General features: G+C 44.5%; 1 protein-coding gene across 1 annotated transcript; it reads left to right on the plus strand.

Moving 5' to 3' along the window:
* The first annotated feature begins 120,810 nt into the window (after positions 1 to 120,810).
* CSF3R (colony stimulating factor 3 receptor) lies at positions 120,811 to 232,386 on the plus strand. Its single transcript, XM_069756878.1, has 17 exons — positions 120,811 to 120,946; positions 146,040 to 146,195; positions 149,417 to 149,490; positions 173,702 to 173,977; positions 175,147 to 175,270; positions 175,361 to 175,548; positions 176,910 to 177,058; positions 195,907 to 196,060; positions 197,457 to 197,539; positions 200,552 to 200,762; positions 204,175 to 204,354; positions 213,038 to 213,136; positions 223,954 to 224,100; positions 228,468 to 228,608; positions 230,825 to 230,921; positions 231,069 to 231,147; positions 231,570 to 232,386. The coding sequence occupies exons 3-17, from the start codon at positions 149,439 to 149,441 to the stop codon at positions 232,005 to 232,007; spliced, it is 2,418 nt and encodes an 805-aa protein (XP_069612979.1). The 5' UTR covers positions 120,811 to 120,946; positions 146,040 to 146,195; positions 149,417 to 149,438; the 3' UTR covers positions 232,008 to 232,386.
* The last annotated feature ends 15,911 nt before the right edge of the window (positions 232,387 to 248,297 follow it).

Genomic DNA, 248,297 nt, shown 5'->3' on the forward strand with positions numbered 1-248,297 from the left:
AACAATCTGTGAAAAACCTCTAATCAATTTTCTATAATAATTGGTGAATCCTAAAAAACACTGTAGTGCTTAAAGGTCGTGAGGTTGAACCCAATCAATTATAACTTGCACCTTCCCAGGATCCATCTTAAACCCTTCAGCAGATATGATGAACCCCAGGAATGATATTTCCTGAACAGAGAAAGTACATTTTTCTAATTTGGCAAACAAAGTATTTTCCCTGAGTCTCTGTAAAACATAACGAACATGCTCATACTGCGAATCCAGATCAGATGAAAATATTGGAATATCATCAAGGAATACAACAATAAACCTTCCAATGATATAAAAAAATGTCATTCATAATGTTCTGAAAGACAGCAGGTGCATTGGTTAAACCAAAATGCATGACCAGGTTCTCAAATAAACCCTCAGATGTTAAAAACTCTGTCTTCCATTCATAACCTTCCCGGATCCGTATCAGATTATATGCCCCTCTAATGTCAAGCTTAGAAATCCGTTTGGCCCCAGTAAGCTCATTATATAGGTCGGGGATGAGTGGGAGTTGGGTAAGTATTTCTAACCATAATTTTGTTGTTTAGTTCATGGAAATCGAGGCAAGGGCAGAGCCCCCCATCCTTCTTTTTCACAAAGAAGAAGCCAGCCACTACAGGTGAAGAGGAGAGACAGATATGACACTTCCTTAAACTTTCATTGACATATTCTTTCATAGCAGACCGCTCCGATCCAGACAAGTTGTACAGGCCAGCTTTAGGCAATTTGGCATTAGGAATAAGATTAATAATGCAGTCATAAGGATGATCGGGAGGGAGTATCTCTGCCTCTTTTTCCAAGAACACATCTCCAAAGTCCTTCAGGTATGCCAGCAGAACCTCCAGACTAGTGGAGCAAATTTGCACAAAATGAAAGCACTTTTTATGACAGTTGGGGCCCCACTTAATATCGTTTTGCCACCAATCAATTACTGGATCTATATATATAATTGTCTAAGAGTCTGTTTGTCTGTAACCGAAATCCCGCGTTGCTAATTGGTCACGCCCGGCCAGCCTCAACCAATCAGCGTTCATAAATAAACTACATACATATACTAGAACGAGAATAATATGAAGGACAGTCTGTGAGGGAGAGAATAGCATGGAGGACAGTTTGTGTGGGAGTGAATAACATGGAGAACAGCCTGTGAGGGAGAGAATAACATGGAGGTCAGTCTGTGAGGGGGAGAATAACATGGAGGACAGTCTGTGAGGGAGAGAATAACATGGAGGACAGTCTGTGAGGGAGAGAATAACAAGGAGGACAGTCTGAGGGAGAGAATAACATGGAGGACAGTGTGTGTTTGAGAGTCTATAACATGGAGGACAGTCTGTGAGGGAGAGAATAACATGAGGACAGACTGTGAGGGAAAGAATAACATGGATGACAGTGTGTGAGGGAGAGAATAATATGGAGGACAGTGTGTGAGAGAGAAAATAACATGGAGGACAGTCTGTGAGGGAGAGAATAACATGGAGGACAGTCTGTGAGGGAGAGAATAACATGGAGGACAGTGTGTGAGGGAGAGAATAACATGGAGGACAGTGTGTGAGAGAGAAAATAACATGGAGGACAGTCTGTGAGGGAGAGAATAACATGGAGGACAGTCTGTGAGGGAGAGAATGACATGGAGGACAGTGTGTGAGAGAGAGAATAACATGGAGGTCAGTCTGTGAGGGCGGGAATAACATAGAGATCAGTCTGTGAGGGCAAAAATGACATCGAGGTCATTCTGTGAGGGCGAGAATAAGATGGAGGACAGTGTGCGAGGGAGAGAATAACAGGGAGGACAGTCTGTGAGGAAGAGAATAATATGGAGAACAGTCTGTGAGGGCGAGAATAACATGAAGGACTGTCTGTGAGGGAAAGAATAACATGGAGGACAGTGTGTGAGGGAGAGAATAGCATGGAGGACAGTCTGTGAGGGTGAGAATAACATGAAGGTCAGTCTGTGAGGGAAAGAATAACATGGAGGACAGTCTGTGAGGGAGAGAATAACGTAAAGGACAGTCTGTGAGGGAGAGAATAACATGGATGACAGTCTGTGAGGGAGAGAATAACATGGAGGACAGTCTGTGAGGGAGAGAATAACATGGAGGACAGTCTGTGAGGGAGAGAATAACATGGAGGACAGTCTGTGAAGGAGAGAATAACATGGAGGACAGTCTGTGAGGGAGAGAATAACATGGAGGACAGTGTGAGAGGGAGAGAATAACATGGAGGACAGTGTGTGAGGGAGAGAATAACATGGAGGACAGTCTGTAAGGGAGAGAACAACATGGAGGACAGTGTGTAAGGGAGAGAATAACATGGAGGACAGTGTGTGAGAGAGAGAATAACATGGAGGACAGTCTGTGAGGGAGAGAGTAACATGGAGGACAGTCTGTGAGGGAGAGAATAACATGGAGGACAGTCTGTGAGGGAGAGAATAGCATGGAGGACAGTCTATGAAGGAGAAAATTACATGGAGGACAGTCTGTGAGGGAGAGAATAACATGGAGGACAGTGTGAGAGGGAGAGAATAACATGGAGGACAGTGTGTGAGGGAGAGAATAACATGGAGGACAGTCTGTAAGGGAGAGAACAACATGGAGGACAGTGTGTAAGGGAGAGAATAAAAATTTTCCCCATTTTTAAGTCTATCATATGGTAAAATAAATGGTGTCTTTGAAAACTATAAGTCATCCTGTAGAAAACAAGCTGTCATACAGCGATAGATGACAAATAACTTTTGACTCTTAAAATAAAGACAGGAGAAAAACAATGGCAGTGTGTCCAATGGGTTAAAACATAAATGTAAGCACCAATTTTTATATGAATACTAGATAGTGGCCCGATTCTATCGCATCTGTTATCTACTATATAATCGTCTAATTCTGTCTGTTTGCAACGGAAATCCCGCATTGCTGATTGGTCTCTCCAGCTGCCCGTGACCAATTAGTGACAGTCGCAGTCCGGCCGCAAATTGGCGCAGGATTTGAACCACCCTTTGCTGATTGGTCATGCCACGACCAATCAGTGATATTGGCATGGGATTTAACCCCTTCATGACCCAGCCTATTTTGACCTTAAAGACCTTGCCGTTTTTTGCAATTCTGACCAGTGTCCCTTTATGAGGTAATAACTCAAGAACGCTTCAACGGATCCTAGCGGTTCTGAGATTGTTTTTTTCGTGACATATTGGGCTTCATGTTAATGGTAAATTTAGGTCAATAAATTCTGCATTTATTTGTGATAAAAACGGAAATTTGGCGAAAATTTTGCAAATTTCGCAATTTTCACATTTTGAATTTTTATTCTGTTAAACCAGAGAGTTATGTGACAAAAAATCGTTAATAAATAACATTTCCCACACGTCTACTTTACATCAGCACAATTTTGGAAACAAAATTTTTTTTTGCTAGGAAGTTATAAGGGTTAAAATTTGACCAGCGATTTCTCATTTTTACAACGAAATTTACAAAACCATTTTTTTTAGGGACCACCTCACATTTGAAGTCAGTTTGATGGGTCTATATGGCTGAAAATACCCAAAAGTGACACCATTCTAAAAAATGCACCCCTCAAGGTACTCAAAACCACATTCAAGAAGTTTATTAACCCTTCAGGTACTTCACAGCAGCAGAAGCAACATGGAAGTAAAAAATGAACATTTAACTTTTTAGTCACAAAAATTATCTTTTAGCAACAAATTTTTTATTTTCCCAATGGTAAAAGGAGAAACTGAACCACGAAAGTTGTTGTCCAATTTGTCCTGAGTACACTGATACCTCATATGTTGGAGTAAACCACTGTTTGGGCGCACGGCAGGGCTTGGAAGGGAAGGAGCGCCATTTGACTTTTTGAATGAAAAATTGGCTCCACTCTTTAGCGGACACCATGTCACGTTTGGAGAGCCCCCGTGTGCCTAAAAATTGGAGCTCCCACACAAGTGACCCCATTTTGGAAACTAGACGCCCCAAGGAACTTATCTAGATGCATAGTGAGCACTTTGAACCCCCAGGTGCTTCACAAATTGATCCGTAAATATGAAAAAGTACTTTTTTTTCACAAAAAAATTCTTTTAGCCTCAATTTTTTCATTTTCACATGGGCAACAGGATAAAATGGATCCTAAAATTTGTTGGGCAATTTCTCCTGAGTACACCAATACCTCACATATGGGGGTAAACCACTGTTTGGGCACATGGTAAGGCTCGGAAGGGAAGGAGCGCCATTTGACTTTTTGAATGAAAAATTAGCTCCAATTGTTAGCGGACACCATGTCGCGTTTGGAGAGCCCCTGTGTGCCTAAACATTGGAGCTCCCCCACAAGTGACCCCATTTTGGAAACTAGACCCCCCAAGGAACTTATCTAGATGCATATTGAGCACTTTAAACCCCCAGGTGCTTCACAGAAGTTTATAACGCAGAGCCATGAAAATAAAAAATAATTTTTCTTTCCTCAAAAATGATTTTTTAGCCTGGAATTTCCTATTTTGCCAAGGGTAATAGGAGAAATTGGACCCCAAATGTTCTTGTCCAGTTTGTCCTGAGTATGCTGATACCCCATATGTGGGGGTAAACCACTCTTTGGGTGTACGGCAGGGCTCGGAAGGGGAGGCACGCCATTTGGCTTTTTAAATGGAAAATTAGCTCCAATCATTAGCGGACACCATGTCACGTTTGGAGAGCCCCTGTATGCCTAAACATTGGAGATCCCCCACAAATGACCCCATTTTGGAAACTAGACCCCCAAAGGAACTAATCTAGATGTGTGGTGAGGACTTTGAAACCCCAAGTGCTTCACAGAAGTTTATAACGCAGAGCCATTAAAATAAAAAATAAATTTTTTTTTATCAAAAATGATCTTTTAGCCTGCAATTTTTTATTTTCCCAAGGGTAACAGGAGAAATTTCACCCCAAAAGTTGTTGTCCAGTTTCTCCTGAGTACGCTGATACCCCATATGTGGGGGTAAACCACTGTTTGGGCACACGCCGGGGCTCGGAAGTGAAGTAGTGACGTTTTGAAATGCAGACTTTGATGGAATGCTCTGCGGGCGTCACGTTGCGTTTGCAGAGCCCCTGATGTGGCTAAACAGTAGAAACCCCCCACAAGTGACCCCATTTTGGAAACTAGACCCCGAAAGGAACTTATCTAGATGTGTGGTGAGCACTTTGAACCCCCAAGTGCTTCTCAGACGTTTACAACGCAGAGCCGTGAAAATAATAAATACGTTTTCTTTCCTCAAAAATAATTATTTAGCCCAGAATTTTTTATTTTCCCAAGGGTTACAGGAGAAATTGGACCCCAAAAGTTGTTGTCCAGTTTCTCCTGAGTACGCTGATACCCCATGTGTGGGGGTAAACCACTGTTTGGGCACACGTCGGGGCTCAGAAGGGAAGTAGTGACTTTTGAAATGCAGACTTTGATGGAATGGTCTGCGGGCATCACGTTGCGTTTGCAGAGCCCCTGGTGTGCCTAAACAGTAGAAACCCCCCACAAGTGACCCCATTTTAGAAACTAGACCCCACAAGGAACTTATCTAGATATGTGGTGAGCACTTTGAACCCCCAAGTGCTTCACAGACGTTTACAACGCAGAGCCGTGAAAATATAAAATCATTTTTCTTTCCTCAAAAATGATGTTTTAGCAAGCATTTTTTTATTTTCACAAGGGTAACAGGAGAAATTGGACCCCAGTTATTGTTGCGCAGTTGATCCTGAGTATGCTGGTACCCCATATGTGGGGGTAAACCACTGTTTGGGAACACGTCGGGGCTCGGAATTGAGGGAGCACCATTTGACTTTTTGAATACAAGATTGGCTGGAATCAATGGTGGCGCCATGTTGCGTTTGGAGACCCCTGATGTGCCTAAACAGTGGTAACCCCTCAATTCTATCTCCAACACTAACCCCCCACACCCCTAACCCTAATCCCAACTGTAGCCATAACCCTAATCACAACCCTAACCACAACTCTAATTCCAACCCTAACCCTAAGGCTATGTGCCCACGTTGCGGATTCGTGTGAGATTTTTCAGCATCATTTTTGAAAAATCCGCGGGTAAAAGGCACTGCGTTTTACCTGCGGATTTTCCGCGGATTTCCAGTGTTTTTTGTGCGGATTTCATCTGCGGATCCCGCACGGTATTTTCCGCACTATGGGCACAGCGGATTTGGTTTTCCATAGGTTTACTTGGTACTGTAAACCTGATGGAACACTGCTGCGAATCCGCAGCGGCCAATCCGCTGCGGATCCGCAGCCAAATCCGCACCGTGTGCACATAGCCTAATTCTAAAGGTATGTGCACACGCTGCAGAAAACGCTGCGGATCCGCAGCAGTTTCCCATGAGTTTACAGTTCAATGTAAACCTATGGGAAACAAAAATCGCTGTACACATGCTGCAGAAAAACTGCACGGAAACGCAGCGGTTTACATTTCGCAGCATGTCTCTTCTTTCTGCGGATTCCGCAGCGGTTTTACAACTGCTCCAATAGAAAACCGCAGTTGTAAAACCGCAGTGAAATGCGCAGAAAAAACATGGTAAATCCGCCATAAATCTGCAGCGGTTTAGCACTGCGGATTTATCAAATCCGCAGCGGAAAAATCCGCAGAGGACCAGAATACGTGTGCACATACCAAAACCCTAACCCTAGCCCTAACCTTAGCCCTAACCCTACCCCTAACCCTAACCCTAGCCCTAACCCTAGCCCTAACCCTAGCCCTAACCCTAGCCCTAACCCTACCCCTAACCCTAGCCCTAACCCTAACCCTAGCCTTAACCCTAGCCCTAACCCTACCCCTAACCCTACTCCTACCCCTAACCCTAGCCCTATTCTAACATTAGTGGAAAAAAAAAATTCTTTATTATTTTATTGTCCCTACCTATGGGGGTGACAAAGGGGGGGGGGTCATTTATCATTTTTTTATTTTGATCACTGAGATAGATTATATCTCAGTGATCAAAATGCACTTTGAACGAATCTGCCGGACGGCAGATTCGGCGGGCGCACTGCGAATGCGCCCGCCATTTTGGAAGATGGCGGCGCCCAGGGAGAAGACGGACGGACCCCGGCAGGATCGGTAAGTATGATGGGGTGGGGGGGAGCACGGGGGAGGGGATCGGAGCATGGGGGGGTAGATCGGAACGCGGGAGGGGTGGAACGGAGCACGGGGGGTGTGGAACGGAGCACGAGGGTGGGTGGAACGGAGCACAGGGGGGTGGAATGGAGCACGGGGGGGTGGATCGGAGTGCAGGGGGGGTGATTGGAGCACGGGGGGTGATTGGAGCACGGGGGTGAGCGGACAAGAGCACGGGGGGGAGCGGAGCACAGGACGGAGGGGAGCGGGGCAGTGTACCGGACAGATCGGAGGGCTGGGGGGGCGATCGGTGGGGTGGGGGCACATTAGTATTTCCAGCCATGGCCGATGATATTGCAGCATCGGCCATGGCTGGATTGTAATATTTCACCCGTTATAATAGGTGAAATATTACAAATCGCTCTGATTGGCAGTTTCACTTTCAACAGCCAATCAGAGCGATCGTAGCCACGGGGGGTGAAGCCACCCCCCCTGGGCTAAACTACCACTCCCCCTGTCCCTGCAGATCGGGTGAAATGGGAGTTAACCCTTTCACCCGATCTGCAGGGACGCGATCTTTCCATGACGCCACATAGGCGTCATGGGTCGGATTGGCACCGACTTTCATGACGCCTACGTGGCGTCATGGGTCGGGAAGGGGTTAAACACTGCTTCACTGATAATGTATATACTGTATTTTACCCGGAAAATCCTGTGTATTCATTGCATTATTCTTAAATCTTCATAAATAAACTACATACATATTCTAGAATACAAATAGGAAAGAAAGTAGCAGCACCGCACAAATCTTCCGATAAAAAAACCTTTGTCCTTTATTTTAACAACGTGTTGTGGACATGGTTACACTGGGCAGGGTAGATGCAGAGCAAGCTGGTTAGGTTAATGGACTACGGCCGTTTCGCGTGTTACACGCTTCAATGGGTCCAAAAACATTATAATAATAATATGTAGCCAAGGAAACCCCTAAATCAACCCAGAAGGTAAATTATCCAAGACATAACAGGAGATGGACTCAGAATGGAGTTTGTAAAATGGGATAATGTGACACTAGTCTCTACTCATGGACAGGCCATGAGGCAGAGGAGTCAGACGTTCTGGGGTAAATACCAAGAGAGTACATAGATAACCAAGGGAAAAGACAAAGGCATAAGTCAGGTAACAGTCCAGGGTCAATAAAAAGAGATAGCGGAGCAATAGCCAAAGGACAAGACAAAGGGGTAGTCAGAATACGTTCCAAAGGGTCAAGCAGTAGAAGATCAGAGCTCAGAGAAATAGAATCAGGCTAACACTCACCAGTAAGCACAAGCTACGTCTGGCAGGGATTGGGGCAGACAGCTCAGTTAAGTAGTTTTGCGATTACCAGAAAACTGAACACATGCAGAAAGTCCCGCACGCCCCAGCCACAGACTGGACAATAGAGCTGTCAATCAAAGCACCAAAAGTCCAGCAAGCCCCTCACAGTATTGGACAACCAAGCTGTCAATCATGACACAGACAGCTCAGCAAGACAGTTTCAATAGAACAGCATAGCAATCATTCACTGAGCGGAGGAGTCATGACAATTAGCTGTTAAGATCTATAGGCCAGACATAGATCTCCCTGAGAATCTGCCTCCCTAACATATTGTAAATGAAAGGGGTCATTGCCAGTGTGAGACATGTAATGACTGATGGTCTACTCTCCTGATCTACAGTACATGTCTCACACTGGTAACTTCCCCTTTCAAAAATGGATGGGGGTAGGATGAAGAGAAAGAAAGGGGATAATGGAAAAGGAGGTGTGGAGAAAGGGACAATGATTGGATCATTACGTATAGAGATTAGTCCCAGGAAGATGAATGTTCTCAATTCTCACTGAGGAATGTCTAATAATCATGAGACGAGTGGAATTCAGTGCAGTAATACCAGGTTTTATATCATCTTTCACATGAGGATGTATGTTTTGCCATCAGCATAACCATTAATTTTTGAGAACCAAATGGAGAGTGGAATCTCCATTGGAAATCTTTTTTCCAAAGAAGTGATTTATACAGCAGCATGTAAAAGTTTGGACACCCCTCGCTGAAATTACTGTTATTTTGAACAGTTAAGCAAGTGGAAGATGAAATTATCTATAAAAGGCCTAAAGTTAAAGATGACACATTTCCTTTGCATTTTAGGCAAAAAATATATACACTGCTAAAAAAAAAGGGAACACTAAAATCACAAATCCTAGATAACACTGAATGAAATATTCCAGTTGTAAATCTTTATTCATTACATAGTGGAATGTGTTGAGAACAATAAAACCTAAAAATGATCAATGTAAATCACAACTAATATCCCACGGAGGTCTGGAGATGGAATGATGCTCAAAATCAAAGTGGAAAATGAAGTTACAGGCTGATCCAACTTCAGTGGAAATGCATCAAGACAAGGAAATGATGCTCAGTAGAGTGTGTCGCCTCCACGTGCCTATATGATCTCCCTACAACACCTGGGCATGCTCCTGATGAGGTGGCAGATGATCTCCTGAGGAATCTCCTCCGAGACCTGGACTAAACCATCCGCCAACTCCTGGACAGTCTGTGGTGCAACGTGATGTGTTTTCAGACTCTGTCACATCTGTCACATGTGCTCAGTGTGAACCTGCCTTCATCAGTAAAGAGCACAAGGTGCCAGTGGCGAATTTGCCAATCCTGGTGTTCTGTGGCAAATCCCAGCGTCCTGTGCGGTGTTGGGCTATGAGCGCAACCCCCATCTGTGGGCATCGGGCACTCAGACCATGCTCATGGAGTCGGTTTCTAACCGTTTGTGCAGACACATGCGTATTTTTGGCCTGCTGGAGGACATTTTGCAGGGCACTGGCAGTGCTCCTCTTGTTTCTCCTTGCACAAAGGCTGAGGTAGCGGTCCCAGAGATATCCAACGCAAAAGAGAGTTTAATACATTTCACCCAAACCACACATCAAACAGGGCACTTTACTTGTGGAGTGCCCGGACATGGGATAACAACTGCCCCTTGCCCCCGACTACCGCCGTGTGTCAATCGCAGAACCACTGGTTCCAAATGCCAGAGATAAAGGTAAAGACAATAGTATAATGTATGAATGGATTTCTGGGTGTATGTAGCATCAACTGTAAGGGTCTCTGAGTGCTTTTAGAGATTCCAGTTACAGTTAAGGAGTGGTTGAAAGGAATATTTTCAAAAACATTTGTTCTATTCCAATCTTGACTTTTCCTTTATCATGTCTGCACCAATCCTAAACTCTAGATAGGTGAGAAACAGAAAAGTGAAATATTAAAGCATGGCTCTGCACCCTGAAGTTTTGGGGCTGCAAAGTAGGGCCCTCTGGATTATTGGGGGTTTCCTAGCCCATATGAATGTAGTTTGGATGGAGGCCAGTGTTTTATATTTACAACTAATTTAGCTAATTATATAAAATATAAAGGTGCTGTTACAACTTATTGTATCTGTTATCAAAATATTGTGGTTATAGATGTAAATTCCTGAACTACAGTTCAGCACTTTAAAGGGAACCTGTATTTGCTTTAGATCTGTTTTGATATGCTTAAAAGTGATAATGGCATATATGGTATGCATAGTTATGCAGAAAATTATTTAAAGGGAACCTGTCACCCCCAAAATCGAAGGTGAGCTAAGCCTTCCGGCAACAGGGGCTTCCCTTTAAATAATTTTGTGCATTACTATGCATACCATATATGCCATTTTCACTTTTAAGCATATCAAAACAGATCTAAAGAAAATACATGCAAGGGATAATTAGATACATAGAGTGACTGCAGATTTTAATCTCAAACCACGACAAGCCATTTAATTAAAGTGAAGTACTAAATCAGTCCAAACAGCGAGTAATATACTCGCTGTCAGGATTCAGCTCTGCTTGCAGGTTCCAGCCACTTCACTCATATGTGATTTTTCATGCTTGGGGTCACGTGACAACTAACTTTTCTTCCTGCTTCTCTCAGTTTTTCACCGAACATTGAGAGAATTAGGGAGATTAGCTTGTAGGCATGTGAGTAATGCCGGAGTCACACTAAACGTATGAAAAATCGGTCCGAGTCTCCTTGCCGAGAGTCGCACGAGTGTCTTCTGAGTACAATCCGATTTTTCATACCTAGCATCCAATTTACATCCAAATGCAGTGCGATTGCTATCCGATTGCAATGCGATTTTAACATGAGCTTTTACAGTACATACAGTAATTCTCTGTCATTTACACATCATTTTCAAAGGAAATATTCTTCAAAACACACACATATTAGATATATAGATAGATAGTGTAGTGCAACAGTGTCCACGCTGCGCTGTGATGAGGCAGTGACCCAACAAGTTCAAAACAAAACGTGTTTAATGTCCAGTGCACAGCATGCTGTATCATCCGGATCACAGCCGGGAAAACAAAAGACAGGGTGGGACCGGTTGCCGTGAGCGTCCGTACTGCCATGTACGCAAGGGTGCCAGACCCTTTGGCTCCTCTTGATCCTGTGTTGCCTCACACAGGGAGCGCTCTGCAGACAACTGCTCTGTCTGCTTGCAAGACCAAAACTGACACACCTCTCCCTATACTCCAGGGCTTTTAATCAGTCACCACTTCACCATTTGTAATCACAGCTACACCTGTGACTGCAATACCCCCTCATGGCCTCACTATGCCTCCATTCACATTCTCGAGAGCACAAACAGTGCCCCTTAGCTGTAACAGTGGTCACTGCCTCACATATCCTCCCCCCTGTTTATACCTGTGGGGTTGAACATTTGCTACCCCATATGGGTGTGACACAGGGCATCTGCATGCCCCTGTGACACCCTCACCTGACAATACACTAAGAAACCAAGGTAGGGACCGGAACCATCGATCGGCACATGCATCCCTCCCCTTTGCGTTTCTCCTCCATACTTCCTTATGGGACCACCCACCCCGTTCTCCATTGCAGAAGCCAAGCCCTCTTTTCTGATTAACCATAGATTTGGGCCAGTTTTGGGTGATCTCGACCTTGTTTATTTTGGGTTCACTAACCCCCAGGGTAACCCTGTCATCTACATAATGGCTTTCAGACCCTTGGTCCATTTACTCCGTACCCTTACCTGTGCCCCTTTGACTATGTCTATATTACGTTGCCCTCGAACCTGAGCCTCATGACACTGCTGTCTAGCGTGCGCTTTATCCTGACCCCTGGCCACACCCTTGGCCAGTGCCAGAGGGTTCCTCGTGCCCATGTCCTCAGTCGCCTCCACAACCATACCCTCCCGACTCTTCTCATACCTGTGTTTTTTAATTCTGCGTCTGTGTGGGACCGTGGAACTGAGCTGTCCTGAATTTACCAGGGAACACCTCCAGCTTGGGGTTCTTGGGGTTTAGAGGGGTTCCCACGACCTCTACTGCCACAACCTCTAGGGGGAGACTATCAGGGTTTCACTCTGACCCTAGGTTGGCGACCCCTGTGGCAGACATCTTAGCATATTCGGGTTCTATGCCCAAAACATTTTTCACTTCTGCCAATTCCTCTATGGGGAGCCTATCGGGATTACACTCTGTCCCTTGGTTGGCGACCCCAATGGCAGGTATCTCACCATCTTTGGATTCTGCATCCGGCACAACATTTTCCATGAGAGAGTTGAACCTGGTCTCCCACAGGGACCAAAACAGGGGCAAGTCTCTCCCCAAAACAGTCCCATATGGAAGGGTCTTTGCCAATCCCCCCACCTGTTTAAGGTCCCCACACAGTGTGGAAAAATTAACCTCTGCAACTGGGTACTCCTGGTTTTCCCCATGGATACTCATCACCTCCACTTTCCATCCTTTGGGGTTGCCCCGGCAACAAGAGACCTATGGACCAAAGTCACATTACTCTCTGTGTCCAAGAGAGCCTCTGTTCGGCACTCGTTCACGACTACGTGGCACAATCATGGTTCACTGCTGGCTGTGCCCATAGTGGAGATACAGACTGACTGGGCACATATAGACTCATGGCAAGTGTTCCCACAGTCCATGGGCTTAGATGTCACCGAACAGTTACTAGCCCCATGCCCGGGTTTTGGTACAGCATCCTGAGAGGGTTTATACTGCTCAATCAACTCTATCAGAAGTTCCGGGTACCTAGGTCCCTTAGCCCGACCCAACACTGCATGGCGGTCGGCAGTGTCATGATCCAGTTCTGAGTTTATGTTCAGCTGTGTAATCTCTGGACTGGTCATGTGGGAGTTAATCCCCTCTGCCTCACTTTGAAGCTGGCTGAGCTATTTAAGTCCACTGCAGCCTGTGGGCCATTGTCAGCTATAGTTCATGTGGCACGATTTGACCACCTGACCTGGATACTTGTACTAGTGTTCCTTTTGCCTCTGTCTGCCTGCACCCATTTATGACTTATTCTGACCTCTGGCTTGTACCCTGACTCCGTCTTACGTCTCACGTTTTGGTTACCACTTTCCCGGTAGGCTCTGACTACTTGCTTGTCCCCGACTATTCTCTGCTCGCCCCCTCTGTACCGCGCTGCTATCTCCGTGCATGACCTTGGCTTGTCTGACATCCCTTTCATTACCTGTGACACCTGTGTTGTTGTTCAGTGTTGCTGTGCTGTGTGTACAACCTCTTTTCCTTAACCAGCACCCCCTGGTGGAGGTTGCTCTATATTGTACTGCAGCAGCACATTACAGGCAGAGACCGCACCATCCGGTCAACCACGATTCTCTCCATCATCTTGAATGGGTAAAAAAATCAGGCTAGAGCCACTTCTCCACTGTCAGGAATCCCCTGACCGCTGCCACCAATTCGTCACGATTCACACCGTGACCGTCACCCCTACGTCACGGGTCGGGGTGACTTTGGGCCAACAGACGGCTATCACATGTGCAGGGGGGCTTATCTTAGTTATCCCTCCACTGCTAACAATGCGATGAGAAAACACACACAAGGCTATTGACCTCTTAGTTTACAGCAGGGGCTTATTGTAGGTATCCCACTGCTTTTCAATATACCACGAACTGCAGGGATTTATGTATATCCCGCTTACAGTTCCACTTAAAACTTGCAGCTCTCTGGCGCCCCCCTTACTCTCAGGTCAGATTAGGTACTGCACCCTGGGTAATTAGTCGCCAGAAAGGCTGCCTGCTATGTACTGGCTATTGGGCATGCTGTAGCGACGCGATAAACTACTCCCGCTTAGGCAGGATCAATACTTATCAACGCCGCAGTAGCTACAACGCCACTCAACTACCCAGTACAGAATGTATGCTGCCACCAGTTTCGATTAAACGGGTCCGAAGCTAACCCAACACAACAGTAACAGTAGCGTATTTCCCTTCAGAAGACTTAAGGTACGGTTTAGAACAGGAGAACGAACTAATATTAAATATTATATCCCATAAAAAATTAGGCAGTGCTTTATCAAAAATATTTTATAAAGATGTTACAAATGAGACAATTGCAAATATGTACACGGGTAATTATAACATAAAGGGAATAAAGGAGAAAAGATAACACTCACATGTTCAAAGCATGGCAGGCCCCCAGGCTGGTGCAGCTTTCCATACGTCCCAGCTCATGGGATGTGCTCAGCTCTTCCAGGAAAATAGGACAAGAAGGAAGCTGGGGATGTGTGCAGACAGTTATAGCCAAGCCTGTAACATCCCAGAAAGGGGTTGGATCACCTCGTCCCTCCTACCTCTTCAGTTAACTCATTTTATTCTAATCTATATCTAATTTCGATAACTCCGCTACAAAACATGTCATAGTCCTAACAAATCCATCATTCATCTCGGATTAACGTGAGCATTCTAATGAGATCAAATATGTCCTATCTGGGATACATATTTACAGAGAAAACCCTACTTCTTTACCAGACGGAGTTAGAAGCCCGTGTTTCGGGGGAAGGGTAGGTCCACCGAGTGAGAATACGAATATATATTTTCGTGTTCTCAACGTAAACATGGTGCATAATATCGTACAAAAACCAAACAAAGAATCTTTCATGGATCCTACAAACTTCTAGACGCTTCTAAACAGTTCTCTGCTAGAGGAAAATTTGAGCCTAGTCGTAAATACCTCTCGGCCATAAAACTCCCCAGTACATTGGCAAAGCAGCTCTTGGCTGAATGAAAGGGAAGGGGGGCTTGGGAGTTGAAAGTCAGAAATTTGAAGCTACAAACCGTTGCAGCATCACTCCAAGAAGGGGGGCTTAGCCCACGCAGGCTAGCAAGAGAACTACTTATGATATTTCATACCATATCGTGACACCTCCCCCTTTTGGTGTGCGCTAGGGAGGCAGTACCCCATGGTATGCCTCCATGGGCACCTCAGTAGGTTCACCCTGGCGGGAGAGTCCATCTGCATTCCCATGCTCTTTGCCCGTTTTGTGTTCAATGGTGAAGTCAATCTGTTGAAGGGCAAGGCTCCAGCGTAGCAACCTGCCGTTGGTTCCACACATGGCGTTTAGCCAGCGCAGAGGGTTGTGGTCTGTCACCACAGTGAAGGGGCGACCGTACAAGTAGGGCTGCAAGCGCTGCAGGGCCCAGACTATGGCCAGGCACTCCTTCTCGATGGTGGAGTAGGCCACTTCCCTCGGCAAAAGCTTCCGGCTCAGGTATAACACGGGGTGCTCTTGGTCCTCCGAGTCAACCTGGCTGAGCACAGCACCAAGGCCAAACTCGCTGGCGTCGGTCTGCACCAAGAACGGTCGACTGCTGTCGACTGCTTTCAACACAGGGGCGTTGCACAGTGTGGTTTTCAACGCCTGGAAGGCCCCCTCACAGCCATCTGTCCAGTTGACGATGTGGGGTAGCTTCTTCCTGGTGAGGTCCGTCAAAGGTTTTGGCAGGCTACTATAGTGCTGTACGAAGCACCTATAGTACCCTGCAGTGCCCAAGAAGGACATCACCTGTTTCTTGGTCACGGGAATGAGCCAGTTCACGATCACTCCCACTTTGTCAGGCTCTGGCTTCATGGTGTTCCCGCCTACCCGGTGCCACAGGTAGTGAACCTCCCTCATGCCCATCTGGCACTTTCCGGGCTTGATAGTCAGTCCTGCTTGGTGAATTCGCCTGAGCACCTCCTCGAGATGCTGCAGGTGTTCCTCCCAGGAGGAACTGAAGATGGCAATGTCATCCAAGTACGCCACGGCATACTTCTCCAGTCCCTGAAGCAGGAGGTTGACCATCCGCTGGAAAGTGGCAGGGGCATTCTTCATGCCGAAGGGCATGACCGTGGACTCGTACAGTCCGAAGGGCGTGATAAAGGCAGATTTCTCCTGCGCCTCGGGGCTCAGGGGAATCTGCCAGTATCCTCGACTCAGATCCATTATTGTTAGGTAATCTGCGCCAGCTAACTTATCCCGCAGCTCCTCGATGCGCGGCATTGGGTGCGCGTCAGAGGCTGTGATGGCGTTGAGCCCCCTGTAGTCCACGCAGAACCAGGTGGTCCGGTCCTTCTTTGGCACGAGAACTACAGGTGATGCCCACGCGCTCTTTGACCATCGAATCACCCCCAGCTGTAACATCTCATCGATCTCTTGGCGCATAATCTGCTGCACCTGGTCAGAGATTCGATAGGGTGTTCGCCGTAGTGGGGTGTGATTCCCGGTGTCCACCTCGTGGACGGCTAACTCAGTCCTCCCAGGTCGGTTGGAGAACATGACCCGGAAGGGTTCCAGTGTGGTTTGCAACTGCAACCGCCGGGGTTCAGTTAACGAGGCGCTTACCTCCACTGTTATGAAAGGTAAATCAGTACCACAATGGACATAGAGGTCAGTGCACATACAGTGACCTGGCAATAACCCCAAAAAAACAAGAACGAGCTCTGAGACGTGGGAACTCTGTTGACCGCAATCCCTAATCCTCTCCAACCACACTAAAGGCAGCCGTGGATTGCGCCTAACGCTCCCTATGCAACTCGGCACGGCCTGAGAAACTAGCTAGCCTGAAGATAGAAAATAAGCCTACCTTGCCTCAGAGAAATATCCCCAAAGGAAAAGGCAGCCCCCACATATAATGACTGTGAGTTAAGATGAAAAGACAAACGTAGAGATGAAATAGATTTAGCAAAGCGAGGCCCAACTTTCTGAACAGAGCGAGGATAGGAAAGGTAACTTTGCGGTCAACACAAAACCCTACAAAAACCACGCAAAGGGGGCAAAAAGACCCTCCGTACCGAACTAACGGCAAGGAGGTACACCCTCTGCGTCCCAGAGCTTCCAGCAAGCAGGAAAAAACAAATAGACAAGCTGGACAGAAAAAAACAGCAAACAAATAGCAAAGAATAACTTAGCTATGCAGAGCAGCAGGCCACAGGAACGATCCAGGAGGAGACAGGTCCAATACTAGAACATTGACTGGAGGCCAGGACCAAAGCACCAGGTGGAGTCAAATAGAGCAGCACCCAACGACCTCACCACATCACCTGAGGAAGGAAACTCAGAAGCCGCAGTACCACTTTCCTCCACCAACGGAAGCTCACAGAGAGAATCAGCCGAAGTACCACTTGTGACCACAAGAGGGAGCTCTGCCACAGAATTCACAACAGTACCCCCCCTTGAGGAGGGGTCACCGAACCCTCACCAGAGCTCCCAGGACGACCAGGATGAGCCATATGAAAGGCACGAACAAGATCGGGAGCATGGACATCAGAGGCAAAGACCCAGGAATTATCTTCCTGAGCATAACCCTTCCACTTAACCAGATACTGGAGTTTCCGTCTAGAAACACGAGAATCCGAAACACGAGAATCTTCTCCACAATATACTCCAACTCCCCCTCCACCAAAACCGGGGCAGGAGGATCAACAGATGGAACCACGGGTGCCACGTATCTCCGCAACAATGACCTATGGAATACGTTATGTATGGAAAAAGAATCTGGAAGGGTCAGACGAAAAGACACAGGATTAAGAACCTCAGAAATCCTATACGGACCAATAAAACGAGGTTTAAACTTAGGAGAGGAAACCTTCATAGGAATATGACGAGAAGATAACCAAACCAAGTCCCCAACCCGAAGTCGGGGACCCACACAGCGTCTGCGATTAGCGAAACGTTGAGCCTTCTCCTGGGACAAGGTCAAATTGTCCACTACATGAGTCCAAATCTGCTGCAACCTGTCCACCACAGTATCCACACCAGGACAGTCCGAAGACTCAACCTGCCCTGAAGAGAAACGAGGATGGAACCCAGAGTTGCAGAAAAACGGTGAAACCAAGGTAGCCGAGCTGGCCCGATTATTAAGGGCGAACTCAGCCAAAGGCAAAAAGGACACCCAGTCATCCTGATCAGCAGAAACAAAGCATCTCAGATATGTTTCCAAGGTCTGATTGGTTCGTTCGGTCTGGCCATTAGTCTGAGGATGGAAAGCCGAGGAAAAAGACAAGTCAATGCCCATCCTACCACAAAAGGCTCGCCAAAACCTCGAAACAAACTGGGAACCTCTGTCAGAAACGATATTCTCTGGAATGCCATGTAAACGAACCACATGCTGGAAAAACAATGGCACCAAATCAGAGGAGGAAGGCAATTTAGACAAGGGTACCAAATGGACCATCTTAGAGAAGCGATCACAGACCACCCAAATGACTGACATCTTTTGAGAGACGGGAAGATCTGAAATAAAATCCATAGAGATATGTGTCCAAGGTCTCTTCGGGACCGGCAAGGGCAAAAGCAACCCACTGGCACGAGAACAGCAGGGCTTAGCCCGAGCACAAATCCCACAGGACTGCACAAAAGTACGCACATCCCGCGGCAGAGATGGCCACCAAAAGGATCTAGCCACTAACTCTCTGGTACCAAAGATTCCAGGATGACCAGCCAACACCGAACAATGAACCTCAGAGATAACTTTATTCGTCCACCTATCAGGGACAAACAGTTTCTCCGCTGGGCAACGATCAGGTTTATCAGCCTGAAATTTTTGCAGCACCCGCCGCAAATCAGGGGAGATGGCAGACACAATTACTCCCTCTTTGAGGATACCCGCCGGCTCAGATACACCCGGAGAGTCGGGCACAAAACTCCTAGACAGAGCATCCGCCTTCACATTTTTAGAGCCCGGAATATATGAAATCACAAAGTCAAAACGGGCAAAAAACAACGACCAACGAGCTTGTCTAGGATTCAACCGCTTGGCAGACTCGAGATAAGTCAAGTTCTTATGATCAGTCAAGACCACCACGCGATGCTTAGCTCCTTCAAGCCAATGACGCCACTCCTCGAATGCCCACTTCATGGCCAGCAACTCTCGATTGCCCACATCATAATTTCGCTCAGCAGGCGAAAACTTCCTGGAAAAGAAGGCGCATGGTTTCATCACCGAGCAATCAGAACTTCTCTGCGACAAAACAGCCCCTGCTCCAATCTCAGAAGCATCAACCTCGACCTGGAACGGAAGCGAAACATCTGGTTGACACAACACAGGGGCAGAAGAAAAACGACGCTTCAACTCTTGAAAAGCCTCCACAGCAGCAGAAGACCAATTGACCACATCAGCACCCTTCTTGGTCAAATCGGTCAATGGTTTAGCAATACTAGAAAAATTGCAGATGAAGCGACGATAAAAATTAGCAAAGCCCAGGAACTTTTGCAGACTTTTCAGAGATGTCGGCTGAGTCCAATTATGGATGGCTTGGACCTTAACAGGGTCCATCTCAATAGTAGAAGGGGAAAAGATGAACCCCAAAAATGAAACCTTCTGGACACCAAAGAGACACTTTGATCCCTTCACAAACAAAGAATTAGCACGCAGGACCTGAAACACCGTTCTGACCTGCTTCACATGAGACTCCCAATCATCCGAGAAGATCAAAATGTCATCTAAGTACACAATCAGGAATTTATCCAGGTACTCTCGGAAGATGTCATGCATAAAGGACTGAAACACTGATGGAGCATTGGCAAGTCCGAATGGCATTACTAGATACTCAAAATGGCCCTCGGGCGTATTAAATGCAGTTTTTCACTCATCGCCTCGCTTAATACGCACAAGATTATACGCACCACGAAGATCTATCTTGGTGAACCAACTAGCCCCCTTAATGCGAGCAAACAAATCAGATAATAATGGCAAAGGGTACTGAAATTTAACCGTGATCTTATTTAGAAGGCGGTAATCTATACAAGGTCTCAGTGAATCATCCTTCTTGGCTACAAAAAAGAACCCTGCTCCTAATGGCGACGATGACGGGCGAATATGCCCCTTCTCCAAAGACTCCTTCACATAACTCCGCATAGCGGCGTGCTCAGGCACAGATAAATTAAACAGTCGACCTCTTGGGAATTTACTACCAGGAATCAAATCGATAGCACAATCACAATCCCTATGCGGAGGTAGGGTATCGGATTTGGGCTCATCAAATAAATCCCGGTAATCAGACAAGAACTCAGGAACCTCAGAAGGGGTGGATGACGAAATAGTCAGAAATGGGACATCACCATGTACCCCCTGACAACCCCAGCTGGACACAGACATGGATTTCCAATCTAATACTGGATTATGGACTTGTAGCCATGGCAACCCCAACACGACCACATCATGCAGATTATGCAACACCAGAAAGCGAATAACCTCCTGATGTGCAGGAGCCATGCACATGGTCAGCTGGGTCCAGTACTGAGGCTTATTCTTGGCCAAAGGCGTAGCATCAATTCCTCTCAATGGAATAGGACACTGCAAGGGCTCCAAAAAAAACCCACAACGCCTAGCATACTCCAAGTCCATCAAATTCAGAGCAGCGCCTGAGTCCACAAATGCCATGACAGAATACGACGACAAAGAGCAGATAAAGGTAACTGACAGAAGAAATTTTGACTGTACCATACCAATGGTGGCAGACCTAGCGAACCGCTTAGTGCGCTTAGGACAATCAGAGATAGCATGAGTGGAATCACCACAGTAGAAACATAGCCCATTCAGACGTCTGTGTTCTTGCTGTTCAATTCTGGTCAAAGTCCTATCGCACTGCATAGGCTCAGGTTTAAGCTCAGGTAATACCGCCAAATGGTGCACAGATTTACGCTTGCGCAAGCGTCGACCGATCTGAATGGCCAAAGACATATACTCATTCAGACCAGCAGGCATAGGAAATCCCACCATGACATCCTTAAGGGCTTCAGAGAGACCTCTTCTGAAAATAGCCGCGAGCGCACCTTCATTCCACTGAGTGAGTACAGACCACTTTCTAAATTTCTGACAATATACCTCTATCTCATCCTGACCCTGACACAGAGCCAGCAAATTCTTCTCTGCCTGATCCACTGAATTAGGCTCATCGTACAGCAATCCGAGCGCCAGGAAAAACGCATCAATATTACTTAATGCAGGATCCCCTGGTGCAAGGGAAAATGCCCAGTCCTGAGGATCGCCACGCAAAAAAGAAATAACAATTCTCACTTGTTGAACTGGATCACCAGAAGAGCGAGGTTTCAAGGCCAGAAACAGTTTGCAATTATTTTTGAAATTCACAAACTTGGCTCTATCACCATAAAACAAATCAGGAATAGGAATTCTTGGTTCTAACATAGGCTTCTGAACCACCAAATCTTGAATCTTTTGTACATTTATAACGAGATTATCCAATGAAGAGCACAGACCCTGAATATCCATGTCCACACCTGTGTCCTGAACTACCCAAATGTCTACGGGAAAAAAAAGGCAAAACACAGTGCAAAGAAAAAAAAATGGTCTCAGAACTTCTTTTTTCCCTCTATTGAGAATCATTAGTACTTTGGGCCTCCAGTACTGTTATGAAAGGTAATTCAGTACCACAATGGACATAGAGGTCAGCGCACATACAGTGACCTGGCAATAACCCAAAAAAAACAAGAACGAGCTCTGAGACGTGGGAACTCTGTTGACCGCAATCCCTAATCCTCTCCAACCACACTAAAGGCAGCCGTGGATTGCGCCTAACGCTCCCTATGCAACTCGGCACGGCCTGAGAAACTAGCTAGCCTGAAGATAGAAAATAAGCCTACCTTGCCTCAGAGAAATATCCCCAAAGGAAAAGGCAGCCCCCACATATAATGACTGTGAGTTAAGATGAAAAGACAAACGTAGAGATGAAATAGATTTAGCAAAGCGAGGCCCAACTTTCTGAACAGAGCGAGGATAGGAAAGGTAACTTTGTGGTCAACACAAAACCCTACAAAAACCACGCAAAGGGGGCAAAAAGACCCTCCGTACCGAACTAACGGCACGGAGGTACACCCTCTGCGTCCCAGAGCTTCCAGTAAGCAGGAAAAAACAAATAGACAAGCTGGACAGAAAAAAACAGCAAACAAATAGCAAAGAATAACTTAGCTATGCAGAGCAGCAGGCCACAGGAATGATCCAGGAGGAGACAGGTCCAATACTAGAACATTGACTGGAGGCCAGGACCAAAGCATCAGGTGGAGTCAAATAGAGCAGCACCCAACGACCTCACCACATCACCTGAGGAAGGAAACTCAGAAGCCGCAGTACCACTTTCCTCCACCAACGGAAGCTCACAGAGAGAATCAGCCGAAGTACCACTTGTGACCACAAGAGGGAGCTCTGCCACAGAATTCACAACACTCCACGTCCTCGATGGACCCATTGGCCTTGGCTTGGGCCAGCATGTCCAGGAGGGTGTCTTCCTCCTCGTCTTCGGGCAAGCTGCAGACCGGTAGGACGAAAGGTTCACGTTCGTGATGAGCCTTCATCATGTTGATGTGAAAGGCCTTTCGCCTACCCCGAGCGTGGTCAAGCGTGACCACGTACGTGACCGGGTTGAGCTGTTGGTGGACGATGTACGGGCCCTCCCAGGCTGCCTGAAGCTTATCCGTTGGTACGGGGACCAGCACCCACACCTTTTGACCCACGTGGTAGGTCCGCTCCCGGGCGTTCTGGTCATACCAGTGCTTCTGATCAGCCTGAGCCTGCGTCATGTTGTCATGCACCAACTGCGTCAAGGTCTGCATCTTGTCACGGAAGCGCATGACATACTCCACTATGGACACTTCAGAAGGGTTCGGCTCCTCTTCCCAGGATTCTCTTACTAACCCAAGGGGTCCCCGGACTCGCCTGCCGTACAGGAGCTCGAAGAGGGAGAACCCCGTCGAGGCCTGCAGAACCTCTCAGGAAGCGAACAGCAGGTGTGGGAGGTACCGCTCCCAGTCGCACCCTTGAGTCTCAACCAGCATGCGTAGCATCTGTTTGAGGGTACCATTGAAGCGTTCACACAAGCCATTGGTCTGTGGGTGATACGCACTCGATACCAGGTGCTTCACCTGCATTCTCTTACAGAGAGCCTCCATTAGGCGAGACATAAATTGGGTCCCTTGATCAGTAAGCATTTCCCTGGGAAACTCTACACGTGAAAAGACGGCCAACAGGGCATCCGCCACCTTATCTGCCCTAGTTGACGACAGAGCTACTGCCTCTGGGTACCGGGTAGCGTAGTCTACCACAGTAAGGATGTATTGCTTTCCAGAGCTGCTGGGGACGGCCAGCGGGCCTACAATGTCCACCGCGATCCTCTGGAAAGGCTCCTCTATCACTGGCAAAGGGATCAGGGGAGCCTTAAGAGCAGGCCCCGCCTTCCCCACTCTTTGACAAGTGATACAGGAGCGGCAGTAGTTTGACACATCTGTCCCCATCTTAGGCCAATAGAAGTGTTGAGACAGCCTGGCCTTAGTTTTGCTGATCCCCAAGTGTCCAGCTAGCGGGATCTCATGGGCAATCCGCAACAACTCACCTTGGAATTGCTGCGGGACGACCAGCTGTCTTTCCCTCAACCACTCCTTTTGTGATTCTCCGGGTACTGTCTCCCGGTACAACCTTCCTTGTTCCCAGAACACCTTCTCCTTATCAGTCTCGGAGAAGTGCGTCCTGGCAAGTTGTCTCAAACTCTCTAGGCTCGCATCTGTGTGCAGAGCGGCCTGAAACTCCTGGCTAGGGGAAGCCAGCAGCGATGTCAGGGTCCCTTCCCCATGGGAACCCTCTTGGACCTGCTCTGAGTCCACCTCTGGTTCAGTCACAGTGATGACTGAGGAGGGTCCGGAAGGCAGACAGTTATCTGCGTTCCGGGCACTCTGACTGCGGGTGACAGCAGCTACCTAGGCTGTCTCCCCGGGGGTTTCTTCAGACCCATCAGCCGGCGCTGCTATGGGCTCTACCTCCCCATCCACCCCCAACACTCCAGGGGCAGTGCTACTTATGGGCCAGTTACCTTCCTCGGTGGCACTGGTCACTTTCATGGCGTCACCTTCCTCACGGTTCCCATGCATCTCCCCATTTCCTGTAGCACCGACACTTGCCCCTGTTAGGGGTTCCTCAGCCGTCTCACTCAGCAGAGCGACGTGGCTGGGCACGCCTGTACCTATGGACACATTCACCTTCACAGAAAAATCATTATCAGGTTCAGCTGGCACAGGTACAACATTTTCACCATCAATCCTAGGGAAAAAATGGTTATTAGATGCATCATTACAAGATAAAGCATGGTCAGGTAACACATGCGATTTCCCATCATCATCATCATCATCAGGGTTAACTTTACCCTCATTAGTAGATTGGGGAGGGGTGTCAGGGACGTAGTAAGCAACCATCCTCCCCAAATCAGTCCCCAACAAAACATCAGTGGGCAAATTATCAGACAGCCCCACTTCCTTCACCCCGCTCCCGACACCCCAATCAATATAAACACGGACCATTGGTAAGGGACAGCTGATGCCCCCAATCCCAGTGACAGTTAGGGTTTTCCCAGGAATGATTTCTTCAGGGGCCGCCAGTTCAGGTCGGATGAGGGTTCGTTCAGCCCCGGTGTCCTTGAGGCCTGTAGCAGCATGGCCTCCCACAGTGACGTGCTGTACGTTGTCACACACCCTCCCAACCACACCACCCACCAAAAGAACTGCTGCATTAGGCCCTGGGACCTTGGCTGGGGTGTTCTTCTGCTTGGTTGGGCAGGAGGGACTGATATGACCAGTCTGATGGCAGGTGAAACACTTGCGAGGTTCGGTGGTAGGTCTGGTGCTGTTGGCCACGGGGCCAGGACCTCTGGTGTGTTGGCTGGCAGGGATACTGGCGTTGGTTGCAGGCTTACCCCCTCTCCAGCTGGTGGTGACTGGCTTCCGCACTTCCGATCTACGGTTGGCCTCATAGGCATCGGCAATCTGCGCTGCTTTCGTCACGTCTTTGGGTTCTCTGTCCATCACGAACTGTCGCACCTCAGCTGGGCAAAGATGAAAGAACTGGTCTTTGATCATCAGGTCTCGCAGCTGTGCAAAGGTGGTCACTGACAGTCCTTGGGTCCACTGGTCAAAGTGGGTCCCCAGTCCATGCACCACATCACTGTAACTGTCGTGTGGGCCACGTTGGAGGGTCCAGAACTTTCTACGGTACACCTCGGGTGTAAGCTGGTACTTGGCTATCAGAGCCTGCTTGATGGCCTCATAGTCACCATCTTGTTCTTGAGGGAGGGCAGCAAACGCCTCCAGAGCTTTACCTCTCAGCCCTGGTGTCAGGTATCGTGCCCATTCATCTGTAGGCAGCCGGTACTGTCTGCAGGCTTTCTCAAAGGCCCGCAGAAAAGTGTCCAAGTCCCCGTCCTTCTCCATAACAGGAAAGTGATTGGGCCGTGGCTTAGGTATCTGAGCGCTGCTGGGCTCACGGTTGGTCTGGGACGACCCCTGCATTTGCAGTCGGGCCATCTGCAGCTGGTACTCCCGCTCCGCTCGGCTCGCTGGGCCTGAGCCTCTCGCTCGGCTTGCCGCTCGGCTCGGGCCTCTCTCTCAGCTCGGGCCTCTCTCTCGACTTGCTGGGCCTCCTGCCGGTATTGCTGAATCAGCTGCCGACGTCCCTCATGGTCGTCAGTGGGGAATTCTTTCAAGGCCGCCTGCAGGTGGGGGTCCAATTCGCCCGGATTGCTAACAGGGCCAGCATTCAGTGGTTGAACCTCTGCTGCAGCACCATGTTCGCTGGTGCTGGCTTCTGCGGCCTCTGGGCTCTGTGACCTGGCTTGGTCGGCTTCAAATTGCACCAGGTCAGCGACCATTTGAGCCTTGGACTTTTCCTGGGGGTTCAGGCCATGGTACATGCATATCCAAGCAAGAATGTCCTTCTTCTGCTGGTTGTACCAGACTTCCCCTTTCGCAGCCATGGTTGCCAAATAAAAGATAGGATTGAAAAACGAAGAGAAGGGAGGGGATAATTACCAGTACGCAATTGTCTCAAGACTAATAAAACACTGAGTTCGTTCTCCAAACTTATTTGCGCAGAGTCCTCGCAAGAACTTTCTGCAAGTTTTTAGTGAGAGGAATGATTGCTCAAACCAAATCACTAATGCTCTAATATCCCACCGCCTTGCCACCAATTGTCAGGAATCCCCTGACCGCTGCCACCAATTCGTCACGATTCACACCGTGACCGTCACCCCTACGTCACGGGTCGGGGTGACTTTGGGCCAACAGACGGCTATCACATGTGCAGGGGGGCTTATCTTAGTTATCCCTCCACTGCTAACAATGCGATGAGAAAACACACACAAGGCTATTGACCTCTTAGTTTACAGCAGGGGCTTATTGTAGGTATCCCACTGCTTTTCAATATACCACGAACTGCAGGGACTTATGTATATCCCGCTTACAGTTCCACTTAAAACTTGCAGCTCTCTGGCGCCCCCCTTACTCTCAGGTCAGATTAGGTACTGCACCCTGGGTAATTAGTCGCCAGAAAGGCTGCCTGCTATGTACTGGCTATTGGGCACGCTGCAGCGACGCGATAAACTACTCCCGCTTAGGCAGGATCAATACTTATCAACGCCGCAGTAGCTACAACGCCACTCAACTACCCAGTACAGAATGTATGCTGCCACCAGCTTCGATTAAACGGGTCTGAAGCTAACCCAACACAACAGTAACAGTAGCGTATTTCCCTTCAGAAGACTTAGGGTACGGTTTAGAACAGGAGACCGAACTAATATTAAATATTATATCCCATAAAAAATTAGGCAGTGCTTTATCAAAAATATTTTATAAAGATGTTACAAATGAGACAATTGCAAATATGTACACGGGTAATTATAACATAAAGGGAATAAAGGAGAAAAGATAACACTCATATGTTCAAAGCATGGCAGGCCCCCAGGCTGGTGCAGCTTTCCATACGTCCCAGCTCATGGGATGTGCTCAGCTCTTCCAGGAAAATAGGACAAGAAGGAAGCTGGGGATGTGTGCAGACAGTTATAGCCAAGCCTGTAACATCCCAGAAAGGGGTCACCTCGTCCCTCCTACCTCTTCAGTTAACTCATTTTATTCTAATCTATATCTAATTTCGATAACTCCGCTACAAAACATGTCATAGTCTTAACAAATCCATCATTCATCTCGGATTAACTTGAGCATTCTAATGAGATCAAATATGTCTGGGATACATATTTACAGAGAAAACCCTACTTCTTTACCAGACGGAGTTAGAAGCCCGTGTTTCGGGGGATGGGTAGGTCCACCGAGTGAGAATACGAATATATATTTTCGTGTTCTCAACGTAAACATGGTGCATAATATCATACAAAAACCAAACAAAGAATCTTTCATGGATCCTACAAACTTCTAGACACTTCTAAACAGTTCTCTGCTAGAGGAAAATTTGAGCCTAGTCGTAAATACCTCTCGGCCATAAAACTCCCCAGTACATTGGCAAAGCAGCTCTTGGCTGAATGAAAGGGAAGGGGGGCTTGGGAGTTGAAAGTCAGGAATTTGAAGCTACAAACTGTTGCAGCATCACTCCAGCAGGCTAGCAAGAGAACTACTTATGATATTTCATACCATATCGTGACATCCACCAACTGCAATAAGTCATTTGCTTGAGAACTGGCGGATGGAGACTTTACATACGACCACTGGTACACCCAATGATCGCCGCTTACCTTTGGGGTCTCTTCATGACTTTGCTGATCGCCCCTCACCTTAGGGGTCTCCTCTTTACACCGCTGAAGCTCTGGTAGCTTCCACTGCAGCACCTCTTGCTGCTGCTGGTGCAACTGCAGCTCCTGCTGCTGCAGAGCCTCTTGCAGAGACAGCTGAAACTGCAGCGCCTCTTGCTGAAGCTTTTGCTGAAGCCTTTGCTGACCAAGCACAATAGATAGTGTAGTGCAGCGGTGTCCACGCTGCGCATTGATGAGGCAGTGACCCAACAAGATCAAAACAAAGCGTGTTTAATGTCCAAAAACTCACACAGTGCACAGCATGCTGTATCCTCCGGATTGCAGCCGAGAAAACAAAAGACAGTCCGGGACCGGTTGCCGTGAGCGTCCGTGCTGCCATGTACGCAGGGGTGCCAGACCATTTGGCTTCTCTTGACCCTATGTTGCCTCACACATGAAGTGCTCTGCAGACAACTGCTCTGCTTGCACGACCAAAACTGACACACCTCTCCCTATACTCCATGGCTTTTAATCAGTCACTGCTTCACCATTTGTAATCACAGCTACACCTGTGACTGCAACACCCCGTCATAGCCTCACTACGCCTCAATGCACATTCTGGAGAGCACAAACAGTGCCTCCTAGCTGTAACAGGGATCACTACCCCACAATAGAGTACATAGAATACATATATACACATAGAATACATAGATATATAGATGTCAGTGACACACACATATATATATATGTGTGTGTATTTATATTGCATAGATAGATAGATGCAAGAAAAGATGGCAATTTATGTGCCGTGTACTGTAAATTCAATGCAGGATAGAAGAGATGGATTACATAAGGTAAATACAAATAGAATAGGTAGATATACAGATGTCTGTGACAAATGAAATTAGAACAGTGTCTGCAGATTACTGTACATGTATTTACCATATATACTCATGTATAAGCCAAACTGAAATCTTGCACCGTGAGCCAGGTAACCTAGATAAACCTCTGGGTGATATGGCACATGTTTCAGACAGCTATGAGTAAGGAAGTTTAGCTCTAAACGCATCAGATGTTTATATGTCTGGGATGTTTTAATGATTTTTTTAAGAAATAAAGTGGACATTTTTACAAGGAAGACAGAGTCATGGCTTTATTCATATTAACAGTATCTGCCTCCTGAGGACTAGGCTAGTTTTAAAAATGTTGCTGGCTGATAAAGCTTCCTGCTGGACCAGCCCATCTGTGAAATGGAAAGTCTGACCATGCCCTTCTTACAGACTTTTGTAATGTTTTGCATCAAAGATATTTAAAAGCTTTTTGTTCTTGTACAAAAAAAATACCGTATATATTCGAGTATAAGCCGAGATTTTCAACCCATTTTTTTAGGCTGAAAGTGCCCCTCTCAGCTTATACTCAAGTCATTGTCCCAGGGGGTCGGTGGGCGAGGGGGAGCGGCGGCTGTCACATCATACTCACCCTCCCGGCACGGTCTTTGCATGTCCCTGGTTCTCAGATGGTCTCGGCTCCAGCAGCTTGTTCCTGTGTTCAGATGTCACGTGGTACCGCTCATAAAAGTAATGAATATGGATGCGACTCCACTCTCATAGGCGTGGCATGCATATTCATTACTTTAATGAGCGTTACCATGTGACCGCTGAACACAGGAACAAGCTGCCGGCAATGAGACCGTCTGAGAACCAGGGACTTGCAGAGACCATGCCGGGAGGGTCAGTACGATGGGGGAGGGTGAGCCATGCTATATTCACCTGTCCCCGTTCCACCGCCGGGCTCCGTCTTCTGTGTCCTCTGGCTGTGACGTTCAGGTCAGAGGGCGTAATGACTTGGTTAGTGCGCGTCCTCTGCCTGAACAGTCAGTGCAGAAACCTGGAAGACACAGCGGCGCATGGCGGTGGAACGGGGACAGGTGAATATCGCAAGTGTCGGGGGCCTGAGTCAGTGGCGACTCCCGTACCAGGCGCCCATAGTGCAGAAGCAGCATATGGGGTTATATTATTCTATGGAGCATCTTATGGGGCCATCAAACTTTATGAAGCAGCATATGGGGTTATGTTATGCTATGCAGCATCATCATATGGGGCCATAAACCTTTATACAGCAGCATATGTGGCATATTATGCTATGGAGCATCTTATGGGGCCATTAACCTTTATGGAGCATTTTATGGGGCATATTATTCTATGGAGCACCTTATGGGGCAATCAACCTTTATGGAGCAGCATATGGAGCATATTATGCTATGGAGAATCTTATGAGGCCATCAAATTTTATGGAGCAGCATATGGGGTTATATTATTCTATGGAGCATATTATGGGGCCATCAACCTTTATGTAGCATTATATGGGGCATATTATGCTATGGAGCATCTTATGGGGCCATCAACTTTTATGGAGCTGCATATGGGGATATATTATTCTATGGAGCATCTTATGGGGCCATCAACCTTTATGGAGCAACATATGGGGCATATTATGCTATGGAGCACCCTATGGGGCATGAACCTTTATGGAGCATTATATCGGGCATATTATTTTATGAAGCTTCTTACGGGGCCATAATTAACCTTTTATGCAGCATTATATGGGGCATATTATTCTATGGAGCATCTTATGGGGCCATTGTTAACCTTTTCTGCAGCATTGTATGGGGCATATTTTAATATGGAACATCTTATGGGGACATTATTAACCTTTGTGCAGCATCATATGGGGCATATTTTAATATGGAGCATCTTATGGGGCCCATCATGAACTTTATGGAGCATTATATGGGGCTCCTGATTCAATATGGATATTCAAAAACACTTAACCTACTGATGTGTCAATTAATTTTACTTTTATTGGTATCTATTTTTATTTTTGAAATTTACCAGTAGCTGCTGCCTTTCCCACCCTAGGCTTATACTCAAGCCAATAAGATTCCCAGTTTTTCGTGGCAAAATTAGGGGTCTCAGCTTATACTCGGGTTCGCTTATACTCGAGTATATACGGTATATACAAAGCAGTTACGTATTTTATGATTGGAAAAGAAAATTGAGATGGCCAGATTACATCATTCATGAAGATTTTTCTGAATGAAAATTGTGAAGAGCTCTTGAACATAGATTAAAACAAAGTATATAAATGACGTTATTATATTGTAAATGCTGAGTGGTAAAATTTTTGGAAGACTTAAATGCCAAACTAAAACATTTAATTAACACAGTACTCAACAATCACATAAAAGACTAAGAGAAGACTCAAGGTTATATTTTCCTTACACCGCCATCTGTCTTTATTCTTTGTTTATTTCTATTTTTACAGAAAATGAAGCATATTTATATGTCATGCAATGTGGACATAAAAATCATTAATATAATAAATTCTGGTTAAAAGATTTTTCTTATAATTCTGAACTCTTGTTATGTTTTCTGTCATTGGATGTAAGGTCCATTAAACTGGATGATAATCTGCACTGTGTACATGCATGTTCACCTACACACTGCACTTATAGCAACATACATTGGGTACGTAAAGTATTCAGATCCCTTCATTTTTTCACAGTAATGTACACTTTGCACCACATCTTGACTGAAAAAACGGATGCTGAAATTTTTGCAAATTTAATTAAAAAAAAACCCCTGAAATATTACATGGTCATAAGTATTCAGACCAGTAGCGTAGCTACCCCGGACCTGGTGCTCAGATGGGGCCCACCCGGAGCTACGCTACTGTAACTGTATTGGTGTGCACAGCACGTCGATACAGTTACATTCTGCGGCAGAGCAGGGAGAATCGATCTCCCTGCTCTGCCTCCGGCCGCTATGGGGCCCCTGAGTAGGCGGGGGGCGCCAGTGCCAGCAGTGGGATCTTGTCAATGCAGCTGACTGCATTGATGAGGGAAGGAAGGCTATGTTTGTTCTCCCATCATCCCCCTGCCAGCGTCTGACGTCACTGACGCCGCCTCTGACAGGGGGCGCGATGATATCACTGCCCGGCGCCCGCGATCCGGAGGTGAGTGGGAGCAGCGCAGAAACCAGGAAGAGAGGTGAGTATTTATTTATTGTTTTTCTTTATGGGGCTGCCTTATACTACAGAGTCTGCCTGTGGGGGGGGGGTGTGCTGCCTTATAATACAGAGTCTGCCTGTGGGGGAGGTGTGCTGCCTTATAGTACAGAGTCTGCCTGTGGGGGAGGTTTGCTGCCTTATACTACAGAGTCTGCATGTGGGGGGTGCTGCCTTACACTACAGAGTCTGCCTATGGGGGGTTGCTGCCTTATACTACTGAGTCTGCCTGCGGGGGTATGTGCTATCTTATACTACAGAGTCTGCCTGAGAGGGGGTGCTTCCTTATACTACAGAGTCTGCCTGTGTGGGGGGGTGCTGCCTTATACTACAGAGTCAGCCTGTGGGAGGGGTGCTGCCTTATACTACAGAGTCTGCCTGTGGGGGTGCTGCCTTATACTACATAGTCTGCCTGTGGGAGGGGTGCTGCCTTATACTACATAGTCTTCCTGTTGGGGGGGTGCTGCCTTATACTACAGAGTCTGCCTGTGGGGGGTGCTGCCTTATACTACAGAGTCTGTCTGTGTGGGGGGGTGCTGCCTTATACTACAGGGTCTGCCTGTGTGGGAGAATGCTGCCTTATACTACAGAGTCTGCCTGTGGGAGGGGTGGTGCTGCCTTATACTACAGAGTCTGCCTGTGGGGGGTGCTGCCTTATACTGCAGAGTATGCCTGTGAGGGGGTGGTGCCTTATACTACAGGGTATGCTTATGGGGTGGTGTCTTATACTACAGGGTCTGCCTATGGGGTGCTGCCTTATACTACAGGGTCTGCCTATGGGGTGCTGTCTTATACTAAAGATAGATTTCACAAGCCATTATGCTATTCATATTTCATGTATTACACATTCCCTTGCTTTGGTACAATTGAGTGCAGCCATTTATCTATTTGCTATGTAAGTTGTATTTGGTTATGCACCAGTTCAGACTAGCTATCTGTTCAGTCAGTTTACCATTACTTGCTATGTACTATTTTTTCTGACTTCAACACCCCGCCCTTCACCATGGTGTGATTTTAATTACATCCAAACACAGCTCGTTCTGACCTTCCTATAAATACAGGCTTTACCATGATATTAGCCAGAGGTAAGTGTTCACACTAGGCAGATAGGTCAGGGACCCATCCGATCCATGAGATTACCTTGACGTTGGTGGATGGGCTCACATTTTTTGACCAAATTTGTGCTAAGCAACTCAAGTGTTTTTTTTTCATAGATTACATAAGCCATTATGCTATTCACATTTCATGTATTACACATTCCCTTGCTTTAGTACAATTGAGTGCAGCCATTTATCTATTTGCTATGTAAGTTGTTTTTGGTTATCCACCAGTTCAGACTAGTTCTCCGTTCAGTCAGTTTACCATTTCTTGCTATGTACTATTTTTTCTGACTTCAACACCCCGCCCTTCACCATGCTGTGATTTTAATTACTTCCAAACACAGTTGGTTCCGACCTTCCTATAAAAACAGGCTTTACCATATTACATAGTTATTAAGGTTGAAGGAAGATTTTAAGTCCATCTAGATCAACCCATAGCCTAACCTAACATGCCCTAACATGTTGATCCAGAGGAAGGCAAAAAAAACCCCATGTGGCAAAGAGTAAGCTCCACATTGGGGAAAAAAATTCCTTTCCGACTCCACATATGGCAATCAGACTAGTTTCCTGGATCAACGCCCTATCAAGGAATCTAATATATAACCTGTAACATTATACTTTTCAAGAAAGGCATCTAGTCCCCTCTTAAATATAAGTAATGAATAACTCATTACAACATCATACGGCAGAGAGTTCCATAGTCTCACTGCTCTTACAATAAAGATTCTGCGTCTGTTGTTATGCTTGAGCCTTCTTTCCTCCAGACGTAGAGGATGGCCCCTTGTCCCTGTCTCAGGTCTATGATTAAAAAGATCACCAGAAAGGTCTTTGTACTATCCCCTCATATATTTATACATTAAAATAAGATCACCCCTTAGCCTTCATTTTTCCAAACTAAATAGCCCCAAGTGTAATAACCTATCTTGGTACTGCAGACCAGCCAGTCCTCTAATAACCTTGGTCGCTCTTCTCTGCACCCGCTCTAGTTCAGCTATGTCTATTTTATACACCGGACACCAGAACTGTGCACAGTATTCTAAGTGTGGCCGAACTAGTGACTTGTATAGAGGTAAAATTATGTTCTCCTCATGAGCTTCTATGCCTCTTTTAATGCATTCCATTATTTTATTTGCCTTTGTATCCTGCGTGATAATATAGGTGAATTTAATGAAAATGTAGAATCCCTGTGGGTGGAGATAAGGGGAGGGGGAAAAAATAATAAATTACTGATAGGGGTTTGTTATAAATCTCCAAAAATAATGGAAGCAATGGAGAATATCCTCATAAAGCAAATAGATGAAGCTGCGACTCAAGGAGAAGTCATTATTATGGGGGACTTCAACTACCCTGAAATAGATTGGGGAACAGAAAGCTGCAGTTCCAGCAAAGGTAATCGGTTTTTGACAACTATGAGAGACAATTACCTTTCACAACTGGTTCAGGACCCAACAAAAAGGGGGGCACTGCTAGACCTAATATTAACCAACAGGCCAGACCGCATAGCAAATATAAGGGTTGGGGGTCACTTGAGGAATAGTGATCACAAGATAATAAGTTTTCATGTATCCTTTAAAAAGATGTGTAATATAGGGGTTACAAGGACACTAAACTTCAGGAGGGCAAATTTCCAACGGATGAGAGAGGATCTTGGTGCAATTAACTGGGACGATATCCTGAGACATAAAAATACACAAAGAAAATGGGAGACATTTATTAGCATCCTGGATAGGACCTGTGCACAGTATATACCGTATGGGAATAAACATACTAGAAATAGGAGGAAACCAGTATGGCTAAATAGAGCTGTAAGGGGTGCAATAAGTGACAAAAAGAAAGCATTGAGAGAATTAAAGGAAGTAGGTAGTGATGAGGCATTAAATAAATACAGAAAATTAAATAAATTCTGTAAAAAGCAAATCAAGGCAGCAAAGATTGAGACAGAGAGACTCATTGCCAGAGAGAGTAAAAATAATCCCAAAATATTCTTTAACTACGTAAATAGTAAGAAACTAAAAAATGATAGTGTTGGCCCCCTTAAAAATAGTCTGGGTGAAATGGTGGATGAGGATGAGGAAAAAGCCAATATGCTAAATAACTTTTTTTCATCAGTATTTACAAAAGAAAATCCCATGGCAGACAAAATGACTACTGATAAAAATTCCCAATTAAATGTCACCTGCTTAACCCAGCAGGAAGTACAGCGGCGTCTAAAAATCACTAAAATTGACAAATCTCCGGGCCCGGATGGGATTCACCCTCGAGTACTGCAGGAATTAAGTACAGTCATTGATAGACCATTATTTTTACTCTTTAAAGACTCCATAATAACAGGGTTTGTACCACAGGACTGGCGTATAGCAAATGTTGTGCCAATATTCAAAAAGGGGACAAAAACTGAACTCGGTAACTATAGGCCAGTAAGCTTAACCTCTACTGTGGGTAATATCCTGGAGGGCATTCTAAAGGATGCTATACGGGAGTATCTGAAGAGGAATAACCTCATGACCCAGTATCAGCACGGGTTTACTAGGGACCGTCCATGTCAGACTAATTTGATCAGCTTCTATGAAGAGGTAAGTTCCTGACTGGACCAAGGGAACCCAGTGGATGTAGTGCATATGGACTTTTCAAAAGCTTTTGATAATATGTGTAAGTGGGTTGAGAGCTGGCTCAGGGATAGGAAACAAAGGGTGGTTATTAATGGAGCACACTCCAACTGGGTAGCGGTTAGCAGTGGGGTACCACAAGGGTCAGTATTGGGCCCTCTTCTTTTTAACATATTTATTAATGACCTTGTAGGGGGCATTCAGAGTAGAATTTCAATATTTGCAGATGACACTAAACTCTGCAGGGTAATCAATACAGGGGAGGACAATTTTATATTACAGGATGATTTATGTAAACTAGAAGCTTGGGCAGATAAATGGCAAATGAGCTTTAATGGGGATAAATGTAAGGTCATGCACTTGGGTAGAAGTAATAAGATGTATAACTATGTGCTTAATTCTAAAACTCTGGGCAAAACCGTCAATGAAAAAGACCTAGGTGTATGGGTGGATGACAAACTCACATTTAGTGGCCAGTGTCAGGCAGCTGCTACAAAGGCAAATAAAATAATGGGATGCATTAAAAGAGGCATAGATGCACATGAGAACATAATTTTACCTCTTTACAAGTCACTTGTTCGACCACACTTAGAATACTGTGCACAGTTCTGGTCTCCGGTGTATAAGAAAGACATAGCTGAACTGGAGCGGGTGCAGAGAAGAGCGACCAAGGTTATTAGAGGACTGGGGGGTCTGCAATACCAAGATGGGATATTACACTTGGGGCTATTTAGTTTGGAAAAATGAAGGCTAAGGGGTGATCTTATTTTAATGTATAAATATATGAGGGGACAGTACAAAGACCTTTCTGATGATCTTTTTAATCATAGACCTGAAACAGGGACAAGGGGGCATTCTCTACGTTTGGAGGAAAAAAGGTTTAAGCATAATAACAGACACGAATTCTTTACTGTAAGAGCAGTGAGACTATGGAACTCTCTGCCGTATGATGTTGTAATGAGTGATTCATTACTTAAATTTAAGAGGGGACTGGATACATTTCTGGAAAAGTATAATGTTACAGGGTATATATACTAGATTCCTTGATAGGGCGTTGATCCAGGGAACTAGTCTGATTGCCGTATCTGGAGTCGGGAAGGAATTTTTTTCCCCAAGGTGGAGCTTACTCTTTGCCACATGGGTTTTTTTTGCCTTCCTCTGGATCAACATGTTAGGGCATGTTAGGTTAGGCTATGGGTTGAACTAGATGGACTTACAGGTCCTTCTCAAAAAATTAGCATATAGTGTTAAATTTCATTATTTACCATAATGTAATGATTACAATTAAACTTTCATATATTATAGATTCATTATCCACCAACTGAAATTTGTCAGGTCTTTTATTGTTTTAATACTGATGATTTTGGCATACAACTCCTGATAACCCAAAAAACCTGTCTCAATAAATTAGCATATTTCACCCATCCAATCAAATAAAAGTGTTTTTTAATAACAAACAAAAAAACCATCAAATAATAATGTTCAGTTATGCACTCAATACTTGGTCGGGAATCCTTTGGCAGAAATGACTGCTTCAATGCGGCGTGGCATGGAGGCAATCAGCCTGTGACACTGCTGAGATGTTATGGAGGCCCAGGATGCTTCAATAGCGGCCTTAAGCTCATCCAGAGTGTTGGGTCTTGCGTCTCTCAACTTTCTCTTCACAATATCCCACAGATTCTCTATGGGGTTCAGGTCAGGAGAGTTGGCAGGCCAATTGAGCACAGTAATACCATGGTCAGTAAACCATTTACCAGTGGTTTTGGCACTGTGAGCAGGTGCCAGGTCGTGCTGAAAAATGAAATCTTCATCTCCATAAAGCATTTCAGCCGATGGAAGCATGAAGTGCTCCAAAATCTCCTGATAGCTAGCTGCATTGACCCTGCCCTTGATGAAACACAGTGGACCAACACCAGCAGCTGACATGGCACCCCACACCATCACTGACTGTGGGTACTTGACACTGGACTTCAGGCATTTTGGCATTTCCTTCTCCCCAGTCTTCCTCCAGACTCTGGCACCTTGATTTCCGAATGACATGCAAAATTTGCTTTCATCAGAAAAAAGTACTTGGGACCACTTAGCAACAGTCCAGTGCTGCTTCTCTGTAGCCCAGGTCAGGCGCCTCTGCCGCTGTTTATTGTTCAAAAGTGGCTTTACCTGGGGAATGCGGCACCTGTAGCCCATTTCCTGCACACGCCTGTGCACGGTGGCTCTGGATGTTTCCACACCAGACTCAGTCCACTGCTTCCTCAGGTTCCCCAAGGTCTGGAATCGGTCCTTCTCCACAATCTTCCTCAGGGTCCGGTCTCCTCTTCTCGTTGTACAGCGTTTTCTGCCACATTGTTTCCTTCCAACAGACTTACCATTGAGGTGCCTTGATACAGCACTCTGGGAACAGCCTATTTGTTGAGAAATTTCTTTCTGGGTCTTACCCTCTTGCTTGAGGGTGTCAATGATGGCCTTCTTGACATCTGTCAGGTCGCTAGTCTTACCCATGATGGGGGTTTTGAGTAATGAACCAGGCAGGGAGTTTATAAAAGCCTCAGGTATCTTTTGCATGTGTTTAGAGTTAATTAGTTGATCCAGAAGATTAGGGTAATAGGTCGTTTAGAGAACCTTTTCTTGATATGCTAATTTATTGAGACAGGTTTTTTGGGTTATCAGGAGTTGTATGCCAAAATCATCAGTATTAAAACAATAAAAGACCTGACAAATTTCAGTTGGTGGATAATGAATCTATAATATATGAAAGTTTAATTGTAATCATTACATTATGGTAAATAATGAAATTTAACACTATATGCTAATTTTTTGAAAAGGACCTGTATAGTCTTCCTTCAACCTTAAAAACTATGTAACTATGTAACTGCCTGACACTGGCCACTAAAAGTGAGTTTGAATCCACCCATACACCCAGGTCTTTTTCATTGACGGTTTTGCCCAGAGTTTTAGAATTAAGCACATAGTTATACATCTTATCACTTCTACCCAAGTGCATGACCTTACATTTATCCCCATTAAAGCTAATTTGCCATTTGTCAGCCCAAGCTTCTAGTTTACATAAATCATCTTGTAACATAAAATTGTCCTCCTCTGCATTGATTACTCTGCAGAGTTTAATGTAATCTGCAAATATTGCAATTCTGCACTGTATGCCCCCTACAAGGTCATTAATAAATATGTTAAAAGGAAGAGGGCCCAATACTGACCCCTGTGGTACCCCACTGCTAACCGCGACCCAGTCCGAGTATGCTCCATTAATAACCACCCTTTGTTTCCTATCCCTGAGCCAGCTCTTAACCAACTTACACATATTTTCCCCTATCCCCATTATTCTCATTTTATGTATCAATCTTTTGTGTGGCACCATATCAAAAGCTTTTGAAAAGTCCATATACACTACGTGCACTGCGTTCCCTTGGTCCAGCCCGAAACTTACCTCTCCATAGAAATTGATCAGATTTGTCTGACTGGAACGGTCCCTAGTAAACCCATGCTGATATTGGGTCATGAGGTTATTCCTCGTCAGATACCCCAGCATAGCATCTCTTAGAATGCCCTCCAGGATTTTACCCACAGTAGAGGTTAAGCTTACTGGCCTATAATTTCCGAGTCCAGTTTTTGTCCCCTTTTTGAATATTGGCACCACATTTGCTATACGCCAGTTCTGTGGTACAGACCCTGTTATTATGGATTCTTTAAAGATTAAAAATAATGGTCTAATGGACTGTACTTAATTCCTGTAGTACTCAGGAGTGGATCCCATCCGGGCCAGGAGATTTGTCAATTTTAGTGATTTTTAGACGCCGCCGTACTTCCTGCTGGGTTAAGCAGGTGACAATTAATGGGGAATTTTTGTTATCACTGATCATATTGTCTGCCATGGAATTTTCTTGTGTAAATACTGATGAAAAAAAGTCATTTAGCATATTGGCTTTTTCCTCATCCTTATCCACCATTTCACCAAGACTATTTTTAAGGAGGCCAACACTATCATTTTTTAGTTTCTTGCTATTTACGTAGGTAAAGAATATTTTGGGATTATTTTTACTCTCTCTGGCAATGAGTCTCTCTGTCTCAATCTTTGCTGCCTTGATTTGCTTTTTACAGAATTTATTTAATTTTCTGTATTTATTTAATGCCTCATCACTACCTACTTCCTTTAATTCTCTAAATGCTTTCTTTTTGTCACTTATTGTGCCCCTTACAGCTCTATTTAGCCATATTGGTTTCCTCCTATTTCTAGTATGTTTATTCCCATACGGTATATACTGTGCACAGGTCCTATCCAGGATGCTAATAAACGTCTCCCATTTTCTTTGTGTATTTTTATGTCTCAAGATATCATCCCAGTTAATTGCACCAAGATCATCTCTCATCCGGAAGAAATTTGCCCTCCTGAAGTTTAGTGTCCTTGTAACCCCTCTACTACACATCTTATTAAAGGATACCTGAAAACTTATTGTTTTGTGATCACTATTCCCCAAGTGACTCCCAACCCTTATATTTGCTATGCGGTCTGGCCTGTTGGTTAATATTAGGTCTAGCAGTGCCCCCCTTCTTGTTGGGTCCTGAACCAGTTGTAAGAGGTAATTGTCTCTCATAGTTGTCAAAAACCGATTACCTTTGCTGGAACTGCAGGTTTCTATTCCCCAATGTATTTCAGGTTCGTTGAAGTCCCCCATAATAATGACTTCTCCTTGAGTCGCAGCTTCATCTATTTGCTTTATGAGGATATTCTCTGTTGCTTCCCTTATTTTTGGAGACTTATAACAAACCCCTATCAGTAATTTATTATTTTTTCCCCCTGCCCTTATCTCCACCCACAGGGACTCTACATTTTCCATAGATTCACCTATATTATTATTATTATTATTTATTTATATAGCACCATTAATTTCATGGTGCTGTACATGAGTAAGGGTTTACATACAGAGTTATAGATATTGTTTACAGTAAACAAGTTTACAGTGACAGACTGGTACAAAGGGGAGAGGACCCTGTCCTTGCAGACTTGCATTCTATGTAATCACACAGGATGGGTTTTAAGGACGATCTTACATATAGACACACCCCACCCCCTCGCTTATCTGTACGGTCATTTCTGAACAGGCTATAGCCCTGCAAGTTAACAGCCCAGTCATGGCTCTCCTCCAGCCATGTCTAAGATATCCCCAACATGTCATAATTATGCTCCAACAACATTAATTCTAATTCGTCCATAATGTTGGCGAGGCTTCTGGCATTAGTATACATACACTTTATGTATCTTTCTGTACCTCTATTCTTACTTAAATTATTAATTGTTCTAACCTCACCCCCCATGCCACCTGTTGTGGATTCTGTTTTCGGGCTCCCTCCTGTGGTCATGAATGGTACTTCGGCTGGTTCTGTCCATGGACTTTCTCTGATGCCTGTGGGTGTTTCTGAGTTTCCTTCCACAGGTGACGAGGCTAATTCGTCAGTGGGCTGCTGCTCTATTTAACTCCACTTGGATCCTTGTCCGATGCCAGCTGTCAATGTTGTAGCATTGGTCTAGTTCGCTCCTGGATCTTCCTGGTTACCTGTTTTCTCCAGCAGAAGCTAAGTTTCGCTTTGCTTTTTTCTTGTTTGCTATTTTTTCTGTCCAGCATGCTTATGTGATTTTTGCCTTGCTTGCTGGAAGCTCGGGGACGCAGAGGGGCGCCTCCGCTCCGTTAGTCGGTGCGGATGGTATTTTTCCCTGCACTCTCTGTGTGGCTTTTTTAGGGTTTTGTGCTGACTGCAAAGTGACCTTTCCTATCTTCTGTCTGTTTAGTAAGTCGGGCCTCTCTTTGCTAAATCTATTTCATCTCTGTGTTTGTGATTTCATCTTACTCACAGTCAATATATGTGGGGGGGCTGCCTTTTCCTTTGGGGAATTTTCTCTGAGGCAAGATAGGCTTATTTTTCCTATCTCTAGGGCTAGCTAGTTCTGAGGCTGTGACGAGGCGCCTAGGTCATGATAGGAGCGCTCCACGGCTATTTCTAGTGTACATGATAGGATTAGGGATTGCGGTCAGCAGAGGTTCCACTTCCCAGAGCTTGTCCTGTATTAATGTGCTATCAGGTCTTTTCTGGTGCTCTAACTACCAGGTCCACTATTTGTTCTAACCACCAGATCATAACAGTACAGCTGGCCAAAAGTATTGATGAATCTCAATAGAGGGATAAACACCAAAAACGACTACCTTCACACAAGATCAAAATAAAACCAAAATAATTTTATTAATCAAACAACAAAACATAAATAATGTATATATAAAATACAGTGGGAATACACCAAAAGCACAGGAATAGGTGGGAAACCCAGGCATGTGCCCCATGTAATAGTATCATATGAATAGCAACCAAACCATATTAGCGCAATTAGTACTAGTACCAGTGACCATGTACAAAAAATGCAGGAAAAACGGTAAGGTAGTAACAAACCCTAACAACATGTAGATAATACGAAATGTATAGTTATCGAATAGGACACTCCTGGGGAACCCACCAACACCCGACGCGCGTTTCGCGTTTCGTTTTGGTTGCTATTCATATGATACTATTACATGGGGCACATGCCTGGGTTTCCCGCCTATTCCTGTGCTTTTGGTGTATTCCCACTGTATTTTATATATACATTATTTATGTTTTGTTGTTTGATTAATAAAATTATTTTGGTTTTATTTTGACCTTGTGTGAAGGTAGTAGTTTTTGGTGTTTATTAACTTTTCCTTCATGGTCTTTCCTTTGTGGATATACAGTGGGGCAAAAAAGTATTTAGTCAGTCAGCAATAGTGCAAGTTCCACCACTTAAAAAGATGAGAGGCGTCTGTAATTTACATCATAGGTAGACCTCAACTATGGGAGACAAACTGAGAAAAAAAATCCAGAAAATCACATTGTCTGTTTTTTTTAACATTTTATTTGCATATTATGGTGGAAAATAAGTATTTGGTCAGAAACAAACAATCAAGATTTCTGGCTCTCACAGACCTGTAACTTCTTCTTTAAGAGTCTCCTCTTTCCTCCACTCATTACCTGTAGTAATGGCACCTGTTTAAACTTGTTATCAGTATAAAAAGACACCTGTGCACACCCTCAAACAGTCTGACTCCAAACTCCACTATGGTGAAGACCAAAGAGCTGTCAAAGGACACCAGAAACAAAATTGTAGCCCTGCACCAGGCTGGGAAGACTGAATCTGCAATAGCCAACCAGCTTGGAGTGAAGAAATCAACAGTGGGAGCAATAATTAGAAAATGGAAGACATACAAGACCACTGATAATCTCCCTCGATCTGGGGCTCCACGCAAAATCCCACCCCGTGGGGTCAGAATGATCACAAGAACGGTGAGCAAAAATCCCAGAACCACGCGGGGGGACCAAGTGAATGAACTGCAGAGAGCTGGGACCAATGTAACAAGGCCTACCATAAGTAACACACTACGCCACCATGGACTCAGATCCTGCAGTGCCAGACGTGTCCCACTGCTTAAGCCAGTACATGTCCGGGCCCGTCTGAAGTTTGCTAGAGAGCATTTGGATGATCCAGAGGAGTTTTGGGAGAATGTCCTTATGGTCTGATGAAACCAAACTGGAACTGTTTGGTAGAAACACAACTTGTCGTGTTTGGAGGAAAAAGAATACTGAGTTGCATCCATCAAACACCATACCTACTGTAAAGCATGGTGGTGGAAACATCATGCTTTGGGGCTGTTTCTCTGCAAAAGGGCCAGGACGACTGATCCGGGTACATGAAAGAATGAATGGGGCCATGTATCGTGAGATTTTGAGTGCAAATCTCCTTCCATCAGCAAGGGCATTGAAGATGAAACGTGGCTGGGTCTTTCAACATGACAATGATGCAAAGCACACCACCAGGGCAACGAAGGAGTGGCTTCGTAAGAAGCATTTCAAGGTCCTGGAGTGGCCTAGCCAGTCTCCAGATCTCAACCCTATAGAAAACCTTTGGAGGGAGTTGAAAGTCCATGTTGCCAAGCGAAAAGCCAAAAACATCACTGCTCTAGAGGAGATCTGCATGGAGGAATGGGCCAACATACCAACAACAGTGTGTGGCAACCTTGTGATGACTTACAGAAAACGTTTGACCTCTGTCATTGCCAACAAAGGATATATTACAAAGTATTGAGATGAAATTTTGTTTCTGACCAAATACTTATTTTCCACCATAATATGCAAATAAAATGTTAAAAAAACAGACAATGTGATTTTCTGGATTTTTTTTTCTCAGTTTGTCTCCCATAGTTGAGGTCTACCTATGATGTAAATTACAGACGCCTCTCATCTTTTTAAGTGGTGGAACTTGCACTATTGCTGACTGACTAAATACTTTTTTGCCCCACTGTATTTTGGTGTTGTCAATAGAGGGATAAGTGAAGTTCTGAGACCATTTTTTTTTCTTTGCAGCGTGTTCTGTCTCACTTTTCCCCTTTACCTCTGGGTGGTTCAGAACACAGGTGTAGACATGGACATTCAAGGTCTGTCCTCTTGGATGGATAATCTCACTACAAGGGTACAAAACATTCAAGATTTTGTGGTTCAGAATCCGATGTCAGAGCCTAGGATTCCAATTCCTGATTTATTTTTTGGTGATAGATCTAAGTTCTTGAATTTCAAAAATAATTGTAAATTATTTCTAGCTTTGAAACCTCGCTCCTAAGGTGATCCTGCTCAACAAGTAAGGATCATTATTTCTTTGTTACGTGGTGACCCTCAAGACTGGGCATTTTCCCTTCCGCCAGGAGATCCGGCATTGCGTGATGTGGATGCGTTTTTTCTGGCACTCGGATTGCTTTATGACGAACCTAATTCAGTGTATCAGGGAGAGAAAATCTTGCTGGCTCTGTGTCAGGGTCAGGATGAAGCAGAGATATATTGTCAGAAGTTTAGAAAGTGGTCTGTGCTCACTCAGTGGAATGAATGTGCCCTAGCAGCAATCTTCAGAAAGGGTCTCTCTGAAGCCCTTAAAGATGTCATGGTGGGATTTCCCCTGCCTGCTGGTCTGAATGAGTCTATGTCCTTGGCCATTCAGATCGATCGGCGCTTGCGTGAGCGTAAGACTGTGCACCATTTGGCGGTACTATCTGAGCATGGGCCTGAGCCTATGCAGTGTGATAGGACTTTGACCAGAGCTGAACGGCAGAAACACAGACGTCGGAATTGGGCTGTGTTTTTACTGTGGTGATTCCACTCATGCTATCTCCGATTGTCCTAAGCGCACTAAGCGGTTCGCTAGGTCTGCCACCATTGGTACGGTGCAGTCAAAATTTCTATTGTTCGTTACACTGATTTGTTCTTTGTCTTCCTACTCTGTTATGGCATTTGTGGATTCAGGCGCTGCCCTGAATTTGATGGACTTGGAGTATGCTAGGCGCTGTGGTTTTTTCTTGGAGCCCTTGCAGCATCCTATTCCATTGAGAGGAATTGATGCTACGCCCTTGGCCAAGAATAAGCCTCAGTACTGGACCCAATTGACCATGTGCATGGCTCCTGCACATCAGGAGGATATCCGTTTTTTGGTGTTACATAATCTGCATGATGTGGTCGTTTTAGGGTTACCATGGCTACAGGTCCATAATCCAGTATTGGACTGGAAATCTATGTCTGTGTCCAGCTGGGGTTGCCAGGGGGTACATGGTGATGTTCCATTTTTGTCAATTTCGTCTTCTACTCCTTCTGAAGTTCCGGATTTTTTGTCGGATTATCAGGATGTATTTGATGAGCCCAAAGCCAGTGCCCTACCTCCTCATAGGGATTGCGATTGTGCAATTAATTTGATTCCTGGTAGTAAGTTTCCTAAGGGCCGATTGTTCAATTTATCTGTGCCAGAACACGCCGCTATGCGGAGTTAAATAAAGGAATCCTTGGAGAAAGGCCATATTTGCCCATCGTCATCACCGTTGGGAGCAGGGTTCTTTTTTGTGGCCAAGAAGGATGGTTCTTTGAGACCTTGTATTGATTACCGCCTTCTTAATAAAATTACTGTCAAATTTCAGTATCCTTTGCCGTTGCTGCCCGACTTGTTTGCTCGTATTAAAGGGTCTAGTTGGTTTACCAAGATAGACCTTCGAGGGGCGTATAATCTTGTGCGTATTAAACGGGGCGATAAATGGACTAGCAGAGTTATCTCTGAGCTTCATTGTTCGGTGTTGGCTGGGCATCCTGGAATCTTTGGTACCAGAGATTTGGTGGCTAGATCCTTTTGGTGGCCTTCTTTGTCACGGGATGTGCGTTCTTTTGTGCAGTCCTGTGGGACTTGTGCTCGGGCTAAGCCCTGCTGTTCTCGTGCTAGTGGGTTGCTTTTGCCCTTGCCGGTCCCGAAGAGGCCCTGGACGCATATTTCTATGGATTTTATTTCGGATCTCCCCGTCTCTCAAAAGATGTCGGTCATTTGGGTGGTTTGTGATCGCTTTTCTAAGATGGTCCATTTGGTACCCTTGTCTAAATTGCCTTCCTCCTCTGATTTGGTGCCATTGTTTTTCCAGCATGTGGTTCGTTTACATGGCATTCCGGAGAACATCGTTTCTGACAGAGGTTCTCAGTTTGTTTCGAGGTTTTGGCGATCCTTTTGTGCTAGGATGGGCATTGATTTGTCTTTTTCCTCGGCTTTCCATCCTCAGACAAATGGCCAAACCGAACGAACTAATCAGACGTTGGAAACATATCTGAGATGCTTTGTTTCTGCTGATCAGGATGATTGGGTGTCCTTCTTGCCTTTGGCTGAGTTTGCCCTTAATAATCGGGCCAGCTCGGCTACTTTGGTTTCGCCGTTTTTCTGCAATTCTGGTTTCCATCCTCGCTTCTCTTCAGGGCAGGTTGAGTCTTCGGACTGTCCTGGTGTAGATAATGTGGTGAATAGGTTGCAGCAGATTTGGACTCATGTGGTGGACAATTTGACATTGTCCCAGGAGAAGGCTCAACGTTTCGCTAACCGCCGGCGCTGTGTGGGTCCCCGACTTCATGTTGGGGATTTAGTTTGGTTGTCGTCTCGTTATGTTCCTATGAAGGTTTCCTCTCCTAAGTTTAAGCCTCGTTTCATTGGTTCGTATAAAATTTCTGAGGTTATCAATCCTGTGTCATTTCGTTTGGCCCTTCCAGATTCTTTTGCCATCCATAATGTGTTCCATAGGTCGTTGTTGCGGAGATACGTGGCGCCTCTGGTTCCATCCGTTGACCCTCCTGCTCCGGTGTTGGTTGAGGGGGAGTTGGAGTATGTGGTGGAGAAGATTTTGGATTCTCGTATTTCGAGACGGAAACTCCAGTACTTGGTCAAGTGGAAGGGTTATGGTCAGGAGGATAATTCCTGGGTTTTTGCCTCTGATGTTCATGCGGCCGATCTGGTTCGTGCCTTTCATTTGGCTCATCCTGGTCGACCTGGGGGCTCTCGTGAGGGTTCGGTGACCCCTCCTCAAGGGGGGGGGTACTGTTGTGGATTCTGTTTTCGGGCTCCCTCCTGTGGTCATGAATGGTACTTCGGCTGGTTCTGTCCATGGACTTTCTCTGATGCCTGTGGGTGTTTCTGAGTTTCCTTCCACAGGTGACGAGGCTAATTCGTTAGTGGGCTGCTCTATTTAACTCCACTTGGATCCTTGTCCGATGCCAGCTGTTAATGTTGTAGCATTGGTCTAGTTCACTCCTGGATCTTCCTGGTTACCTGTTTTCTCCAGCAGAAGCTAAGTTTCGCTTTGCTTTTTTCTTGTTTGCTATTTTTTCTGTCCAGCATCCTTATGTGATTTTTGCCTTGCTTGCTGGAAGCTCTGGGATGCAGAGGGGCGCCTCCGCTCCGTTAGTCGGTGCGGATGGTATTTTTCCCTGCACTCTCTGTGTGGCTTTTTTAGGGTTTTGTGCTGACTGCAAAGTGACCTTTCCTATCTTCTGTCTGTTTAGTAAGTCGGGCCTCTCTTTGCTAAATCTATTTCATCTCTGTGTTTGTGGTTTCATCTTACTCACAGTCAATATATGTGGGGGGCTGCCTTTTCCTTTGGGGAATTTTCTCTGAGGCAAGATAGGCTTATTTTTCCTATCTCTAGGGCTAGCTAGTTCTGAGGCTGTGACGAGGCGCCTAGGTCATGATAGGAGCGCTCCACGGCTATTTCTAGTGTACGTGATAGGATTAGGGATTGCGGTCAGCAGAGGTTCCACTTCCCAGAGCTTGTCCTGTATTAATGTGCTATCAGGTCTTTTCTGGTGCTCTAACTACCAGGTCCACTATTTGTTCTAACTACCAGATCATAACAGCCACCGCCACCCCCAACTTCCTTATTTGTGCCCAGGTCTCTATCTGCACTATCTTCCCCTCCTATAAAATGAATACCCTCCCCCCAGTCCCTAGTTTAAACACTCCTCCAACCTTCTAGCCATTTTCTCCCCCAGCACAGCTGCACCTTCAGGAACCCATCTGTAATGTATAAGAATTAGATCTGTCTCTTTAAGAAAGCGAGGGCTGGAGTTGAGAGGAGTTTCAGTTTCAGTTCTGGCCTGAGGAGGAAATCTTATGCTGCTGTTATGTTGTGTGCTGGAGGAAGAAGAGGAGAATAAAATACAGTTAAAGCTTACTCTCTCTTAAATTCCTTACACCGTGTGGACATTACAACTGGCGACGAGGATGGGATTGAATCACCTGCTACTGTGAGTACTGACCCCTGCTTTACTGCTTCACACGCCAGCGCCACTGAGAGACTCCAACATGGCTGAATACTTGCACATGTTCCCACAGTTTGATATGACTGATGTCACTAATCTCTCTCATAACTGGAGAAAATAGTCAAATCGATTTGAGAATTTCCTGGAAGCAATAGATATAAAAGAGGAGAACAGAAAAAAAGCCGTGTTCCTGCATTGTGCGGGCACAGGAGTCTATGACATATACAGCACATTACCAGCAGCGGAGACAGACACGTACAGCAAATGCTCCAAAGCTCTCACTGACTACTTCAACCCTAAACAAAACATCAGATATGAAAGATACAAGTTCAGGATTGATAAGCAGCTTCCAGAAGAATCCATAGACACCTATGTCACCCGGCTAAAAGAACTAGCACATGGGTGTGCATTTACTGACGTAGATGATGAAATCCTAACTCAAGTAATTGTCACCTGCTCGTCTAATACCATAAGGCGTAAAGCTCTGCAGCAGGATCTCTCTCTGCATGATTTACTCAAGATGGCCCGTGCTATAGAGATAGCAGATCATCAGGCAAGTGCAATGGAGAGTGGGGATAATTTACATGTGCATAATCTCAAACATAGTGCACAAGGCAAGCAGGCCCCGCAACAGAATAAATGTTATAGATGTGGACAAGATTTCCCCCACCACATGAACAAATGTCCAGCTATAGGACAAACTTGCAGTAAATGTGGAAAAGGGAACCATTTTGCAGTTGTCTGCAAATCAGTGCCCAACAAGTCTCCTCTGCCAATTACAAAGCCTGCAACTATAAAAATGGTACATCAGGATATAGAAGAAATGTCTGTGGCTGAGAACTATGTGTTCACGACTTCTGCCACTGGCTCAGTGCAGTCTCCATGTATTACACTCACCATCTGCAACATGGATATCACCTTTACAATAGATACAGGAGCTTCGGTGGATATCATAGACAGCAATACTTATGAACAGTTGAAAACAAAGCCAGTCTTACAGCAAGTGCATACTAAAATCTTTCCATATGGATCTAAAACACCTCTAGTTACAATGGGACAATTTGATGTTGAACTTAGCTATAAAGAAAATAGGCAGAAAACCACTTTTCACACATTACAAGGATCAGGAGGCTGTCTTCTCAGCTATCACACTGCCTTGAAGCTAGGACTCATCCAGATTGTTCATACCATAACCGACCCTGCGGACCTGGATGTACAAGCTATGGTGAACAGTTTTCCCTCCCTATTTAGTGGATTAGGAAAATTAAAGGACTCTCAAGTGCATCTTCATGTGGATGACAGTGTCCGTCCAGTAGCCCAGGCTCACAGGCGTATTCCATTTCACCTGAGAAAGAAGGTAGAAAAGGAACTCCAATTACTCATGGATGATGATGTCATTGAAACTGTTTCTGGTCCCACTCCGTGGGTCTCTCCACTTGTGGTAGTTCCAAAACCAAAGACTCCAGAGCAGGTAAGACTGTGTGTTGACATGCGCCTGCCCAACACTGCTATTCAAAGGGAAAGACACATCTCACCCACAATTGATGACATTATTAATTTATTAAATGGAGCAACTGTTTTTTCAAAGCTCGATCTCAATAAGGGCTATCATCAATTAGAATTGAGTCCAGAATCCAGATACTTAACAACATTTTCCACCCATGTGGGTCTCAGAAGATACAAAAGATTGACGTTTGGGGTCTGCTCAGCAGCAGAAATTTTTCAAGATACGATAAGGAGCGTCATTCAACATATTCCAAATGCCTTTAATTACAGTGATGACATACTGGTTTTTGGGAAAACTCAAGCTGAACATAATCGTGCTCTATATGCTATCTTTGAATGTCTGCTCTCTGCTGGACTCACTTTAAACAAAGAAAAATGCGAATTTGATAAAAATTCATTGGAGTTCTATGGTCACATTTTCTCGGCGGAAGGAGTACGACCTGATCCCAAGAAAGTGGAATCCATCAGAGCAGCTTCAATTCCACAGGAAGCCAGTGAAGTGCGCTCTTTTCTTGGAATGGCAAGTTACTGTGCTAGATATATTCCAAATTTTTCGACAATCAGCACTCCATTAAGGGAACTTACAAAACAAAATTGCGTTTTTCAATGGTCCCAAGACTGTCAGGCCTCTTTTGAAACAATCAAAAACGAACTCTGCTCAACAACCACCATGGCCTATTTTGATCCAGCTCTTCGAACCGAACTGATTGTGGATGCTAGTCCCGTGGGACTGGGTGCAATTTTAGCACAATACAAGGATGACAATCAAAGTCCCCACATCATTTCCTATGCAAGTAAAAGCTTAACAAGCACTGAAAGAAAGTATTCACAACCTGAAAAAGAAAGCTTGGCAGTCGTCTGGGGATGTGAACACTTTCACTTATTTCTCTATGGTGCTCCCTTCACTATTGTCACAGATCATCAAGCTCTCCTTACAATTTTTGGAAATCCCCGAGCTAAAATGCCAGCACGGATTGAACGATGGGGTCTATGTCTACAGGACTATAATTACAAAATTGTTCACAAACCTGGAAAATACAGCAATCCGGCTGATTATCTCTCAAGACATCCCACCAATGATGATTTACCTGTGCATTCCTCCATTGAAGAATACATCCACTTTGTTGCAGCTCACGCCGTGCCAAAAGCACTTTCTGTTGATCAGTTTGTGAATACAACAACAAGTGACAAGACACTCTGTGCCTTAATACAAATTATCCAAAATAGAAGGTGGCATGAAATTCAAAAGAAAAAATTTCCTGAAGATGGGATTGATCTGAAAGAGTTAAAACTATTTTCAAATGTACGTGAGGAATTATCAGTCGCTGAAGATCAACTCATCCTTCGTGGTACCAAACTGGTTGTACCTAAGGCCTTGCGCAACCTAGTCATACAGATAGCACACGAAGGTCATCTAGGAATTGTTGGCACAAAAAAAGTTACTCAGAGAAAAAGTGTGGTTCCCAAATATGGATAAATTGGTGGAAGAGAAGATTGGACATTGCTCCACTTGTCAATTAATTACTCCATCATCAACTCTAGAGCCATTACAAATGTCTCCGTTACCCACTGCTATATGGGAGGAAGTGGCAGTCGACATATATGGACCATTACCAAATGGCCAATACATTCTAGTAACAATTGATGAATATTCTAGATACCCTGTCATTTCATTCATCTCTTCAACGTCTGCTAATAGTGTCATACCAGAACTGGACGACATATTCTCTGCATATGGCATTCCAAGAGTGGTCAAAACAGATAATGGACCTCCATTCAATGGACATGTGTTTGCACAGTTTTCTGAATACTTGGGGTTCAGCCACAGAAAAATCACACCTTGCTGGCCGCAAGCCAATGGAATCGTAGAACGTTTCATGCGCACCATGGGGAAACGAATCAAGGCAGCTAGCCTGGAGCACACCCCACTGAAACAGTCACTATACAAATTCCTGCGCAATTACCGCAACACGCCACATTCCACCACTAATGCTGCGCCATCTCATCTAATGTTCAGCAGAACTCTTCTTACACCGATCCCTGATGTGACCAGTCATCCCTTACCAAATGACTCTTCAGTGCGATCAACGGATTTCTTTAACAAGCAAGCCATGAAACATTATGCAGACAGAAGGCGACAGGCACAGCCATGTGCCATCAAAAGAGGTGATATGGTTGTTGTGCGTCAAAAATCAACCAACAAAACCTCAGCTGTATATAGTCCTGCAAAATATAATGTTACTGAGAGAAAAGGCAGTATGGTCACGGCTGAGCGAGACGGACACTCCATTATTCGAAATTCCTCACATTTTAAAATCATACCGCAGAACAATGATAATGAACTCCCACCAGTGGAAGATTTGATACCCGACGGTGGAGAGGACCAACAAGAGGTGACTGATCCGTCAGCACTGGATACCCCCAATGAACCCAGACATTACCCTAAACGGGAAAGAAGGGCTCCATCGAGACTTATTGAAGAGATATAGTTTAAAAAAAGGGGGAATAAGACAATACAGACATATGGTTTTTCTTGGACATTTTCGTATTGTTACATTGTCAATATTTGTTTTAGGTTAATATATATATATTAAAAAAAAAAAAAAAAAAAAAAGGGGATGATGTAATGTATAAGAATTAGATCTGTCTCTTTAAGAAAGCGAGGGCTGGAGTTGAGAGGAGTTTCAGTTTCAGTTCTGGCCTGAGGAGGAAATCTTATGCTGCTGTTATGTTGTGTGCTGGAGGAAGAAGAGGAGAATAAAATACAGTTAAAGCTTACTCTCTCTTAAATTCCTTACACCGTGTGGACATTACACCATCTGATCCATGAGATTACCTTGACGTTGGTGGATGGGCTCACATTTTTGACCAAACTTTGTGCTAAGCATCTCATGTGCTTTTTTCATAGATTTCACTAGCCATTATGCTATTCACATTTCATGTATTACACATTCCCTTGCTTTAGTACCATTGAGTGCAGCCATTTATCTATTTGCTATGTAAGTTGTTTTTAGTTATGCATCAGTTCAGACTAGTTCTCTGTTCAGTCAGTTTACCATTACTTGCTTTATACTACAGGGTCTGCCTATGGGGTGCTGCCTTATACTACAGGGTCTGCCCATGGAGGGCTTGCCTTATACTGCAGAGTCTGCCTATGGGGTGCTGCATTATACTACAGCATTTGTCTAAGGGGTGCTGCCTTACACTACAGAGTCTGCCTATGGGGTGCTGTCTTATATTACAGAGTCTGCCTATGGGGTGCTGTCTTATACTACAGTGTCTGCCTATGGGGTGACGTGCTGAAAATATGAGGCATGAAAGGTGTCTTTATTGTTATCTGTGCAGCCGAGACGTGGCTTGTAGAAGTTATGGTGTTGGTCTGGGCCAGATGGAAAAGACCGGGAAAAAAGTGAACGATTCCATCAGAAAGTACATCAGCGGTAAGTCATTATCTGTAACTGTGCCGTGATCTGTTATATGTTCTGTAGGACTGATATCTACCACTGACCTTATAGATATAATACCCATGTTGGTCGTTATGTAGAGATTATTTTCAGCAACAGTGTGGTCATCTACTGAGGTTCTCCACTAGGGTTGAGCGAAACGGGTCGAACATTTTCAAAAGTCGCCGACTTTTGGCTAAGTCGGGGTTTCATGAAACCCGATCCGACCCCTGTGCGGGGTCGGCCATGCGGTACGCGACTTTCGCGCCAAAGTCGCGTTTCAATGACGCGAAAAGCGCCATTTCTCAGCCAATGAAGGTAAACGCAGAGTGTGGGCAGCGTGATGACATAGGTCCTGGTCCCCACCATCTTAGAGAAGGGCATTGCAGTGATTGGCTTGCTGTCTGCGACGTCACAGGGGCTATAAAGAGGCGTTCCCGCCGACCGCCATCTTACTGCTGCTGATCTGAGCTTAGGGAGAGGTTGCTGCCGCTTTGTCAGAAGCAGGGATAGCGTTAGGCAGGGTCCATTAACCACAAAACCGCTTGTGCTGCAGCGATTTGCACTGTCCAACACCACCCTCGGTGTGCAGGGACAGTGGAATTTTTTTTTTTTTTTTTTTTCCCCTCAGCGCTGTAGCTCATTGGGCTGCCCTAGAAGGCTCCCTGATAGCTGCATTGCTGTGTGTACGCCGCTGTGCAAACCAACTGCTTTTTTCAAAGCACAAATCCTCTTGTTCCTTCCTTTCTGCACAGCTATCTTTTTTGTTTGTCCACACTTTTTATTTCATTTGTGCATCAGTCCACTCCTTATTGCTGCCTGCCATACCTGGCTGAGATTACTGCAGGCAGGGAGATAGTAGCTGCCTGCCATACCTGGCTGAGATTACTGCAGGCAGGGAGATAGTAATTGTAGGACATTCCCTGTTTTTTTTTTTTTTTTTTTTTTGGTGGGAGATTAAGATTGGCAATTTGGCATTTCTGCTAGAGTGCCATCCCTGTGTGTGCCATCTCTCTCACATAGTGGGCCATAGAAAGCCTTTTCATTTTTCTGTATTTTTTTTTGTGGGGTGTATAAATTCTCCCTGATAAAAATACAGTGGGAGATTAATATTGGCCTTTGGGCTTGTGTGCCAGTCCTGAGTGTGCCATCTCTCTCACAAATAGTGGGCCATAGAAAGCCTATTTTATTTTTTTTTGGGTTTTATAAATTCTCCCTGAAAAAAAGGGAGATTAATATTGGCCTCTGGGCTTCTGTGCCAGTCCTGAGCGTGCCATCTGTGCCAGTCCTGAGCGTCCCATCTCTCTCACAAATAGTGGGCCATAGAAAGCCTATTTAATTTTTTTTTTGGTTTTATAAATTTTCCCTGAAAAAAGGGAGATTAATATTGGCCTCTGGGCTTGTGTGCCAGTTGTGAGCGTGCCATCTGTGCCAGTCCTGAGCGTGCCATCTCTCTCACAAATAGTGGGCCATAGAAAGCCTATTTAATTTTTTTTTTGGTTTTATAAATTTTCCCTGAAAAAAGGGAGATTAATATTGGCCTCTGGGCTTGTGTGCCAGTTGTGAGCGTGCCATCTGTGCCAGTCCTGAGCGTGCCATCTCTCTCACAAATAGTGGGCCATAGAAAGCCTATTTAAATATTTTTTTGGTTTTATAAATTCTCCCAGAAAAAAAGGGAGATTAATATTGGCCTCTGGGCTTCTGTGCCAGTTGTGAGCGTGCCATCTGTGCCAGTCCTGAGCGTGCCATCTCTCTCACAAATAGTGGGCCATAGAAAGCCTATTTAAATATTTTTTTGGTTTTATAAATTCTCCCAGAAAAAAAGGGAGATTAATATTGGCCTCTGGGCTTCTGTGCCAGTCCTGAGCGTGCCATCTGTGCCAGTCCTGAGCGTCCCATCTCTCTCACAAATAGTGGGCCATAGAAAGCCTATTTTATTTTTTTTTTGGGTTTCAGAAATTCTCCCTGGAAAAAAAAAGGGAGATTAATATTGCCCTTTGGGCTTGTGTGCCAGTACTAAGCGTTCCATCTCTCTCTCTCTCTCAGTCAGTGGGCCATAGAACGCCTATTTTTGGTTTTATTTGTTTTCTAAATTCTCCCTGAAAAAATCATTTTATTTTATTTGGTTTCTAAATTCTTCCTGATAAAATCATATTTTTTTTATTATTTTTTTTTCTAAAGTCTCCCTGAAAAAAAAAAAAAAAAAAACAACCAAAAAAAACAGTGGGAGATTAATATTGGCCTTTCTGCTTGTGTGCCAGTCTTGACTCCTGGGTGCGTCATCTCTCAGTCAGTGGGCCATAGAACGCCTATTTTTGGTTTTATTTGTTTTCTAAATTCTCCCTGAAAAAATCATTTTATTTTATTTGGTTTCTAAATTCTTCCTGATAAAATCATATTTTTTTTATTATTTTTTTTTCTAAAGTCTCCCTGAAAAAAAAAAAAAAAAAAACAACCAAAAAAAACAGTGGGAGATTAATATTGGCCTTTCTGCTTGTGTGCCAGTCTTGACTCCTGGGTGCGTCATCTCTCAGTCAGTGGGCCATAGAACGCCTATTTTTGGTTTTATTTGTTTTCTAAATTCTCCCTGAAAAAATCATTTTATTTTATTTGGTTTCTAAATTCTTCCTGATAAAATCATATTTTTTTTATTATTTTTTTTTCTAAAGTCTCCCTGAAAAAAAAAAAAAAAAAAACAACCAAAAAAAACAGTGGGAGATTAATATTGGCCTTTCTGCTTGTGTGCCAGTCTTGACTCCTGGGTGTGCCATCTCTCTCTCTCTCTCTCTCCAATTGTGGTCCATAGAAAGCCTACATTTTTTTTCCTTGATTTGGGTTCCAAAATCTACCAGAGAAAATAACTCCATCAATCATTGGTAGAAAAATATTGGCCTCTGGGCTTGTGTGCCACTCCTGATTCCTGTGTGCGTCATCTCTCACTCAGTGGCCCATAGAAAGCATATAGTTTGTTACATTTGTTTTCTAAATTCTCCCTGCAAAAATCTATTTTTTTTTTTTTGGGGGGTTTCTAAAGTGTTCCTGAAAAAAATAAAAATAAAAAAAAAATAATAGTGTGACATTAATATTAACATTTGTGCTTCAGTGACAGTCCTGCGTGTGGGGCATCTCTCTAATTTGCAGCCACCAAAAAAAGAGTGTGTAACATTGGGCCTGATTTTCGCTGTGGTCTCACCAACCTGTAAAGGGGTAGCTAAATCATACTGAAGTTATAGCTCACCGTGTAAGTTGTGTGACTGCAACAAATAACGTTAGTTTGGTTACGTTTTTAAAACAATGAGGAAGTCTAGTGGAAGAGGTCGTGGCCGGGGGCGTTCATTGTCAGCTGGTAATGAGGGTAGTGGTAGTGGTGGAGCATCAGGTGGTCGTGGGGGAAAAAATATTGCACCTAAGTCTGGAGCTGTGGAGCCAGGTTCGTCGTCCGGCTACACAAGGCCTCGAACGCTCCCTTTTCTGGGATTAGGAAAACCGCTTTTAAAGCCGGAGCAGCAAGAGCAAGTTTTGGCTTATCTTGCTGACTCAGCCTCTAGCTCTTTTGCCTCATCTCGTGAAACTGGTAAAAGTAAAAGCAGCGCGTCGTTAGTGGATGTTCACGGTCAGGGACAAGTCACTTCCTTGTCCTCTTCAGCAAAAACAACAACAGAGAAGAATGCAGCAGGCGACACAACGGGTTACTCCATGGAGCTCTTTACACATACCGTCCCTGGCTTAGAAAGTGAAGCAGTTAACAGTCCATGCCCATTACAAATTGAATCTGACATGGAGTGCACTGACGCACAGCCACAGCCAGACTACTATGCTGGTCCTTTGACTCAGACCACAACATTGCCCTCGCAGGGTGCTGATCAAGAATCAGACCCTGATGAGACTATGTTGCCCCATCACGAACGCTATACCACCGAACGACACGGTGACACAGACGAAGTTGCGCAGGAGGTACAAGAAGAGTTATTAGATGACCCAGTTCTTGACCCCGATTGGCAGCCATTGGGGGAACAGGGTGCAGGCGGCAGCAGTTCTGAAGCAGAGGAGGAGGAGGGGCCGCAGCAGGCATCAACATCGCCACAGGTTCCATCTGCCGGGCCCGTATCTTGCCCAAAACGCGTGGCAAAGCCAAAACCTGGTGGAGGACAGCGTGGCCATCCGGTTAAAGCTCAGTCTGCAATGCCTGAAAAGGTATCCGATGCTAGAAAGAGTGCAGTCTGGCATTTTTTTAAACAACATCCAATTGATCAGCGCAAAGTCATCTGTCAAAAATGTTCTACTTCCTTAAGCAGAGGTCAGAATCTGAAAAGTCTCAATACTAGTTGCATGCATAGACATTTAACCACCATGCATTTGAAAGCTTGGACTAACTACCAAACGTCCCTTAAGGTTGTTGCACCCTCGGCCAATGAAGCTAGTCATCAACGCAACATCCCTTCCGGCAGTGTAGGACCACCATTTAGCGCACCACCTGCTGTATCTGTGCAGGTATCTTTGCCAGGCCAAAGCAGTCAGGGTCAGGGAATCACCAGTTTCGTAGTAGGAAACACTGCATCTAGGGCACCGGCGGCAACAATACCATCTCCCACCGTCTCTCAGTCTGCCATGTCCACCGGCACCCCCGCTAGTTCCACGATCTCCAGCTCTCCAGTCCAGCTCACCCTACATGAGACTATGGTTAGAAAAAGGAAATACTTAGCCTCGCATCCGCGTACACAGGGTTTGAACGCCCACATAGCTAGACTAATCTCGTTAGAGATGATGCCCTACCGGTTAGTTGAAAGCGAAGCTTTCAAAGACCTGATGGACTACGCTGTACCACGCTACGAGCTACCCAGTCGACACTTTTTTTCCAGAAAAGCCATCCCAGCCCTCCACCAGCATGTTAAAGAGCGCATCGTCCATGCACTCAGGCAATCTGTGAGCACAAAGGTGCACCTGACAACAGATGCATGGACCAGTAGGCATGGCCAGGGACGTTACGTGTCCATCACGGCACACTGGGTAAATGTGGTGGATTCAGGGTCCACAGGGGACAGCAAGTTTGGGACAGTTCTGCCTAGCCCACGGTCTAGTAAACAGTTGTCTGTAGCCGTTCGCACCCCCTCCTCCTCCTCCTCCTCGTCCTCCTGCAGAAGCAAGAGCTCGTCCACAGACCGCAGTCGCACAAACACTCCATCCGCACCTGCCACTGTTGCACACCAGGTCTCCCATTATGGGGCAGCTACTGGCATACGTCAGCAGGCTGTATTGGCTATGAAGTGTTTGGGCGACAATAGACACACCGCGGAAGTTCTGTCCGAGTTCTTGCAGCAAGAAACGCAGTCGTGGCTGGGCACTGTAGATCTTGAGGCAGGCAAGGTAGTGAGTGATAACGGAAGGAATTTCATGGCTGCCATCTCCCTTTCCCAACTGAAACACATTCCTTGCCTGGCTCACACCTTAAACCTGGTGGTGCAGTGCTTCCTGAAAAGTTATCCGGGGTTATCCGACCTGCTCCTCAAAGTGCGTGGACTTTGCGCACATATCCGCCGTTCGCCTGTACACTCCAGCCGTATGCAGACCTATCAGCGTTCTTTGAACCTTCCCCAGCATCGCCTAATCATAGACGTTGCAACAAGGTGGAACTCAACACTGCACATGCTTCAGAGACTGTGCGAACAGAGGCGGGCTGTTATGTTTTTGTGGGAGGATACACATACACGGGCAGGCAGTAGGATGGCAGACATGGAGTTGTCAGGTGTGCAGTGGTCGAAGATTCAAGACATGTGTCAAGTCCTTCAGTGTTTTGAGGAATGCACACGGCTGGTTAGTGCAGACAACGCCATAATAAGCATGAGCATCCCCCTAATGCGTCTGCTGATGCAAAGTTTGACGCACATAAAGGATCAGGCGTCTGCACCAGAGGAAGAGGAAAGCCTTGATGACAGTCAGCGATTGTCTGGTCAGGGCAGTGTACATGACGAGGTACCGGGCGAAGAGGAGGTGGAGGATGAGGAGGATGATGGGGATGAGTATATTTTTAATGAGGAAGCTTTCCCGGGGGCACGGGAAATTGGTGGCGTGGCAAGGCCGGGTTCTGGTTTTTTGAGGGACACAAGTGACGTAGATTTGCCTGCAACTGCCCCTCAACCAAGCACAACCGCAGATTTGACAACGGGAACTTTGGCCCACATGGCGGATTATGCCTTGCGTATCCTCAAAAGGGACACACGCATTACAAAAATGATGAACGATGACGATTACTGGTTGGCCTGCCTCCTTGATCCTCGCTATAAAGGCAAATTGCAAAATATTATGCCACATGAGAACTTGGAACTAATATTAGCAACAAAACAATCAACTCTTGTTGACCGTTTGCTTCTGGCATTCCCTGCACACAGCGCCCGTGATCGTTCTCACACGAGCTCCAGGGGCCAGCAGACCAGAGGTGTTAGAGGGGCAGAAATCAGAAGTGGCGTTGGACAGAGGGGTTTTCTGACCAGGTTGTGGAGTGATTTTTCTATGACCGCAGACAGGACAGGTACTGCAGCATCAATTCAAAGTGACAGGAGACAACATTTGTCCAGTATGGTTACAAACTATTTTTCATCCCTTATCGACGTTCTCCCTCAACCGTCATTCCCATTTGATTACTGGGCATCCAAATTAGACACCTGGCCAGAATTGGCAGAATATGCATTGCAGGAGCTTGCTTGCCCGGCAGCTAGTGTCCTATCAGAAAGAGTATTCAGTGCTGCAGGTTCAATACTAACAGAAAAAAGGACTCGTCTGGCTACCCAAAATGTAGATGATCTAACCTTCATTAAAATGAACCACAACTGGATTTCAAAATCTTTTGCCCCACCCTGCCCGGCTGACACCTAGCTTTCCTATGAAAAGGTCTTGCCTGTGGACTATTCTGAATGACTTTTCCAATCTCGTAATTTTCTTCACCTGATTGTCCAGCATACGACATGTTTCCACCTCACGAAATGGCCAAACTCCCCACACGGGGCCGTGCTATCGCCACTTTGCGCTTGGACCCTTGAGAGTGCTGTTTGTCTGAAGAGGTGGGTGTGGCCGCTTTTGGTCGACGGCACTGCCACTGGGTCCCTCATAGTACAATAAAGTGTCTCTGGCGGTGGTGGTGCGCACCCAACGTCAGACACACCGTTGTAATATGAGGGGCCCTGTGCCTGTACCGCCGGCCACAAGACAGTTCCCCCCCCCAGCTCAAACAGTGCTCTACCACTAGCAAAATTATCTCTCACAGCTTCACCAATGTGTAGTCTAGCCGCTGACATCCTTCAATGCCTGGCACTGACAATACCATTGTTTTGACATTTTTGTTATGTTAGGCCTTCGAAGCCTGTCTGCGGTCCCTTCTTTCTACAACTACTACACTGACCAGGCCACTGCTGGCCGTGTTACCCTGGAACCAATTTAAAAGTGCCTACAGTCAGCCCAATTTTGTTATGTTAGGCCTTCGAAGACTGTCTGCCGTCACTCCTTCCACTAGACTTCCACTGACCATACACTGCTGCCCATGTACCCCTGGAACCAATTTAAAGTGCCTACAGCCAGCCCAATTTTGTTATGTTAGGCCTTCGAAGCCTGTCTGCGGTCACTCCTTCCACTAGACTTCCACTGACCAGACCACTGCTGCCCGTGTACCCCTGGAACCAATTTAAAAGTGCCTACAGCCATGTGTTATTATTTTAGGCCTTCGATGCCTGTCTGCGGTCACTCCTTCCACTAGGCCTCCACTGACCACACCACTGCTGCCCGTGTACCCCTGGAACCAATTTAAAATTGCCTACAGCCAGCCCAATTTTTTTATTTTAGGCCTTCGATGCCTGTCTGCGGTCCATTCTTTCAACTACTACTACACTGACCAGGTCACTGCTGCCCGTGTACCCCTGGAACCAATTTAAAATTGCCTACAGCCAGCCCAATTTTTTTATTTTAGGCCTTCGATGCCTGTCTGCGGTCCATTCTTTCAACTACTACTACACTGACCAGGTCACTGCTGCCCGTGTACCCCTGGAACCAATTTAAAATTGCCTACAGCCAGCCCAATTTTTTTATTTTAGGCCTTCGATGCCTGTCTGCGGTCCATTCTTTCAACTACTACTACACTGACCAGGTCACTGCTGCCCGTGTACCCCTGGAACCAATTTAAAATTGCCTACAGCCAGCCCAATTTTTTTATTTTAGGCCTTCGATGCCTGTCTGCGGTCCATTCTTTCAACTACTACTACACTGACCAGGTCACTGCTGCCCGTGTACCCCTGGAACCAATTTAAAATTGCCTACAGCCATGTGTTATTATTTTAGGCCTTCGATGCCTGTCTGCGGTCACTCCTTCCACTAGGCCTCCACTGACCACACCACTGCTGTCCGTGTACCCCTGGAACCAATTTAAAATTGCCTACAGCCATGTGTTATTATTTTAGGCCTTCGATGCCTGTCTGCGGTCACTCCTTCCACTAGGCCTCCACTGACCACACCACTGCTGTCCGTGTACCCCTGGAACCAATTTAAAATTGCCTACAGCCATGTGTTATTATTTTAGGCCTTCGATGCCTGTCTGCGGTCACTCCTTCCACTAGACTTCCACTGACCAGACCACTGCTGCCCGTGTACCCCTGGAACCAATTTAAAAGTGCCTACAGCCAGCCCAAGTTTGTTATGTTAGGCCTTCGATGCCTGTCTGCGGTCACTCCTTCCACTAGGCCTCCACTGACCACACCACTGCTGTCCGTGTACCCCTGGAACCAATTTAAAATTGCCTACAGCCATGTGTTATTATTTTAGGCCTTCGATGCCTGTCTGCGGTCACTCCTTCCACTAGGCCTCCACTGACCACACCACTGCTGTCCGTGTACCCCTGGAACCAATTTAAAATTGCCTACAGCCATGTGTTATTATTTTAGGCCTTCGATGCCTGTCTGCGGTCCATTCTTTCAACTACTACTACACTGACCAGGGCACTGCTGGCCGTGTACCCCTGGAACCAATTTAAAATTGCCTACAGCCAGCCCAATTTTTTTATTTTAGGCCTTCGATGCCTGTCTGCGGTCCATTCTTTCAACTACTACTACACTGACCAGGTCACTGCTGCCCGTGTACCCCTGGAACCAATTTAAAATTGCCTACAGCCATGTGTTATTATTTTAGGCCTTCGATGCCTGTCTGCGGTCACTCCTTCCACTAGGCCTCCACTGACCACACCACTGCTGTCCGTGTACCCCTGGAACCAATTTAAAATTGCCTACAGCCATGTGTTATTATTTTAGGCCTTCGATGCCTGTCTGCGGTCACTCCTTCCACTAGGCCTCCACTGACCACACCACTGCTGTCCGTGTACCCCTGGAACCAATTTAAAATTGCCTACAGCCATGTGTTATTATTTTAGGCCTTCGATGCCTGTCTGCGGTCCATTCTTTCAACTACTACTACACTGACCAGGGCACTGCTGGCCGTGTACCCCTGGAACCAATTTAAAATTGCCTACAGCCAGCCCAATTTTTTTATTTTAGGCCTTCGATGCCTGTCTGCGGTCCATTCTTTCAACTACTACTACACTGACCAGGTCACTGCTGCCCGTGTACCCCTGGAACCAATTTAAAATTGCCTACAGCCATGTGTTATTATTTTAGGCCTTCGATGCCTGTCTGCGGTCACTCCTTCCACTAGGCCTCCACTGACCACACCACTGCTGTCCGTGTACCCCTGGAACCAATTTAAAATTGCCTACAGCCATGTGTTATTATTTTAGGCCTTCGATGCCTGTCTGCGGTCACTCCTTCCACTAGGCCTCCACTGACCACACCACTGCTGTCCGTGTACCCCTGGAACCAATTTAAAATTGCCTACAGCCATGTGTTATTATTTTAGGCCTTCGATGCCTGTCTGCGGTCACTCCTTCCACTAGACTTCCACTGACCAGACCACTGCTGCCCGTGTACCCCTGGAACCAATTTAAAAGTGCCTACAGCCAGCCCAAGTTTGTTATGTTAGGCCTTCGATGCCTGTCTGCGGTCACTCCTTCCACTAGGCCTCCACTGACCACACCACTGCTGTCCGTGTACCCCTGGAACCAATTTAAAATTGCCTACAGCCATGTGTTATTATTTTAGGCCTTCGATGCCTGTCTGCGGTCCATTCTTTCAACTACTACTACACTGACCAGGGCACTGCTGGCCGTGTACCCCTGGAACCAACATCAGAAAATATAAAAATAAGTATTTTGCTTATAAAAAAGAAAATACTGGTGAGATATCAAATGCAGACATTTTAACATTAAAAACAAACACACAACTCTAATCTGGTACAGTACTAAAAATGGCCACCAGCTACAATTACTTTCTCCTGCAAGTAGTTAACTGAAAGTTTTTTTAAATTGAAAACACACATATGGCATCCACCGAGTGTTGTCCTGTCGCGTCTTCTTTATATTATTGCCGAGAAGATGCAAAATAATGAAAATAATAAAATCATTAATTACCAAAATAATAGAGAAAGTCAACACCACATTGCAAATAAACATTCATTCCAAATAAAGAAGCAGGGCGCGTCCGAGGGTGAGTATATACCTAATAAGAATATAATCACCCTCGGACGCGCAATGCTTATTTCCAACAGCCTTCCTTCCTAAGAATCAGCCCTTCCGTCGTGTAGAGAGACGTTGTGTTACACTCCAAGGTGTTCCCCAGGTTGCCTTTCCTGAGCTTCGATCTTCCGGCTCTCGTTTAGTAGTTCTTGGAAACTACTCTGCATTAGGCCTTCAAATTGGGTATGGGGTGTAGAGAGATGGTGTGTTCCACTCCAAGGTGTTCCCCAGGTTGCCTTTCCTGAGCTTCGATCTTCCGGCTCTCGTTTAGTAGTTGTTGGAAACTACGCTGCATTAGGCCTTCAAATTGGGTATGGGGTGTAGCGAGAGGGTGTGTTACACTCCAAGGTGTTCCCCAGGTTGCCTTTCCTGAGCTTCGATCTTCCGGCTCTCGTTTAGTAGTTCTTGGAAACTACACTGCATTAGGCCTTCAAATTGGGTATGGGGTGTAGAGAGAGGGTGTGTTACACTCTAAGGTGTTCCCCAGGTTTCCTTGCCATTGCTTCGGTCTTCCGACTCTCGTTTAGTAGTTGTAGAAAAGTACACTGCATTAGGCCATACAAAATGGGTATGGGGTGGAGAGAGATGGTGTGTTACACTCCAAGGTGTTCCCCAGGTTGCCTTTCCTGAGCTTCTATCTTCAGGCTCTCATTAAATTGTGGTTAAATGGAACAACTGCATTTGGCGTACTAGTTGGTTTGGGGCCTACTATCGGTGTCTGCCACTCCTTGCTGTTCTCCTCCACTGAACAAAGCTGTGCCGCCTGTTTACTACGGTTGCCAATTTTGAACTGCATTTCGACTACTTACTGATTTGGCCCTACTCTCTGTGTCAGCCTCTCATTCCAGTTGTCCTCCACTGCAATGCCCCCTGGTTATTCCTGTGTTACCAATTTTGAACTGCATTTAGCCCACTTTCTTCTTTGGGCCTATATCTGTGTTTCCACTTCATCGTGCCCATTGCCCAGCCAGTGATAGATGAGTCTGCTGGTACATTGACCCATAACGCAACATTCCCCGTGCACGCTACACAACAACATTGTGACCCTGCTGAAAGTCAGGTTGCTCTTCCCGCATACCATACCACCTTACACGGGGACAAAGAGGAAGGTGCAGATGAAAGTGCAGGTTCCTTCATCAGGTGGGGGGAGGAATACTAGTTGGCGACGTCACTGGCACAGGGCCTCTCATAGTACGCAAAAGTGTTGCTGCCGGTGGGAGGCGCCCCCGCCGTGCAAACACACCGCTGTACTTTGAGGGGCCCTGTGCCAGTGCCAATGCCAACGAGTGGGCCCCCCCTGCTTGCTCAGGTTCACAGCACTTGCAAAGTTGAAATACTTACCTCTCCCTGCTCCACTGCCGTGACGTGGTCCAGATTTCCTGGGCCCACTAATTACTTGAACCAGCCCTACCCCCCACAACTTTAGCCAAATGACCCCCAATTTCAAATGCCTTCCAATTATTATAAGGTAAATTACGCTTGACAAGCTTCATTAAGAAGAATGGATGGTTTTGACATTAAAATGGCCACTCTAGGTGTTTTCCTGGCCCCCACTCACTGCCGACTATGCTGCCCCATTGACTTGCATTGGGTTTCGTGTTTCGGTCGATCCCGACTTTACGTCATAATCGGCCGATTTCACTCGACCCGACTTTGGACATAGTCGGGTTTCGCAAAACCCGGCTCGACTCTAAAAAGGTCAAGGTCGCTCAACTCTATTCTCCACTACTAGGGTGCGTCACCCAGTTGTTATCAAGGTTACCTGGTTAGGGGCCCACTCAGAAGCTTCGCCCCCCCCCCCGAACCAAAACCCTAGCCTCTGATTCAGACCCTTTGCTCAGACACTCATATTTAAGTCACACAGGCTGTCCATTTCTTTGTGATCCTCCTTGAGATGGTTCTACTCCTTCATTAGAGTCCAGCTGTGCTTAATTAAACTGATAGGACTTGATTTGGAGAGGCACACACCTGTATATGTAAGGGGGTCACATAAACTGGTATATGCCCCTAGCCCTTTAAATACGTCTCTATTGCTGCACTGTGTAAGAATAAGTTGTTTAATGACGTATATGGTGTCTTCTAAATGTTTGCTGTTCCATAATGTGTTGTATTACTTGTAAGGTGTTTTTTCCATAAATATGTAGGGACAGCGCAGTACTTCAGTTGGGCCACAAGATGGTAGATAATAAATAGTTAGTCATAGGAGGAGCTAGCTGGGGTAAGGTAGGAACAGTTTCCTAGTTGGAGTCAGTAGGGGCCGGGGTGCCCAGGCAGCTGGGAAGGGTGCCAGAGCCCAAGCTACCCAGTAGCTCCGCAACATGAAAGTACAGGACCCAGCCATCCAGGGCCGACTGGCCCAGAAGTAGAGCTGAGCAGTGGACTTGCAGCAGTGTTGAAATAAAGGCTGAAAGCAGGGCCAGGACAGTACGGGGATGCAGGTGGCTCCATAATGTGGCAACTTATCGCATGGGTTGATGCCCTCCGATCCAGGGAGAAACGGCAGAGGGAACCCCGAAGCACAGTGAGTTTCGACAGGTAGGAGGCTGCATTACAGCAAGAGGCAGTAGGACCCGGGCAAGTACTGAAGGCCGTAAGAGGAGAAGCAGGGAATGATGAGGATGTGGACTATATGGAATCCAGTGCTGTAAATGTAACTGGGAAAGATGTGCTGCAAACAGAAGCAAGTAAAGTTTTGTGTTTGAAGTTAAAGCAAGACTGTGTCTCAATTTGTGTGCAATCGTATGAAAAGGGTCTGCAGCAGCTCAGAAGAGACCTGGAGAGTACGGAGAGGCAAGTACCCTCATATAAGTAGCTCTGGCCCTCCCTCACATCTACAGTGGGGCAAAAAAGTATTTAGTCAGTCAGCAATAGTGCAAGTTCCACCACTTAAAAAGATGAGAGGCGTCTGTAATTTACATCATAGGTAGACCTCAACCATGGGAGACAAACTGAGAAAAAAAAATCCAGAAAATCACATTGTCTGGTTTTTTAACATTTTATTTGCATATTATGGTGGAAAATAAGTATTTGGTCAGAAACAAAATTTAATCTCAATACTTTGTAATATATCCTTTGTTGGCAATGACAGAGGTCAAACGTTTTCTGTAAGTCTTCACAAGGTTGCCACACACTGTTGTTGGTATGTTGGCCCATTCCTCCATGCAGATCTCCTCTAGAGCAGTGATGTTTTTGGCTTTTCGCTTGGCAACACGGACTTTCAACTCCCTCCAAAGGTTTTCTATAGGGTTGAGATCTGGAGACTGGCTAGGCCACTCCAGGATCTTGAAATGCTTCTTACGAAGCCACTCTTCGTTGCCCTGGCGGTGTGCTTTGGATCATTGTCATGTTGAAAGACCCAGCCACGTTTCATCTTTAATACCCTTGCTGATGGAAGGAGGTTTGCACTCAAAATCTCACGATACATGGCCCCATTCATTCTGTCATGTACCCGGATCAGTCGTCCTGGCCCCTTTGCAGAGAAACAGCCCCAAAGCATGATGTTTCCACCACCATGCTTTACAGTAGGTATGGTGTTTGATGGATGCAACTCAGTATTCTTTTTCCTCCAAACACGACAAGTTGCGCTTCTACCAAACAGTTCCAGTTTGGTTTCATCAGACCATAGGACATTCTCCCAAAACTCCTCTGGATCATCCAAATGCTCTCTAGCAAACTTCAGATGGGCCCGGACATGTACTGGCTTAAGCAGTGGGACACGTCTGGCACTGCAGGATCTAAGTCCATGGTGGCGTAGTGTGTTATTTATGGTAGGCCTTGTTACATTGGTCCCAGCTCTCTGCAGTTCATTCACTAGGTCCCCCCGCGTGGTTCTGGGATTTTTGCTCACCGTTCTTGTGATCATTCTGACCCCACGGGGTGGGATTTTGCGTGGAGCCCCAGATCGAGGGAGATTATTAGTGGTCTTGTATGTCTTCCATTTTCTAATTATTGCTCCCACTGTTGATTTCTTCACTCCAAGCTGGTTGGCTATTGCAGATTCAGTCTTCCCAGCCTGGTGCAGGGCTACAATTTTGTTTCTGGTGTCTTTTGACAGCTCTTTGGTCTTCACCATAGTGGAGTTTGGAGTCAGACTGTTTGAGGGTGTGCAAAGGTATCTTTTTATATTGATAACAAGTTTAAACAGGTGCCATTACTACAGGTAATGAGTGGAGGAAAGAGGAGACTCTTAAAGAAGTTACAGGTCTGTGAGAGCCAGAAATCTTGATTGTTTGTTTCTGACCAAATACTTATTTTCCACCATAATATGCAAATAAAATGTTAAAAAAACAGACAATGTGATTTTCTGGATTTTTTTTTTCTCAGTTTGTCTCCCATAGTTGAGGTCTACCTATGATGTAAATTACAGACGCCTCTCATCTTTTTAAGTGGTGGAACTTGCACTATTGCTGACTGACTAAATACTGTTTTGCCCCACTGTATATAAGACCTCACAGCTCACAGTGCACAACTATCACTTCACCAGTCAGGCCTTTATGGCAGAATGGCCCGATGGAAGCCTCTCCTCAGTGCAAGACATATGAAAGCCCACATAGAGTTTGCTAAAAACACTTGAAGGACTCCCAGACTATGAGAAATAAGATTCTATGGTCTGATGAGACAACAATAGACCTTTTTGGTGATAATTCTAAGTGGTATATGTGAAGAAAACCAGGCACTGCTCTTCACCTGCCCAATACAATCCTAACAGTGAAACATGGTGGTGGCAGCAATATGCTATGGGGGTGTTTTTCAGCTGCAGGGACAGGATGACTGGTTGTCATTGAAGGAAACATGAATGCGGATAAGTATAGAGATATCCTGGATGAAACCCTCTTCTAGAGTGCTCTGGACCTCAGACTTGGCCGAAGGTTCACCTTCCAACAAGACAATGACCCTAAACACACAGCTATAATAACAAAGGAGTGGCTTCATAACAGCTCTGTGATCATTCTTGCCTGGCCCAACCAGATCCCTGACCTAAACCCAATTGAGCATCTCATGAGAAAGCAAGGCTGTAGAGCGGCGAAACGTGCGTTGGGGTGCGTCCAGCGGTGTGCCTCAGTCTGGGTAAGATGACCCTTTTTTTCAACTTAACATAGGTTGATTTTTGTAACCATGTGTATTAAGGTGGCAGTATGGGAGAGGAATCCCCAGAGAAGATTCTACAACAGCCACTGGGCTATATTGATTAATGTCCTCCCTCCATTAACCCTTGGGAGCAGGTGGATGGACATTGTAGGTGATGGGGTCCTTAAAATATCATGTTGATTGCAGCCCTTTAGTATTACATTTAGTACTGAGTGCGGCCAGTGTTGGTGTCCTTTTTAATCACATCTTTTAAATCTTGTTTGTTAATATATGTTTGACTAGATGGTAGCCCGATTCTAACGCATCGGGTATTCTAGAATATGTATGTAGTTTATTTATGAAGATTTTAGAATAATACATTGAATACACAGGATTAGGCCGGCTGCGACCAATTAGCGAAGCGTGATTCAAATCCCGCGCCAATTCACGGCCGGACTGCGCCTGTCGCTGATTGTTCACGGCCGGCCATGTAGCATATAGCACAGCCACGTAGTATATAACAGCCGACGTAGTAAATAGCACAGCCACGTAGTATATTGCACAGCCACGTAGTATATAGCACAGCCATGTAGTATATAGCGCAGCCGCGTATTATATTGCACAGCCTGCGCAGTACCACGCATGCAGTATATAACACAGGCCACGTAGTGTATAACACAGGCCATGTAGTGTATAACACAGGCCACGAAGTGTATAACATAGGCCACGTAGTGTATAACACAGCCCGCGTAGTACATTGCACAGCCCGCGCAGTACATTGCACAGCCCGCGCAGTACATTGCACAGCCCACGCAGTACATTGCATAGCCCACGCAGTACATTGCACAGCCCGTGCAGTACATTGCACAGCCCGCGCAGTACATTGCACAGCCCGCGCAGTATATTGCACAGCCCGCGCAGTACATTGCACAGCCCGCGCAGTACATTGCACAGCCCGCGCAGTACATTGCACAGCCCGCGTAGTATATTGCACAGCCCACGTAGTATATTGCCCAGCCCACGTAATATATTGCACAGCCCATGTAGTATATAGCACAGCCCACACAATATATTTCCCAGCCCACGTAGTATATAACACAGCCCACGTAATATATTGCACAGCCCATGCAGTATATAGCAATGTGGGCACCATATAAGGGCAGCACGGTGGCGCAGTGGTTAGCACTACAGCCTTGCAGCGCTGGGGTCCTGGGTTCTAATCCCACCCAGGACAACATCTGCAAAGCGTTTGTATGTTCTCTCCGTGTTTGCGTGGGTTTCCTCCGGGCACTCCGGTTTCCTCCCACATTCCAAAGACATACTGATAGGAATTCTAGATTGTGAGCCCAATCGGGGACAGTGATGATAATGTGTGCAAACTGTAAAGCGCTGCGGAATATGTTAGCGCTATATAAAAATAAAGATTATTATTATTATTATTATTATATCCCTGTTAAAAAAAAGAATTAAAATAAAAAATAGTTATATACTCTTCCTCCGTTGGTCCCCGGATCCAGGAAGCGTTTACCGACACTCCTCGCACGCTCTGGTCTAAAGAGTTCATTGTGGTCTCGCGAGATGATGACGTAGCGGTCTCGCGAGACCGCTACGTCATCATCTCGCGAGACCTCGAATGCATGGAGCAGTCACCGGGGCGTTGCGAGGAGCGGGAAAGGCCTGTTCCTGATCCGGGGGGGGCCGACGGAATGTGAGTGTATAATGATTTTTTTATTTTTTTTAATTATTTTTAACATTAGATCTTTTTACTATTGATGCTGCATAGGCAGCATCAATAGTAAAAAGTTGGTCACACAGGGTTAGTAGCAGCGTTAACTGAGTGCGTTACACCGCGGTCAACGCTGCCATTAACCCTGTGTGAGCACTAACTGGAGGGGATTATGGAGCGGGCACTGACTGCGGGGAGGAAGGAACGGCCATTTTGCCGCCGGACTGTGCCCGTCGCTGATTATTCATGGCTGTTTTGCCACGACCAATCAGCGACTTGGATTTCCATGACAGACAGAGGCCGCGACCAATGAATATCCGTGACAGACAGACAGACAGAAAGACAGACAGACGGAAGTGACCCTTTGACAATTATATAGTAGATGGTCTGTTTCAATAAAGGTTGTTATAGAAATTTTGCCAAAAACTCCAATGTTTCTCCTTTTGGAATAAAATGAGTTATGAAAGTGCCGGAAAGTGCTTCTGGTACATAAAATACGCCTCTTGATGACTAAGGGTACTGTCACATAGTGGCACTTTGATCGCTAGGACGGCACGATCCGTGACGTTCCAGCGATATCGTTACGATCTCGCTGTGTCTGACACGCTACTGCGATCAGGGACCCCGCTGAAAATCGTACGTCATAGCAGATCGTTTGAAACTTTCTTTCGTCGCTGGATCTCCCGCTGACATCGCTGAATAGGCATATGTGACGCCGATTCAGCGATGTCTTCACTGGTAACCAGGGTAAACATCGGGTTACTAAGTGCAGGGCCGCGCTTAGTAACCCGATGTTTACCCTGGTTACCAGCGTAAACGTTAAAAAAACAAACACTACATACTTACCTTCAGCTGTCTGTCCCCGGCGCTCTGCTTTTCTGCACTCCTCCTGCATCCTGTGTCAGCGCCGGCCAGCCGGAAAGCACAGCGGTGACGTCACCGCTCTGCTTTCCGGCTGACCGGCGCTGACAGTGCAGAGGAAAGCAGAGCGCCGGAGGACAGACAGCTGAAAGTAAGTATGTAGTGTTTGTTTTTTTAACGTTTACGCTGGTAACCAGGGTAAACATCGGGTTACTAAGCGCGGCCCTGCGCTTAGTAACCCGATGTTTACCCTGGTTACCGGGGACCTCGGGATCGTTGGTCGCTGGAGAGCTGTTTGTGTGACAGCTCTCCAGCGACGCTGCAGCGATCGACATCGTTGTTGGTATCGCTGCAGCGTCGCTTAGTGTGACGGTACCCTAACTGTATGGAGCTGTGGGTAGAAGCTGTGCTATACAGCTGTCACCTCAAAGTTGCTCCTGTAATAGGATCTAGCTCAGATTACAGCAGTTAAATCCTTTAGATGCCACTGTCTATTATGATAAAGGCATTTAATCAGTTGGAAACAATAAGAGTCTTTCCGTCAACTATAGCTTCTTCTCCCGCAACACAATTGTGGGGTGTCCATGGTCTTGTAATGGGAGCTGGTGAGTAAAATCTACATGGCTGCTATACTGCACTCATTGTCTGATACATGTTCCTTGTAATTCAGGCAGCATGAAACTCCTACCAGGTTCCCTTAATTCAGGTTATCCCCTAAATTATACATAATCACCCCTAGAAAAGATAGGCAAGTTATCACCTATCACTTGGATAGTCACCTAATGATGGGAATTGGGAACTACTCATTAAATCTAACTAGCCTTCTGTTTACCTTCCTGTAAACTCATCACTACTTCAAGAAGACTATGTGACATAAAACAGGTTGTTTACCAGTAAAAGGAGGTGTTTCAGCAGTAAACATATTGCAATACACTGTACATGTTGCTTCATTCTGTGGTCACATAATGACAAAGGCTAAAGTAAATATAGGAATTGGACACGCAAAGGAATTCCAAGTATTGCTAATTATTATTATTATTATTATTATTATTATTTTTATTATTATTATATATTTATTATTATGGCATCCACTTATTCCTTAAAAAACATACAACATAACTTTAAACTTTTCTTTTCTTCAAAAAAGGACACAGTGGACTGTGGACAATGATTTAGTATATATAGCAGCCTTAAAGGGGTTGGGGTGGTGTGAAAAAGTATGTGATTTGCATACATGGGGCTAATTGCCGACTAGACATAGGCAGCCTCGCTCAATGTAAGTGCAATATATTGAGGGAGGCTGGAAACATTTAATCGCAATGTGGACGGAAGTATGCAAATCGAATAGTTACGGGCGGCCACATGAGCATCTGCTTCAGGCGCCAGAGAATCTTCCCAGCGTACAGTGCGCAGGCGCCAGAGAATCCTCCCAGCATACAGTGCGCAGGCGCCAGAGAATCCTCCCAGCGTACAGTGCGTAGGCGCCAGAGAATCCTCCCAGCATACAGTGCGCAGGCGCCAGAGAATCCTCCCAGCGTACAGTGCGTAGGCGCCAGAGAATCCTCCCAGCGTACAGTGTGCAGGCGCCAGAGAATCCTCCCAGCGTACAGTGCGTAGGCGCCAGAGAATCCTCCCAGCGTACAGTGCGCAGGCGCCAGAGAATCCTCCCAGCGTACAGTGCACAGGCACCAGAGAATGCTCCCAGCATACAGTGCGCAGGCATCAGAGAATCCTCCCAGCATACAGTGCGCAGGCGCCAGAGAATCCTCCCAGCGTACAGTGCGCAGGCACCAGAGAATCCTCCCAGCATACAGTGCGCAGGCATCAGAGAATCCTCCCAGCATACAGTGCGCAGGCACCAGAGAATCCTCCCAGCGTACAGTGCGTAGGCGCCAGAGAATCCTCCCAGCATACAGTGCGCAGGCGCCAGAGAATCCTCCCAGCATACAGTGCGTAAGCGCCAGAGAATCCTCCCAGCGTACAGTGTGCAGGCGCGAGAGAATCCTCCCAGCGTACAGTGCGCAGGCGCCAGAGAATCCTCCCAGCGTACAGTGCACAGGCACCAGAGAATGCTCCCAGCATACAGTGCGCAGGCATCAGAGAATCCTCCCAGCATACAGTGCGCAGGCGCCAGAGAATCCTCCCAGCGTACAGTGCGCAGGCGCCAGAGAATACTCCCAGCATACAGTGCGCAGGCGCCAGAGAATCCTCCCAGCGTACAGTGCGTAGGCACCAGAGAATCCTCCCAGCGTACAGTGCGCAGGCGCCAGAGAATCCTCCCAGCGTACAGTGCCCAGGCGCCAGAGAATCCTCCCAGCGTACAGTGCGCAGGCGCCAGAGAATCCTCCCAGCGTACAGTGCGTAGGCGCCAGAGAATCCTCCCAGCATACAGTGCGCAGGCGCCAGAGAATCCTCCCAGCGTACAGTGCGTAGGCGCCAGAGAATCCTCCCAGCGTACAGTGTGCAGGCGCCAGAGAATCCTCCCAGCGTACAGTGCGCAGGCGCCAGAGAATCCTCCCAGCGTACAGTGCACAGGCACCAGAGAATGCTCCCAGCATACAGTGCGCAGGCATCAGAGAATCCTCCCAGCATACAGTGCGCAGGTGCCAGAGAATCCTCCCAGCGTACAGTGCGCAGGCACCAGAGAATCCTCCCAGCATACAGTGCGCAGGCATCAGAGAATCCTCCTAGCATACAGTGCGCAGGCACCAGAGAATCCTCCCAGCGTACAGTGCGTAGGCGCCAGAGAATCCTCCCAGCATACAGTGCGCAGGCGCCAGAGAATCCTCCCAGCATACAGTGCGCAGGCACCAGAGAATCCTCCCAGCATACAGTGCGCAGGCATCAGAGAATCCTCCCAGCGTACAGTGCACAGGCACCAGAGAATGCTCCCAGCGTACAGTGCGCAGGCGCCAGAGAATCCTCCCAGCGTAAAGTGCGCAGGCGCCAGAGAATCCTCCCAGCGTACAGTGCCTAACCTAACACCCATTCCATTGAAGTCTCCTGTAATAAAACAAAAATAAAAAACAATGATATCCCTCTCCTGTCCGTCATTCTGTTCCACGCCATAACCCATATCTGGCGATAAATCGTTTTCAACCTGGACGGTGCCAAGATGCGATGCTGTGCTCGCAGCAGCTCATTCCTCAGTGGTTCTCAGCCTTGATTGTCGCATCTTGGCACCGTCCAGGTTGAAAACTATTTATCTCCAGACATGGATTACAGCATGAGACAGAGCGACCAACAGGTGAGGAATATTTTTGTTTTTTATTTTTATTTTATGGCAGGAGATGATGGTTTCAATGGAATGGGCATTAGGTGAGTATAAGGGTATGTTTCTACGGTCAGGAATGGCTCAATATTTTTTCAGGATTTGATGCAGGTAAAATCTGCACCAAATCTGCATCTGAGGTCACTGGCAGGTCACCTGCATTTTTGATGTGTTTTACATGCGTTTTTGATGCATTTTTTCATTGCATGAGTTTTTTCATTGCATGCGTTTTTTATCACTTTAAATAAAGCTAATTGAAAGCTGGTTTCTGGGAAGGAAAAAAAAGTGATTTCCTGTTTGCAGATATATTGGGATATGTTCCCACAGTCAGTAAACGCTGTGGGTTGGACGCTGCGTACATCCGCGTTTTTCATGTGTTTTTTCAGGCGGATTTGTGTGTTTTTGTAAGCTAAATAAAGATATACAAAAAAAAGAATTGTGATGTAATTTCTTTGTCCAACCTCTTCTTTTACATACTCCATTGAAGAATAATGTTTACACACACAGATAGATAGATAGATAGATAGATAGATAGATAGATAGATACGTAGATAGATAGATAGATAGATACTAGAGTTGAGCGACCTTGACCTTTTTAGAGTCGAGCCGGGTTTTGCGAAACCCGACTATGTCCAAAGTCGGGTCGAGTGAAATCGGCCGATTATGACGTAAAGTCGGGATCGACCGAAACACGAAACCCAATGCAAGTCAATGGGGCAGCATAGTCGGCAGTGAGTGGGGGCCAGGAAAACACCTAGAGTGCCCATTTTAATGTCAAAACCATCCATTCTTCTTAATGAAGCTTGTCAAGCGTAATTTACCTTATAATAATTGGAAGGCATTTGAAATTGGGGGTCATTTGGCTAAAGTTGTGGGGGGTAGGGCTGGTTCAAGTAATTAGTGGGCCCAGGAAATCTGGACCACGTCACGGCAGTGGAGCAGGGAGAGGTAAGTATTTCAACTTTGCAAGTGCTGTGAACCTGAGCAAGCAGGGGGGGCCCACTCGTTGGCATTGGCACTGGCACAGGGCCCCTCAAAGTACAGCGGTGTGTTTGCACGGCGGGGGCGCCTCCCACCGGCAGCAACACTTTTGCGTACTATGAGAGGCCCTGTGCCAGTGACGTCGCCAACTAGTATTCCTCCCCCCACCTGATGAAGGAACCTGCACTTTCATCTGCACCTTCCTCTTTGTCCCCGTGTAAGGTGGTATGGTATGCGGGAAGAGCAACCTGACTTTCAGCAGGGTCACAATGTTGTTGTGTAGCGTGCACGGGGAATGTTGCGTTATGGGTCAATGTACCAGCAGACTCATCTATCACTGGCTGGGCAATGGGCACGATGAAGTGGAAACACAGATATAGGCCCAAAGAAGAAAGTGGGCTAAATGCAGTTCAAAATTGGTAACACAGGAATAACCAGGGGGCATTGCAGTGGAGGACAACTGGAATGAGAGGCTGACACAGAGAGTAGGGCCAAATCAGTAAGTAGTCGAAATGCAGTTCAAAATTGGCAACCGTAGTAAACAGGCGGCACAGCTTTGTTCAGTGGAGGAGAACAGCAAGGAGTGGCAGACACCGATAGTAGGCCCCAAACCAACTAGTAGGCCAAATGCAGTCTAACATTAACAACTACTTAACGAGAGGCTGAAAATGGTATTTCAGGACAGGAAACCAGGAGAACAGCAAGGAGTGGCAGACACCGATAGTAGGCCCCAAACCAACTAGTACGCCAAATGCAGTTGTTCCATTTAACCACAATTTAATGAGAGCCTGAACATAGAAGCTCAGGAAAGGCAACCTGGGGAACACCTTGGAGTGTAACACACCATCTCTCTCCACCCCATACCCATTTTGTAGGCCTAATGCTGTGTACTTTTCTACAACTACTAAACGAGAGTCGGAAGACCGAAGCAATGGCAAGGAAACCTGGGGAACACCTTGGAGTGTAACACACCATCTCTCTCCACCCCATACCCAATTTGTAGGCCTAATGCAGCCTACTTTCCGACACCTACTAAACGAGAGCATGAAGATCGAAGCTCAGGAAAGGCAACCTGGTGAAAACCTTGGAGTGTAACACAACCTGTCTCTACACCCCATACCAAATTTGTAGGCCTAATGCAGCGTAGTTTCCACCAACTACTAAACGAGAGCCGGAAGATCGAAGCTCATGAAAGGCAACCCGGGGAACACCTTGGAGTGTAACACAACCTCTCTCTACACCACGAAAGGGCTGATTCTTAGGAAGGAAGGCTGTTGTAAATAAGCATTGCGCGTCCGAGGGTGATTATATTCTTATTCGGTATCTACTCACCCTCGGACGCGCCATGCTTCTTGATTTGTAATTAATGTTTATTTGCAATGTGCTTTTGACTTACTCAATTATTTTTTTAATTATTGATTTTATTAAATTAATAGTTTAACATCTTATTGGAAATAATTTAAAGGAGACGCGACAGGACAACACTCGGTGGATGCCATATCTGTGTTAACAACTCCAAAAAACTTTCAGTTAACTTCTTGCAGGAGAAAGAAATTGTAGCTGTTGGACCTTTGTAGTACAGTTCCAGATATTTGTTGTGTGTTTGTTTTGATTGTTAAAATGTCTGCATTTGAGATCTCAACACGATCTTATTTTTTATAATCAAATTAATTTTTTTTATATTTAATGATGTTGGTTCAAGGGGTACACGGGCAGCAATAGACAGGTCAGTGGAGGCCTAGTGGAAGGAGTGACGGCAGACAGGCATCAAAGGCCTAACATTGGGCTGGCTGTAGGCAAGTTAAAATTGGTTCCAGGGGAACACGGCCATCAGTGGCCTGGTCAGTGTAGTTGTAGTTGAAAGAACGGGACGCAGACAGGCTTCGAAGGCCTAACATAACAAACTTGGGCTGGCTGTAGGCACTTTTAAATTTGTTCCAGGGGTACATGGGCAGCAGTGTATGGTCAGTGGAAGTCTAGTGGAAGGAGTGACCGCAGACAGGCTTCGAAGGCCTAACATAACAAACTTGGGCTGGCTGTAGGCACTTTTAAATTGGTTCCAGGGGTACACGGGCAGCAGTGGTCTGGTCAGTGGAAGTCTAGTGGAAGGAGTGACCGCAGACAGGCTTCCAAGGCCTAACATAACAAACTTGGGCTGGCTGTAGGCACTTTTAAATTGGTTCCAGGGGTACACGGGCAGCAGTGGTCTGGTCTGTGGAAGTCTAGTGGAAGGAGTGACCGCAGACAGGCTTCGAAGGCCTAACATAACAAACTTGGGCTGGCTGTAGGCACTTTTAAATTGGTTCCAGGGGTACACGGGCAGCAGTGGTCTGGTCAGTGGAAGTCTAGTGGAAGGAGTGACCGCAGACAGGCTTCCAAGGCCTAACATAACAAACTTGGGCTGGCTGTAGGCACTTTTAAATTGGTTCCAGGGGTACACGGGCAGCAGTGGTCTGGTCTGTGGAAGTCTAGTGGAAGGAGTGACCGCAGACAGGCTTCGAAGGCCTAACATAACAAACTTGGGCTGGCTGTAGGCACTTTTAAATTGGTTCCAGGGGTACACGGGCAGCAGTGGTCTGGTCAGTGGAAGTCTAGTGGAAGGAGTGACCGCAGACAGGCTTCCAAGGCCTAACATAACAAACTTGGGCTGGCTGTAGGCACTTTTAAATTGGTTCCAGGGGTACACGGGCAGCAGTGGTCTGGTCTGTGGAAGTCTAGTGGAAGGAGTGACCGCAGACAGGCTTCGAAGGCCTAACATAACAAACTTGGGCTGGCTGTAGGCACTTTTAAATTGGTTCCAGGGGTACACGGGCAGCAGTGGTCTGGTCAGTGGAAGTCTAGTGGAAGGAGTGACCGCAGACAGGCTTCCAAGGCCTAACATAACAAACTTGGGCTGGCTGTAGGCACTTTTAAATTGGTTCCAGGGGTACACGGGCAGCAGTGGTCTGGTCTGTGGAAGTCTAGTGGAAGGAGTGACCGCAGACAGGCTTCCAAGGCCTAACATAACAAACTTGGGCTGGCTGTAGGCACTTTTAAATTGGTTCCAGGGGTACACGGGCAGCAGTGGTCTGGTCTGTGGAAGTCTAGTGGAAGGAGTGACCGCAGACAGGCTTCGAAGGCCTAACATAACAAACTTGGGCTGGCTGTAGGCACTTTTAAATTGGTTCCAGGGGTACACGGGCAGCAGTGGTCTGGTCAGTGGAAGTCTAGTGGAAGGAGTGACCGCAGACAGGCTTCCAAGGCCTAACATAACAAACTTGGGCTGGCTGTAGGCACTTTTAAATTGGTTGCAGGGGTACACGGGCAGCAGTGGTCTGGTCAGTGGAAGTCTAGTGGAAGGAGTGACCGCAGACAGGCTTCGAAGGCCTAACATAACAAAATTGGGCTGGCTGTAGGCACTTTTAAATTGGTTCCAGGGGTACACGGGCAGCAGTGGTCTGGTCTGTGGAAGTCTAGTGGAAGGAGTGACCGCAGACAGGCTTCGAAGGCCTAACATAACAAACTTGGGCTGGCTGTAGGCACTTTTAAATTGGTTCCAGGGGTACACGGGCAGCAGTGGTCTGGTCAGTGGAAGTCTAGTGGAAGGAGTGACCGCAGACAGGCTTCCAAGGCCTAACATAACAAACTTGGGCTGGCTGTAGGCACTTTTAAATTGGTTGCAGGGGTACACGGGCAGCAGTGGTCTGGTCAGTGGAAGTCTAGTGGAAGGAGTGACCGCAGACAGGCTTCGAAGGCCTAACATAACAAAATTGGGCTGGCTGTAGGCACTTTAAATTGGTTCCAGGGGTACATGGGCAGCAGTGTATGGTCAGTGGAAGTCTAGTGGAAGGAGTGACGGCAGACAGTCTTCGAAGGCCTAACATAACAAAATTGGGCTGACTGTAGGCACTTTTAAATTGGTTCCAGGGTAACACGGCCAGCAGTGGCCTGGTCAGTGTAGTAGTTGTAGAAAGAAGGGACCGCAGACAGGCTTCGAAGGCCTAACATAACAAAAATGTCAAAACAATGGTATTGTCAGTGCCAGGCATTGAAGGATGTCAGCGCCTAGACTACACATTGGTGAAGCTGTGAGAGATAATTTTGCTAGTGGTAGAGCACTGTTTGAGCTGGGGGGGGGAACTGTCTTGTGGCCGGCGGTACAGGCACAGGGCCCCTCATATTACAACGGTGTGTCTGACGTTGGGTGCGCACCACCACCACCAGAGACACTTTATTGTACTATGAGGGACCCAGTGGCAGTGCCGTCGACCAAAAGCGGCCACACCCACCTCTTCAGACAAACAGCACTCTCAAGGGTCCAAGCGCAAAGTGGCGATAGCACGGCCCCGTGTGGGGAGTTTGGCCATTTCGTGAGGTGGAAACATGTCGTATGCTGGACAATCAGGTGAAGAAAATTACGAGATTGGAAAAGTCATTCAGAATAGTCCACAGGCAAGACCTTTTCATAGGAAAGCTAGGTGTCAGCCGGGCAGGGTGGGGCAAAAGATTTTGAAATCCAGTTGTGGTTCATTTTAATGAAGGTTAGATCATCTACATTTTGGGTAGCCAGACGAGTCCTTTTTTCTGTTAGTATTGAACCTGCAGCACTGAATACTCTTTCTGATAGGACACTAGCTGCCGGGCAAGCAAGCTCCTGCAATGCATATTCTGCCAATTCTGGCCAGGTGTCTAATTTGGATGCCCAGTAATCAAATGGGAATGACGGTTGAGGGAGAACGTCGATAAGGGATGAAAAATAGTTTGTAACCATACTGGACAAATGTTGTCTCCTGTCACTTTGAATTGATGCTGCAGTACCTGTCCTGTCTGCGGTCATAGAAAAATCACTCCACAACCTGGTCAGAAAACCCCTCTGGCCAACGCCACTTCTGATTTCTGCCCCTCTAACACCTCTGGTCTGCTGGCCCCTGGAGCTCGTGTGAGAACGATCACGGGCGCTGTGTGCAGGGAATGCCAGAAGCAAACGGTCAACAAGAGTTGATTGTTTTGTTGCTAATATTAGTTCCAAGTTCTCATGTGGCATAATATTTTGCAATTTGCCTTTATAGCGAGGATCAAGGAGGCAGGCCAACCAGTAATCGTCATCGTTCATCATTTTTGTAATGCGTGTGTCCCTTTTGAGGATACGCAAGGCATAATCCGCCATGTGGGCCAAAGTTCCCGTTGTCAAATCTGCGGTTGTGCTTGGTTGAGGGGCAGTTGCAGGCAAATCTACGTCACTTGTGTCCCTCAAAAAACCAGAACCCGGCCTTGCCACGCCACCAATTTCCCGTGCCCCCGGGAAAGCTTCCTCATTAAAAATATACTCATCCCCATCATCCTCCTCATCCTCCACCTCCTCTTCGCCCGGTACCTCGTCATGTACACTGCCCTGACCAGACAATCGCTGACTGTCATCAAGGCTTTCCTCTTCCTCTGGTGCAGACGCCTGATCCTTTATGTGCGTCAAACTTTGCATCAGCAGACGCATTAGGGGGATGCTCATGCTTATTATGGCGTTGTCTGCACTAACCAGCCGTGTGCATTCCTCAAAACACTGAAGGACTTGACACATGTCTTGAATCTTCGACCACTGCACACCTGACAACTCCATGTCTGCCATCCTACTGCCTGCCCGTGTATGTGTATCCTCCCACAAAAACATAACAGCCCGCCTCTGTTCGCACAGTCTCTGAAGCATGTGCAGTGTTGAGTTCCACCTTGTTGCAACGTCTATGATTAGGCGATGCTGGGGAAGGTTCAAAGAACGCTGATAGGTCTGCATACGGCTGGAGTGTACAGGCGAACGGCGGATATGTGCGCAAAGTCCACGCACTTTGAGGAGCAGGTCGGATAACCCCGGATAACTTTTCAGGAAGCACTGCACCACCAGGTTTAAGGTGTGAGCCAGGCAAGGAATGTGTTTCAGTTGGGAAAGGGAGATGGCAGCCATGAAATTCCTTCCGTTATCACTCACTACCTTGCCTGCCTCAAGATCTACAGTGCCCAGCCACGACTGCGTTTCTTGCTGCAAGAACTCGGACAGAACTTCCGCGGTGTGTCTATTGTCGCCCAAACACTTCATAGCCAATACAGCCTGCTGACGTATGCCAGTAGCTGCCCCATAATGGGAGACCTGGTGTGCAACAGTGGCAGGTGCGGATGGAGTGTTTGTGCGACTGCGGTCTGTGGACGAGCTCTTGCTTCTTCAGGAGGACGAGGAGGAGGAGGAGGGGGTGCGAACGGCTACAGACAACTGTTTACTAGACCGTGGGCTAGGCAGAACTGTCCCAAACTTGCTGTCCCCTGTGGACCCTGAATCCACCACATTTACCCAGTGTGCCGTGATGGACACGTAACGTCCCTGGCCATGCCTACTGGTCCATGCATCTGTTGTCAGGTGCACCTTTGTGCTCACAGATTGCCTGAGTGCATGGACGATGCGCTCTTTAACATGCTGGTGGAGGGCTGGGATGGCTTTTCTGGAAAAAAAGTGTCGACTGGGTAGCTCGTAGCGTGGTACAGCGTAGTCCATCAGGTCTTTGAAAGCTTCGCTTTCAACTAACCGGTAGGGCATCATCTCTAACGAGATTAGTCTAGCTATGTGGGCGTTCAAACCCTGTGTACGCGGATGCGAGGCTAAGTATTTCCTTTTTCTAACCATAGTCTCATGTAGGGTGAGCTGGACTGGAGAGCTGGAGATCGTGGAACTAGCGGGGGTGCCGGTGGACATGGCAGACTGAGAGACGGTGGGAGATGGTATTGTTGCCGCCGGTGCCCTAGATGCAGTGTTTCCTACTACGAAACTGGTGATTCCCTGACCCTGACTGCTTTGGCCTGGCAAAGATACCTGCACAGATACAGCAGGTGGTGCGCTAAATGGTGGTCCTACACTGCCGGAAGGGATGTTGCGTTGATGACTAGCTTCATTGGCCGAGGGTGCAACAACCTTAAGGGACGTTTGGTAGTTAGTCCAAGCTTTCAAATGCATGGTGGTTAAATGTCTATGCATGCAACTAGTATTGAGACTTTTCAGATTCTGACCTCTGCTTAAGGAAGTAGAACATTTTTGACAGATGACTTTGCGCTGATCAATTGGATGTTGTTTAAAAAAATGCCAGACTGCACTCTTTCTAGCATCGGATACCTTTTCAGGCATTGCAGACTGAGCTTTAACCGGATGGCCACGCTGTCCTCCACCAGGTTTTGGCTTTGCCACGTGTTTTGGGCAAGATACGGGCCCGGCAGATGGAACCTGTGGCGATGTTGATGCCTGCTGCGGCCCCTCCTCCTCCTCTGCTTCAGAACTGCTGCCGCCTGCACCCTGTTCCCCCAATGGCTGCCAATCGGGGTCAAGAACTGGGTCATCTAATAACTCTTCTTGTACCTCCTGCGCAACTTCGTCTGTGTCACCGTGTCGTTCGGTGGTATAGCGTTCGTGATGGGGCAACATAGTCTCATCAGGGTCTGATTCTTGATCAGCACCCTGCGAGGGCAATGTTGTGGTCTGAGTCAAAGGACCAGCATAGTAGTCTGGCTGTGGCTGTGCGTCAGTGCACTCCATGTCAGATTCAATTTGTAATGGGCATGGACTGTTAACTGCTTCACTTTCTAAGCCAGGGACGGTATGTGTAAAGAGCTCCATGGAGTAACCCGTTGTGTCGCCTGCTGCATTCTTCTCTGTTGTTGTTTTTGCTGAAGAGGACAAGGAAGTGACTTGTCCCTGACCGTGAACATCCACTAACGACGCGCTGCTTTTACTTTTACCAGTTTCACGAGATGAGGCAAAAGAGCTAGAGGCTGAGTCAGCAAGATAAGCCAAAACTTGCTCTTGCTGCTCCGGCTTTAAAAGCGGTTTTCCTAATCCCAGAAAAGGGAGCGTTCGAGGCCTTGTGTAGCCGGACGACGAACCTGGCTCCACAGCTCCAGACTTAGGTGCAATATTTTTTTCCCCACGACCACCTGATGCTCCACCACTACCACTACCCTCATTACCAGCTGACAATGAACGCCCCCGGCCACGACCTCTTCCACTAGACTTCCTCATTGTTTTAAAAACGTAACCAAACTAACGTTATTTGTTGCAGTCACACAACTTACACGGTGAGCTATAACTTCAGTATGATTTAGCTACCCCTTTACAGGTTGGTGAGACCACAGCGAAAATCAGGCCCAATGTTACACACTCTTTTTTTGGTGGCTGCAAATTAGAGAGATGCCCCACACGCAGGACTGTCACTGAAGCACAAATGTTAATATTAATGTCACACTATTATTTTTTTTTTATTTTTATTTTTTTCAGGAACACTTTAGAAACCCCCCAAAAAAAAAAAAATAGATTTTTGCAGGGAGAATTTAGAAAACAAATGTAACAAACTATATGCTTTCTATGGGCCACTGAGTGAGAGATGACGCACACAGGAATCAGGAGTGGCACACAAGCCCAGAGGCCAATATTTTTCTACCAATGATTGATGGAGTTATTTTCTCTGGTAGATTTTGGAACCCAAATCAAGGAAAAAAAATGTAGGCTTTCTATGGACCACAATTGGAGAGAGAGAGAGAGAGAGAGAGAGAGATGGCACACCCAGGAGTCAAGACTGGCACACAAGCAGAAAGGCCAATATTAATCTCCCATTTTTTGGGGGGTTTTGTTTTTTTTTTTTGTTTTTTGTTTTTTTCAGGGAGACTTTAGAAAAAAAATAATAAAAAAAATATGATTTTATCAGGAAGAATTTAGAAACCAAATAAAATAAAATGATTTTTCCAGGGAGAATTTATAAAACAAATAAAAACAAAAATAGGCGTTCTATGGCCCACTGACTGAGAGATGACGCACACAGGAGTCAGGAGTGGCACACAAGCCCAGAGGCCAATATTTTTCTACCAATGATTGATGTAGTTATTTTCTCTGGTAGATTTTGGAACCCAAATCAAGGAAAAAAAATATAGGCTTTCTATGGACCACAATTGGAGAGAGAGAGAGAGAGAGAGAGAGATGGCACACCCAGGAGTCAAGACTGGCACACAAGCAGAAAGGCCAATATTAATCTCCCACTGTTTTTTTTTGTTTGTTTTTTTTTTTTTTTTTTCAGGGAGACTTTAGAAAAAAAAATAATAAAAAAAATATGATTTTATCAGGAAGAATTTAGAAACCAAATAAAATAAAATGATTTTTCCAGGGAGAATTTATAAAACAAATAAAAACAAAAATAGGCGTTCTATGGTCCACTGACTGAGAGATGACGCACACAGGAGTCAGGAGTGGCACACAAGCCCAGAGGCCAATATTTTTCTACCAATGATTGATGTAGTTATTTTCTCTGGTAGATTTTGGAACCCAAATCAAGGAAAAAAAATATAGGCTTTCTATGGACCACAATTGGAGAGAGAGAGAGAGAGAGAGAGAGATGGCACACCCAGGAGTCAAGACTGGCACACAAGCAGAAAGGCCAATATTAATCTCCCACTGTTTTTTTTGTTTGTTTTTTTTTTTTTTTTTTTCAGGGAGACTTTAGAAAAAAAAATAATAAAAAAAATATGATTTTATCAGGAAGAATTTAGAAACCAAATAAAATAAAATGATTTTTTCAGGGAGAATTTATAAAACAAATAAAAACAAAAATAGGCGTTCTATGGCCCACTGACTGAGAGATGACGCACACAGGAGTCAGGAGTGGCACACAAACCCAGAGGCCAATATTTTTCTACCAATGATTGATGTAGTTATTTTCTCTGGTAGATTTTAGAACCCAAATCAAGGAAAAAAAATATAGGCTTTCTATGGACCACAATTGGAGAGAGAGAGAGAGAGAGAGAGAGAGAGAGAGAGATAGATGGCACACCCAGGAGTCAAGACTGGCACACAAGCAGAAAGGCCAATATTAATCTCCCACTGTTTTTTTTGGTTGTTTTTTTTTTTTTTTTTTCAGGGAGACTTTAGAAAAAAAAAAAATAAAAAAAATATGATTTTATCAGGAAGAATTTAGAAACCAAATAAAATAAAATGATTTTTTCAGGGAGAATTTAGAAAACAAATAAAACCAAAAATAGGCGTTCTATGGCCCACTGACTGAGAGATGATGCACCCAGGAGTCAAGACTGGCACACAAGCAGAAAGGCCAATATTAATCTCCCACTGTTTTTTTTTTTTTTTTTCAGGGAGACTTTAGAAAAAAAAATAATAAAAAAAATATGATTTTATCAGGAAGAATTTAGAAACCAAATAAAATAAAATGATTTTTTCAGGGAGAATTTAGAAAACAAATAAAACCAAAAATAGGCGTTCTATGGCCCACTGACTGAGAGAGAGAGAGAGAGATGGAACGCTTAGTACTGGCACACAAGCCCAAAGGGCAATATTAATCTCCCTTTTTTTTTCCAGGGAGAATTTCTAAAACCCAAAAAAAAAAAAAAATAGGCTTTCTATGGCCCACTATTTGTGAGAGAGATGGGACGCTCAGGACTGGCACAGATGGCACGCTCAGGACTGGCACAGAAGCCCAGAGGCCAATATTAATCTCCCTTTTTTTCTGGGAGAATTTATAAAACCAAAAAAATATTTAAATAGGCTTTCTATGGCCCACTATTTGTGAGAGAGATGGCACGCTCAGGACTGGCACAGATGGCACGCTCACAACTGGCACACAAGCCCAGAGGCCAATATTAATCTCCCTTTTTTCAGGGAAAATTTATAAAACCAAAAAAAAAATGAAATAGGCTTTCTATGGCCCACTATTTGTGAGAGAGATGGCACGCTCAGGACTGGCACAGATGGCACGCTCACAACTGGCACACAAGCCCAGAGGCCAATATTAATCTCCCTTTTTTCAGGGAAAATTTATAAAACAAAAAAAAAATTAAATAGGCTTTCTATGGCCCACTATTTGTGAGAGAGATGGCACGCTCAGGGCTGGCACAGATGGCACGCTCAGGACTGGCACACAAGCCCAGAGGCCAATATTAATCTCCCTTTTTTTCAGGGAGAATTTATAAAACCAAAAAAAAAAATAAATAGGCTTTCTATGGCCCACTATTTGTGAGAGAGATGGCACGCTCAGGGCTGGCACAGATGGCACGCTCAGGACTGGCACACAAGCCCAGAGGCCAATATTAATCTCCCTTTTTTTCAGGGAGAATTTATAAAACCCCCAAAAAAATAAAATAGGCTTTCTATGGCCCACTATTTGTGAGAGAGATGGCACACTCAGGACTGGCACACAAGCCCAAAGGCCAATATTAATCTCCCACTGTATTTTTATCAGGGAGAATTTATACACCCCACAAAAAAAAATACAGAAAAATGAAAAGGCTTTCTATGGCCCACTATGTGAGAGAGATGGCACACACAGGGATGGCACTCTAGCAGAAATGCCAAATTGCCAATCTTAATCTCCCACCAAAAAAAAAAAAAAAAAAAAAAAACAGGGAATGTCCTACAATTACTATCTCCCTGCCTGCAGTAATCTCAGCCAGGTATGGCAGGCAGCTACTATCTCCCTGCCTGCAGTAATCTCAGCCAGGTATGGCAGGCAGCAATAAGGAGTGGACTGATGCACAAATGAAATAAAAAGTGTGGACAAACAAAAAAGATAGCTGTGCAGAAAGGAAGGAACAAGAGGATTTGTGCTTTGAAAAAAGCAGTTGGTTTGCACAGCGGCGTACACACAGCAATGCAGCTATCAGGGAGCCTTCTAGGGCAGCCCAATGAGCTACAGCGCTGAGGGGAAAAAAAAAAAAAAAAAAACTTCCACTGTCCCTGCACACCGAGGGTGGTGTTGGACAGTGCAAATCGCTGCAGCACAAGCGGTTTTGTGGTTAATGGACCCTGCCTAACGCTATCCCTGCTTCTGACAAAGCGGCAGCAACCTCTCCCTAAGCTCAGATCAGCAGCAGTAAGATGGCGGTCGGCGGGAACGCCTCTTTATAGCCCCTGTGACGTCGCAGACAGCAAGCCAATCACTGCAATGCCCTTCTCTAAGATGGTGGGGACCAGGACCTATGTCATCACGCTGCCCACACTCTGCGTTTACCTTCATTGGCTGAGAAATGGCGCTTTTCGCGTCATTGAAACGCGACTTTGGCGCGAAAGTCGCGTACCGCATGGCCGACCCCGCACAGGGGTCGGATCGGGTTTCATGAAACCCCGACTTAGCCAAAAGTCGGCGACTTTTGAAAATGTTCGACCCGTTTCGCTCAACCCTAATAGATACATCTATAGATAGATAATAGATAGATAGATAGATAATAGGTAGATAGATAGATAGATAGATAGATAATAGGTAGATAGATAGATAGATAGATAGATAGATAGATAGATAGATAGATAGATAGATAGATAGATCTATAGCTATATCTATCTATCTGTTATCTATCTATCTAGCTATCTATCTAAATAGAAATGACAGATAGCCGCACAAACTTGAGCAGATATTGGGTGCAATATTTCCTGAATAATGCGGCTGTCCATCGCAAAATATAAATGGAAAAAAATCAGGCCTCACATCACGGTCTTGACAAAGACTGTGACGCGAGGTCGAAACGTTGCACCACTTGGTGCTGGATAAGGGTATGTGCACACGTTGGGGATTCGTTTGCGGATTTTTCTGCACGGATTCGGAAAAATCCGCAGGTAAAACACCTTGCACCCGTATCTATCTATCTATCTATCTATCTATCTATCTATCTATCTATCTATCTATCTATCCCATATCTATCTATCTATCTATTTATGTATCCCATATCTATCTATCTATCTATCTGTCTATCTATCCCATATCTATCTTTCTATCTATCTATCGTATCTATCTATCTATCTATCTATTATCTATCTATCTATCCCATATCTATCTATCTATCTATAAATCTATCTATCCCATATCTATCTATCTATCTAGTTATCTATAAATCTATCTATCCCATATCTATCTATCTATCTATCTATCTATCTATCTATCTATCTATCTATCTATCCCATATCTATCTATCTATCTATTTATGTATCCCATATCTATCTATCTATCTATCTATCCCATATCTATCTTTCTATCTATCTATCTATCTATCTATCTATCTATCTATCTATCTATCGTATCTATCTATTATCTATCTATCCCATATCTATCTATCTATCTATCTATAAATCTATCTATCCCATATCTATCTATCTATCTATCTAGTTATCTATAAATTTATCTATCCCATATCTATCTATCTATCTATCTATCTATCCCATATCTATCTATCTATCTATCTATCTATCTATCTATCTATCTATTTATGTATCCCATATTTATCTATCTATCTATCTATCTATCTATCTATCCCATATCTATCTTTCTTTCTATCTATCTATCTATCTATCTATCTATCTATCTATCTATCTATCTATCTATCTATCTATCTATCGTATCTATCTATCTATCTATCTATCTATCTATCTATTGTAGCATGGCTAAAGGGTTTGTAGTCGATGGGAGGTATGTGCCACATAAGTGCCTGGTTGCTGTAATGTAGCCCGGAGTATTCCTTTCTTGCACATAATCTTGTATATGTGTTTCAGGACCTGTGGTAATGTCAGACCACATGGCTAATCATGTGATGGGTTACTGGGTGGGGTTAGCTCTTTATAAGACTGGCTAATCCTTTACACAGGAGATATGTGTGGAGGTGAAACCCTCCTGAGTGTGTTACGGCTTCAGGACTGAGCCGGATGAACTGGACACTTGCTTTTCTTTGCCTGAACCAAAGGCCCATTTTGCTTTCTGTTATTTGCCACATGGTTTATGAAGCAATAAACCCAGTGAACTTTAAAGGAACACGTCTCCTGAGTGTCAGCCGTCGCAGCTGAGTGAGTGAAATCCTTACAATTGGTGGTAGACGTGCGAGCAGCGTTCCCAGCGGAGACGTGAGTTTATTTTTGAATGTCCTGGGTCAAGGCTGTTGCAAGCCAGCAAGCATTGCCGGAGAAAATGGAGGACCTGCTGAAACACTTGGTCCAGATACAGTCACAGCAGGAGAAAAGGCAGAGCCAGCAGGAGCAAAGGCAGCAAGAGACCAACAGGCTGTTGATGCAGCAGATACAACAGAGCCAGCAGGAGCAACGGCAGAGTCAGCAGGAGCAACGGCAGCAGATGCAGCAGAGCCAGCAGGAGCATCAGCAGCAGATGCAGCTTCTGGCAACCGCCATCCAGGGCAAGGCGAGCGCCCCAACCCCAGGTTTGGCTGATGACACCCACGTCCGGAAGACGGTAAGACGCGCATTGCAGAAAATGACTCCCGGGGATGATGTTGAGGCCTTCCTGACGGTGTTTGAGAGGGTCGCTGAGAGGGAAAAACTTCCGCCAGAGCAGTGGGCAGAGGTACTTGCGCCATACCTGACGGGAGAACCCCAGAAGGCGTACTATGATTTGACCTTGCAGGGTGCCAAAGAGTATCACAAATTGAAAGCCGAGATTCTCGCACGTTTGGGGGTGACACTGACTGTCAGGGCACAGCGAGTTCACTCCTGGGGCTATCACTGGGACAAACCACCTCGTTCCCAAATGTTTGATCTGTTGCACCTGGTCCAGAAATGGCTGCAGCCAGAATCCTCTGCGCCTGCACAGATGGTAGAACGGGTGATGATGGATCGGTTTGTCCATTCCCTCCCGAGGCCTATACAGTCTTGGGTTGCCCAGGGTGATCCCCAGAATGCCGACGAGCTGATCGGACTGGTTGAGAGATACCAAGGGTTGGAAGGCTCCTTCGGGAGGCAGCCCATGCCGTACTGGGGGTCCCAGAAGGCAGCTGAGTCCCAAAAAGGGGTGCTGCGTCCAAGGTCACAAAGGGCGGGGGAGGTGGTGCCCAAGGTCCCCACGGGTGATATTATTTGTTGGAAGTGCCACAAGCCAGGACATATAGCTGCCCGTTGTTCCCAAACCACTGAGCAGATGGACTGCAGCATGGGACGCCGTTGTTCATACTATGCGTATCCAGCCTGTAGTGTGAACTCTCCATCCAACGAGGGACCTCAAGCGTGTCCCGTAAAGGTGAACGGTCGAGCAGTAATGGCACTGTTAGACTCGGGGAGCCTAGTGACCCTGGTGAGGGCCACTTTTCCTCTCCACCTGCTCCCAGGAAAGAAGGTCGGAGTGCGGTGCATACATGGTGATGCAAAGGACTACCCTATGGCCAGGGTGGACATTGAAACGGCATGTGGCACTGAGTCCCACATAGTCGGCGTGGTTCAGGACTTGTTGCACCCTATAATTATTGGCCGGGATTTCTGTTTGTTTTGGGATTTGTGGGGAAATGGTTCTGAGCTCCCTGGCAGGGAACCAGTGAACCCTGGAAGGGTATCGCCACACCCAGAGGCAGACAGTTTTCCTTTTTGTGTTCTGGTTGGGGATGAGGAGGAAGTATCCCCTACATCTGACATTCTGGAGTTAGAAGTTACCGGTGAAAATTTTGGGACTGCCCAACATAGGGACCCCACTCTGAGGGAAGCCTTTAATAATGTCACAGTTATTGACGGGGTGGTACAGGAGCCGGGGGCAGACACAAGATTTCCCCATTTTCTGTTGAGGGGGGAGTTGTTGTACCGTGTCACGAAAATACGGGAGGAGTTGGTAGAGCAGTTGATAGTGCCGGGTCCGTATAGACGGAAAGTGTTGGACATGGCCCATTCACACATCTTGGGTGGACACCTGGGGGTGGAAAAAACGCAGGAACGGGTTGTGCAGAGGTTCTATTGGCCTGGGTGTCACCGGGAAATAGTGAACTATTGCAGGTCCTGCCCTACATGTCAGCTAACTGCTCCTACTCCTCATTTCCGGAACCCCCTTGTGCCACTGCCCATTATTGAGGTACCGTTCGATAGAATTGCCATGGACTTGGTCGGTCCCTTAGTTAAATCAGCTCGGGGCCATCAGTATATATTAGTCATCCTGGACTATGCCACACGCTATCCTGAGGCAATTCCCTTGAGAAATTCTTCCTCAAAAAGCATAGCCCGCGAGTTGGTCCATGTCTTTTCCCGGACAGGTCTGCCAAAGGAGATCCTGACTGACCAGGGTACACCTTTCATGAGCAAGGTGATGAGGGAGTTATGCAAAGCCCTGAAGATCTCCCAGTTGAGGACCTCGGTGTACCATCCCCAATCAGATGGCCTTGTTGAGAGGTTTAACAAGACACTAAAGAGCATGCTGAGAAAAGCTATAGAGAAAGACGGTAGAGACTGGGATTGTCTCTTACCCTATCTGATGTTTTCCATTCGTGAAGTTCCACAGGCCTCCACAGGGTTCTCACCGTTTGAGCTTCTATATGGCCGACATCCACGAGGACTCCTGGATATAGCCAAGGAAACCTGGGAGGCCGAAGTCACACCCCACAGAAGCGTCATTGAGCATGTGGCCCTGATGCAGCAGAGGATTGCAAAGGTGATGCCTATCGTGAAAGAACACCTTCTCCAAGCACAAGAAGCTCAAGCCAGGGTCTACAACCGGTCTGCAAGAGTGAGGCAGTTCAATCCGGGAGACCGAGTTCTTGTTAGTTCCAACGGTGGAAAGCAAGTTCTTGGCCAAATGGCAAGGGCCATATGAGGTTGTCGAGAAACTTGGTGAGGTAAATTATAAAATTCACCAACCAGGAAGACGGAAACCATTCCAAGTGTACCATGTCAACCTCATCAAGCCATGGCATGATAGAGAGCCGACAGCAACTCCGTCATTGTTAAGCAACCCAGAAGGTGAGGTTGGAGCGGTTACTATAGCAGAGACGCTATCAAAGGCCCAGAAACAGCAGTGCCGGGAGTTACTCCAGAAAAACAGGGACCTGTTTTCAGAAGTGCCAGGATACACGAAGGTCATAGAGCACGAGGTCCTAACAGAGCCACATGTGCGGGTGAATGTGAAACCTTATCGTATTCCTGAGGCTCGTCGAGAAGTTATCTCCAAGGAAGTGGAGCGTATGTTGAGGCTTGGGGTCATTGAGGAATCCAAGAGCGGTTGGTCGAGCCCAATTGTCCTGGTCCCAAAACCTGATGGAGAGTGGAGGTTTTGCAACGACTATCGGAAGTTGAATGAAGTCTCCAAGTTCGACGCTTATCCCATGCCCCGTATTGATGAGCTCATCGAAAGGCTTGGGCACGCCAGATATATATCCACCTTGGATTTGACAAAGGGGTATTGGCAGATCCCCATGGCACAGGAAGCCAAGGAGAAGACGGCCTTTTCGACACCTGATGGATGCTTCCAATATGCCCGGATGCCGTTTGGCCTACAGGGAGCTCCGGCGACCTTCCAGAGGGCTATGGATAGAGTCCTTGCACCCCATAAGGCCTACGCTGCTGCGTACCTAGATGATATCGTCATCTTTAGCCCGGACTGGGAGAGTCATCTGGAGAAAGTCCAAGCGGTGTTGGATGCTATAAGAGAGGCCGGATTTACTATAAACCCGAAGAAGTGCGCCTTGGGTAAAGAAGAAGCTAAGTACCTTGGATACATAGTGGGTCATGGAGAAATAAAACCCCAAATCAATAAAGTGGAGGCAATCCAAACATGGCCAAAACCAGTTTCCAAGAAACAAGTTAAAGCCTTCCTGGGAATCGTGGGATATTACAGGAGGTTCATCCCAAACTTCGCCACGATGGCTGTGCCTCTGACTGACCTGCTAAAAGGGACAAAATCAGTAATGGTTAAGTGGTCCGAAGAAACAGAGTCAGCCTTCCAAGAAATGAAAAACGCTTTGTGTAAGCAACCCGTTCTGATGGCCCCAAACTTCAAGAAAGAGTTTATTCTTCAGACAGATGCCTCAGATGTTGGGGTGGGAGCAGTCCTTTCCCAAGAACTACATGGGGAGGAGCATCCTGTTCTCTATCTGAGTAGGAAGCTGTCCTCATCTGAAAAGAACTACTCAGTCGTTGAGAAGGAGTGCTTGGCCATAAAATGGGCAGTGGACACATTACGGTACTATCTGCTGGGACGTAAATTTAGACTGGTATCTGACCATGCCCCGCTTAGGTGGATGAGAGAAATGAAAGGAAGAAATGCTAGTCACCCGTTGGTTCTTAGCCCTGCAGGACATCAGTTTCCATGTGGAACATAGGGCCGGAAAGCTGCACGGTAATGCGGATGCCCTATCGAGAATCCCTTGTTTAGTGGGGGAAAGTGCCAAGCCCCACGGCTTTAGGCAGAGGGGGGAGGTATGTAGCATGGCTAAAGGGTTTGTAGTCGATGGGAGGTATGTGCCACATAAGTGCCTGGTTGCTGTAATGTAGCCCGGAGTATTCCTTTCTTGCACATAATCTTGTATATGTGTTTCAGGACCTGTGGTAATGTCAGACCACATGGCTAATCATGTGATGGGTTACTGGGTGGGGTTAGCTCTTTATAAGACTGGCTAATCCTTTACACAGCAGATATGTGTGGAGGTGAAACCCTCCTGAGTGTGTTACGGCTTCAGGACTGAGCCGGATGAACTGGACACTTGCTTTTCTTTGCCTGAACCAAAGGCCCATTTTGCTTTCTGTTATTTGCCACATGGTTTATGAAGCAATAAACCCAGTGAACTTTAAAGGAACACGTCTCCTGAGTGTCAGCCGTCGCAGCTGAGTGAGTGAAATCCTTACACTATCTATTATCTATCTATCCTATATCTATCTATCTATCTATCTAGTTATCTATAAATCTATCTATCCCATATCTTTCCATCTAATCTATCGTATCTATCTATCATATCTATATATCCCATAGATAGAGCAGCGTTAACTGAGTGCGTTACACCGCGGTCAACGCTGCCATTAACCCTGTGTGAGCGCTGACTGGAGGGGATTATGGAGCGGGCACTGACTGTGGGGAGGAAGGAACGGCCATTTTGCCGCCGGACTGTGCCCGTCGCTGATTAGTCATGGCTGTTTTGCCACGATCAATCAGCGACTTGGATTTCCATGACAGACAGAGGCCGCGACCAATGAATATCCGTGACAGACAGACAGACAGACAGAAAGACAGACAGACGGAAGTGACCCTTTGACAATTATATAGTAGATGGTCTGTTTCAATAAAGGTTGTTATAGAAATTTTGCCAAAAACTCCAATGTTTCTCCTTTTGAAATAAAGTGAGTTATGAAAGTGCCGGAAAGTGCTTCTGGTACATTGATGACTAAGGGTACCGTCACATAGTGGCACTTTGATCGCTAGGACGGCACGATCCGTGACGTTCCAGCGATATCGTTACGATCTCGCTGTGTCTGACACGCTACTGCGATCAGGGACCCCGCTGAGAATCGTACGTCGTAGCAGATCGTTTGAAACTTTCTTTCGTCGCTGGATCTCCCACTGACATCGCTGAATCGGCGTGTGTGATGTCGATTCAGCGATGTCTTCACTGGTAACCAGGGTAAACATCGGGTTACTAAGTGCAGGGCCGCGCTTAGTAACCCGATGTTTACCCTGGTTACCAGCGTAAACGTTAAAAAAACAAAAACTACATACTTACCTTCAGCTGTCTGTCCCCGGCGCTCTGCTTCTCTGCACTCCTCCTGCATCCTGTGTCAGCGCCGGCCAGCCGGAAAGCACAGCGGTGACGTCACCGCTCTGCTTTCCGGCTGACCGGCGCTGACAGTGCAGAGGAAAGCAGAGCGCCGGAGGACAGACAGCTGAAAGTAAGTATGTAGTGTTTGTTTTTTTAACGTTTACGCTGGTAACCAGGGTAAACATCGGGTTACTAAGCGCGGCCCTGCGCTTAGTAACCTGATGTTTACCCTGGTTCCCGGGGACCTCGGGATCGTTGGTCGCTGGAGAGCTGTCTGTGTGACAGCTCTCCAGCGACCAAACAGCGACGCTGCAGCGATCGACATCGTTGTTGGTATCGCTGCAGCGTCGCTTAGTGTGACGGTACCCTAACTGTATGGAGCTGTGGGTAGAAGCTGTGCTATACAGCTGTCACCTCAAAGTTGCTCCTGTAATAGGATCTAGCTCAGATATTTTTGTTTTTTATTTTATGGCAGGAGATGATGGTTTCAATGGAATGGGCATTAGGTGAGTATAAGGGTATGTTTCTACGGTCAGGAATGGCTCAGTATTTTTTCAGGATTTGATGCAGGTAAAATCTGCACCAAATCTGCATCTGAGGTCACTGGCAGGTCACCTGCATTTTTGATGTGTTTTACATGCGTTTTTGATGCATTTTTTCATTGCATGCGTTTTTTATCACTTTAAATAAAGCTAATTGAAAGCTGGTTTCTGGGAAGGAAAAAAAAGTGATTTCCTGTTTGCAGATATATTGGGATATGTTCCCACGGTCAGTAAACGCTGTGGGTTGGATGCTGCGTACATCCGCGTTTTTCATGTGTTTTTTCAGGCGGATTTGTGTGTTTTTGTAAGCTAAATAAAGATATACAAAAAAAAGAATTGTGATGTAATTTCTTTGTCCAACCTCTTCTTTTACATACTCCATTGAAGAATAATGTTTACACACAGATAGATAGATAGATAATAGGTAAATAGATAGACAGATAATAGATAGATAGATAGATATATCTATAGCTCTATCTATCTATCTATCTATATATCTCATATCTATCTATCTATCTAGCTATCTATCTAAATAGAAATGACAGATAGCCGCACAAACTTGAGCAGATTTTGGGTGCAATATTTCCTGAATAATGCGGCTGTCCATCGCAAAATATAAATGGAAAAAAATCAGGCCTCACATCACGGTCTTGACAAAGACTGTGACGCGAGGTCGAAACGTTGCACCACTTGGTGCTGGATAAGGGTATGTGCACACGTTGGGGATTCGTTTGCGGATTTTTCTGCACGGATTCGGAAAAATCCGCAGGTAAAACACCTTGCACCCGTATCTATCTATCTATCTATCTATCTATCTATCTATCTATCTATCTATCTATCCCATATCTATCTATCTATCTATTTATGTATCCCATATCTATCTATCTATCTATCTATCTATCTATCTATCTATCTATCTATCTATCTATCTATCCCATATCTATCTATCTATCTATCTATAAATCTATCTATCTATCTATCCCATATCTTTCCATCTAATCTATCGTATCTATCTATCATATCTATCTATCCCATAGATAGAGCAGCGTTAACTGAGTGCGTTACATATCTATCTATTTATAAATCTATCTAGCCCATATCTATCTATCTATCTATCTATCTATCTATCTATCTATCTATCTATCTATCCCATATCTTTCCATCTAATCTATCTATCTAATCTATCTAATCTATCTATCCTATATCTATCTATCTATCGATCGATTTATCTATCGTATCTATCTATTGTGTCTATCTATATATCGTATCTATCGATATATTTATCTATTATCTATCTCTCGATATATCTATCGATAGATATATCTATCTAGCTATCTATAGATATATCTACAGTATCTATCTATCGATAGATAGATAATAGATAGATTGATGGATAGATACAATAGATATGGGATTGATAGATAGATAGATAGATAGATATGGGATAGATTAGATAGATACGATAGATAGATATGATAGATAATACTAAGTCCGATGTTTAGTAATAAACATAATAAAATGGTATATAAAGATTTAGGCCGGGATCACACATGCGAAAAACTCAGACGAGTCTCACATCTTAATACCCGGCACTGCTGCCGGCACTCGGGAGCGGAGTGTGCGGCTGCATGTATTTCTATGCAGCCGCACTCTCTGCTCCCGAGTGATGGTGGCAGTGCCGGGTATTAAGATGCGAGGCTCGTCCGAGTTTCTCGCATGTGTGATCCCGGCCTTAATTAAAAACACACACAAAATCTGCGTTAGGCCGGGGTCACACTTGCAAGAAACTCACACCTCAATACCCGGCACTGCCATCGGCACTCGGAACCGGAGTGTGCGGCTGCATGTATTTCTATGCAGCTGAATGATCCGGTCCTGAGTGACGGCGGTAGTGGCGTGTATTGATGCCAGAGACTCGTGCGAGTTTCTCGCAAGTGTGACCCCAGCTTTAAATGCAATATCTGTTTAATTTTTAAAAAAAAAATTAAAAATATGGCATGGGTTCCCGTGCAATTTTCTGCACCAGAGAGGGAAAGACAGCGACTGATGTGTGCAGCCTTGGAAGGGGTTAATACCCATGGAGCTTCCCAGGTTATGAATATCAGCCCACAGCTGTATACTTAGCCTTTACTCGCTATTAAAATAGGGTGACCCCAAAAAATAATGACATGGGGTCCCCCTATAATTAATACCCAGAAAGGCTATGCAGACAGCTGTGGGCTGATATTCATAGCCTAGGGAGGGGTCATGGTTATTGGCCCCCCTGGCTACAAATACCAGCTCCCAGCCACCCCAGATATGGCGCATCTGTAAGATGCACCAATTCCGGCGCTCAGCCCCTCTCTTCCCACTCCCCTGTAGCGGTGGCATATGGGGTAATAAGGGGTTAATGTCACCTTTGTAAGGTGACATTAAGTCGACTTAGTAATCGAGAGGCGTCAATAAGATACCTACCGTTACTAATCCTATAGTTGGTAAAGGGTTAATAAAACACAAACACATGCAGAATAAAGTATTTTAATGAAATAAAACACCACTCAGTTTTGCCATCTTTATTGTACTAGTAATCCAAATGAAGCCATTGATCTTATACAAAAAACAAAAACCCAACAGTATACTCCCTGTGTCTGACACAGTCCTTAATAACGAGTGTCCAACGACGAGTCCAGCTCTGCTACATCTGGATGCCTGACATGCAGACATAGCAGAACTTGTAGATGACCGCCGGAGATAACTCTCCAGCGATCATCTACACTGCAGCTCATCAGCTGATTGTGAGAACCTGCCTAGTGACCGGAAATAACCCCGGTAACGTGCACGGCAGTTCTCGCGGTAAGTTAAATTATCGCGAGAACTGCAGTGAACGCGGACTTCCGGCGGCGGGACAGGTAAGACCTTATTTAACCCCTTACCGGCATCGGACGTACTATACCGTCCGATGCCGGCTCCCCTGCTTTGATGCAGGGCTCCGCGGTGAGCCCGCACCAAAGCCGGGACATGTCAGCTGTTTTGAACAGCTGACATGTGCCCGTAATAGGCGCGGGCAGAATCGCGATCTGCCCGCACCTATTAACTAGTTAAATGCCGCTGTCAAACGCAGACAGCGGCATTTAACTACCGCTTCCGGCCGGGCGGCCGGAAATGACGTCATCGCCGACCCCCGTCACATGATCGGGGGTCGGCGATGCTTGTATATTGTAACCATAGAGGTCCTTGAGACCTCTATGGTTACTGATTGCCCGTCGCTGTGAGCGCCACCCTGTGGTCGGCGCTCACAGCACACGTGCAATTCTGCTACATAGCAGCGATCAGCAGATCGCTGCTATGTAGCAGAGCCGATCGGGTTGTGCCTGCTTCTAGCCTCTCATGGAGGCTATTGAAGCATGGCAAAAGTTAAAAAAAAAAAGTTTAAAAAAATGTGAAAAAAATAAAAAAAACATAAAAGTTTAAATCACCCCCCTTTCGCCCCAATCAAAATAAATCAATAAAAAAAATATCAAATCTACGCATATTTGGTATCGCCGCGCTCAGAATCGCCCGATCTATCAAATAAAAAAAAGTATTAACCTGATCGCTAAACAGCGTAGCGGGAAAAAAACTCGAAACGCCAGAATTACGTTTTTTTGGTCGCCGCGACATTGCATTAAAATGCAATAACGGGCGATCAAAAGAACGTATCTGCACCGAAATGCTATCATTAAAAACGTCATCTCGGCACGCAAAAAATAAGCCCTCAACCGACCCCAGAGCACGAAAAATGGAGACGCTATGAGTATCGGAAAATGGCGCAATATTTTTTTTTTTTTTTTTTTTTTTAGCAAAGTTTGGAATTTTTTTTCACCACTTAGATAAAAAATAACCTAGTCATGTTTGGTGTCTATGAACTCGTACTGACCTGGAGAATCATAATGGCAGGTCAGTTTTAGCATTTAGTGAACCTAGCAAAAAAGCCAAACAAAAAACCAATGTGGGATTGCACTTTTTTTGCAATTTCACCGCACTTGGAATTTTTTTCCCGTTTTCTAGTACACGACATGCTAAAACCAATGATGTCGTTCAAAAGTACAACTCGTCCCGCAAAAAATAAGCCCTCACATGGCCAAATTGACGGAAAAATAAAAAAGTTATGGCTCTGGGAAGGAGGGGAGTGAAAAACGAACACGGAAAAATGAAAAATCCCCCGGTCATGAAGGGGTTAAATTAGTAGACATGCATAGATATGTGATCTATGGGAAATTTACGGTGTCGCCACATTGTAAACAGACATGCTGCATTCTGGAAAGACACTCTGCATGTCCATTTACGTGGGTCTGCCACCTGCGTCTTTTAAAGCATAGTGGAGATGGGATTTCAGATTGGGATTGCTGTAACATCTGGACTCTGCCTGTTTGACCCTGCGGCTCTAGGCAGCGTTAAACATGCAGCGTTTCCTGACCGTAGAAAGATACCTTAGCTGTTTGTTATTTTTAAATAAATATAGAAAAGTGTGTTTTTGTTTTTTATTTCAAATAAGACTTTATTCTGGCTGTGTGTTTACTATAGGATTAGTAATGGATAGGCGTCTTATAAACGTCTATCCATTACTAATGCTAGAGATTGAGGTCACTAGAAAATACAAAGGTGACATCAACCCCACAAACATGAACCTCACTTGCCACCGCAACAGGGCAAGTGGGAAAAGCCAGGCAAAGCACCAGAATTAGTGCATCTAACAGATGTGCCTTTTCAATGGCCCCTTACCAGCCTTAGGCTATATTCACACGTTGCGGTTTTTACCGCGGAACCGCAGCGATTTTGCCGCTGCGGGTCCGCTGCAGTTTCCATAGCGTTTCCATTTACATGTAAACCCTATGGAAACCGCAAACCGCTGTGCGCATGCTGCGGGAAAAACCGCGCGGGAACGCAGCGGTTTAAAACCCGCAGCATGTCACTTCTTTGTGCAGAATCGCTGCGATTCTGCACCCATAGGAATACATTGAACCGCTTACTTCCCGCATGGGGCTGTGCCCACGTTGCGGGAAGTAAGCGGATAATGTGCGGATGGTACCCGGGGTGGAGGAGAGGGGACTCTCCTCCAGGCCCCGGGAACCATATTTGGGGTTAAAAAAAAGAATAAAAATAAAAAATCATGTTATACTCACCCTCTGAAGTCAGCGCTGCACGCGGCCGTCCTGTCAGAGTTGCTGTGCGACCAGGACCTTCGGTGACGTCGCGGTCACATGACCGTGACGTCACGAAGGGTCCTTCTCGCACAGCATCTCTGGAACCGGACCGCCGGGTGCAGCGCCGAGGGATCGGGACGTCAGAGGGTGAGTATAACCAATTTTTATTATTTTTAACATTACTATTGATGCTGCATATTGCTGCATATGCAGCATCAATAGTATAGGCGGAAACCCGCAGCGGAAACCGCGGAACAAACCGCGATAAATCTGCAGGGAGAACCGCAGTTGTTTTGCCCTGCAGATTTATCAAATCCGCTGCGGGAGAACCCGCAGGGACAGGACGCTATGTGTGAACATAGCCTTAGAATACCAGCCTTAAGCTGTTTTCTTTAGTAAGGCTAGTTGTCAAAAAATGTGGGGGACCCATCAATATTTTTCAAAATATTTATTTAAATAAAAAAAACAGCATGGGGACCCCTCTATTTTTTATAACCAGCCTTGCTAAAGCTGACAGCTGAGGGTTGAAGCCCCAGCTGTCAGTTTTTCATGGCTGGTTATCAGAAATACGGGGGGATCCATGCTGTTTTTTTATTTATGTATTTATTTATAGTGCATTCATTTGGATGCATTCATCAGCCGCCGCCTGCTTTAGCTGTTATTAGTGGCAGCAGGTGTAGGCTTATGGGAGTAGTAGTCCCATCAGCCAATGCCTGCTCTCCCTGTTATCAGCTGAATACAACTTTCAACATTGTTCCTGGCTAGCACTGATTGCAATGTGAGCAGCGAAGAATAATGAGAGCGGTCTTCAGCACCCAGCATCAGGGAACAATGCTAACAGTATCGCTGCTTCCCAAGCAACGGTACATGTCACACTGATGACACACGGATAACATCCGTGTGTCATCAGTGTGCATGTGTGTGGGACATTTTGCGGCCCATGCTGCTGTTAAAAAACGGACATGTCAGTGTGTTTTGCACATGGACACACGTTCTGTGGAAACACACTGGCGTGAACAGACCCATTCTCTTGAATGGGTTTACATGTGAGTGTCTCCGGTACTTGTGAAAACTGTCACCACACGTACCGGAGACACTGACGTGTTCAAGAGGCATTAGTAAGTAAAATAAATAAATACATTTTTCACTTTTTATTTAAAGCAAGTAACTCCTCCCATTGGGAATGGTCGACGGATTCTAGTAGACTGATTACTTTATTTCTGTGACTAGCCATTCCAAAGTTATGACCCCTTGTAATAAAGAGTGCCCAATCTGAAAACTTTGCCTTCAACCAACTGGGCTATATAATTGAAAAACTGTTCCAGCGTCAGTGAAGCAGCACCAATTGGAGGTTGCACCCAGTTTAAAGGGACTCTGTCACCTGAATTTGGCGGGACTGGTTTTGGGTCATATGGGCGGAGTTTTTGGGTGTTTGATTCACCCTTTCCTTACCCGCTGACTGCATGCTGGCTGCAATATTGGATTGAAGTTCATTCTCTGTCCTCCATAGTACACACCTGCGCAAAGCAATCTTGCCTTGCGCAGGCGTGTACTATGGAGGACAGAGAATGAACTTCAATCCAATATTGCGGCCAGCATGCAGCCAGCGGGTAAGGAAAGGGTGAATCAAACACCCGAAAACTCCGCCCATATGACCCAAAACCAGTCCCGCCAAATTCAGATGACAGGTTCCCTTTAAAATAAAGAATCCAGTGAAAGGTTCTATTTAAGTTTAAGTTTAGTGGTAACAGTGCAAGACAAAACATATTATGTGTTGTTTTTAAATTAATGATTGAGCTACTTTTTGTCGCCCATTAGTTACCCTAAAATAGTTAAACTAGCACAAAAGTACCCAGAAAAAAATGTAAAAAAAAAGTCTCATTGTTTGTATAGAGCTTGTTCTCTTGATTTGGGAAGTATAATATTTGCAATAGCCATTGTGCAGAAAACTGATGGGAGAACTGTCACATTGAATTATGCAAACTTAATGGCAAACTGTCAAGTTGAAAATGGTATCTGATCTAGGGGCAGCATGTCATAGAGCAGGAGGAGCTTATCAGATTGATATACAGTTTGTGTGGAAAGTTTCAGTCAAATTTGCATTTTATTCATGAAAATCCCTGCTTTTTTGTATGCATATGAGTCCAGTGGACAATGCTATTCAGTGATTGACAGCCTTTTCCTTATATGACTGCAGATGCAGAGGTAGCTTTCAATCATTCAGTGGACCACCCACTGGACTCATATGCATATAAACCCCAGGGATTTCAATAAATACAATAAACATTAGAGTGACTCTTTATAAACACATCTGTATATCAGTCTTTACAGATTCTTCTTCTCTATACCATGGATCATAGATCAGATTGCATGCACATGTGACAGGTTCCCTGTAGCTAATCTGTTAGGGTACATGCCCACAATCCGGAATAGCAGCATTTTGGATGCAGCTCACCTGTGGTGGAAAAGCATATGACAAAGAAAACTTGCACTCTGATCCAGGATGAGTGCTTCATACCTCTGTCATGCATGGCAGACAATGGTACAGTTAAATATTTATATAGAGCGCATGGACAAATATATCATGAAACTGTAAGGTTGCCATGGTCTTTATTGGTGAACTAGATGGTGGCCCGATTCTAACGCATCGGGTATTCTAGAATATACATGTCCACGTAGTATATTGCCCAGCCACGTAGTATATTGCACAGCCCACGTAGTATATTGCCCAGTCACGTAGTATATTGCCCAGCCACGTAGTATATTGCCCAGCCACGTAGTATATTGCCCAGTCACGTAGTATATTGCCCAACCACATAGTATATTGCCCAACCACGTAGTATATTGCACAGCCCACGTAGTATATTGCCCAACCACGTAGTATATTGCACAGCCTACGTAGTATATTGCCCAGTCACGTAGTATATACTGCCCAGCCACGTAGTATATTGCCCAGCCACGTAGTATATTGCACAGCCCACGTAGTATATTGCCCAGTCACGTAGTATATTGCCCAGCCACGTAGTATATTGCCCAGTCACGTAGTATATTGCCCAACCACATAGTATATTGCCCAACCACGTAGTATATTGCACAGCCCACGTAGTATATTGCCCAACCACGTAGTATATTGCACAGCCTACGTAGTATATACTGCCCAGCCACGTAGTATATTGCCCAGCCACGTAGTATATTGCCCAGCCACATAGTATATTGCCCAGTTACGTAGTATATTGCCGAGCTACGTAGTATATTGCGCAGCCATGTAGTATATTGCCCAGTGATGTAGTATATTGCCCAGTGATGTAGTATACAGCACAGAGCCACGTAGTATATTGCCCAGTGATGTAGTATATTGCCCAGCCACGCAGTATATTGCACAGCGAAGTAGTATACAGCACAGAGCCACGTAGTATATTGGCCAGTCACGTAGTATATTGCCCAGCTACGTAGTATATTGCCCAGCCAGGTTTGTCACAGGTGAAAAAATAAAAACATATACTCACCTTTCCGAGGGAGCCCTTGTAGTCCACGGCAGGTTCCGGTCCCAGGGTTGGTATTAGCGCAGAACCTGTGATGACGTCGCGGTCACATGACCGTGACATCTTGGCAGGTCTTTGTAGCGCTGGCGCAGTGCCTGTGATGACGTCGCGGTCACATTCTCGTGACGTCATGGCAGGTCCTTCTTCCACCGGAACCTGCAACGGAAGATGGCGGCCGGCGCGAGCTGCAACGGAGGGTGAGTATAGCAGGTTTTTTTTTTTTTTAATTATTATTATTTTTAACATTACATTTCTTACTATTGATGCCGCATAGGCAGCGTCAATAGTAAAAAGTTGGGGACACACAGGGTTAATAGCGGCGGTAACGGAGTGCGTTACCCGCGGCATAACGCGGTCCGTTACTGGAGCTCCCCCAGACGCAGGGCCACGCGTTCTCGGTACCGGGCGTCTCTGGTTCGGTTCTGAAGCTGTCACAGTGGCTATACCCAGTCTGTGACCCTGCTAAGGGGCGTCCAATAAAGGTGGTACAGTCTGTCAGGGATTCGTGATGCCACCTGTGGTGTTCGGTCAGGGCGACCGACGCTGCTGTGGGGTCCGCTGGGGTGATGGAATGGCAGCTGGATGGTATACCTTCCCACAGGTGAAGTACGTCCCCAGGGCTTCCCAGTAAGGTGGATGGTGATGGTGTGAGGTGCAGTCAATAACGAAGACACAAGGTTGCAGTCTCTTTACCTCTTTACTGAAGACTTCAGGATCCGCAATCCAGAGCACGCTTAACAGGGCTATCTGAGACCGGCCGGTCCGATGGGCACTTCCAGAATTCCCTTTGCAGGTGGAAATCGTTGTCTACCAATAGCGCCTGTGTGTTGTAGGGCTACCCTGCTGAGCATTCGGAATAGTCCTCACAACTTCTGTTCTTGTTCGTTCGTTCTTTCTAATGTGTTCCAGATGTTTCTAGTTCAACGTCCCCCAGGTATGTTATGGCTAGGACGCACCCGTATGATGGGAAGGCCTGGAGGTCTTCCGGGACCCTAGAGACGCCCCTCTCCCACTGTTGCCCCCTATGTCTTCGTAGGTGTTTAGGTGAGACAGCCAACCTATAATTAACTGTCCTGCGGAGTTTAAGTAAGGCGTAGAGTCAGTTACTCCCTCGGTGTTCCGGCCACCGGCCACGCACCTCAGTAGGATGTTGCCTCGGTCTCACGGCACGACTCCTACTGGCTCTCCTTTGTGCTTGATCTCGTTTCTCACTGTCTCACAATATCCTTCGCTTCGTGTCTCTTTCTTAGGATACCGCTGCGGGGTATGCAGGCGCGGTTCCGTAACGTTCTGTTCTGGTCGCTAGGTGCCTGCCAGGTTCCCACGCCTGACAGGGACCCCCCTGTGTCTTCTCCCTGCAACACCCCCTGCCACGGGATGTTGCCTGAATCCAACCCAGTCAGCTTCTGACTAACTTTCTATCCAACCCCTAGTTTTACCAGTGTGAGGAGGGGCCCAATAAATAAAGCCTTTTGCTCCCCCTAGTGGCCGGAGTGTGAAGTGTAATGTGTGCTGGTGATACCTAGTCAGTGGAATTCCTTCAGTGCCATCAGACGTACCATCACTCCCCTTAGTGGCAGAGTGTCATACTGCTTAAACGGGTCCTCTGGGGAGATGTTATGGCAGCTAAGATGGTATGGCTTCCCACAAGTGAAGCTGGGTCCCCAGAGCTCCCGGTGTATGGATAAAGATGGTAGGTGGTCTAGCAAGAAAAAAAGGATTGCAGTCTCTTTTCCTGGTTTACTGAAGAATTCAGACAGCCACAGTCCAGGGTACCAGATCACAGATGCAGGTGTGGTCTGGCTGGCTTGGAAGCGAGTTGGGAGACCCCTTTACCAGGTGGGGTTGGAAGCTTTCCTCCTAGCACTGGGGTGTAGTCCCTTGCTGCCTTAGGCCTCTCACAAGGTCTCTGCTTGCAGGTAGGACACTAACCGTATGACAGGTAGCTCAAGCCTTTTTACAGGATCTCTATCATGACCCGGGCTCTATGTGCTACTGTGTCCTTAGGTTTCAATGGTGGACAGGTGACTTGTAATCCAGCTGTCCTGACGGTTTCTGCTGTGAGACGTAGAGTCCTTCACAACCCCGGTCTTCCAGCTACCGGTATCTGCCCTCAGTAGGGAGGTAGCTCAGTCGCAGCTAACCCCCCCAGCTCTTCACTCTCTTGCGCTTCAATTCCCCTTCATGCTCTCTACAGCTCTACAGGAGCTGCAGCACTTCTCAAGGCTGCACGGCCCCTTTCATCCTCTCTCCTCTGTCTCTCTGACAGACTGCCTGACTTCACTTCCTGTCTCTCGCAGACTAACTAACTTTCCCTCCAGACCAGAATATATATAGGGGAGCCACCCACAATCTGGATCAGAGCTCCCCCTTCTGGCCTGGAATATGAACATGTTGCATGCTTGTGGTTACCTGATAAAAGAGATCCTTTCTCGCTTCAAAGCATGACATCACTCTCCCCGTGAGGAAAGCAATGCCACTGTGTCAACCAGGAGCCTGGGGGGGGTCAAACCGACACCGCTGAAACGACACAGGCACTGGAGGTGAGTATAGGTGCTTTTATTTGGACGGAGGCAAAAACTCAGGTTGAGAAGGAGTTGTCCTAGTCGTGGACAACCCCTTAAATCTTCTTTTGAGCAAGACAGATTTTAGCAGTTTTTTAGAGTGAATTTCTCATATTTCTATGAAATCCTATACTACAAAAATTCATATACCGGTATTTGCCTTTACTGATGATATATGCAAAGCTTAATGAAACAATAGTGATCATTAAATAACTAATGTTCAATATAGCCTTAAAACTGAGATTTAATTGAAGTATGTTACAAGGATGGAAACAGTTCTGATATTCTTTATTGTTCCTAACTGAAGCAGAAAAGGGGAATTTTGAATTAACCACTGTTGCTATAGACTGATACACAAAATATAGACTGTGGTTATAGAAAAAAAGTCTGTAGCTTTTTTTAAAATGCGGGTCACTTAAAGGGAACCTGTCAACTGAATTTGGCGGGACTGGTTTTGGGTCATATGGGCGGAGTTTTTGGGTGTTTGATTCACCCTTTCCTTACCCGCTGGCTGCATGCTGGCTGCAATATTGGATTGAAGTTCATTCTCTGTCCTCCGTAGTACATGCCTGCGCAAGGCAAGATTGCCTTGCGCAGACGTGTACTACGGAGGACAGAGAATGAACTTCAATCAAATATTTCGGCCAGCATGTAGACAGCGGGTAAGGAAAGGGTGAATCAAACACCCGAAAACTCCGCCCATATGACCCAAAACCGGTCCCGCCAAATTCAGGTGACAGGTTCCCTTTAAGTTGTTCAGTCCACAAAAAAGGTAAAAGGACTATAGCATCCAATATAAAACAAAAATCACATATTTTTGGTCACCCATGTGATTATTAATGGACCGTAACATAGACAATGAGTCTAGCATCACATAGCTATGTATGTGCAATATTTCCAAGCCATATCTATAATAATCTAATGTCCACACTATCAATATACAGTTGTGCTCAACAGTTTACATACCCCAGCAGACATTTTGCTTTCTTGGACTTTTTTCAGGGAATATGAATGATAACACCAAAACTTTTTCTCTACTCATGATTAGTGGTTGGGTGAAGCCATTTATTGTCAAACTACTCACAGGTGAGGAGGTAAGGCTGGGTTTACATTTCACTAATAGCAGCCCGTTCAACACATACGTTAACGTGCTGCTGTTAACGCAAGTGCTTTTATGGCAGCACGCTAGCGCAGATAGAGCATGCTGATGGACCCGGAAACGCTGCAGCCCGTGCCTCGGGGTCCGTCACTCAATGACGGCACATCGCTAGTGCACGCCCATTGTGGGCATGCGCTAGCGATGCGTCCGACATTGGACTCAACGGCGGTGTTAACAGTCTACGTTACACCGCGTTAATGCCGCTATGTAACATAGTCCGTCTAACGGACGCGCCCAACGCAATGTGAACCCAGCCTTAGTTTTAGTAGCCATTCAAACCCATTTGTGTCAACTTCTGTGCATGTTATCAGGCCAAAATCACCAGGGTATGTAAACTTTTGATCAGGGTCATTTGGATGCTTTGGGTTGTCATTATGATTTAAAAAGAGAAAACACACATGGGGTGATACGCGAACAATTCTATCAAAACACTGGTCAATACTTAGAATGGATCTAATACTGTGTGAACATCTTCCCAAACAGCCTTTGACAGCTAGGCGAAGTCATAATTTGCATGATATCCTTGCTAGTGATGAGCGAGCACTAAAATGCTCGAGTGCTCGTTGCTCGGGTCAAGCATTGGAATACTCGGGTACTCGGACAGAACAACGAGCCCAATGTAAGTCTATGGGAAACCAGAGTATTTTTACCGCAATCCCCCCTGGGGGTCCTTTTAAAGCCTAAAGATGAAACACTGCTCAAATGACTCGGGAACATCATCGGGATCGCTCCTAGAAGCAGTTCTGACTCCTAGGTCACAGTAAACAATGTTGTCAGAGTTTCACACCATTTTTACAGGTGCACCAAAAAGCATACAAAAGCGAAACCAAAATGGATTTTGCTTGGAAATATTGGTTTTTCAACTTTAACATTGCTTTCAACCAATACAAATGCATTCACTAGGAAATGTCATTGTAACATTTAACAACCCTAGCTGGCCATGAGGTGTGTGACACATAAGGAGACACATCTTGTTTCATTTATGAAGGAGGGACTCTTAAAGTCACAAAGCCTATTTTTAGAGGGGCATCAGGCGGCATTAATATTCTTAAAGGGCAATTATTAAACAGTGGGTCTCCTATTCTGTTATTGCCTATGCAGTGAGTGGCTGGGCTGCCAAGAATTATGACGCACCCCAATACCCCTTTCACGAGAAGTACAGGAGGGCTTCCTGAAAAAATGTTGCATTGAATGCAATGCCTGCCCTGCTATCAAGTCATATTCACCCCAAGAAGCCTTTGAACGCAGGTACTGGATGGCCACAGTAAAACCCATTTCACAATATTCATTTTGTACTCCCATAGAGTTTTTTTATGCATTGACTCCAAGGCCTGCCCTGCTACCAAGTCATATGCACCCCAATAAGCCTTTGAACCCAGGTACTGGATGGCCACATGAAAACCCACTTCACATTATTCATTTTGTACTCCCATACTGTTTACTTATGCATTGAGTGCAAGGCCTGCCCTGCTACCAAGTCATATGCACCCAATAAGCCTTTGAATCCACATACTGGATGGCCACAGGAAAATCCACTTCACATTATTCATTTTGTACTCCCATACTGTTTTCTTATGTATTGACTGCAAGGCCTGCCCAGCTGCTATGTCATATGCACCCCAATAAGCCTTTGAACCCATGTACTGGATGGCCACAGGAAAACCCATTTCACATTCTTCAGTTGGTCCTGCCACACTGTTTTCTTATGCATTGAAAATTTGCACGCACCCCAAATGCCCCCTTGGAAGAAACAGGGAGGAGGGCCTCATAAAAAAAACTTTCCCATTACAAAGGAGCGGGTCTCCTAAACTCGTAATGCCCATACACTAAGTGTATGGGCTGACAAACATTTTCTCCTGCGGGGTACACATCAACATACTTTGTAAATATTTTTATTACGGGCATCATAAACACCCTTGCAAAAAACTATAGTGGCTGTAGCAGCATGGAACACGTTAACCCTGGTGATCTAGTGGCGGTGGAAGATGGGACGTGGAGGAAGGCCTCATTAAAAAATGGGCCCAAATTAAAGAAGCGGGTCTCCTATACTTGGAATGTCCATACACTAAGTGTATGGGCTGACAAAAATTTCCCCATGGGCGGTACATTTTTAATTTTTTTTAAGGGGATCATAGACACCCTTGCCAAAAAATTGACTGGCTGTAGCAGCATAGAACATGTTCACCCTGGTGTTCTAGTGGTGATGGATGATGAGGATGAGGACAAGGAGGAGGAGTACACCAAATAGCCAAAATCAGGAAGAATATACCCATGAGTGGGTGTGAAGAGATGCATGGGAATATACCTTCCAAAAAGACACTGTATTGGAGGTTATGTTTCACTGTCATTTGGTGGTATAGAGAAGTCTGTCCCAATCTAGCCCTTGTTCATTTTTATAAGGGTCAGCCGATCTACATTTTCCATTGACAAGCGAATGCGCTTATCTGTGATAATTTCACCAGCGGCACTAGAAACCCGCTCTGACAAAACACTAGCGGCAGGGTAGGCCAGGACCTCCAAGGCGTAGAGAGACAGTTCATGCCACGTGTCCAGCTTGGATACCCAATAATTAAAAGGCACAAAGGAATCACGGAGGATGTTGGTACGGTCAGCAAGGCACTCCCTCAGCATCTTAGAAAACATTCCATTCTTTGTGACATTACACGCGCCTCAGGGCCAGGGCGATGGGAGGGTCTGAGAAAACTGTCCCAGAACTTTGCCAGTGTTCCCATGCCTCTGCTGGATTGGAGTTGTGTCTCTCTCGCCTGTACTGCTTGGTTGTCCAATGAACTGTTATGTCTGCCGCCAGCGTTTTGAGATGGGATTTTTCTTACTAATTCTGCAACAATCGCCCTCTGGTAATGCACCATTTTAGTACACCTGTCTGACTCTGGAAGAAGAGATTGAAAGTTCTCCTTGTAGCATGGGTCTAAAAGTGTCACTACCCAGTAATGACTTTCACCTAAAATTTTTACAATGCAAGGGTCATGGGAAAGGAAGTGCAACATAAAGCCAGCCATGTGTGCCAGACTGGTAACAGGCAAGCCTTCTGTGTCCTCACCAACAGGACGACTGACCAAGGTGTCCTTCCCTTCCTCCTCTTCCTCCCTGTCCTCAGGCCATCCACTCTGAACAGACGGTATGACAGTTGTGCTGGTAGTACCGTCTACATCGCATGAAAGTAGCTCCTGTTCTTCCTCCTCCTCCTCTTCCTCATTCTGAAAAAATCCATGTTGGGATGACATGAGGCTGGGCTATCTGTAATCACCCTGTATGGTCCCTTGCTCCACGTCCTCCTGCTCAACCTGGAATGCATCTTTCATTGTGAGCAGAGAGCTTTTCAGAATGCAGAGAAGCGGGATGGTAACGCTAGTTATGGTATCATCGCCACTCACCATCTTGGTGGACTCCAGAGGTCTTATGTGTGGAGTCTATAAACATAAGGATGAATGACCTCGGGGAGATCAAAACATCCAACACCACGGAGACACCATCACGTGTTTCTCAACGCAGTGATCCAGAACACTGCTCCCATCCCTTATGGGAAATATGCAAATGCATATGTGTGGAGTCTGACCTGAATAACGACAGCCTTGTTACATAGTTACATAGTTATTAAGGTTGAAGGAAGACTATATGTCCATCTAGTTCAACCCATAGCCTAACCTAACATGCCCTAACATGTTGATCCAGAGGAAGGCAAAAAAATCCCATGTGGCAAAGAGTAAGCTCCACATTGGGGAAAAAAATTCCTTCCCGACTCCACATAGGGCAATCAGACTAGTTCCCTGGATCAACGCCCTATCAAGGAATCTAGTATATATAACCTGTAACATTATACTTTTCCAGAAAGGTATCCAGTCTCCTCTTAAATTTAAGTAATGAATCACTCATTACAACATCATACGGCAGAGAGTTCCATAGTCTCACTGCTCTTACAGTAAAGAATCCGCGTCTGTTATTATGCTTAAACCTTTTTTCCTCCAAACGCAGAGGATGCCCCCTTGTCCCTGTTTCAGGTCTATGATTAAAAAGATCATCAGAAAGGTCTTTGTACTGTCCCCTCATATATTTATGATGCTGGGATTCAACAACTGCCCTCTTCTGCTCACAAATCCTTTCCAACATCTGCAGTGTACAGTTCAACGCGTGGGGACATCACACACCAGTAGGAGAGCCGGAAGCTGCAATCGCTGCTGAAGCATGGCAAGGGTGGCTGAAGCTGTAGCTGACTATCTAAAATGAGCACGCAGGCGGTGTACTTTCACAAGCTGATCCAGCAGCTCCGGGTAGCTTTTAGAAACCGTTGAACAACGAGGTTAAGCACATGGGCCAGAGGCATGGTACGTGTGTCAGTTTGCCTTGCCTCAGAGCCGCCACCAGGTTTCTGCCATTGTCACTCACAGCCATGCTTGGCTGTAGGTTCAGCGGTGTCAGCTACAGATCTGCCTGCTCTTTCAGAGCTGTCCACAACTCTTCAGCATTGTGCAGTTTGTCACCTAAGCATATTAGCTTCAGCACAGCCTGTTGCCGCTTGGATTTGGCAGTTCTGCAGTGCTTTCAGATTGGGACTGATGTGCTCATTTGAGAGATGGAGGCTGAAGAGGAGGTGCAGTGGCTGTAGACTGTTGAGGCAACCCTGATTGATGTACAGCCCGCAATCCTTGGCGTCGGGGGTACGTGTTCCATCCCAAAGTCTGACTGAGTCCCGACTTCCACTATGTTAACTCAGTGTGCCATGAGATGTACCACAAGCACTTGTCCACGTGTCCGTGGTTAGGTGTACTTTCCCAGTAACTGCATTGTTGAGGGCACGTGTAATGTTGTGGGACAGGTGCTTGTGTAATGGTGGGACGGCACAGCAGGAGAAATAGTGGCGGCTGAGGACCGAGTACCTTGGGACAGCCGCCACCATCAGGTTGCAGAAAGATTCCATCTCCACGAGCCTAAAAGGCAACATTTCCAGCGCAAGCAGACGAGAAATGTTTGAATTTAGTACTGTGGCCTGTGGGGCGTTGGCTGTGTATTTTCCACTTGCGTTATGGGGTATGGACAACTGAAGGCTGTACTGGGACAAGGATGTGGACATGCTTGATGATAGTGCTAGTTCAGTGTGGGCAAGGGCAGGAGGCATCTTTCCATGCACAGTTGACAGGGGATTGGCTTGCATGCACAACAGTGGAAGAAGCAGTGGTGTCACCCACAGACACTGTTCCTAGAGCCCGGGGTTGGGCCCATAAAGTCGGGTGCTTTGCTGTCATGTGGCTGATCATGCTGGTGATGGTAAGGCTGGTAGTTTTGCTACCCCTGCTGATGCTGGCATGACAGGTGTTGCAAATTGCCTGTTTGAGGTTATCGGCAGAGTCTTTAAAAAATAACTAGACTTTGGAAGACCTAACAGTTGGACTGGCAACTTCCGTCATGTTGGTGTTACGGGGAACAGTTGCCCGCCTTCTGTCTGTAGCTACACTGCTTTTTCCTGCCTGATGGGGTGCTACATCTCCCTCGCTCTGCATGTCCTCCTGCCAGGTTGGGTCAGTTACTATATCATCCACCAGATGACCCTGCAATGAAAGGCGGGGGCCCACTGCTGGCACCGGGCCCCCCACTGCCTTCTCAGGGACTGCACAGGGGCCGGGCGGCAGAGCAGGGAGATCGTGTCTCCCTGCTAAGCTGCAGAATGTAACTGTATCGGCGCGCTGTGCATGCCGAAACAGTTACAGTAGCATAGCTCCGGGTGGGCCCTCTCAGAGCGTGGGATCCTGGGACACCGCCCCTCTGCCCCCTCGGTAGCTACGCTCCTGTTGATGAGCAGTGCCTGGATTTCTCCACACATACCTCTTAGAATTATTACCAAAAAGGTCTATCTTCATCTCATCAGACCAGAGAATCTTATTTCTCATAGTCTGGAAGTCCTTCATGTGTATTTTTAGCAAACCCTATGTGGGCTTTCATATGTCTTGCACTGAGGAGAGGCTTCCATTGGGCCACTCTGCCATAAAGGCCTGACTGGAGGAAGGCTGCAGTGATAGTTGACATTGTGGAACTTTCTCCCATCTCCCTACTGCATCTCTGGAGCTCAGCCACAGTGATCTTGGGATTCTTCTTTACCTCTCTCACCAAGGCTCTTCTCCCACTATTGTTTGGCTGGACAGCCGAGCCTAGGTTGACTTCTAGTGGTCTGGTGGATTACGGAGGCCACTGTACTCTTAGGAACCTTGAGTACTGCAGACATTCTGTTGTAACCTTGGCCAGATCTGTGCCTTGCCCCAATTCTGTCTTTGAGCTCCTTGGCCAGTTCCTTTGACCTCATGATTCTCATTTGTTCTGATATGCACTGTGAGCTGTGAGGTCTTATATAGACAGGTGTCTTTCCAAATCAAGTCCTATCAGTTTAATTAAACACAGATGGACTCCAATGAATGAGTAGAACCATCTCAAGGAGGATCACAAGGAAATTGAGAGCATGTGACTTAAATATGAGTGTCTGAGCAAAGGGTCTGAATACTTATGATCATGTGATATTTCAGTTTTTCTTTTTTATTAAATTTGAAAAAATGTCTACATTTCTGGGGTTTTTTTTTCAGTCAAGATGGGGTGCAGAGTGTACATTAATGAGAAAAAAATGAACTTTTTTTAATTTACCAAATGGCTGCAATGACACAAAGAGTGAAAAATTTAAAGGGGTATGAATACTTTCCATACCCACTGAATTGCAATATGCATTGCAGAGTTTGGAGACTCATTCCATATTAAGATACCCTATGTGTTAGTGAAAAGTTTGTTATGAAATACTTTTGGAATGAAAAACTTTTTCATAAATGGGTACATAAGATCATATAAACATTGTTCACATGAACACTCCAAAGACATACTGATAGGGAAATTAGATTATGAACTCCAATGGGGACAGTGACGATGATGTATGTAAAGCACTGTTGAAATTAATATTCCTTTATCTAATATATAATTGCCTAGAATACTACTTCCTGCAATTTGTGCCAACTTCCGTGGCTTTGTCCGGAGCTAATGTCCGGAGCTAATGTCCGGAGCTAATGTCCGGAGATAAGTGACGTCAACAGTGTCCAGTGTCTGATTGGTTGCCGCCTGCTGCGAGCGACCAATCAGAAACGTGCCGTACTGTGACACACTCCGCCCGCCATTTTGGTGTGATTTTTGAATTTTTACCTCACAGCAAGTTTCTACTGCGTGGAGGCGGGCCCAGTGACGTTGCTCTTCAAGCTCCTGCCGAATTTCGTCAAAAAAATGATAATACCATTTACCAAAACTATATATATTTAGTTGTGAAGTGGTTCAGTGACATTTTCACACCAATTTTGAACTTTTGTTTGGTGTTTTCTCCATATACTGCCTATTATTCACTGACTGTTATACTGAGAGACTGCCGTTTATTAACCTCTTCTTTGCCACATTGGGTATATTGCTCTATTATTTGCCACATAAGGACATTGTCCATTATTGCCCAGCAATTTCTCTGCAATATAAACTGCCTATTTATTAATATCTGCATTCCTGCAAAGAACTATTGCCTATTATTAACTGGCTATTTTCCTACTTATTAACCTGTTGTTTGCCACCACCACGCTTAAAGCTGTTTAGCTTAGCCAACATGAGCTCTAATAGTAAGGATACTAATGACACAGAGCCCAAAGCTGCTGATGGCGCACGTAAGATTAGGTCTGATAGAAAGTATGGTAATGATGCAGAGCGAAAAGCCGCCGATGCCGGACGTAAGCGCAAACAGCGTGTTAACAAGAGTACAGAGGATGGATGCAAGTGCCTGGATACTGTTAAGTATACTAATGACACAGAGCCCAAAGCTGCTGATGGCGCACGTAAGATCAGGTCTGATATAAAGTATGGTAATGATGCAGAGCGAAAAGCCGCCGATGCCGCACGTAAGCGCAAACAGCGTGCTAACAAGAGTACAGAGGAGAGATGCAAGCGCCTGGACACTGTACATACCAATATACATAGTTATTGATACATATTATTTACTATTTACATTATTGTTCTTAAGCAAAGAACCGTTGTTGTGGCATTTGCCACAACACGCAAAGTTGTCGTCTGATGTCTTTCATCCCTCCCCTCATAAGCATGTTCATGGATCCTGTGTAACTGTACCTTAAATAACAAGAATTGTCAAGAGCTGGTGAGTGCAGCCATTTTTTGTTCTTTCTTACTATTATTTATTAATTGTATTATTCTTACATTTGAATAAATAAAGTATATATGGATTCTAGACTCCCGATTCTTTAGAATCGGGCTGCCATCTAGTAAATGAATAAAAGAAATAAAAAAGTGCATACATACAGTACAAATTTTTTAGGCAAATGTGGAAAAAATGCTGCATAGTAAGAATACTTTGAAAAATCAAAGTGTTAATAGTTTATTTTTACCAGTTGACAAAATTCAAAATGGAACGATAAAAGCGAAATCTACAGTAAATCAAGTCTATATTTGAAGTGTCCACCCTTTGCCTTCAACACGGCATCAAAACATCAATTAATCTAGGCACCCTTGCACAGTTTTTGAAAGCAAGCCGCAGGGATTTTATTCCAAAGATCTTGTAAAACTAGCTACAGATCTTCTGTGGATGTAGGCTTGTGCAAATTCTTCTCTCTTCATGTAATCTCCCATAGACTCGATGATCCTGAGATCATGTCTGCTTGGGAACACATCATCATTTCTAGGACTTCTTGCTCTTTGTTATGCTGAAGATGGTTCTTCATGACATTGGTGGTATATATGAGGATGTCTTCTGCAGAATACTTTTGGAGCCAATCAAAGAAGCTCCCCGATGGTATTGCATGACAGATAAGTATCTGCCTGTATTTCCAGATGATTTGGAATGATGAGTCAAAATGTGAAATATTTGGTTGTAACAGAAAGCAATTCGTTCTCCTATGGGCTGTAGAGTAGTACAATAAGGCGTGTCTGCAGTCAACAGTGAAGCATTGTGGAGGTTTCTTGCAAGTTTGAGAGTGCATTTCAGCAAAAGGCATTGGGGATTTGGTTAACATGATTAGGTGTGTCATAAGTCACCTCCATCTGTTTGATGAGGCTGTTATCATGTTAAATGCCGCTGTCAATCTCCGACAGCGACAGTTGACATGGCCACGCCAGAAGCACGTCAGATTCCCGCCTATTGGCATCCCTGTAACATGATCGCGGGGAGCCGATGGGTTGGCATGACAACCCGGGAACTGCAGGAGAACCCAGCGGTTGTCAATGCCGCTCTGAAATTAGTATCACCCAGTGGTCGGAACACATAGCAAGGCTAAAACAAGCCCTCACATGGCCATAGTAAATAAAAAAGTTATGGCTCTGGAAAGAAGGGGAGCAAAAAATGGAAACGCAAAAACGGAAAATCCCAGGGAGGTGAAGGGATTAATGCTCAGAAATACAGGCAAATACTTATCCATCATGAAGGCATCTGATTGGCTCCAAATATATTCTGAAGCAGTACAATGACCCCAAACATTAAGCTAGCCACACAAAGAACTATCTTCAGCGTACAGAACAAGGAGTCCTGGACTTGATCATATATCCCGCAAGGCCAGGGCCCTCTCCCCTCTGTACCACTTTGTCATTGTCAGTTTGTTCACCATATTTTATATTTGCATTTCGTATGTAACCCCTTCTCATGTGCAGCACCAAGGAATCAATGGTGCTCTAAAAATAAATCATAATAATAATATGGCCCCCAGAGAGTGCTGATCTCAATACAATCGACTGGGATTTCATGAAGAGACTATAAGATTTGCGCAAGTATACATCCATAGTTCTGAGGTTAGTTTTATAAAAATCTATGGAACAACCTCCCTGCTGAGTTTCTTCAAAAACTGTGTGTAAGTGTACCTGGAAGAATTGATGCTTGGATGCTATTATCAAAGCAAAGTGTCCCACCAAATATTGATTTGATTTACATTTCTCTTATGTTCATTTACTTTGCATTTTAATTGCCCAAAAGAACAATCAACACTTCTATTTTTTAAACTATTTTTACTTAGCAAATTTTTTTCCATATCAGCCTAAACTGCATAATATTGCATTCGTCATGCTGCATTTTTAATTTGATGGGTAAGAGGATTAAGTAAACTTTAATAAAAATTATGTTTTCTGGTAGCCAAATCACCAGAACCGAGTTTATTGCAAATATCAAGTCAGTAAGTGAATACCAGGAGATTCACTTTTGATTTTTTTAAGAAAATTTGCAGTGTCCCAAGCTAAAATTGGCCAGGGTTAAACCCCACCCAAAAATGGGCAGTTCCAGCAAATTTGGGATGAGACTAAAAATTTCTTGAATGACCAATGTGAATGTTGGTAACTATGCCCCCAAACGGATGAATGAAACAGAAATATCTGCAATAACTGCAGTGTTTAAACATTCCCTCATACAGATGTAACTCCGAAAAGGTTCAAAATTACTAATATAATGTACACACAAATTCACTCAACTTTTTATGTGTATAACAGTATATGAAACGCGTGAAAAAACATGAATCTGTGGTCACTCTTGTAATGTGACAACATTTTTATAGAACAAGTAATCACCTAACTCATATGAGGGGTTGTCAACACAATTTAAACAAGCACTCCTCCCATCAAAGTTTTTATCCTCTTAATTTATTGCAGTCATCATATTATACAGCACTGTGTACTTACAATTGCTCATTTCGCCTTTCTACCCAGTTAAAGGGAATCTGCCACCCCATTTTTCGCCTATAAGCTGCGGCCACCATCATTAGGGGCTTATCTACAGCATTCTGTAATGCTGTAGATAAGCCCCCGATGTAAACTGAAAGATAAGAAAAACAAGTTAGATTATGCTCACGCAGGGGCGGTCCCGGTGCGGTGCGGTCCGGTCCGATGGGCATCGCGGTCCAGGTCCAGTGCCTCCCATCTTCATACGATTCCCTTTAATTCTTCTTTTTTGTCCGCTGTATGTAGAAACAGGAAGTCTTTTTTTCCCTGCATTTATCATCTACCTCTTCAACTCCTGATCCAGGTGCTCTGCTCCTTCCCCTACCAGGGATTTTTGCAGTGACTTATGACTTGTACAGGGAAAATTGACTTCTAGTTTCTACGTAGACTTTAGAAGGATTATGCTAGTTAATTTTTAATCACATGATGTCATAGACCTAGTAGAAAAGATAGTTATCAAGGGGATAAAAAGGCAAATGAGCAATTATAAGTACACAGTGCTATACAAGATGATGATTCCAAAATATTAAGAGCATACAAAATTTTGATGGGAGTGCTTCTTTAAAGATGACATATCAGCAGGTCAAATCTGGCCAATTTTTGTTATTTTATTCCTCCTGGTCCCCTGAGTAATCTGGATCCAGTTTTTTTAAGCTGTCATACGGTTCCAGATATGTGAGCCTTTTTATTTTGTGATAATTTTATGATTTTTTCCAAGGGGGTGTTGCTTACATGTTAATAAGGCATAGCAGCTTAAAATCACACCCACACACCCAGAGAATCGTGTCCCATTGGCACAAGCCATAAAAATTAGCACCAAATAGGAAAGCTCATATCTCAAGATCCATTAGCCAAATTTAAAAACTAAATTGCAGGAGAGGAGCCAGAATAAAATAAGAACAAAAACTGACCACTTTTCTCTTTAACCCTAACTTCAGAGGATTAAGAAGAATTAGGGTTACCTTTGTTATAGGTAGCAGAATATTTTTAGCTGTTCACAGAATTTTCGTAAAATGCATAACGCAATACAAAGGTAGCGCTACATAAGTCATGTCATTCCTTACTCGGTGTGCCCTAATTACCAATATTTCCTGACAGAAACTTGACACCACAGTTATCAACACCAGTTAGCTAACAGATAAGGTCACCAAAGAAGAACAGTCCTCAAAGTGAAACACCGGCTCTGGTATATAACTGGTATAGCATATTCAATTTACTTTTCCCCCATTGTGTGGGTTCATAAATCCAGTATTAATCGTATGGTAGAAAAAAGCTTAACATACATTAAAAAAATCATATGCTCCATGTCTCCCTTCTAAACACACATGTTTGGGTCAGGAATTTTGCCCCACTTGTATTTGCAGAATTGTTTTTGAAGAGTGGACTGTCCATTCAAACTATATATTTTTTATTGTTTATGTAAGAAGATAAAGGGGGGCAGGATACATGGCGTTGGTCCTGGATCCTGGAGGTAAGTATAGATGTTTTACTCCAATGCTGCACCCTATAGTGGACAACCTCTTTGGTTTGGTGCATTTCTACATATCGAAACTTTATAAATATGAGGTGGTACCTGTCGATTCTTAAGAAACAGTAAGTGTAAAATTGATGCAGACTAAACCTGGAAGTGTGGTTATACCATCAGTTGTTTTTTTCAGTGGGTCTATTTTCCCCCCTCCTCCTGCTTTGTCATGTGTGCTTAATGTTCAGGGAAGTATTTTGCAATTTCCAGTGGGTTGGAGAGATGGTAACGGCATCATTAGACTGGGAACAGCTGCTGGTACAAAAGCTTCATCACAGAGACAGGAAAAGGAATATATTGCCTGATAAGTCACATGTGCATAGAAGTACAGCGTGAGCAGGTGAAAAAAAGCTTTGGTAAGTACAATGACTTTTCTATACATGTGATAGAATTGATTAGATCTGTGCAAATAATTTTAGGGAATTATTTTGCTGCTTTTTCTAATTCGGAGTATCTATACACATTGACGTGTCAGATGGGTACATTAGAGTGTATTAATAATTAAATATTCATGGTGTGACAGACTTAGATGACTTTTTTCTGGAAAAATGTTGTTTTTTATATGTATTGTGACTGCACTTCTACATAGAGAAAAGACATTTGGAGCATCCTAAAACTAGTTCTGTGCTTCTGAGCCCAAACTGCTACAGAAAATACTGCCGCACATTTAAAAATGCTGGTGCATCTTATAAGTAATAGAGACATCAAAAATCGACTTAACCTGCCAAGTACTGTGAATGTGACCCATGCCTGTTTGTTAAAATAGTAAGGGGAAATTTACTATTTGATTTGTTTTGTTAAAAAGTTGCTATTTTTGGCACACACCATACAGTATATGTGCCATAATTTGTGACTTCTCACTCCCTTCACCATTTTTTAAAAGTGGAGAGAACAGTGGGCAGGATTTTGAGGGAGCAGAGTTTTTCTTGCCTTACAAAGAATGTTCACTACTTTTAAAGACTTTATTAAATTACTCAGAATCATGCAAAAGACAAAAAGAAAAAAACAAAATACACATACTCGGCTCCTCTTGGATTCCTCATTGGATGATCGCTGGATGCCGTTGATCAGTTGTAGCCTTATCAGACTGTTCCCTTCAACCTGGTAATGGAGAGGATTTTTTTAAAAGAGGTACATTGTTAAGTTCCTTGTTTCTACAAGCACTTTGCAATTTTACTCTTTTATACACTTGAGAACTTTTTTAAGAGTTACACAGAACATATCTACATACAAATGAATCAATATTTAAGAGTTAGGGTGTATTTTTGTTTGGCAGTTTGTGGCATTAAACAACAACGGATTGGTATATGTTTGCTAATCACGATTGTTTAATATACTGTAAATACAGTCTGATCTCTTGGTCTCACTGCAGAGCTGTGTGTGATTACAAAGTGCATTTAGTAAAGCAGAGGTAAGTGTGATTACTAACACTTCTGCAGCTTTCATCACAGCATCTGGTGTGGGGGGAAGAAGTACAGCAGAGCTGAGCTTTGCCTTATTACAAACACTTCTAGCAGCCATCCTCACATAATGCTTTCAGCACAGATGTACTGTGTTTTTCTTTCCTCTGCATGTTACTGCATGCTTATTATTGGGCAGTATCATAAATCTACACTCCCCTGAAGCAGACTCTCGGGTAGATCTATGCCTCACCTATAGATCTTAACAGCTCAACTACACATTAAGAAAAACATGGATTTCTCTGAAATAAAACATTGGAGTACAGATATCAAGTTATCATTTTATTCAACCTGCTATGACCTACATGCATGTATAAACGGTTTAGGAGGGTTGATTCTTCTGACAAATTACCTTTAAGCAAGCCAACAGATTTCACCCGACAAGCATTTTGTTCATTTTGTTCATTCGTTGGGTGAAAGGCAGTAGGTTTACACTGCAAGATTAACTATAAAATAGTGTCTCCAAGAACATTTGTTTGCAATAATTGTGCAGTGCAAATGCACATTTACACAAAACACCTCTAGATAGAGATTAATCTGTGTTTTTAAGTTACACAGAACTCACCTAGAGTATGTACAGACAGCTGATAGCCTTTCTGTAAACTGAATTTCAGTCATTTAATAGCCCGTTCAGACAGGACAACATCAATTTTTTGTGGTAGAATTATTGTTAAAAGGGTTGTCCACTACTCAGACAACCCTTCTCAATCACCCACTTTATAAAATAATAACACCTATGCTCACAGCCGATGCTGTTGGCACTGACTCTCCCAGAGCTCACATGACATTATGTCATGTGATGCCTGCAGCCAATCAGTGGCCACTTCACAGTCCCCTCCTTAAGACATCTGGGGGAAGTAAGAACGAGGCTGCTCCCTTACTTCCTCTGCATGCCACAAAAAGGGGTGAGTGAAGAGGCTCCATAACTGCTGGAATGGCACCAGGCCCAGAGGTAAGAATAGGTGTTATTTTATAAGGGGGGGGGAATATAGTGATTGAGAAAAGGGTCCCTTTAACATGATTTCTCTGTGCACTAAGAAAAGCATTGTTCTTGTCAGCACATGTCATTTATACACAAGAGGGTCAACTGCCAAGAACAATAATATTTAAGCAAGCTTTACAATTATTTCACCCAAGGAATGCATGCTTTGCAGGTGATTGGCATCTCTTTCCCAATTATCATCTCTAGATACAGAGGTCTTATATGGTTTATAAGAACTAATTTCTCTTGAGATGTCAAATTTTAATCAGGCAAATCATTTCTTTCTCAGAGTAATATTCTTTGCTTGCAGAAGTGCTTTAGTTTTATTGTGCTGCAGAATAATATAGTCATGTTTCCACATCAGTTTTCTTTTTAATTATCCCTATTGTTTTCAAGAACAAACAGAATTTAATTAGATTTGATGTGCACAACAACAAAAAGAATCAGATCAAATCGGCTATATTTCTAGGTATAGGTCTTATCAACTGGATAAAACTGGTTCTATTGCCCTGTTTCTATAAAAGTTAAAAATCTGTCAATTATTGCTAATAGTTAAAACCTAACAAAATGAAATTCATGCAGCAATTTTTTTCAAACTTGTACCTCCAAAACATCTGCTTGTTTTATTTTTTTTATCCCTATTACCCAACCCCAGGTTTACAATTTTATTACAAAATTAGTAAGAATGAAGGGTTATAGCTGAGGAAGCCTAGGTGTGTGTTCTAGGAGGGCGTCAATAATTTACTCTGTTTTGGCCATGTATTCAGATGCATGACCAGGGTGTTAAACGGCACCTTTAGAGTATGGGCCACGATCCAGAGTTGCGGGTTTGACGCTGTGTATTTATGCAGCATCAAACCCGCAGCGTCCAGATGTTATAGCATAGTGGATGGAGATTTCAAGAAATCCCATGTCCACTAGACGTCCACAAAGGCCCGCGGATCACCCGCGGACACTAACATGATGCACGCGTTTCCAGACCACAGCATGTCAACTTCCCTTAGAATATATTGAACGCGGTATATCCACATGGTTCAGTGAACACATGTTAATTTACATGTGTTCAATAGTAGGCAGCGCTTTGGACACAGCGATCATACGGTGCTTCCAAAACGCTGCTAGTTCCAGATCGTGGGCACCCGGCCTTACCCTGTGTATAGTAATGCACATTTCTGCATGAATATCAGACATGAAAATAACAGTGTAACGGATGCAATATTGCTCATAAACTGATCCGCCCCACAGTTCACATGCTTCCTGCCTTAATGCCCCACCCTCTACCTGCAAAACACCATCCTGACCCTCCTATACAGTCTGAAGATGGCTTATCACTGTTTCTTCCTCCTAACATTACCCCCACTTCACTTAGTATACACTGTCTTGAGACTTTCCTGCAGTCTCAAGATGGATGTGTCCCATCCTTATTATGCATAGATTGATAACTGCTGACATGGCTCTACATAGACTGCAGGTGGGCAATGAGGCATATAGTTGATAGATCTGTGGAGACACAGCTTCTGTGACTTCTGTTCTCTTTCCCTGTACATGTCCCCAGTCCTTGGAGGGTCACAGGCCGTGTCCCCATTTCATCACCAATTAGAGAGCACTGCTCTGAGTGCTGCTGGTTGAGCCCTGCTTCCTACATGCAGGACTGTGCTTGAAAACACAGGCAGGAAAGCTCTGTAGTCTGTGCTTGAATGGACTGTACCACGAACAGAGCAGAATTTTAACAGCAAGTAAATTATGAATTTACTTTATTTCTCACAGGCTTTTGTTTCAATAATTTTTATCCCCCCAAAACTCCTTAAAACCAGCAGAATAACATGACAGATGCACTTGTCAGAAAATGGGACATGTGCATTAGGCAGAGAGCAGGAAAAAGGCAGGGCAATCATACGGCTTTAAGCGACACCAAATTGTAATGGCTAAACGACTGGGATACAGCATCCTTAAAACAGCAGATTTATTTGGGTGTTCCCAGTACAGGAGTTAGCACCCACCAAAAGTTGACCAAAAAATGAAAAACAGTGAACCTGTGAAGAGGCAAAGTGAATGCTAGATTAATGGTACTTTTGAGTGCAGGAAACACACAAATCAATAATATACCTAAACAGTACAAATTACAAATTAAAATGTCTGTTATGGAGCATAAATACAACAACGAGGCAGAAACCCTTTTAAAGCCTTTTAAGAAAAATCTAAAATATGTTGGACCGCACAAAAAGTAAGCTAATACATATTCATAACCAGAATTAGGTGTTCTGATATATTCCTACCCTTCTATTTTTAATAGCTCGCTGCCTTGGAGACCGACCACTGTTGCTAGAGGGAAGAACATGTGCAGTGCTTACAAGCTCTTTTCTATTGAGCTTGTAAGCACGGTATTAAAGGTTGCCAGGATAGCGGGGGTGCATGTTACTGCTTAATCCTGGCAAGCTCAGTGCAGTGCTTACAAGCTAGATAGTAGCAGTGGACCATCGCCTGGGCTATGAGATCTAATGAAAAGTGGCAATATCTCAAGAATGGTTGAGAATCCTAATAAGCAGTAAACTGCAAAAGTATTTGTTTTTAAAAGCACTATTTGATCTGCTGGTAACTTATTGCAGCTAAAAAAAAGCCGGACACCTTCACAGGTCTTATGAGGTCTATAGAATTAGCAGTCAACCAATCAGCCACAAATAACAAACTTCTCTTTGTATAAGAAACTGATGAAATCCCCTCACAGCAAGTCATCACTTCCCATACTTAACAAATTCTGGCAATAATACTCAGTAAACAAACATTTTGTAAGGGGATGGGAAGTTGAGGTCTTCATAGACAGGAATCAGGGTTTTTGATATTTTATTACAAAATATGATGTATTTTAATATTGAATTTGTTGGAAATATTAGACTTTTTTTACTTCAAATGTATTTTATCATACTACTTCATCAGATATTGGGGATATTCCTTAAAGGGAATCTGTCAGTACAATCAAGAAGATGTTAAGTGCTGTGGGTGTAGCAGAGCACTTCCCAGGCCTCTGTCTCTAAGCTTCTCAGTCCCTTTAGATAGTGTGTTATCTCACTGTCTGTATGACATCAGGCTCCAGAAAAGTAAATGAGACATTGAGCTATCAATCAAGCAAAAGAGGCTGTTGCTGAGCGGAGAAACACCCTGGGGAGGAAGTGACTAGTTACGTGATCTGTCACGCCCAGAGCACTTAACAGCTCATTTGTATATGTATGAAAATGCAAATTTCTCGGGAATGAGCAACAGACTTAATGATAAAAAGCCTATTTGTACTTATCCTAAGGCACTAAAGGTAATTACTCTAATTAAACACTTATTAATCCCCTAACAGACAGGGAGATTTTTTATTTTTAAGGCATTGTTTTCTCTTCCTTTTCTTTGAAGAGCTAAAACTTTTATTATTTTTACTTTGACACAGCCATAAGAGAGCTTGTTTTTTATGGAATGAGTTGTAGGTTTGAAGAACAATATTTATTTGAACTTGTAATAAGCTGAAAAATAGAATACAATTTAATCGGGGTAAATTGCTACAAAAAAAAATTAAATTATGCTGTTGTTTTTAGGTTTTGCCATTATAGAGTTCACTAGATGGTGGCCCAATTCTAACGCATCGGGTATTCTAGAATATGCATGTCCACGTAGTATATTGCCCAGTCACATAGTATATTGCACAGCCACGTAGTATATTGCCCAGCTACGTAGAATATTGCCCAGCCACGTACTATATTGCCCAGCCACGTACTATATTGCCCAGCCACGTACTATATTGCCCAGCCACGTACTATATTGCCCAGCCACGTAGTATATTGCCCAGCCACATACTATACTGCCCAGCCACGTAGTATATTGCCCAGTCATGTAGTATATTGCCCAGCCACGTAGTATATTGCCCAGCCACGTAGTATATTGCCCAGCCACGTAGTATATTGCCCACGCACGTAGTATATTGCCCAGTCACGTAGTATATTGCCCAGTCACATAGTATATTGCCCAGCGACGTAGTATATTGCCCAGTCCCGAAGTATATTGCACAGCGACGTAGTATATTGCCCAGTCACGTAGTATAAAACACAGAGCCACATAGTATATTGCCCAGTCACATAGTATACAGCACAGAGCCACGTAGTATATTGCCCAGTCCACGTAGTATATTGCCCAGTCACGTAGTATATTGCCCAACAATGTAATATATTGCCCAGCGACATAGTATATTGCCCAGTCACGTAGTATATTGCACAGCGACGTAGTATACAAAACAGAGCCACGTAGTATATTGCCCAGCCACGTAGTATATTGCACAGCGACATAGTATACAGCACAGAGCCACGTAGTATATTGCCCAGTCACGTAATATATTGCCCAGCCATGTAGTATACTGCCCAGCCACGTAGTATACTGCACAGCGACGTAGTATACAGCACAGAGCCACATAGTATACAGCACAGACACGTAGTATATTGTGCAGCTACATAGTATATTGCCCAGCCACGTATGTAACAGGTTACAAAATAAAAAACAAACATATACTCACCATCCGAAGTATAGTAGTGTAGTTCCGGTGCTTGTGTGCGGTGCACGCGGCAGCTTTTGGACCCAGGATTGATATGAGCGCAAGACCTGTGATGACGTCGTGGTCACATGACCGTGACGTCATGGAAGGTCCTTCTCCCATAGCATCTTTGGAAGCGGAACCTGCCGCTTGCAGTGCCGAGGACAGAATGCGACGGCCGAGGGTGAGAATAATGTTTTTTTTTATTATGATTATTTTTAACATTAGCTCGTTTTACTATTAATGCTGCATATGCAGCATCAATAGTAAAAAGTTGGTCACACAGGGTTAATAGCTGCGTAACCGGAGTGCGTTACACCGCGGTCCAGTAACGCTGGCATTAACCCTGTGTGAGGGCTGACTGGATGACTGGAGGGGAGTATTGAGCGGGCACTGAGTGACTGCGGGGAGGAAAGAGCGGCCATATTGCCGCCGGACTGCGGACGTTGCTGATTGGTCGTGGCAATGGTCATGGGCGTTTTGCCACGACCAATCAGCGACTTGGATTCCATGACAGACAGAGGCCGCGACCAATGAATATCCGTGACAGACAGAAAAACGGAAGTGACCCTTAGACAATTATATAGTAGATTGTATGATTACAAAAAAAGGGGCCTGGCAGAATGATTCTACAGGTCAGTAGATTGATTCCAAACTTGTAAAAGATTTTATTATTTTAATTGTTAAAAAAAAATCATAACTTTGTTAAAAACAAATGCTTTTTGTCACCATTTTCAAAGACTTTTTTTTTACTCTATTGATGGATAGTCACTAGGCCTCACAGGATGTTGTAATGCTTGTTGCAATTTCATGTCATTGCAGTTGCTTAATAAGCGGTCCGGCTACCGTGTATTCTGTACTAGCACAGTTTGAGTCTTTTTGATCATCTTTAGTAATCTTATTTGTAGGTGCTTGTCCCCAAATAAAAATGATACCTTTGTCATAGAGGTCCGCTGTGCCAGTCGTTCAAAATTGAGGACTGCTTCTTCCCATTGAATTGACATGTCCTCAATGCGCTTCCAGCCTCACTAACATATGATTTCTGTGATAGATTTTCACTACTGGCACATTGAATTTCTATAACAAAAGGCATAATTATTATTTACATCTGTATGCTACCCATATGTCCATTTCACACATCAAAATAGCAAAATATAAAAAATATTAAAGGATGAATCCAGTTTCCTATCTTTATCATTTTAATTTATCTGTAAAAAAAATGAATGACATACGAATGATGACCCATATGTTATATGTTCTTTAAGCACACATTGATTTATAACATGTGAGTCTGATCGGGAGTAAAGTAATCTGGATTAAAGTAGTGCATGCTGTGATTTTTACATTCAGACCATCGGTCCCTGTGTGAAAACATTTATGTGAAATACCAGACTGATATGCCTTTGTCCCTGTGCTTGTCCGTATGCTTCCCGTTTAGCATATGGACACATCCAAACATTTAATATGTTTGTATGAATGTGCTGATATCACTGGCATTAAAATAAATTTGACTGAAATGTGTACATTAAAAGGGGTTTTCCCAAGAACAAAGTTCATTTTAAGCAAGACTTTAATCAATAGATCTTGGAATAATAATAATTTCCACAATTGGATGTGTTTAAATAAAATGTCCCTGTGCTGAGATAATCTTATAAATGTGCCCCTTCTGTGTACTGTGTAATGGCTGTGGCTGACTGTACAGGGACATGGTCTGATCATACCACAGCTCCTGGGCAGGGGAGGAAGGAAAAAAGTATACAGACAGGACAGCATGGGATCGCAAATATTCTTTCTTTAAGGTAAAACAGGCAGTGAAAAGTTTTACCTCACAGAAAAAAATAATCAGCTGCAATCCCATGCTGTCCAGGCTGTATACTCTCTGTGACTTCTTCCCCCTGCACAGGAGCTGTGGTATGATCAGACCCAGGGTCGGACTGGGGTGTCTGGGGCCCACCAGGGGAATGGACTCTTGGGGCCCACCCTACAGCTATATGCAAATATCTGTCAGTCGTTATCCCCATTAAAGTGGAGCATCGACTGTAAAACATAGGGGGCTCCTGCACATCTACTGTGTGCCCCCATAACTGGGATGCATATTTACGGTATTTGACATTAAAGGTTCTATGGTTCTATGGTTAAAACAAATTATCACCGAACCATGGGCTCCACATGATAGGTGATCGCTTAGGTCTGAACATTAGAAACTGCACTGATCGGAAGAATGGGGAAGTTTTATCCATGACACGACACTTATCCCCATTTTAAAATGCAGTAGCAGTTCAGATTAGGGTTCAGCGAAACGGATCAGACAAATTCAAAAATCGCCGACTTTCGGAAAAGTGTGGGATCGGCCATGAGGTCGGCGATCTGCGCACAAAAGTCGCGTTTCGTATGACGCTTTCAGCGCCATTTTTCAGCCAATGAAGGAGGACGCAGAGTGTTGGCAGCGTGATGACATAGGTCTCGGCCCCCACCATCTTAGAGAAGGGCATGACAGTGATTGGCTTGCTTTCTGCGGCAGCACAGGGGCTATAAAGGGGCGTGCACGCCAACCGCCATCTTACTTCTGCCGATCTTAGCATAGGGAGAGGTTGCTGCAGCTTCATCAGAAGAAGGGATATTGTTAGGGAGGGAAGATAAACCCCCAAACTGCTTGTGCTGTAGCGATTTCCATTGTCCAACACCACCATTTGTTTGCAGGGACAGTGGAGGCTAGATTTTTGTGCATCATCTCTGTAGCTTATTAGGCTGCCTTATAAGGCTCCCTGATAGCTGCATTGCTGTTTGCACGCTGCTGTGCAAACCAACTGCTTTTTTAACCCCTTCATGACCCAGCCTATTTTGACCTTAAAGACCTTGCCGTTTTTTGCAATTCTGACCAGTGTCCCTTTATGAGGTAATAACTCAGGAACGCTTCAACGGATCCTAGCGGTTCTGAGATTGTTTTTTCGTGACATATTGGGCTTCATGTAAGTGGTAAATTTAGGTCAATAAATTCTGCGTCTATTTGTGATAAAAACGGAAATTTGGCGAAAATTTTGAAAATTTCGCAATTTTCACATTTTGAATTTTTATTCTGTTAAACCAGAGAGTTATGTGACACAAAATAGTTAATAAATAACATTTCCCACATGTTTACATTACATCAGCACACTTTTGGAATCAAATTTTTTTTTGCTAGGAAGTTATAAGGGTTAAAATTTGACCAGCGATTTCTCATTTTTACAACGAAATTTACAAAACCATTTTTTTTAGGGACCACCTCACATTTGAAGTCAGTTTGAGGGGTCTATATGGCTGAAAATACCCAAAAGTGACACCATTCTAAAAACTGCACCCCTCAAGGTACTCAAAACCACATTCAAGAAGTTTATTAACCCTTCAGGTGCTTCACAGCAGCAGAAGCAACATGGAAGGAAAAAATGAACATTTAACTTTTTAGTCACAAAATTTATCTTTTAGCAACAATTTTTTTATTTTCCCAATGGTAAAAGGAGAAACTGAACCACGAAAGTTGTTGTCCAATTTGTTCTGAGTACGCTGATACCTCATATGTGGGGGTAAACCACTGTTTGGGCGCACGGCAGGGCTTGGAAGGGAAGGAGCGCCACTTGACTTTTTGAATCAAAAATTGGCTCCACTCTTTAGTGGACACCATGTCACGTTTGGAGAGCCCCCGTGTGCCTAAACATTGGCGCTCCCCCACAAGTGACCCCATTTTGGAAACTAGACCCCCCAATGAACTTATTTAGATGCCTAGTGAGCACTTTAAACCCTCAGGTGCTTCACAAATTGATCTGTAAAAATGAAAAAGTACTTTTTTTTCACAAAAAAATTCTTTTCGCCTCAATTTTTTAATTTTCACATGGGCAATAGGATAAAATGGATCATAAAATTTGTTGGGCAATTTCTCCCGAGTACGCCGATACCTCATATGTGGGGGTAAACCACTGTTTGGCCACTCGGCAGGGCTCGGAAGGGAAGGCGCGCCATTTGACTTTTTGAATGGAAAATTAGCTCCAATTGTTAGCGGACACCATGTTGCGTTTGGAGAGCCCCTGTGTGCCTAAACATTGGAGCTCCCCCACAAGTGACCCCATTTTGGAAACTAGACCCCCCAAGGAACTTATCTAGATGAATATTGAGCACTTTAAACCCCCAGGTGCTTCACAGAAGTTTATAACGCAGAGCCATGAAAATAAAAAATAATTTTTCTTTCCTCAAAAATGATTTTTTAGCCTGGAATTTCCTATTTTGCCAAGGGTAATAGGAGAAATTGGACCATAAATGTTGTCCAGTTTGTCCTGAGTACGCTAATACCCCATATGTGGGGGTAAACCAGTTTGGGCGCACGGCAGGGCTCGGAAGGGAAGGCACGCCATTTGGCTTTTTAAATGGAAAATTAGCTCCAATCATTAGCGGACACCATGTCACGTTTGGAGAGCCCCTGTGTGCCTAAACATTGGAGATCCCCCAGAAATGACCCCACTTTGGAAACTAGTCCACCAAAGGAACTAATCTAGATGTGTGGTGAGGACTTTGAACCCCCAAGCGCTTCACAGAAGTTTATAACGCAGAGCCATGAAAATAAAAATAAAAAAATATTTTCTCAAAAATGATCTTTTAGCCTGCAATTTTTTATTTTCCCAAGGGTAACAGGAGAAAGTTGTTGTCCAATTTTTCCTGAGTACGCTGATACCCCATATGTGGGGGTAAACCACTGTTTGGGCACATGTCGGGGCTCGGAAGTGAAGTAGTGACGTTTTGAAATGCAGACTTTGATGGAATGCTCTGTGGGCATCACGTTGCGTTTGCAGAGCCCCTGATGTGGCTTAACAGTAGAAACCCCCGACAAGTGACCCCATTTTGGAAACTAGACCCCGAAAGGAACTTATCTAGATGTGTGGTGAGCACTTTGAACCCCCAAGTGCTTCACAGAAGTTTATAATGCAGAGCCGTGAAAATAATAAATACGTTTTCTTTCCTCAAAAATAATTATTTAGCCCAGAATTTTTTAATTTTCCCAAGGGTTACAGGAGAAATTGGACCCCAAAAGTTGTTGTCCAGTTTCTCCAGAGTACGCTGATACCCCATGTGTGGAGGTAAACCACTGTTTGGGCACACGTCGGGGCTCAGAAGGGAAGTAGCGACTTTTGAAATGCAGACTTTGATGGAATGGTCTGCGGGCGTCACGTTGCGTTTGCAGAGCCCCTGGTGTGCCTAAACAGTAGAAACCCCCCACAAGTGACCCCATTTTAGAAACTAGACCCCCCAAGGAACTTATCTAGATATGTGGTGAGCACTTTGAACCCCCAAGTGCTTCACAGACGTTTACAACGCAGAGCCGTGAAAATATAAAATCATTTTTCTTTCCTCAAAAATGATGTTTTAGCAAGCATTTTTTTATTTTCACAAGGGTAACAGGAGAAATTGGACCCCAGTAATTGTTGCGCAGTTTATCCTGAGTATGCTGGTATCCCATATGTGGGGGTAAACCACTGTTTGGGCACACGTCGGGGCTCGGAAGTGAGGGAGCACCATTTGACTTTTTGAATACGAGATTGGCTGGAATCAATGGTGGCGCCATGTTGCGTTTGGAGACCCCTGATGTGCCTAAACAGTGGTAACCCCTCAATTCTACCTCCAACACTAACCCCCCCACACCCCTAACTCTAATCCCAACTGTAGCCATAACCCTAATCACACCCCTAACCACAACCCTAATTCCAACCCTAACCCTAAGGCTATGTGCCCACGTTGCGGATTCGTGTGAGATTTTTCAGCATCATTTTTTAAAAATCCGCGGGTAAAAGGCACTGCGTTTTACCTGCGGATTTTCCGCGGATTTCCAGTATTTTTTGTGCGGATTTCACCTGCGGATTCCTATTGAGGAACAGGTGTAAAACGCTGCGGAATCCGCACAAAGAATTGACATGCTGCGGAAAATACAACGCAGCGTTTCTGCGCGGTATTTTCCGCACCATGGGCACAGCGGATTTGGTTTCCATATGTTTACATGGAACTGTAAACCTGATGGAACACTGCTGCGGATCCGCAGCCAAATCCGCACCGTGTGCACATAGCCTAATTCTAAAGGTATGTGCACATGCTGCGGAAAACGCTGCGGATCCGCTACAGTTTCCCATTAGTTTACAGTTCAATGTAAACCAATGGGAAACAAAAATCGCTGTACACACGCTGCGGAAAAACTGCACGGAAACGCAGCGGTTTACATTCCGCAGCATGTCACTTCTTTGTGCGGATTCCGCAGCGGTTTTACAACTGCTCAAATAGAAAATCGCAGTTGTAAAACCGCAGTGAGATGCGCAGAAAAAACGCGGTAAATCCGCCATAAATACGCAGTGGTTTAGCACTGCGGATTTATCAAATCCGCAGCGGAAAAATCTGCAGAGGACCAGAATACGTGTGCACATACCGAAACCCTAGCCCTACCCCTAGCCCTACCCCTAACCCTACCCCTAACCCTACCCCTAACCCTAACCCTACCCCTACCCCTACCCCTAACCCTACCCCTAACCCTAGCCCTAACCCTAACCCTACCCCTAACCCTACCCCTAACCCTAGCCCTACCCCTACCCCTAACCCTAGCCCTAACCCTAGCCCTACCCCTAACCCTACCCCTAACCCTAACCCTAACCCTACCCCTAACCCTATTCTAACATTAGTGGGAAAAAAAATCTTTATGTTTTATTGTCCCTACCTATGGGGGGGGGGGTCATTTATTATTTTTTTTATTTTGATCACTGAGATAGATTATATCTCAGTGATCAAAATGCACTTTGGAACGAATCTGCCGGCCGGCAGATTCGGCGGGCGCACTGCGCATGCGCCCGCCATTTTGGAAGATGGCGGCGCCCGGGGAGAAAACGGACGGACCCCGGCAGGATCGGTAAGTATGATGGGGTGGGGGGAGCACGGGGGGGATCGGAGCATGGGGGGGTGGATCGGAGAGCGGGAGGGGTGGAATGGAGCACGGGGGGGTGGAACGGAGCACGGGGGGGTGGAACGGAGCACGGGGGGGTGGATCGGAGTGCAGGGGGGGTGATTGGAGCACGGGGAGGGTGATTGGAGCACGGGGGGAGCGGACAAAGAGCACGGGGGGAGCCGGAGCACAGGACGGAGGGGAGCCGGAGCAGTGTACCGGCCAGATCGGAGGGCTGGGGGGGCGATCGGTGGGGTGGGGTGGGGGCACATTATTGTTTCCAGCCATGGCCGATGATATTGCAGCATCGGCCATGGCTGGATTGTAATATTTCACCAGTTATAATAGGTGAAATATTACAAATCGCTCTGATTGGCAGTTTCACTTTCAACAGCCAATCAGAGCGATCGTAGCCACGGGGGGGGTGAAGCCACCCCCCCGGGCTAAACTACCACTCCCCCTGTCCCTGCAGATCAGGTGAAATGGGAGTTAACCCTTTCACCCGATCTGCAGGGACTCGATCTTTCCATGACGCCACATAGGCGTCATGGGTCGGATTGGCACCGACTTTCATGACGCCTACGTGGCGTCATGGGTCGGGAAGGGGTTAAAAGCAAAAATCCTGTTGCTCTTTTCTGCACAGTTATCTTGTTTATTTGTCCACACTTTTGTGTGCAGCAGTCCTTTTTATTGCTGCCATACTTGTCCTGAGATCATTGTAGGGAGGTTGAAATTGTACTACAGTCCTTGTATTTTTTCATATATCTTCCAGCCACTTTCTGCCACTTACATTGTGTTGTTTTATACACTGGCCCTGAGTTTTGGTTCAGTCTCTCCCCAAAAAAAGTGAGATTCAAATTCTCACAAAGTGGATATACTTCAGTCCTGATAGTTTGTCGTATGTCAGCTAGCCACTTTCTGCCACTTAGATTGCATTGTTATATACACTGGGCCTCAGTTTTGGTTTAGTCTTCCCCAAAAAAAGGGAGATTCAAATTCTCACAAAGTGGATATATTTCAGTCCTGATAGTTTGTCGTATGTCAACCAGCCACTTTCTGCCACTTAGATTGCATTGTTATGTACACTGGGCCTGAGTTTTGGTTCAGTCTCCCCCCCTAAAAAGGGAGATTCAAATTCTCACAAAGTGGATATATTTCAGTCCTGTTAGTTTGTCGTATATCAGCCAGCCACTTTCTGCCACTTGAATTGCGTTGTTTTATACACTGGGCCTGAGTTTTGGTTCAGTCTCCCCCCCTAAAAAAGAAGATTCAAATTCTCACAAAGTGGATATACTTCAGTCCTGTTAGTTTGCCGTATATCAGCCAGCCACTTTCTGCCACTTAGATTGCGTTGTTATATACACTGGGCCTGAGTTTTGGTTCAGTCTCCCCCAAAAAAAGGGAGATTCAAATTCTCAACAAGTTTATATACACCTTCTACCTTGTTTTACAGTACCATATAATGGTTGTTGTTTTGGTTAGATTTTCCAAAAAATGAAGAAGTCTGGTGGAAGAGCCCGTGGGCGGTGGTTGCCAGCTGGTACTGATGGTGGTGGTGGTGCATCTAGTGGTAGTGGCAAAAGCACAATAGCACCTAAGGCTGGAGGTGTTGAGCCAGCGTCATCATCTTGCTACACAAGGCCTCGAAGGCTTCCTTATCTGGGAGTAGGAAAGCAGCTTTTAAAGCCGAAGCAGCAGGAAAAAGTTTTGGCTTTCCTTGCTGACTCAGCCTCTAGCTCTTTCCCTCCTCTTCAGAAAGTTCCAAATATAAAAGCAGCGAGTCATCAGTGGATGCTCCCAGTCAGGAACAAGACGTTTCCTTGTGTCCTTCACCCAAACCAAAAGTGAAGGATGCATGAGGCGATGCTACAGGTTACTCCATGGAGCTCTTTACACATACCGTGCCTGGGTTAGAAAGGGAAATTGTTAACTGCCCATTACAAGATGAATCGGACATGGAGTGCACTGATGCACAGCCTCAGCTAGATTATTATGCTGTTCCATTGACTCAGATCACTACATTGCCCTCGCAGTGTACTGAGCCTGAATCTGACCCTGCTGAGACTATGGTTCCCAGTCCCGAACACTATAGCACCTTACACGGTGACACAGAGTAAGGTGCACATGACATTGAAGAGGAGGTAATAGATGACCCAGTTGTTGACCCAGATTGGCAGCCATTGGGTGAAAAGGGTGCCGCTGCCAGTAGCTCAGACGCGAAGGAGGATGATCCGCAGCAGCCATCTACATCACAACAGCTGTCATCTGGCAGGCCTGTATCAGGACAAAAACATTTGTCAAAAACAAAAACAGTTTTAAGACAGCGTGGCCATCCGGTGAAAGTAGCACAGTGTGCAATGCCTGAAAAGGTATTCCATAGTAGGAAGAGTGTAGTGTGGCAATTTTTTAACCAAGATCCGAATGATCAGTCAAAAGTTATCTGTAAGAAATGCTCAAAGACCTTTAGCAGAGGGAAGAATCTTCAAAATTTAAATACTACGTGCATGCATAGACATTTAACCAGCATGCACTTGCAAGCCTGGACTAACTACCAAACATCCCGTACCGTTGGTGCACCTGCTCAGAATGAAGGTAGTCAGCAACGCTACATTGCTTCCCTCACTGTAAGCCCACCGGTTAGGACACCACCAGCAGCAAATATGGAGGTATCGTCGCAAGGCCAAAGCAGTCAGGGATTCACAAGGTTACTGGTAGGAAACACTGTATGTAGGCCAACATCAAGAATACCATCACCAACCCTCTCTCTATCCGCCATGTACACCACCACCACCACTAGTTCCACCATATGCAGCTCTCCAGTGCAGCTCAGCCTACAAGAGTACACAGGATTTAAATGCCCACATTGCTATACTAATCTCGTTAGAGATGATACCCTACCGGTTGGTTGAAAGCAAAACTTTCAAAGACCTCATGGCCTACGCAGTGCCACGCTATGACCTACCCAGTTGGCACTTCTTTGTGAGAAAAGCCATCCCAGCCCTCCACCAGCATGTCAAAGACTGCATTGTCCATACACTGAGGCAATAGGGCAGTGAAAAGGTGCACCTCACAACAGATGCATGGACCAGTAGGCATGGCCAGGGACGTTACGTGTCCATCACGGCGCACCGGGTTAATGTGGTGGATTCAGGGTCCACAGGGGACAGCCATAGTGGGACAATTCTGCCTAGCCCACGGTCTAAGAAACAGTTGGCTGTAGGCGTTTGCCACCTCTCCTCCTCCTCCAGAAGCGAAAACTCGTCCACAGAGCGCAGTCGCACGATTACTCCATCTGCAGCTGCCAGTGTTGCACACGAGGTGTCCCATTATCGAACAGCTAGTGGTAAGCATCAGCAGGCTGTGTTGCAAATGAAGTGTTTGGGCAACAACAGACACACCGCGAAAGTACTGGCCGAGTACTTGCAGCAACAAACTCAGTCATAGCTGGGCAGTGTACATCTTGAGGCAGGCAAGGTAGTCAGTGATAACGGAAGGAATTTTATGGCTGCCATAGCCCTTTCAGAACTTAAACACATACCTTGCCTGGCTCACACCTTGAACCTGGTGGTGCAGTGCTTCCTCAAAAATTATCCGGAGTTACCAGCCCCGCTCCTGAAGGTGCGAAGACTTTGCTCGCACATCCATCGGTCGCCCGTACACTCCAGCCGTATGCTGAACCATCAGCGATCACTGAATCTTCCCCAGCACCGCCTAATAATTGACTTTGCAACAAGGTGTAACTCAACACTGCATATGGTTCAGAGGCTGTGCGAACAGAGGCATGCTGTAATTAATTTATGGGAGGATACACATACACGGGCAGGCACTTGCATGGGAGACATGGAGTTGTCTGGTGTGGTATCAAGTCCTTCAGTGTTTTGAGGAATGCACATGGCTGGTAAGTGCAGATGACGCCATCCTAAGCATGAGCATCCCACTAATGCGTCTGCTGATGCAAAGTTTGATGCACATAAAGGAGCTGGCATCTGCAGTCGAGGAGGAGGGAAGCCTTGATGACATTCAGCCATTGTCTGCTCAGGGAACTCTCCTGGATGAGGTGGTGGACGAAGAGGAGGAAGATGATGGGGATGAATATTTATGGGAGGAGGATGCTTCTCAGGGGGCAATACAAACTGGTGGCATTGCAAGGTCAAGTACAGGGTTTTTGCGGGACACAAGTGATGTTGATTTGCAAGAAAGTGCTCCTCAACCCAGCACAAGCAGTGAATTGACACCTGGCCCACATGGCTGAGTATGCCTTGCGTATCCTAAAAAGGGACCCCCGCATTATCAAAATGATGACCGATGACGATTACTGGTTGGCCTGCCTCCTGGATCCACAATATAAAGGAAAATTACAAAATATTATGCCACATGAGAACCTTGAGCAAATATTGGCTACCAAACAAGCAACTCTTGTAGATCGTTTGGTTCAGGCATTCCCAGCACACAGCGGCGGTGATGGTTCTCACACGAGCCGTACGGGGCAACATGGCAGAGGTGTTAGAGGTGCACAAATCCGAAGTGGCGTTCGACAAAGGGGTTTTCTGACCAGTTTGTGGAGTGATTTCGCAATGACCGCTGATACGACAGGTACTGCTGCATCGATTCAAAGTGACAGGAGACAGCATTTGTCCAGTATGGTTATGAACTACTTTGATGCACATTTCCTCCCTTATCGATGTTCTCCCTCACAGGTCATTCCCCTTTGATTACTGGCCATCTAAAATAGACACCTGGCCTGAATTAGCAGAATATGCATTACAGGAGCTCGCTTGTCCTACTGCTAGTGTGCTATCCGAAAGAGTCTTCATTGCTGCTGGTTCAATACTGACCGAAAAAAGGACACATCTGGCTACCCAGAATGTTGATGATCTAACCTTCGTTAAAATGAACCAATCATGGATTTCAAATTATTTTGCCCCACCTTCCCCTGCTGACACGTAGCTTGTCGGAAAAATGTCTTGCTTTTGGCCTCCTCTTACTGACTTCTCCAGTTCCTCCATTTGCAGCTGCTGAATGTCCACCATAGGCCATTTTTATACCTCCCTAAATAGGCTGACTCCCACCACAGGGCCGTGGTCACCACCTGGCGCAAGCACCCGTGCGAGTGCCGTTTGCCTGGACAGGTGGGTGGGCCCACTCTTGGGCGACGGCACTGGCACAGGGTCCCTCATAGTACAATTAAGTGTTTCTCACGGTGGTGGTGCACAACCAACGTCAGACACACCATTGTAATATGAGGGGCCCTGTGCCAGTACCGCTGCCTATGAGAGAGTGTTCCCCCCCAGCTAGAACAGTGCTCTACCACTTGCAATACTTACCTCTCCCTGCTCCACCACTGTGTAGTCTGTGCTGTTAAATCCTTCAATGGCACTGCCAATACAAATTTGTTGAAATGATAGATGATAGTTAAAATATACAAGGGCCTGTCCTCCATTTAGACCAGTTAATACTTTGTGCCTACTACCACTGTCTGATACTCAGCAGAGTGGGCCCAACCCTGTACCTAGCTATGCCACCTGTTTAGTCCTGTTACCAATTTTGAACTGCATTTAGCCTACTTTATTATTTGGGCCTACTAACTGTGTCTGCCACTCATTACAGTTGTCCTCCACTGAACAAAGCAATGCCGCCTGTTTAGTCCTGTTACCAATTTTGAACTGCATTTAGCCTACTTTATTATTTGGGCCTACTAACTGTGTCTGCCACTCATTACAGTTGTCCTCCACTGAACAAAGCAATGCCGCCCGTTTAGTCCTGTTACCAATTTTGAACTGCATTTAGCCTACTTTATTATTTGGGCCTACTAAATGTGTCTGCCACTCATTACAGTTGTCCTCCACTGAACAAAGCAATGCCGCCTGTTTAGTCCTGTTACCAATTTTGAACTGCATTTAGCCTACTTTATTATTTGGGCCAACTAACTGTGTCTGCCACTCATTACAGTTTTTCTCCACTGAACAAAGCACTGCCGCCCATTTAGTCCTGTTACCAATTTTGAACTGCATTTAGCCTACTTCATTATTTGGGCCTTTATCTGTGTTTCCTCCTCATCCTGCCCATTGCCCAGCCATTGCTAGATGAGTCTGCTGGTACATTGACCCAGACCACTACATTCCCCTTGCACTCTACACAGCCAAAATCTGACCCTGCTGAAAGTCAGGTTCCCCTTCCCGCATACTATACCACCTTACACGGGGACAAAGAGGAAGGTGCAGATGAAAGTACAGGTTCCTTCATCAGGTGTGGGGGCATACTCATTGGCAACGTCACTGGCACAGGGCCTCTCATAGTACGCAAAAGTGCCTCTGCCAGTGGGAGGCGCCACCCGCCGTCAAATACACCGCCGTACTATGAGGTGCCCTGTGCCAGTGCCAACGAGTGGGCCCCCCCTGCTTGCTGAGGATCACAGCACTTGCAAAGTTGAAATACTTACCTCTCCCTGCTCCACCGCCGTAACGTATTCCGCGTTTCCTGGGCCCACGAAAATCTTGAGCCATCCCTACCCCCCCACAACTTTAGCCAAATGACCCCAGTTTTCAATGCCTAACTATTATTATAAAGTAAATTAAGATTGACAAGCTTAAGTAATAAGAATTGATGTTTTTGGCATTAAAATGGGCACTGTAGGTGTTTTCCTGTCCTCCACTCACTGCCGACTTTGATTCCCCATTGACTTGCATTGGGTTTCGTGTTTCAGTCGGCCCCCGACTTTTCGCAATAATCGGCCGATTTCACCCGACCCGACATTTGACAAAGTCGGGTTTCGCGAAACCCGACTCGATCCGAAAAAAGTAAAAGTCGCTTAACTCCAGTTCAGATGTCTGACAGTAGCTCCATTCATTTTCTTTGGGGCTTCCAGAAAAAAAAACAAGAGCAGCGCTTGGAGCCACAGAGTGAATGAAAGGATCAGTGGTCAAGTCAGACATACCAATCCAGTCTAATGGGGATAAAAGTTCCACATTCTGCTGACTGGGTCCCAGCAGTCAGACCCCCCCCCCCGTATAGTATGTATAGTGTGCATGTACATGTAATACACTAACTCACCGGTGACGTCTCTAGTTGAAGTCCTTCTTCGCTTTTCTTCTTCAGCCAGGACAGACTGCCATCACTTTTTCCAGCCAGGACTCATTTCTGCAAAAAATAACACAGTCATCAATTGCTGATCGATTCAAGAGCACTATCCCCATTTTTCCCCGACTTCTACACTACATCAGATGAAGAAACAAAGTGACGTAGTGCCGACCTGCACGTAACAGGACCCCCATTTTGTTCCCTTCATGAAAAACTGTTTCCTAAAAAGTAAATTATTTTACAGTAGTAATAATGTCCATAATTGGACCATAAATAAATTATGCTTCCCACTTGTCACCATAAACTAATATAGCATGTTGCTCATTCTGGCCCCCATGCAGTAATTAAGTCCCTCATCCTGGACCCCTTTATTTAATAATCTCGCCCAGCCTGGTCCCCTTTAATTTGTAACATGCCCCAGCCTGCCACCCATGTCCCTTGTGCAGCCTGGCCGCCAGAGATCCATCCTTCCTCCAGCTATCCATACTGGCCCCCATATGTCCCTTGTCCATCCTGATCCCACTTATATATGCATCCTGGCTCCCCCATATAGTCATCCTGGCCCCCCATATATAACAATCATCGCTCCCCCATATAAAACTATCCAGGCCCCCCATATATACCAATACTGGCTCCCCAGTATATATCCATCCTGGCTCCCCATATGTATGCATCCTGGACCCTCCATAAATATGCATCCTGCCCCCCATATATATATATGCATCCTGGTCCTTTGTCCTGCCCCCCCATAAATCCATCCGGCCCTCCATATACAGTATATATGTAACTTGGCTCTACCATATATCCATCCTGGCTCCACCATATATATTAATCCTTGTCCTGCCCTCCATATATCCCTCATGGCCCCCCATATATATCCATTCTGGCCCCCATATATATGCATCCTGTTCTCTTGTCCTGCCCCCCTCCCATAAATCCATCCTGCCCCCATATATCGATCCTCGCCCCTCATATACTGTATATTCATCCTCGCTCTACCGTATATCCATCCTGGCCCCTCATATCAGTATCCTGGCCCTATATATACTGTATATATATATATATATATATATATATATATATATATATATATATATATATATATATATATATATATATACATCCTGGTTCTTTGTCCTGCCCCCCCATATATATTCAGGTCTTCCCATATGTATCTGAGCGGCACGTCAGGGTCGTGGGGTACTCGTACCGGGTTCGGTCACAATTAAAGGGGTGGTCACGGTGGCAGCAACCCAGTCCGTGGCCCTGGGCACCCAAGTAAAAGGGATGGTCTTTAAAGGGGTTGTGGAAATAAGGAAAGTTCATAACGCCACCTGTGGTTCTCGGTCAGAGGTGACCAACGCTGCTTAAAGGGGTCCTCTGGGGGCGATGGTGCTGCAGCAAAGATGATGTCACTTCCCACTGGTGAAGTGGTGTCCCCAGTGCTCTCGGAGTATTTGACAGGGATGGTGAATGCCGCAAATAATTGTAGGACACAGGGTTGCAGTTTTTACCTGGTTTACTGAGATGTTATTCAGTCTTAGTCCAGGGTACTGGTAACAGGTGTAGCTGGAGTCCAGGCAGAATGCAGACAGGTGGGAATCCCCTTGACAGGTCCATTTGGGAGCCTTCCACTATGCGCTGGTCTGTGGTCCCTTGCTGCCTGTAGCTCTCTAACAAGGTCCTCTTTCTTCCCTGTCCAGGGACAGTACCTGCACGGTAGGCAACTTGAGCCATCTCTTTTGGGTCTCTGTTCACAGTGACTCTGGACTCTGATTGCTTCTGTACCTCAGGTGTTATGTTGGCAAGTCCCTTTTAGTTTCCTGCCCTCCAGTTCTGCCATGGGGCTTGCAGTCCCCCTCAGCCTCGGGCTCTCGGTACCCGGTTTCTACACTCAGCTTAGAGAGGCCCAGTAGCAGTCTTTCTCTAGCTCCTAAGTACCTCTGTGCTCCTTCACTGTCTGCTACCAACTGTCAACTGTCTGCTTGTCTGCCTAGCAACTGACTCATCCTCCTGACCAGAGAGAAGCTCCCCTCAAGTCGGTTAGAGCTCCCCCTTCTGGCCTGGAGTCAGAATGTGTTGCATGTAAGGTTACCTGCCAAAGGGACTCCTCCTGTCTTCAGGCATGGCATTACCCTCCCCGAGAGGAAGGCAATACCACTGTGGTACCTGAACTCCTGGGGTGCCACATTCCCATCCTGGCCCCTCACATGTATCCATCCTAGTTCTTTGTTCTGCCGCCCCCCTTATATAATAATGTGTGCAAACTGTAAAGCGCTGCGGAATATGTTAGCGCTATATAAAAATAAAGATTATTATTATTATTATTATATCCATCCTGGTCCTTTTTTCCTGCCCCCTCATATATCCTGCCACCCCCTTATATCCATTCTGATCCTCATTCTGCCGCCCCCTTATATCCATCCTGGTCCTCATTCTGCCGCCCCCTTATATCCATCCTGGTCCTCATTCTTCTGCCCCCCTTATATCCATCCTGGTCCTTATTTCCTGCCCCCCATATATGCATCCTATTGCCCTCATTATATCCATCCTGGTCCTTTTTTCCTGCCCCCCATATATCCATCCTGCTGCCCCCCTTATATCCATCCGAGTCCTTTTTTTGCTGCCAACCCTCCCCCCCCCCCCAATTATCTATCCTGCTGCCCCCATTATATCCATCCTAGTCCTTTTTTCCTGCTCCCCCCCATTTATCCATACTGGCCCCTTATCCTGGCCTCATGGAGAGTCAGAGAAAGAGAGAGACAGACAGACATGGACAGACAGAGAGACAGAAGATTCCTCTTACCTTCCTGCGCTCCCGGCAGTGGTGTTCTCCTCCTCTTCTCTGCAGGTTGGCGTGCACATAGCAAAATGGCCACCTACCTAGCAGAGGCCGGCAGCTGATTTGAGCCAGGCGCAAGACACTGACGTGATACGCCGGTGACAACGGGCGCACAATGGACAGCTATTATTGGGACGTGCGCCGCAGCGGTTCAGGTAATGAACGCTGCGTGCGTGCGCCCGTTCCCCTGCACTTTCTCTGTTTGCGCTTTTAAAGGGCCTGTGCCCCTGAAAACAGCAGACTTTTTTTTTCCCTTCTTCTTTTCCTCCTCTCTACTCCCAGAGAGTAGGGCCCACCGGAGATTTCCCTAATACCCCGCCAGGCCAGTTCGACCTTGATCAGACTATGTCCCTGCAGACACAGCCATTACACAGTACATAGCAGGGACATTTATAAGATTATCTCAGCACAGGAACAATTTATTTAAACACATCCAATTGTGGAACTTATTTTAAAGGTACCTTCACACATAACGATTTCATTAACGATATCGTTGCAATGTCACGCTTTTTATGACGTAGCAACGATATCGTTTAACAAAATCGTTATGTGTGACAGCGACCAACGATCAGGCCCCTGCTGGGAGATCGTTGGTCGCTGGGAATGATCAGGACCTTTTTTTGGTCGCTGATCACCCCCTGTCATCGCTGGATCGGCGTGTGTGACGCCGATCCAGCGATGTGTTCACTCGTAACCAGGGTAAATATCGGGTTACTAAGTGCAGGGCCGCGCTTAGTAACCCGATATTTACCCTGGTTACCACTGTAAAAGTAAAAAAAAAAAAAACAGTACATAGTCACATATTGATGTCTGTCATGTCCCCCGGCGTCCACAGGGTTAAAACTGCTTTCGGCAGGAGCGCTGCTAATGCACGCGCTGCTGCCAAGAGCTTTCTCTGCACTGTGTCAGCGCCGGCCGGCCGTAAAGCAAAGCACAGCAGTGACGTCACCGCTGCTTTACGGACGGCGCCGCTGACACAGTGCAGGGAAAGCTGTCGGCAGCAGCGCGGCCCTGCACTTAGTAACCCGATGTTTACCCTGGTTACCCGGGGACTTCGGCATCGTTGAAGACAGTTTCAACGATGCCGAAGTCTTTCCCCTGATCGTTGGTCGCTGGAGAGCTGTCTTTGTGACAGCTCCCCAGCGACCACACAATGATTTACCAACGATCACGGCCAGGTCGCATCGCTGGTCGTGATCGTTGGTGAGTCGTTTAGTGTAACGGTACCTTAAGTCCAAGACCTATTGATGAGGAAAATACCTTTAAATACCTTAGTTAAGCTACAGTATGTATTTGTATATTTAAATGTAGAATTATCCATGGTGAACCTAGACTTTAGCTAAGGGCCATATATCTATTAAAATATTTTCATGTCACAAAGTATTGAAACGTGGAAAAGAACATATTACTCCTAGGACAAGACCCCTGTGCTGCTTCCAACATTTTAGTTAATGCATTGTCTTTGACACAGTGGGGAATATAAAATGACTTTGTTCTCAGTGGAGGTTTCCTACCCTGCTTTCGCTGGAAATTTGAGAGAAGTGTACAAATAACTGTAATTTCTCTTTTTACTGAATTTATCAGTGGTGTAGCAAGTAGTCACCCACCGGACCTGTAGAAGCGTTGGACTGACGCGAAACAGCCGTTGTCCTGTCTCTCTCCCCACATTCCTGAAAAACCTCCACACCCTGTCCATGTCCCGAAGCAAGGAATAAAGGACTAATATTTTTTATCGATTTGGTGAGTGCCACATGACTTTACACTATTGTTGCTAGATTTAAAGGGAATCTGTCACCACATTTGACCTCTCTAAAATATTAATATGGGCATATAGGTTATAGAATGCTGAAAACAGTCTTCCCTCTATTCCTGATATCAGATGTTTTGTTGTGAATAAATAATCTTTTCTCACTTTATGTAAATGAGCTTTTCCAGGCTATGGAGAGGAATGATTCTAATCCTATATTTAGCAGCACAACAAATAGAGCATAAACAAATGTTTTTATAAATAATAATGAAGAGAAACGCTGCTGTGCAAACCAACTGCTTTTTTAAAAGCAAAAATCCTGTTGCTCCTTTCTGCACAGTTATCTTGTTTATTTGTCCACACTTTTGTGTGCAGCAGTCCTTTTTATTGCTGCCATACTTTTCCTGAGATCATTGTAGGGAGATTGAAACTGTGCTACAGTCCTTGTATTTTTTCATATATCTTCCAGCCACTTTCTGCCACTTAGATTGTGATGTTTTATGCGCTGGGCCTGAGTTTTGGTTCAGTCTCCCCCCAAAAAAGTGAGATTCTAATTCTCACAAAGTGATATACTTCAGTCCTGTTAGTTTGTCGTATGCCAGCCAGCCACTTTCTGCCACTTAGATTGCGTTGTTATATACACTGGGCCTGAGTTTTGGTTCAGTCTCCCCCCAAAAAAGTGAGATTCTAATTCTCACAAAGTGATATACTTCAGTCCTGTTAGTTTGTCGTATATCAGCCAGCCACTTTCTGCCACTTACATTGTGTTGTTTTATACACTGACCCTGGTTCAATACTGACCGAAAAAAGGACACGTGATGTCTAACCTTCATTAAAATGAACCAATCATGGATTTCAAATTATTTTGCCCCACCATCCCCTGCTGACACGTAGCCTGCCTGAAAAATGTCTCGTTTTTGGCCTCCTCTTACTGACTTCTCCAATTCCTCCATTTGCAGCTGCTGAATGTCCACCATAGGCCATTTTTATACCTCCCTAAATGGGCTGACTCCCCCCACAGGGCCGTGGTCACCACCTGGTGCCAGCACCCGTGCGAGTGCCATTTGCCTGGACAAGTGGGTGGGCCCACTCTTGGGCGACAGCACTGGCACAGGGTCCCTCATAGTACAATGAAGTGTCTCTGACGGTGGTGGTGCACAACCAATGTCAGACACACCGTCGTAATATGAGGGGCCCTGTGCCAGTACCGCCGCCCACGAGAGAGAGTGTTCCCCCCCAGCTCGAACAGTGCTCTACCACTTGCAATACTTACCTCTCCCTGCTCCACCACTGTGTAGTCTGTGCTGTTAAATCCTTCAATGGCACTGCCAATACAAATTTGTTGAAATGATAGATGATAGTTAAAATATACAGGGGCCAGTTAATACTTTGCGCCTACTACCACTGTCTGCTACTCAGCAGAGGAGCCCACCCCTGTACCTAGCAATGCCGCCTGTTTAGTCCTGTTACCAATTTTGAACTGCATTTAGCCTACTTTATTATTTGGGCCTACTAACTGTGTCTGCCACTCATTACAGTTGTCCTCCACTGAACAAAGCAATGCCGCCCGTTTAGTCCTGTTACCAATTTTGAACTGCATTTAGCCTACATTATTATTTGGGCATACTAACTGTGTCTGCCACTCATTACAGTTGTCCTCCACTGAACAAAGCAATGCCGCCCGTTTAGTCCTGTTAACAATTTTGAACTTCATTTAGCCTACTGTAGTATTTGGGCCTACTAACTGTGTCCGCCACTCATTACAGTTGTCCGCCACTGAACAAAGCAATGCCGCCCATTTAGCCCTGTTAACAATTTTGAACTGCATTTAGCCTACTTTAGTATTTGGGCCTACTAACTGTGTTTGCCACTCATTACAGTTGTCCTCCACTGAACAAAGCAATGCTGCCTGTTTAGTCCTGCTACCAATTTTGAACTGCATTTAGCCTACTTTAGTATTTGGGCCTACTAACTGTGTCTGCCACTGATTACAGTTGTCCTCCACTGAACAAAGCAATGCCGCCTGTTTAGTCCTGTTACCAATTTTGAACTGCATTTAGCCTACTTTATTATTTGGACCTATATTTGTGTTTCCTCCTCATCCTGCCCATTGCCCAGCCACTGCTAGATGATTCTGCTGGTACATTGACCCAGACCACTACATTCCCCTTGCACTCTACACAGCCAGAATCTGACCCTGCTGAAAGTCAGGTTCCCCTTCCCGCATACTATACCACCTTACACCGGGGCAAAGAGGAAGGTGCAGATGAAAGTGCAGGTTCCTTAATCAGGTGGGGGGGGCATACTCGTTGGCGACGTCACTGACACAGGGCCCCTCATAGTATGCAAAAGTGTCTCTGCCAGTGGAAGGTGCCACCCGCCATCAAACACACCGCCGTACTATGAGGGGCCCTGTGCCAGTGCCAACGAGTGGGCCCCCTGCTTGCTCTGGATCATAGCACTTGCAAAGTTGAAATACTTACCTCTCCCTGCTCCACCGCCGTGACGCATTCCGCGTTTCCTAGGCCCACAAAAATCTTGAGCCAGCCCTACCCCCCCACAATTTTAGCCAAATTACCCCAGTTTTCAATGCCTAACTATTATTATAAAGTAAATTAAGATTGACAAGCTTAAGTAATAAGAATTGATGTTTTTGGCATTAAAATGGGCACTGTAGGTGTTTTCCTGTCCTCCACTCACTGCCGACTTTGATTCCCCATTGACTTGCATTGGGTTTCGTGTTTCAGTCAGCCCCCGTCTTTTCGCAATAATCGGCCGATTTCTCCAGACCCGACTTTTGACAATGTCGGGTTTCGCGAAACCCGACTCGATCCAAAAAAGTAAAAGTCGCTCAACTCTAATTACCATGTGTCAGAGTTGACCTCAGTGTGAGAATAAAGGCAGACACTGTGGTCAACTTGGACACATGCTAAGTTTTTTAATATTAGACAGTGTAGGACCGACTCGGGTCACCTTGTCAACAGTGGGATGGCTTTTATGATATTTTTGATCAAAAACAGTATATTACTAAGAACCCTATGTTATTTAAATGCACTTTTGCTTTTTACTTTTTTAGTTACAGCAGGGTTTTTGCTCATTTTGCTTCTTCTTGTTTTTGTATACTTTATGGCCAATATGAACATACGTTTATGTGCTGCATGTGTACCAACTTAAACCAAGCTCAGTATTTGTGTTTTTTCTATTTCCTGTATAGTTTATGGGGTAAAAACAAAGACATGCACAACTACCTGGGTGTGTTCGTGGTGCTGATGCTTCTCCTTGTAGAAGGTAAGTCAATGTATGCCTCCTGACTGTGTCTTCTATATCTTCAGTGTGAATGGAGGGTAAACGCAATTTTCACAAAAAATATACTTGATTTGAAAATGTTAAGTAGTTCTTGACCTTGTAATAGAACAAGAATGATATACTGACATACAATTCTCAACATTAAACCCTTTACCCCCAAGGGTGGTTTGCATGTTAATGACCAGGCCAATTTTTACAATTCTGAGCACTGTCCTTTTATGAGGTAATAACCATGGATCCCGGTGATTCTGACACTATTTTCTCATGACATATTGTACTTCGTGATAGTGTTAAAATTTCTTTGATATTACTTGCGTTTATTTATGGAAAAAAAAGGAAATTTGGTGAAAATTTTGAAAATTTCGCAATTTTCCAACTTTGAAATTCATGTCCTTAAATCACAGAGATACACTACCGTTCAAAAGTTTAGGGTCACTTAGAGATTTCCTTATTTTTAAAAGAAAAGCACAGTTTTTTCCAATGAAGCTAACATTAGTGATGCAGAAATACATTGTTAATGTGGTACTTTGTGTTTGCTAACTGTTTAAGAAGGCTAATGGATGGTTAGAATACCCTTGAAAACCCTTGTGCAAGTATGTTAGCACAGCTGAAAACAGTTTGGCTGATTAGTGAACCTATAAACATGACCATCCTTTCAGCTAGTTGAGAATCTGGAGCGTTACATTTGTTGGTTCAATTAAACCCTCAAAATGGCCAGAAAAAAAGAACTTTCATGTGAAACTTGACAGTCTATTCTTTTTCTTAGAAATGAAGGCTATTCCATGAGAGAAATTGCCAAGAAACTGAATATTTCCTACAATTTCCTCCCTTCATAGGAGAGAACAAGCAGGCTCTAACCAGATTAGAAAGAGAATTGGGAGGATCCCCGCTACACAACTGAGCAACAAGACAAGTACATTAGACTCTGTAGTTTGAGAAATCGATGCCTCACAGGTCCTCAACTGGCAGTTTCATTAAATAGTACATTCAAAACGCCAGTGTCAATGTCTACAGCTAAGAGGCGACTCCGGGATCCTGTCCTTCAGGGCAGAGTGGCAAAGAAAAAGCCATATATGAGACTGGCTAATAAAAGGAAAAGATTAATATGGGCAAAAGAACACAGACATTGGACAGAAGAAGATTGGAAAAAAGTTTTATGGACAGACAAATCCAAGTTTGAGGTGTTTGGATCACACAGAAGAACATTTGTGAGATTCAGAACAAATGAAAAGATGCTGGAAAAGTGCCTCACACCATCTGTCAAGCATGGTGGAGGTAATGTGATGGTTTGGGTTTGCTTTGGTGTTGGCAAAGTGGGAGATTTGTGCAAGGTAAAAGGGATTTTGAATAAGGAAGGTTATCACTCCATTTTGCAATGCCATGCCATACCCTGTGGACAGTGCTTGATTGGAGCCAATTTCATTCGACAACAAGACAATGACCCAAAGCACACCTCCAAACCAGGGAAAGAGTCCTGAGGAGAGAATTTGCATATTCCCAGTGTGTTCTGGAATAAATGAAGAGTCTCCGTGAGCTCAAAGAACACTGGATTTTGGCAGTTGCAGCTGAAAAGAGGACATCGGTAAACCAGGGGAAGAGTCCTGAGGAGAGAATTTGCATATTCCCAGTGCCTTCTCGGATACAGGAAGAGACTCTGCGAGCTCAAAGAACATTGGATTTTGGCCGTTGCAGCTGAAAAGAGGACATCAGTAAACCAGGGGAAGAGTCCTGAGGAGAGAATTTGCATATTCCCAGTGCCTTCTAGGATAAGTGAAGAGGTCTCCGTGAGCTCAAAGAACTCTGGATTTTGGCCATTGCAGCTTAAAGGAGGACATCGGTAAACCAAGGGAAGAGTCCTGAGGAGAGAATTTGCATATTCCCAGTGCCTTCTAGGATAAGTGAAGAGTCTCCGCGAGCTCAAAGAACACTAGATTTTGGCTGTTGCAGCTGAAAGGAGGACATCGGTAAACCACACGCCTCCCGACCAGGGCCGACGTCAGCACCCGGCGTACCCGGGCAAGTGCCGGGGCCATGGCGAGACGGGGGGCCCATTCAGGACAGGCGTTAGGGGTAGGCAGCTACCTAGGGCCCCCGCTCCCCTAGGGGCCCTCAGCTAGCGGCACATCAGCAGCCGCTATGGGGCCTTTGTGAGGCAGGGGGCCCGCCTGTCGCCAGCCCCAACTTCCCTGCCACCGCATTGAACTATACCGGCGTCTGCCGGTAAAGTTCAAAGCAAATGATGGAGGAGAGAGCGTCACCTGACGCTCCCTCTCCCATCATTCCCCACTCTGCCTCTGACACTGCCACTGCGCCGAGACCGGAGCAGGGAGCAGCGCGGGCACGTTGAGAGGTGAGTAGTGTTTTTTTTTTTCTTTTTAACTATAACAGTGAGTAATGGACTATGGGGCCATTCTTGGGGGGAGGGGGGCTGTGCTGTATACTACATGTCTGTGCTATATACTACATGGCTGTGTTATTTACTATGTGGGCTGTGCTATATACTATATGGGCTGTTATATGCTATGTTGGCTGTGTTATATACTACATGGCTGTGTTATATGCGATCATGAATCGTGGTATGTGTTAAAGGGGGGGCCCACTGAGACTCTTTCGCCTGGGGACCTCAAAAACCTGGAGCCGGCCCTGCTCCCGACACATGAATTTTGGCACATTTCTCACCATTTCGATATCTTTTTACCAATAAGAACATGGAAGAGGCCAGAAGCCATTTGGTGAGCTGCATTTCTAGCTATATGTTCACAGACTTACCAGTGGAAAAGCCAAAATTCACATGCCTGAAATGCAGGCATGTGTCCCTGTTGGAGGAAAAGTTGTAAAATCTAGAAGAAAGGTTAGTTACATTGAAAATCATTAAGGAAGGTGAAGAGTTCTTAGACAGAGCAAATATTATCTCTTCATGTTACTGAAAGAGAATAAATTTGAAGTCAACCTGAAGAAACAGAGGAATGGAAGCATGTGACCCAGAGAAGTAGGAGGATCAAGAGGCAGTCAGCACCCATACTGCTCAGGAACCAGTACCAGGCTCTCACGCAGGAGAACGACGAAGAAATACATGAAGATAAGACTTTGCCCACAAAGAACAACCTTGATGCCCTCAGAGTCCTCCTGGATGGAGAAAGAAAAATGTTGTGAAGAAGAAACGGAGAGTTGTGGTCATGCGGGATTCCCTGTTGAGAGGAACAGAGGCCGCAATCTGCAGACTGGATATAACCTCAAGAGAAATGTGCTGTGTTCCAGGTGCAAAAATTAAACATGTGTCTGACAGGATATCAGGACTCTTCAGACCTAGAGATGACTACCCATTCCTGCTAATACATGTGGGGACAAATGACACCACAAGAAACGACCTGGAAACCAAAAGATATAAATAAACTGGAGCAGTGGGCAGCAACTAACAGAATGATTTTTAACAGGAAAAAATGTAAAGTACTACATCTTGGCAATAAAAATGATGAAAACATATATAGAATGGGAGGAATAGGGCTAAACAACAACACATGTGAAAGAGACTTGGGTATACTAATAGATCACAATCTGAACATGAGTCAACAGTGTGATGCAGCAGCAAAAAGGCCAAATACAATTCTGGGATGTATTAACAGAAGAATACAGTCTAGATCATGTGAAGTCATTATTGCCCTCTAGTCCTCTCTGGTCAGACCTCATCTGGAATACTGTGTCCAGTTTTGGGCACCACATTTTAAAAAAGGTATCAACAACTGGAGCGAGTTCAGAGAAGAGCGACCAGAATGGTGACTGGTCTGCAAACCATGTCCTATGAGGAACGTTTACAGGATTTGGGAATGTTTAGCATGCAAAAAAGAAGACTGAGAGGAGACTTAATAGCTGTCTACAAATATCTCAAGGGCTGTCACATTGTAGAAGGATCATCTTTATTCTCATTTGCACAAGGAAAGACTAGAAGAAATAGGATGAAACTGAATGGGAGGAGACACAGATTAGATATTAAAAAAACTTTTTGACAGTTAGGGTGATCAATGAGTGGAACAGGCTGCCACGAGAAGTGGTGAGTTCTCCTTCAAAAGAAGTCTTCAAACAGAGGCTAAACAGACATCTTTCTGGGATGATTTAGTGAATCCTGCTTTGAGCAGGGGGTTGGATCAGATGACCCAGGAGGTCCCTTCCAACGCCAACATTCTATGATTCAATGAAATTATGCAAGAAATATTTAGGGAAGAAGCAGGCAGCTGGTATTCTATCTATAATGGAGTGCCCAGAGCAGTCACCAGATCTCAACCCCATTGAACTGTTGCGGGAGCAGCTTGACCGTGTGGTACGCAAAAAGTGCCCATCAAGCCAAACCAACTTGTGGGAGGGGTTTCTGGAAGCATGGGGTGAAATTTCTCCAGATTACCTCAGCAATTTAACTGCTAGAATGCCAAAGTTCTGCAATGCTGTAATTGCTGCAAAAGGAGCATTCTTTGACGAAAGCAAAGTTTGAAGGAGAAAATTTTTATTTCAAATAAAATCTTTTTTTCGAACCTTGTCAATGTCTAGACTAGATTTTCAATTAATTTGGCAACTCATTTGATTAAAAGGAATCTTTCAACTCATTTTTCACATATAAGCTGCGGCCACCGCCATTAGGGGCTTATCTACAGAATTCTGTAATGCTTTAAATAAGCCCCCCAATGTAACAAGAAAAATAAGAAAAACAAGTTTGATTATACTCACCCAGGGGCAGTCCAGGTCTGATGGGCATCGCAGGTCCGGGTCCAGCGCCTCCCATCTTCATGCGATGACGTCCTCTTCCTTGCTTCTGTCGCGGCTCATGCGCAGGCGTAATTCTCTACCCTGTTGAGGGCAGATCGAAGTACTGCAGTGCGCAGGCGCCGGAAAAGCTTAGAGAGGCCCAGTGCCTGTCATCATCCTCCTTGCTTCGTATCGTGGCTCCTGCGCAGGCGTACTGATTTGCCCTGTTGAGGGCAGAGTAATGTACTGCAGTGTGCAGGCGCTGGGCCTCTCTGAGCTTTTACGGTGCCTGTGCACTGCAGTACTTCGATCTGCCCTCAACAGGACAGAGAATTACACCTGCACATGAGCCGTGACAGAAGCAAGGAAGAGGACGTCATCGCATGAAGATGGGAGGCGCCGGACCTGGACCTGCGACGGCCATCGGACCTGGACCGCAACGGACTGCCACTGGGTGAGCATAATCTTGCTTATTTTTCTTATCTTTCAAGTTACATCGGAGCTTATCTACAGCACTTGGTGTTTTAAATTCACCGAAAAAGGCCTCATATATCTGCGTGCTCCAAGTTTGTTCATTGGAGGCAGGTGTACTTATTTTTTGGCTGTCTGATATTCAAATTCTATACAGTGCTATTTAGCATTAAAAAAAAATTGAAAGGCCACAGATTTGCCAGTGTGGTATTTCTGTTACAGACGTCATATATCTCTGCTCCAAGTTTGGGCATTGGAGGCCGGTGTACTTATTTTTTGGCTGTGTGATACTAAAATTCTATACAGCGCTATTTAGCATTAAAAAAAATTGAAAGACCACAGATTTGCCAGTGTGGTCTTTCTGTTACAGCCGTCATATATCTCTGCTCCAAGTTTTGGCATTGGAGGCCGGTGTACTTATTTTTTGGCTGTGTGATACTCAAATTCTATACGGCACTATACTATTTCACATAAATTAACGTTAAAAAAAAAGCCCCCAAAAATTGAATACAGTCTGTTAGATCAGGCTGAGGCCTGCCTGGTGTTTGGGTTTGAAAAATCGTAGATTTGCAGTCATACTGATCACAGATTATTTCGCTACTAATAAAGACATTTCTGTTGAGCATTTGAAATAGTGCAGTAGTCCATTTAAAATGGTTAAGGTAAGGGGCGGGGAAGTGGACGTGATGCTGATGGTGCATCCAGAGGCCGAGGCCGTGGGCAACAACAAAGACCCACATCTTCTCGCTCGACCTTCCTGTCCCAGTTTCTAGGTGACCGCAGCACACCACTATTGAAGCCAGAGCAGTGTGAAACGGTTGTTGGTTGGATAGTGGATAATACTTCCAGTCACTTAGCCACCACCACCACCTTGTCTTCCACACAGTCAACTCTGAGTAGCCGTGAGTGTGGCCAGGATATTCCTCACCCTCATCCTCCTTCCTCCCACCATGCCGAGTGCCCTGAGACAACTGATCCCACACTTGGACACTCTGAAGAGCTGTTCAGTTTTCAATTTCAAGATTCAGAAATCTCTGCCAGTCAACTTGAAGTGGGGAAAGATGAGAACGCATGTAGAGCTGCCCAAAGCTTTGACCAGCCCCGGTCACATGAAGGTGATGGTGGGAAAGTGTCACAAGAGGTGGACGATGATGAGACACAATTGCCAGAAAGTCAGGAGGAGGAGCAGGGTGCGGATGTGGAAGACGAGGTGGTGGATGACATAGTGACTGACCCAACCTGGCAGGAGGACATGCATAGCGAGGACAGCACCACAAATGGAGAAGGAGGCATATCCCCCAACAGGCAGGAAGAAACAGTGTGGTGGCCACAGACAGAAGGCGTGCATCCATTCCCAGTAACACCAACATGAGTGAAGTTGCCATTCCAACTGTTAGATCTTCCCGAGTCTGGTTATTTTTTTAAAGACTCTGCCGATAACCCCAAACAGGCCATTAGCAGCACCTGCCATGCCGCATCAGCAGGGGTAGCAAAACAACCAGGCACATGCAAGCAAAGCACCGACTTTGTGGGCCGAACCCCAGGCTCAAGGACCACTGCCTGCTGGTCACATCACTGCTTCTTCCACTGTTTTGCGTAGAAGCCAATCCCCAGAACACCGTGCATGTGAAGATGCCTCTAGCTCTTCACCTGTTGTGGCCCACAGTCAAGCAGCACAATCAGCAAGTGCGTCCACATCCTTGTCCCATCACAACATTCAGTTGTCTATAACCCTGTCTTTGGAACACAAGCGGAAATACCCAGCCAATGCCGCACAGGCCACAGTCCTTAATTCTAATATTTCTCTTCTGCTTGCGCTAGAAATGTAGAAATGCTGCCTTTTAGGCTTGTTGAGTTGGAAGCTTTCCACAACCTGATGGCGGCGACCATCCCAAGGTACTCGTTCCCCAGTCGCCACTATTTCTCCCGGTGTGCCGTACAAGCATTACACCAGCATGTGTCCCACAACATTACCCGTGCCCTCAACAATGCTGTTACCGGGAAAGTCCACCTAACCATGGACACATGGACAAGTGCTTGTGGGCAGGGATGGTACATCTCAATGACGGCACACAGGGTTAACATAGTGGAAGCCGGGACCCAGTAGGACCTTGGGATGGAACACATCCTCCCCACGCCGAGGATTGCTGGCCCTACGTCAATCAGGGTTGCCCCCACAGTCTACAGCTCCTGCACCTCCTCCTCCTCCTCTTCATCCTCATCTCTGAAATCAACACACCAGTCAGAAACTCGAAGCACTGCAGCATTGCCTCAGCCTAGCGGCAACAGGCTGTGCTGAAGCTAATCTGCATAGGTGACAAACCGCACAATGCAGAAGAGTTGTGGACAGCGCTGAAAGAGCAGTCAGATGTTTGGATGACACCGCTGAACCTACAGCTAGGCATGGTTGTGTGTGACAATGGCCGAAACCTGGTGGCAACTCTGAGGTAAGATGAGCTTACACGCGTACCTTGCTTGGCCCAAGTGCTTAATCTTGTGGTTCAACATTTTCTGAAAACCTACCCGGAGCTGCCAGATCTGCTAGTGAAAGTACGCCGTCTGTCTGCCCATTTAAGAAAGTTAGCTACAGCTTCAGCCGCCTTGTCGTGCTTCAGCAGCGTTTTCAGCTTCCAGCTCACCGACTGTTGTGTGATGTCCCCACGCGCTGGAACTCTACGCTGCATATGTTGGAAAGGATTTGTGAGCAGAAGAGGGCCATTGTTGACTACCAACATCAACAGGGAGGTCGAATTTCAGGTCAGACTCCACACATAAGCGCTAGAACATATAAACTTGAAATACGAAATTTGAACTGCATTACTGCACTAGAAATATGAAAAATGATAGCGTTTAGCGCATAAAAATGGCCAATTTTATGTGTACCTGGTAGCCCCTTTACGGCATCTCTCTTATACCAGGTCCTACGCTTGCCTTACCTCGCTGAGAATAAACGTCTCCATCTGAATGGGTACATGTGAAAACCTCTTCCTAGACTAGAATTCTCTCTCTCTGTGGAGGGGTATTGGACCTGCTGTAATTAAAACACATGTAGGCTAGGAGACGGAGTGCACGATCAGAAGGCTAGAATTTCGTATTTCGAGTTTGTATGTTCTAGCGCTGCAGTGTACTGCCTTATTAACTTAACTATATACGAGTTGGCGACTCTAGGTTCAGCACCTGTTCACACTGAGTCTATGTTTGGATGTGCAGGTCAGGTTTTTGAAATGTATTCTCTAGCCTTCTGATCGTGCACTCCGTCTCCTAGCCTACAGGTGTTTTAATTACAGCAGGTCCAATACCCCTCCACAGAGAGAGAGAATTCTAGTCTAGGAAGAGGTTTTCACATGTACCCATTCAGATGGAGACGTTTATTCTCAGCGAGGTAAGGCAAGCGTAGGACCTGGTATAAGAGAGATGCCGTAAAGGGGCTACCAGGTACACATAAAATTGGCCCTTTTTATGCGCTAAACGCTCTCATTTTTCATATTTCTAGTACAGTAATGCAGTTCAAATTTCGTATTTCAAGTTTGTATGTTCTAGCACTGCAGTGTTCTGCCTTATTTACTTAACTATATACGAGTTGGCGGCTCTAGGTTCAGCACCTGTTCACACTGAGTCTATGTTTGGATGTGCAGGTCAGGTTTTTGAAATGTATTCTCTAGCCTTCTGATCGTGCACTCCGTCTCCTAGCCTACAGGTGTTTTAATTACAGCAGGTCCAATACCCCTCCACAGAGAGAGAGAATTCTAGTCTAGGAAGAGGTTTTCACATGTACCCATTCAGATGGAGACGTTTATTCTCAGCGAGGTAAGGCAAGCGTAGGACCTGGTATAAGAGAGATGCCGTAAAGGGGCTACCAGGTACACATAAAATTGGCCATTTTTATGCGCTAAACGCTCTCATTTTTCATATTTCTAGTACAGTAATGCAGTTCAAATTTCGTATTTCAAGTTTGTATGTTCTAGCGCTGCAGTGTGCTGCCTTATTTACTTAACTATATACGAGTTGGCGACTCTGGGTTCAGCACCTGTTCACACTGAGTCTATGTTTGGATGTGCAGGTCAGGTTTTTGAAATGTATTCTCTAGCCTTCTGATCGTGCACTCCGTCTCCTAGCCTACAGGTGTTGTAATTACAGCAGGTCCAATACCCCTCCACAGAGAGAGAGAATTCTAGTCTAGGAAGAGGTTTTCACATGTACCCATTCAGATGGAGACGTTTATTCTCAGCGAGGTAAGGCAAGCGTAGGACCTGGTATAAGAGAGATGCCGTAAAGGGGCTACCAGGTACACATAAAATTGGCCATTTTTATGCGCTAAACGCTCTCATTTTTCATATTTCTAGTACAGTAATGCAGTTCAAATTTCGTATTTCAAGTTTGTATGTTCTAGCGCTGCAGTGTGCTGCCTTATTTACTTAACTATATACGAGTTGGCGACTCTAGGTTCAGCACCTGTTCACACTGAGTCTATGTTTGGATGTGCAGGTCAGGTTTTTGAAATGTAGACTCCACACATAAGACCTCAGGACTGGACATGGATGTCAGACATACGCAACATCCTCCAAAACTTTGAGGACTGCACCAAGATGGTGAGCGGCGATGACACCATAATTAGCATCACCATCCCGCTTCTCAGCATTCTGAAAAACTCTCTGCTCACAATCAAAGAGGATGCATTGCAGGTGGAGCACAAGGACATGGAGCAAGGAAACATACAGGGGAATTACACTCAGCCCAGCCTCATGTCTTCTCAACTTGGATTGGTCGGCAATGAGGAGGAGGAAGAACAGGAGCTACTTTCATGCACTATAGATGGTACTACAAACACATCTGTATTAGCTTCTGTTCTGCGAGGATGGCCTGAGGACAGTGAGGAGGAGGATGAGGATGAGGAGGACAGCATGGTCAGTCGTCTTGTTGGTGAGGACACGGAAGTCTTGCCTGTTAGCAGTCTGGCACGCATGGCTGACTTTATGTTGCGCTGTGTTTCACGTGACCCTCGCATTATAAACATTTTTCCTGACACTCATTACTGGTTGGTGACACTTCTAGACCCATGCTACAAGGAGAACATTCAATCTCTTCTACCAGAAGCAGGGAGGTGTACTAAAATGTTGCAGTACCAGAGGGCCCTTGTAGCAGAATTACTTAGAAAATTCCCATGTGAGAACGCTGGCAGGAGAAGTCAGAGTTTGTTGTACAACCAAGGAGTCCAAGCGAGAGAGACAGAAGTGCAATCCAGCTCAGGCAGGAGAACAATGGGAAAGTTCTGGGACAGGTTTCTCCCTCCCATTGTGATGGCACAGATGCAAAGGGTGCTGTTACAAGAAGTGCAATGTTTTTGAAGATGGTGAGGGAGTACATTGCAGATCGTACAAATGTCCTCTGTGATTCCTTTGTGCCTTTTAATTATTGGGTATCCAAGCTGCCCATACGGCATGAACTGGCTCTCTACACCTTGGAGGTCCTGGCCTGCTCTGCTGCTAACGTTCTGTTAGAGAGGGTTTTTAGTGCCGATTATGGAATTATAACAGATAAGCGCATCTGCCTGTCAACTGAAAATGCTGACAGGCTGACTCTCATAAAAATGAACAAGGCCTGGATTGGAAAAGACTTTTGTACACCACCAAGTGAAAACAGCGAAACATAGCCTAAAATACATTCTCTCTTTTGGGGAGGTGTATTCTCATGCACCTCTTCACAACCACACATGGGTATACGCTTCCACATTTGGTCTGTTTGTTGTTCTCCTCCTCCTTATCCTCATCCTCATCATCCAGAACCACTAGATGACCAGAGTGAGCGTGCTCTGTACTGTTATAGGCCGGTGATTTTTGGGTACGGGGGCTGTAAAGTCACTATTTTATTTTGTAAAAACAGGACCCCACATTGGGGAATTGAACATGACATTACTTTGGGCCTACTTCTTAACTCGGTCTCCTGCAATCTGTTCAGTTCCTGCCAGTAGATCACCACGGTGAACGCACCTGTATGGTGCATTTTGACCAAGGGGGCTGTCATGCCACTCTTTTATTTAAAAAAAAAAGGATTTTACATTGGGGAATTGGACATGACATTACTTTGGGCCTACTTTTTAACTCGGTCTCCTGCAATCTGTCCTATACCTGCCACTAGATCACCACGGTCAACGTGCTCTGTACGGTGCATTTTGGCAAAGGGGGCTGTCATGCCACTCTTTTATTTTTTAAAAAACGAATTTTACATTGGGGAATTGGGCATGACATTACTTTGGGCCTACTTCTTAACTCGGTCTCCTGCAATCTGTCCACTTCTTGCCAGTAGATCACCAGGGTGAATGTGGTCTGTACGGTGCATTTAGGGCTAGGGGGCTGTGATGGCACAATTTTAATCAGTCCAAAAAGGACCCCGCATTGGGGAATTGGGCATGGCATTCCATTGGGCCTACTTCTTAACTCTGTCTCCTACAGTGTCTCTTGTTTAACTGCCACTAGATCACCAGAGTGAACGTAGTCTGTACTGTTATAAGCCAGTGAATTTTGGGCAAATGGGCTGTGATTGCACTATATTTTTAAGTCCAAAAAGGACAACACATTGGGGAATTGGGCATGACATTACTTTGGGCCTACTTCTTTACTCGGTCTCCTGCAATGTCTCCTGTTTAACTGCCACTAGATCACCAGGGTGAACATGCTTTGTACTGTTATAGGCCGGTGAAGTTTGGTCAAGGGGGGCTGTGATGGCACTAGTCTATTTTTACAAAAGGTACCCCCATTGGTGAAACAACATCCTTGTTGGCAAACCCTTTCATAACATTTGTGTACCTTAAAGAGCTCACTTGAAAAGCTCCTTTTTGTGTTGCCTGGTAGCTAACATTGGACACAATACACTTCATATAAATTTGATAAAGCAATGCTGTTACTTTGCCTCAGTAGTTCATTAAAGATATAGCTTTGTCCACTATATTAGTTTCTCTCCTTGCAAGCCTTAATTTTGTCTGCCTCAAATGTACAAATGGAGAATATACAAATGGCGATTTGTAAACAAGATTGAAATACCGTATACCGAATGCATTCAGACAATCACATAGCTGCATTTCTTGTAAAACATTTAGAGATGTGACAGACAATGCTCATAGTGACACAATCTTGATAAATGTTTGTTTATTCACTTCAAAAACAATTCTAAGCCTCTATAGGTTTGCTGTTTGTCATTGTAAAACATTAAGGTTTACTGAAACTATGCCGATGCTGGTTTGATCTAAATCTTTGTGGCTTTAATTTTCTAGGGGTTTATGGCCCCTCGTCTGATGACTCCATGATATCTCACTTTCATCCAACCTTGAAAGTGGCCACTTGAAGGTGTGGGTTAAACTAGAGTTACTGCATAGTGTTATTCACTATATAAGACCAGAGAAACATGACTAAGGCACATGACTAAGGCAGATGCCAAAACTGGGGTACCTGTATGAGTACAATGTGCTGACACCTGCATAATTGGGGACACCCATGCAGTGTAGGTAATCTCCCAGGGGTTCTTTGTCTTGGCGTTGCTTCTCTGATATTCCAGACAGATGTTGTTTAAAAGCCTCTTGGTGATGATCTAAGTATACTGTATGTAGTTAATCTTCATATATACGTAATCACTATATTTATTTAATCCTTATATGTACTTATTAACCTGTGTATGTTAACACATACAAAAGTGTACGCACTCACACTATTCAATCATACTATTCCTTGAATTTTGTAGTTTGCAATGCAATAAAATTGCCTAGTATTGCAAGTATTAGCCTTTTTTTAAAGCCGTATCTGAAAAATAGTATTAGAAACATGTAATATAAAATTGCCAAATTCTCCTATAAATAATTGTGCAAAGAGGGAACCATCATGCCATTAAAAAATACGAGTGAATTTTCCTGGGCCCATCCAGTATGTGGGTTCCAAGGCCTAATGGGGTGCATAAGACTGATTATGCAGCAGGGCTCACCTTCCTGCCAATGTGTAAAACAAAGGAGTATGGAGCACAAAATGCATATTGTGAAGTGGTTTTTCCTGGGCCCATCCAGTATGTGAGTTCCAAGGTCTAATGTGGTGCATATGACTGACTATGCAGCAGGGCTCGCTTTCCTGCCAATGTATAAAACAAAGGAGTATGGAGCTAAAAATGCATATTGTGAAGTAGACTTTCATGGGCCCATCCAGTATGTGGGTTCCAAGGCCTAATGGGGTGCATATGTCTATGCAGCAGGGCTCGCCTTCCTGCTAAAGTATAAAACAAAGGAGTATGGAGCACAAAATGCATATTGTGAACTGGATTTTCCTAGGCCCATCCAGTATGTTGGTTCCAAGGCCCAATGGGGTGCATATGACTGACTATGCAGCAGGGCTCGTCTTCCTGACAATGTATAAAACAAAGGAGTATGGAGCACAAAATGCATATTGTGAAGAAGAAGAAGCAGAATTAAAAACAACCAGAGGCGCTGCACATTCCTCGGTCACCCTCCTGCAGCAAATACACAGACACCACTACAAAAGTGTCAAATGCCAGGTGTGCGAACACAAGGACTATATATATGTATGTGATCGCGCTGGAGGTGCCGATACAACAAGAAAAGCTTTCTTTTTAGAAAAACATTCACACTATGCTTAATTACCTACTTAGCATTTGGCGTCTGTTTCCCACATATAAGCAGTTGCCAGGTTTTCCTGTTAATTCTAGAGGTCTTCCCAGATATGAACGGTTACCGTATTTTCCTATTGATTCTGATGATCTTCACGGATAAATATAAAGTGCTGTGCTTAAAAATATATATGCGAGGGAGTGGGTATAAAACTGTCCCGGCCGGTGACAGTTACCCGTTACCTCACATGCGGTGTGTTCCAGACCTTCAGCGGTGAAGTCGCGCTTAGAAAATGGAATTGCCGGCGAGGTGCAGGACCTCGCGTGACGTCACATGCACGTGGTACTCCACGTGATCAGCTAACGGAATGCACCTAGGACCAAAAAGTGAAGTGGATTTTCCTGGGCCCATCCAGTATGTGGGTTCCAAGGACTAATGGGGTGCATATGACTATGCAGCAGGACTCGCCTTTCTGCCAATGTATAAAACAAAGGAGTTTGGAGCACAAAAAGGAATATTGTGAAGTGGATTTTCATGGGCCCATCCAGTATGTGAGTTCCAAGGTCTAATGTGGTGCATATGACTGACTATGCAGCAGGGCTCGCTTTCCTGCCAATGTATAAAACAAAGGAGTATGGAGCTAAAAATGCATATTGTGAAGTAGACTTTCATGGGCCCATCCAGTATGTGGGTTCCAAGGCCTAATGGGGTGCATATGTCTATGCAGCAGGGCTCGCCTTCCTGCTAAAGTATAAAACAAAGGAGTATGGAGCACAAAATGCATATTGTGAACTGGATTTTCCTAGGCCCATCCAGTATGTTGGTTCCAAGGCCCAATGGGGTGCATAAGACTAATTATGCAGCAGGGCTCACCTTCCTGCCAATGTGTAAAACAAAGGAGTATGGAGCACAAAATGCATATTGTGAAGTGGTTTTTCCTGGGCCCATCCAGTATGTGAGTTCCAAGGTCTAATGTGGTGCATATGACTGACTATGCAGCAGGGCTCGCTTTCCTGCCAATGTATAAAACAAAGGAGTATGGAGCTAAAAATGCATATTGTGAAGTAGACTTTCATGGGCCCATCCAGTATGTGGGTTCCAAGGCCTAATGGGGTGCATATGTCTATGCAGCAGGGCTCGCCTTCCTGCTAAAGTATAAAACAAAGGAGTATGGAGCACAAAATGCATATTGTGAACTGGATTTTCCTAGGCCCATCCAGTATGTTGGTTCCAAGGCCCAATGGGGTGCATATGACTGACTATGCAGCAGGGCTCGTCTTCCTGACAATGTATAAAACAAAGGAGTATGGAGCACAAAATGCATATTGTGAAGAAGAAGAAGCAGAATTAAAAACAACCAGAGGCGCTGCACATTCCTCGGTCACCCTCCTGCAGCAAATACACAGACACCACTACAAAAGTGTCAAATGCCAGGTGTGCGAACACAAGGACTATATATATGTATGTGATCGCGCTGGAGGTGCCGATACAACAAGAAAAGCTTTCTTTTTAGAAAAACATTCACACTATGCTTAATTACCTACTTAGCATTTGGCGTCTGTTTCCCACATATAAGCAGTTGCCAGGTTTTCCTGTTAATTCTAGAGGTCTTCCCAGATATGAACGGTTACCGTATTTTCCTATTGATTCTGATGATCTTCACGGATAAATATAAAGTGCTGTGCTTAAAAATATATATGCGAGGGAGTGGGTATAAAACTGTCCCGGCCGGTGACAGTTACCCGTTACCTCACATGCGGTGTGTTCCAGACCTTCAGCGGTGAACTCGCGCTTAGAAAATGGAATTGCCGGCGAGGTGCAGGACCTCGCGTGACGTCACATGCACGTGGTACTCCACGTGATCAGCTAACGGAATGCACCTAGGACCAAAAAGTGAAGTGGATTTTCCTGGGCCCATCCAGTATGTGGGTTCCAAGGACTAATGGGGTGCATATGACTATGCAGCAGGACTCGCCTTTCTGCCAATGTATAAAACAAAGGAGTTTGGAGCACAAAAAGGAATATTGTGAAGTGGATTTTCATGGGCCCATCCAGTATGTGGGTTCCAAGGCCTAATGAGGTGCATATGACTGACTATACAGCAGGGCTCGCCTTTCTGCCAATGTATAAAACAAAGGAGTATGGAGCACAAAATGCATATTGTGAAGTAGATTTTCCTGGGCCCATCCAGTATGTGGGTTCCAAGGCCTAATAGGGTGCATATGACTATGCAGCAGGGCTGGCCTTGCTGCCAATGTATAAAACCAAGGAGTACGGGAGTACAAAATGCATATTGTGAAGTTGATTTCCCTGGGTCCATCCAGTATGTGGGTTCCAAGGCCTAATGGGGTGCATATGACTATGCAGCAGGGCTGGCCTTTCTGCCAATGTATAAAACAAAGGAGTATGGAGCACACAATGCATATTGTGAAGTGGATTTTCCTGGGCCCATCCAGTATCTGGGTTCCAAGGCCTAATGGGGTGCATATGAATGACAATGCAGCAGGGCTCGCCTTCCGGCCAATGTATAAAACAAAGGAGTATGGAGCACACAATGCATATTGTAAAGTGGATTTTCATGGGCACATCCAGTATGTGGGTTCCAAGGTGCAATGGGTTGCATATGACTATACAGCAGGGCTGGCCTTCCTGCCAATGTGTAAAACAAAGGAGTACGGCAGTACAAAATGCATATTAAACAGAGGCACGACGAAATATAGCATAATCAAGATTATCTATTGCTGACAAAAATAGAAAGGACTAAATAAACGGACTAGTCGCTAACAAAATATACCTAAACATGGGTCACAAGGGCCCGAAAAAACGACCTTAAAGTCCATGTGATACAAAATATGAAAAATCTTTATTAATAAACATCATAATGGGACAATAATGGAACAGGTAGGACGGAGGTGCAACCCGGTGTACGGGGACGCTGCACCGACTAAGATGTTACACAGGCGTATGGAACCGGGACGGAGTCATAAGAATATCCAAACTGCTGACAATATTATGAATCCGAGCCTAATGTCATATGATAATAAATACAGGCGCCATCTATACACAGGGACACAGATCCAAAGTGTAAATAGAGTATAACTATCAGAGCCCTGTGTATAATAAACCAGTGACGCTAGGACATAAGGGAAGACATAAGCGCCAGATAATATGTTACCTCTAAGTAGAGCGCAGTGTACAGACTCCTCCCGGGGCCAAACGCCTACCCCAACGCGCGTTTCGGCCAAACTCCTTCTTCAGGGGGCATAAAGAAAAGACGCCGAACGTGTGTCTTAAATATAGCCCAACCGGAAGTACTACATCGCGGACCGGAAGTGAACTGCTGTAACCATAACAACCGGTAACTTATCTCCTATTCCAGCACCGCAGACGAATCAACACGGTAACTACCGTAATATACCTAATATAATCCATCCCACCTGTGCCCGCATAGCATCGCGCCAGCCGCCAGACCAACGCAGGGCCCTGCGGCGCTGGACGGTGGACGCTCAGCCAACACGGCCGCACAGGTGGGAGGGAAGAAAAAGGCGCACATGCGCAGATGAGATAGATAATCCAGGTCTGCCATATCGGAACAGGGAAAAGAAAAGGGCAACAGCGCATATGAACAAAACGCAGCTAACTGCAATACTGAAAATAGACAGATAGATAAAAATATACATGCCACACAGAATGCAAATATACAATATAGTAGAAACAAAAAACAAAAAATAACAAATAACACATGATGACGCACAAGCATCTCCTCAGACTAGTCACAAATGGACCTAGAAAGTCTATACACAGTCCGCAAGTATATCCCTCTTGTCCATTAAAATGGTTATAAGAGACTCATTCCAACGTCATATATCTCCAGATGATATGTATACAGAGAGAGACAAATTTCAATTGGGATGGACACTCCGTGTAGATCCAATCCAATATGTGATTCTTCGGTCAGCTTGTGAGTACGGATAAATTCCAACAGATACTGCATTCCATATGCCAGCAGTAGCCAAATATAAAGAACACACAGACATCAATAATAATACCTAAAACACAAAAAAATAATCAATAAAAATACAATAAAAGATTAAAACCACGAAACACACCCGGTGCAGCGGGAAGGTAAAGAAAGTGCCAAGGGCACAGTAAGAGGTGATCACAAGAAAGGCGAGAAGCTTAAGTGTTCATTCAAACCACGTGGTTGGACCGTATCGAGGGTCCAGATCCAGCGAGACTCGAGTTGAGCCAATCGCTGAGAAATGTTGCCACCCCTAATACCTAGATCAATAGTATCAATACCTCTAACTCGTAATCCACTACTATCGCACCCATGGTGCAACTTAAAGTGCCTGGGTATTGTTTTAAGGAGGGCCACATCCCCCTGGCCACTGGCCGCCTGAATGCCACGCACATGCTCCCTGACCCGAATCTTGAGCTGGCGTGTTGTCAAACCCACGTATATCAGGGAGCATGGACATGTGGCATAATAAATCACATTAGTGGTAGTGCAAGTGATTGATTTCTTGATTGTGTAGTTTTTGCGACCCGTAGAATCTACAAACGAGTCCACACGATCAACATTAGTACAGGCGACGCAGCGGCCACAGGGTCTGCAGCCCCCCCTAATGGGCACATCATTTAGGAATGTCCTGCTAGATCCACCATTGTAGTGGCTGCGTACCAGACAGTCACGTAGATTTTTCGACCGCCGAAAAGTGATAGCAGGGCTCGGGGGTAGAATTTTTTATATTGTCGAGTCCGTCATCAGAATTGGCCAAGCCTTTGTCAAAGAGGTCCGTATAGATTCAGAGCAGGAATTGTAACTGGTGATAAAGCTCACCACTCCAGAGTCTTTGTTACCAGTCCTGTTCTGATAGAGTAATGGATTTCTATCTGACCATTTAGCCCTATGATAGGCCCTTTTTATCACTCGCCGGCTATACCCCCTCTCAATAAACCGTCGTTTAAGTTTTTCGGACTCCACTTCAAATAGTGCCTGCGTTGAGCAAATGCGCCGAAGTCGTAAAAACTGTCCTACTGGCACTGAGCGGACCATGTGAGCTGGATGTGAGGAGGAGGCGTGCAGCAGCATATTCGTTGATGTTGGTTTACGGTAGATATTGGTGCAGATATTACCACCCGTATCTCTCCGAAGGACAACATCCAAAAATTCAATTTCATTAGGATGGTACTTAACGGTAAGCCGAATATTTAAATTATTACCGTTAATACCCTCAAAAAATTGATTCAAAGCAGAGGAAGTACCCTGCCAGATGAGAAAGACATCGTCGATGTACCGCGTCCAAAGAAGGACGCAGTCCACCGACGACGGCCGCTCACCTGACAGGAGGAGGTCCCTCTCCCACAACCCCAGGAACAAATTTGCATACGAGGGGGCAAAGGCCGCCCCCATAGCAGTGCCCTGGAGTTGTAGGTAGAGGGACCCCTTAAAAGTAAAAAAATTATGCGTCAGGGTAAACTCTAACAGCTCAAGTATCAAGGCCCTGAAGGCAGGGGAGTGGTCAGACGAATCCAAATAATACTTAACCGCTCGTAAACCGTCACAATGACGGATACTCGTGTATAAGGACTCGACGTCAGCCGCTACCAGAAGCGTATCAGGATCTAAACAGATTCTATCAACCATCCGGAGCAGCTGAGTCATATCCTTTAGGAAGGAAGGGAGCCCCATCACCAACGGTTGTAAAATGGAGTCTATCCATTTATTTATATTCTCCAGGAAGTTTCCCCGACCTGAAACAATTGGACGTCCTGGGGGAACACTAATATCTTTATGGATCTTGGGGAGGAGGTAGAACGTTGAAATTGTAGGTTCTTTGACCACCAAAGCAGTGGCCAAGTCCTTTGTGATAACCCCACCATCTACAGCAGCCGAAAGGATATTAGATAACTGTGTGCTGAAGGCGGAAAAGGGGTTAAACGTAAGTCTCTTGTAACATACCGAGTCTCTCAACTGGCGAAAAGCCTCATGTTCATACATGGCTATGGGCCAGATGACAACGTTACCCCCCTTGTCCGCCGGTTTAAGCACCACATCTGGTAGGCGCTGCAGATGGTGGAGACGTTGTCGCTCCTCCCCAGTTAAGTTGTCCCCCCGAATGTGCTGTGGAATTTTCAAAAATTCGCTTGTAACCACCTGTACAAACAGATCTATCGCACTACAATTGGACAGGGGGGGAAACCTCCTGGAGTGTGGTCTAATAGATGGGGGTATCCTACCTCCCTCCGATGATAAGTGTTCGTCCGACAACTCCTCCAAAACCCTAAGGGCAACTTGTTCTTCCTCTGTTGGAAAAAGTGTATGCAGATTATCATCAAAGAAATACCTTTTAAAAAGAAGAGAACTGGCAAAGAGATGAAGGTCCTTGACAAGTGTAAACGTGTCAAGGCCTGCCGATGGAGAGAAGGTAAAACCTCTATTCAACAGAGACAAATCAGCAGATGTCAATTGATGCTTACTCAGGTTTATTACCTTATTATCGCTCTGTCCATCGTCTGGTGAAGGGATGTCCTGACGTCTATAGGGATGGTAATTACGTTTACGAGACTTCTTATAGACCACCCCAGAACGGGTCACCATAGAAGATCCAGATGTATCGGAAACTTCACCAGCAGATGACAGAGATGAAAAGGAGCCAATCCGATTTCTAGAGTATGATTGTGGTTGAGACTTAACCCACCTATATACCGTTTTAAGCTGATAGTCTTTAATGTCTCTGTTGAATTTATGCGTTTGATTGTCATGTATCTTCTTCAAGGTCTGATCTAATGCCTTCTCCATATTGTGAAGTGGATTTTCCTGGGCCCATCCAGTATGTGGGTTCCAAGGCCTAATGAGGTGCATATGACTGACTATACAGCAGGGGTGGCTTTTCTGCCAATGTATAAAATAAAGGAGTATGGAGCACAAAATGCATATTGTGAAGTGGTTTTTCCTGGGCCCATCCAGTATGTTGGTGTGAAGGCCTAATGGGGTTCATATGACTGACTATGAGGCAGGGCTCGCCATCCTGCCAATGTATAAAACAAAGTAGTGTGCAGCACAAAATGCATATTGTGAAGTGGATTTTCTTGGGTCCATCCAGTATGTGGGTTCCAAGGCCTAATGGGGTGCATATGACTATGCAGCAGGGCTGGCCTTCCTGCCAATGTATAAAACAAAGGAGTATGGAGTGCAAAATGCATATTGTGAAGTGCTTTTTCATGGGCCCATCCAGTATGTGGGTTCCAAGGCCTAATGGGGTGTATATGACTATGCAGCAGGGCTGGCCTTGCCGCCAATGTGTAAAACAAAGGAGTGAGGAGTACAAAATGCATATTGTGAAGTAGATTTTCATGGGCCCATCCACTATGTGGGTTCAAAGGCTTATTGGGGTGCATATGAATTGGTAGCAGGGCAGGCCTTGAATTCAATGCAACACTTTTTCAGGAGTCCCCCCTGGACATCTTATCACAGGGGTATTGTGGTGCGTCGTAATTCTTGGCAGCCCATCCACTTACAGCATGGGCTGCAACAGCTTAGGAGACCCACTGTTTCATAATGGCCCTTTAAGAATACTAATGCCGCATGATGCACCAGTAAAAATAGGCCTCTGTGATTTTAAGAGTCCCTCCTTCATAAATGAAACAAGATGGGTCTGCTTATGTGTCACACACCACATGGCCAGCTAGGGTTGTTACATGTTACAATGACATTTCCCAGTGAATGCATTTGTAGTGGCTGAAAGCAATGTTAAGTTGAAAAACACTTCAAAAACGCTGCGTCTGAACTAAGCCTAAGTGGGGGAGGAAATTTTCGGTCTGGGTTTAAATATTTGGCCTTACAGGCAAGTCATTAATCTGCAAAGGATGTAACTTGACATATTTCCCAGCAAAAAATGGCATGAATCTCGGAAAAAAATGATTACAGCTGTGAACTAGGAGTCAGGAATGCTTCCAGGTGCGATCCCCATGATGTCCCTGTCATGTGAGCAGTGTTTCCATCATTTTCTGACGTTTTTAGACCTTAAAAGGATCCCCGTGAGGGATTGCTGTAAAATAACTTGGGTCTCCCTAGACTTACATTGGGCTCGTTGTTCTGGCTGAGTACCCGAGTATTCCAATCTGCTCAACCCGAGCAACGAGCACCCGAGCATTTTAGTGCTCGCCCATCACTAATTATTGCATGACTTTTCTTTCTTTGTGTTGCAATTTCAATGTTGAGGAATGTATATGTATCTATATATATATATACAGCTCTAGAAAAAATGAAGAGACCACTGCACAGTTTATACAATTCAGCTTCTCTACATGTCTGACAGCCATTCCATTCCAGTGTCAGTTGAATTCCAATCAGAGTACACCTCATTCTACTTAATGTGCTTCTGATTAGGTGATCACCTGAACCAAATCTTCTTTAATGAAGGAAAGTATATGTGGTGTTCACAATCCTCTTGCAATAGGATAAGCTGGATGGCAAAACAAGTGCTAGTGATATCCCAAAAGTAATGTGAATGAAAAAATAACTTTTAACCATGCCAATGGAGTCGAAAAGAAATGTATTGAGTGAAGAAAAAAAGGGCTCAATTCAGGCTTTGCTAGCAGAGGGACACAGTGAGCGTCATGTTGCCTCCATCCTAAATATTTCTAAGATGATAGTCCATTACAACAAAGTCAATCAGCAGACATTGAGGACAACAAAGCTACACACCGGCAGAGGGCAAAAACTACTCTCCTCCGCTGACCGCGATGACTGTCATCTTATTCGAATGTCACTCAGCGACCACAGGATGACATCAAGTGACCTACAAAAGGAATGGCAAATGGCAACTGGGGTGAAGTGCACAGCAAGAACAGTTTGTAGCAGGCTCCTAGAGGCAGGACTCAAGTCATGTAAGGCTTGAAAAAACCTTTCATCAATGAGAAGCAAAGGAGAGCCCACCTGAAGTTTGCCAAAGACCATAAGGATTGGACCATAGAGGACTAGAGTAAAGTAATCTTCTCTGATGAGTCTATTTTTCAGCTTTGCCCAACACCTGGTTGTCTAATGGTTAGACGGAGACCTGGAGAGGCGTACAAGCCACAGTGTCTTGCACCCACTGTGAAATTTGGTGGAGGATCGGTGATGATCTGGGGTTGCTTCAGCAAGGCTGGAAATGGGCAGGTTAATCTTTGCGAAGGGCATATGAATCAAGCCGCATACAAGGTTATCTTGGAAAAACAATTGATTCCTTCTGCTCAGGCAATGTTCCCCAACTCTGAGGACTGTTTTTCCAGCAGGACAATGCGCCATGCCACACAGCTAGGTCAATCAAGGTGTGGATGAAGGACCACCACATCAAATCCTTGTCATGGCCAGCTCAATCTCCAGACCTGAACCCCATTGAAAACCTCTGGAATGTAATCAAGAAGAAGATGGATAATCACAAGCCATCAAACAAAGAAGAACTGCTTAAATATTGGTACCAAGAGTGGCATAAGGTCATCCAAAAGCAGTGTGAAAGACTAGTGGAAAGCATGCCAAGATACAAGAAAGCTGTGATTAAAAATCATGGTTATTCCACAAAATATTGATTTCTGAACTCTTCCTGAGTTAAAACATTAGTATTTTTGTTTCTAAATGATTATGAACGTGATATTTTTGCATTATTTGAGGTCTGCAAGCAATGCATTTTTTGTTGTTTTGACCATTTCTCATTTTCAGAAAATAAATAAAAATTTTATTGCTTGGAACTACGGAGACATTTTGTCAGTAGTTAAGAACAATATACATTTTACTCAAAAACATACCTATAAAGAGAAAAATCAGACAAACTGAAAATTTTGCAGTGGTCTCTTAATTTTTACCAGAGCTGTGTGTGTATGTACTGTATGTATGTATATATATATATATACGGTATATATATATATATATATATATACATATATATACATATATATACATATATATATATATATATATATATATACATATATATACATATATATACATATATATATATATATATATATATATATATATATATGTATATATATGTATATATTTATATATATATACCGTATATATATATATAAGTATATTACATATACAGGTATGGTAATAGGTGACTGAGCAAGTAAATAGAGTTCTCCATAGCCTTATCTTGTCCCCAAACTCTAAAATAAAGCCCTATATTTTGTTCTGCCATTCCCTTCTACACCCCTTCTTCTTTGTTGAAATGTTCCATTGCTTGTATATCACAAAACTTTAAATGAAAACATGTATATATTGTTCATGCCTATTTCCTTCTCTGCATATATAATTCACATTAGATACAAATAAAAATCTACATTTTCCATTTTTAGTGCCATACAATAATCACATTGCATCATCTCCTTTAATAGGTAATCGGTCCTGTCGAATCATCGTAGCTTCTTCAGTCATTGAGTTTGGTTCTCCCATGTCGGCTTCCTGTCACTGCTCTCAGAAGAATGAGAAGATTGAAGTGAAGATGAAACTAGATGATGATTTTGTCCCGTGTAGTCAAGACAGCCATGTTCAGGGTAGCTCATGTTCAGTGTACTTTGAAAGCTTCAATAAAACCTCAGGATTGCTGCAGTGCTATGAAAGCAGTGGTGATGGACTTCAGACCATGGACCAAGTTAAAATCAAAGCTGGTTGTGAGTTTCACTTTTTGATGTGTAATATAAACAGATTTTAGGAGTTTCATTAAAACTACACCTATTAAAAAATGAAATGAGGAATGAAAAGCCTTTTACATGGGATTGTTCAGTCCAGTTACTCTGTGAAAAAATATGTCTTCACTGAATACAGAGTTTACCCATGAACTGTGAGAATGAATGATCAGTCCTGACGGAGAAAGTAGATTTCTCTAATACGTTACATTATAACATTTCTCACTTTCACAAGTTCTACTGACTTATGAAAAATTAAATTGAGTTATTCTTTTAAGCAATGATGTTTTATTCTATATGCAAATGAGGCAGAAGAGCTGTTCGTGTCCTGAAGAACCCCCTGAGTCTCTACATCCTCACCTAGGACCACCTTCTTCTGCTTGACTGACAGCTCACTGACTATGTAGTCAAGCCAGTGAGGTGTCAGTCAAGTAGAAGAAGATGGCACTTTGTGGGGAATAGACTCGGGGGGAGTGGCAGAGATTTGAGAAGTGCTCAGATTATGCCCAGAGCACCGCATTTTTATATGGAATGAAACATCTTTATTTCCAGTAATGCTGGAAGGTGCAGATTGCATTATGTTTTAAAGACCTACATGCCCATATGGGAAGTTTGGGGGTCTGGATGGTGCATACAGATCTCTGTAAAGTGATGCCAAGATTAGCACGCGCTGATGGGGTATTTAATGATGTCTGAGCAAAGCATTTCTGTTTGATCACTCCTGTATTGCAGAGGTATAAAAGATATTAAAACTCGGACGAGGAGAAAGAATCCAGTAGCAGTGAAGCTTATGTCATAAATAGTAAAATTATATATATATATATATATATATGTATATATATATATATATATATATATATATATATATATATATATATATATATTAAATGAGTATATTTATAAATAAGGAATTGTGTATAGAGTTACAGTACAATGACATTATTACATTACACACTACAGTAATGTGTGAAAGCATTGTTCAAGATATTATGATTGTGGAAACTGATTGCACGAGAATGCAGGTAACCCCAATAGATGTACATCAATAAAAAACAAAACTTTTTTTTGTGTTTCGCCTTAAAAACATGTAAAAAATCTAAACAAATAAAGAAAATTTGAAAAACATGAAATGTTATAAATCTGCTGTTTTTCAGACCCTCCATCTCCACCAACCAACATCAGCTGCTTAATGAGCATTTCCAAAAACATCGTCAACTGCACATGGCGACTTCAGAACAACTCACTCTTGCAAGAAAATGTCACTTTGTCAGCTTTCAAGTAAGTTGGCAGATGTAAGATTATCGGCCTCTATTTGTAAGGATGCCTGTCACCTCCAGGTTCACAGTTATAAATTATTGTCTGTCGCAGGTCTGACAACACATGTAGAAGTTATGGAAGCAATATATATGTATGTAATCCCTTAAAAGGGGACAACTTTTGCATCATTCCACGTGAGCATTTTGAGAATTTTAGAGAACTAGCAGTACGAGTGACGGTGCAAAACAAGATTGGATCAGCTGCTTCGTCCATTCTTTGTCTGACCCCATTACTGGAAGGTAATTTTTTATTTTTTTTAGGGGAATTGTACAGTTAGCCTTGTTGCTGCATATGAATGCAATGGGTAAGTATTTAATAATACATTATATTACTCTGTAATAATATTAGGTGTTGAGTATAACAACACAAAACAATGTCAGCAAAAGTGCCACTAATTCATATGTCATCACAAATGTGACCCTACCTTGAAGAGATCATAATTCCTAAATCCTAGTGATAATTATGATGTGCATATCTTACTGGTTACAGAAATAGATGTATTTCTTATCATGTAATATTTGCACTGTGGTCCATTTAGAGCTTTATATTATCCATTCCATCCTCCCAATCTTCATACCACAACATCACCTTTTTTTACCATAGTTGCCTTGCTTGTCAATCCATGTAGTCAAGGATAACTTTAGATTGCAGATGTTGATACTCGTTCAGAGAGAAGAACACCTTTTAAAGGGTCCCTGTCAGCACAGGATGACTGTTCAAACTGTTTATTCCCACTTGCTTGTTTTCTGTTAATCTTCATCCTTCTTCTTCCTTGATTGACAGCTCTGGCTTCATAGAGTCTGAGAAGGGAGGAGATAGATGGAAACCAAGCAGGTGGGGAGGTGCATTTAAATGATTGGCCCCGTCGTGAAGCACCAAGTGCCTGTACTGGGTTTGAACACTCATAATGTGCTGACAGAATTTCTATAAATATGTGACCAATTAAAAGGGTATTCTAAGTTCCTTGTCAAAACGGAACATATGTCAAATGGTCAAACTGTAAATAATTTAACTATAAAGCACCACGCCAGCATTTTTTTATTGCAGCGCTGGAATTCTGTCTTCTACTTACCAGCTGTCGTCTTCACCTGTTCTTGGCGCCGCTTCGGTCGATCTTAAATTGCTCTAGTGTTTGGTGGGAGAGCTGGAAGTCACAACTCAATGTAAGGCTATGAGAGCCAGAACGTGGCCAGAACAAGGTTCTCATAGACTTACACTGAAAGCTTGTGACCGTTACCTCTCACTTTTTCTATCAGTTAGAAGTTAGGGTCACAAGATGGTGGCATGGGACTGGAGTGGTGCCAGGAAGAGCTGAAGATGGCGGCTGGTAAGTATAATACTTTGGGGAGGAAACTTAGATTAGTAGCACCATTCCAGCGCTGAAATAAAAAGATGCTGGAGTGGTGCTTTAAATGTGAGTGGTACATACTTACTGTAGTTGTGTGACAGTGTGGATCATACACAAATTACACATAGAGGACTGTAATTATATACTACAGTAGAATTATATCAGTTCTACATAATGATAATGTAGAATGATAAAGGATGTAGGATAATATTAAATCTCATGTTCTGAAGTAGTTGTATATTTATATTTTAGTGAAGCTTGACCCAGTCGTAATTAAAGATGCTGTACCTCGTAACGACTGTATTTCATTACAATGGACATATGGGAAAGCAGACTTTTTAAAAAAAGGCATGAGATGTCAGCTTCGCTACAAAGAGCATACAGAGATGGATTGGACTGTGGTAAGTCTTATGATTTCTCAACCTATTTCTAAAGGAGCCATCTGCCAAACTTGGGTATGCTTTGGGCTTACCAATGCTCGAAAGTCTATGCCAAAACTAAAAATGTCTCAGTTTATCATTCATCATCTTACCACAGTATAACATTACAATAAGCATAAGAAGAACAATGTTGATACTAAACCAGAGATCGTCACAGCTAGAAAAACTCTGTGCATATGATCATATTCATGAAATATACCCCCTAGTTACACCTCACAATAAAATGGGGAGGTGTGTGAATTTTATTTAAAGATTCATGCTCACAGCTGTTGCACAAATCCATAATAGAGCACACATAGGCTGCCTTTGGCCCGTATTGAACATCTCCTTATTATTATTTATTTATATAGCACCATTGATTCCATGGTGCTGTACATGGGAAGGGGTTACATACAAATTACAGATATCACTTACAGTAAGCATACTAACAATTACAGACTGATACAGAGGGGTGACGACCCTGCCCTTGCGGGCTTACATTCTACAGGATGGTGGGGATGAAGACAATATGTTGAGGGTTGTAGGAGCTCAGGTGTTGGTGAGGCGGTAGCTTCAGTAGTGGTGAGGAGGCAGTGGGGTCACTGCAGGCTGTAGGCTTGCCTGAAGAGGTGGGTTTTCAGGTTCCGTCTGAAGGATCCGAATGTGGTTGATAGTTGGATGTGTTGGGGCAAAGAATTCCAGAGGATGGGGGATATTCTGGAGAAGTCTTGGAGGCGGTTAGGTGAGGAGCGGATAAGTGTGGAGGAGAGAAGGAGGTCTTGGGAGGACCGGAGATTACGTGAGGGAAGACATCGGGAGATTAGTTCAGAGATATATGGAGGAGACAGGTTATGGATGGCTTTGTAGGTCAGTATTAGTAATTTGAACTGTATACGCTGAGGGAATGGGAGCCAGTGAAGAGATTTGCAGAGGGGGGAAGCAGAGGGGTAGCGAGGAGAGAGATGAATTAGTCGGGCAGCAGAGTTAAGGATGGACTGGAGAGGTGCAAGGGTGTTAGCAGGGAGGCCACAGAAAAGGATGTTGCAGTAGTGAGATGATGAGGGCATGCACAAGCATTTTAGTAGATTGACGGTTAAAGAAACGACGGATTCTGAAGGTATTTTTGAGCTGGAGCCGACAGAAGGTGGAAAGAGCTTGGATGTGCGGTTTGAAGGACAGGGCAGAGTCAGGGGTTAGTCCGAGGCAGCGAACTTCCGGTACGGGGGAAAGCATGATGTCGTTAATTGCGATAGATAGATCAGGTATGGAAGATCTTTGAGATGAAGGAAAGATGATGAGTTCAGATTTGTCCACCTTCAGTTTCAGGAAGCGAGAGGAGAAGGAGGATATGGCTGATAGACACTCCGGGATTCTGGACAGCAGAGAGGTGACGTCTGGGCCAGAAAGTGTCATCAGAATAAGTACCACGGGACTTTATGAGTTGTCCCAGGCCAAGTGTGTAGATTGAAAAGAGTAGGGGTCCTAGAACAGAGCCTTGGGGGACTCCAACAGAGAGAGGATAGAATGAGGAGGTAGTGTGGGAGTGGGAGACGCTGAATGTGCGGTTGGAAAGGTATGAGACGATCTAGGATAGGGTGAGGTCTTTGATGCCAAAGGAGGAGAGCATCTGTAGTAGGAGGCAGTGGTCAACTGTGTCAAAAGCAGAGGACAGGTCTAGAAGGAGGAATACAGAGTATTGTCCGTTAGCTTTGGCTGTAAGTAGGTCATTAGTGATTTTGGTCAGGGCTGTCTCAGTTGAGTGATGGGGCGGAAACCAGATTGTAGATTGTCAAAGAGCAAGTTAGATGAGAGTTAATGATAAACTTACCTGGAGCAGCCAGTGCCAGGCAGCAGCTGCCAAGGCAAACAGGATCATGGGGTGCATTAAAAGAGGTCTGGATACACATGATGAGAGCATTATACTGCCTCTGTACAAATCCCTAGTTAGACCGCACATGGAGTACTGTGTCCAGTTTTGGGCACCGGTGCTCAGGAAGGATATAATGGAACTAGAGAGAGTACAAAGGAGGGCAACAAAATTAATAAAGGGGATGGGAGAACTACAATACCCAGATAGATTAGCGAAATTAGGATTATTTAGTCTAGAAAAAAGACGACTGAGGGGCGATCTAATAACCATGTATAAGTATATAAGGGGACAATACAAATATCTCGCTGAGGATCTGTTTATACCAAGGAAGGTGACGGGCACAAGGGGGCATTCTTTGCGTCTGGAGGAGAGAAGGTTTTTCCACCAACATAGAAGAGGATTCTTTACTGTTAGGGCAGTGAGAATCTGGAATTGCTTGCCTGAGGAGGTGGTGATGGCGAACTCAGTCGAGGGGTTCAAGAGAGGCCTGGATGTCTTCCTGGAGCAGAACAATATTGTATCATACAATTATTAGGTTCTGTAGAAGGACGTAGATCTGGGGATTTATTATGATGGAATATAGGCTGAACTGGATGGACAAATGTCTTTTTTCGGCCTTACTAACTATGTTACTATGTTACTATGTAGGTGGGAGGAAAGTTCAGCGTGGACATGCTGCTCCAGGAGTTTGGAAGCGAATGGGAGCAGCGATATTGGGCGATAGCTGGGCATGGCTGTTGGGTTGAGGATTGGCTTTTTAGGATAGGCGTGATTGTGGCATGTTTGAAAGCAGAAGGGAAGGTACCAGAAGTTAGTGATAGGTTGACGAGGTGGATTAAGGATGGGATAAGTGTGGTGGTGAAGCTGGGGAGGAGGTGGGATGGGATGGGGTCGATCGCACAGGTGGTGAGGTGCGATATGGAGAGGAGGCAATTAAGCCCCCGCCTTTAGTGATCTTGGAGAGGGAGGTTATGAGGTTTGGGCATTGGTCTGGTATACAAAGGGGTTGTGGTGGTTGAACAATGAAGACTTGCCTTGTTTGATCTATCTTATTTTTAAAGTGTGTGGCAAAGTCCTCAGGAGAGATGAGGGAGGTTGGAGGGGGATGTGGGGGGCGGAGGAGGGAGTTAAAAGTTTTGAATAACTGTTTGGGGTTGTAGGATAGGCAGGATACGAGGGTTATGAAGTAGGCCTGTTTAGCAGAGGTGAGAGCAGATGAAATTGTCTTGCGAATGTGTTTTCTTCCAATGCCGCTCTGCAACCCTGGACACTTGCTGGAGCTTTTTAGTGGTGTTATTGTGCCAGGGTTGTCTATTGATACATCGCACTCTGCCATGAACGAGAGGGGTGACCGTGTTGTTAGAGACGGGATTTCTAACCTACTCAGGTGTTCTGTCAAATAGGTACCTACGCGTTGAAGCAATAATCAGAGAGACACAAGCTCGTTGTCTGTCCAAATAGTCTCTGTTCTTTATTTTTAGGGCTGGGCTTTTAAAGCCCCAAGATCAAAAGGAAATATAGAGTTACATAATAAATTGGCAAGAATATGGAGTATACTATTAGTTTTCATACACATCCTGGGATACAAGATAGATTAGAAGAGAAGAATGTGGGGGTGCTTTGCACATGTCTGCGGTTTTATAAGATTTTGGCTGAATATTCAGGATTTTTGGGTGGATAAAGACAAAAACAGACATAGAATCGGCGATTCTGAGAAATTCAGACCACTACTTTGTGGAATGTCCGGGAAATTGTCCACAAGGAGAGACAGATAACATCTTGCACAATACTTGTTTTTGTGTAATTCTGTTATTTAAAAGTGAACATTAACCATTTCTTTAACAATTCCCCTCTTTTTATCATCTGATCCACCTTGCCCTAGCTGATCCTTTCCTATCCTTAGGCCTGCAAGATAACCCTACTTCACGAAATACATGGCTTTTCCTATGTATATCATGGGATACCAGTCCTGCTGCGTATCCATTCAGACTTTACTTGTTATTCAGGCCTACTTTCCCTTTCTCAACCCTATCCTTATAGGAGCCACTAAGTAAGGGGATATCTACTATACAATTGTCTAAGGGTCACTTCCATCTTTCTGTCTGTCCTTCTGTCTGTCTGTCTGTCACGGATATTCATTGGTCACGGCCTCTGTCTGTCACGGAAATCCAAGTCACTGATTGGTCGTTGCAAAACGCCCATGACCATTGCCACGACCAATCAGCGACGGACACAGTCCGCCGGCAAAATGGCCGCTCCTTCCTCCCCGCAGTCAGTGCCCGCTCCATACTCTCCTCCTTTCAGCCCTCACACAGGGTTAATGCCAGCGTTAATGGACCGTGGTGTAACGCACTCCATTAACGCAGCTATTAACCCTGTGTGACCAACTTTTTACTATTGATGCTGCGTATGCAGCATCAATAGTAAAAACATCTAATGTTACAAATAATAATAATAAAAAAAACGTTATTCACACCCTCCGACATCGCTCCCTGTCCTCGGCAGTGCAAGCGACAGGATCCGGTGCCAAGGATGCTATGCGAGAAGGACCTGCCATGACGTCACGGTCATGTGACCGCGACGTCATCACAGGTCCTGCACTCATACCAACCCTGGGACCGGAAGCTGCCGCGTGCCCGGCACACAGGCGCCAGGACTACATGGGGCTTTCGGAAGGTGAGTATATGTTTATATTTTATTTTAAGTCTTTTTTAACCTGTTACATACGTGGCTAGGCAATATACTACGTGGCTGGGCAATATACTACGTGACAGGCCAATATACTACGTGACTGGGCAGTATACTACGTGTCTGTGCTGTATACTACGTGGCTCTGTGCTGTATACTACGTCGCTGTGCAATATACTACGTGGCTGGGCAATATACTATGTCACTGGACAATATACTATGTGACTGGGCAATATACTACGTGACTTGGCAATATACTATGTGACTGGGTAATATACTACGTGGCTGGGCTGTATACTATGTCACTGGGCAATATACTACGTAGCTGGGCAATATAGTACGTGACTGGGCAATATACTACGTGGCTGGGCAATATACTACGTGGTTGGGCAATATACTAGGTGGCTGGGCAATATACTACATGGGCTGTGCAATATACTATGTGGACATGCATATTCTAGAATACCCGATGCGTTAGAAGCGGGCCACCATCTAGTGGATATATAACTATAAAAATAGTAATAAGTATTATGTTAATATATTAATGTGTATATATATTAGAGAATAAACTGTTTTTTTTTATTTATTAATATAATTGGAGAGAGTTCATGTAAAAGTTCATGTGGTCAAGTACTCTTCATAAAATCTTGTGCATGTTCTTCTCCTTGCAACTAGACCATTGGCTTTCCACAGTGCATACAATCGGCCAGGTCCACAGATGTTTGCTTGTTGCAGAATATGCATTCACGTTGGAGTGCAGTTATCGAGGAAGTCATCTTTTGAGTTTGCTTTATTATCAAGGTAGTCATCACTTGAGTTTGCTTTATCTCAGAGTCAGTATCGATTTTAGCTTTACGTTTACCTGGAAAATATTTGCAATTAGAAATGAGAATTTTCTTTATTGCATAACAAATAACTTTATCACCACTGCAATGATTAGTATCACTAAAACTGCTTGAATTAGGACATGAATTACACCCGATATCCATCCATCTATTTCTTTGAACAGGTTCACGGGGTTTAACCATAAGAGTCATTCAGGGAGGGGTAAATCATCCAGTGAATTAACTTTTTGCACCCCTTCCCTTTATCATTTCAAGTTATTCTATATCATGAGTAACTCTCATTAGTCCGGGAGCAGCTATATAGTGGCAACAGGCAGGTCCTACCTTGAGAGGCTGTGAGATAATTATGTACTATAGAATGATGATTAGTAATAACTATAAGCTGTTTCATGTAGGCTGATTCAACATTTAGAGCATTATTTATTATTATTTTATTATTAATAATAATAATAAATAATAATAACTATAAGCTGTTTCATGTAGGCTGATTCAACATTTAGAGCATCAAATAAATAATCAGTTATACTATCAAAAATGTCACCTAGTTAATACATACCAACACATATTCATAGATGCCTACCTTTAGAAGCTGTATAAAATTAATTTGAGGTAGCTGGAGCAGGTACAATGGTCAGGCGGTGCACTTTTCCCACATTTAGGCATACACAGACTACGCATCTTTATACGAATATTTAGCAGCAGCACAATGGAATTCTGGGGTCACCCAATTAGCTTTTACCTGACTTACCATTGTGCCTTTGGACTGATGGGATAGTCCATGAGAGAGAGCGCACATCATGGGGAACAGTGCCCTAGGAAGGCAGTACTTTCTGTCCGCTCTCCTCAGTCCATCTTCTTCCTTCGCACATGAGTGCCTTTGCCATCCTTCTTTTTCGGAGCAGAAGCCTGATCTTGGAGGCTCTGAGGTAGTTGTAGGTCCATCCCCCCGGACTCCTGCACTGTGTATATCTCAGTGGGGAGAGGAAGCAAAGCAGCAGCTTTTGCTGCAATGTCAGATTTGGTTATTACCTTCAGCTTCTCTAGTGCGCTCTTTAGTGTGAGCTCACACTTTGACTATAGCAACGTGAAGTTGAGCCACCAAGTCTACATTTTTAATGGGTTTACCAGAAGAACCAATAAACTTTCTGCTCTTCCACATGGGACCACAATCATGGAAAATGCCAAATGCGTGGCACTATCAGTAAGTGCTCTGCCATTATACATGCCTCAGCAGGTGCTTTCAATTCAGCTTCCCGAGCAGACATCCTAGAAGGTAAAGCTTCACTTTTTACCACCTCACGTTGATCAACTATTGCACAACCTGTATGAGATGCTCCATCTTTGTAAAACCGTGACCCATCTACATAATATAACATATTTTCCTTTATCTTGTGGCTTGTTACATTTATTACAGATCCAGGTAGTGGATCTCATGGCTCTTTTTTCCCTCTGCTCCTCCTGTTGATTGCCTGCGTGCACTGGGGGTTGTGGGTGTGTGGGACTACTGTCTGTAGCTCCCACCAACACTGGTCCTCTCCTATACACCTCCATTCGCTGTCTACTCTGCTTAGGACCAACTTTTTTCCATGCTTTATTGTCACCCGGAGGAGGTGTAGAGGTAGTCTGTAAGTGAACCTGTCCTCACTTCCTTAGGTAAGGGCTTCCTGCTGCTGTCGGGGACTGTTTACTGGGGTGGAGAAACTATCCGGGGACCCCTTTGGTAGCCCAGGGTATTGATTTGTAGTTGAATACGTAGGAGGGGAGGAACCATGCTGGGAAGCCTGGATGCATTTGCATTGGGACTGATGCTGGAATCAACCTTCCTTTTCACATGCAGCCTCACTCTGCTGGGCTGCTGCTGGAAGGGGGGGGGGGTGATCTCATCCCTGCTGTTACAGGGGCAGAGAGAGCTGCGAAGACACATACTGACTCAGTAAGGGGGGGGGCGCTTGTGCCTGTGGGGGAATGCTGCAGATCACCTCTCATACATTCTCACATTGTAACTTCATCATGTTCCTCATTCTCAGTATTTAAAACAGACCATGTCCTTCAGAGGTTCTGATCCATACTGCAACTTGCATCCCTGTTGTGAATTCTGTTGTCGAGCTCCCTCCTGTGGTCGTGAATGGTACTTCGGTGAGTTCTGTCCGTGGGCTCCCTCTGGTGGCTGTGAGTGGAGCTGCTGCTTCTGAGGTTCCTTACACAGGTGACGGGGTTTATCCTTTGGTTTGCTGCTCTATTTAACTCCACTTAGATCGTTATTCCATGCCAGCTGTCAATGTTTCTGCATTGCTTCAGTTCGCTCTTGGATCTTTCTGGTGTCCTGTCTACTCCAGCAGAAGCTAAGTTCCTGATATTATCTAATTTGTTCATTGTTTTCTTGTCCAGCTGGATATCATGATTTTGTCTTGCTAGCTGGAAGCTCTGGGATGCAGAGTGGTATCTCCGCACCGTTAGTCGGTGCGGAGGTCTTTTTTGCACACTCTGCGTGGTCTTTTGTAGTTTTTTGTGCTGATCGCAAAGCTACCTTTCCTATCCTCTGTCTATTTAGTAAGTCTGGCCTCCCTTTGCTGAAACCTGTTTCATTTCTGCATTTGTGACTTTCTTCTTTACTCACAGTCAATATATGTGGGGGGCTGCCTTTTCCTTTGGGGAATTTCTGTGAGGCAAGGTAGGCTTTATTTTCTATCTCTAGGGCTAGCTAGTTCTTAGGCTGTGACGAGGCGCCTAGGGAGCATCAGGAGCGCTCCACGGCTATTTCTAGTGTGTGTGATAGGATTAGGGATTGCGGTCAGCAGAGCTCCCACATCCCAGAGCTTGTCCTGTTTGAGGTTTAACTATCAGGTCATTCCTGGTGCTCCTAACCACCAGGTCATAACAGTACAGCTGGCCCAAAGTATTAATGCATCTCAATAGAGGGATAAGAGAAGTTCTGAGACCATTTTTTTTTCTTTGCATTGTGTTTTGTCTTTCTTTTCCCCTAAACCTTTGGGTGGTTCAGGACACAGGTGTAGACATGGACATTCAAGGTCTGTCCTCTTGTGTGGATCATCTCACTGCAAGGGTACAAAACATTCAAGATTTTGTGGTTCAGAATCCGATGTTAGAGCCTAGAATTCCTATTCCTGATTTATTTTCTGGGAATAGATCTAAGTTTCTGAATTTCAAAAATAATTGTAAACTGTTTCTAGCTTTGAAACCCCGCTCCTCTGGTGACCCCGCTCAACAAGTAAAAATCATTATTTCTTTGTTGCGTGGTGACCCTCAAGACTGGGCATTTTCCCTTGCGCCAGGAGATCCTGCATTGCGGGATGTTGATGCGTTTTTTCTGGCGCTTGGATTGCTTTATGATGAACCAAATTCCGTGGATCAGGCAGAGAAAATCTTGCTGGCATTGTGTCAGGGTCAGGATGAAGCGGAGGTGTACTGTCAGAAGTTTAGAAAGTGGTCTGTGCTTACTCAGTGGAATGAATGTGCCCTGGCGGCAATTTTCAGAAAGGGTCTTTCTGAAGCCCTTAAGGATGTCATGGTGGGATTTCCCACGCCTGCTGGTCTGAATGAGTCTATGTCCTTGGCCATTCAGATCGATCGGCGCTTGCATGAGCACAAAGCTGTGCACCATTTGGCGGTGTTCTCTGAGAATAGGCCTGAGCCTATGCAGTGTGATAGGACTTTGACCAGAGCTGAACGGCAAGAACACAGACGTCGGAATGGACTGTGTTTTTACTGTGGTGAATCCACTCATGCTATCTCCGATTGTCCTAAGCGCACTAAGCGGTTCACTAGGTCTGCCACCATTGGTACAGTACAGTCTAAATTTCTTTTGTCCGTTACTCTGATTTGCTCTGTCATCCTATTCTGTTATGGCATTTGTGGATTCAGGCGCTGCCCTGAATTTGATGGACTTGGAGTTTGCCAGGCGCTGTGGTTTTCCATTGAGAGGAATTGATGCTACGCCTTTGGCCAAGAATAAACCTCAATACTGGATGCAATTGACCATGTGCATGGCTCCTGCACATCAGGATGATATTCGCTTTTTGGTGTTGCATAATCTGCATGATGTGGTCGTTTTGGGGTTGCCATGGCTACAGGTCCATAATCCAGTATTGGATTGGAAATCTATGTCTGTGTCCGGCTGGGGTTGTCAAGGGGTACATGGTGATGTTCCATTGTTGTCAATTTCGCCTTCCACTCCTTCTGAAGTCCCTGAGTTTTTATCAGATTACCGGGATGTATTTGAGGAGCCCAAATCCGGTGCCCTACCTCCTCATGGGGATTTCGATTGTGCTATTAATTTGATTCCCAGTAGTAAGTTTCCTAAGGGCCGACTGCTTAATTTATCTGTGCCAGAGCACGCTGCTATGCGGAGTTATATAATGGAATCCTTGGAGAAGGGTCATATTCGCCCGTCGTCGTCACCATTGGGAGCAGGGTTCTTTTTGTGGCCAAGAAGGATGGCTCTTTGAGACCTTGTATTGATTACCACCTTCTTAATAAGATCACAGTCAAATTTCAGTATCCTTTGCCGCTGATTTCTGATCTGTTTGCTCGGATTAAGGGGGCTAGTTGGTTCACCAAGATAGATCTTCGAGGGGCGTATAATCTTGTGCGAATTAAACAGGGCAATGAATGGAAAACAGCATTTAATACGTCCGAGGGCCATTTTGAGTACCTGGTTATGCCATTCGGGCTTTCTAATGCTTCATCTGTGTTTCAGTCCTTTATGCATGACATCTTCCGAGAGTACCTGGATAGATTCATGATTGTATATTTGGATGACATTTTGGTCTTTTCGGATGATTGGGAGTCTCATGTGAAGCAGGTCAGAATGGTGTTCCAGGTCCTTCGTGCGAATTCCTTGTTTGTGAAGGGGTCTAAGTGTCTCTTTGGAGTTCAGAAGGTTTCGTTTTTGGGTTTCATTTTTTCCCCTTCTACTGTCGAGATGGACCCTGTTAAGGTCCAGGCCATTTATGATTGGACTCAGCCGACATCTGTGAAGAGCCTACAGAAGTTCCTGGGCTTTGCTAATTTTTACCGTCGCTTCATCGCTAATTTTTCTAGTGTTGCTAAACCGTTGACTGATTTGACCAAGAAAGGTGCTGATGTGGTCAATTGGTCCTCTGCGGCTGTAGAGGCTTTTCAGGAGTTGAAGCGTCGTTTTTCTTCTGCCCTTGTGCTGTGCCAGCCAGATGTTTCGCTCCCGTTTCAGGTCGAGGTTGATGCTTCTGAGATTGGAGCAGGGGCTGTTTTGTCGCAAAGAAGTTCTGATGGCTCGGTGATGAAACCTTGTACCTTCTTTTCTAGAAAATTCTCGCCTGCTGAGCGCAATTATGATGTTGGCAATCGAGAGTTGTTGGCCATGAAGTGGGCATTCAAGGAGTGGCGACATTGGCTTGAAGGAGCTAAACATCGCATAGTGGTCTTGACGGATCACAAGAATTTGACTTATCTCGAGTCTGCCAAACGGTTGAATCCTAGACAGGCTCGATGGTCGCTCTTTTTCTCCCGTTTTGATTTTGTGGTTTCATACCTTCCGGGATCTAAGAATGTGAAGGCTGATGCCCTGTCAAGGAGTTTTGTGCCTGACTCTCCGGGTATTTCGGAGCCGGCGGGTATTCTTAAAGAGGGGGTAATTTTGTCTGCCATCTCCCCTGATTTGCGGCGCATGCTGCAGAAGTTTCAGACTGATAGACCTGACCGTTGTCCAACGGAGAAACTGTTTGTCCCTGATAGATGGACTAGTAGAGTTATCTCTGAGGTTCATTGTTCGGTGTTGGCTGGTCATCCTGGAATCTTTGGTACCAGAGATTTGGTGGCTAGATCCTTTTGGTGGCCTTCTTTGTCACGGGATGTGCGTTCTTTTGTGCAGTCCTGTGGGACTTGTGCTCGGGCTAAGCCCTGCTGTTCTCGTGCCAGTGGGTTGCTTTTGCCCTTGCCGGTCCCGAAGAGGCCCTGGACGCATATTTCCATGGATTTTATTTCTGATCTCCCTGTTTCTCAAAGGATGTCAGCCATTTGGGTGGTTTGTGATCGCTTCTCTAAGATGGTCCATTTGGTACCCTTGTCTAAATTACCTTCCTCCTCTGATTTGGTGCCATTGTTTTTCCAGCATGTGGTTCGTTTGCATGGCATTCCGGAGAACATTGTGTCGGACAGAGGTTCCCAGTTTGTTTCAAGGTTTTGGCGGTCCTTTTGTGCTAAGATGGGCATTGATTTGTCTTTTTCTTCGGCTTTCCATCCTCAGACTAATGGCCAAACCGAACGAACTAATCAGACTTTGGAAACATATCTGAGATGCTTTGTTTCTGCTGATCAGGATGATTGGGTGTCCTTCTTGCCTTTGGCTGAGTTCGCCCTTAATAATCGGGCCAGCTCGGCTACTTTGGTTTCTCCTTTTTTCTGCAATTCTGGTTTCCATCCTCATTTCTCTTCAGGGCAGGTTGAGCCTTCGGACTGTCCTGGTGTGGATACTGTGGTGGACAGGTTGCAGCAGTTTTGGACTCATGTGGTGGACAATTTGACATTGTCCCAGGAGAAGGCTCAACGTTTCGCTAACCGCCGGCGCTGTGTTGGTCCCCGACTTCGGGTTGGGGATTTGGTTTGGTTGTCATCTTGTCATGTTCCTATGAAGGTTTCCTCTCCTAAGTTTAAGCCTCGTTTCATTGGGCCATATAAGATTTCTGAAATTCTTAATCCTGTGTCATGTCGTTTGGACCTTCCAGCTTCTTTTGCCATCCATGATGTGTTCCATAGGTCGTTGTTGCGGAGATACGTGGCGCCTATGGTTCCCTCCGTTGATCCTCCTGCCCCGGTGTTGGTCGAGGTGGAGTTGGAGTATGTGGTGGAGAAGATTTTGGATTCTCGTGTTTCAAGACGGAATCTCCAGTACCTGGTCAAGTGGAAGGGTTATGGTCAGGAGGATAATTCCTGGGTTTTTGCCTCTGATGTTCATGCTGCCGATCTAGTTCGTGCCTTTCATTTGGCTCATCCTGATCGGCCTGGGAGCTCTGGTGGGGGTTCGGTGACCCCTCCTCAAGGGGGGGGTACTGTTGTGAATTCTGTTGTCGAGCTCCCTCCTGTGGTCGTGAATGGTACTTCGGTGAGTTCTGTCCGTGGGCTCCCTCTGGTGGCTGTGAGTGGAGCTGCTGCTTCTGAGGTTCCTTACACAGGTGACGGGGTTTATCCTTTGGTTTGCTGCTCTATTTAACTCCACTTAGATCGAAACTCCATGCCAGCTGTCAATGTTTCTGCATTGCTTCAGTTCGCTCTTGGATCTTTCTGGTGTCCTGTCTACTCCAGCAGAAGCTAAGTTCCTGATATTATCTAATTCGTTCATTGTTTTCTTGTCCAGCTGGATATCATGATTTTGTCTTGCTAGCTGGAAGCTCTGGGATGCAGAGTGGTATCTCCGCACCGTTAGTCGGTGCGGAGGTCTTTTTTGCACACTCTGCGTGGTCTTTTGTAGTTTTTTGTGCTGATCGCAAAGCTACCTTTCCTATCCTCTGTCTATTTAGTAAGTCTGGCCTCCCTTTGCTGAAACCTGTTTCATTTCTGCGTTTGTGACTTTCTTCTTTACTCACAGTCAATATATGTGGGGGGCTGCCTTTTCCTTTGGGGAATTTCTGTGAGGCAAGGTAGGCTTTATTTTCTATCTCTAGGGCTAGCTAGTTCTTAGGCTGTGACGAGGCGCCTAGGGAGCGTCAGGAGCGCTCCACGGCTATTTCTAGTGTGTGTGATAGGATTAGGGATTGCGGTCAGCAGAGCTCCCACATCCCAGAGCTTGTCCTGTTTGAGGTTTAACTATCAGGTCATTCCTGGTGCTCCTAACCACCAGGTCATAACACATCCCATAGTCATATTTATCAATCCATGTGGCATGCTTCTTACCTAAATGCTTCCATCTCTCAGCATCCAAACATCCATTCCTTGGCATTCCTGCCTTTTCTAGAATTATTAGCGGTATCCTTATATGCTTTATTTCCCACCAGGTCCTTTATCTGATATCTCGGATCCATAATCTATCCTGACCTGGTTAATCTATCACCCATAACAGCTGTCAAAGGTGGCGATCCCTATCGTCAGCACTGTTTTGTATAAGCTGGATCCCACTGGTCTACTATGATAGCCAGCAATTCTGCTTCCAAAGCAATAAGCTGAACCACAACTCTCTGTTCTGTCCTGATGCTGATGCACACAGCCCTGAAAAAGTAGATCACTATGAACAACACAGTTCCAACCACAAGCGCTATATACTCCTCACAAATATGGATCTGAGTCCTCACTAGACTCTGAATATGCAAGGTCTGTTCCTGAATCCACACCGGGTTCAATAAGATAATATTTGTGCGTGACATTATCTTTCCACCTTGGCATATACCATCTAGAGTCTAATATAGCTACCCAGCTTCTGATCAATCCATGAGGATGAGTTATTATATGAGAAGAGTACTCTCTGCACTTAAACTGGTGAACTGAACATAGACACTTTTCACACAGCATGTGATGCACACATGGGAAGCATTTGTCTGATTTTTCAATCACATCCATACACACAGTACTTCTGTACTTTCTCGCTCCTCACATTTTATCAAAATGCTCTAGTGCCAATGGACAAAAACATAAATCACATCTATCTGTGGAACTCTTACTTGATTCACTATATCCTCTAATTCGTTTCCTATCTGAGTATGGGATTGCATACAAAAATGAGCATTTATGTCCATATAGATTGTCTTCACGTGCTCTTTCCCACTTCACTACAAACTTCCACCTGGGACCTTCCTGTAAGTTTTTTCCAAGTAGCAACTAACCGGAGAGTTTTATCTTACTCACTGCTTTTAATGAGAAGGCTATTTATATACTGAGCACACATCATTTAGTCTCCATACATCATGAGCTCTGCTCTGTACCCCACAACACAGATTCAGCAATATATCAGGAACGCAGTATAATCAGAACAATTCAGCACAGCGCTATCAGTACTACTTATCAATTAACAACTGACAAGGCACCGATAAACTCAAAAAATATAATTAACTAACCAAAAGCAAAATAAGAGTGATAAAGAAGGAAAGAAACAATAGAACCAACATAGTACAAGTATAGCAGAGCATAGCAGAGCAGGATCAATACAATATAATTACAATATTTACAGTATCAACAAACATTGACACCATTACAAACAGACAGACAGGAACCCTTATTATAGATACAGACAAAACAAATGATGGAAGATCATCATACTTTATAATGAAAAAAAAACAATTGTTAACAGCACTTAAACAAACAACAGACAAAATAGACAAGCAAGAGACAGCAAATAACAGATACTTTCTTTAACCTGAGTGTTTTCCCGTTAGAAATCCCCAAAGACTGACTCTAGAAAGCCTCTTTTCCCGGAGAGAAAACTGTGTGAGTAATAAATCTACTCATGTACCCGGGATCTGGTTTTCTGTTCAGGAGTGAGGCAGTCATTGTGCAGTCTAAGATGAAAGTCGAAGGAGAAATTATATCTCGCTGGGGCCTCCAAGTTGTTAGAGACAAGATTTCTAACCTACTCAGGTGTTCTGTCTTATAGGTACCTAAGCGATGAAGCAATAATCAGAGAGACACATGCTCGTTGTCTGTCCAAATAGTCTCTGTTCTTTATTTTTAGGGCTGGGCTTTTAAAGCCCCAAGATCAAAAGGAAATGTAGAGTTACATAATCAATTGGCAAGAATATCAATTATACTATAAGTTGTCATACACATCCTGGGATACAAAATAGATTAGAAGAGAAGAATGTGGGGGTGCTTTGCACATGTCTGCGGTTTTATGAGATTTTGGCTGAATATTCAGGATTTTTGGGTGGATAAAGACAAAAACAGACATAGAGTCGGCGATTTTGAGAAATTCTTACCACTACTATGTGGAATGTCCGGGAAATTGTCCACAAGAGAGACAGATGATAACATCTTGCACAATACTTGTTTTTGTGTAATTCTGTTATTTAAAAGTGAAGATTAACCATTTCTTTAACAGTGTCAATAGCTGATGCGAGAGTGGCATTGTAGAAAGCAGTGGCAGTGTCTGTGTCGTGGAGTGAGGATATGGATGCCAGTGGTAGGATAGAGCCAGAGAGCGTGTGGGAGTCTAGGTGTGCAAGGTTTCTGTGGGGGCGCGCATGTTGCTGGACATGGGAGACCGGTGAGGAGGACAGGGATGAGAAAGTGAGCAGATGATCGAGCCCTGAAATGCACAAGAGCTCAGTACTCGAAACGAGCAGGTCGGAAGCTCGACGTGCTCGACACGAGTAACAACTATAATGGATGTCAATGGGAAACTAGAGCATTTCTCCAGAAGACCCTATCTGCAGGGCTGAGGAGGCAAGAAAATTGCTGATACGGATGGAAACAGCACTCAAATGGAATGGGAATAGCATGAGGAAGACACTTGGACACATCTCTGATTCCCAGGTTGCAGCTGGGAACACTGTTGTTAGAGTATTATGCAAGTTTTACGGACTGACAATACAACAATCAAACCCAAAGATAAAATGGATTTTACAGGAAAAAATGTTAGGAAACATTCTTTCCTGTATAAAAAACGCCTCCTTCAGCCCTTAATAGCTGGGCCTTCTCTTACAGTATTTCACCGATGCCTATAACTAAAGTGGATGACATAGTAGAGTCTTATAAAATTGGCTACTGGCCAATCACAAAAATGCCAGTAGCCAACATGGCTACGGCATTACCGTGCATGGGGGGCTGTGACTCGAACATGGTGCTCGAACACGCAGGATACTCATTCGAGTAACGAGCGTGCCTGAGCATCCCAATGGTTGATCGGGCATCGAGCAGTGGCAAGTACGCTCGCTCATTACTACCCCTTAGCAACATTACAAAGGTATTTGTCCTAGAATGGTTGTTAAAGTATTTTTCAAGTTTTAAGCGTTAACAGCTCAAAGGCAAAATCTCTTTGCAAATGATTACTTACCACTTGCAGCTCCAGCAAATTGGCTGCAGTGAGTGATCATTTGTGCTGATGGTGTAATATTACCACTGCAGTCCTGTCAGCAATGGACAGCGGCAGGGTCAGCACTGGAGCAACAATTGATAGTTTTATTTTTTCCATGCCTTTGGGCTATTAAAGTTTAAAACTGTAAAACTAATTTAACATAGGTCTCATCTAGCACCAAAGTGCCTGTAGGTTTGTAATGAGTATTTAGTAATAAAAGTTCTGGCCCATTAAGAGAGGGAAGCTGAAGTTCTGAAGTTAGGTTCTCCACTGTCTCACTATCAGAACAGGTGGGTGAAAATTCCTTCCTCTGATCTCAGAGAAAACATAGTAAGATGGGACACTATGTGCAGCAATAAAACAAGTGAGAGGAGTACTGAGGTCTTCATGATGAATATAGTGATATATTATACAATGTAAAATGTATGTGTTATAGAGTAGTAGGTGGTTAAAAAGGTTAAAAGAAGCTACGAAGGTAAAGCCTTTCACAACTTTTCCTTTGTATGTTTATACTTTCCTTTGGCAAACTTATGAGAAAAATAACTGAATTGATTTCCCCATTATTTATTACGCTTTGCTTATATAGCACCATCATATTCCTCCTCAGCGCTTTACACACATGATCATCACTGTCCCTATTGGGGCTCACAATGTAAACTCCCTATCAGTATGTCTTTGGAGTGCGGGAGGAAACCTGAAAACCCATAGGAAACCCACGCAAACACAGGGAGAACATACAAACTCTTGCCAGATGTTGTTCTTGGTGGGATATGAACCCAGGACCCCAGTGCTACAAAAAAACAGTGCTAACCACTGAGTCACCGTGATGCATTATATGAACCAAAGATCCAACAAAACAGCAAAACAGGCACCTAGATTTGGTCACCTGGAATCCTGACAAGGTGGAAACACTAGTTCTATCTACCATTCAGATGCTGTATAATGTCAGCCCCACCCTCAAAGTTGGCACACCCCAGGGAATATTCTCGCATGAGATTAGGTACTCACTCCGGTAAAGTAAAACTTTTGTCCCTGTAATGCATAAGAAACGTATCTGATATGTTAATGATACATATTTGAGAAAAGTCTTAGGCTATATTCACACTTAGCGGTTTTTACCGCGGAACCGCCGCGGTTTTGATGCTGCGGGTCCGCAGCAGTTTCCATAGCGTTTACAGTAACATGTAAACCCTATGGAAACCGCAAACCGATGTGCACATGCTGCGGGAAAAACCGCGCGGGAACGCAGCGGTTTACAACCCGCAGCATGTCACTTCTTTGTGCAGAATCGCTGCGATTCTGCACCCATAGGAATACATTGAACCGCTTACTTCCCGCATGGGGCTGTGCCCACGTTGCGGGAAGTAAGCGGATAATGTGCGGGTGGTACCCGGGGTGGAGGAGAGGAGACTCTCCTCCAGGCCCTGGGAACCATATTTGGGGTTAAAAAATAAAAAATCTGGTTATACTCACCCTCTGATGTCCGGCGCTCCTGGGCGCTGCACGCGGCTGTCCGGTCAGAGTTGCTGTGCGACCAGGACCTGCGGTGACGTCGCGGTCACATGACCGTGACATCACGAAGGGTCCTTCTCCCACAGCATCTTTGGAACCGGACCGCCGGGTGCAGCGCCCAGGAGATCCGGACATCAGAGGGTGAGTATAACCAATTATTATTATTTTTAAGATTACTATTGATGCTGCATATTGCTGCATATGCAGCATCAATAGTATAGGCGGAAACCCGCAGCGGAAAACGCGGAACAAACCGCGATAAATCTGCAGGGAGAACCGCAGTTGTTTTGCCCTGCAGATTTATCAAATCCGCTGCGGGAGAACCCGCAGGGACCCGACGCAAGGTGTGAACATAGCCTTATAATTTCATTTTATGTGTTATGTTTCTCCCAGAAAGAATAGGGCCTCTTTATAGAGCACCACTATAATTATCTTCACCTACCATATATTTGGACCATAAAGCACAGCCATAATTAGAAGCATAAATACAGCAAAGCATACTGATTTGATACTGTATGTATCCTATGGGTGATTCAGGAGCAGCACACAAAAGTAGAAGTTTCTTGGGATGGACTTGCCCAGTCAAGAGAAGAGAAAGTACCGCACTCCTGTGCAGAGCATGGAGACTGTGACTAAAGGTTCTAACAGTGGACACTTACTGTGCTTTTTATAAAATTGTGTTATTTGCATACTGAAAGTTATAAAGTGCACAAATCGGTTAAAATATGATTGTTCACTGAGCAAATAAGACATAGATAATCTTTACACAGCGCAGTCCATGCCGTGACCACGCACTGTCCTGCCAGGATCTTACACTCACATTAATATTAGCCTGGATTATTAGACCCACATGAAAATTGTTGTACTTGATTACCCTATAATAAAATAACCTTTCTTGAACCTTGTTTATTGTCTTTAGCTTGTCGAAAAACCAGTTGATGTTAGAACAATGGACCACTGTCGCTTGTTAGGTGGTGTAAAATATGACTTCCAGATTCGTTGTATTCGTAGAAATCTAACTGGTCAGTGGAGTGAGTGGGGGCCAACAACTAGCGTTACTACCTTAGAAACTGGTAAGTCTTGTTATCTAGAACAAATTTATTAGTATTTGTCAATACTGGTGCTGTAAAAATATATGGTACAGTTATGACCGAAAGTTTTGGCACCCTTGAAATTGTTCCAGAAAATTGAATATTTCTCCAAGAAAATTATTGCAATTACACATATTTTGCTATACACATGTTTATTTCCTTTGCGTGTATTAGAACATGAGAAAGCACAGAAAAAAAGGCAAATTGGACATAATTTCACACAAACCCCAAAAATGGTCCGGACAAAATTGTGGGCACTTTCAACTTAATGTTTGGTTGCACACCCTTTGGATTAAATAACTGCAATCAATCACTTTCTATAACCATCAGCAAACTACTTATACTTCTCAAGTGAATTTTGGACCACTCTTCTTTTACAAACTGCTCCAGGTCTCTCATATTTGAAGGATGCATTCTCCCAATAGCAATTTGAAGATTTCTCCACAGTTGTTCACTGGATTTTAGATCTGGACTCGTTGCTGCACACTTCAGAACTCTCCAGTGCGTTGTTTCCATCCATTTCTGGGTGCTTCTTGAAGTATGTTTGGGGTCATTGTCCTCATGAAAGATCAATGACCTAAGAAACAAACCCAGTTTTCTGACATTGGGCACTATATTGCGACCCAAAATCCTATTGTAATTTTCAGATTTTATGATGCCTTGCACACAGTTAAGCAGCAAAACAACCCCAAAACATTTTTTGAATCTCTATCATACTTGACTGTAGGTACTGTGTTCTTTTCATTATATGCTTCATTCCCTTTTCAGCAAACAAATGATGTGCTTTACCAAAAAGCTCTATCTTGGTCTCGTCTCATCTTATTTTGTGTGAAATTATGTCCAGTTCGTCCTTTTTTTCTCTGTTTGTGTTACAATAAACATAAAGGAAATACACATGTGCATAACAAAACATGTGTAATTGCAATAATTTTCTGGGAGAAATGCTTAATTTTCTGGGACAATTTCAAGGGTGCCAGTACTTTTCGGCCTTGACTGTCAATCTCTAAATCTTCCAACGTCAATTTCAACTCCTGGATATGAAACATTTTAGCATCTTTAGACTTGTTCTCAATGAATGAATGAATTTGTTTTTGTAATAGTATTCAATTTTGTCTCTTCAACCTTTTCAAATGTGAATGTGTTGTCAAGTGATCTGTATCTACTCTGTTATGTTCACAGTTATTATGTTCATTAGTAATATAATACAAGGTTATTATTGATTTTGGTCAAGGATCTACTTACTACTTTTCATAACTATTTATAGTTTTCATAAAACGTTGTTGCCATCAAAGCCTTCAATATTTCTCTTGTCCTAATTTCTAACTATCCAGCTTTCACAAGTGTGATAAGCCACTGAAAGTATTTTGTCATTTTATAGCTCCAACAGGAAAATTGAAGACTTGGTGGAGAAATTTGGAAGCCACACATGAAAGTCAATTGAAAATCCTGCTAATGTGGAAGGTACGGTTGCAAGAACATGCACTAATTTAATTTGAGACTTTTACCATTTTACAATTTCAAGAAAAATAGAATTAATAACAAAACAAAATTAGGTTCATATTTTGACATAGTCAATACATGCATGTAAATAAGGAGAATCTCACATCTAGGATTTCACCCTATCAGCAAGAACAAATCACCAATGCAAATATAATAAATCGATAACTATGGTCAGCTCATTGCTGAGATATGTTATTTGCTGAGGACCAACCTCTTTAAAAGGCTATGGCTTATAATCTTGGATGGCAGATAATCATTACTACATTATGTCTTATTTGTCAAATGTATTGACCTACATTAACTGAGTTTGAGCTCCATCGTTTTTTGAACCAAGAACCTAAATTGTCTGTCCAGTCATTGTTCAGTACAGGAACCACATGGCACATAAAGTCAATTTACGTCCTAGTAACATAGCATGTTTCATCCTATACATGGCTTGTTTTTTCACTCATTTTTCATAATTGGAAATGGGTCTTCAAAGTTTAGTCACCTTTTAAATCCATTTATGGTAGGCTTGTAAAGTTGGAGATGCTGAAATAAAATATGGGACAATAATAGACATGTGCATGATTCCAATACTAGCAGTGGTATCTTCCATCCCTCCCATACTTCTTAAGAGCTATGGTAGAAGCCATGAAGATATATTGTTTTTGATCAAGTTAAAGGGATTGTCCACTACATGGACTACCCCTTCTCATTCCTCATGTTTTGCCCCGTTCAAATAAAAACATCTGGCGCTGTTCCAGCGGTGTCGGCACTCGCGTTCCCGGGGTTTATGTGAGGTTATTACGTCATGCAAGCTCTACGCCCAATCTAGTGCTTGAAAAGTTGCAACCGCATGTGCAGTATACGAGGGGAGGACATCTCTTCATGGGCTGATTACTACCTTGAACAGGAAGCTGTACTGAGACTACATGTGAACGCCGAAGTATTTATATGGGGACCTTTGCTAGTGAAGGTGGCAGCCTCATCTATTTGGACATTGGACCGTGGCCAATATTTTGGTTATCTTTTCTCTCCTGATGATCCCAGTTCAGGGAGAAATGCGTTGAGTATGAGAAGCTTGGTTTAGTCGTGCCTTGTGGAACATCACCATGGAAAAAGATAAGCAGACACATCTTGTCTAATTTTTGTATTCATTTGATTATATATCTTTGCTGCTTGTACTTATCTTTGGATACCTTGGACATTGTATGTATTGGCACCTATGATTACTGATATATTTTGTCATAGCTATGATTGTCATTACATCATGATTTGAATAGCACTTGACAGTGCATTGGATATGTCTCATGTTAGATACCTTTGAGAAATTGTGCCTGGCATTTCTCTATATTATACTAAATAATTGATTTTCAGCACCTGATTGGTTTTGTATTGTATTATCTATGTATTTATCAGGTTGCTGTATCTGAAGACATAAGCTTGTGAGACATCTTTTTTTCACAAACGGTGCCAGTCAGTGGCTTTTTAATTTTTTGTCCTTGGCATATTTGGGACTCTTTATGAGCCCACTTATAGGTATCTGTGCATAGAGTATGCATGATTCCACTGTCTCCTAATCACCACAGAAACGCAGTCAATAAATCCCATAAAATATCACTTTTATTAACTACATAATAAAACCCAATACATGGAAACAGGTACAGCGGAAAAGATGGGGACAGTGGAGCACTATGTGGCAGTACAATAAACAAAAAGGGACTAAAGGTACCACCCACTACATACACATACCGTGGAACAGTGCACTTTGGCTAACAAACCTTATGAAGGAGCCGCCCTGTTCTCTGAAACGCGCATCGGGGTGGGCTCTGGGTCCCCCACCACTGCACATACCAGGTATTACTCGGTTATTTCAGTTATATTGGCTTGATAATGAATAGTCTATAGTGATTCAATTTATATTTATATATTCATTCTACCATATTTATGGTTTGTTAGCCAAAGTGCACTGTTCCACGGTATGTGTATGTAGTGGGTGTAACCTTTAGCCCCTTCTTTGTTTATTGTACTGCCACATAGTGCTCCACTGTCCCCATCTTTTCCACTGTACCTGTTTCCATGTATTAGGTTTTATTATGTAGTTAATAAAAGTGATATTTTATGGGATTTATTGACTGAGTTTCTGTGGTGATTAGGATATCTGTCGTATGCAGTTGTCCCTATTTGGTCCTAGCAAGCACACATAGGGTATTTATTTCTGTATCCTTTCTGATGTACTATAATTCCTCTCTATGTGTGTAAAATGTATGCTACAACTCTATTACATGATTCCACTGTCTGAATGTTCATACTGTACCTGCTGCCACTTCTCGTCATCTTAGGGTGACAACCTCCGCAAATAGGTAGGCTGTTAGTTAGATCTACAGCAAGAGACAGTACACCTATATCAACACACCACGGGTTTTTGTGTGGAATTACTGTATATCTAGCACTACTTTAGGAATCACTGAAACATACTTTATGTGGCAAATCTTCAAGGTTTTAATACTTGATTATTCTGCAGTTTGAGGAGTTGTGCAAAGTTTTGTGAGGAGTTGCATCAATAGTACTTGTACAAGTCTATGTTTTCAGTATTTTGATTTAGTCACATCTATATGCTGGTGTTCCAGCGTTAAACAGGGAGGATAGAACAATAGATTGACCCCTTACTGTTTATAGATCTTCTCCTCTGGTCTTCTGAATCTTATATTGTTATTTTAATGCACTTTGTCACTTTCATTTGGTGGGTTGTATTTTATACATTTACCCAATAAAAGTTACATTTTAATGGACTGGATCCCAGCGGTGGGATACCCATAGGGCGCCATGTTATCATCTACCTGATGAGGTGATAAGTAACATGTTTTCACTGGGTAACCCATTTAATCTAAAAAATACATAATAATTTCATATCAAATGATTACATTATGAAATGTTAATAGTCAAAATTGAAGGATTGTAAATTCAGTAAAGTGTGATCTTTTTCTACAGCAACTGGAGAGAAATAAGGCAAATGCAGAACATTTGTGGTACATTGTGAAGAGCTCCTCTGATCTACATGATACAGAGAATATTTTATGCAACACAACTATTCTCAATTGTACCATCTCCCTGCCTACTGAAAAGAAGAATGTTTTTATACGGGCATACAATAACGCCGGGGCTTCTCCCGAAACTGAGATCACCCTTACTGCCAGGAATGGTAAGAAGATAATAGATTCAAGTAATGGGTAATTGGCGGCTTATTACGGTAATCATTATCTATTTAATTATCAAAGAAAATCGTGATCGTCATCTAATTTACAATTTCCAGATACCAGATTGATTTACCAACCATTCATTATATTTAGCTTCCTTACTGTAAAAGTATCTGAACAATACATGTGGGGGTCAATTTATTAATTTAATTTAATATATACAGTATATCTATACAGTGTGTGTATATATATATATATATATATATATATATATATATATATATATATACACACACACACATACACATACTGTGTATATATATATATATATATATATATATATATACATACATACACGTGTGTGTGTGTGTACTTTTTTGTTTTGTTAAAAAAAATTGATTAAATTCAGATTACAACTTTTTATGCTATATGTAGAGAGTCTGTCGGCACAAAATGTCTGTTGTTCCAACCCAGCACAGCACCTTGTAGGGGATATTGTCCTGATAAATATATTAGTAAAAAGACACAGAAGTGACACCTTATCAATATATGTGATAATAAAATAATATCTATTCTATATTCTCTTCGATATAAATAAAAGGGTCACCAACAGTGCCACGATTCTAGTGGAAAACCACTAGAAAAACAAAAAAAGCTCTAAACCCGAAAGTAGAACCAATGAGAAAGTGACAGGGAATAAAGTATAAAAGTCAATTTTTATTGGATAGCAGTAGTGACAACAATATTAAAAAATATTTAAAAAATATATAAAACGATATAATCCAAAAAAATAGTACATATGTGCACAATTCAAGCTGCCCATGACAAGGTAGGCCGAATCATGATAAAATATCAAAGAGTAAAAATGGCAATCTGTGGCATATGCATACAAGGAGTGAAAAACAGGTGTATACTAAATAGCCTATACAATATAATATAAGCACAGGAAAAATCCTCAAACAACGTGTGAAACAATGGTAGAAATGTATCAATAATAAAGTGCTAAGGTGGTGCCAAGCCCCTTAGGTGGTAATTTGTTTACTGCACTTAGCACTTTATTATTGATAAATTTCTACCATTGTTTCACACGTTGTTTGAGGATTTTTCCTGTGCTTATATTATATTGTATAGGCTATTTAGTATACACCTGTTTTTCACTCCTTGTGTGCATATGCCACAGATTGCCATTTTTACTCTTTGATATTTTATCATGATTCGGCCTACCTTGTCATGTGCAGCTTGAATTGTGCACATATGTACTATTTTTTTGGATTATATCGTTTTATATATTTTTTAAATATTTTTTAATATTGTTGTCACTACTGCTATCCAATAAAAATTGACTTTTATACTTCATTCCCTGTCACTTTCTCATTGGTTCTACTTTCGGGTTTAGAGCTTGACCTGATAAATATAGTAGTGTCCAAATCCATTCCTGAAAGGCAGAGGTTAAGGATGCACCAAGCACACTATTACCACATTTTTAAAAAAGAACGATTTCAGGCAAATGCAGCAACAAATCGGGGCCCTAAAATACAATTTTTCATTAATGCTATGTTCCCTACAAAGTGCTGTGCTTGGTTTGAACAGTAATTTTTGTCAGACAGGCCCCCATTAATCTCTCTCTATATAAGTGAGAGTGATGTCAAACTGGGTAAGTTATCACCAATAGATAATAATAAATCATGTGATGCTTCTCTAATTTGTGTAATTTACAGCATCTGTAACTTACCTGTGGCACCTAACAGGTGTTGGCAATAACTAAATCACACTTGCAGCCAGTTGACATGGATTAAAGTTGACTCAACTTCTGACCTGTGTCCTTGTGTGTACCACATTGAGCATGGAGAAAAGAAAGAAGACCAAAGAACTGTCTGAGGACTTGAGAAACCAAATTGTGAGGAAGCATGAGCAATCTCAAGGCTACAAGTCTATCTCCAAAGACCTGAATGTTCCTGTGTCTACCGTGCGCAGTGTCATCAAGAAGTGTAAAGCCCATGGCACTGTGGCTAACCTCCCTAGATGTGGACGGAAAAGAAAAATTGACAAGAGATTTCAACGCAAGATTGTGCGGATGTTGGATAAAGAACCTCGACTAGCATCCAAACAAGTTCAATCTGCCCTGCAGTCCGAGGGTACAACAGTGTCAACCCGTACTATCCGTCGGCGTCTGAATGAAAAGGGACAGTATGGAAGGAGACCCAGGAAGACCCCATTTCTTACCCCGAGACATAAAAAAGCCAGGCTGGAGTTTGCCAAAACTTACCTGAAAAAACCTAAAACGTTTTGGAAGAATGTTCTCTGGTCAGATGAGACAAAAGTAGAGCTTTTTGGGCAAAGGCATCAACATAGAGTTTACAGGAGAAAAAAAGAGGCATTCAAAGAAAAGAACACGGTCCCTACAGTCAAACATGGCGGAGGTTCCCTGATGTTTTGGGGTTGCTTTGCTGCCTCTGGCACTGGACTGCTTGACCGTGTGCATGGCATTATGAAGTCTGAAGACTACCAACAAATGTTTCAGCATAATGCAGGGCCCAGTGTGAGAAAGCTGGGTCTCCCTCAGAGGTCATGGGTCTTCCAGCAGGACAATGACCCAAAACACACTTCAAAAAGCACTAGAAAATGGTTTGAGAGAAAGCACTGGAGACTTCTAAGGTGGCCAGCAATGAGTCCAGACCTGAATCCCATAGAACACCTGTGGAGAGATCTAAAAATGGCAGTTTGGAGAAGGCATCCTTCAAATATCAGGGACCTGGAGCAGTTTGCCAAAGAAGAATGGTCTAAAATTCCAGCAGAGCATTGTAAGAAACTCATTGATGGTTACCAGAAGCGGTTGGTCGCAGTTATTTTGGCTAAAGGTTGTGCAACCAAGTATTAGGCTGAGGGTGCCAATACTTTTGTTTGGCCCATTTTTGGAGTTTTGTGTGAAATTATCAATGTTTTGCTTTTTGCTTCATTCTCTTTTGTGTTTTCTAATTTAAGACAAATTAAATGAAGACAATAATACCAAAGAATTTGTGAAACTGAGTATTATCTGACAGAATTGCAGGGGTGTCAATACTTTTGGTCACAATTGTAATCAATAAGCACAGGCCATCAAAATGGCTTATACACAGAAACAGTGAATATCTGATGTAATAAGCATGAAAATTCTGCTAATAAGCACAAAAGAATCTTCAATCAGCATAGGCTATTGATTAATGTACAACAACAGCAGCACCTGTTAAAATTGTATTTTAAATATTGATCTCTTCGTTTCCCATCTATATTTTGAGCGGGGTGCATGTAATATATGCCATTCTTTACTTTTTGGACATTATATTTATATATTAGGCTTTTACTGATATCAGATAGAACTATATTGTTGAATTTACTACAAAAGAACGTTTCACTAGGAGCATTATATTTGTTTCACAGGAACTCCCGTCTCTAAAATGCAAGTGTCTTCCAATGGTGATTCCAGCTTGCAAGTAATGTGGGATCCACAGTCTTCGGCTAAGAGCTATATGCTGGAGTGGTACAAAAGTGCAGAGCTGCCAAACTGTGAAATATACTGGAAAATTGAACAGAAAGGGAGCGCACGTTCCATTCTGCATGGTAAGGCATAGTTAGTGGCTGCAAACAGTGACACAGATTTTGTTAGGAAAACACTTTAGAAATCTCAGTCTTAGGCTACTTTCACACTGGCGTTTTTTGCCAGACGTCGCAATGCGTCGTTTATGGCAAAAAATGCATCCTGCAAAGTTGTTTGCAGAATGCGTTTTTGCCCCATAGATTAAAATTAGCGACGCATTGTGACGCTTTGCCACACGTCGCAACCGTCGTGCGACGGTTGCGCCGTGTTGTGGTGGACCGCCAGGAGCAAAAAAACGTTACATGTAACGTTTTTTTGCTCCTGACGGACCGCTTTTTCTGACCGCGCATGCGCGGCCGGAACTCCGCCCCCACCTCCCCGCACTTCACAATGGGGCAGCGGATGCGCCGGAGAAATGCATCCGCTGCACCACGTTCAGGATTGCATCAGGATTTGGTCAGGATTTTTCATCAGTATTTGGAAGCCAAAACCAGGAGTGGAACAATTAGAGGAAAAGTATAATAGAAACATATGCACCACTTCTGTATTTATCACTCACTCTTGGTTTTGGCTTACACATACTGATGAAAAATACTGACCAAATCCTGATGCAATCCTGAACGTGGACACATACCCTTACAGAGAATGTTGGCGCTATGTAAGCAACAGTCTGACCTTATGAAATTGATGACTTGTGGAGGAGAAATAAATGGCGAATTGCTACTACACAGTGATCAAAGCTGTGCAGGTCCAACTCCTTTCACAGGTTGCATCCATCAGGCGCCAAAATCAGCTCATCAGTGGTGGTGCTGGAAGTCAGACTCCCATTGATCTAATATTGATGACCTATCCTGAACACAGGTTGGAAATATCATAAAGCCTGACTAATTTGCCCGAACTGTTCTGCCACAGACAAGCTGCTATAGAGGCAGTAATGGCTATTTAAAAGGCAGTCACTATTAGGAAATATATCCTCAGCAAACATTGTGGTCTTGATGATTCATCAAACAGTCTTTGTTCGAATTCTAATCTAAAACTGCTTGAAATGTCACAATTTTTTTACACAACAATTTTGCAACTTTTGGCACTTTTAAGGTAGCTCTGACAACTTTTTGAAAAGAGGGTGAAACTTATTGATGAGCGGTCATGGCTCAGCCAGCAAGTTGGGGTTAGTGCAGCTTTCCTCACAGCTCTCCAGTCCATAAAATGGCTGCTGGTGAAGGAGCATGTGACCAGATCTGTCCATCGGTCTTGTCCAATTAGAAGTCTCACATGAGAAAACTGCTTTTATATTGGAGGAGACTGATGAAGTCGTCTTATCACATGTTCCTCCACCAACAGCGTTTTTAGAGAGTGGAGCTGTGTAGTGTGTGAGAAAGGCTGCACAAACAGGAAAAAAACCTTTAATAGTCTGTCAGGCATCCAGCACTGGCCTCTTTTAAACTTATAGACCAAGAAGCTTAACTGACACATAATAGCCTGCATGGCATGCATCACTGTCTTCAGTTCAAGACGAGAAGCTCCAGTGATGTACCTGACCGTCCAAGTGTGAGGTGGCTAGGGTGGTAGTCATGGTGACAGGTTGCTGTTTCAGCACACCCTGGCACCCTGCAAAGAAATTATAAAGTCCTAACTTGCGTATGATGTGTGTGCAGTGCAAGTCACTCACTTTTATGTTAGAGTCCTCCTCAGGTTGTAGTGTCCTGCCTTTAGACAGCATCACACAATGATTGCCAGAGTCCAAGTTCAATTTTAACAACACAACTTTACTCAGCATGTCCAGTTCGGTCACAGACACCACACAATATTGATCATATATCCTTTCCTAATTCTCCTATAATTCTTTGCTTCTGTACAGTACCCTCTGGTACTGCAGTGTCCCGACTAGCCAAACTAGTTCGTATCTGGGTGTAACATCCCTGCTGGCATCACTGCATGGCTTCCCATCTCCACTCTTACTCACCACTCCGGGCCATGCTGTGAGTTCTGTCCTCTGCCGGCTCCATGCTCTGGGCCTCATGTCCTTGCTTGTTGCATACCTAATGGCTGTATGCTTAGGGCTGCAGCCCTGGCACTTCCTGTTTCTTATAGTGACTGTGTGCACCTTCCTAAGGTGTCCCCTGCCAATTGCCAAGAGGCATCGGGTACTTAAGGCATTCCCACCCCTAGGGGAATGCCTGAGCAACATATTTACTCAGTTAGTGTCTTGCTGCTCAGTTGTCAGGTGTCCTGTCTTGCTTTATCTCTCGTGTCAGCCACCCAGGGGGGCTTTGAACCCTGGCCTGTACCTGTGTCCTGTGTCTCTTGTTTCAGCCACCCAAGGGGACTTCGTACCGTGGTCTGAATCCTTGTTTCTGTGCCTTGTCCCGTTCCTGACCCTGTCTGAACTTAGTCCTATACCTGTGTCCGTTTGTATCCCTGTCTGTACCCTTTCCTATTCCACTGTTTCCTTGTGTTCACTCCTTCTGCTCTTTGTCCCGCCTCCTGCGGCTCTGCTCTTTGCCCCGCCTCCTGCGGCTCTGCTCTTTGCCCCGCCTCCTGCGGCTCTGCTCTTTTTGCTCTGCCTCCTGTGGCTCTGCTCTTTGCTCCACCTCCTACAGCTCTGCTCTTTGCTCCACCTCCTGCGGTTCTGCTCTTTGCTCCGCCTCCTGCGGTTCTGATCTTTGCTCTGCCTCCTGCGGTTCTGCTCTACTCCAGCTTCACCTCCTGTGGCTCTGTTCTGCTCTTCGCATCATGCGGCTTTGCTCTGCTCCCACTCTGTGCCCTGTGTGTCCTTGTCCCTCCAGTCTGTACTGGTTCCTACCTGCTCCCTTATCCTACTCATTCCAGCCTGTGTTCCCGTGTCTCCTGAAACAGTTCCTGTCCCTTCAGTCTGAACTGGTTCCTATCTGTTTCCTACCTCATACCTGCCTATGTTCCTGTCCTACCCAAACCAGTTCCAGTCCGGCTAGCTGTGCCCACCTGCCTGCCTAAAGTGCCAGCCGTGCCAGCCTGCCTGCCTAGAGTGCCAGCCGTGCCTGTCTGCCTGCCTAGAGTGCCAGCGGTGCCCACCTGCCTAGAGTGCCAGCCATGCCTACCAAGTGTGCCAGCCGTGCCCACCTGCCTGCCAGAGTGCCAGTCATGCCCGCCTGCCTGCCAGAGTGCCAGCTGTGCCCACCTGCCTGCCAGAGTGCCAGCCATGCCCACCTGCCAGAGTGCCAGCTCTGCCTGCCAGAGTACCATTTGTGCCTTTCTGTACTTGCTCGCACCTGTCACTTGTGTTTTGTCCCTCAGCTGTCACAGCCAGACAATGCCCTGGGGTGATATCTGGCAGCTACCTGCCGCACGAGCCTGACCTCACCATCAGAGGCTCCACTGAACACCAAGGTAGCTGCTTAGTCACCCTTCCAGGGTAGTCTGGTTTATGGCACAGTGGGGCCACATTCCCCTCGCTCACACCACCCAGTCAGGGTGTGAGCGTGACACTGAGGTTCCCCGTCCATTTTCCTCTCTGAGGGCGAAACAGAGGATGCCGCTTTCCAATCCTTCTCAGACCGTAGGTCTCGGACGTTCCCGGTCTTCCCACTGTACCTAACTGCTATTACTCTCTTACTGCACTTGTCCCCTTGTTCTCGTGTAAACATCAGCCCCGAGGCCCTGAACTGCTGAGCTCCTCTTGAACTTGTTACTGCAACAATCTCACTTATCCTCATCCCACGCTCTAACTAACTAAACCCAGGAAGTGTCTCAACTATAACTACCCTGGCTCCTCCTACTCGGAAATTCCCTACTTCTTATCCTAACCTTATTTTATCTCCTAATCTGTAGTGCTCCCCACTGTTCTAAACTGTATATTACCCATTACAATAACCAAACCTTACTCTAGCACTGTATGTATCTCCCTATCTCTATCCCTAGCCCTTAACCCCTTAACGACCGCCGATACGCCTTTTAATGGTGATAGTTAAGGGTACTTAAACCACTTAAAATTAACGGCGCTGTGGTAAAAGTGTTTAGCACCCCCAGAGTCAGATTTTCTCTGGGGTCTCGGCTGCCGGGAGTAGCCAAGACCCCAGAGAACATGATTCTTGTAGGTTTTTATTGACCCTGGGGTTGCGATTGTCTTTATTAACTGTATAATGGCGACCGCAAAAAAGTGCAATCTGATAATTAATTTCTTTGTCCTCTGATGTGATCGCACATCAGAGGAGAGAAAAATGGGGTCACCGATCCCCATGATACCTCCGTTGTCCATCCATGGCCCTCTGACGTGCCACGTGTCTCTGGCTTCTTCTTCCAGGAGAAAATGGTGGGCGCATGTGGAGTGCGCCGGCTGAGATCAGCCGGCCGGCACCTGGCAACAATAGGGAGATTTTTCCTGTTGGTTCATTTTGGTCACTGTGATAGACCCTATCAAAATAAAAACAAATAGTAAATAACCACCCCTTTATCACCACCTTAGTTAGGGAAAAATAATAAAATAAAGAAAAAATATTTATATCCATTTTCCCATTAGGGTCATAGTTGGGCTAACGTGAGTTGAGCTAAAGTTAGGGTTAGGGTTGGGGCTAAAGTGAGGGTTAGGGTTGAGATTAGGGTTAGGGTTGAGATTAGGGTTAGGGTTGGGATTAGGCTTATGGTTAGGGTTGGGATTAGGGTTAGAGGTGTGTTGGGGTTAGGGTTGTGATTAAGGTTATGGTTAGGGTTGGGATTAGGGTTAGGGGTGTGTTGGGGTTAGGGTTGGAGCTAGAATTGGGGGGCTTCCACTGTTTAGGTATATCAGAGGGTCTCTAGACGCGACATGGCACCACCATTGATTTCAAATGGTGCTCACTCCATTCTGAGCTCTGCCGTGCGCCCAAATAGTGGTTTAACCCCACACATGAGGCATCAGCGAACTCAGGACAAATTGAAAATAACTTTTGAGGTCCAATTTCTCCTGTTACCCTTGGGAAAATAAAAAAATGGGGGCTAAAAATCATTTTTGTGAAAAAAAAAATTATTTTTTATTTTTACAGTTCCTTGGGGGGTCTAGTTTCCAAAATGGTGTCACTTGTGGGGGGTTTCTACTGTTTATGCACATCAAGGGCTCTGCAAATACAACATGATGCCCGCAGATTATTCCATCAAAGTCTGCATGTTAAAACGTCACTACTTCCCTTCCGAACCCGGACGTGTGCCCAAACAGTAGTTTTTTTTCCCCACATATGGGGTACCAGCATTCTCAGGTCAAATTGGGCAACAACTTTTTTGGTCCAATTTTTCCTGTTACCCTTGTAAAAGTAAAAATTTGGGGGTGAAAAGATCATTTTTATGGAAAAAACATGATTTTTTTATTTTCACGGCTCTACTTTATAAACATCAGTGAAAGAATTGGGGGTTCAAAGTGCTCACCACACATCTAGATAAGCTCCTTGGGGGGTCTAGTTTCCAAAATAGGGTCACTTGTGAAGGGTTTCTACTGTTTAGGTACATAAGGGGCTCTGCAAATGCATCATGACACCCGCAGACCATTCCATCAAAGTCTGCATGTTAAAACGTCACTACTTCCCTTCCAAGCCCCGACGTGTGCCCAAACAATGGTTCCCCCCCAAATGTGGGGTACCAGCGTACTCAAGACAAACTGGACAACAACTTTTTTTGTCCAATTTCTCTTGTTACCCTTGTGAAAATAAAAAATTGCGGGCTAAAAAATCATTTTTGAGGAGAAAAAAATGATTTTTTAGCCCGCAATTTTTTATTTTCACAAGGGTAACAGGAGAAATTGGACAAAAAAAGTTGTTGTCCAGTTTGTCCTGAGTACGCTGGTACGGGGGGGGGGGGGGAACCATTGTTTGGGCACTTTGATGGAATGGTCTGCGGGTGTCATGATGCATTTGCAGAGCCCCTTATGTACCTAAACAGTAGAAACCCTTCACAAGTGACCCTATTTTGGAAACTAGACCCCCCAAGGAGCTTATCTAGATGTGTGGTGAGCACTTTGAACCCCCAATTCTTTCACAGATGTTTATAAAGTAGAGCCGTGAAAATAAAAAATCATGTTTTTTCCATAAAAATTATCTTTTCACCCCCAAATTTTTACTTTTACAAGGGTAACAGGAAAAATTGGACCAAAAAAGTTGTTGCCCAATTTGACCTGAGAATGCTGGTACCCCATATGTGGGGAAAAAAACTACTGTTTGGGCACACGTCTGGGTTCGGAAGGGAAGTAGTGACGTTTTAACATGCAGACTTTGATGGAATAGTCTGCGGGCATCATGTTGTATTTGCAGAGCCCTTGATGTGCATAAACAGTAGAAACCCCCCACAAATGACACCATTTTGGAAACTAGACCCCCCCAAGGAACTGTAAAAATAAAAAATATTTTTTTTTTCACAAAAATGATTTTTAGCCCCCATTTTTTTATTTTTCCAAGGGTAACAGGAGAAATTGGACCTCAAAAGTTATTTTCAATTTGTCCTGAGTTCGCTGATGCCTCATGTGTGGGGGTAAACCACTATTTGGAGAAAAAAATTATTTTTTATTTTCATGGCTCTACGTTATAAACTTCTGTGAAGCACTTGAGGGTTCAAAGTGCTCACCACACATCTAGATAAGTACCTTAAGGGGTCTAGTTTCCAAAATGGTGTCACTTGTGGGGGGTTTCCACTGTTTAGGCACATCAGGAGCTCTCCAAATGCGACATGGCATCCGATCTCAATTCCAGCCAATTCTGCATTGAAAAAGACAAAAACGGCACTTCTTCTGTTCCAAGCTCTGCCGTGCGCCCAGACAGTAGTTTACCCCCAAATACAAGGGGTATCGGCATATTCAGGAGAAATTGCACAACAAATTTTGTAGTTCATTTTCTCTTTTTACACTTGTGAAAATAAAAAAAAAAATTGGTTTTTAAGTAAAATGTTTGTAAAAAAAAAAGTTTAATGTTAATTTTTTTCTTACCACGTAAATTTTTTTGTGAAAAAAAGTTAAATGTTCATGTTTTTTAAACATTCCAAAAATTCCTGTGAAGCACCTGAAGGGTTAATAAACTTCTTGAATGTGGTTTTGAGCACCTTGAGGGGTGCAGTTTTTAGAATGGTGTCACTTTTGGGTATTTTCTGCCATATAGACCCCTCAAAATGACTTCAAATGTGAGGTGGTCCCTAAAAAAAATTGTTTCGTAAATTTTGTTGTAAAAATGGGAAATCGCTAGTCAACTTTTAACTCTATAACTTCCTAACAAAAAAAAACCTTGTTTAAAAAATTGTGCTGATGTAAAGTAAAGCTGATGTGGGAAATGTTATTTACTAACTATTATGTGTGACATATCTCTCTGATTTAAGGGCATAAAAATTAAGAGTTTGAAAATTGCAAAACTGCAAACATTTTCGCCATATTTCCATTTTTTTCATAAATAAATGCAAGTAATATAGAAGAAACGTTACCACTATCATGAAGTACAATATGTCACGAGAAAACAATCTCAGAATCAATGGGATCCGTTGAAGCGTTCCAGAGTTATAACCTCATTAAGTGACAGTGGTCAGAATTGTAAAAATTGGCCCGGTCATTAAGCTGCAAATTGGCTCTGTCACTAAGGGGTTAAAAATACATAACTTACACAGTATACAAACATCATAACATTATTTAGCATATTACTACACAATAAAACAGTACCGCATATCACACCATTTTACACATAAAACGAATCCGCTTTATTAGGAAGGAACGTGAAGGGACGCAGGGCATAACTTGGCTCCCCAACACACCCCTTACACAAGGACAGTTATCACTGAGGTTTTCCCATGCAACCTTACTCCTTGCCTGTAATGGGGACTATACTGATATGTGATCAAGTGTTTCAGATCTCCTGACAATAGGATAGCAATGGTCTCTGAAAAGCTTTGAGCTGCCACTGGCCACATAATACTTCCCTCCCAGGCTTGTTAACTTGCAGCGGGTGGGTAGAGCTGACGTCTGTATGGCCCAGAAAATCAGGGCATGTGAGTCTCCATAACAGATTGGCAGTGGCTGTAAGAAGGGGAAGAATGACATCTGTTGTAGGGCAGTAATAGAAGCCATAATATTTATCACCAAGTTTTCTCCAAAAACAATAATGCTAAGTAACTGAGCAATGAAGATAATTTGTTAACACAACACAGAAAAGATGTCACAGAAAGAGAGAATAATTGTATAAGAAAATGAGTGGGATGCAAATGCAATTTTTTTTAATATACTACATCCCAAAGGGAATGTGTCTCCAGGTTTTTTATCATTTAATTTGAGAGCAGCAAGATGTTGAGACAGAGACCCTGATTCCGGTGATATATCACTTTCTGGGTTGCTTGCTGTAGTTTTTAAAAAGTCACTGTTCTATATTCAAGAAGTTATCACTAGAGGACTAGTAAACCTGCTGCCAGGTAGTCCAATCACACCCGCACACTGATTGTCAGCTTTCTGCCTATTCACAGTGTACACAGAAAGCTGCCAATCAGTGGTGTGGGTGAGGTTATACAGAGCTCAGAATTCAGGGAACTGCTAGATCTACAGCAGATAAAGCACTGATTTTATCAAAACTGAAGTAAGCAGCCAAGTAAATGAAACATCTTTGGAATAAGGGTCTCTGTCCTTACATCATTATGCCCTCAGATGAGGTAGGATAAGTGGATGACAGATTACCTTTAAAAAGATACAAATCTTAACAAACATTTAAACATTTTCCTTTTGCTGTTTTTCTAATTTTCCAGATATTGAACTATTCCAGAGGTACACTGTGAGACTGTATCCATTGTATAAAGACTACATAGGAGTGGCGAGAGAAATTGAGGTGTATTCTAAAGAAGGAGGTAATGCACAGCTGAATCCAATGAGTTTTCAGATCATACCTGCCATTAAATGGTGATGCCCACAATAGAATCTTCTACCTTTGTGTCTTTTTTCATATTTATCTTCCCCTTGGTGCATCCATCTTCCCAGAGTTGAATGAGTCCTATTGTAATCTGCTAATCTACATTTCCCTGCAACACCCTGCTTCTCCTCAGTGCTGCAGACCCCTCCCTGTACTCTTCTCCATGATTCCCGAGCTGCCGCCTTTATCTGGTTTTGAGTTTAAGGCTACGGTCACACGCTCAGTATTTGGTCAGTATTTTACATCAGTATTTGTAAGCCAAAACCAGGAGTGAATATAAAATGCAGAAGTGGTGACTTGTTTCTATTATATGTTTCCTCTGATTGTTCTTCTCCTGGTTTTGGCTTACAAATACTGATGTAAAATACTGACCATAACTGAATGTATGAACGTGGTCTAAGGGGGCAGACAGACGTCCGTATTTCTTGTGCAGGGATCGCATTGGAATCCTAGGACTGACTGTTGGCTCTCCTAATAGAAATATATCACGCTGTCAGGCTCAGGTCAGGAGAGGTTCCGGGCCAGTCCATGCACTGCGATATGATCCTCACACAAGAGGTGGCCTCCTGTCTGCCCCCTTACAGCTGTACTCAGTCTGCCATTGCATGTACCAGGCTGGTTAGTAAGATGAACTAAATTTTTGCCTGCTGAAATGTTTTCAATGCATACCTGGGGACTTTGCGGAAAATCACTCCTCTGCACTGCAACCATGGCAGCAATTTGGCCATGTGGTGTCCGAGTTTAATTCCATAATTGTAAGCCAAAGCCAGGAGTGGATTTTTTCCAATACAAAGAAAACTTGTGAATCTTTCTATTACAGTTTTTATCCCTGTAGATTCAAGTCCTTACTTGGGCTTACATATACTGACCAACTACTGGTGTGTGAGTAAGGCATTCTACAAGGTTGTTACTAAAATCAGATCAATCATTTCCCCAAATTGTGAACGTGACTGTCTCCGTGTTCTCGTTTGCATTGCAGAGGGGGAACAAGGCTGCGTACTACTAAATGCATTACTCCCGTCCATAAAACGGGATTTTTTTTTCTACGCAAATGAGTCGCCCGCCCGTGGCCCTGGGCGCCCATGTAAAAGGGAGATTGAATAAAGTTTATGTTTGCCACCTGTGGTATTCGGTCAGTGGGGACCGACGCTACTTTAAGGGGTCCTCTAGGGTGATGTTATGGCAGCTAGATGGTAGAACTTCCCACAGGTGAAGTATGTCCCCAGGGCTCCCGGTGTGTAGATGGAAGATGATGGTAAATGGTGCAGTAAGGAACGAGGACACAGGTTTGCAGTCTCTTTACCTTGTTTACTGAAGACTTCAGGCAGCCACCGTCCAGGGTACCAGATCACAGGTTAGGCAGAGTCCTGCCGGCTTGGAGGCAAGTTGGGAGTCCCCTTTCCAGATGGAGATTAAAGCCTTCCTCTACCGCGGTGGTGTTGTAGTCCCTTGGCTATGCCTATGGCTTCTGATAAGGTCGTCACAGTTCTTCTCTCTGTCTCCCATATAGGATAGGATATAAACCCATATGACAGGTGACTTGAGCCTTTTTACAGGGACTCTATCATGCCCCGGGCTCTTTGCATCACTGTGCCTCCTGGGTATTGAGGCGGACAGATAACTTGCAATTCAGCTATCCTGCCCGTTTCTGCTGTAAGTCTTAGGGTACCGTCACACAGTGGCACTTTTGTCGCTACGACGGTACGATCTGTGACGTTCCAGCGATATCCATACGATATCGCTGTGTATGACACGCAGCAGCGATCAGGGACCCTGCTGAGAATCGTACGTCGTAGCAGATCGTTTGGAACTTTCTTTCGTCGCTGGATCTCCCGCTGTCATCGCTGGATCGGTGTGTGTGACACCGATCCAGCGATGCGTTCGCTTGTAACCAGGGTAAACATCGGGTTACTAAGCGCAGGGCCGCGCTTAGTAACCCGACGTTTATCCTGGTTACCATCGTAAATGTAAAAAAAAACAAACAGTACATACTTACATTCCGGTGTTCGTCAGGTCCCTTGCCGTCTGCTTCCCGCACTGACTGACTGCCGGCCGTAAAGTGAAAGCAGAGCACAGCGGTGACGTCACCGCTGTGCTGTGCTTTTACTTTACGGCCGGCAGTCAGTCAGTGTGGGAAGCAGACGGCAAGGGACAGACACCGGAATGTAAGTATGTAGTGTTTGTTTTTTTTTACGCTGGTAACCAGGGTAAACATCGGGTTACTAAGCGCGGCCCTGCGCTTAGTAACCCGATGTTTACCCTGGTTACCCGGGGACCTCGGAATCGTTGGTCGCTGGAGAGCTGTCTGTGTGACAGCTCTCCAGCGACCACACAACGACTTACCAGCGATCACGGCCAGGTCTGTTGTGAATTCTGTGGTTGAATTCACTCCTGTGGTCACAAGTGGTATTGCAGCTTCTGAGCTTCCTCCCTCAGGTGTTCTGGTGAGCTCGTTGGCTGCTTTGTTATTTAACTCCACCTGATTCTGTCTTCCTTGCTCCTTGTCAATGTTCCAGTGTGGGACCTGAGCTCCTGGATCTTTCCTGTGGCCTGCTGCTCTGCTTAGATAAGTGTTTCTTTGCTTTTGTTGCTACTTTTTCTGTCCAGCTTGTCTATTCGTTTTTGCTGGAAGCTCTGAGACGCAAAGGGTGCACCGCCGTGCCGTTAGTTCGGCACGGTGGGTCTTTTTGCCCCCTTTGCGTGGTTTTTTGCTTTAGGGTTTTTTGTAGACTGCAAAGTTCTCTTTGCTATCCTCGCTCTATCTAGAATATCGGGCCTCACTTTGCTGAATCTATTTCATTCCTACGTTTGTCTTTTCATCTTGCTAACAGTCATTATATGTGGGGGGCTGCCTTTTCCTTTGGGGTATTTCTCTGAGGCAAGTCAGGCTTGTTTTTTCTATCTTCGGGCTAGTCAGCTCCTCAGGCTGTGCCGAGTTGCATAGGTAGTGACAGGCGCAATCCACAGCTGCCTTTAGTTGTGTTAGGATAGGTTCAGGTATTGCGGTCTACAGAGATTCCACGTCTCAGAGCTCGTTCAATTGTTTTTGGGTTATTATCAAATCACTGTATGTGCTCTGATTGCTGGCACACTGTGTCTCTGGATTTCCTACATAACAGTACAAGGAGCCATTCTAATGATTCTCAATAGAGGGAAAAAAGAAGTTCTGACATCATTTTTTTTTCTCAGCTCTGTCTTCAGTCTTTTTTTTCCCCTAGACATTTGGGTGTTTCAGGACACAGGTGTGGACATGGATATTCAGGGTCTGTGCTCTTCAATGGATAATCTCGTTACAAATATATAAAGGATTCAAGATACAATTGATCAGAAATCTATGTTAGAACCAAGAATTCCTATTCCTGATTTGTTTTTTGGTGATAGAACTAAATTTCTTAATTTCAAAAATAATTGTAAGCTATCTCTGGCCTTGAAACCTCATTCTTCTGGTAATCCTATTCAACAGGTTTTGATTATTATTTCCTTTTTTGCGCGGCGACCCTCAGGATTGGGCATTTTCTCTTGCGCCAGGAGACCCTGCATTGAGTAATGTAAATGCGTTTTTCCTGGCGCTCGGATTGCTTTACGATGAGCCTAATTCAGTGGATCAGGCTGAGAAAAATTTGCTGGCTTTGTGCCAGGGTCAGGATGATATAGAAGTATATTGTCAGAAATTTAGGAAGTGGTCTGTACTCACTCTGTGGAATGAATCTGCGCTGGCAGCTTTGTTCAGAAAGGGTCTCTCTGAGGCTCTTAAAGATGTCATGGTGGGTTTTCCAATGCCTGCTGGTCTGAATGAGTCTATGTCTTTGGCCATTCAGATCGGTCGACGCTTGCGCAAGCGTAAATCTGTGCACCATTTGGCGGTATTGTCTAAGATTAAACCTGAGCCTATACAGTGCGATCGGACTATGACCAGAGTTGAACGGCAAGAACACAGACGTCAGAATGGTCTGTGTTTCTACTGTGGTGATTCCACTCATGCTATTTCTGATTGTCCTAAGCGCACTAAGCGGTTCGATAGGTCTGCCGTCATTGGTACTGTACAATCCAAATTCCTTCTGTCCATTACCTTGATATGCTCTTTGTCATCGTATTCTGTCATGGCGTTTGTGGATTCAGGCGCTGCCCTGAATCTGATGGATTTGGATTATGCTAAACGTTGTGGGTTTTTCTTGGAGCCTTTGCGGTGTCCTATTCCATTAAGAGGAATTGATGCTACACCATTGGCCAAGAATAAGCCTCAGTACTGGGCCCAGCTGACCATGTGCATGGCTCCTGCACATCAGGAAGTTATTCGCTTTCTGGTGCTGCATAATCTGCATGATGTGGTCGTGTTGGGGTTGCCATGGCTACAAACCCATAATCCAGTATTGGATTGGAACTCTATGTCGGTATCCAGCTGGGGTTGTCAGGGGGTACATGGTGATGTTCCATTTTTGTCTATTTCGTCATCCACTCCCTCTGAGGTCCCAGAGTTCTTGTCTGATTATCAGGATGTATTTGAAGAGCCCAAGTCCGATGCCCTACCTCCGCATAGGGATTGTGATTGTGCTATCAATTTGATTCCTGGTAGTAAATTCCCTAAAGGTCGTTTATTTAATTTATCCGTGCCTGAACACACCGCTATGCGCAGTTATGTGAAAGAATCCCTGGAGAAGGGACATATTCGCCCATTGTCATCACCACTGGGAGCAGGGTTCTTTTTTGTAGCTAAGAAGGATGGTTCGCTAAGACCGTGTATTGATTACCGCCTTCTTAATAAGATCACTGTTAAGTTTCATATCCCTTGCCATTGATATCTGACTTGTTTGCTCGGATTAAGGGGGCTAGTTGGTTCACTAAGATAGATCTTCGTGGTGCGTATAATCTGGTGAGAATCAGGCAAGGAGATGAATGGAAAACGGCATTTAATACGCCCGAGGGTCATTTTGAGTATCTAGTGATGCCGTTCGGACTTGCCAATGCTCCATCTGTTTTTCAGTCTTTTATGCATGACATCTTCCGTGAGTATCTGGATAAATTCCTGATTGTTTACTTGGATGACATTTTGATCTTCTCGGATGATTGGGAGTCTCATGTGAAGCAGGTCAGGATGGTTTTCCAGTTACTGCGTGCTAATTCTTTGTTCGTGAAGGGATCAAAGTGTCTCTTCGGTGTGCAGAAAGTTTCATTTTTGGGGTTCATTTTTTCCCCTTCTACTATCGAGATGGATCCGGTTAAGGTCCAAGCCATCCAGGATTGGACTCAGCCGACATCTCTGAAAAGTCTGCAAAAGTTCCTGGGCTTTGCTAATTTTTATCGTCGCTTCATCTGTAATTTTTCTACCATTGCCAGACCATTGACCAATTTGACCAGGAAGGGTGCTGATTTGGTTAATTGGTCTTCTGCTGCCGTGGAAGCTTTTCAGGAGTTGAAGCGTCGTTTTTGTTCTGCCCCTGTGTTGTGTCAACCGGATGTTTCTCTTCCGTTCCAGGTCGAGGTTGATGCTTCTGAGATTGGAGCAGGGGCGGTTTTGTCACAGAGAGGTTCTGGTTGCTCAGTGTTGAAACCATGTGCTTTCTTTTCCAGGAAGTTTTCTGCTGCTGAGCGTAATTATGATGTGGGCAACCGAGAGTTGCTGGCCATGAAGTGGGCATTCGAGGAATGGCGTCATTGGCTTGAAGGAGCTAAGCATCGCGTGGTGGTATTGACTGATCATAAGAACCTTACTTATCTCGAGTCTGCCAAGCGCTTGAATCCTAGACAGGCCCGTTGGTCGTTATTTTTTGCCCGCTTCGATTTTGTGATTCGTACCTTCCAGGCTCTAAAAATGTCAAGGCGGATGCTCTGTCTAGGAGTTTTGTGCCCGACTCTCCGGGTTCATCTGAGCCGGCGAGTATCCTCAAGGAAGGAGTCATTGTGTCTGCCATCTCCCCTGATTTGCGGCAAGTGTTGCAAAAATTTCAGGCGAATAGACCTGATCGTTGTCCGGCGGAGAAACTGTTCGTCCCTGATAGGTGGACTACTAAAGTTATCTCTGAACTTCATTGTTCGGTGTTGGCTGGTCATCCTGGAATATTTGGTACCAGAGAGTTAGTGGCTAGGTCCTTCTGGTGGCCATCTCTGTCACGGGATGTACGTGCTTTTGTGCAGTCCTGTGGGATTTGTGCTAGGGCTAAGCCCTGCTGTTCACGTGCCAGTGGGTTGCTTTTGCCCTTGCCGGTCCCGAAGAGGCCTTGGACACATATTTCAATGGATTTCATTTCTGACCTTCCCGTTTCTCAAAAGATGTCAGTCATTTGGGTGGTCTGTAATCGCTTTTCTAAGATGGTCCATCTGGTGCCCTTGGTTAAGTTGCCTTCCTCCTCTGATTTGGTGCCTTTGTTCTTCCAGCATGTGGTTCGTTTGCATGGCATCCCTGAGAATATTGTTTCTGACAGAGGTTCCCAGTTTGTTTCGAGATTTTGGCGAGCCTTTTGTGGCAGGATGGGCATTGACCTGTCTTTTTCCTCGGCTTTCCATCCTCAGACTAATGGCCAGACCGAACGAACCAATCAGACCTTGGAGACATATCTGAGATGTTTTGTTTCTGCAGACCAGGATGATTGGGTGTCCTTTTTGCCGTTGGCTGAGTTCACCCTTAATAATCGGGCCAGCTCGGCTACCTTGGTCTCTCCATTTTTCTGCAATTCTGGGTTCCATCCTCGTTTCTCTTCAGGACAGGTTGAGTCTTCGGACTGTCCTGGTGTGGATTCTGTGGTGGACAGGTTGCAGCAGATCTGGACTCAGGTAGTGGACAATTTGGCCTTGTCCCAGGAGAAGGCTCAACTTTTCGCTAATCGCAAACGCCGTGTGGGTCCCCGACTTCGTGTTGGGGATCTGGTTTGGTTATCTTCTCGTCATATTCCTATGAAGGTTTCCTCTCCTAAATTTAAACCTCGTTTTATTGGTCCGTATAGGATTTCTGAGATTCTGAATCCTGTGTCTTTTCGTCTGACCCTCCCAGACTCCTTTTCCATACATAACGTATTCCATAGGTCGTTGTTGCGGAGATACGTGGCACCTATGGTTCCATCTGTTGAACCTCCTGCCCCGGTTTTGGTGGAGGGGGAATTGGAGTATATTGTGGAGAAAATTTTGGATTCTCGGGTTTCTAGACGGAAACTCCAGTATCTGGTTAAATGGAAGGGTTATGCTCAGGAAGATAATTCCTGGGTTTTTGCCTCTGATGTCCATGCTCCAGATCTTGTTCGTGCCTTTCATGTGGCTCATCCTGGTCGGCCTGGGGGCTCTGGTGAGGGTTCGGTGACCCCTCCTCAAGGGGGGGGTACTGTTGTGAATTCTGTGGTTGAATTCACTCCTGTGGTCACAAGTGGTATTGCAGCTTCTGAGCTTCCTCCCTCAGGTGTTCTGGTGAGCTCGTTGGCTGCTTTGTTATTTAACTCCACCTGATTCTGTCTTCCTTGCTCCTTGTCAATGTTCCAGTGTGGGACCTGAGCTCCTGGATCTTTCCTGTGGCCTGCTGCTCTGCTTAGATAAGTGTTTCTTTGCTTTTGTTGCTACTTTTTCTGTCCAGCTTGTCTATTCGTTTTTGCTGGAAGCTCTGAGACGCAAAGGGTGCACCGCCGTGCCGTTAGTTCGGCACGGTGGGTCTTTTTGCCCCCTTTGCATGGTTTTTTGCTTTAGGGTTTTTTGTAGACTGCAAAGTTCTCTTTGCTATCCTCGCTCTATCTAGAATATCGGGCCTCACTTTGCTGAATCTATTTCATTCCTACGTTTGTCTTTTCATCTTGCTAACAGTCATTATATGTGGGGGGCTGCCTTTTCCTTTGGGGTATTTCTCTGAGGCAAGTCAGGCTTGTTTTTTCTATCTTCAGGCTAGTCAGCTCCTCAGGCTGTGCCGAGTTGCATAGGTAGTGACAGGCGCAATCCACAGCTGCCTTTAGTTGTGTTAGGATAGGTTCAGGTATTGCGGTCTACAGAGATTCCACGTCTCAGAGCTCGTTCAATTGTTTTTGGGTTATTATCAAATCACTGTATGTGCTCTGATTGCTGGCACACTGTGTCTCTGGATTTCCTACATAACACAGGTCGTATCGCTGGTCGTGATCGTTGGTAAATCGTATAGTGTAACGGTACCCTTAGAGTCCCTTACAACCTCGGTTGTCCGGATACTGGTTATCTGCGCTTTGCCAGGGAGACAGTCTGCTCACTGCTATCTTCCCCCTGGTGTCCTCGCCTGTGCTTCTCTCTCCTACACGCTCGCTACAATCTGTCCAGTTTTCAGTGTTATCTCTTTCCAGGAGCTGCAGCACTTTCTAGTGGCTGCACAGCCCATCTGCTTCCTTCCCCTCTGTCTCTCTGACAGGAATTGACTCACTTTCCCTTCAAACCACAATATATATAGGGGAGTCATCTAGGAATAGGATCAAAAGCTCCCCCTTGTGGCCTGGAGTGTGAACATGTTGCATGTTTGTGTTTACCTGGTGAAAGTTATCCTTCCTTTCCTCCAAGCGTGACATCACCCTCCCCGTGTGGAAAGCCACGCCACTGGGACGACCAGGACCCTGGGGTGCCACACAAACCTGAGGTCCGTGTAGAAATTTGCTTATGTGCAGTAGCAGATAAGCTACAATTTGCCCATCTCCAGTTTGTGTGAGGTCTCTTGTGCATACGGACTGCATACAGACTAATATTATGCTTGTCTGAGTCCTAATGGCTCATTTATGTTTGTTTGTGTTTGTTTTTCATGTGTTTTCATTGACAGAGCACTGACACATATTTTAGAGGCTATGCAAATTATCTTTTCATAGAGTATAAAGGTGGTGAACTATGCTGTCGCATTCCTACCACTGAAGACATCAATTGCGTCATGTGTATTATGTCATGCGTCTTTTGCATACTGTATATTGTGTCATGTGAATTGTATTGCATTGTGTTGTTTGCCTGTGTAATGTATAGAGTGGGATAAGTATTTTTATCATAACATGAATAGTGTTTTGCAGTGTTATAGGGAATGTATAGTGTAAAAAAAAGTAATGTAGTTCATAGAGTGTAGTGTAACTAAGCTCTGCCTAGCAACAGACAACAGTGTCAGAAGTACAGTAGTTAACTGTTGGGACTGGCCCACAGGGGGAAGTCTTAGTGATAGGTACAGGACTATACTTCCTGGAGAGAGTGAGATAGAGTAACAAGTGTGCAGGACTGCCAATGGACTCCAGCGAGGAATAGCGAGATCCCAAAAGAGTTACTGACGAGATTGAAAAACATTCCAGAAAGATTTATCCTATGAAATTCTGAGTTACGAAAAACCCGAGAGCTTGCTAGTGCCAAAGGTAACCAAGTAATGAGAAACTCGCTGATCAGGACTGTGGAATAGAAGCTGGGTTGTGGTGACGTAGAGACGAAACAGATAAGCTACAGAGCCCTGGAGTAGCCTACAGAGGAAGGATACAGTAGGAATGAAAATGCTTCTTACTGTGAAGGAGACATGCTTAAGACTGTGTACTCGCTATCCCTCGTACATAACCCTTATCAATTTCAGTAAAGTCCATGTTTTAACCGAAGTCTGCTTTATTAATCTGTGAAATTCGTGGTCCTGGCCAGCCAACACCAATGGCTAAAGGTGGCCTGCACGGGCGCAAAACCCACACAACACTAAGGCTGGTTTCACATTTGCATTGGGCAGAGCTTCGGAGGGCTGCGTAGTTGCTCCGTTAAGCCCCACCCACTGTTGCACCTCTTCCATACAGCTCCGCCTACGTCAGCATGCGTCCTGCGTACCTATCCTTAACATTGGGTACACAGGCCATGCGAATGTATGCGGATGCCTCCTCGCTCATTGTTACAAGAGGAAGAGGACTTTTGCCATCTATTGGAAGTAGATATCCAAAAATATTGACCCTTTAATGTGCCTAGCCATATGACTTAGGATATAAGCCAAGAATTGCAATTTGCATGTTTAATTTCCTAGAAGAGCATTGCAAGGCCTATAAGCCTCCTTACTCTGGCATGTCAAGTATGTCAATCTCCAAAAGGAGAAACTTGACCTCTCAGATTCTAAAGGTTGCAAACATCAGATATTTTTTTTGACAGATGGTCCTCATGTAAAAAAAAAAAATTCCGTCCGAGGCGGAATTCACACATGCGTGTTAAAAGATCCGTGTAGGGACTGAAGTGCCCTGGCCAATTGTGGAACTCTTGACGATAACTAAGGGCCATTTAGACAGGGCCTGTCAATAGGTCTGCACAGTGAGATATATCAGCAGACTTTTGGAGCAGAGAAGGAGACAACTGCACATGCTCAACTGATCGCAATAGAACTACAAGAGGATGTATCCAATATAAATGGATGGAAAATAAATTACATCGGGAGCATCATTAGGGGCAATAATTTCAAAAGAGAATAATTTGGAAAAAAATTATAGTTTTATACAGTAAATTAATTAATCTGTATTTACAGAATTATGACACCAAGGTATGATGGAAATAACTCATTGGGATAGGCCGGAAATAAGTGTATTTAACAATTTTCTGTAAAGCTCTTGAATTTCCATTATCCATAAATACTTGAGCTTCTGATGAAAAGACAACACAATTTGATGACTATCTGTTTTTGCCACGCATTTAGTCAACTATGGTTCAATGGTTATTGGAATCAGAGAAAGATAGACAAAAATGCAACTTTTCCTAATAAACGTGATCTTTAAAGTGCATGTAATGTAATGTAAATGAAATCTCCGCAATTTATGGTATAGTATATCTTTTGTTCCGCAGCACCAGATTTTTCTCCAAATATTACATTGTTAACTGTCAGCAAATCCCAGGCAGAAGTGGAGTGGACACATATTCCTGTACAGAGAAGCAAAGGATTCATTAAGAACTACACCATTTTCTGGATTGAAAAAAGTGGAAAAGAGCATAGTAAGTGTTCTAATATGTATTTGCCACATAGCACAGAAAAAAAGATGTCTCCGTGCTAAAGAGAAGCTGTCATTAGGATTTTATACACCAAACTGGAGACCTTGCTGAAGTGGCATGGGAACAACATGAGGAACACCTCTGGATGCAGTATATAATGCAAAATAGAAAAGAGAAGAAAAAAAGCCATTTCTCACCGTATTTGCCTGTATTTTTTGGCAATCAATTAATTATTTTATGATGTGGGGTCCCCCCTATTTTTATTAACCAGTTAAGGCAAAGCAGACAGCTGCGGGCTGATATTATCAGGCCGGTTAAGGTCCATGGTTATTGGCCCCTTCCCAACCTAAAAATACCAGCCCATAGCCACCCTAGGACTGGCACATCACATTAGATGCATTGGTGTCCTGTATCAGCTCCTCCCGATTGCCCTGGTGTGGTGGAAACTGGGGTAATGGTAATAGGGGTTTATGTCAACAGCTGGCGCTGACACCAAGCCCTGAGGTTAATAATGGAGAGGTATCAGTCAGATATCCCCATTACTAACCCTGTAATTAAAACTCAATAAACACAAACACAGAAAAGTCCTTTACTTTAACAAAAAAACAAACAGACATCCTCTTTCACCAATTCATTTCCCCAAAAAAGTCTCATGCTGGTCTGCCATAGTAAATTGGATACACCATAATCTGCATCTATGTCCCACGATGAGCCACATTCAAAATCCCAGCATATGGAGCCCTGTTCACACCAGCACACACTGCCAGATCTTGCAGCGCTCTGTGACAGCCAGGAGTGTCTGTGACCGGCAGTGACGTCAGTAAGTCACAGACTGTTTCCCAGGCTGTCACACAGCATCTGTGACCAGCAGTAACCTTCCTGACATCGCAGCTTCTCAAGCTATCCTCAGCATAAGAACCAGCAGCGGCTGCTACAGCATATCAAGCTTCATTCTGTGAATGAGGCTTCAAATGCTATGGAAGTTGGAGTGGTGATCGTGGTGCAGTGGAGTACGTTAGACCGTCGCTTTCTAATAAATGGGTAAATGAGGGGAATTGTCGGGAAGTGTTGTGTTATATAAAGGACTTTGTGTGTGTTTATTTGCTTTTAAATAATTTAACTGCCAGTTAAGCTTAATGAATTTTCACTGTTTCCCCCGTCCATCTCTCTCGACAGACCTCATGAAGCGATGTGGCCAACCAATCACAGTAATGCAGTAGCCAACATGGCTACTGCATTACTGTGTATGGCAGTCAATCTACGCATGTTGATTGGCTGCCTTACAGCCGTAAAATATGCAGGACAGTGACTCAAGCATTGCGCTTGAGCATCCCCGATACTCAGCTGAGTAAGGGGCGTGCCCGAGCACCCTAATGCTTGATCAAGTAACGAGCAGTGCCAAACACGCCTGCTCATCACTAGATACTATGTTATAAGTAATAAGGCACGGCGTTATACATAACAAGAAGGAATAATATGGAATAAGGGATAGTATTATACATAACAAGAGGAGACCCCATATCCTGAGGGACTGCACTTTACACAGGTAGGTGTACACAACTGTTTTTTTATCTCCATCTGAGAAAAATAGTCCAATTATTCTGATCAAACTCTGATCAGAGTAGCATTAGATTCCATAATACAAAGCATATTTGGAGGCCAAATGGCACTGCATATCACCCTCAAAACACGATCCCAACAGTAAAGTTTGGGAGTGGGAACATCAAAGTCTGGGGCTGTTTTTCAGCATACAGCACTGGAAAACTTCATATAATAGAAGGAGGTATGAATTGACAAAGGTATGGGGCATTCTTGAAAAAATCTGCTGCCATGAAGATGAAGCGAGGGTGGACATTTCAGCAAGACATTGATCCCAAACACACAACCAAGGAAATTCTCAGTTGGTTTCAGAGAGAGAAAATAAAGCTGCTAAAATGTCCCAGCTAATCACCTGACTTTTCCAATAGAAAATTTGTGGAATTCTGGAAGGAACTAAAGCTCATAATTCAGAGAACGAGAGTATTTTGTGTGGAAGAATGGGCCAAAATCACACCTGAGCAATGCATGTGACTAGTTTCTCCTTCATACAGGATGCTTCTTGAAGCTCTCATCACCAAAAAAAGGCTCCCTGGAACTTTTCAACCTTTTCCCACATATCATGCTTCAAACATAAAGATACCTTGGTCTTCATGATGCTCTCTGTGCTTCAAACAGAACCCTGAGACTATCACAGAGCAGGTGCATTTATACGGAGACTTGATTACACACAGGCGGATTATATTTATCATCATTAGGCATTTAGGACAACATTGGATCATTCAGAGATCCTCAATGAACTTCTGGAGTGAGTTTGCTGCACTGAAAGTAAAGGGGCTGAATAATATTGCACACCCCACTATTCAGTTTTTGTTTTTCCACAAAAATTTAAAATAACCAATAAATTTTGTTCAACCTTTTCACAATTGTGTTCTACTTGTTGTTGATTCTTCACCAAAAATTTACATTTGGTATCTTTATCTTTGAAGCATGATATGTGGGAAAAGGTTGAAAAATTTAGAAATACATTGGTGATGTGTTCAATACTTATTTCACCCACTGTACATATATTACATTTGCTTCCTGAAAAAATAATCCCTCACCCTGCGTCACTAAATACTGATACAGTGGGGACAAAAAGTATTTAGTCAGCCACCAATTGTGCAAGTTCTCCCACTTAAAAAGATGGGAGAGGCCTGTAATTGACATAATAGGTAGACCACAACTATGAGAGTCAAAATTTAGAAAACAAATCCAGAAAATCACCCTGTCTGATTTGGTAAGATTTATTTTTCAAATTAATGGTGTCCACAAAATAACAGAAACGTTTCGGTCCTACATCCGGACCTTCATCAGGTACAGTTGATAAATGTGACCAAGCGAGTGGACCCACAGAATTGCTGATTGTGGAATGAAATCACATTTGTGTGTGAGCGCTGCCTGTATGTGGGCAGTATGACCCCAAATGAAGCGATATACCTTAAGTGCATGGACTAGTGGTGGATTCCGCGTCCCACACAGGCACGGCACTTATGTCCTGATATTTTAAGGTACATTGCTTCATTTGGGCCAAAACCTACTCTGGCACCTTTTTACGGCTGTGCACACATCTACTTTTTCTTACAGAAAAGGTGTGACCTCTGTCATTGCCAACAAAGGATATATAACAAATTATTGAGATTAACTTTTGTTAATGACCAAATACGTATTTTCCACCATAATTTGCAAAATAAATCTTGCCAAATCAGACAAGGTGATTTTCTGGATTTGTTTTCCCAATTTTGACTCTCATAGTTGTGGTCTACCTATGATGTCAATTACAGGCCTCTCTCTTCTTCTTAAGTGGGGGAACTTACACAATTGGTGGATGACTAAATACTATTTTTCCCCACTGTATGCACCCACCATTAAAAATATAAATTGATAGTCCACCACTGTGCTCCTCAATAACTATATTTAGCCACTTTTCACCACTCAATAAATATATAAATTAATTAGCCTCTGTGCCCAACCCCCAATTTATTACCAGTCACTTTCCTGCGTCTTCAATGCTCCACCCTGTGCACCTCCCGTTACCCCGAATCATTATAATACTATTTTCTCCCCCCAATTTTTTTACAATTACACAATCTCCCCCAACTCATTATAGTTGTATACCCCCAATTCATTATAGTGTATTATCCTCTCTCCCATCACCAATTCTCCCACCCTCATTATAATGCTCTGTGCTCTCTGTCATTAACCCACCCCAATTCAAAATAATGATCTGTGCTCTCTTCCACCCACCTCAATTCATTGTAATGCTCTTTGTTCTCTCTCCCACTCCAATTCATTATAATACTGTGCTCTCCCATCCCCCCACCCCCAATTCATTATAATGTTCTGTGCTCTCTTACACCATCAATTTATTGTAATGCTCTCTCCCACTTCCCCCACCCCTAATACATTATAATGTTCTGTGTTCTCTCTCCCCCCACCCACAATTCATTATAATGTTCTATGCTATCTCTCCCCCCACCCACAATTAATTATAATGTTCTGTGTTCTCTCTCCCCCACCCACAATTGATTATAATGTTCTGTGTTCTCTCTCTTCTCTCACTCACAATTCATTATAATGTTCTGTGTTCTCTCTCTTCTCTCACTCACAATTCATTATAATGATCTGTGTTCTCTCTCCCCCACCCACAATTCAGTATAATGTTCTGTGCTCTCTCTCCCCCCACCCACAATTCATTATAATGATCTGTGCTCTCTTTTACATTACAAATTAATTACTTTAATCATGACTGGATTATGCACTATATGGAAATAAATACTTTTATATTGTTTTAGGTTCAACTCTCAATAGCTCAAGAACAAAATACAACATACCATATTTGGTGCCATCGACCACATATCAAGTATTTCTAAGGACCTCAACATCTGTAGGCAGCAAGAATGGGACTGTTATAATGATTCGGACGTCTGCACTTGGTAAGCAAGATGTCCAAAGAATATTATTTTAAAACCTTAATAACCCCACACACATTAAAGAAAAGTCACTTTAACCTGATGATTTTGGTAGGATCAGACGACAATCTTACGTGTATTGGGATTTCCAATTCGACATCACATATGAAGTTAGAGTAGGATTGGACCTGTTGAACTTCAACTCTTTTTGTTCTTCTGGGAGATAATCTTCTGCCAGAACTAACTTATCCCTCTGAAAATATATGCATTCTAGGGTGAGCTGAGTGTTAATATATATTGCGGGAGTTAAGCCATATTGGTATTGGCTAAACCAGTTATCTAAGGTGGTGTATGATCACCTAAATAGGCCAATGTAAGAACTAACTCTCAACTTAGGCCACAATACACATAGGCTTCATACTCCTGGTCATGCAACACAGATCAATAGTATGGTAACCTTAGCTCCAGTGTTCTCTTACTGTATCTTATACGTATATAGAGAAGCACAATGCTTTTTTCCTGTTACAGATTCCATGATAATCTGCAAGAAAAATATTGTATGTACCGTATATTATTGAGTAGATTGCCTCATTGAGTGGCTGTTAGTCCTTGATGCAGACCAAAACATACTCCATGTGCCAACTTATGGGGTCCTTGCATGTATTAATTCAAGGATCCAAAACTATGAACATTAAGTGGTCAGTTAACGGTACACATTTCTAGGGTAATTACCATTGCTGAAGCTTAAAAGATGGGATGCCAAATGATCAGAATAAACATACAAATTAGAAGGAGGCAGAAAGTTTTTAATATGGAGCTCATCCATACAGACATCAATATAGATATAAGATCAATACTAGGACTACTAAATATGTTTAAACGGCATCTGTCGGTAAGATGTTTACCACAAATCTATTTATATGTGCATGAAGCGCTTATATAGATAAGTCCAACAGTACCTTTACAAGTCAGGTCTATTTCTCCATTACTGAGAAATCAGCTTTCAAATTGATATGTAAATGAGGCTGGAGATCTGAAGCTTCTATCACTCCAGCTTTATTCCACTCCTAGCTCCATGTTAAGGTATTGCTGGACTTTTATTTGAAAGAACGACGTGTGCATATAATACAGATTCTCTTTAAGGATGAAATACACCAAGGTGAGCTATGATTTACATAGTCGTCTCTTGAGATTGGGACTTAGGGTACCGTCACACAGTGCAATTTTGATCGCTACGACGGCACGATTCGTGACGCTCCAGCATCGTAACAATATCGCTCCAGCGTCGTAGACTGCTGTTACACTTTGCAATGTACGACGCTGGAGCGATAATTTCATGACGTATGTGCGATGTAGAAGCCGTTGGTTACTATGCGCACATCGTATACGATATATGTTACACCATGCGATCATGCCACCACAGCGGGACACTAGACGACGAAAGAAAGTTTCAAACGATCTGCTACGACGTACGATTCTCAGCGGGGTCCCTGATCGCAGGAGCGTGTCAGACACTGCGAGATCGTAACTATATCGCTGGAACGTCACGAATCGTGCCGTCGTAGCGATCAAAATTGCACTGTGTGACGGTACCCTTAGCTGTCATTAGATTGCCATCATTTGCTCATTTATATACAGTAATCTTAGTTTCACTGAATATAATAAGTCTAGAAAACCTTGTTAAAATGTAAGGTTTTTGTCATGTAAAAATATCACATCAAGATCAAGAATCATTTCAGAACTTTTTCACCTTTATTGTCATCTATACATCTATAATTCAACTGCAAAACAAATTGAAATATTTTCAGGGTGAAAAACAAGAAATAAAGAACTCCAATAATGTGGCTACGCAAATATGGCCTCTGCTGTAAAATGCAGCTATGAAAAGGTCAGGAAAATCCTACTAGAGCAGCTAAACTTTATATGGGGTTAATCAGAATCTCTGTAAATGATGGCAGTTGTGTTCTGACTACTATTAACATGAGTTGGAATGTGATTGGATAATTCTGGACACAACCACATCCCCAATTATAAGAAGGTGTTCACACTGAAGACAGCACAGTTTGGGGATTTGGGCCTCTCAGTAGGGTACTGGTTGGCTGAATGAAACCTTATTTCTAAAAACCCACACATCCACCTTTTCCTCGTGTATAACACCTACCACTAGGTATAAAATGTTTATTATTTCGAAATTGTTACTTTACTTAATTTATATCCCTAATTTACCTTTTACCATACAGATAAAGAAGACATCAATATGATGCTCCTGATTTTCTCTCTAATTGGATTCCTCATTATTCTGTTCATGATTATTACCTGCATCATGAAACATGAAAGGTATGCTTGGTGTCCTTTTAGCCTACCTCTATAATCCCTCCTTTACCTAGGACATCACTTCCATTTTCTACATAATCCAATCCTACAAAGGTTCTCCAGTTGTCCTGTGTCCACATTGCTTATCTTGTGCTTTTTTTATCACAACAGGATGAAGAATCACCTATGGCCTGTTGTTCCAGACCCAGCCAATAGTCAAATGGGAAAATGGGCCTCCTTCTTAGAAAAGGTGACAAGGCACCAATTTTATTCTGGTTTTATAAAAAGAAACACAGTGTTACATTTCTTCTACGAGTTACCAGTCTATCGTAAATATGATACACAACATAATATAAAAAGTTTTGGGACCTGCAGAACACACCAGATACGCCAAAAACCAAATATCATATGGCAATTAAAGTTTATTAATGATCGTCTGTGTGCCCACTAGCATCAAACAACATACACTGCCACTTAATCACCCCAAATTTTTGCCCATTAAAGGGTATAATTGGAGGTTTCAGCAAATTGTTTCTCAGAACCTTTTTCATGTCAAGTACAATAAACATTACAGAGGAAATCTCAAGGCATGGCTGTTAGAAAAGGAAATTTATATGCATATGTAACATAATATTGTTGTGTCATCTAATAATGAATGGTTTCCTTTTGTAGACACCCCAGATGACTTTTAAGGCCAGTGATATTTCTCAGATTATCACAAGTGAACTCAGCATTGTAGAGAAATGGCAAGGAAAGAATTCACCTTTGGAAAATCGAGTCAAGGATAATTCTTTTGAAGGCTATGGACATGCATGTAGTAGGCAAACATCATCTTCAACAGAAGATCCAAAGAAGTATTATATCAATGTTGACACTGTCCAATACGCCAAGGTGATCACGGGGGGTTACCGTGAACAGAGTCCTCCAACTTCAGTCTATGTGAGATCTGACTCCACACAACCTCTTCTCTGTGACATATCACCCAGCCCTCAGAATTATGAGAATGCATGGTTCCACTTCAACAACCATGAGGACAGTGTGTTCCTTATGGAAGAGGACAACATGAAAGACTTTCCTCTTCTAAATGCTTTGCAGCTCCATGAGGAATAAGATGTATTTAACTTGTTTGATGAAGTAATCTGCAGCTAGCCAGTATTCTTAGTTGTCATATATGGCTGTCACGTAAGCTACTGCACCATTCTTAACACAGGTATAAACTATTTTACACCAATGGATATTGAAGCATTCAAGCAATCCATGCATTGTCCCAATATATTAATGAGCACACCTACATTAACTATAGAGTGAGCCTTGAGTCCATTGAAGAATTGAACTCATCTAAGAAGTAAAATATTGTGTAACAAGCAGCAAATATACTTTGATGTTCTTGGACCCAGAATCAGTTAGAGGATCCCTATTCTTAATATTACGTATGTGAGAATTTGCAGAATTTGCCCCCGATGTTACCTGAAAGAAGAGAAAAAGACGTTAGATTATACTCACCCAGGGGCGGTCCCGCTGCTGGTCCGGTCGGATGGGCGTCTCTGGTCCGCTGCGGCGCCTCCTATCTTCATTCCAAGACATCCTCTTCTGATCTTCAGCCACGGCTCCAGCGCAGGCGTACTTTGTCTGCCCTGTTGAGGGCAGAACAAAGTACTGCAGTGCGCAGGTGCCGGAAAGGTCAGAGAGGCTCAGCGCCTGCGCACTGCAGTACTTTGCTCTGCCCTCAACAGGGCAGAAAAAGTACGCCTGTGCCGGAGCCGTGGCTGAAGACCAGAAGAGGACGTCTTGGAATGAAGATGGGAGGCGCCGCAGCGGACCAGAGACGCCCATCCGACCGGACCAGCAGCGGGACCGCCCCTGGGTGAGTATAATCTAACATCTTTTTCTCCTCTTTCAGGTAACATCGGGGGCTTATCTACAGCATTACAGAATGCTGTAGATAAGCCCCTGATGCCAGTGGGCTTACCTCACCCGCGATTTTCGGGGTGACAGGTTCCCTTTAACTACATTCAAACAAATGTATCCAATCTGCAAATGTAGGCTCGCCAACTTGATATGCTATGAAATTCTGGGAATCCAATGCACTGTCTACCTTTATTACACATTTTTGTAATCATTTTTTTCCATTTTTGTCATTTTTTTTGTGGAACCGTACTACATTCAACCATCTATATACAGACCACAATGGAAACCATATACCGTACATTAGTCTGTCATGCATGCCCAATACCAAGTAGGAGAGCAAGAAACAGAAAACTAGAAAAATGGACACTCCAGCATAAAATCCCTATTACCCAATAGAAGAAATGGAGTTCAAGTCCAATTAAATTAAAAAGATATAAATGTATTACAAAAATAAATACATTGTACACACATAGTCAGTAATAGTGCAAGTAAAAGTACTGATAACCATTAGAATTTCAGCGAGAAAGACTGGTGGAAATGATCAGTGGGTATACCAGAGATTACAACATACATTATGAAATAAAGTGCTTTGTTGTAGAGCAGGAAAGATAAACAGGATGAAGGATAGTAGATATGACTAGTGCAAGGTTACCGACAGGCACAGGGAACAATTCCCTGTCAATGTCATAATGTCAGTGTCAAAACCTCCCATACCCTGGATATCTTACCCATGTTGTGGTATCATATGGCTCCCCACCGTGCAGCCCCAACGTGCGTTTCACGTTGGCTTCGTCATGTGGCACTTATGATTGCTGCGGGAGTCCAACCACAGGGACTTCTACTAGTCGCAAAAATGTTCTCTGAAGATCTCTTGTGTGAATAGATCAATAAGGCTCCATTCACACTGAAGATGCAACTCCTACTCTGGTAGACTCAGCCGGCCAATGTATTTCATGGCTGTGCATATGTCTCAATAAGCTCCATGTAATTCTACAAATTAAAATGTGTGTCTGAAAGCTTCTTCCCTAGATTGCAGGATTGGTGGCTTACTTAAAAAAAATTGGTTGTATTGCTGAGACAGGCTCTTCAATGCAGTCATACCGTAGTATAAAACATACCGCAAATTTTAAAATCTTACAATGTTCCCTTCAAAATCTAGGTTTGATGGTGAAAGTATATGTCACACAAACTGAAGCATACATGTAAATCATTACTAAAAGAAAAATAGAAAATGTCTGAAGTTACAAAACCTTGAAAGTGAACATTAACATCTGTAAAAGCCAAAGGATATGTAAAGACACTGCAGAATCAGTTCCAATACTTGCTGTGGGTTCTGCACCCACCATTGCCGCAGAATGGAGTACAGCACATGTGAATGAGATTTTCATATCCTCAGCCGCATTTACATACATATTAGTTCTCAGAATTTCAGCAGATGGTTTCTACTTATTTCACCCTTTGTAATATAATGTGTAAAATTTGCTGCAAATTTGCACTAACATTAGCAACAAAAATGTATAGTTGTTGAGCATCTGCAGCAGATTCACAGTGAAATCTGTGATAGAAAATGAACTTGAGCTTAAACATACCCCAACTCTACTGTACAAACACATGCATGAACATTGTTTATGTAGCATGGTAAAATATCTGTATCATTTTCCTCTTGCGTTGTGTTGTATTTTGGAGATTGCATGAATTTTATGTTGTCCAGAAATCAATAGATTTCCTTTGTAGGCTACCGCCATTTGAAGAGTGTAGCTAATAGTATAAGTGACAGCAGAAATCACTGTGCTGATATGCAGCTTTGTTATAGATCCGGGGAAAAGTAGGAAAATGTGTACAGACATCTAATTTTGTCTGTTACCTGTGTGTCAAGCCTACATGGGAAGACATTATCAGGGTATTCCACTGCTGGACAACCCCAGCGTAATCAATTCAGGACTCTAATTAAAATCAAACAGTGGATACTCTCATCCTGCAGCCAATGAGCGGCCGCTCGTCAGCTAAAGCCATTACTATTTCATTAGGGTGAACATCAGCTCTGATGGAATATTGATAAGCTAGAGGTGATGAGCGCCGGCTCATTGGCTGCCGTCAGCATGTGACACAACATGTCACCTCACTCTCCGGGAACAGTGGCGCCTACATTGATGGAATGGCACCGCTGAAGGAGGCGAGTATAAATTGTTTTATTTTAATTGATTAAGCTGGGGATGTTCAGTAGGGTACAACCACTTACAATAGGATCTAAAACTAAATGTGTTCATATTTAATAATAATCTTTATTTTTATATAGCGCTAACATATTCCGCAGCGCTTTACAGGTTGCACACATTATCGTCGCTGTCCCTGTTGGGGCTCACAATCTAGAATCCCTATCAGTATGTCTTTGAAATGTGGGAGGAAACCGGAGTACCCGGAGGAAACCCACGCTAACACGGGGAGAACATACAAACTCTTTGCAGATGTTGTCCTGGGTGGGATTAGAACCTAGGACCCCAGCGCTGCAATGCTATCCACTGCGTCACCGTGCTGCCCATAAATAAGCAGTGTACCTAGTTCCTATGGGTTGCATTGTTTCATCATTACCTTCCAATCTGTTTTAGGCTGGGTTCAGATGAGTGGATGAAAAAAATCTTTCAATTTTCATCCAGAAAACACGGATGATTATCATCTGTATTCTGTTTTTAACATCTGGATGTCATCCACTCAGCTGTAAATAAAATTTACAAGACCAAATACAGTTTCCTATGGTAATAATTGCAATGTACCAGTAAAAAATGAATGCAATGTGGATGATCCACATGGGACCCCGTTTAGGCCATTCTCATCCAAAATCCAGAAGAACCTAGTGAATACTGCATTTTTCTTATCACATGGATACTCCATAAGACTACCATCTGAACAGTACTAGTGAATAACTTTACTATCCATGTGCTATCCGATTTTAAACATGGATAGCAGACGGACATATAATATTCTCAAAAGTCCAAAAGAGGATGTTCTCCAGCACCAAAGAAAGGTAGTTTCAACTTAGCCTTTAATCATATAGGATAAAAAAAATTGGCAGAATGTGCACATACTAAAAAAAACATTTCACTTAGTAAAAAACCTTAATCATGAGAATTATGGGTTTTTTTAATACGGGCACATTCTGCCAATTATTTTAACGGTTGAACACCAATGATCGGTGTACTGTCTGATCGTTCAGATGAGCATATTTTACTAAAATGTGTGCTGTCCAAGTTAACATCATAGAGCACGTGGACCAAGGTTATTCAATATGCCTGTTCAGATGACAGTTTTTTTCAAATGCATGCATTAGTCTGTCTTTCCGATGACACTTGACTACGTAGGTCTACGAGTGCGTGAAAAATAAAAATCGGAACTAATATGGACCATCACTAAAACATCTGATTTTTATGGATACTTTTCAATTCTCAACATAGGAAACTGTATTTGGTCTTGTAAATGTTTTCAAATGTTGATAAGTAAAAATAGATGTTATACGGATGCATAAAATGGACATAAAATATAGACACAGATGGCATATGGATGGATATCTTCACTATATATTTATTGCTGGAGGCCAGAATGTACAGACCAGTGCGGCCACAGGAGTGCATGAGAAGATAAGTTTAGTAGAGCTTTTTTTTTCCATTTTAAACTTTGAGTATAATGTTTTTCTTCTATTCTAATCATATCTGATTGGAAGGTAATTAGCAGGAAAAGCTGCAACATTCGATGCTGAGATTGATTTCCCTATTGATTTTAATAAGGAGAATCGGTAACTAGTTCGCAACATATATTAACATGCCGGGGATTTAATCATCTCTGCTCCAAATAAAAATTTGAGAGAAAAATGTTTGCAGCACGTATATAGGAGATGGTAAAATGTCATTCACTTTGCTGCTACTATATTTTTTTATATTTACACAGTGTTATTATATAGGAACTCTACAATATAAGCAAAGTCTATTTTTGCTATAAATGTGAATTATATGTCCAGAAATAAAATATTACTGATTATATTACCCATTTCATCTTTGCTTCTTTGTATATCATTTGTTTTATGTTCTAAAATCATGATTTGTAAAAGCTCCCAGCACTAGAAGCCTTCACATATACTGTTCTTTTCTAATGTCTACAGAACTGTGCGCAAGTATTTAGTGTTAACTAGTGTTGAGCGATACCTTCCAATATCGGGAAATATCGGATTGGATTGGATCGGACCGATACCCCAAAAATATCGGGTATCGCCGATTCCGATACCGGAAACCAATGCAAGTCAATGGGACACAAATATCGGAATTAAAATAAACCCTTTATTTCCTTGTAGGTTAATTCTACATGAAGGAAAACAACTAAGAATAATGTAGGATGTATCGGGGGAGGTGGCGGAGACATTAAAGGCATAGAGGTTTAGCCCAATCAAATGGAATAGCAGGAATTAATTTTTTTTTAAGACGTTCGAAGTTACAAAGATATTGACTATGTTAAGATTTTTTTATATTTTGTCAGATATTTATGTTTCACTAATTCCATGCTCTTCACCTTCTTTTTTACTTCTTCCACACTTTCTTCTTCATCATCCTCAGCAGCAGCATCTTTTTCATCAACTTCTTCTTTACCTTATTCATCTTCTTCTTCTTCACCTTCTTCCTATTCTTTTTTTACATTCTTCATATTCTTCTTATTCAACTATTATTCTTCTTCATATTCTACTTCTTCATCTTCTTCATATTCTTCTTCTTCATCATATTCTTATTTGTGACACGCATTCCTGCAGTTGTTATCCATAAAAGTTTGAAGATTACACCTTCTGTTCTGCCTGTCACAAAAGATTTACAACAGGATTTGTCTGCGTTCAGTTTTGCCTGCAGCAGCAGGTTTTTTCCATGGGCACCATGAGGAGGAACGGACTCACCCCCATACACTGCTCAGTCTTCTTCTGTTTATAATTTAGATAATATCTTTTGCTCTGATTTTTTGTCTTATGCTTAATGTACTTCTGCTTTTTGTTCTGCAGCTTCTGGTTCTTCTGCTTCTTGGTCTTCTGTCTCTTGTTCTTTTGTATCTTGGTGGTTGCCTTCTTGTTCTTTGTCCGTTTGGTCATCTTCTTCAGGGTCATCTATTTGGTCTTCTTCGGGGTGGTCTTCAGGGTCGTTGTCTCCGGGGTCGTCGTCTTCTTCGGGGTGGTCTTCAGTGTCGTTGTCTCCAGGGTCGTCGTCTCCGGGGTCGTCGTCTTCTTCGGGGTGGTCTTCAGGTTCGTCGTCTTTAGGGTCTTCGTCAGGGAGATCCAAAGTGAATACCAAAAACCATTTCAAAAAGCTTGAACTTGGAAATGTAGCAGAACGTATAAGAAGGCTGAGGAACTGCCCAGAACCAGCTGACGGTACTGGAACCCGGATGGGTAGCCGAAGGTACAAGAGCCAATGGAACTACCGAGGACCAGCTGATGGTACTGGAACCCGGTTACTAAGCAGGAGGTACCCGTGACAGAAAGCACTACCAAGGACCACCAGACATTGGTGGAACTCGGATACCGAAAAGGAGGCACCTAAGCCAAAGGCTCTGTCTGGAACCAGCTGATGGTACTGGAACCCAGGGGGACCTATTCAAGATTGACTTCCAAAGAACCAGCTAATGATGCTGGAACTCTGATAGGCAGCAGAAGGTCCACATGAAAAAAAAAGTAGCAAGGCCGCGAGCCGGCCGCAGTTACCAAAAACCACAGTCCTACAGGGGGAGCTTGTCCTATTGACACTACGGAACCAGCCTTGATTGCCAGATCCCGCAGCCCACATAGGAAGCATCTAAACTACAGGCACCATAGAGTTGGCTAACCCGACAGCAACCCGACAGGACAACGTATTGGAGGCAAGTGACCTTGACACTACCCGGAAAGAGCTGGCGTGCTGGAACCAGGCTGGGCAGGAGGGAGTACCCATGCCAAAGACATTGCCGAGAACCAGCTGGCGGTGCTGGAACCCGGATGGGTAGCAGAAGGTACAAGAGCCAATGGAACTACCGAGGACCAGTTGACGGTACTGAAACCCGGTTACTAAGCAGGAGGTACCCGTGCCAGAAAGCACTACCAAGGACCACCAGACGTTGGTGGAACTCGGATACCGAGAAGGAGGCACCTAAGCCAAAGGATCTGCCTGGAACCAGCTGACGGTACTGGAACCCAGGGGGACCTATTCAAGATTGACTTCTAAAGAACCAGCTACTGGTGCTGGAACTCAGATAGTCAGCAGAAGGTCCCCATGAAAAAAAAATTGCAAGGCCGCGAGCCGGCCGGAGTTACCGAAAACCCACAGTCCTATAGGGGGAGCTTGTCCTATTGGCACTACGGAACCAGCCTTGATTGCCAGATCCCGCAGCCCACATAGGAAGCACCTAAACTGCAGGCACCATAGAGTCGACTAACCCGACCCCAACACGACAGGACAACGTATTGGAGGCAAAGTGAACTTGACACTACCCGGAAACAGCTGGTGTGCTGGAACCAGGCTGGGCAGGAGGGAGTACCCGTGCCAAAGACACTTCTGAGCAGCAAATGGTGGTGTTGGAGCCGAGGGTCAATGCTAGAAACAGAGTGGAGGCACATCAGCGGCTCTCCAAACGTGACATGGTGTCCAACCTCAATTCCAGCCAATTCTGCGTTGAAAAAGTAAAACGGTGCTCCTTCCCTTCTGAGCTCTGCTGTGCAACCAAACAGTGGTTTACTCCCACATATGGGGTATCAGCATACTCAGCAAAAATTGGGCAACAACTTTTGCAGTTTAATTTCTTTTTTTACCCTTGGGAAAATAAAAATTTTGGAGCTTAAAAATAATTTTTGTGGGAAGAACTGATTTTTTATTTTCACGGCTCTGCGTTATAAATTTAGTGAAACATTTGGGGGTTCAAAGTTCTCACAGCACATCTAGATAAGTTCCTTGGGGGGTCTACTTTCCAATATTGGGTCACTTGTTGGGGGTTTCTACTGTTTAGGTATATCAGGGGCTCTGCAGACACAACGTGACATCCGCAGACCATTCCATCAAAGTCTGCATTCCAAAATGGCGATCCTTCCCTTCTGAGCTGTGCCATGTGCCCAAATGATGGTTCCCCCCCCCCCCACATATGGGGTATCAGCGTACTGCGGACAAATTGCACAACAACTTTTGGGGTCCAATTTCTCCTGTTACATTTGGAATAATAAAAAATTGGGGCGAAAAGATCATTTTTGTGAACAAAATATGATTTTTTATTTTTACGGCTCTAGACTATAAACTTCTGTGAATTACTTGGGGGTTCAAAGTGCTCACCACACATCTAGATAAGTTCCTTAGGGGTAATAACACCAAACCATATGTCCCAAAAAATAATATAGGACAACAACTCAAATGAATATATATCTCAACAGGCGGTACACAGACCACAAAACAAGAGTATAATCCTTTCAATCAATTTTTATTAAAGTAGCAAATTAACAAATAGATCAAACAAATCAATAAACAGTAAAATAGACACTACTGGAAACCACATATATACATATATATATTTTTTTTAGGTATTTGCACAGACGTGTATGTGTATTTGCACACTTATTGAGTCTGAGGTATTTAGCATTACTATCTATTTGGGCATTCGGCAGGCTGGTTCCAGAGTTCCCTGTTCACTGTGGTTTCCAGTAGTGTCTATTTTACTGTTTATTGATTTGTTTGATCTATTTGTTAATTTGCTACTTTAATAAAAATTGATCTAAGGATTATACTCTTTTTTTGTGGTCTGTGTACCGCCTGTTGAGATATAAGTTCCTTAGGGGGTCTATGTTCCAAAATGGTGTCATTTGTGGGGGATTTCCACTGTTTAGGCACATCAGGGGCTCTCCAAACGCAACATGGCGTCCAATCTCAATTCCAGCTAATTTTGCACTGAAAAGTCAAACTTCGCTCTTTCCCTTCCAAGCTTTGCCATGCATGCACCCAAACAGTGGTTTACCCCCACATATGGGGTATCGGCGTACTCAAGACAAATTGTACAACAACTTTTGGGGTTCAATTTCTCCTGTTGCCTTTGGTAAAATAAAACAAATTGGATCTGAAGTAAATTTTTGGTTAAAAAAGTTAAATGTTCATTTTTTTTTAAACAATCCAAAAATTCCTGTGAAGCACGTGAAGGGTTAATAAACTTCTTGAATATGGTTTTGAGCACCTTGAGGGGTGCAGTTTTTAGAATGGTGTCACACTTGGGTATTTTCTATCATATAGACCCCTCAAAGTGACTTCAAATATAATGTGGTCCCTAAAAAAAATGGTGTTGTAAAAATGAGAAATCGCTGGTCAAATTTTATCTATAATATAACGCTGGGAGCGTCACTCTGTCCGAAGCCTTTATCGACTGCGCAAGCGCAAGCGCTGGCGCAGTCTGGGCCTCACAGAGTGACGCTCCCAGGAGATCGCGGTATGCGTAAACACTGAACGCACACCGCGATCTCCACCGGAGAGTCAGGGACCGCCAGGAGGGTAAGTATATTCACCTGTCCCCCGTTCCAGCGCTGTGTGCGGCTCCGTCTCCCGGGTCCTCTGCTGTGACGTTCACAGTTCAGAGGGCGCGATGACGCGCTTAATGCGCGCCGGCGCCGCCCTCTGACTGAACAGTCATAGCCAGAGGAGCCGGAAGATGGCGGCGCGCAGCGGTGGAACGGGACAGACAGGTGAGTATAGCAAGTGCTGGGGGGCCTGAGCTAGCGGTGACTCCGGCACCTGACCCCCACAGCGCGCCGGTGTCCCCGCCTGCTCAGGCCCCCCAGCACTCGGCGCCCAGCGACAATAGGTGAGTATGATATTTTTTTTTTATATATGGCAGCAGCATACGGGGCATATACAATGGAGCATCTTATGGGGCCATCAACCATAATGGAGCATCTTATGGGGGGCATATAATACAATGGAGCATCTTATGGGGGGCATATAATACAATGGAGCATCTTATGGGGGGCATATAATACAGTGGAGCATCTTATGGGGCCATCAACCATAATGGAGCAGTGTACGGGGGCATATATTATGGAGCATCTTATGGGGGCCATAAACCTTTATGGAGCAGTGTACCGGGGCATACAAACTGGAGCGTCTTATGGGGGCCATAAACCTTTATGGAGCAGTGTACGGGGGGCATACACACTGGAGCGTCTTATGAGGGCCATAAACCTTTATGGAGCAGTGTACGGGGGCATACACCATGGAGCATCTTATGGGGGCCATAAACCATAATGGAGCAGTGTACGGGGGCATATACTATGGAGCATCTTATGGGGGCCATCAACCATAATGGAGCAGCGTATGGGGCATATGGATGGGAGAAGCAAATTAAAGAATGGTGGCGCAGGATGGGAGCAGCACATAACAGAACGGGGGCGCAGGATGGGAGCAGCACATGACAGAATAGGGCAGCACATGACAGAACGGGGGTGCAGGATGGAAGCAGCACATGACAGAACGGGCGCAGGATGGGAGCAGCACATGACAGAACAGGGGCACAGGATGGGAGCAGCACATGACAGAACAGGGGCACAGGATGGGAGCAGCACATGACAGAACAGGGGCGCAGGATGGGAGCAGCACATGACAGAACAGGGGCACAGGATGGGAGCAGCACATGACAGAACAGGGGCACAGGATGGGAGCAGCACATGACATAACAGGGGCACAGGATGGGAGCAGCACATGACAGAACAGGGGCGCAGGATGGGAGCAGCACATGACAGAACAGGGGCGCAGGATGGGAGCAGCACATGACAGAACAGGGGCGCAGGATGGGAGCAGCACATGACAGAACAGGGGCACAGGATGGGAGCAGCACATGACAGAACAGGGGCACAGGATGGGAGCAGCACATGACAGAACAGGGGCGCAGGATGGGAGCAGCACATGACAGAACAGGGGCGCAGGATGGGAGCAGCACATGACAGAACAGGGGCACAGGATGGGAGCAGCACATGACAGAACAGGGGCGCAGGATGGGAGCAGCACATGACAGAACAGGGGCCCAGGATGGGAGCAGCACATGACAGAACAGGGGCGCAGGATGGGAGCAGCACATGACAGAACGGGGGCGCAGGATGGGAGCAGCACATGACAGAACGGGGGCACAGGATGGGAGCAGCACATGACAGGATGGGAGCAGCAAATGACAGAATGGAGGCGCAGGATGGGTGCAGAACATGTCAGAATGGAGGCGCAGGATGGGTGCAGCACATGTCAGAATGGAGGCTCAGGATGGGAGCAGCACATGTCACAATGGGGGCGCAGGATGGGAGCAGCACATGACAGAATGGGGGCGCAGGATGGGTGCAACACATGACAGAATGGGGGCGCAAGATGGGTGCAACACATGGCAGGATGGGGGCGCAGGATGGGTGCAGCACATGACAGGATGGGGACGCAGGATGGAGCAGCACATGTCAGAATGGGGGTGCAGGATGGGAGTAGCACATGTCAGAATGGGGGTGCAGGATGGGTGCAGCACATGACAGGATGGGGACGCAGGATGGAGCAGCTCATGACAGGATGGGGACGCAGGATGGAGCAGCACATAACAGGATGGAGACCATATACCAATATAGATGCTCGCCACCCGGGCGTAGAACGGGTTCAATAGCTAGTCCTTTATAACTCCCTAAGAAAAAAAAAATTTGGTGTGTTAAAATTCAAAGTTGGAAAATTGCGATATTTTCAAAATTTTTGCCAAATTTCCGTTTATTTTCACAAATAAACGCAAGTCATATCAAAGAAATTTTACCACTATCATGAAGTACAATATGTCATGAGAAAACAATCTCAGAATCAGTGGAATCCGTTGAAGCTTTCCAGAGTTATAACCTCATAAAGGGACAGTGGTCAGAATTGTAAAAATTGGCCCGGTCATTAACGTTCAAACCATCCTTGGGTTAAACAATTCTTGACAGCCCAAATGATGATGTCATGTGTTTGAAGCTTCTGATCATTTTTTTGGCAACTTGTGAGTTAAGTAGAGACACACCTGTGGATGTATGTTAATGCACACCTGAAACACGCTGCTTCTTTTTGTAGCATCATGGGAACGTTTGAATAAATCAGCCAAGATATCAGGAAGAGAATTGTGGACTTGCACAAGTCTGGCTCATCCTTGGGTACAATTTGGAGGAATAGGGAGAAGCTTGGAAGCCTAAGAACACCATCGCCACTGTGAAACATGGGGGTGGCAGCATCATGTTGTGGGGTTGTTTTTCTTCATGAGGGGCTGGTGCACTTCACATAATAGATGGCATCATGAGAAAAGAAGATTATGTGGCAATACTGAGCAAAATCTAAACACATCAGCCAGGAAGGTAAAGCTTGGGAGGAAAAGGATCTTGCAAATAGACAATGACCTGAAGAATACTGCCAAAATGGTAACAAATTGACTTAAGGATAGCAAAGTGAATGTTTTGGAGCGGCCATCACAAAGCCCTGATCTGAATCCTATTGAAAATTTATGGACAAAGCAGAAAAGGCCAGTGCAAGCAAGGCGACCTACACACTGGATCAGTTACACCAGTTTTGTCAGGAGGAATGGGCCCAAATTCCAACCATTGTGAGAAGCTTGTGGAAGGTTTATTCTGATTTGGCCGGGGTCACACTTGCGAGTTCAATGCGAGAAACTCGCGTCAAGTCCTGGCACTGCCGCCGGCACTCGGGACCGGAGCGTTCTGCTGCATAGAAATACATGTAGCCGCACAGTCCGGTCCCGAGTGCCGGCGGCACTGCCAGAACTTGATGCGAGAAACTCGCATTCAACTCGTGTGACCCTGGCCTTTCATGTCAGATATTGAGAAAAACATGCATATGTGTCTTTTTAGTGTATGTAAACTTCTAGTTTCAACTGTACATGCCCATATAGACGGCTTAGGAGGGCTGATCCCACTGACCTGTCTGCTTTAATACATGGGGATTACTCCGGCTACACCTGAACTCATCATGCATATGGAAACATTATTTCCATTGACTATGTATAGTGAAATTCGAATTCTTTGAGGCCTTCTCTTCCTCCCTAGCATGTCTAGCGGAGTATCTTCTAAAGGCCGGGGTCACACTAGACCGTAATACGGACGAGTGCAATGCGATAAAAAATCGCATAGCACTCGTCCCAATGTTAATCTATGGGGCAGCTCCCATCATCCGATATTTTCTCGGCCGTATTCAGGATCCGAGTGAAATCGCAGCATGCTGCGATTGTCAGCGTTTCGCGGCCGAGAATCGCCAATGAAAGTCTATGGAAGCCCCAAAAATACGGATCACACACGGACCAGCAGTGTGACTTGCGAGGAATACGCAGCGCTGTTAGAGAGAAAAGCCGGTAATTCAGTGCGGTGTACAGTAAAATCACACTGACAGCTTAGAATAGAATAGGTCGAATAAATGTGTACACATAGAATAGGTACCGTATATATATATATATGTCAGTGAGACACATATATATATATATATATATATATATATATTAATATTTCATCCAGCGCGATATAGCAGAAAGCCGGTAATTTAATTGCCGGCTTCTGCTTTCTCCTTCCTAAAACCCGACATGATTTGAGACCTGGTTTACATACAGTAAACCATGTCTTCTCCCCATTTTTTTTTGCATATTCCACACTACTAATGTCAGTAGTGTGTCTATGCAAAATTTGGCCGTTCTAGCTATTAAATTAAGGGGTTAAATGGCGGAAAAAATTGGCGTGGGCTCCCGCACAATTTTCTCCGCCAGAGTAGTAAAGCCAGTGACTGAGGGCAGATATTAATAGCCTGGAGAGGGTCCACGGTTATTGGCCCCCCCCCCCCGGCTAAAAACATCTGCCCCCAGCCACCCCAGAAAAGGCACATCTGGGAGATGCGCCTATTCTGGCACTTGGCCACTCTCTTCCCATTCCCGTGTAGTGGTGGGATATGGGGTAATGAAGGGTTAATGCCACCTTGCTATTGTAAGGTGACATTAAGCCAGATTAATAATGGAGAGGCGTCAATTATGACACCTATCCATTATTAATCCAATTGAATGAAAGGGTTAAATAAAAGACAAACACAATATTTAAAATTATTTTAATGAAATAAAAACAATGGTTGTTGGAGTATTTTATTCTACGCCCAATCCAGTCACTGAAGACCCTCGTTCTGTAAGTAAAAAAACATAATAAACCAACAATATACTTACCCTCCGCAGATCTGTAACGTCCAACGATGTAAATCCTTCTGAAGGGGTTAAAACATTTTGCAGCAAGGAGTTCCGCTAATGCAGGCTGCTCCTTGCTGCAAAACCCCGGGGAATGAGGCTAAATATAGATCAATGATCTATATTTAGCTTCATTTGCGGTGAGGCGCCCTCTGCTGGATGTTCATAGATCGTGGGAACTTTCCTAGAAAGCCTGGGAGCTGGGAGCAGGGAGCCTGGGAGCTTTCTAGGTAAGTTCCCATGATCTATGAACAGCCAGCAGAGGGCGCCTCACCGCAAATGAAGCTAAATATAGATCATTGATCTATATTTAGCCTCATTCTCCGGGGTTTTGCAGCAAGGAGAAGCCTGCATTAGCGGAACTCCTTGCTGCAAAATGTTTTAACCCCTTCAGAAGGATTTACATCGTTGGACGTTACAGATCTGCGGAGGGTAAGTATATTGTTGGTTTATTACCGGTATGTTTTTTTACTTACAGAACGAGGGTCTTCAGTGACTGGATTGGGCGTAGAATAAAATACTCCAACAACCATTGTTTTTATTTCATTAAAATAATTTTAAATATTGTGTTTGTCTTTTATTTAACCCTTTCATTCAATTGGATTAATAATGGATAGGTGTCATAATTGACGCCTCTCCATTATTAATCAGGCTTAAGGTACCGTCACACATAGCGATGCTGCAGCGATACCGACAACGATCCGGATCGCTGCAGCGTCGCTGTTTGGTCGCTGGAGAGCTGTCACACAGACCGCTCTCCAGCGACCAACGATCCCGAGGTCCCCGGTAACCAGGGTAAACATCGGGTAACTAAGCGCAGGGCCGCGCTTAGTAACCCGATGTTTACCCTGGTTACCATCCTAAAAAGTAAAAAAACAAACGCTACATACTTACCTACAGCCGTCTGTCCTCGGCGCTCTGCTTCTCTGGTCTGGCTGTGAGCGCTGGGCAGCCAGAAAGCAGAGCGGTGACGTCACCGCTCTGCATTCCGGCTGACCGACGCTCACAGCCAGAGCAGGAGGAGTGCAGAGCACAGCGCTGGAGGACAGACGGCTGTAGGTAAGTATGTAGTGTTTGTTTTTTTACTTTTAGGATGGTAACCAGGGTAAACATCGGGTTACTAAGCGCGGCCCTGCGCTTAGTTACCCAATGTTTACCCTGGTTACCAGCGAAGACATCGCTGAATCGGTGTCACACACGCGGTCTACGGGGAGTCCAGCGACGAAATAAAGTTCTGGACTTTCTTCCCCGACCAACGACAGCACAGCAGGGGCCTGATCGCTGCTGCCTGTCACACTGGACGATATCGCTAGCTAGGACGCTGCAACGTCACGGATCGCTAGCGATATCGTCTAGTGTGACAGTACCTTTAATGTCACCTTACAATAGCAAGGTGGCATTAACCCTTCATTACCCCATATCCCACCGCTACACGGGAATGGGAAGAGAGTGGCCAAGTGCCAGAATAGGCGCATCTTCCAGATGTGCCTTTTCTGGGGTGGCTGGGGGCAGATGTTTTTAGCCAGGGGGGGGGCCAATAACCGTGGACCCTCTCCAGGCTATTAATATCTACCCTCAGTCACTGGCTTTACCATTCTGGCGGAGAAAATTGTGCGGGAGCCCACGCCAATTTTTTCCGCCATTTAACTCCTTAATTTAAGAGCTAGAACGGCCAAATTTTGCATAGACACACTACTGACATTAGTAGTGTGGAATATGCAAAAAAAATGGGGAGAAGACATGGTTTACTGTATGTAAACCATGTCTCAAATCATGTCGGGTTTTAGGAAGGAGAAAGCAGAAGCCGGCAATTAAATTACCGGCTTTCTGCTATATCGCGCTGGATGAAATATTAATATATATACATATATGTGTCTACTGACATACATATATATATATATATGTATATATATAGACAGTATATGTTTGTTTGTTTTTGACACATGGATCCCTTGTATTGGCGTATGTTGGTTTTGCAAGCCTGCGATAAAAACACGCAGTACGGATGCCATACGGATGTCACACGGATCATTTGATGCGAGAAAATCGCATCCTCGCACTGCACTCGGATCACTGTTTTGTAAAAATTTTTGCGATTCTCCTCCGTCAAAAACGGACCGTTTTTTTATACGTTGTGTGTGTCCCCGGCCAAATACGCATTCTCTTGCACAATATGGAGTCACACAAGGCTCGCCAGCACGGCTACGTTCTCCTTGTCACACGTTTGTTGACCAGTGTTTTCAGTCCACTGACATG

Source organism: Ranitomeya imitator, chromosome 3 (assembly GCF_032444005.1).
Source record: "Ranitomeya imitator isolate aRanImi1 chromosome 3, aRanImi1.pri, whole genome shotgun sequence".
Lineage (NCBI taxonomy): Eukaryota > Metazoa > Chordata > Amphibia > Anura > Dendrobatidae > Ranitomeya > Ranitomeya imitator.

What these genes read in the sequence shown, in the direction of transcription:
- CSF3R (XM_069756878.1), top strand. Translation starts at nt 149,439, where the DNA reads ATGCACAACTACCTGGGTGTGTTCGTGGTGCTGATGCTTCTCCTTGTA. An exon ending in AGTTAAAATCAAAGCTGGTT is followed by an intron (nt 173,978 to 175,146) that starts GTGAGTTTCACT and finishes GCTGTTTTTCAG; the next exon opens with ACCCTCCATCTCCACCAACC. An exon ending in GGGCCTCCTTCTTAGAAAAG is followed by an intron (nt 231,148 to 231,569) that starts GTGACAAGGCAC and finishes TTCCTTTTGTAG; the next exon opens with ACACCCCAGATGACTTTTAA.